Here is a 269,370-nt window from a genome sequence, read left to right as displayed (position 1 = left end):
TGACTCTTGAAGGAGTACACTGAGAGCACTTCTACAGCAGGCTGCTTGGTCTAGACAAAACAGCAAGCTAATCTGCTTGGCAGTGTATGACATGTCAAGAGTCAACTCTGTCTTCAGCCAGAACTGCTTTTTTTATATATATAATTTTGCTTACTAGTGTAAACATCAACAGCATATTCTGGCTGCTGCAAAGTCTTGTCTTGGACTGAACCTCATCAACAATATTTACTTTTCTGTCTCTTCAAGGCAGCAGCATTTCTCAGTGCTGCAACGCTAGTGCAGAGAAAAGAAAACATGCACCTCTTGCATCATCTGATAAAATCATCCCTTAGACCCTGCTGATCACACCATTTAATCTGGTGACAACACAGGGCTCAACAGAATGGCTGACAGATCATTCTCATAATCTCTCAGTCATAGGCCAAGCATAAGCAAACATTTCTCATTGCTATTTACTGGTTCCAGGAAGAGCTTTGCTCATTTTTGTCACAAATTCTTCCAACCTAGCAGTACCATTAAGGCAAAAGGCAAAGACGTGGCCATTTATCACCCTGACCATGGCAGTACTGAACACCAGAAGGGACCACTGTGCTTAAAATCTGCTCCAGCCTCAAAGCCAGCCCCAAGCCCACATCCTGTCCCCCTCTTCTCTGCACAGAGAGCTCCAGAATTTTGCTTGGTCGTGCTACAGATTTAGATGTATATATATTTTCCAATCACTATTCAATAAATAGTCACCAACCCTGGAGATGTTCGAGAAATGTGTAGATGTGGTACTGAGGGACATGGTTTAGTGGGCAGTATTGGTAGTAGGTGGACAGTTGGACTGGATGAACTTGGAGGTCTTTTCCAACCTTAATGACTCTATGATTCTATAATTGCAAGTTCTGTAACAGTATTAAAACAGACTCAAAACACTTATACCAGGACTTCCAACACAGTCAAATGAATCTGAGTTCTTTTCCTTCAGCCTATATGAACCTATAACCTATATTCAGGTTACAGCAGTTTTCTTTCAAAGACCATTTTAGAGTGGCTTAGATACTACTTTTTCTTCTTGCTTAAGGAATACCAGCTGAAGGAAGATGGGAAAATAATGTAAACAGAGACATGTTTTTCATTCTTCCTCAAACAGCGTCACCTGTTGTTTGCATACCACAATTCAGGTTAAATATAAATTCATTCTGAGCTTGTTCGTATCCATTCTGTACTGAAACACATTTGCCAGTCCCTGTATTAGCACAACAGCAATGTTTTACACAAAGGAAAGCTACGACAGCAGAGATAAAATTTACCACCAAATACAAACAGAATTGAGAGTTCATATCAGATTTAAAACTCAGGAGGCTTTGGCAGACATCACGTGTTCAAAGAAGTGAAATCCCATATGTATGCCATGTTATATTCACTGCTGAGGGGACAGCAGAGAGCAAAGCTAAAAATGAGCTCCTGGTGCAAAAGCTGACCAACTCAGGGAATCTTCATACAGGACTTGTGAAGGATGAAGCTTCTGCAGAGCTAATATTGCAGCTAATTATTGTGTCAGTATTTACCCAATGAAGCTCAGTAGAAAATGACTCTGCTGTGAGAGAGGAATTGGTTGCCATTTTCGCACTGCAGCAGCCAGAAACCAGGCTCTTCTGTAGCACTGCTCTGTATGGATGGGCGCTGACAGACTGCCAGTCACACAGCCAGACAGACTGCCACCAGGCACAGGTGCAGCCACAGAGTCCTTTCTGCAAAACTACTCCTGACTTACTCAGCAGCTCTCCCTACATTTGCAGGTAACTGCACTTGTCTCTAATTGTGTCCGGATTGGTAACAGTAATAAACCAGAAGAAAGCCTCTTCTGCTGCGTGGACAAACACATTAGAGAAATGCACGTTCCCCACAGCAGCAATGGGCAGCAGTGAAACAAAGCTATACAAGCCAGCCGTAAGTGTGGGGCATCAGGGCTTCTGCCTGTTTTCCCTCTTCCACAGCCTTGAAAGCAGTGTTTCCATCTGACACCCTCCAACCCAGACTGTACCACACCTCGCAACATACCTGTCACGCAGACACCCACAGCCATGAGTGCACCAGTCCACAAGTCTGGGAAAGCCACAGGAGAGCTGGGGCCTGCTGGCATTCTCCTTTCCAGGTGGGCTCTGACCACAGCTGCTGACACCCGGCTTTCCACTTCGGACAGGTGTCAATGCCAGCTGCTCACTGGCCTGAAGAGGATGAAGGATGGAGGTCAGAGACTGCTGCTCCCACTTCACACATGACTCTGCAAAGCCAGCAGTCACAGAGCTTCCCAGTTAAACATTGCTGCCTCTGTGGGCAGCACTGCATGTCTGAATTCATTTCAGGTATTCAAACAGCTAAGCAAATACCCTTATTGACAAAGTTCTCAGCTTAGGTTGAGCAAGAGGGAAAGCCACCAACATGAAAACAAAACAAGGGCACTGCCAAGATGGGCTTTTCTCTGAAAGAAGCAACTTCTGAAGCAACGCATCTGTCAGGGCAGCTCTGTGCTCAGGCAGGTGAGCGATGTGTTTGCTCTACTTCCAGCTTTCATCGACAGCAATGTTTTCCAACAGGCAGTGTCCCCACACAACCCGTTCTTTGCAGATGTCTCACGTTGTCTCAGATGTCTGTTACATGGAGCTGATATAAATAACACAGTTTCTTTAAAGATGTTACCCCACAACTGGACAAAACCTACTTCCATGCTTTTTAAAGCAAAACATAACTGACAGGAACTTGATCAGATCTTCTATGAAGCAGCTTTGTTACCGGAGCACCACTCAGACACACTCAGTGTATGTGAAAGCCTGTTTGAAACCCTCCAGGAGGTTCTCATGCTCAGGAGTGTTGTGGCACACAGCTACCCCATAGGCACAACTTGGGCTCATGGGGATGGCTCTGCACAAGATACCCAGTGAGACAATTGTTATGAATGCCAGACACCTCAGTTCCTATGTGTTTCTTTGACCACAGATTCCAATTATAAAGTTCTGGTAACTCTAGTCTATATTCTGACATATATCCAAAATGTATCACTCAATGCCTGCACTTTCACATGAGGCATAAGGAGATATTCTGGGTATCTCCTAACTTCAGAGATTGCTTTTTTTTCCTGCCAAACACATCCTCAGGAGGTCATCAAATCCTGGGTCACTGGAGATCAAGGGCGCTAAAGAGGATGATACAGTCTGCACCTGGGAATCAGGCCAAACCCAGCTCATGCTGCTGCTCCAGCGCTCTGATTCTGATGGGAAACTGCACCTCTTCTTTCCATTTAGCATGACATTAGCTGCTTCTAATGGGACAGGCGAGAACAAGGGACAGAGCGGGACAGAGGAGAACATGGGGATGGGGAACAAGAAAGAATAAGCAAGAAGGTTTTGAAATAAAATAATACTTTTGAAAAAAATAATTACTGACGCAAGAAGTTGATTACAGCTGAACTGCTGCCGAGTGAAACCTCCTCCTCCAAATGGAGCTGATCAGTTACACTTCAAATTAACATAAAAAACAGTCATCTGCATACTGCAGAAGAGTGGACCCTTTACCTTAACAGTACTTCAGAAATGCTTTCCTTTGATTTTTTATTTTTTAAATATGGTCCTGCAAAAATCTGAGCCTTTTTCAAGATGTCATGAGCACCCCTGGCCTAAGCAGAGCTCTCTGTGTGTCCTCCTTGGCCTTTAGAAGACATGCTTAAATACCATTGCAGAGATAAATATGATTGTGAAGGCCTGAAGGCCAGGAGTGCAGCAGTGCTCTTCCCTCACCGCAGCAGCACATATAAAGGGAGCCCATGAGGAATTTGGCTCCTCCAAAGCAGGAGAATACAATAAACACAGCCACAAAGGTTTGCAGTGGTTGTGCTTAATGTGGTTGTGTAGCTGTGCAATACATCTGTACATAAACAAGATACCAACAATGAGTCAAACAGAAATTATTGTCCCTTACAGCTGTACCATCCAGCCTGCTGGAGACCAGAGACTAGTGGTGCTCCTCAGGGGCTGATATTGGGTCTGGCATTATTTAACATCATTGTCAGCAGCACAGACAGTGGGGTTGAGGCAAGTTTGCTGACCACACCAGGCTCAGGGGTGCAGTTAAAGAGATGTCCTTCAGAGGGTCCTAGATGGACTTGAGAAGTGGGCCTACATGAAACTACTGAGGTGCTGTGCCAGGGTCAGAACAATCCCAGACATGAATGCAGGGTGAGTAGAGAATGGATTGAAAGCAGCGCTGTGGAGAAGGACTTGGAGGTTCTGGGGGACAAAAAGCTGGACATGAGCTAGAAACGTGGGCCTGCTTCCTGAAAGGCCAGCTGTATCCAGCGCTGTACCAGGAGGGAGAAGGAGGTGATTGTCCCCCTCTATTTTGCACTTGTGAGGCCTCGCCTGCAGTGCTGTGTCCAGGTCTGGGGCATCAAGCACACAAGAAAGATGTGGAGCTGTTGGAATGGGCCCAGAGAAAGGCCATGAAGATGATCAGAGCACCTCTCCAGTGAAGAAAGGCTGAGGGAGATGGGCTTGTTCAGCCCAGGGAAGCGGGGGCTCAAGGGAGACCTCATTGTGGCCTTCCAGTTAGTGGAGATGCAGGAAAGACAGAGAGGGTCTCTTTTTCAGGGAGTGTAGTGACAAGACAAGAACCAGGGCAATGAATTCTTGTGAAACTCAGGAAAAAAACATCATCATTTTAATGGTGCTGTACAGAAAACAGCACAACACATGGACCCATTGTCCAAGGACAGGGCTGCCATTTTACATAAATGCAGTGTCTGAACTAAGCCACCGTGTGCACATAAGCTGTGCCTCATTACCTGGCTTCGTGGTAGCTTAACACAAACCCTGAGTCCACAAATACATTGCAGTCAACACAGCAAAAGCTCTGGAACCAATAATGCAGTAATTTCAGAATAACAAATGAGGCTAATGCAACTGAGGATCAATACAAACTAAGAGTAACTCTGAACTCTTCAGTGCCAGATCAGTTTCCAAGCATTTTCTATTTGCTTTGCAAGAAATCCTCAAGTTTTTTTCATTTCCTTCAAAGTAAATACTTCTTTATTCTACAACACAGAAATCATGATAGCACCAGCACTTGTTGCACAGTATAACTGGTTTACCTTCATGAGGGACTAAAGACTTTTGATCCAATCTCTAAAACACGAATGACATCATGACTTAAGACAGAGAACAAATATTTATTACAAACATCTGACAATCTCAGGCTAAGGACAATGAGGCAACTCAGACACTTCTGTCGCAGCAAGAAATTGCTTAGATTGCCTTAAAGCTGTGTCTTTCCTAGAAGTCTGCATGTGCATCGCTTTGACTCTGGCTGTTTTACAGAATGGAATGAAGGCCGCTGGAACCAGCTGTTATCTATCTAGCAGCTCAGTACTGATGATCTCATTTGGAAACTGGATTAAACTCGATGGATTAACATGCTGCTGTACAGATGCACGGATTTATGGTTGTCGTGACAACCAGCAGAAAATGTATCCTACTATCCTCCCTGAGCAGATCTGTCTCCATGAGCATTAACAAGATTTATCAGCAGGACAGACATACACACAGTTATTTTATTGAGGAGATCCACGCTGGTGTAATCTCCAACTCTCTACATCTTAGAATACTAACTCACAACTATACACAAAAGATATCGGGTCAGGTCACGAACAAATTCTGGAAGCACTGAAACATCCCTGGATGTTATCTGAAATTTCTCAAAACAGTATTTTTCTATTAATTTCCAAGGGCATTGGAAAGAGTACGGGAATAAGTGTTTATGTCATAGATGTAATAAAGTGAGTCTTATCCCATGCTTCCTATATTGTGTAGACTCCTCTCATATTTTAAGCCTATCAAGGGACACACTGAGCCTATCTTGAAGTTATCTTCTCAGCAACTTCTTTTTGCTGCTACAGAAAGAAAGGTTTTTGGTTTCATGCTGCAGAAAAGACAAGGAGCTAGTTCTACTGCTGCCTGCTCGCAGAATCATTCTGTGCAACTACAATAAAGTACAGGCAATAGAAAATGGTTCAGTGCAAGGAACAAACTCTTCCAGTGCCACTTAACTGCTTGCAAAACAGAACAACCAACAAGTATTACAATAAATCATGTTTACTCACAGTAATGTGGGACCTGGCTAGAGATCTGCTGTGTGAGTTTACAGTGTCACTATTTTCACAGGGCAATGCAAGAGGCTTCATAACTGGAGACCAATTACTGAAATACCTCTAAAGCCGCAATTTTTAAAGCAGTAATCTCAAAGATCCCCTACAAGAAACTGTAAGAAGGGCAAAAATCAGCACTTTTTGTGGCACGTGTGATACCACAGGTTAGAAAAGAGATATCAGTTGAATGAAAAACACTTGAGGATGGATTTAATGACCAGGAAAAATAAATGGAAAAAAACCTATCCTCTCTCACTGACAGCAATGGGATTACTCTCCCTGTGGAACTGCTTTAGGTCTGAGAAGACATTACACGGTGCAAAGAAAGTAGTTCTCGTTCGAGATGTTGTTAGCGGAGATGTAGTAGGAATAAAGACACATGGAACCATTTCGATAGTGATATTTGCGTTTATTCTGTTTTCTTTTTTATACACACACTTCCCTCCCTGAAAACAAGCACGTTTCTGTCATGTATTTTCCTCCTTCGCTTGGAGGGGGCAATCCAGGCACACAGCCATACAGTGTCAGCAGTGTCTGCTGCAGGTGCGTTAACGGTGTGCCATGCAGCTCACGGCTGGTGGAAGCGCACAGCTCCTGGTGCTGTTCACAAAGCAGCGCTTTGTAAAATCTGCCCTATGGAACAGATCGCCGTGCTTTCTGCAGGCACTTACACGGAACTAAGCAGGAGCTGTAAGTTTCAGAGCAACCTGCCGACACGAATTCCCAGCGACACGCGCTGCCCTTGCTGACAGACACCGGGCCAGCCACTCTGCCGCCGCTCTGTAGGAGCAGTGCGGGATGGCAGTGCCTCCACCCGGCACAAGGCGGGACTTCTTGGACGGGGAGCCCCGCGGCCGCAGGTCCCTCCACCACAGCCGTGTCGTTCCCGCGGCCCGCCGCCATTTGTTCTCGTCGGGCAGCCCGCCATTTGCCCGCCTCCCGCCCGCCTCTCTCGGCCTTCCCGCTGTGCCCCCCACCCCGCCCCGAGGGCTGCCCGGCTGGGTGGGGGGGTGAGAGGCAGCCGCGGAGCGGAGGGGACGCCTCCCGCGTCGTGCCCCGCTGTCGTGGTGCCCGAGAGGCGCAGCCGGCAGCTTCAGCCCTCAGGGGTACGCACCGCTCCCTCAGAAAGGTGTCAGCCTTCGGAAGGGCAGGCTCGAGCAGAAGCATTTTATAGAGGTCAAGGGCTCCGGCCGGGGAAACAGAACAGAACACAAACCCTGACAGCCAAACGCAGCAGGGATCTGCGCGCGCAGCCCTCGTGAGGATGCGGTCGGTGTGAGCGGCCATCCGGCTGCTACAAACCGCTACCAACAATGATAGCCCCAACGCTGCAGAGTGCCGGGGCTTTAGGAACAGGTTACTTTCATATGAAAAGTATTTGCCACATACGCTGGAGTCTGTTTTAAGAACAAACTTGTTAGAAACAACAGCACAAAGTCCAACTTGCCTGTTGTGTTTTCCTAAGAGTATCCCTGTGGAGATGCTTCAGTCCTTAAACGATCGAATTAAACACGTTTTATAAATGCAATATCGAGTATTTGACATGGTGACAAAGAACAGCATCTCAGTTCCATATCCTGCACAACTAGCTGGCTGGAAGCTCCGCTCAGGCAGGCAAACCGGAGCGGGGGCTGCAAAATGCTGCCCTGGTGGCCGTTCTGCACAGGAATGACATCAGACTTCACCCCCAGAGCCTGCCCGTTACATTTGCTTCAGCTTGGGAAAACTGCTTTCCGAAACGGCAGCTAATCCTTTCTCAGTGCGTCTGAATAATTCAGCAGCTCAAACCGCCCACCCCTCCTCCTCTCCCTGTCCTACTTTCACAAACAGTTTTGGCTTTTAGTGGATACTGCCAAAAAAATCCATACTTCTGCTCCTAACCCCAGCCCGTTTTCATGTTCACGCTGTGAAATCCAGCCATGCCTCACACATTTCTGTTCATTCCCTCTTTTCAGTGTTATTTTGCATAAATTCAGCTGTTCACTCCGCAAGCCAAGACAGAAATGCAAATCACGTTAATCAAATCGTTGGGAATTTTAATTGAGATCCGTGTTTGTTTTGCAACAGTTTCTCAACGGGTAAGATAAAACACAACAACCATTCTGCATGACACTAAATAAAAGCACAACTTTCAGGAAATAATCCTGCCTTTGGAGAAGACAGAATGGAAAAGCTTGATTTTAACTAAGAGCTACAGGATTACTAAGTGCGTTAGAGAACTTCCTTTGCGAGCCCTTTGCTTAAGGCTTTGCAAAGCAAGTTCTTCAGAAGCGCAGAACTCTGGTCTCAAGGCAGTAATTGAGAGTTAGGAGTCCTTAACACGGCTGAACAGATATCTAGACAGATACTTTCTAAACAAACATATCTTTTAAAGTTAAATTAATAGCCCATTACTATAATGAGATTGATTGTTAACACTGAGATCTGACACCGTAATTGCCAGTCACTCTGCTGTTTCTGCTTTATCAGATGAGATAAATAGTGCAACATTTCACGGTTGGTATTGTTTTATTGTGTAATATTGAGTAAAATGCTTATACCCCCTCCTTTCCGATCCCCAGTTTAGCACTCATACCTATGGCTTTTTATTCTTATTTTTAGCACAATGTCTTTGTGTCAAATGTCAGAACTTCATTTCGAAATAAAAACAAGCAACCAAGAATCCAACACCATATAGACAAGTCTTCTCTGCATTTGTTTAAACATATTCACTTTCAAAAACGAGTATTTATAAAAGTCTGCTGGTAGCTTTCCTCCAGCTCACGTTTAACAGTCTCTAAAGAGCTTTTCCTGTTTTAATGTGTCCCTTTTAGAGTGTTCTATTATCCCCATGTTATTTGGTTCTTCCCCCAACACTCCTCATAGTAAGTGTAATGCAAAAAAAAAGTAATAATAATAATAAAAAAAAATCAGTAGATGACAATTTCAAGCAAAAATATAAAGCACTAAAACATTACCTACATTGCCTTTTACTGAACTGGGTTCCTGAACACCTCAGGAGCTCTGCGGAAATTCCACCCGTCAGTGTTGAAAAGGCACAGAATTTTTGTGCTCCAAGATCTCCAGCAAAAATGGTTTTCACCCAGAATGAAAGTTCAGAAGTTCCAGCTTGATACAAAGAAATGCAGGGTCTATGTCAGACACAGCACCGCAGGTGGATGGCAGGCAGTCTGCCCAGAAATTCACAGGTTCCCGATGGATCATTTATATCAGAAGCCACCAGATTTTACTAATTCTTCCGTCACAGACACCCTGCAAAACTATAACAACAGCTTGCTTCTACAGCAAGAAGAAAAGAGGTGAAGTTATCCTTACACATAACCAGCAATGGTATAACAGTAATACAAGCTATTCATTTTTAAAATTCTCGCAAAGCTGCCCGTTTCTGTGGTAGTTTCTGTTCTGTGGTATTACATGAATGACAGTTACTTTTCACGTGTGACAGAAATTCAGTTGTACATGAAGAAAGCTAACTTTGGTCCACTTGTCCAGCTTCCTAAGGACAGCATATTTGAAAGACAATCACTGACAGTTCAAAGGTCAACGTGAAAGTTAACAAAACAGAATTTGGTATTATAACCCTAAGCCCGCACAGTGTTGTTAACTGTCCTAGTTGTCCACCTTTTCATTCTTTATTTCCTCTAACTGCTGAGTTTTTAACTCTTCAGCCTGTTCATGAACTTCTTTACCTGCATCATCTATGCAACTAGGTTCCTTTTCTCCTGGATCTCCTTGGTCAACACTCTCATATTCTACTTGTTCAAGGTCAGTGCCATCTATAAGTTCTGCTCGTACTTCTTCCATCTGTATTTGATTAACATGCTCAACATGCAACTGCTCCACATGAACTTCAGCACCTTGCTCAGTTTGAATGTGCTCCACTTCCAGGTAACTAATTTGTACCTGTTCTTGCAGTTCATCCATCTGTGTGCCTTTCACTTGATTGTCCTGTATGAGATCCTGGTGCATCTCTTCCACAGTAACCTGTGCAGGATCCACTTGTACCTGAATTACTGGTAGGACGTGAACTTGCTCCACTTGTTCTATTATAGTCATTGATGTTACTGGTTCACCTTCCACAGCTTCCACTGGAAGAATCTCTTCTGTCACTAGTCGTTCTGAAATATTATGCGTGTCTTTTAGATGCCTTCTCAGCTCACTGCCTTGCATAAACCACAAATCACACATAGTACAGTGGTTGGGTTTGTCGCCAGTGTGGATTACCAAGTGATCTTTAAACTGATCCCAGCTGTTAAACACGCTGTTACAAACCTGAAACAAAAGACACAGGGCGTATAACAGTGCCAACAGAAATATGACAAAGTGTAATGCCTGCTTCATTCCATTTACACAATGTAGCTTCTTGAGACATAGATTAAAAAAAACCCAACACATGTCAAAGGTAAAACCTGAGAAGTTAGCTTCAGATCAACAGAGTAGCTGTTATGAAGAAAAAGTATGTCATTTTGAGTTGCTACCAAATTTATCAGTCAGTACAGCACTTGGAATTTTGCTTATTTTGACTCTATGTGGAATTTAGATAAAGAAGCATGTCCCACTAAGTGTCTGGTGCAAGAATTACAGGCAGAAAGTGTTGTTAGTGAAGGTTCTAGATGCAGGACTTCTATCCAGTTCTGATCACAGCACTAGGAGGTTTAACCAGCTGGATTAAACTCTCACATTTTGTCATTTCAAAAAAACATCCCTCTTAAATCTCTTAAAACTACATCCACGTAAGTTCTGCCCAGCTAGAAGTATTGCCTACTCTGCAGACATGTTATTTTGAGCACACGTCCTTCCCTCCAGCTGGCATGGAGATGAGTAGCTTGAAAACGACATAAAAAGACACTGCAGAAATGAGTGTATCTATCTACAGAATTTATATTTGCTTAAAAGATATTATGGATTGTCATCACAAGATGGAATGACTTTACAGATAAAGTCAGCACACTGAGTATCAAACAGAAGAACAATAAAACAGGAGATTACAGAGTACTCTGTGTTTTGGACTTGAGTGAAGCATGCACACAAGCAGGAAAAGGCTAGTTCAGTGCATCAAGAACCCTGAGGAGGTTGCAGAAATAAGAATATAAAACCCCTTATCAATAATGTTGCATTTCAAATGGCAATATATAGATATCAGAACTTCTCTGCATGTCGTGGTTGAATGTGATTCTTATATTTATTGTAATAAGAGAAGTCCTTGTTGCCATAAGCCTACTCCTGTTGCCTTCCCTGCTTAGTACATCCACACTCCCGGTACAGGATGGAGGTGTCCAGCCTTATACACTGCAACCCTCATTACCCACCTGACATTCATACAGCTTCTTCCTTCCCTTTTTAGCTCCAGCTCCAGACTGACAGGCTGTCAAGTGACACTTGAGCGTGCTATTCCTAGCGAAACGTTCATGGCAGTTTGGACATTCAAATGGTTTTTCACCTACAAAGACAGACACAAGGATTTGTAAGTGCATAAAAACAACCAGTCTTCTGCCAGCTTTCCCTTCTTCTGCTCTCGCTTTTGCAAAAGTTGATAAACATGCTGTAAAGACTTGGCCAGCTGAACTGTTCTAAAGAATAAGAGTAAATTTTACTCATGTAAATGAAAGGGCAAAAGCCTAATGCGAAGTTTTGAGTCCCATCTAGAAAAAGACAATCCAACATCATTGCTGGTGCTGTCTGAAGCACATTTTAGGTTTGTATGAAAGATAGATTGTTTTTCTGTCAAAATATCTTAATGAAATAGCAGCTGTTTGTCTGTTCACAAAGACTCGATGTTAGAAATTATACAAAGTGACATAATAAAGGAATTATTAAAGAAGAAAACACAACCTTTTTTTTCCAAGAACTGTAACAACTCATGCTGCAGCTCACAGGTATGTTCATGAAATAACAACATATCAGCATTTAAGAAAAAATAAGGGGGGTGGGGGGAAGCCAACAGAAATCAGAGGGGAACATAGATAGCAAGATAAAAAATTCCTTTCTCTTTGGTCACTTTGTTTCCAACTTGGTATCAATATCCAGGAGCGTTTTCCACTGGGAAGGCAGCTAAAAGCAGCAGGCAAACCTGAAAACAGATCCAGTTTGCTCTTTCCCATCACAAGTAGCGTATTGCCATGACTGACATCAAGTAGTAGCACAGAACTTTGTGCTGTCTGCTTACTGATTTCATCATGCACAAACAGAATGAAATTCAAGGAAATGAAAGCATTGAAAATTAGGAACAGCACGTTTCTTCTTAAAGTCTGATAATTAAGCTGGCATCAATGTAACTACAGAAAAAAACCAGTTAACGAGGCTGAGGCATTTCAGTGCACAATGTAAAAAGCCTGCGTTAGTTAAATTAAGTTTAAAGCCTGCAGCTTCAGGGAGACAGACAACACTGACGGGTGGAAAGCCAATACATCTCTATCTTTGGAAATAAAGATATATAGAAATGCTTATGTAGCTTTTCAACAGAAATCCACACATAGCCAATAATTCCATCCCACACAGCTGGGGGCCACACAAGAAGTTAAAAGGTGTGAATATTCCCAGTATCCATGACAAAAGGCAATGACTTTGGAGTGTACTGCATAGGTAAGGCAGAGCATGCACAACTGCCTCAGTCTGCCACGTTAAAAATCACGGACTGTGCGTGAGCAACAACACATGGATAAGCCAAGGTGACAGAACAGTATAAAACTCCCAGCACAGAATTACACTTGGTCTGTGATTTAGCCACATTTAAATAGTTCATTGCTGCAAGACACTGCCCAGCCAGGGGCAGACCTATTCACTCCTGCTCAAATTCTGCAGTAATCTCCAACACGTTCTGACAAATGCACCCAGGAGTGACAGCTCAGTGATGACAGAGCCAACATCCAAAGGTCAAAAGGTGAGTGACTGCACAGCGTGTCAGCACCACAGCCCGGGCTGCACAGAGGGATGGTGGACAGCATGCACAACTCCTCCACTTACTTCCACACATGGGTGCTTCAGAAACTCCATAAAAGTTAAAAAATGACAACAACCAGAACAAAAAAAACCCCACCAACACAAAACAAAACAAACAAACAAAAACACCTATAAAAACCAAGTGCTTAGCTTTGAGAAATATTCAGCAGACAGAATTATCAGTAAAATCAGAGCAAATCAAAGCTCTTCCATCTCTTAGCTAGGGGATATAAGCTTTGCAAAATACCAGGATGAGGCAGGCAGATTGAGAGCAGCAGCTTCCATCTAGGATTGACTTCTGTATGAGGAAATTGCTCTTCTTATGAAAGTCAACCCACACCTGCTGACTTCACCTGGTATACACTACACATGTGCCTCCTTGCAGAATTTCTGTCGTGTGAGTTACTTCTGACTGGCAAGTGAAACCTCATTCATTCTTACGGGGGGAGGAAAAAGACACGATCATTACACCACACCAAAACAATCTCTGTTTTAGGAATTCTGGAGATGACTGCCAGTGCTGTCAGAAGTACACGACATGCAGGACAATCTTGAAGACAATCTTTATTTTTTTTAATAAAAAAAAAGGGAGAATTCTTCAGGCAGTGTACACGTATGTTAAAGAGGCCGTCCCTTCTGGTTTCTTTTACTGAGACAAGGAACAGCTTTTGCTGATGTCAAGTTCCTACGTCAAGTAGAATTAACAAAATGAATAAACAATCTATTTCTTCTGCACCTGTTACCTTAATGCTGTTTCTGGTGCTGCAATTCAAAAGGCACCAGGATGAAATAGTTCATAGGACATTTTCTTCCTGAACATTTCATTTTACATAGCATTCAAAAAATTCTATACAGAATTCAGTTTAGAATGCCTTTGGGTCAGCAGGATTTTTCCCACTAACCTTAGGAGACCACAATGAAGTGGTATAATATGTTGTGATTCCAAGGCCAATATTTCCAAAACATAAAGCTGGAAATAATTAAACTCTATGTAATAGTTGTACCAATAAATATTGATAAAGTTCTCTGTACTGCTTGAGCTCTCTGCTGAATTGCTTTGTCCCCAAATCCTGCCACATCAGCTACCTCCTGAAGGAGATATCTAACTTACTGTTAATCTGCCACGAACTTTTATCTGCAAATACTTTTGTTATACAGCCTGTAATAAGTTCAGTTTTAGAGAAGAAATGCTCCCTACTTTATAGAGAGTAAGGATTTTCCAAAGACTCTGCAAAAGCAAATTTTAAAGAACTACTGGGAATAGCATAGACTAAATATAGTGTCATAGATAAGATTCAGATGTCCCACACACAGATTTGAAGAAGTTCTATTTAAAAGACTTTAAGAATGAACTGCGAAGGAATAGAGCTGCTGCCCTCCATCAAATTCTTACTGACATATTAATCAAAATCATCTGGAAGATCATATAGTTTACACTCAAAAAGTTATCTATGTAATGCTTAATATCCATTCACACGGATATTTTAATGAGATGAAGAAGTAGCATGTTAATCTCCCTTGCTATAAGGAAGAAAGAAGGAGTGTGAGTCATCCTGCAGTCTGAAGACACTATTCACATTTCAAAAAGGTAGACTGTACAGCAACAGAAGTCTACTGCAGTCAGTAGAAATGTTTTGCTGTTAATTAACAAACACAGTCAAACTGCAGATGACAAGAGCGAGGACATAACTGCAATGGGAGGATATTTCACACTGACAAGCTCAAAGTTCAGCTACTGTTTAAGCAGAAGAATGTATCAGTAAAATTGTAAAAATAAAAGTAGCCACTCTTGGTTTAGTACTTTTAAAGAAGTAAACATGCCTCACCAAATCATTAATAGCCAATGTTTATTTAATACACTCAAGAAGCTTCATTAGGTCTTTCTGCTTCAGGTGTGTATTTTTAATAATTAAAAAAGAGTCTCAAATCCTCAGTTCATATCAACAGGAAAAACCCATCAGCACAGAATCATAAATATAGTTCTACAATTATTTGATTACAGTGTTAGCTAGAAGCCCAGTATTTCTAGCACTAACATGCTCTCTTCATTACATCAGCTGCTTCCTCAAAGTATGCAAAACCCCAAAGTGCTAGAGCTAAAGTCACAAGAACATGACTACAGCAGCGCTCTTACCTGTGTGTTTCCGGAGGTGCTCTTTAAAATGCCCAAAGTGGTCAAACTGTTTATCACAGTACTGGCATATATGTATTTTTTTGCCAGGTCTTTGCTTCTTAGGGGCACCACCTTCATCAAGGTGGTAACAGGTGAGGTGCTGTTTCAGAGCATTCTCTCGTAGGTACCTTTTATTGCATATGTCACACTTGTAACTCTCAGTAGAGTGTGTTTTCATGTGTTCCTTAAAATGGTAAAACAATTTAAATGAACGGTTACATTTCTCACAGTGGAATAAATTGTTCACGTGTGACAGTTGAAGTTCCACAATTTCAATACCTTCTACCTGTTTGCATGAAGGATCAGCTGCATTGTCAGCTTTTTCTTGGATCTGGCATTTTCGCTCTCCCTGACGATACTTGCTAGTGATATCTGCCAAAAGAGCCAAAGCAGATTCATCGGATGTACCCGTTGTCTGTATGTACTTTATGGACTGCTCTGCAGAAGCTACTTCCTCAAGTGTCTCAATGTCTTCTTCCACTTCAATTGTGCCCTCGGTAATCTCAACTTCAATTTCAACAGGCTCTGATTCTGCAGATGGCAGTGATTCTGTGATAACATTAGATGTTTCAGCTATCTTCCTCTTTTTCAGTTTACTTTTACCTTCTGTTTCATTTGATTCTAAGGCTGATGAATTTTCTTTGTTTCTGTAAAATAGATGTGTAAACACAGTTAAGTTCTACAAATGCTTACATAAAAGCTCCTACCTGATAGCAAGCTTCCACATTAAACACCTTCTAGGCGTTTCTCAACGAAGCTGAATGATGAATGACCATATAACCAGAGTGCATTGCACCAGCTATTTTCCCCTTATTCTGTACCCCTCAGAGCTGCAAAACAGAAGGTTAGTGCTATGGAGCTTTTTACATGAGGTTATTATAGTCTCTTACAGACCCCTGCTTGAACGCTACAGAACAGATCAGTAAGAAAGACCAGTTAGCCTAATGGCACAAGTTACCCGAGAAACTTGTCAAATTTTGTACTTTTTTCTATTCAGAAATAAGATTCAAGTGTTTTCTCTGTTATCAATCTCTCAAGCTCTGAAGAGCATCCTATTGACTGTGGTACCTTAAAGTTAGAAACCACAAGAACTGTCACTCTGCACAATGATTACTGTAAAATCTTGCACTTCAGGAAAGAACACAAGGTAACAGAAGAGAGAAAAAAAATAGAGAAGACAGTGAGATGTGGAAAGAATACTCTATTTAATTTTCTGGGCTTTAACAAACTGCCCAGATCTGTTTCCCTCATCGAATCACAGAATTGTGGGGGTTGGAGGGGACCTCTATAGATCATCGAGTCCAACCCCTCATCCCTGCATCACCCACACACACAACATTCTTCCTCCAAGACATCAGAGACACTATCACATGATAACCTCAGGCAGAGCTGAGTGAGACTGTTTCCAAGGATGACTCTGAAGATTATCCATAGCGTTGAAGTTTTGCTTCCAGATTTTCAGGTTTGAAAATGGTCAGGTATTATCTCAAATTGGTCTAATAAGACTAATCCAAAGGCTTTTACCTGCCTTTGCAGTCTGATGAATTTTTTCATGAAATCTAGTCATGCAGGAGAACTGTTGAATCATGGCCTGAACCTCTGATTGACCACCTGAGGCAAGCACTGAGTCAGTGCAGGAGCACAGGTGAAGGCAATTCAGCTGTGTGACCAGAGAGAGGCTTATGCATGGGACCAAGCAGTGACATGGGAAGACTAAGCAAAGCTACATATACAACTCTGACCCAGTTATTGTAATAGAAGAGAGTGGGGCCCCACACAAGATTATAAGGTTCCCTGATAAGGAACAGCACTTCAAAATACTAGCAGATGGCTCTAGTAAGAAGATTTTAAGACCACATTTCAGTGTTTGTAAAAGAGGCTTACGTATTTACCTGATTTCAAGAGCTTTGATTGCTTCTAACATCTGCAGATATTCTGCTGCTTTCCAAACATCATTTGCTTCTTCCTCACCTTGGACCATTAGTTTTGCTGTATAGGTGAATTCTATTAGGTGACGAAATGCCATGTTACTTACACCTGTAAAGAAAAAAGAAAAGCAAATTACCAAAGCCTCTATCTCATGAATCTTGCATGCTTCCCTTCTCAGAATTTCGCTCACTTTACTTTAGATGCCAGTGTCATAAGCTGACATCCTTAAAAGGCTCATGTTGGAATAACAAGCCTGGTACAGAAACATGGAAACTTGAAACACCTACAGAATAGTTCCATGACAAAGACAGGACTATGGGAAAAATAATGTGAACAAAGAGCTCTTTTTACAGAGAGATTAAATGTATACATTTATATAGAAAAATACAATCTGTCTCTCAGAAGACTTTTGATCAACAGGTTACTAGAAGCATACTGATAGTTCCATGAAATCACTCCCTGCCTACAACGGAGGTATTGCTCCATGTTTGTCCCATTCTTGCACTCCTGCTAAGGCATCTGCCACTAGCCATCACTGGGAGTCATTTCTGCATGAACAGAATGGCTTTTATCAAGGAAAAGGTCAGTTTGCTAGTCATAAAAAATTACAAGGACCAAGATCTCAGTAGGCACATACTAGAATAAAGAATCCAACAACTCAGAATCTCTCACTCTCCCTTCCGAACTGTTTAATTTGTGACTGTTCTTTATCTTCACAATTGTATCTCAAGGGAAGCTTCTTTCAGTTACAATGGCTACCTCAGAAAAACTCATGAGCTGAGACCTTAAAAATTAACTGATATCATCAGGCATGCATGTCAGCCTCTAATAAGGATTCATTACCAGCTCCAGTACACAATGCTGAAAACTTTTATCTACATGAATCAGATTACCTTCAATCTCCACCAAGGGCTCCTGAGTGAAATCTTGGAAGAATCTGTAGAAGAACTGGCTACAGGCAGCAAGGACAGCTTTATGAGCTTTGAAATGGTGGCCTGCCAAGAGAGACAAAAATTTAAGATAACACCTTACTAATTTATACTGTAGATTAAGTGCAGATGAACAAAAGAAAGCAGCTGTAAAATCTGTTTTACAAATCCCTAACAACATACAGCCATATGCATTAGCAGAGAAGGGAAAGCCTTTGACACAGTCACCCTTTACATTCTTCTCTTGAAATTGTTAAGATAAGGATTTGATTGGGTGGACTGTTCAATGAACAAAGAACTAGCTAGTACAGAGAGTGCTAGCACCACCAGAGTGTGGTGTTCAGTGGCCCAGTGTCTGGATGGAGATTACTGACAAGTAGTGCTCCTCAGAGGTCAGTACTGGGACTGGTGCTTTTAAATATCTTCATCAACAGTGAGACTGAGTGCACACCCAGCAAGTCTGCTGATAACACCAAGCTGTGGGGTGCAGTATATATGCCTGATGGACAGCATGCTACCCAGAGGGACCTAGACAGGATGAGCAGTGGGCCTAGGTGAGTCTCGTGAGGTTCAGCAAATCTAAGTGCAAGGTCTTGCACCTGGGTCATGGTAACCTCCACTGCCAGTACAAGCTGGAGTTGAAACACAGCCCTGCTGAAAAGGATCCTGGGGTACCAATGGATAGGAAGCTGGATGTGAGCCAGCAATGTGCCCTCACAGCCCAAAAAGCCAACTGTATCCTGGGCTGCATCAAAAAAAGTGTGCTCAGCAGGGTGAGGGAGGTAATCCTGCACCTCTACTCTACACTGGTGAGACCTCACCTGGAGTGCTATGTCCAGATGCAGAATTCTCAGTGCAGGAGAGATGTGAACCTGATGGAGCACATCCAGAGGAGGGCCACATAAATCATCCAAGAGATGAAACACCTCTCCTGTGAGGATAGGCTCAGAGAGCTGGGGCTGTAGAGCCTGGAGAAGAGAAGGCTCCAGGGAGATGTGAGAGTGGCTTTTCAGTATCTGAAGAGAGGCTATTAAGTAGTGTCATGGTTTTGCAATTTTGCTATCAGTATTCCACATCATAACATCATGATAAAGCATGGATAATTTTGATGAATGTGCTGCTCACAGAAGAAGACTGAATGTCCCAGGGAACATCACGGTCAGTCATATGACACAGACTCTATATAATCTCACTTTGGCGCTGGACTCCTTCTCTTGGATCCTGCCAGCCATGGGGGAGTGTGTGGAAGCATTCCAGCTGTTTCGCCTAGAGTTACAGTAGGCCTCTCGGTTTCGGGACTCACTCTCTCTTATTTTACCTGATTCATTAGCCTTAATTCCAATTATATTGTATTACATTGTGTTATTCTGTATTCCGATATAGTATTTAGTAAATAAGTGTGCCTCCTTAGATCGTTGCTGCTGTATTTATTTTCCTTTTCCCTTTTTCCCTTTTCCTTTTGAGATAGCAGCCCTGCAGGCTGTCTATTTCCCTGTCATGGGTGCAGGTAGATTTTAGGTTAACCCATGACAAGTAGGAAGGGTGCAGACCTGTTAGCAAAGACTGTTGTGACAGGACAAGAGGTAATGATTTCAAACAAAAAGAAGGGAGATTTAGATTGGACATGAGGAAGAAGTTTATTACAATAAGGATGAGAAGGCATTGGAACAGGTAGCCAGAAAGGTGGAAGCCAAATCCTTGGAGACATTCAAGGTCAGACTGCATGGGGCTCTGAGCAACCTGATCTAGCTGTGGACAATCCTGTTCATTGCAGGGTAGTTGGACTAGATGACCTTTAATGGTCCCTTCCAACTCAAAAGATTCTGTGATTTAATGTGTCTCCTTGTAACATGGGATACTACTGCAGTTGGCCTCTCTCATTCCATGCACATGCTTGCTGACATCATTGGACTGGTCTTATTAAAGTTCTGCAATTCAATCATTTCAAGTACTTTTTTACTCCAGAGTTTCTCTTTTCAAATATTTATGGTAAATCCCTGTGAAAACTTTTCCATGTGTGTCTTGGGCACAGCTCTTAGATTTTATCCAAGTTTGCTGTGCTTTTTACCACTCTTACATACTGATCTAATTTTATCACCACTTCAGCTAGCATAAACACAGCTGTAGAACAGAAGTGGTTCTCCTCTGTTCTCCAGGCTGTGTACTTCCTATCACTGTATCACCAAGGCACAGGCACGAACACTTATAATGCTTCATGGGATAGAGATAAGAAATGCAATATAGATTAGAACTGCACAAATGTACAAGAAAACAGTTTTGAGCCCAATATACAGGACTTTTATAACACTAGAGCACAAACAAACATTCTGGCTAAGTTTTGTGCAAGCACTGGCAGTGAAACCCTGGCAACTGCGGAAGAGCAATCTTTTCTTCGTTTGCTTTCTTTTTTCTAAGACAGGTTTTATATGAACCTTTTCCTTCAAGTGAGCAATGGTTACACTTTCAAGGGTCAGGCGGTATTTCTTTAGTTGAGGCTGTCCTATTGGATACTGCCTTTCTTCCTTGAAGTGATCATCCATTATAGGAAATGTTTAGTGTAAAAAGAAATCTCAGGCTATCTCTCAGACACCACTGCTTCTGATGGGATAATAAGCACTTACATCTCTGTCTTCCCTTTAGACTAATACTTGATGTCTCTAGAACACGCACAAAAAAGGAAAGGTGAGTTCTTCCACCTTATTTTAGCAACATATTAAAAGCAGCATGCAAATACTATAGAAGCACAGAAGCAATCTTACTTCAAGCTGTTTTTAAGTAGTATTTGTACAAGTTCTCTGCATGCAAACCGTCAGCTTAAGTTAGAGAAAAACATTTTTAGGATATTTTAGAAATACTTAACATTAAATACAGTACAGCAGTTACAAAATGGGGTTCTGTCTAAAAGTATTCAGCCACTTATTTGAAAAAGCAGAAGCACAATTACTAATGACTGCTGGAGACACTGTCTACCCCAACACTTTAAAAGAAATTCTGAAAGCAACCTGCAGCCCATTCAGTAGCACAAATTTGTTAGCAACCTGGTTTGACAGCTGACCCGTGACAAACGCAAGACATCCTTGCAGGTGTCAGAGTTCTCTGTATACCAGCCGGTCCACATGCCCATACATACCATCCACAATTAGAGTGATGTCTGTGAACTGGTCCTGCTCACGTTGTTCATTCAATCTATCCAAAATGACTTTATAGTGTTCTGGGAATTCCTGGATACATTCCATTTTTTCCTCAGCTTCCATGGCAGAAGGAGAAGCCTGTGAAATACACATTAGCAGAGTAAGAATACCTTGCCACTCAGTCAGTGCAGCTTACCTTACACACACGAACCAACTGGCACTTTTCAGGGACTACCAAGAGATATGCCAAACTACCATGACAACAGGTTTCCCTCATTCTAACTTGCAGGTAGGAAATATTAGAGTTAATTTAGTATGGCCTTATGTCAAACAGCAGTCAAACTGCATTTTGTAATTCTCCAATTCAGTGAGTACTCATCTCTCTCAAAGCAAATAATGCAGGGATATAACATGTCTACAGCTAACTACTTAACAACAGCTCATCACTGCAGTGACAGGATGTTTACAGTCACTTCCTGCCATTCTATCAATTTATTAGGTGGAAGAACAGTTGCTAATGCTCCCTTGCTTAAGGTACATTCTATATCTAGTGAATACAACGTGTTTACTTTAAGTATGAGAGTCCTAAGGTAGCACTTATAAACTTCTGAGAAGGTTGGAGTTGCCAGGGATTTGAAGAGTTTCTATGCTCAAGAACAATAAGGCTTTTGTTTCATTCACAGTCACATAGTTTCTCCCCTGCTGTGTGAAATATTTGTTGCCAACCTCTTGATAGAGATAAGTGGGCTGTAATCCTATGGCCCTTCCTCCTTTACTGATACAATAATCATAGCTGGGGGTGGAAGGAAGGTTTAGCAGAACTGCCTGTGGAGACACATAGATGCACCTCAGCTGCTTATGCAAAACAATCTTTGGAGTAAGTCCAAGCACTGGAAGCAAAGCATTTCATAAATTAGCTGCAGAAAAAATGACTTCAGATCTATGCAGCAGCCCTCATCTTCAGCACCCACACTCATATGGTCCTCACGCTGAGAACGCTTCAGAAAAAAATGAAGACATTTCAAAGTCACATTAGTACAGAAACTTCAGTTTTTTTCATATTCTAACTCACTTTGAAGAACATGTGGCTTCTGAGAGAAGACAGCGAGATGCAAAAGAATTTGAGAAATACCCTTTGCTACACTGTTAAGCTCAGTATAGACCAAAGGAAGAAAGAAGAGCAGTTAGTATTACTAAATATAGAAATGAAATTTTTCAGTGTGGCAAAGAAGCAGTTGCTTTCAGGATGCTAGAAGAAACTATATGAGAGGGGTGCTGTCTCTCCCAGTGCAGATTTTTCTGTGTGTGTGATTGGAACTGGAGAGCCCGAGCGTAGACCTGTCCTGAGTGTACTCACTGCACCTGTGCTGTTGTCGACATGCATACCAGCTCCCTCGTGTGGCTGCATAAGTTCTGTTTTGTTTCCAACAAGTGCATATACCAGTTTGGTATATGGGTTTGACGGAAAAAGAGAGGAAAAGAATTACCTAATAACTATGAAAGCAAAAGCTATTTTCTTACTACTAACATATCAAAGAAAGGAAAACCTCAGATTTGTATTTTAATCACAAGACATGCTCTTCCTTGTATCTCAGAGAAACTGTCTCTTGGAGAAGGTGAAAGGGGAAAAAGGACGAAAACAATTGCTTAGAGAAGTCCAGTTCTGCCTGCAACCAGTGCTTTGCCAAGTAGGCTCTGAAATATGTATTAGACTCTCAAAGGAGAGGAGGAGATCAGCCTGTGGGAGGCAGTGAGGTGGAAGGAATGAATGCTGCTGCCTTCACTCATCTATTCCAATGAGCCTCAGACAGAAAGCTGCAGTCATCTGGGCTTCCACATCAAGTGTCACAAGGGAAATTGTCAGCCATTTACTTCAGTGCTTAATTCTTCCTGCTTTTCTGGGGGGAAATCATACAAGGATAGATGGCGTGAAGTTAAAAACACCACAGAGTCACAGGAGTTGAAAGGGACCTCAAGAGATCATCGAGTCCAGCTGCTAAAGCAGGTACCCTACAGTAGTTCATACAGATAGGTGCCCAGCCAGGTCTTTAATACCTCCATAGGAGGAGATTCCACAACCTCCCTGGGCAACCTGTTCCAGTGCTCTGTAACCCTTAGTGCAAATCAGTTCTTTCATATGTTAGTATGGAACTTCCTGTGTTCAAGTTTTAAGCCATTACTCCTTATCCCACCACTACACAGCACAAGGGACTGGCCTCAACCCTTTGCCTCCCAACTCCCTATGGACATTTATAAATATTAATCAGATCCCTTCTCAGCATTCTTTTCCGCAGGCTGAACAGGCCCAGGTTACTCAGTCTTTCCTCATACAGGAGATACTCCAGGCCTTCTGTCATCTTTGCAGCCTGCTGCTGGACTTCTTCTATGAGATCCCTGCTTTTTGTTTGGCTTTTTTTTCCCTTTTTTCCTTTTTTTTTCTCTGAACGGTGGAGCTCAGAACTGGACACAAAATAATATCCTAAAAGTAAAGCCAAACCAGCTTTTGGCCCACGAATACCATGATTCCCACCCATCCAAATGTAATTTGGAATTAAACTGCATATCCATAGGGGTATGTTAAAAAACAAACAAACAAAAACACCCCAAACTGACCTCAAAATAATAATCAGCAGCTCCCTACCAAACTGACCAAGTTCTACTATTTTTTCTCCTCAAAGCTTCAGTCTTTTTCAGAAGATTTAAAAAGGAAAACAAAATAAGGAGAAAAAACAGAAAAAAGGGAAAGCAAACAGGACTGCAGAATTTACGGGTATCTTACAGCCCTGAGTATTACAGCAAGGCTCTGTAATACTGCGGGGGAGGGGCGGAAAGCAGCAAAAAAAAAGCCAAGGCTTTTGTAATGTTTGCTGAGAACGTCGCTGCTCCGGAGCAGGAAGGGAGGAAGCACCACAGTGGTTACACGTGGGCCCTCGTTCCAGCGCTGGAAGCCCGATCACTTGCTTTTATACCTCGCTATTGAGGGAGAGCTCAGCCAGCGGCTCTATTTCTCACTCCTTTGTGAAACTGCTTGTGAAACGGGCTGCGTCTGACCCGACAGCGTGCAGATCAGTGCCTACAGATCCACCTCAGTGAGCTCGTTACTCAGGCGGGACAGACGCGCCGCCCGGGGCTCATTGGAACGACAGCGGCGCTCGGCCCAGCGCTTCTCCTCAGCAACAACAATGGCGCCCGGCAGCGCGCGCCCCGCCTCAGGCACGGACGTCGCCCAGGCTGCGTCCCGCCCCTCGGCCGCAGCCAACCCCGCCCCAGGGCCGCGACCCGCGCGCCGAAAGCGCAGCCGGCGCCCTCCTATTGGCGAGAGCCGCTGCCAATTATCGCGAACCTCCGCCAATAGTAGCGCCGCAGCGAGTCTCGCCTCTCACGGGGGAGCCAATCAGCGCCCGCCTAGTCCCCGGAGCGGGAGAAGGCGGAAGGCCTAGCCGGGGCCGAAGGCCCGCCGAGCACGGGCGGCTCGGGAGCGTCGCGGGCGGCCGCGGGTAGCGCGAGTGTCCGGCGTTCGCGCCCACGGCGGGGCCCGAGCCGGCGGCGGGCCGAGCGGCGCGCCCGGCGGCGCCGCCGCCTCGTTAGCCCTTATTACGTCATCAAAGCGCGCATTAAATCGATCTTTTTTCGGATCGCGGGCGGGCCGCGGCTCGGCGCCGCGCAGCGCCCCGCGGGGCGAGGTGAAGGTTCCGCCCGGTACTCACCGCCAGGAGCCGCTCCGCCGCGCCGCGCTCGCGCTGTTCTCGCTTCCTGCTGCCCCGCACGCTGCAAAGCGGGGCGGGCGCCGGCCAATCGCGACTCGCATTCCCGGCCTGCCCCGCGCGGCGGAAGTGGGAGCTGCGTCACCTTTCACACAGCGCGGGCGGCGGGCGGAGGGGGCGGCAGTGCGCTGCAAAGCGGGGCGTGCCGGGAGCCGTAGTGCGGGACGTAGCCTAGTGCGGGCCGTAGCGTGGCGTAGTGCGGGCCGTAGCGTGGCGTAGTGCGGGCCGTAGCGCGGGCTGTGCCGCCCTCGGGCGCCGCGGCGTGCCGCGGCCTGGCCGCCAGGGTTCGCGCTCGGGCGCTCGTGTGTGAACGACGGGGACGCGGCGGCCCGAGGCGCACAGGTCCGGCGGGATGCGCACCTGGTCCCACGCGGCAAAGGCCCAGAGCGATGTGCGCGCGGTGTACGTTTTTGCGTGTCCCAGGCAGCTGCTCGGTGCCGAACTGCTGGCGAACAGCCCTTCCTGCAGCCCTCCCGGCCCTCACTTATGCTCCCGCACAAAACGGCGCCTGCCCGCCGCACCGCGATGCACGCGTCCCGCTCCCGGCGGTCACGGTGGCACCAGGAGGGGCGCACCGCCGGGCAGCGCGTGTCCGCGGTCGAAACGCACGCGGCGGGGAGGCTGCGGCCGTGCTGCTGAGCCGGACGGAGCCCAGGCCGCGTCGCAGCCGAGTTGTCAGCTGGCGCTGGGCGGCAGGCGGGGTGCTGCTCTCGGCACGGCAGCGTTAGAACGCAGCGCCTCAGGGCACGCAGTGTTCATCCTTCCAGCTGCCTTTCGGTCTGTCGTAGCCGCGGTAGCGACATGCTCTGACAGGCCTGCCCGCAGAACTGTTCACAAGCTTGTTTTACTGACGTTCAGCACTTCTCCATCGTGCCAAATCCATACAATTTGCTTTACTGTGTTCCTCCTCCACCAGAAGTTACCAAAGTGCTGGGCACTGTCTTGATCCAGAAGAAATTCCATCAGAAATACAGCCTATCTTTTCAGGCGTGTTCCATTGTATTAGGAACGTTGATATCTCCTGCATTCAGATTTTCACTTTAAAACATTTTAATTTCTGGTGGCAGCACTATACCTCCAGTAGCTTGTGGTTGCAGTAGAAATATAGCTGAAGTTACCAGGGGAGGACCAAAACACTACAAATTATTACTATTATTATCAGTACAAGCACATTCTGCTTATCCCAACAAGAAGGCAGTTTGTGCTTTTCTTATTTTTCATTGAGTTCTGTTGATAACTTAATAACAACTTGTAGATAATGCTTTAGGAATCTGGAGCATTATGTTATGGACCAATGTCATTTAGCTGTGTGATCAGCATCCCCCCCCCCTCAGTGTGGGTGGCCTAACCAACAATGGGATGATCATCCTTAATTTCTCAGTGGGTGTAAATGTATCCCCCTGCCCGGGTGCTGAGATTACGGTAGGTGGTGTCACCTGTTCTGCAACAAGGAAGCTCAACAGCACAGGGAGCTGTTAGCTGTCTGTTAATCAGGCAGCAGCAATACCTAAGGGGGTCTTACACTGCAAAAGCTGTTGGGTGGTAAAACAGGGTGAACTCCAGTGGACAGTGACATCTCCACCATCATCTTCTTCCTCTGAAGACTGAAGGAGTGACTTGTGTTTTTGTGTTACAGTCTAAGCGTTGTGTGCTGATTGGTAAAGATTTAACCTGATCTGCAGAGGGTTTGGCCAGGTGACCAAAATGCCTTTGTAATGGGGAATTCTAGAAATTCTATGCAACTGTAAGCAATAAGTGCAAAAAATGTGGATGATAAACTGCACTTGTTAATTCTTTCTTATGTAATAGCTCCTAATCATAACCACGTTGCCAGTTCTCATCCTGCCAAGAACCCACCTGTCCTCTGTGGTGCCGACAAGTTTTAAGCCTCAGAATAATCTTATTTAGAGTATGTTTTACTTAAACATTGAAAAACATGTCGAGCAAGCATGAAAGTGCTCTTTATCCCTATCTCTATTCAATCCATATTAGCCATTTCTACAAGTGCTTGCTTTTTTTCTTTTTTTCTAGAAGCACCTCAGTGACACTCGGGAAAGATCTGTGTTCATTAAGGTGAGCCTTTTGGTCACCATATTTGGCTGAGTTTACTCAGTTTGTCTGTGTTTATTAAGTTTTTAATGCGTATCATGGCAGTGCTGAAGGAGGCAGAGAATATTCAACCAGTTCAGGAGGGTTGGCAGCTTTCCCTGGGAAAACCTGCAAAGCATCAAACAGAGAAAAATGAATGCTAAATTAATGATGGGAAAACATGAATCTCTTTTTTTCTTTCTTTTTTTAAGGGAAAAATGCAAATCATGGAGTTCCTTTTTTTTTTAAGTAAAAACTCTTGTCTGAAGAAATGAAGGAATTAACAAACTGCAGGTATGAAACCAAGAATTCAGAATATGTGCTGATGGCACGATTGAGTAAAGAATTATTTTTGGAGGTGGTTAATAGAGACAGGGATCATCAAATAATGTAATCCAAGCTATCCACCTAACAGCCTGACCTGCACGCAGCTTGCTGGAGGTCCTGTCTGGCTCCCTGGCTGGTTTGGAAAGCTGCTTAGTGTACTGATAAGCACACAGATATCCCACCACATAGTCTGAAATCAGGACCAAATGATTCACTTGGGGAGAGGGAGCTGCGGTGCGGCCCTTTCCTGGCCTCATTAATCCAATAGTCTTATGAAATAACTGCTTATACCTGTAGCAATAGCAATCATCTGTAAGAAATCTTCTCTGTACAAGAAGTTTTAGTGTGTGTCCATTGTGCAATGAGTTATTGCCCATTGCAAGCCAGACGTATACTGTTATGCAAGAGAAGAACATTTCTGTGGGGCCCTTTGACGGGTATGCATAATGAAATAAAACCTGTGACTGTTTATATTTGGTAGAGGAAAATAAATATGGGCTGTGCCTCCGATAGTGTGATAAAGAGCTCTACTCTTGGTCCTCCTCATTGTATTACTATCTCAAGAAGGAAGGGAAAATATGAGGAGTTAACTGAAGTTAAAATGATAGAAATAAATACGGAACGCAATACTTAAGAACTGTAACACAATACATTGCAAGCTGATCTTAAAAATCCTCAGGCCATACATCTGTAACACAAATAAATCATCTTGTTCCTTTGTTGTTTTCATGTTTTCAAGAGGAAATGCACAGTCAGCACAGGATGTGCATTTATGTCCACCCAGTACTCCCTGCTGCTTTAAAACCTCCGTGCCAAGTCTGGCCTGCTGTCTTCAAGTTCATGTTTTTGTAAGCTTGCAGAAACCAGCTGACTAGTGAAATTGGGGAGATCACTGTAATTTGAAGGCTGGAGGACAGAGGTTTTGAATTTTTATTTTTTATTTTTTTAACCAAATTTTTTCTTTTACATTACTTTGAATTTCTGGAAGAAGAAAACAGTTGTGTGCTTATCAGCTTTAAAAACCGCAGTGACTTGAGATCTGGAGAGTTGTGAGAATCATTCCTTAAGGGGCTGCATAGTGTCTTAGTGTTTAAGTAGCAGTGAGCATCACATTTTTTATGGTTATCACAGCATGAAAATACAGCAGACATTGGTTAGGCCAGAAAACCTCTAATTTTTCCATGGGAATGCAATGTGCATCACGAGTAGAAACAGAATGCACACATTTGTTATACACTGTATATATGTTACATCTTCAGACTGACACATTCATGAAATGTTAACCATAGATGAAAACACTTCAAAATCTGGAGACAACAGGGGAAACATCCCACATGTAAGACAGGTGACAATGAGACTGCTACAAAGCAGACAGCCTGGACATAATTCTTCTCAGTGTTTAGGGGACATTCCTTCCCTTGATAACTGTTAATTCCTGGCACAGCCTTCCATCCTTGCATGCAAGACCATGCACAATACGTGGCACACTGTGGCTGCATTGATTACAGGGGCTTAACTACTCCCTTTGCAGACACATAGATGGAGCCTTCACCAAAGAGCACCCAACCTCTCCTCATGCACAATCCACACTGCAAGCCTCAGGCAGGTGTCTGAGCTGCTGAAAGATGGAGACTGAATCCCTACAAGAGATTTCTGGAGAACTAGATGTCTGAAATACTGCGGGATCTTTTTGTTATAAATTCTGTAACTCTTTTCTCTTGACTTGAGCACATATCTATGTTAAACAGTCAACAGAAATGTTATCATTAACTCAAAACATTTACAATAAGACATCGTGAACTCTGCAATGAAAAGGGCAATACAACTGGCAATTACTTATTGTTAATAATTACTATTATTGCAGTCGTGGGATCAGTCAGGCATTTAGCTTTCTGGTTTGTCTCTTTCCAAATATCTGGTAGCAGCAGTGGAGAGAACCTTCTTCAGCTTTTTGGCCACGAATTTTAGAAGGCTGCAAGTTTCTTTTTTTTTTCATTTCACTTTCAGATTTTGTTTCCTCTTTGTGAGTTTGTTCAGAAAATCTGGCTAAGACTCTTGCAAGCTCAGCACAAATCTGCTTTCTTCTTCTTCCTCTTTTGCTGACAAACAGATTTCAGAGGAATCTAGTTTACAGTTTAGACATCTGGATAAAACTCTGTTGGTCAAAGATGTGGGAGCTGCTCAGCTGTTTCATCACGAGTCACTGGCTCATGGCTCTGCTGGGGATAATGTCACCTTCCTAATGCCAGACCCTAAAAAACAATGAATGAAGCTGATAAATGCCTAATATAATAAGTAATAACCAGAACACAATATCAGGAGTATATGAGTTATATTCTTGAACAATTATTGATGCCAGGAAACAGACATAAAAAGAAGAGGAGAGGAGAGGAGAGGAGAGGAGAGGAGAGGAGAGGAGAGGAGAGGAGAGGAGAGGAGAGGAGAGGAGAGGAGAGGAGAGGAGAGGAGAGGAGAGGAGAGGAGAGGAGAGGAGAGGAAAAGAAAAGAAAAGAAAAGAAAGAGAGAATCTGCAGGTCATCTAGTTCAGCTAGAGATAAGGACTTATCAAAGTATAATACCATCCTGGGAACCATGTCTCCTTGTAGTGCTACAGAGTCCTAACAGATATGGAAAGACAAATGAGCAGCTATGCAAACTACTGACTGGGAAGATCTCGAGGTGTGCTGAGGTGACTGTTTCTTGTCAGGGCAAGGACTGAGTTACTTTTCAGGTTCCACAAGCTAAGTGAGTGATTTTGGAACTGGACAGTGAGGAGGATCAAAAGTGAGAACTGGTGTTACTGCTTGTAGGTAGATAACAAGATATGAAGCTTGTTTAGCATGAATTCTTAGACAAGTTGAGAGCTTCCTCCAAGCACAAGTGAACATTTGAAATAGAGGTAATTTCATGAAAGCTGCTAGTGAATGCTGCAGGGAAGGTTTTTTCACATCTTTGCTCTTTGGAGTGATGTGAAGTAGAGTTTTGTGCAGGTACTCTTTTTTTTCCCACCTATGATCTAAAATCTTGGAGACCCCAAAGCCATAGAAAAAAACAGTAATGTTGGTAGTGTCAGCTTATATAAAAATCATTTTAAAGATGCAGTGATCTCCCAGTCCTTGCTGGTCCACTGCCAGTATACCAAAGAGGAAAAAAAAAATCTACAGGAAATAATTTAATGTGCTTTCATGATAACCTTCAAGAACTGCATCTATGGAAGGTAAATTTTAGGACATCAGATGCTTGGGGACTTCTGCTATACACATATTTCATCCAAAATACACACAAACAAATACATACTAATCATATTTATCAGCACAGATGTGATCTCTCCAGGACACTATTTGTGGATGCCGCATCCCTGGAGGCTCTCAGTGCTGGTTTGTATGGGGCCCTTGGCAGCCTGATCTAGTAGTGAGAGGCAGCCCTGCCCATGGCATGGATGTGGAACTGGATGGGCTTAAATGTCCCCTCCAACCTAAGCCATTCCGTGATTCTATGATCATTACATACCTCGTAGGAGGGTTAAATGCTTGTTTACTTAACAGACTGTAATATCGTTAGTACTGGAGTATATAATATATTGTTGTAAATTTATATTAAATGGTGGAAAACAAAGCATACAAAGACCATCACTTTTTTAGGAATTGCAAGTATTTCTTATTACCACAGAACCACAGAACCACAGAACAGTTTGGGTTGGACCTTAAAGTGAAGGCTGACACCTGGATCTCTCTGTTTTTGCATTTTATCTGCATATACATATGCAGATAAAATATGAGGGGTTGATTTAGGCAACTACACGTTTGTTACTTGTGCTGATGACGCACTTTCATACTCTCACCCTCAGAAGGACACACAAGAATTTTTTACAGTTCAGCATTCCAGGTCTGTGCTATCAGAGAAGTATTATCGCCAGCAATCAATCTGCAAAGACATATACTTGAAGCCATAACCATTTTAGCTTGCCAACTCTATTTCATGTAAAATGATTATATTGTACTCAGCCAATACTGAATCTATCCCTAAGCTCTCTTAACGTCTGTTGCAGACCATGCTGCTGGCAGTCACTACTGTATTTCAGGAAAATAAGACATCACAGATGCATAAAAAGAAACTTGACTAAAAATATGTCATCAGTTTTTCATCAGCACAATACTTGAAAAAGAACTTCTGCATTCAAGATCCCCCTCCTTCACTGGCTGAACCCACTTTGCAGTTTTCACATATTTTACAACCAATAGGCAAAAAAAAAAACAGCCTTAAATTTCCTGTTCACAGGTTCACAGTGTGCTGTCACCAGATCTCATGCACTGTGCTGTCATAATTTCCATTCTCTGGCTAGAGTTCAGTGCACTGAACTATGCTTGGATGACCTGTAACAAATCATTAACAAAAACTTGTTTTTACAGGTAATTCCAGTGAGAGACCTTTACTGTCACCTGCAATGACACGCTATGGGTTTAGCAGATGAATCATTTTCTTCCACAACTCCTGAGGTATAAAGTCTGTAAGAGGAGATATAAGTATTACTGATTATGCTTCTGAAGATATGACTGTAGTTACACCCTTTGAAAGGCCTGATCTGTTCAGGTGAAGAGAAATATCTAAATACAGCAAAATCAAGAAGTTTGATTCTCTTTCTTCATTCTCATTGGTCAGTACCATTAACTGTTTTAGTTAAGCACAGAATCAGTGTGGAAAAGCCTAAAGCTGCTTGTGGTGTCTCAGATGCAAGTGCATCATCCCTGTAGGAAGAGGGACTGATGGTCACTGTGGAATATGAAGTCCATACAGGAGATCTGTACAGATAATCAGCCTCAAGTACAGTGTAATTATGTTTTCTTCCTCGTTCACTGTCTACAACACCAGGAGCCTAAGTAGAACCAAACAGAAGGAACTTACAGTTTTGTTTTGTAGTTCCGTATCTGTTATTATTATCCATCCAATAGTCAATTATTACTAAAAAACACCAAAGCTCACAAAAATGCAGATGTCCCATAGCTGTGATCTTCTTAATCACCTCTTTTTGACCCTCTCTTAAGTGCCATCAAGCAGTTCAGTCCTTCCTTCAGTCTATAGAAAGCCAAAGAGAGTCTACCTCCTGTGGAACAAGGAATGGGCAATTCAGGGAGAGTACAGAGAAGGTGTTAGGATATGCAGGGGAAAAATTAGAATGGCAAAAGCCCAGCTTGAACTCAACCTGACCACTGTGGTTAAAGAGAACAAAGAAACATTTTTTACCAATATATTAACAGTAAGAGAAGGGCAAATGAGAACGTCCATCCTTTATTGGATGTGGTGGGGAACACGATCCAGAGGATAAAGGAAAAGGCTGAGATTCTCAATGCATGGACAGGTACATTCTTTGTTGTGTAAAGAACTGGTTGGATGTCCAGGCCCAGGAAGTGTTGGTGAATGAGTTAAATCCAGCTGATGACCAGTCACAAGCAGTGTTCCTTAGGCATCAGTACTGAGGTCAACTCTGTTCAGTTTCTTTATTGATGACCTGAATGAGGGCATTGAGTGTATCTTCAGAAAGTTTGCAAATGACATGAAGCTGGGAGGAAGTGTTGATCTTCCTGGTGGTAGGAAGGCCCTACAGAGGGATTTGGACTAGCTGGATAGCTGGGCTAAGGCCAATGGGATGAAGTACATTGAAAACAAGTGCTGTGTCCTGTGCTTTGGCCACAACTGCCCCAGGCAGTGCTACAGGCTTGGGGCAGAGTATCTGGAAGACTGTGTGGGGGAAAAGGACCTGTGAGTGCTGGTTAATGCTCGGCTAAACACAAGCCATAACTTAGCCCAGGTGGCCAAGAAGGCCAATGGCATCCTTGCTTGTGTTAGAAACAGTGAAGTCAGCAGGAGTGGGGAGGTGATCAACCCTCTGTACTCAGCACCGGTGAGGTTGTGTCTTGAGTATTGTGTTCAGTGTTGGGCCTCTCACTACAAGAAAGGCATGTCCTGGTCAAATCCAGAGAAGAGCAACAAAGCTGTGAAGAGTCTGGAGCCTGAGGAGGAGATGATGAAGAATTAGTCTGCAGAAGAGAAGGCTCAGGGGAGACCTTATTGCTCTCTGCAATTGCCTGAGGGGAGGTTGTGGTGAGGCAGGAATTGGCCTCTTCTCCCGTGTAGCAAGCAATAGGACTGGAGGGAATGGACCCAAGATCCAGGGGAGATTCAGATTGGATGTTAGGAAAATTTTCTTTGAAAGAGTATTCAGATGCTGGAATGGGCTGTGCAGGGATGAGGCGGAGTCACCATTCCTGGAGCTGTTCAAAAAACATTTAGATGTTGGTCACAGCTTAGTGGGGAAATACTGGTGGTGGATGGATGGTTGGACTGGATGATCTTAGAGATCTTTTCCAACCTTAATGATCCTGTAACTCTGTGATGTAATATGATAACCACTGAGATGATATCTGGAACTGGTAGGCTGACAGAATTATTTTAAATGCAGAAAGAAAACAGAGCCAAAAAGTAACTCAGAATATACACAGATATTCAGCAACTAGCATCAGTTTACATTTGTAATCTGAGGACGCACCCGATGAAAAATATTTTCCTTGTTCATTGCCGTGTGATACAAAGTGGTTAAAGAAGAGAAAGATACTGCATTGTTGTAAAGGAATCCTCAAGCAGAAAAGCAAAACATCTATCTAAAAATCAGAACATTATTTTTTCAGTCTAATTTTGTTTTTAAATAGACAATTGCCTTTATCAGCTGTTCCTTAGTTCACTGAAGCAAACTCCAGGTCTGTATCAGAGGATGTCAGCTTTTGTAGCTTCCTTTGAATCCTGACACGTATGCATTTTGTTATCTGACGCTGCTCTGGTGCAAGACATGTATTGCACTGCTATAACTCTTCTTGGAGTTACTTTACCTAATGAACTTGTACTTCCAGCTATTTTCCTGAATCTGCTTTACTGTAATATATATTCTTTGTTTTCACTTACATTGACCTTTACTTATAGTGTTTAACCAAGAATTTAAGGTATCATAAACAAATCAAATTTGGTTTTATAAGCACTAAGTCAACCTCGATGGCCTATTTTTGTTTTAATTTATTCCTCTGTAAAGGGTGAGTAATTCCACTGAGCTGACATTGTTACACTGCTATAAAATGAGAACCACAGGCGAAAAATCAGCAGAGGCTTACAATCTGCAAGTGGACTTTGAGTTCCTGCTTGTGACATCCTTCAGTCCCAGCAGCAAAACAGACGCTGACATCTTGAGGTCTTGTGATAGGATTCATGCCGGACCCATGTTCTGATTCCATCCTGCACTATTTGCACATGTTGCAAGTCACTGTTGCGGACTTTACAAGAGTATAACTACCAGCAGCCTCACAACTCCAAGTCCATTTAGAAGTTTTTTTCAGAAATACACGTATTACCCATCTAGATTTGCAGTTAATTACAGTAGTGGCTGCCCACTGGCATTTCTATGCTGTGATGCTTTGAAAAGTTTGATACAAACAAATAAAAAAAGAAGGATATTTATGCTCAGTGAGAAAGGAAGGAAGCTCTTATTCCCATCAGTACCATTATTCCCCCCTGCTAAGAAAGAGAGTGAGTAGACACTGGATGATAATTATCATAATTAGTGTAGAAACTGAAGACTTCACCAAATTAGAATTAATAACAGCTTCCTGCAGGGAGACAACAACTGAGATAACACTTGTAGTGGAAATTGAAATGAAAATTTAGGACTTATTTCTTTAGAAGCTATGGACAAAGGGCTACAGGAGCCTACTGATTCAAGGGGGATGGCTTGAAGGAACAGAATGCTTGGGCTTTTATGCTGCAAATTTGGCAGCTATTAACATCTTCATCCTATTAATAAGAAATATGGAAATGATAAATTTTCCACGCAATAAGGGCAACGTGTCAGACAGAAGGTTAAACGTATTTAGGGAAGCGTATATTTCCTATATTTCCAAATCAGCTGACTTGGATCCATCTATGTCCAGAGCCAACACTGTACCATTCCTTACCACTTGATGGAGGAACTGTCTTCCTCAATAAACCTTAAGTCAGAACAACGACCTTTGGTAGGGTGAATGTTACAAAGCAAGATGCCTACAGGATGCAACTATAAATGTAGTTAAGGCCTCTGCCTTAGTAACTGTTATAATAAATGTCATGCAATGTAGTGGTAGTGTAATAAATGGTAGTTATTAGCACAGTGGCAGTTGCTGACAGAACTGCTGACAGTTGTTCCAGAGCTGCTGCTTCTCATCTCTCTGAGGAGCAGCTAAGGGTCTGTGAGTATCTCTGCATACTGCCTGGAAGCAAATGCAAACTTTTCATCAGTGACTACTGCACGTTTCCATCCTCACAGTGTTTTCCATAGCAGCTCACCTGTTTTATAAGCCAGCTGCTTCGTTTGCTTTATATGGACCCTATATTCTTCAGTACACGCGAGCTGCAAGTCTCAGCACGTTTGGTGCATTGTGCATAGTATTTCCAACTATTTGCAATAACTTCTAAGAGACAAATTTTCAGCCACTACTGAGCTGTATTTTATTCCTATTCCTGTTAATAGAGCTGTACCTGCTTCTTTTTGGGTGCAATTAGGAACTGACAGACCCGATGCACACCAAATACTTCCAGCACACCTGACAGGGCTCCGTTATTGCTAAAAATCAGTAACTCAACCCCAGGCAAGAGGCCCAGAAAATACCATCTCATTTGGAACAGAACAGGACATCACTACAACAAGGTCTTGGTCCAGAAGAAAAAAATTTGTCTCCCTAACACATCCATAGTCAAGGTGAGGATAACTGGTCTTAAAAATGTATCAGTCTCTATCAGACATCTGTCTCTGCTTTCTACTTTGTGCCCTCAGAGTCTGCTGAGTGAAACCTCAGGTCTTGGCCCCCCTTCCTGCTGACCTGAGTGCGGCACTGCTGGTTGACAGCACTGTTCCTCATATCCAAGATGCAGCCAGGAGCACAGTGCTCACCTGGGCAGGGGACAGAGTCAGGGCACAGAGCTAAAAGTGAGTCTCACCACCAGGAACTCTGTGAGCACGGTGTGTTTGTAGACACTCATTTCCATGTCAGCATACATAAAGGTGTACATCGAAGGAAGCCATGCAAATTGCCCAAACCAAGCACTTCATGCGTGAGCAACCCCTTCTCCGAGGAGGGAGGAAAAAACATGAATGTTCTCAGGTACCTCAGTGGTGAGAACAGAGCAAGCCTAACAGCGTAACGGGGCTACATGCTACTGGCAATAGGTAGAACCTCGCGCATTCCACGAACCTACAGTATTCTGAGGGCTTTAACTCACAACACACGCTGGTGAATGGGCGCGTTCGCCCCGGTGCCAGCGCAGCCGGCGTAACCAGGGGCAGCCAAGCACCAGCTGCGGGGCGCCGTTCCCTGCGCAGAGCGGGACGAAGCACGGAGCAAGTCGCTGCCAGCTCAGCAGTTTTACAATCGGGGAAGTGCCTCCCCCCGGCCGCAGCCACCCGCGTGCCCACAGCACGACCCCCCCCGCCTGCCCGTACCACTGCTCGGCTCTACGGGGTGGCCCAGAAGTGCGCGGCCCCACGAGCAGAGCCGCTGCAGGAAAAAACAGCTCTCTGTTCTGCGTGACAAATGGTTTCTACTTGCAAAGAGTTAACTCGGAGGAGCTTTGGAAACTTCTGCCGGACGGGTTTGCTTTGCTTGCAAGGTCGCGCAGAACGAGCTCCCTGAACTTTGCCCCGTGCTGCCCCGCGACGTAAACAAGGGCCCTATAAATTGCGGCGCCGAGCTGCGCCCGCGTCCTTCTGCCGGCAGCGGAGCGGGAGGAGCGGAGCGGCAGCTGCGGGGTGAGGGGAGCTGGAGGGAAGGCTGGGAGGCGCGGGGGGAACGCAGCTCCCGCTGGTCCGAGGCTGCTGCGGGGCGTGGTAGCGAGGCACGGGGTCCTGCCGGCTTCGTGCCTTCGTTACGGACCCCGTAGCGGCCGGCATCATCCCAGGTGTGCGCGGGGCGGTTTCGGAGTGCTGTGCCCCAGGTGACTGCGGTAGAACTGCAGGGAGGCAGCTGGAGTCTCTTGCCTGGGAGGATCAGTAATTAAAGCGTTCTGCTTTATTATTTATCTTAATGGTTTGTCGTTTTCATCGGTCTCGTCATGTGTCAGAACTTTCTGTTTCCATAACATTCTGTATTTACTGTCAGATGTGAGCGCTGGAACTGCACAGTTCCACAGCCTAGGGTGCGTTGGGAACAGCGTTAGCAGTTTATTTCTCAGTAGTGAGTTCTCTGAACATATTAAGCTGAGACTTTTATGCTGTTGAAGAATAATTACAGAACTTCTTGAATGCTTTGATTCCCACAAGCGTTAAAGGAACCCGATGTGGGCAGTGGATTTTATAGGATATGGCAAATCCTGGAACTTGAATTTTCATTTCCTGTTTTTGCAGACTTGTTTCTACTGCCTGCCCTGGTGCCTTCTCAATGGCATCTGAGTGCTACAAACTGTCTTCTGAAAAACTCTGTCTTTTTTCTTTCTTTTCTTTTTTCTTTTTTGTCTTAATATTCTTTTCTGTAATGCTTGCTGCTTTGAACACTCTGCTGGTACAGTTACTGTGTAGTCAGTAGCTGGGTTTGCACCTAGGTTCTTACCAATGTAAACTGGTTCGGCGCCTCAGTTTTCACAACAGAAGAAATGGGTCTGTTCAGCATTAAAATAAAATCCAGCATTTTTGAACTATTAAAAAGAAAAAACGTTATAGAGGAACTCTGCTACTAAATGAGATAAATATGGTCCGGCAGCAAACATAATGGATCAAATATATTCTTGCTGTTTTCCTTTTAACTGAACAGAGCCAGCATCCTGCTGTGTTTTGCGTGGGAATTTCAGCATCCGGACTTTGTTCAGGCATTGATCTCATTTTGTTTATTTTCTTTCTTTTCAGACAGGCCCAGCCATGTGGGCAGGGCTGGGGCTGGCCCTGGTTCTCTGCCTCCTCCCAGGAGGGGGGGCAGAGAGCCAGCGGTGCCAGGAGCCCCCAGAATGGCACATCGGGGAGGAGAGCCCAATGCTGAATGCCAGGGGGTCGGTGGCAGTGGTCGCTCTCCTCCAAGCTAGCTGATACTTGTGCCTGCTGCAGGCTTCCAGGTGAGCACCAGTCGTCTCCTTCCCAGCTTTTGCTAAACCATGAGTGGCCACTTCACAAAGCCAGCTGAGGATAACCTACACACTCAGCTGTGGGTGCACTCAACAAGGTCCCTCAGATTACCACCACCGTACTTGACCTGTTCCTACTGACCAGGCCACTTCCCAGCAGCTCCAGTTCTCCAGCTCTCAGCTTCGCCCTGGCCAAAAGATCTTCTGTTTACACTGTGTTTACAACGTAAAGTACAATCAGCTTGATGTTAATGAAACCCAAAACACACTGAGAACACACGGGAACAGTTCAAGACAGATGCTTTGGTTATCAGCAAACAATTAATGCAGGGAAGCACTGAAGCCAAGAAACATAATTCTCTAGCATGGCTTGAGCACTTGAAGTAGACAGACCCATGATCGTTCCTTTGTATGCAAAAATAAAATAAAATGAAAAGAACAGAGCAGAATGTGCACCTTTCGTGTGCCTCTGTTCATGGGTTCTGGATACAAAACAGGAGATACAGAACAGACTAACCTTGCAAAACATTGATGAAGCATTAAAAGGAATCAGCGCTCCTGTATCCATAATGTACCTTGTTATAAATAATTAGGTAATATGATAGTAACTGCAGCAGGAAAATAATTTTGAGCTGGCCTAAACATGAATTGCCTGCAGTGCTTATCTTTGGTTCAGTGGTTGTGAAATCATTTTGGCATGAAAATTCATAGTGCTGGTTTCACAACTTGATTAGGATCACTGTAATAGCATGTCTGTTTCGCACTCCAGGCTGTAAAGCTTCATGTTACAATAGTCTTAGCAAGTTTTTCAGGAGCTGAATTTTGGAAGTAGTGGCAAAGTTCTGGCTTTGTGGCTGACTTTCAAAGTAGTTGGATTTGATTCTGTGCATTAAAAAAAGGCTGTATTCTTTGAAGTTCTGGACTACATCCTGGAAGTGAAAAATTGAAAGTGTTTTTATTTCTAGATCAATCCTGTAGGAATTATGCCGAGGCCAAGTAGGTCGTGAAGGCGTTCTGTAGCTGTTCTTTTGACCCGGCTGCTGTTCCTTTCCTGAAATGTTCTTTTCTGCCTACTGCAGAAAGTAGACGAGTCAAAATGAGAGGGAGAGCTGTTGGCCTTGTGCTGCAGGCTTTCTTTCTTCACGATTCACCTTCCGGATGCATTCATTCTGCATTCTTTAGCAAACAATGTGACCCCAAACTCAGCATTTAAGTAAAAATGTTATGTAAGTTTTCTGTTAGACCATGAAGAGAGTGAAAGAACTGACATGAAAATAAACACCGAGTTCAGTCTGCTAACAGATGTCTGCTTTACTTGGTGCTGTGTTCTGGTTACGAGGACAGGAACTGAGGCATGCGAGCTTTTGAAGGGTGTGACTTGATGGCAAAACAGAATAATTCATTCCTTTATGTTGGAAAAGAACTTCAGCATTTCCAGCTGTGACAGAGCCGATACTTATGGCAAAGAGCAAGGAGGTTTTAATAGCATTAGACTGTTGCTTAGAGGAGGAAATGCTCACTGTAAGGCGTGCAATGTGGAGCACATTAACTTTTGGTGAACATGGCAAATAACGTTCTTGTATTGCAAAGGAAAAAAGCCCTTAGGATTGCCTGCTGATTTATAGTCGTCTTTTTTCACATTCCCCTCTAGACTGGAGGACCTGCGAGTGAAACTGGAGAATGAAGGGCTGGTCAATATCTCATATGTGGTTGTCAACCATCAAAGTCCTCATTCCCAGAAGAAATTCCACCTGCTGCAGGAAAGTGTTTCAGACCATATTGCTGTCTACCAACAAGATGATCATCAAGCTGATGTCTGGACTACTTTAAATGGAAGCAAGGATGATTTTCTCATCTATGACAGGTTTGTGTTTAAAGGGAGAGATTAGAGAATATTTACATGTATTTAGAGTAATGATGTGTAGATTTCTGTATTAATTCATTAAAATAACCTCACAACAAAGTCGGGCTGCATGCATGCTTTTACTGGGAAATGGAAGCTACAAAATAAAAAGTCTGCTTTTGCTTAAGTAGGTTTGGAATAAGTACATGTCATCTTTGTGAGTAATTATGATGGCTCTGGACTGTTGAATTTGATATCATGGTTATGGTCTTTGTTTTCGTTCTCTAACAACTTCATATTCATGTATTTGCAAGATGAATCAAGCCGAGAAAGTTACCTGATTTCCCTTCAGAACACTTTGACTAAAGTTGCTGAAAGTGTCTCATAGCTGAATGAGGAATTAGAACCATGGAGAAAATTCGCTTTTCGATAACAGGGTTCTGGGACAAGAACCTTCTGGTAGAACCGACAATGGCTGCTTAGTTGGAATCCCGAATTTTTGGTTTTGAAGTGATGAAAATTATTTGAGAGCGTGCACTTCTAAAATGCCCGTCTTGATTACTGTTATGTTACTGTAAAGAATGTTCTGTATGACTAAGAGATCAAGACTGTATGCAGTCCATGGAGTAGCTGCAAAGCTGACACATGCCCCACAGAATTTGAAAGGTTGAACGGTTCTGCACTGTTGACCCACTGGGCATGTGTACACCTACACTACTAATTGGTTTGGCGACAGCTGGGCTGTAATCTGCTATGACTCTAGGAATTTATGTCCTACTCATTGCTGGTCCTGGATATTTATGGCAAATGTTTAAAGTTAAGGCTGAAGGACCTTCTGTTGACATAGCAAGCAATCTGATAAACACGTGCCTACTAATCAAAGTGCCCTTGTAAACAGCTTCCACATTTGTATCATCTGCTTTAGTGCACCAGTTGTGCAGTTACCAGAATATTAAAGCACAGACATAATGTATCATGAAATCCCCGTCCCAATGTACACAAATTTACTAATGTAGATGGTTAATAATGTATGTTCCAGCCAGAAATCACATTAGGCTGCATTCAGACATTCCTTCTACCAGACTGGAGATTAGCGAAAGGCTCTTCAGCAGAGGATGGCTGGGTACAGAACAGGCTCTCCAGGGCAGTGATGGTTGTCCTGAGCTGCCAGAATTCAGTAATCATTTGGACAGCACTCTCAGACATAGGGTTTGAAGTTTGGGTGTTCCAGTGTGGAGCCAGCAGTTGGCCTCAGTGATCCTTGTGAGTCCCTTCTGGCTTGGGATATTCTGTGGTTCTTTGGATACAAAGACCATGCAGAGATTTGTAGACCTATTCAAACTGCCCTCCTTATCTGGAGGCATTGCTATGGTATACCTCTGGCAATCAAAGTACAGATAAACTAGAAGTTTCTGCCAGCAGAGTGATCACATCCATTGGAAAGCAGACTTTGCATGCACTAAAGCAGCCGAGCAGACAGATAGTTGTGAGATGGAGGTTGCTTTTTACTTGTGAGCTCCTTGGAGAAAAACACTGTTTGTGGGACTGCACAGCATTGGTGGATTGGCATAAGCAAAATGAGGTATACTAAGATGAGATGTCAAATTTTATGTATGTGTAACCTCAAAGTTCTTTCTTTCCTTAGATGTGGTCGTCTGGTGTATCACCTGGGTCTTCCCTATTCCTTCCTGTCTTTCCAATATGTAGAAGAGGCTATTAAGATTGCATACTGTGAAAACAAGTGTGGAAATTGCTCTTACACGGTATTTTCTTGTTTCGTTCTTTATATACTGGGGGCAAAAAACCTGATACTTAAGAATCTTTGTCAGTACAATTAATCAAAAAGGGCAACTTTGAATGTATGCATTTCATGGGCTGTGACAGAGAACATGTAAGCAGTTTTGGAAACTGATCTAACTTAGAATAGACAGACTGTTTAAATTCCAGCAAAACATTTTCAGAAATAGAAATGTAATCTTGGACGCTGATTCTGTTTGTGGAGTTACATACAGTTAGTGAGAATTAGCTCCTTTAGTTTCTAGGGAGAGGTTTTCTTACTATGGAGATGAATCTGAGCTGAGTTGCAGTTCCTTTTAGTTTAGAAGCAGTACACAAAAGTTACTTTAAAAAGTGGTAATACAAGGGGATGGTTGTTACCACAAAAAAAAGAGGAGCTGTGCTTTACATGTAACTCTGCATCAGAGCTACGTTAAGGATTACCATGCAGCACAGATAGGTAGTGATGAATTTCAGCAAGAAGAATCATTTTAGCTCCCATCAAACAGCTTCCCAGCTTAACACAGGCCTCAGGCATGTTAGATGTGGAATCCTAGAATAAGAATGCTTTTTATTAGCAATTACTTTGATTATAATTCCCAAAAATTTACATTAGGAGTCCTGCCTAGTTCCCGGTGGTGCTGTAAAACAAGATTCTTTTTGATACATTCAGATCATTCTTCAGCAAAGTAGCACTTTCAGAAACAATCTACCTTTACTGAAGAACATTTGGAAACCCACTGACAGGCTTATCTGTGCCTCAGGAGCACAACCAAGGAAAGTGACATTTCAGATGGGGACCTGGGGGTGAAGGAGGACTGCTGTGCCTCAAAGGAAAACTTTGGAAGCAGGTGTTTCTTCACAGGGTTTCCTTTATAATTGCATGACCTTTCAGAGGGGGCAATAGATTCCCTTCTTGGAGCCAATATTTTTGGCTTTCCACTCCCTCCCAGCCTCCAGGGCAGAGAAGTTACAGAAGTAAATATTTGGATGATGCGTGTCTTGACTTTTTTGGAAGCTAGAATGCGAAATGCTCTATAATTTTCAGGAAGGAAATACAGATTGTAGCTCACACTTTGTAGCACTGTGTTAGTTTATAAAAAAATAATTATAAACAAGAATTTTAGATATTTCATTGCATGGGTTTTCTAGGTACTGCAAAAATAATTAATATCCTACAAGTAGTTTAAATGCAGTGTTTCTGTTTTGCAGGATCCTGATGTTGATATTATATGTGAAAACATCACCAAAAAAGAAGAAGAGAATCTAGCAGGGATAGAACCCGAACCAAGTGGTCAGCATTCACATCATCACCACCAACCGCACAGGCACCGACACCACCACCACCATCGTCATTCAAAAAATCAGAACCATCCGGCCCCTTCTGAATCTCAAAGACGTCACCCTCACAACGGTCGACGTCACAGAGTTTTCAACCACAACAGACACGATCAGATAGGTAGCCATGAACAGGTAGATACTCTTCCTCCAGGAGAAGGCATGGAAGTTCTTCCGCGTGTTACAAAACTATGAAAAAAGGGGAAAACCATCTGTAAAAACCAGTTAACTTGAAACTGGCAGACAGCATCAGACTCTACAACCAGTAGCTGATGCTGTCATTGTCGACACCTTCTGTTTGAGGAGTTAGGAAATTCCATCACTTGACAGTGTCGCGGAGCACTTCCAAATTCGTGCAGGTGACACGGCCAGCTGTTAGCAGAGGACATCACTGAATCCTGACAGTGACGTCTGCTCACTGCTGCCTGAGAGTCAGCAGCAGCAGGAGGAAGTGAAACTGGTGACACCTGACAGTGACAGGAAAGGGCAGGAAACTGAGCATGAAAAACAAACTAAACACTTAAAAAATGCAGGGGAGTCACATGGCCTACATTTACCTAATTACAAGAAGGGAAAAGCTATCAGATTATGTATCTCTATTGGTCCCAAATAAAAATTAGACTAAGGTGGCAGGAGCGTAGAGCTGAAGTTTTGCAAAGAGAAGTGCTCTTGGGGTTACGTAAGACCACCAGTGAAAATTTCTTACTATAAAGGAATTGGGTTAACCCGTAGTTTGTTTTTCAGTTACGCTGGAAAGGTGTCTGCATGGTTGATTAATTTGTCTTTCTTGTTTCTCTTCTAACGTTCTGCTTGCATTTGTGAGGACAGGAGCATAAACTATGACCTAGGGGCTCCTGTTTGATATTTTGCAATCAAGAACAGAGGATAAGCAAAAGAGATATTTTAATCTTTTTATTATTTTATTATTATGAGGGGATATATTCAATTTTTTGTTTTGTTTTCTAAAGTAGGTATACAAAAAATGTACAAGCAAAGCTTAATGCTAAACTGTGGACCAAAATAACTTTTTATCTCAAGTGTAAGACAGAACATTAACTGCACTGTTTTAAAGTAACAGATCATATACTTAACTTCTGTGGGTTAAATGTAGCACCAAGTTTATCAAATCCCACTCAATAAATTCAAGTGAGAAGCAATATTAACAGCTCTCTGTGCAGAATCAATGCCTCTATCAAAAAAGAGACAGGATAAACTCAGTCTTGGCTTAATACTTTCCTTTGCTTATGACAGCACGGAATTTGTTACCTGCAATCTGTATTGATTAGTAAGGCAATAGACCACTGACATTTTTATAATTTCTTTGTGTGTAGCTTAGCATTTTCTAATTTACATTAACAGCGTTGAAGTAAAAATTCTTTTGTTCAAAGGATTCCTGGATGAGCAGAGTATTCGAAAAAGGAAAGCTGCTTTGAAAGCATACGCCATAATTAATGATGATTGAATAGGGAAATCATTACTCCTATGAAAGCTGAATATTTTTGTGGTGAATGCTGATTAGCAAGAAAGTAGTACTGAATGTATGAACAAAATGTATGAACAAAATGCATGCCTTTGAAATAAGAGACGTTTCAATAAAAAAATATTCAGTGTTTCTTTGTGTTTTGTTTTTACTTTTGGGTGCAGTTTGCAATGTACTGTTTCCTGTATGCCCTACTGAAATGCTTCGTGCTATTTATTTAGAACCGCCTCCGTTTCAAGCTCAGATCTTGGCCTTTATTAAGACGTTGCTCTAAGTCTCTGATGGTGTTTCGGAGGATCTCAATTTCCTTGTTTTTCTCCTCCTGGAGGTGCTGTAGTTTCTGTAAGAATGCAAGTAAAGGTTTTGTTCATGACTATCAAGTGGGATTACGCAACAATACAGTATGCTATTGCTAACAGGAAATACTTTAATCAGAATGGTTTATTTATTTATTTATTTATTTTGGCATCTTTTACCACAGTATTAAAAGAGTTGACATCCCCCCGAATCCTGTTCCTGTGGCATTACCAAATCCCCTGCCCACGAAGCTACTGATGCATGCAAAATTTGCCACTGATGTTATTTCTATCTCACATTTCAAAGTTAACAATTCTGTACTAAAACCACAAGTGGCCTTCTGCTGTTATTCACATCAAAGGTGTTAAGCTGAACGTTATCAGCACCAACATCACTGCAGAAGGACACAGGACTGGACATCTAGAGGTGGGAGTGGTGCGTTGAAGAGGCACATTGACTAGATCCTGTAAGTTACAGAACTTCTTTTCCCAAATAAAGTTTTCTTGCAAATGAAACACAATAGCAGCCAAAAAAAACCTGCTGTTCAGAACGGGCTGTGACAGTACTTGAGTATTTGCAGATTATGAGTTACTGGAGCACGTACCCTCCGATAGATGCTTTGTGGCAGAACAGAAGCGTCTGAAAATGATTTTGTTGTTGTGTTCTGAACTCTTGCCAATTTAGCATTGAACTGAAAGAACCAGGGAAGAGAAAATATAATCAATACAATAAGGGGGGGGAAAAAAGAATGTTAAACAATATAAGCAGAAGTTTTTTTCTTTTGTTTCTTTTGTCTTTTCTTTAATGGATGTTGTATCTGGAAAGTTGTTGTGAGATTATCTAGTGTTTGGTCCTAGGACAGAGAAGATTATAAGAAAGGAAGATAATTACAGAGGTTACAAATGGTACAAACATTCTGATCCCACTATGTTACACGTAAATATTTCTGAAATGCTAGATAAAAAGAGCGCTACTAAAATGAAACGTTGAAAGTGCGTTGGCACCACAGTCTTATATATGCAGGAGGAGAAAATGGAAAGGATGCTAAAAGGCCCTTAAGCCTTCCCTCACATACTACAGATATCTCCGCTCAAACACTTCCACAGCTTCTTTCTTATTGAGCACGTGAAAGGTTTGAGCTATTTCCTTGACTTTTCTGTAGTGAGGACTGAGCTGTGAAATGTGTGTTGAATTCCATGTCTGAAACCTCTTGGAAGTTTATAGCAAAGTAATACTGAAAAATAAAAATCTTTGAGCATTCGGAAACAATAGTAAAAGAACAAAAATAAATAGAAAAAATTGTTTTAATTACTTTATAGGTCAAAAATTACCAACGCTTTCAAAATAATTTAAATGAAGAACACTATGAAACTCAGCCTCCATATGTAGTAGATAGAAGTGTAGATTTCTGAGCAGTTCATAGATCCCATGTTGAAAGAGAGAGACATGACACCAATCCTTCTAAAGATCACTTTCTAAGATGCTTGGGTTCCATCACATTACTTTTGCACTAATGCACTAATTACGGCATTTTTTACCACAGCCTTCTAAGCTTACTCAGTGCCTAATTGAGCTTTAATTCAGCAGAACACATACCTCTATCTGCAGTTTAATTATTTCATTCTGCTTCTCTTCATCTTTAGCTTTCAGCTGTCTAGTTAAATCCAATATTTCCAGTTCTTTTTTCTCTATCTGTTCCTTATACTCCATCTCTTTTTCATCAGCTGATAACACAGTAAAACCAAATATGTTGATTAAATTTATTACAGTAAATGGTTAAATGGAAAAACAAAATAAAACAAAACCAGAGCATTTCCCAAATGGCAGAGCTTTCTCCAGCAGCAGGTCAAAATGATTTCTGTCAAACAAAACGTACTTTAAAGCTGTAACCTGTAACCATAACCTGTAACCATAGTGAGACTGAACTTCATTAAAGCAGCATCACATTTTACAAAGACTTCATTTTGCTTTTTTACAGCTAAGTGAATAACTAAAAAAAATCCTACTTCTTAAGCCCATGTCAGTAATGAAAAGTAATCCATACTACGATCAGGTGTTTCCTTTTGCAGCAGTATTTATTTGCACAAAGTCCTGCTCTTCTCAGGTATAGCTGAAACACCCTCCTAGGAGCCTACCTAAGTTTCATTTGCAGCAAGTTCAAAGTAATTCCTCAGTCAGTACTTAACCCAAAATTTAGCTCCTTCAGATTTTTATGTACAAATTCTCAGCATTTGTTCTATTGATCTGGAACTTCTGCTCATCCGGTGTGGCTGTAATAGTACCTCATTGCCACTGTCTACTCAGTTAAGATAAAATTCAGTTTGACAGTGTCCACTTCTAGCTTTCATGTCTGCTTGTTCTGTAAGTACTACACCTGGACTCCAAGTAAAAACTGTTTTCCAGTTATATTTCCATGAGGAAGTTGAACTATTTTTTGCATTTATGCCAGATGAAGTACAGCTCTTACAGGCTATGATGTGGATTATCCAGCTCTACAGCACTCAGGCTTCAGAAAACTTACTTTTTTTCCTCATGTTGCAGCTCAACTGTGCTATTTCTAATTTGTGGTCTTCCTCTTTGTTTTGAATTTCTACTGTGAGTTTCTCAATATGATCTTTATACTCCTGTGAATATAAATAGTTTCATAAAGATCTTCAGATTTCTGTACTTGGCAAGCCTTCTGCAAAGCACACTGTTCATGTCAAAATATACAGAATAATTCAGTTATTTATAATTCTATAGTTCTGTACTTGTTTTATATTGCATCTGTTAATACTAAAACGTTCAGCTACTTCTCACTTAACCCAGTGAAAATCTGCAGATAAAAGATGCAGCAGATTTCATCTATCTGTTAAAATTACAAACTGCTTGCATTAGGAGAAGGGGCAAATGGAGAGGTAGTATTTTTTCCTCAGTGATCACAGATCACAGAATTGTAGGGGTTGGAAGGGACCTCTAGAGATCATCGAGTCCAACCCCCCTGCCAAAGCAGGCTCCCTACACCACGTCGCACAGGTAGGCGTCCAGGCGGGTCTTGAATATCTCCAGAGAAGGAGACTCCACCACCTCCCTGGGCAGCCTGTTCCAGTGCTCCGTCACCCTCACCGTAAAGAAGTTCTTGCGCACATTCGTGCGGAACTTCCTATGCTGAAGTTTCAGCCCATTTCCCCTAGTCCTGTCCCCACACATTACTGAAAAGAGACCAGCCTTGCCGCTATGGCTCCCACACTTCAGGTATTTATAGACCTGGATCAAGTCCCCTCTCAGCCTTCTTTTCTCAAGGCTAAACAGACCCAGTTCCCTAAGTCTCTCCTCACAGGGGAGATGCTCCAGGCCCTTCACCATCTTTGTGGCCCTCCGCTGGACTCTTTCCAAGAGATCCCTGTCTTTTTTGTACTGGGGAGCCCAGAACTGGACACAGTATTCCAGATGAGGCCTCACCAGGGCAGAGTGGAGGGGGAGGATCACCTCCCTCGACCTGCTGGTCACGCTCTTTTTAATGCACCCCAGTATGACATTGGCCTTTTTGGCTACAAGGGCACACTGCTGGCTCATGGCCAACCTGTCGTCCACCAGGACGCCCAGGTCCCTCTCAGCAGAGCTCCTCTCCAGCAGGTCTTCCCCAGAAGACCAGTGCAGGATGATTCTGCAGTTGGTTAAGCAGCTACAGTTTTACTTGTATAGATTTCTGGTTGTAGAATTGTGCAACAAAAAGTCATATTTAAAGTATCTCAGATGGCTAATATTGCTTATACCAAGGATTCTACAACTTCGCACTAGCAGCAGAGGAAACATCAGTGGTATTAATGCTAGTGGCCCTGACATTCAAGTTAATAGTTTGAGCATACTTTCTTTAACTTTACGTCAATGAAAAATACTCCAGAACTATCAAGTGATTTGCCGTAACCGCCAGTGCAGAGGTGCTTATTCCCAAGATCTCATCAGAACCTTCTGTTGTAGAGATAATTCAGATGGTATTTGATTCTCTGGCAGAAGAGTTGGTATCTTATAAAAAATGTATGTGTAAGAAGTATATTTTAAAACTAAGCATTGTTAAAAAATGAGTGTATTTCAGATTGAGCCAGAGACCTCAGCAGTGTATAGTTTTGACCTTTTGGTTCCTGTGAAATACTCTCACACTGTCATTAGAACAACTTTTCTCTTTTTACACAGGATAAACTTTGGGAGAAGTGAAATAGTAATGTGATTGGTAGTGAACTCAAGAATAAAAAGGTATAAGAACTGCTTCCACAGAGACAGAACTGTTGTTATTCCTCCTATTAAGGAATGATCAAACAAACCTGTTCAGAAGCCTTTAATTTATCTTCCAAGACTTGAATGTTTGCCTTCAGTCTGTCGTTTTCATCTAAACAACAACAGTGGAAAAGAACAAAACACTGAAGGGCAAATACTAACACATGGAAGCATGAAAGAAAATTATATATATATATATATATAATATATATATATATATATATATATAATATATATATATATATATATATATATATAATATATATATATATATTATATATATATATATAATTATATATATATATATTTTAACTTGTCTGGACTCTAAAAAAGCCTGATATTTTCTAGGTGTGATAATCTTAACTTACAAAGATATGCAACATCTATACAGTTTTTTTTTTGAAGAATAAAATTCCTAGTATAATTGCAATATATATATGGTATTATTGCACTGAACTGCCTTAAGCAATCTTTAGCAATTGTTTACCAGTGCATTTACCAGTACAATTTACCATTACCAGAAAATGAAAGATTACTGACGTACAAACAATACTTTCAAATCAAGAGATGTAACTATTTAAGTACTTGTTTCTCACAACCAGAACTTACTCAGTTTGTGTGGGCTCCTTTAGAGCTTGTCTATAGCGTATATAGCAGATACACAAATTGAAAAGCAGTATCTCAAAAACAGAATTTAGGAAAAGCAGATAATTCTTTCTTGATTAGCAAAATTCATTCTGATGATCAGAAACAGCCATCTACTTCCAATTTTTAGAGTTTTTTTTAACTTGCTAGGCACCTTAAATACAGAATGGGTTGATAATTAAATGTGATAAGTAGACTGCAGTATAAAAATATGTTGATATGTGATATGTATAAAAATGTAGTAAGTACTTTTACTTCCTTATTTAAGTAAGAATGAGCAATTATCAGTCATGTATGGATAACAGCCATACTTATATGTATACAGTATATATATGTGTATATACATGTATATGTACATGTATACATGTACATAGTATAGTATAGCCATAGTATATGTAAGAACACTTTTTTTTTTACCTTTTATGTCACACTGGTTTTCAAGTGTTTGTGTAAGACCCTTTATCACATTCCGTAGAGTAGTACATTCTGGAAGTGAAAAATCCACTGTTTGAAAATATTTTCTTCACGACCTTAATTTCGGAATATTAATATAGGAATTGAAAGCTTTATGAACATCACATCTAAACAGTTTTTTTTATAACATACTAAAAATGTGAGAAAACAGTGTACATTTCTGAGTAATAGAATTGTAAACATAATTCTTTATGGTCTTTCAAAAATGTTTAGCTTTTTTTTCTTTTTTTTCAGGGATAGTAGGAAAAATATAATGCTTTGCTTACTGTAAAGGTGATTGATAGTCTTTAAGAACTGGCATTCTCTTTCTCCCTGGGAGTTAAGCTTATTTAATTTATCACACAACTTTGCAGAAGGACATCTTTTGCAAGAAGGACTTACTGACCGTATATATCTAAACCTCACTTGCACTGTATAAATTGGTTTAAAGATTCACAGCCTTCTATCAATAGACTACAGTAATTCAGAAAAAGTAAAGAATCTATACACTGCTTTGCTCTTAGGTTGGGCTTTTCAATAACTACTTGAATTACCTCATATTTGAGATTTTATTTATTTAGCAATGTTATTAAAACAGGTCTCTGCTTTTCTTGGTGGATTTCAGGAGAGACAATGCCATGGAAGGGGAAAGCCTGCTGCTAGTAGCTAAGCAAGCATTTTATATGTGTAGGAGTTATAGTTTATTTTAGAAAAATCAGTATACGCTTCATAGGAGAAGAGTTAAAAAAATGATTGCAAGCCTTAAGTCACTGGATTCAACTGTGAGTTTCCAGAGAGGGAGTGAGCACTGTGATAACCTCCTTTAAAGTCTGCAATCTATAAAGGAAAAAAGAAAGGACTGAAGAATTTTGCTTAACAATACTATCAGCAAGTAAATATTTTAATAAAGGAAGCTTAAAAGCCAAGATAATTGCTTTTCTATGTTAAGTGAATATTTTCTACTGCAAGGTTTTAGTCCTTCAAACTTGCTGAAAACATCTGTCCTGAAAATATGCTTCCAGGGCCTAAGTGTTTTATTACTTAATTTTTAATTAATATTATTAAATGTTTTCTCAGTGTAGCTAGGTAAACATTTTTGGGTGGCTTAAGGAATCTGGCTAAATACCAATTTCTAGGCTGCTAAGTATGTAAGCTTTGCAGACAGTAAGGATTATAAATTGCCATGAAGTGCAGCAAGGCATGAAAAATGAAAGTAAACGTATTTAAGAATAAGCTTATAGCAGTTGAATTGCAAACCCAAGAGTAATAAAAATGAACTTGAAGAAAAAAATCTGTTACAGGCTGTGAAAAATGGATCTTTCTTAAAATGTCCTTTACTATTTGTTTTCACGTGTTTGCCCTCTTATCACATGAATGACTATCATTGCAAAAATACTTGTACTTCATTGCAGGCATTTTTAACCTGCTGATGGAGGAGATCTACTCTGTCATACATTTGTCTGACCTCCACCCTGAAAATCAGACCAAATTCAGTCAAATAGTTGACTTCAGAAAATCAACTGGGGATCTTTTGCAACTTGCTACTAAGTTTTCAAGACTCAGACAAATAGCCCAAAAAACTGAAAGACTTCTGTTATATCAGCAGCTAACTGCTGCTCTGTAATAACAGCTGATGTCAGTCTCTTCATCCAGTAACTATGGTGTTAATTAGAGGTGCTTTAGTATTGTGAAGAAAAAGGCAGAGACTGGGAAAGCAGATGTGGAAGAAATCGAGATGTAGGTGGGAGGGGCGAAGCACAGCAGAGCTAGGCACTACTTGGGAGATAGATGACAGAACTGTGAGTCACGCAGCAGTCAACAACGAAGCGAAATGCCAGGTGCCAAGAGAAAAGGTGGTAAGATGACAGACACACAGTGCAACAAAGAAAGGTGGGTAAACAGGAAACTCGGAGCAGGCTAAAGGCAGGACACAAGAAACCATGCTTGTGCGGGTTCAACCACATAAGTCAAACTTCCTTAACTCTCTAGTATTTGGATTATGACTGCTTGTTATCATAATTGGTCTTGTACACATTCTCCCCAGAACAAGTCTGCATAAAAAAAATTCCGGAGTGACGATGGCGAATTACGATTCTAGCTCCAATACTTGGTTTTCTACTCAAACATTTTTAACTTTAACCCATTCCTCCTTCAAGTCCGCTTTTCACACCGCTGTGTGCTTGCCGCCGTCACTCCCTTGTTCCATTCTGCTAAAAAAACAGTAGGGGGAGCGCGAAGGGCATAGGAACAGTGACTGTCAGCTCCTGCACCAGGCAGTACGCTGTATCAACAGCATTTGTGGAAAAATGCCATTCAAAACCTGAAGCTTTAGGTCACTCTGTCTATTTATACCGACAGATTCTGTTGCCATTTTTCATTCCTTTGAAAATATAGGAAATACATTCTAGAAAGTCATACGCCCATTGTAAATACACCAATGAATCTGAGTAAACAACTTGACAGCTGATAGTCTTACAGTGAATCGCAGGTATTTAGATGCAAGCTACTTTTTTGTCCAATCCCAAGAATATTTCCTTATCTTTATTATCTTAAACATATAGATATATTGGAAATTTTCTCGTGTTAGATTACAGTTATGACTGGAGAAAGCACTGAGCTCATGGTTTTGCTTGCCTACATTAAGGGAGAGAAAGCACAGTTTTGCTAAATGGTCAGAGCTTTGCAGATCATTGACATTAGTGTGGCTCCTTCTCTGTAAAGAATACACCCTACACACAGGAAGACTAAACAGCCAACCAATATTTATCACATTTAGTATTCGTAATTCATTGCAGATCCTTCCATCCACATATATAACAGAAAATCCGCTTTTTGTTTTGTTTTGTTTTCTGTAACAATTTCAAAACACTAGCCAACAAATACATAATACTGGAGATGCTATATGGAAGTGTATTATTCAATATGCCAGATCTGTCTTTGCTACTTGGAAGTAAAATCCAATTCTGCAGTATCTTCTGCTGCAAGAAATATATGAAAAAAGTGCAGTAATTATTGGTCAAACAAAGACAAATCCACTCATTGAGACAAAATAGAGCCACCTTCAGTTTTCTGTGGAAATAATGCAACTGCTTGCTTCTGAAAACTAAGGTAGATTTTATTCGGAACTGTAGTCTGCACCACTGTCCACTTAGTATAGAAAACATTTAGGAACAGAAAACAAGAATGCCAGACTTGTCCATCTCAAGTTGATCACAGTATTTGCACCAAACAAAAGCTGTGGTCCTCAGTCTCACTTTACTTTGCTTAATCTCAGCAAAGAAAATATTTAAACAATTCAAAGCTCATTTATTTTCTTTCAGAACACGTATAGAGTTGCCACACTGCCCATCTTTTATGTTACATTTGGTTAAAGAATTTCACACCGCTTTCCCCATCGAGTTTTATAAGTTTTCTTTCTTCCTGTGTGTATCCCTCAGAGCTCCCACTCTTTGTTTACCTTGCACAGTTCCAAAGACACTTCTGGCAATCAAGGATGTCAAGAAGCTCTCAGGCTCTCACTGATACTTTTTGGAATTTTCTTGGGGTGTGGAAATCTATTCTCATTTCTATTTCTTGTACTAACATAGGGTTTTTCAGCCAGAACACAATTTTTCTTCCTCCACCCTCAGCAGCCACAAGTCCTTCAGGGTAAGTGGAACAACAGCCTTTCCTTCCACAGTGCATTTGCTCTCTTCCCCATTGCTGAAAGAAGCATGTTTATTTGGACTCATATGTGAAACATTCACCAGCATATGGTCTCTCATGTTTTTCCTTAGCTGTTCTGTAAATTGCTTTGTGGTCTACTTCTAAGGCTCAGTTGTTTATATATTCTATAAAATCACTCTTGTGTTAAATTTGCAACAAGGTGAACCTTAGAATCTTATTCAACTTGAGAACATACACACATTAAGAATGTATGTTGACATTGTTCATTAAAAATTTGACTCAGATATTCAGATCCAGCAATTTCAGTTGCTTTTGGATCAATTCTACTACTGATACTCTTGGGAAATGTAACTGAGGGAAGTGACTTGGGGCATGAGGCTACAAGAAATCTCTTTTCCAAGACGTGGTTGGCCCTATCATTGTATAAAAGCCATTCTCTCATGTAGAGTCTGTCAGGATAACTTGCCAGAATAAGAATAGTAGAATCATTGATGCATTGTTCCCAAACATCTTCACCAGCTCCATGCAGGACTCCTCTACATCGCCATGAGAAGTAAGAAGTGTTTTCCATTGCCACAGTGCTTTGACTATCAAAAGGGTTCTACAAAGATCCAAACTACCTGACGCAAAACTTCCAGTGCTCTGAGTCTGAATACACTGCCTCTTATTTCTTTAACTAGCAATTTTATTAAATTTACAAAGTTCACCTTATCAATTTTAAAAATAAAAGGCAAAATGCTTTGGAAATATTTTATAATAACCATAATTTATGATTACTAAACAATCTATAATGTCCTTTCAAAATATTTTTAATATTCTAATCAGCAACACAGTCACTCATGTTTACCTGAAAATTTCTCTGACAGCATCCACTGCAGATTATGGCAATGCATTGAATAAAATGGCCAGTGAAACTACTGTTTGATCACCTTTAGTGAATGTCATTCAAAACTGTTACTCACATAAAATTTTGTGGTGTGCTAGGATTCCATTGGAGTACTCATACACATTTTAACCTAAGAGAATATAGCCAAATTAATCAGCTTATTTTCTAAGTAGGTTCTGTGTCCTGGGTATCTGTTCTTTATCTTATTACCTACCAAGCAGATTTCAGAAACACCTATTGGAAATCTTACTATGTTTCAAGTTACCTCTTTTTACTTTGTCCTTTACTGCTACTAACATGTTGGCAGTCTCACTCTCAGACCAGAAATTCTGCCTCCTATCTATGCCCTTACTGATTTGTAAATTACTGCATCTTCTACTGCATCTTGAATATTACTGAGATTTCTTTTCTTTTCTGTTTTTTTTTTTTTTTTTTTTTTTTTTTCCCCCTTATTTTTTTCCCTGCTGCTAAATTTTATTTCATATTTCATGCTGATTACTCTGGCATTTGTACTTGGACTTCTGCCATCCATGTTTTTTTTCCATCATGTGTTTCAAAACAGCTCCAGAGATTGTTCTCACCAGTTTTATCAGCATAACTATCTCCTCAAGTCATTGCGCTCTTATCTCACTGAAGTGAGGCAATTTACATAGCCCAGACCTTGCTTCTGACTTCCATCTGTTTTCAGTCTGTTCTGCTTATGGTGTCCTTGCTTCAGTCTTCCCAGCTGCTCTGACTTACTGCACTGTCTCTTTTGTATTATCTCTCATTCCCTGGGTTTTATGATAGGAATAATTTCTTCTTTTCATCAACATTTTTCTTTTCGTCTTTAAAATCTATTTCATATAAAAAGCTTCCTCTTTGTTTTCATCAGTAATGAAACATCTTGCTCTGTTCTGAATAACTGTCCTTCATTGTCTTTTGTACTCAATAGATAAACAAATGTTTCTATTGAGTTAAACCAGAGTTCGTCTCAGTTTGCTGTCCCATACCATAACACTCAGTAGAAGATACTTCAGGAAAGATACAGAAAAAGATACTGCCACAATGCAATCTCTCATCTTCAAAAACCACAAACAGGGGACACCTGAGCAAGCAGTGCTGTCTTTGCATTTAAGGCTTCAGGGCTCCAGGGAGGTTGCTGTTAGCTATAAGCTAGCCAATATTATACACATCTACATGTAGCATGAAAGAAGACACCAAAAACTACAGACCTGTCAGTCTAACCCCAGCCCCTGAAAAAGTTATTGAGAAGATTATTTGGGTGCCACTGGAAGAACAAAGAACAAAGCCATTTTCAGGCATGGTCGATGTGTTCTGGAAGGGAAAGCTCTGCCTTAATGATGTGATCTCTTTCTGTAATATCCATCTCCTTGGGTAGGATGGTGGAATGGTAGATTCCATTACATGCCACAAAATGAAATCACTACATTTCACACGCTAAGACCCTTGCTATTTTATATGACTGAAAATAATAGAAGTATTTATCAGAAATTCCTGAATACAAGCAAAAAGCACTCTTTCATCATTATTTACTTATTTATTTATTTTAGGAGAAGAGCCAAGACCTTACCTTCTTTTACTGATTCCTCCCTTGATTGGCTTAATGTTAACATCCTGTGAGATTTTTCCAGCTGAAGAACTAATAGTTTGTTTGCTTCATTAATTTCTGAAATTTTCTAGGAGATGGGGGAAAAAAAAACAACAACAACAAAACACAACTAATTTTACATGAATAGTTTTTGAAATAGGTTTTAAATCTTGTGTTTTAAATTTATATAAAATTAATGTTTAACAAGACTGTAGTCAAAAGCTTATATTATTTGACTTCCTGGAAATTCTATCATAGAAAACACAAATCATAGAACATTCTGGGTTTGGAATGGACCTTTGGAGTTCACCCAGTTCACCTACTATGAGCAGGCACATCTCCTGAATCAGGTGTTTCAAAACCCTTTCCAACCTTACTTGGGCCATTACCAATAGCAGAGCATTCACAAATTCTTGGGGCAGCTTGTTGCTGTGTCTTATGACTCCCACTGTGAAAAATTTCTTCCATATACCAGATCTAATTCTAACCTTTTCCAGTCTAAAACAGTTTAAAACTGTTCCCTTGTCTTGTCACTAAAGGACCTGGTAAAAGGCCTCTCCATCTTTATTATAAGCCCATTTTATGTATTGGAAGATTATAATGGGTTCTCCCCAGAACCTTCACTTCTTCTGGATGAGAAAATCCATCTTCTTCATCCCACCTTCATAGGAGAGGTGCTCCAGACCACTGACCATCCTCCTAGCCCCCTCTGGACCAGCTCCAACAGATCCACCTCTTTCTTATGCTGGGATCCCCAAGCTTGGACACAGTACTGCAGGTACAGCCTCACAAGGGCTGAGAAAAGGAGTACAGTCACCTCCCCTGCCCTGCTGGCTACTCCTGATGAAGTCCAGGATAGTACTGGCTTTCTGGACTGCAAATGCACACTGCTGGCTTATAATGAGTTTTTCACTCCCAAGTTCTCAGCATCACTGCTCCCAGTCAGTTTCTCACCCAGTTGGTCAAAATCTGGGCATTGTCCCAGTCCAGGTTACAGAACCTTGCACTTGACCTTGTTGACCTTCATGGAGTTCACATGTCAGACTTGAAAGCCTATGCAACTGATAGTTTACCCCACAGAACTAATAACTAGCTATAAACTGGATTTTTTCTGAATTCTATAGTGTATGGTTCAGATCGATCCCCACAAAGTTCTTTTTACTGCTTTGCTTAAGAAGCTGTGAATGCCATCACTGAGAATCAACATGAGTAATATGTATGAATAGAAACTGGTATGGTATATATGAGTATATGTACATAAATATGTACCTATTTTCATGAGAAACACGATGTTTTGTTTAGGCACTGCTTCTTTGTTGCCTTTAGTGTGGATTAACTGAACAGGATCAACTACAGAGAGGTGACCTCTGGGAATAACAAGGAATGCAGTACCAACTTTCCTCAGTGGATCAGTCTTTAAGAAATTACACATAGAGAGTTCAGTGTGTATATATTATTAAAATAAAATAAAATAAAATAAAATAAATAAAAGAACATATTTTCATTCTATAGTAATAATTTCTAGAACAAGGAACAACTTCTGAAGTAAAAGTCCAGCAGAGCTTTGTAAAACTGGTATTAATAGTGGAAGTGTCTGTTAGAAAGAGATACTGCAATCTTCTTGAGAAGCCAAAATTGGCCTCAGCACCATTAGAATTCTAGTACAGAAACAAATGCTTCTCAGTCTTCACAGACCTTGCATAGAAATTGTGACAAGTGGAAGGCTGAGCAGTCACCAAACACATGAAGTTCAACATGAGCAAGTGCCATGTTCTGTAGCTGGGACAAAGTATCCCTGGCTGTATGTACAGACCTAGCGGATGAGAGGCAGCAGAGCATTTCTGCCAAAAATGTTCTGTATGTTCTGGCCTGATGGTGAATAGACTCTGAGTCAGCAGTGTGCCCTGGCTGCCCAAAGAGAGCAATGCACCCCACTGCCAGGTGGGTGAGGGAAGGATTATCCTGCTCTGCTCTGGGTTGTGCAGCCTAACCTTGAACACTAGGTAGAGGTTGGGCACCACAGTATGAGAAGGAAATAAAGATGTTATTGTTCAAATGAGATCAATGAAGGTAGTGGAGATTCTAGAGGGTATAGAGTGTGAGCCACTGCTGGGGTGCTTGGTGTGCTGGGCCCAGAGCAGAGGAGCTGAAGGGAGGCCTCATTGTGGCTGCAGCTCCTCACAGGGAGCGGAGGGCAGCGCTGAGCTCTGCTCTGTGTGACAGCGACAGGGCCCCGGGGAACGGCATGGAGCTGTGCCAGGGGAGGGTGGGAGCCTCAGGAAAGGGTCTGCACCAGAGTCCAGAACATAGGGTGTGAATATTGGTGTGTTTCTGTATGAAGCCAGGAGCTGGACTTGGTGATACCGATGGGAACCTTCCAACACAGGAAATTGCACGATTCAGTGATTCTCTTAAATCACTTTGAGGTAAAAGCAATACAAACAGCTCTGATACAGCATTGGCATCACAAAGTATATTAATCAGAATTAGCTGACAATACTTAGAAGAAATCTCCAGTTGAAAAGCTTATCATGATATGAAAATAATATTTATAGATAGCAATTTCAACTCTCTTTTAAGACTTTTTTTCACTTACCTTTTCTATCTCTGAGAAGTTATCTAAAAGTTTATCAAGATTCACCACATTGATTTTCTTCATGGCTGTGATTCATTTACTTCTGGAATATTTCATCCTGTGACCATTGAAAATAAGAAAAATAGATCTATTAATTTTCCAAAGCTTTTCTATGCAAAACATAAGCAAAGCATGTAACACTATTGAAAAATTATAATTATTTCTGCCTATTAATCCAAACTTCAGCGAACCTGAAAACTAATATTTCTAAGAAATAAAATCAATGTCAGAAAGCCCAAAGCCATCCATCAGACTGTTAGGTGATGTAAAAAAGTGTTGCAATTCAAAAAATAAATCTAAATCCACTTCCATAGACACAGTGACACAATTTTAACTAAAGCCACATAGGATGCTTTTAAAACATATGAGATACTTCTTTCTAGATATGTTACTAAAACACATTGGCTTTCCTATCCTCACTTCTAAAAACAAGAAACTGAATGGATCTGAAACACTCATTCTCCACTGTGCATCTTTTAGCTCCAACAAGTGAATCTCTGTTAAGTCTGATTAACTTTAAAAATATTACATAAGCAAAGGAGCTTTTACTGGGTACATATTAATGCAGAATATACATCTTTTAACTGTCTACATGCTCTAATACTTTATTCAGGCTTAAAGCTACATACATACATTTTCTTACAAACAATCCACGCTAATATCAGTGATGAGATACTGCTGCACATAAAAATTACCGCCATAGTAAAAATCAAGATTTTGAAGCACACCCATATAGTTTCAGATTGCTAACACAACTCCTGTTTTTACAGGAGTTTTACTTACAGAATCTTCAGCATGCAATTGCAAGATGGACCTGAAAGAAAAGATATGGATGTTTCTAAAAATATTTCAGATGTCTTTGAACACCAGGCTTCATCAAACAATAATTCCAATACAGATAAATTGTATATTCTGAACCAAATCATCAGTTCTGTGTAAACTGTCTTTGTTACATGTAGTAAATAAAAATGAAATGAGGGAGCTGATCCAGAGGATAGTATGTATGTGCTACATTGAAACTGCAGCAGTTTCCACATGTACTTACTTACAATGAAGTTATGCTGAAATGTACATGTAAATGAACAATTGAGCAAGAACCAAACTGAATTATTTTCTTGTTCATTCAGTATTTCCAGGTCTTTACATATGTGCAATGTCTTTAGAAAAGCAGTAAGACAGCAATAGCTCTGTGTGTTTGAGTTTTCTTGTGTCCACTATTTCCTCTAATTAGCATTAGAGGGACTAATGTGAATTTGTTATGGAACACTAAAAGGTATTTTTAAAAAAACAGCATTTTTAAAGAATGTGCCTAAAGAACCAATACTTCTAAGATAAATCGGTGATTTTCTTCATAGCTAGTAATCTTAATGGCCTGTAATTGTTATTACAATGTAATGAATTGTTCAAAGCAAGTTTGAAACAGTTTTTTAGGACATTCAATTTTGTAAAACAACTGCATGTTTTATTTGATAATCTAAGTGTACAGTGTGAATGCTAAGCTACGATCTTTCCAGTCCTTATCATGAGCACTATCTTATCCATTTTTGCACCAGTGTCCCATGCCATCGTGCTTACAACATTGTTTTAACATCTGAATATTGACTGAGGGTGGAAGCTCAGGGAGCTGCCATGCTGCATGCTGCTTTATTTGTGTTTTCATATTCCATGGCATCATTTGTTTATGTAGAAGACAGGATGTGCTAAGCATTTGGCAGTGTTAGGCAATGATGCCACTGGGAATATAACTCCTGCTGAACAGAAAGAATAAATTAAAAATAATATGCTGTATTTTGAATGCTGTATTTTTCCAGCAGGAAAACTCATCACTTTTTATGTAATTATTATTTATATGTTATGTTCTCCAAAGGCATTTTTCTTAAGCCTCCCACTCCTATTTTGAACTATATTTATTTCACTTGGAGGAAGGCTGAAGATTTAACACGCATTTTCAACTGCCACAAAACTGACACCTTTATTTACTCTCCAACTCTTCGTCTCTTACAATCGTTTTCTGAGTAGTGCTCGTGATGATCTTATTTTGGAATTTAAGGTTTCTTGTTTTGTTTCGTAAAGCACCGAAAACTACATGCAACCAAAAATGCCCAAGAAGATCTCCTGATTTTTTAACAGCACATCTGAACTGAATACAGTGATTACTCAGTAACAGGCACTTCAGATCATCTCACTGTTTTTCTGAGCTCCACCCATCTTGAGGACAAGCGCTAACACTGGCGCTGACCTTGCTTCATCGCTCACTCTTGGAAGACCCTCTGGCATTTAAAACACTCGACTTTGCAGAGGTCTCACCACAATGCAAGAGGACGGCAGTGCCAGCTGCTGCAATCCCACACAATGGTGTCCACCAGCTCGCAGTGGCCGTTCGCCTCTCTGCCCTGTGGTTTGCCTGGTAGCCAGTGCCTGCGCCAAAGTGAGATCCTTTCACAGGATCCGGAGTGCAGCACACTCAAGGCAAGGCCTTTTGCTTGTCAGTGGCACAGATAGAGGGCAGGTGCTGTGGGTACCTGTGAGAAGACAGCCTGCTTCGCCCCGGCCCGTGCAGCCCTGGCCTTCAGAGGGCTGAGGAGGAGCAGCACACTCCCTCGAAGGCGGGAAAACCTCTCTGCTTGCGGAGCGCACTGCTGCCCACCTCAGGGGACCCTTCAGCCCCCTTTGATTGTGGGGTGCGGGGGGGAAGGTTGTCAGGAGTGTGTGGCACATCCTACTGCTCCCTTGACATCAGCCCAAAGGCAATGCCTTTGCTTGGCACCTCACCAAAGGAGCAAGACAGAACCTGAGCACCCCAGTGGTGCACCTGTCAAGGCCCTGGTTTTATTCTTTCTGTGATGTTTGAGTTGTATTTTCAAATGTTTCCCCACACAGTCATTAACATTAGCTGAGCAGGAAGTTCATGTGTGAATATTCCTTTGAATAGAGGTAAACTGACTTCTGATGAAGTCAGCACACCAGCTCTGTGAGTGATGGAGAGACTAATTGGTTCCCATTATCTCCATTTCTAAGTATTGATGATGTGCCTATGACTCTGTCTACCAAGCAGTGATATTCTCTGTGAGTATCACTCCTTTTTCTGTGGGAAATTATCACAGAGGTCTTCTGAGGAAACTGTCCAAGATACATGTGTAAGTGTGGCAGCATGTGCTGAGGCCTGCAAAGTAGACAATTATAATGTCACTGAATAACATTCCCAGGAAAGCAGGGGCAACCAAGCCCTCTGGTTACACAGGGAAGCTGAACAACAACTCCTCCAGATCCTTCTTACCTCATTAGGTAAAAATTGCTTGTTTTCCAGGCTAATGCTGAATTGATGACCAGGACATACCAACATTTCTTTAATCCTGCTTGTTAAGGCCGTGTATGTATTCTGCTTTATATTCTGCCTTACCATGGAAACAAACTGCGGAGGCAGAAGGTTCATATCAGTAAATGTAACTGCTGTTAGAATAGGGTAATTAGCTAGAGACCCTTACTGAAAGCTTCACAGCAAAACATGAACTATTCTGTCACTAAAATGATCATAACAGGGCTTCAGGGTTAGTAATGCTGAGTGGGGGAATATTTGCTACACTTCACATAATAATTTAGTTTGGAAGGGACTTGCAAACCTCTTCTCCAAGCAGGGCCAGCTTCAAAGCCAGACTAAGTTGCTCCTGACTTGCCAAATTCAGTTTGGAATATCCTTAATTCATGATTATATCATGGCTTGAACAGGATTTATTTATTTTTTTTAAGAACAAACTGTTTCATTTTGACAGAAAAAACTGAGCCACATCTAGATGCCAGAATAAGTGGACTTGCTTGCAGAAAGGCTAAATACGTCACAGCATGCTCATATAGTGTGTCTTCATTTGTGATAGAGAGGAAAGATGTTACATCTTCGGTGCCTTTTGATGCTGTCCTCAAAATCATAGCTGCCTGCCTCATAGAGAGAAGCCATGGGAACACGCAGAGCTCTTCAGATCTGAGCATGTCCTTGCATAATCACTGTTGACTACCACAAAGATTTAAAATAAGAAAAGAAAAAAAAAATGCAGTCCTGATTAGTGAGGGTGTAAAACACAGTTAACCACACAATACTGTGCAGTTTGTCTTTACTATTAATTATTCAGAAGTGGTTTTACTTTATAGATTACAGGAAGACAGTCAATGAAAAATGAAATCCAACTCTAATTAGAAGGCAAAAATTTGACTCTGTAGAGGTCTCTTCTATTTGTAATAAGGTGATGCTGACTACCCATCTGTAAATACATAACAGAATTGTAGAGTAGACTGTCTCAAGTTGGAAGAGATCCACAAGGATCATCAAGGCCAAATCCTGACTCCACACAGGACCACACAAAATCCAAACACTATGTCTGAGCTATGACCAAGTGCTATATCTGAGCCATGTCCAAATGCTTCTTGAATGGCTTGGTGCCATGATCTCTGCCCTGGGGAGCCACCACCCTCTGGTGCAGAACCTTTTCCTAACCTTTTCCTTTTCCAGCTCAGCCCTCCCCTAACACAGCTCTGTGCTGTCCCTCAAGTTCCATTATGACTGGTAAACAGGAATTGAATTTTCCAAAAGTGTGTATAATTCTGTGTTTCTGTAATTGCCTTGATTTAGGCACCTCCAGGAGGACTTATTAGGTCCAGATGTAAAGATACAAACACACTCCAGTGTTAGTGGCACCACACGCTTAACTGAAAAATGTCTGCCTTCTAAAATAACTTTTCACTGACTGTGACTGTGGATGGAAATCCAACTCACTGTATCATGCTGTCTGCAAACCTTAGGCTGGAATAGACTGTGTTTGTCTGCAGCATAACTTTTAATAAAATATTTAGCCATATGGTATTGAAGGTAGACAACATGTTCCAGCACTTTGCTGCATAGACAGACTGGTACGTGCTGTTTCCAAGGGGAAAACAGACCCTTATATGTCATTAGAGCCTAAGAGACCTTTACAGTTATTTAGCTTGTCAGAACAATGTTTTTGTTTTAAAAGTCTCGACCATCACCCAAGCAGGACTGAAAGCATTGATTTATAGCATGGCTTACTTGTTTTTCTTATTTTTTTTTTTTAATTTATTATTATTTTTTTTTTTTTTTAGCTTATTTATGCTGATTCCATTAGAAGTCTCTCAGGTATACATGTACATACCAAAGCCCAAAGAGTAAGCACATACCTAGACTAATTTAATTATATTAATGGAAAATTTTAACCACTGCTACAGTGAAGAAAGTATCTATCTGGACAGATTCAAATGTTCCTATGACCCGAGTGTAACTTCAAGGTAGTTAATTCCTCATTAGTCAAGAGTTCTTCATTAGTCTGTCAGTGTCATCAGCTTAGAGACACTTCTGGGCAGAACAGAATTAAGCAGATGCATATTGTTGATATTGAAGATTTTCTTTTGAAACACTTGAAGTCACTAGGACAATCATTTTTTTGTCTGCAAAGATTTTCACTTTATGAATTATTGTTTATTTTTTATACTGCAGCCATGTCAGCATTCCAGCCATGCCAAAGCTGTGTCCTGCCAAAGGCTGTGTGAGCTTACAAAGAGAGTCTTTGCTTGGAAGCATTTAACAGCATAGATATTTTATCCAGTTTAAGTAGGGTATGACAAAGAAGACTGATGAATTTTAGGGAAAATAGCAGCAGAGAAATAAGGATGAATTCAAGAGAAATAACTATATTGTACCCACTGAATTGCAAAATAATCTAATCTTTATTTCTTTTCTTATTGATTTACATAACAACAATCTTTCTGTTGAAATACTGATGTGTCAAACTTACAATTTTAAGTGTATTTATAGTCACATACAGTTTTGTAATCCCTTTTAAATTCCAGACCCGTGTGCTTTGAAGTAATACTAAACATCTCCTGACACTGTATGTGACAGACTGGCAAGGAGCATAGTTTCTTAAATGTATCTAAAACACCATTTCCCCAAGACTGTAAAATCTTGTCTAATTGATCACATCTAGAGGTGTCTATTTGGGCAGTTTTTCTACATTAAAGTTTGTTATGTTTCTTTTTTTCCCCCATCTATTGACTATCAACTTTTTTTATTTTTTATTTTTTCCCCTGTGGAAATTAAGTAAAGAGGTTAAGTCAAGTCTTGTGAGAAACTTGTATCTAAAGGATTGTCTACTATACTGTGGAAGTAGAAAAGTAACTCGTGTTGATACACATTCTTCTGCCTTACCTTATTTGTGTTGTGCTTGTGCTCAGCTATCAGTGCCAGGCTAAAATCACACATTTTGCATCTAAACAGTCATTCACTACATTCTTCCCTGAAGCACATGTTTGTAATTGATTGTTTGGTGGAGATTAATAGAATTCACATACCAGGGAGGAACTACAAAGTTGTTAATTACACTATAGAAGCAACAGATGTTTTACCCCACAAACTTTATGAAATAGTTCCCTCTCTGGCTGGTCTCTTGGAGTCTGACTACTACTACAGAAAATTGTTGCATTTTTAAGTACTCTGTGATAACAAATCTAATTGCAGTTAACACAGGTGCTTCTCCAGAGCTTCCTGTTCTTTCATTAGAACATATTTAGCTCAGGCAACATCACTGAGAATCCTTTATGGCATTTTAAGGCACTTGCAAATCTTCCTGATTCTGTAAAACAAAACTAAACAAACAAACAAGCAAAAAAGCCCGAACATGACAGATTTCCAAAGCACAGCCAAAGACCCAGCTTACGGAATCCCACACTGCTAGGATATGGATGGATGTTGGGATGCTGATAATAATCCTAACAGTTCCAGGTAGCAAAAATTTGGCACTCAGACTGTTTTTGAAGGGCTGCACCCACTCTTTGGGTAACAGCGTTTTGCTCGGAATCATGCTGTATTTGGTAATTTTCCAGGCTTGTGCCTTATTCTTCCAAGGAAAGTACATTTATTTGGCTCACAGACTTAGTTCCCGAAGAAGTTTTCCATTCAGAAGGGCAAAGTTGCTATTTCCTTTGTTTGTAACTCAAGATTGCAGCACTGTACTTGCTACAGGGATAGCTGCTGTGAAATAGATCAGAAATTTTAATTTCTTTCTTACTATGGGTAAGTTACCAAACTCTGTATGGTTCTGTACTTAATGTCTTTCTGGTATAACATAGTAAGGCTTCAGGAAGGAGCACAGTTGGCATCCAGCAGGCAGCCCACTCTGTCTCTCTTCCGAGAGCAGCAGGGAGCTGCACTAAGTTGAAACAAACATGGTGACCACCTGCTGCAACTGTTAGACTGTGGCAGAAAGCCAGGCTGGGGAGCCACAACCTTTCTGGGCTGATGCATGAACTCAGACAGATCTCCTGAGGAGCAACTGAGCTGCTCAGGCCGGCAGTTTTGGGGAACTCCAGACTCTGGAAGTCCTCCAGGGGCCTGAGGGCAGAGGGAGGTGTCGTAGGTGCAAACGTGCCCAGCTTGATGAACTTTCTGTGCAAGTGGCCAGGCTATGTGAGGGAATCACCAGGCAATGTAATGTTTAGGTATCAGGCAGAGAAACTGGTATGTGATATTGCACAGTGACATGGGCAGACTGACAGTTCTGTCTTAAGATCTTGAAAGAGAAGAAAGTAAGCTAGCTCCCAACTGTGAGCAGGCAAACAATATTACGGTCAATGGCCCTACATCCAGGTGGAGAACAGTGATGAATAGTCTGTCTTGGAACCAGTGCTATTCAACATCTTCATCAGTGAACTGGATAGTGAGACTGAGTGCACCCTCAGGAAGTTTGCTGATGGCACTAAGCTGAGTGGTGTAGTTGATACAGCAGGAGGAAAGTATTCCATGGAAAGGGGTCTGGACAAACTTGAAAAGTGGACCCATGAGAATCTCATGAGCTGCAACAAGGCCACACGCAGGATTTAGCACTTGGGTTGAAGAATCCCAGGTATGTGCAGAGACTGGGAACTCACTGACTGCAGCTCTGAGGAAAAGGGCTTGGGGGGTTCTGGTGAATGAAAAGCTCAAAGGAAGCCATCCGTGTGTGCTGGCAGCCCAGCTGTATCCTGGACTGCATCAATAGAGGTTTGGCCAAAGGGAATCAGAGGTGACTATAGTACTTCATCCAGGCCTGGGGCTCTCAGCACAAGATTTGGAGCTTTTGGAGCAGGTCTAGAGGGAAGCCACAGAGATTTTCAGAGGGCTGGAGCACCTCTACTGTTAAGACAAGCTGAGAGCGATTGACTTGTTCAGCCAGGAGAAGAAAAGGTTCTGTGGAGTCCTCATTGCAGCCTTCCAGTTCTTGGAGAGAGCTTATAAGCAGGTTGGCAACCCACTTATTACATATTCTGATATTTAAAAGGACAAGAGGGAAAGATTTAAAACTAAAAGAGGGGAGATTTAGGTCAGACATAAGGAGGAGATCTTTTACTCAGAGGGTAGTGAGGCACTGGCACAGGCTGCCCAGAGAAGCTGTGGATTTCTAACACTGGAGGCACTGAAGGGCCTGGGGCCTCAGGCAGCCTGATCTGATGGGTGGCAGCCTTGCCCATGGCAGAGGGGTTGGAACACCACTGACTTCTCTTCCAACCTATGCCATTCTGTGTGCTATGATATAAAACACAAGTGAAGAAATATGTGAAATATATATTGTTAGTTTTACTACTGAAGAAAGAGTGCAAGGAATCAGTTTATTGGCATGCACGGTCCTCAGGTGTCTCTTAGCAAACAGATTTTACTTCCTTAAGCTCAAAAGGAGACCAGTGATGGTAGTGGAAGCTTCATTTATAGGATCTGTGACTGGAGACTACAGATTGCTGTCAGCTCTTTGACTTTGCTTTTAATTCTACTCCCTAAAGATAAGCCTTCCTCAGACTTCTATTCCTTCCAACTGGGAGGAGGTACATTTGTCAGTGTTGTCTCATAATTTGCAACATGATGTGGAAGGATCCTCTGATTTCTGACTAACTTCAGGAAGCGTATTTAACATTAATGTGATAAATTTCATATATTAAGACATAGAAACTCATATTCAGGGAAGAGGTGGTCTATGAGTGCCTAGGAAACATTAATGTCCATAAATCCATGGGACCTGATGGGGTGCATCCACGGGTGCTGAGAGATCTGGCGGAGGTCATTGCTGAGTCGCTCTCTGTAATCTTTCAGAGGTCTTGGAGAACTGGGGAGGTGCCTGAAGACTGGAGAACAGCCAATGTCACTCCGGTCTTCAAAAAGGGCAAGAAGGAAGACCCAGGTAATTATAGACGAGTCAGCCTCACCTCTGTCCCAGGGAAGGTGATGGAACAGCTTGTGCTGGATGCCATCTCCAGGCAACTGGGAGAAAAGGAGGTTATCAGGAGTACTCAGCATGGGTTCACCAAGGGGAGGTCATGCTCGACCAACCTGGTGGCCTTTTATGAAGATGTCACTAGCTGGGTGGACGGGGGGAGAGTGGTAGATGTAGTCTACCTTGATTTCAGTAAGGCTTTTGATACGGTCCTCCATGACATTCTTATAACAAAGCTGAGGAAGTATGGGATAGATGAGTGGACGGTGAAGTGGACTGAGAATTGGCTGACTGGCAAAGTGCAGAGGGTTGTCGTTGGCGGTGCGGTGTCTGGCTGGAGGCCTGTGACTAGCGGCATCCCTCAGGGGTCTGTACTGGGTCCGGTTTTGTTCAGCATCTTCATCAACGACCTTGATGAGGGGATAGTGACCACCCTCAGCAAGTTTGCTGATGGCACGAAGCTGGGAGGATTGGCTGACACGCCTGAAGGCTGTGCGGCCATTCAGAGAGACCTGGACAGGCTGGAGAGCTGGGCAGTAAGAAACTGGATGAGGTTTAACAAAAGCAAGTGTAGAGCCTTGCACCAAGGAAGAAATAATTTCATGCACCAGTACAGGCTGGGGGAAGACCTGCTGGAGAGGAGCTCTGCTGAGAGGGGCCTGGGCGTCCTGGTGGACAACAGGTTGGCCATGAGCCAGCAGTGTGCCCTTGTAGCCAAAAAGGCCAATGACATTCTGGGGTGCATTAAAAAGAGCGTGGCCAGCAGGTCGAGGGAGGTGATCCTCCCCCTCTACTCTGCCCTGGTGAGGCCTCATCTGGAATACTGTGTCCAGTTCTGGGCTCCCCAGTACAAAAAAGACAGGGATCTCTTGGAAAGAGTCCAGCGTAGGGCCACAAAGATGGTGAAGGGCCTGGAGCATCTCCCCTGTGAGGAGAGACTTAGGGAACTGGGTCTGTTTAGCCTTGAGAAAAGAAGGCTGAGAGGGGACTTGATCCAGGTTTATAAATACCTGAGGTGTGGGAGCCATAGTGGCGAGGCTGGTCTGTTTTCAGTAGTGCGTGGGGACAGAACTAGGGGCAATGGGCTGAAACTTCAGCATAGGAAGTTCCGCATGAATGTGCACAAGAACTTCTTTACAGTGAGGGTGACGGAGCACTGGAACAGGCTGCCCAGGGAGGTGGTGGAGTCTCCTTCTCTGGAGATATTCAAGACCCGGCTGGATGCCTACCTACGTTGCACGTGGTGTAGGGAGCCTGCTTTGGCAGGGGGGTTGGACTCGATGATCTCAAGAGGTCCCTTCCAACCCCTACAATTCTGTGATTCTGTGATATTATGCAAAAGTCATACTGAAATCTGTAGGAAAAAAAACCCACAAACTAAAGCCATGAAACAATTGTGTTAATTTACCAGATGCATTGATTTTAATAGCTGCATCTGCTTTTCATTACAAATACTGACAACAGTGCTGTCATCTGCACCACTCCTACAGCTCCACCTACAACTCGTTACCCTGCACACTGCTGTATCCCTTTGGCTGCTGGTCTGTTGGGCCAGAGTCTCAAATATAACTGTTATTCTTCCATTTCCATCTGTTTTTGAACATTTTCTCTTATGGTCCCGAACTGAGGAAGTGACAAGATGCTTACTCAGTAAATTATGACAGAGTTGTTATGCGATGTAGAAATAATGGAAACAGATCTCAGCTGTACCTCACTTTTGTTTGGCATGATTTCCATAGTGACTAAAGCACTGACTGTGTGTCCAATTAATGATAATGAAGAAAACAGACGTTGAACAGTTAGATTAGATTTTAACGGAGACTTCCAATACAGATATACAGTGGATATACAGTAGATATACCAATATAGATATATCCAGTGGCATATCCACCACTCCAGTGGCAGTGTTCCCCAGGGGTCTGTCTTGGGACCGGTGCTCTTTAACATCTTTATCAGTGACATCGATGATGGAATCGAGTGCACTCTCAGCAAGTTTGCCGATGACACCAAGCTGAGTGGTGCGGTTGATACAGAGGGAGGAAGGGGTGCCATTCAGAGGGACCTCGACAGACTTGAAAGCTGGGTCAGGGTGAACCTAATGAGATTCAACACAGCAAAGTGCAGAGTTTTGCACTTGGGCTGGAAGAACCCCAGGCACCTGTACAGTCTGGGAGGAGTGATCCTTGAGAGCAGCTCAGCAGAGAAGGACCTGGGGGTACTGATGGACGAGAAACTTAACATGAGCCAGCAGTGTGCTCTTGCAGCTCGGAAGGCAAATGGTGTCCTGGGCTCCATCAGTAGAGGGGACAGGGAACTGATTCTCCCTCTTTGCTCTTGTGAGGCCCCATCTGGAGTACTGTGTCCAGGTGTGGAGCCCTCAGTACAAGAAAGACGTGGAGCTGTTGGAAAGGGTCCAGAGGAGAGTGACAAAGATGATCAGGGGACTGGAGCACCTCCCCTATGAAGACAGGCTGAGGGAGCTGGGCTTGTGAAGCCTGGAGGAAAGAAGGCTGCGTGGTGACCTCATTGCAGCCTTTCAGTACCTGATGGGAACCAATATCCAAGAGGGGAGTAAACTCTTTGAAAGTTCTGACAATAGCAGGACTAGGGGAAATGGACTTAAATTGAAAGAGGGAAGATTTAGGTTGGATGTTAGGGGGAAGTTCTTCACTAGGAGAGAGCTGAGGTCCTGGAACAGGCTGCCCAGGGAGGCTGTGGATGCCCCGTTCTTGGAGGTGTTCAAGGCCAGGTTGGATGGGGCCCTGGGCAACCTGGTCTAGTAAATGTGGAAGTTTGGTGGCCCTGCCAGGCAGGGGGTTGGAACTACTTGATCCTTGAGGTCCCTTCCAACCCAGGTCATTCTGTGATTCTGTGATCTTCTAAAAGTTGGCTAAGGAAACTCTTTAGTATCAGTTTCCACCATACAAGGATGTTCTGAATTACAATTGGGAAATGTGTAACGACATCGTGATCTTTCATAGCAACCCTTCTCCAAAATAGAGTTTGCATTGCTTCTTTAATTTAAATCAATCAGTCAATCAAACAAAACAAAAACCAACACCATACTTTAAGCATTTTCTGTCCTTTTTTCTCAAGTCAGTTAATCTGGCACCCTGCATGAGATACTTCTCTATACAGGGTGTGTGGTTCCCTTGGCCTTCCCATGCTGCCTGACTTCACTCCAGTGGCAATACTTTCATTTTCCACCTGAGCTGCAGGTAAGGTTCCTGCTCAGTAAGCTGGCAGTCTGTGCCAACTACCCAATTTCCAGCATCTTGTTATTGCCTACTCCTGTGCTCTTAAGAGGTGGCCCCCAACATAGACTGCCATCATAAACATTAATAACAACAGCGAAAGCTTAAAGAACACCTCAAACCTCTTTAATACTCCTCCTATTTAAAAAACAGCAAATTTTGGATAATTGTTTTCTTCCATGAAGAATGAATAGGTCTCGTAATCTGCTGATCTTGCCTCTCGTACAGTAGGTTAGGAAAAATATTTCAACTCAAGTAGTAAGCAAAAGAATTGTAAGTAAGTTGATGTTTCACAAAGTTATTCCTTAACATAAAATTGTATAAGTATCCAGTTTCTTGTAATGGTAATTTGGGAACCTTGATGGAGAAAAGTGATTAAAAATCAAACTCTTTCACACTGAACTGTGCTTTTTGACGACACTAAAAGGCAGAAAGAGATACAACTATTGCCCCACTTCAGGGAAAAGGTGAAAGTAAATAAATAGGCTGCTACGCAAGTGCCTTGTACCTTAACACCAGGTTACTCTGATCCACATGAAAACAGAAAATTGCCAGTACAAAACACAGAGTCCATAGACAGCTGTAGGTCTTTCATTTGGACTTGTCTTCAGAACAAGTGCACTCTACACACAACCTACAGTCATTAGTCATTAGACTTGAGCAGCTGATGGAGGCAGGAAGGAGATCAAGATAGCTTTCCATAGTCCTTCAATACCAATGGGTGTTAGCTACCACAAAGAGAAGTTGTTACACTTCTCCCTGCAAACACACCTACCTTGATCAGTGCATTCCTCCTGTATCTTGCCCACAAGGATGAGCTTCGTGAGGAAAATGTTTTGATCTGAAATATTCCTGTAGAAAGATCACTGTAGCTCCTTCTTCCTTTGCTCTTGGCTACATGGTCCTGTGTTTCTTCCCCAGTGTTCACCCAGAATTTTGTTTAATTAGATTAACTCACTAATTAACACAATGCAGCTTCTGATGATATTCTTCTGCCATGAATTTACTCAGGTTTTAGGAGTTCGGATCAAATCATTTAAAAACACTTGCTGAGAGCACTGGAAATGGCACAGGTGAGAGCAATGGGAGATGGACTTCCCCTGATGGTAGCAGAGAACTACTGTGCTCATTGCCATTTCTAACTTTAAGATTCCCCAGCTGTGAATCCCCAGACTCCCATTGGAGATTAAGTAGTTTTAGAACTTTAAAAAAGGCATAACCCTTCTGAAGATTAATTCTTCAAGATAATGTAAGTAAGCGCAGTCACTCATCAGGACAGTTAATTTGCACTGAGTTCTGTAATAAAAATTTATACAAATAGCATAAATCCTGAATAGCAATAGCTTTCCTTTCCCTTCTCATCAAAGGGTTCAGGCACGATGAAGTTCAGCTTAGCATTAAGACACTTCAGTTAACTAATATAGTTGTGTTTCTGAGTGTGAGGAAAACATCCACACTCCTACTCTGGTCTGAAGAGTCCCAACAACTAACAGGTGCAGATGTCAAACCTGATCAATCAGGTAGCTCTTTAGACTGCTGGCCATAGTGGTAACTTAGACCCAACTGGACACAAATGTTTACATTCCTTAACCTGTCCTCTTCCAGCTGCCAAATCTACCACCATTCAAGCTTTCAGATGAGGCAGAATCTACATAAGCCTGGTGCTGTTCTTCCTAGAGTCCCAGAAGTGGCATTGGACTTCTGTGTATGGGGAACTAAATCATACCCTGACTCTCTGGGGAGGCAAGGATTCAGTTGTGTCCAGTTGGATTCCAAAAGCTCCCTCTCTACTCTTGTATAGAGAATTCTGGCAGTAATAAATGATCAAGATACACATTTGGAAACATCCAAGGTATGACATTTTTTACAGAGACAGCCTATATTGTATTTCTGACATTTCAGAGTTCATTTACTGATAGGTTTAAAGTATAATTATAAGCAAGTACTGAGGACTGTCAGAATCTGATTTGTGGATTGAATTGTAGGTGTGAGTCTCGAACTAATGTGGTTTATTCATTTGCAGTCACACACTGTTCCAGCCAAAGGTCTGCTAAATTAGTAACACAGTCTGGGCCAGCGCTGGGCACAGTATGTCCTATCTCCTTCTACAAATTTAGGTATGTAGTTCTATTTTTAACTAAATAAATATCAATAAGTGAAAAAACCAATGCCAGTAGGTATTGCTTGTGTTCAAAGGGAAGCTGTAAGTAAGAAACACTCGACTTCTCCTGGCAGAATCTCTGTTTTCCATGAACACTGAATTATCTGCAATAAAACACATTCTGTCAGGACAGATCAAAGACAATACATTTATTAAACTTTGAGGAAAACAAACAAAACACTGACATAAGGAAAGTTAAATAGAAACTGAGAGACACATCTTCTGACCGGCGAGTAATGGCTTGTGTGACCAGTAAAGTACCAAAATGACATTCTGAGTTTGATTGAGGTATTTAACTATTTTTGGCAATAGAAACAGAGTAAGAAACGTTTTCCAAACACACATAAGCTTTACTTGCATTAGTGTCTATCATCTACGAAATTTTATATGAAACTAAATAATGCAGCTGTTAGAAAAATATAGCAGCAAATTAGCAGGATACCTAATGCACATTTACCATAAAGTACGTCCTAAACGTAAAAATCCCACCCAATAGTTGGGCTCAGTCCTGTAGCCCTTGGTCACAAGGAGAGCTTCAGTGAGTTCAGTGGGAGACATCATGAGCAAGATCTGCATTCACTGCACGTCATACACTTCCGATCATGTCAGAGAAAGGCAATGAACATCCCCATTTGCTTTATCAGAAGAACCCTGCTATGATGCAGCTATAGCCTAGTAAGGTAACTTCTGAAGCAATAAAAACTCATTGCAAAGCTCTGTCAAGTTCTTTATATACTCAAGAATAAAGAGAACTTTCCCACTTGGTTTTGGTTTTCTCACCTCCTTTCTTTTGTTAAGTCTGCCTGGCGCAGTCAGAGGAGATGCTGTTAGGCAAAGAGGAAAAATCCTTTTTCACAACACTGTATTCAATTCCCATGTTCCATCGAAGCCTTTAAGTCTACTAATAGCCTAAAAAAATCAGCTGCTGGCCAAATCCTGAAGTCCTTATTTTCTTAATCAATACTTCGTGTGGCACAATCTAATAACTGTAGTGGTAGCTCTGTCCATTGGAGGGCTTCAGAAGTTGGTCAAATATATGAAAAGATTATGCTGCTAAATCACCAGAGCTTAATCATGTGTTTTCAAAAATCGTCAGTGGAAGTGTACTTCCATTCTCCTTAATACTGTGGTCATTGAAATCTTGCTTTAAAAAAGTACATTATCATTAATCAGAATTGGACGAAGAACAGAAATTTTTGTCCAAATATTTTGTACAGTTTAAAGTTTTCTACAAAACTTTAAATTTCACGTCTATTTCTATACTAGTTACCATAAGAAAGCAATAGGATCCATTACTCTAAGTTCCTAAAATATTCCAAACTTTCTCAACAGATTTCTTTGGAGGTATAAAATGGCTCTGAAAAAATCTAGTTTTAATTTCTGCTGCAAACAAAACTCCTATAAAACAGAAAACTCCTTTTCAAGACTGCAGTGCTTACATTCCTTGGATGGGCCATCATAATTAAACTACGTCATGTAGTGTAATATAAAACATCTACGGTTCTGTGACTAAAATATTAAAATATATTTTATTAATTTATATAGATCAAAATAGATGTTTTATTCAAACTATGCTTGTGTTTTTTTCACCATCATGCCCAATTTTTGATAGAAAGATCTCTGTCAACTGCATGATTTTTACTAAATTCTCAGATTTTAGACCACCTGATTTTTAGCTTTATCAAAAAGCACGATTTACTGTACATTAAACATTTCAACGTTTAGTATCACAAAAATCAACACCCACGAGAACAAGACAGTCACGGCTAGGTAAGCAGCCTCAAGACAAATTCATAGATAATATTTACAGAACAGGAGGAATATTCTGATGACTATTTAATGTTTTCAACATTTGAGATAAACTTATAAGAACCACGACAAACGTTTAGACTTCATTTTGGTTTCAGCACACAAGCCCAAACTGACTCTCTGCTGTGAAATACTGCACACATCTAGTCAAAGAATTGCTACGGCATGATTTTGTTCAGCTGGTCTGTGCTCACGTAGCCACAAGACATGTTAAATTCTTTCTCTGGCACAGGCAGTGCAGTTGCATTGAGCACAAGGCCCTGTGGAGAGTGAACTATATGAATAGAAGTGTAGTCTGGGACAGGCATTTCCATACTTGGGGTTTCTGCCATCGAAGCTCCAAGATTGATACCAGTAGTGGTAAGGCTTTCTGCGGTGAAGTAAGTGTCCTCATTACAGCTTTGCTCCTGAACACGTGGCTCATCCTCTTCCTGGGAAATCACAGCAATACATTTTTTCACGTCTGCCTCGCAGAAATAGGCATTGTCCATGGCGAAGTTTTGTTCTGTGCAGCCTTCACACTGTGCTCTCCCCACCTTGGATTTCTGCCCTGGAGAAAGCACAACGCTTCCAGCTGGAGTAATATCACTCACTTGAGCGTAGAAGTCAGTGTTTGTCAGAGAATTCTGGTTACTTAGCTGAGTTTGGACTGAAGGACTAGCTGAGTCAGTGCTGTCTGCAAAAGGTGGCCATGACTCTCTGCTCTCAGACTGAGTACTGGTATGTGGCTGCTGGGTATCTGTGTTGGCAAGACTCTGAAGTGCCTCATCATCATCTTTCCTATGAAGACACAAGAGATCCTCTTCTTTTTCAGTTACCTTCTTGAACTGATCAATGTCAGAGATGGCATCACATGTGTCGCTTGCACTGAAGTCTGTCTCTGGAATATCTGGTTCACAACAACTGGCACGTCCAGAATCATCATCCTTTGCTCCCAAGCAACTGTGTGACTTCAGACGATCATCACTCAGGAGCCTGTCAGTATCTGAAAGTCTGTTCTTTTCATCGGAGTCATCTATGTCCAGTTCAATAAACTCAACCCACAAGTCATCATTGTAGAGCTGCGTTTTGTAGTTGTCATGGCTGGCTAAGATGGAGTTCACTTCATCTAGCTTTCCTTTCTATAAAACAAGAAAGAAACAGACGTTGTAAAGGAAAGAATAAAAACAATTCTGCTTCTAATGATGGAAACTTAAGGAAAGGTAATTGTCGCTGATCCAATAATTACAAGAAGGTTTTTTTGTTGTCTCCATATTTTATGAGAAGTTGTTCTATTGCATCTCCCCACGCTCTGCTGGAAGATTTAATTTTTTCCTAGAAAGTAGTTCTGCCTGGGATAGCAATTGTGACCCGTTACTACGACAGTAATTCCTGCTGTAGATTTCAGAACACAACAATTACCTTCAAGAGATCTGGGTCAATCCCTTTAATCTTTGGAACTGGCACAGGAGGAAAAATCAGCATTTTTAACCTGGAAAAGAAAATAAAAGATTGTTTTTAATTTACAGCAGTCCTTCCTGAGGAGGCCAGAAAGAAGAGAGTTTTATGTTGCATTTAGACTTCTTTGCTTCAAAACTGAAATCTTTGAAGATTCAGCTTAAAATAGTGCTAACGAAAAGAATATTTTTTTCTCTCATTCCAAATTAAAGCAAAACAAAAGAAGACAAAATGAACCCTAGATTTTTGTAGCCTGCCATGTTGGAATCACATAAATTTATGTGGAACTCCAACCTGGGACTCCATTCAGTTATTTTAATGCTTTATATAAGGCAAATGAATTCCTAAAGCATTGCCAGTTGTTTCCCTTCTTGTGTTTTCCCACAGTCCTTTTTTCTTTTTTTTGAGGGATAAAGTAATATCTTGCATGAGCCCAATTAATTTAAAGAGTGGAACAGAAAAAGAAAGTTGGCTAGGCCAATGTTTTGTCATCTGCATGACAGTAATTGAAGAAAGAATTAATATATGATAACAAGAAGGTTTTATCATCGTTGAGAAAGAACTTCTTTATGTGTGTTGATGCTGCCGAGACATTATTTCAACCCTTCATAAAATGAATTTAAAATTTTCTGAGAAAATAACTAATAATTCAGCTACGGTCACGCCTACCCTCTTCCATTTTATCTCTCCGTTTCTTTTGCAAACACATAACTTGTAATCCCAAAAGGAAAATTCAGCATCTTCTTTATACTGGATTACATCTGCATTTTAGAAGGTAAATCTGAATCCGCAAATCAGATATTCTGACAGGATTGGGAACTAATCCATCTAATGACACAGACCAAGGATCTTACAGCTCACTGACTCCAGAAATGGTTCAGGAAGTTCTCTTATTAGCCTCAGGTAACTGTAACCTGTGTGTCTCAAGGCTTGTCCTAAGGAGCCTGGTTCAGAATTTGTGAAATAAAGAGTTGAAAAATAAATGAACTGGGATCTTTCCAGATACAGGAAAAAATGGATCCTGGATATTTCGCATTACTGGAAATCTAAGGAGTCCATTTCTCTACAAGAGCTGCTGTCACTCCCACCACCACATGTACCACTTCGAAGGGTGGAGGCCCCAGAAATACGTGACAGATAGATGGCCATTGCTGGAGAAAAGCCTCCTTCAGCAAGCATTATTAGCACGGAGTGAGCTGTGATTAGAGACGTGATTAGAGACAGTGTTAATTTTCAATGTGTATATATAAGATTACTGACAATATGTATGTGTGCACTGGGGCTAGGTCATGGTGTTGCTCTAAAGTGAATTAATTCTGTCAAAATCTGTCCCTAAACACATATTTTAGGGAACGAATTCGCTGTGAGACCATTATGTCATTCTTATAAACGTGTCATCGTGTCATTTTTATAAATGACACAATCCTGAGCTTTGTTTTATTTTATCCCTGTTATTTATAGGATGCACGGTCTATCCACAGATACCAAACACTGCCCCGTGACTCAAGCTCTTTCCCTTGGCTCAGTGAAGAAGTAGTCAGAGATTACTGGAACAGCCTTAGAACAAACCCAAATACACAGCCGCGTGTTTGCGTGAAACTTTTCAGCAGAAGTGTGTTAAAAATACTGTTTACAAAACGTGAATGGGCTAAAAAAATACCAACTGCCTTCAAAGTCCACTACAATAAGTACATACCATATTATAAAATGCTCTGCAATCCAAATGGGAATTGTCAGCATCATCAGACCCCTGCTCAGAGCCCAGTCTGCACATGTGCCAGCGCCCATGTAACTTCAGAGGGTGGACAGTGACCATCAGAATAGTTTCTAGCCCCCCAGATGCGATGAAGTTGAAGCACCTTTTCTTACGCAACAAGTGAATAAAATATAACAGATAAACCTCTCTACCTTGGCTGTTTAGACAACAGGATTAAGATCGCTGTTATGGCCAGCCCACACACTCCGAAGACAACAACTAAGAACCAGGGAAACTCGATTTCTGGAAACATAAAACAGAAACATTAGCAAGAAGCTGCATCTCTGCAGCCACCTGAGAATTCCAAAGTCAGAAAAACTGATAGGAAAAATCTTGGTTACATAAATGTGAAAATTCCGCAGCAAGAAGAAATAAAAACAGTCTTTGATATCAATAGTTTCCATGCTGCACTTGTGAGTCCATTGAGACTGCCTGCAGAAAGTCTGAACTTTTTGATATGAGCAAAATCAGAGCACAGACAATATATATAGCAAAAGCAGACCGGAGGAAAATTCTGCCAGCCAGGAACATGCTCCCAAGTAGTCCCCTTTGTAGTCCATGTTACTGCTTCTGTTAGCCCAAGCAGAGAGAACCTTATTAACAGTGTGTATCTCTGCTAAATCCTGGGCACTGCAGTGGCATCAAAGACAGCAACACCACTTCTTCTGAAGGCAGAACATGAATTATGTTGTGAGCTGAGCTGTTCCAATTGGAAAAAAAAAAAGTTTTTTACCTTGCAGACAGCTACATAGAAAGAATTTTATGCCACTGATAAAAGTGACTTGGCAGGGATGAGGAACAATGCTGATAAACGAAAGGTTTTATCTTTTAAGTAATGTCAATTGCTTACTGCAGTGTCCACTGTGAATTGTAAATCCAATTGTATTTAAGCTGTCACTGTAGAGTACAAACTACGGAGCGATTTATTCTGGCTGTAGCCTAAGATCCTTCTCACTTGTTCCCAGTTTTAAATTTTATATTCAGACTTCACTTTTGGGGTAAATATACTGGGGCAGGAAGCTCTGGAATCCCACAGCATGTGTAGTGGCCTATACATGAATGTATGGACTTTTAGGAAAGAGAAATTTTCAGTTTTAGACATCCACTCCCAGCTCAAGTCACTGACTTTACATTTTCAAACGTGACTATTAGAAGTTCTATATGGCTGTGTCTGTGCTAGACAGGACCCTGCTCTAATGTAGAACCAGTAACTTCTAATGTCAGTGAGACCAGAGCCCAGCTGCTTAAAAAAATTAGAATACTGCATGTGCACTGAAGTACTTAACATGGAAAATGTCAGGTATGCATTCCCACTGGTGAAACACAGAACAAGGAACAAGATGTTTTGTCAAAGCCATCCTATACTCCGTCAGTTTCCCTCTGTGAACTTCCAGCTTATGTCACAATCCTGCAATTCCATAGACGGAGGAGAACTGACCTCCAGATCAGATCACTGCTGCTGTATGACAAGTACAGATATGAGTCCACTTGCAGAACAAGGGTTGGAGTGAATGAAGAAAACTGCTCAGACTTAGATCTTCATAGTGTTACTTGTTCAGCATTCTGATAACAGACTTTGAAAACAGTGTAACAGTTTAACAGAAACCACAATTCCCTCTTCATTGCTGGAATGCTCTGCTTGTACAGTGGAGGCTGAGGTTTATCTGCCTTCATTTTAAGCTGGATAGCATGTATAGGAGCAAGTATTATTTCTGATCCTCAAGGCTTTTGCACTCTAATGACCTGGGAAACACTTGCTGATGGCAGTTTTAAAACAAGTACAAGCACTGAAGTGAACAACAAGAACTGTATGGAACTTGCGCTCTCTTAATCTCACCAAATGACCTGCATGTGGTAGGCTAAATTATCAACCCATGCGAGCACACATCAGAAGTACAGAGAAAAAAAGCATAAAGATGGTCACGGTTCCAAGTGCATTTTGACGCACTTGTCTTATTTACCTTCAGCACAATGAACAAATTCAATGCCTGCTTGAGTAAAGGAAACATAGAGGATTTCACTGAACTCCCCAAACTTTTCGGAGGTACGTTGTCTCGATCGGACTCGGATCTCATAATCTCGTCCCATCTTCAGAGAATACAGTGGAACCATTGTGGAGAGCCTGGGTTCTAACTGCAAAGACAGAAAGGCTGTGATGTATTTGGGCGAGTTGTACCCGCAGTTTTACACTGCTTCTTGATTTCAGCAACTGACATTTAAAGGTGTTTTTTGTACTTGGAACATTAAGGATACAACGAGAAGAGTTCAGAGAGGAGTCACACCATTTACTTCAGGCTTAACTAGCCTGGACTTTCAGAGGTTCTTTTTTTTTTTTAAGAAGAAAAACAATTTACAGGCTTAAAAAAACAAGTTTATGGCATCTAACAAAATCTAATTATTTTGCAAAGGTTGCACAGCTCTCAAAATCTTCAAGGATATATAAAATGTGATAATGCAAAAAGAGTCCGGCAGAGCTGGCGTCACATTGTAGGTCTTGAGGTGCCTATATCAGTGGCAACATTCTTGCTGCTGCATATCAAACTCTGTAGACAAATATACTGGAGGTCTTAACACACCAAATCACTCCTTATTCCTCCTCCTCATCAATGAATATGTATTTTAGCTCAGACAGGAGCACAGAAAGTGTAGAAAATATAGAAAAATAAGGAAAATGTACACCGATTAGAAACCCACATGGCAGATACTATATTCTACATTTACTTCAGAAGGTTGATACTGGCAGAACTCCACGGGGGTAAGAATTAAAACACCTGAAAAACAACAGCCACCGTGAACTTCAAAGAAGCATCATCATTACCTTCCAATAATCACGGCTGCTGAACAACCTACACTCAAAACACATTCAGCTGTTAGACATGATCTGTGGAGTACTTGTCATCCTTGATGCCTCTAGGTACAAGTGTTACAAATGGTGACCAGTCAGATCTTGGACGAGGCACTGATCACAGACAGACTGCTTTTTTTTCTGCTAATAATGGAAGCCAACCCAGCTGGAAAGTGTTGAGAAGGGAATACAATCTACACTGCTTTACTTTACTTTGTGTGAAGAAGCCACAAAATATAGCACACTCAGGTTTTACTGTAGATAACTTATTTTTTTCTGGAACCCTTAATGGAGGTTCTTAAGAGAGGGGAGCTCGCCACACTAAACTTTATGTACCCCAGATAACAGCAGCACCTGGAAAAGGCAGCATGCAAGCCAGAACAGAGAGCTGAAGAACGTGAAGTAGAATGATTGTAGCTGTGTAACAGAAGTGACCTGAAATTGCAAGAAAGTTGAATGAAAAGTTGAATGACTTATGTGAAAAATCAAACAGGTTAATTCTGAAACCTGTGCAAAGATCGCGAGACTCAGCAAAGAGAATTTAATAGAATTTAAGCACAGAGAATTCTTTTCTATGCTACTTTTTTGGATCAGAGTCATCCATCACTGAGATGTATCCATGCACTCTGAGATTGTCTTCTGTGTATAAAACCAGTAATTTAATTGAAGCATAACTGGACGTCCCTTTCTTTGCTGCTTCAACGCTCGTTTTAGAAGGTATTTGTAGCAAAGAATGCACAGGGAGAAAATGCTGCTCCACTGCTGCCATCGGGGAGTTTGCTATTCAGATCAAGATTATGTTCAGAAATTTGGCTTTTGTATTCTAATTGATAGGGGCTGAATGCCACGTTTGTGGTTTTAAAATGAAAGGTGCAGTAACACACGATACATACATCTCCAGTACAACATAAACACTATTTTTCTTGAGGCAAATGCAGTATTCAGCAGTATCTGTTTTCTGCAAGAAGAAACACTGAACTTCAAACTTTGCTGTCCTGGGGAGAATCACTCCCAAGGCATCCTGGAATTATTAATGGTACTGGAGCAAGAACAAAGGTTTAGAAGGGGATTTATATGATTGATACCTTAAGGATTACAAAAAAAAAAAAAAAAAACAAACTGCCTTTTTAAAGAGGTATCTGTACTGCCGACTGCTTTTGTAAATCATAAGTCAGCAGATTTTCATGTTAAGGATTTATGGCAAAAAGTTAATCCAAGTCATTTAAAATATAGAGATAATACAGAAAATACAGATTAGACAGATACAGAAATAAATTCGTGCATGTATTAGGAAAAGGTTACAGACAATACAGGGCCTGTTGGTCTTTACTCTCACCAACAAGGGAAGGATAAACAGAAAAAACAGTGTTGAAAAGGATCAGGAGTCCAAGGTCTGTCTCAGCTACGTGTCAGCTGGTAAACTGCCTTCTGTAGATTAAGATGGACTGTCAGCAGTACTACCTGCTTTCCTTCTGTCATTTAACTCAGATCATTCTAGTAAGAAAATAAAGGAAGAGTTGTGCTCTGAGAAGGCATTACATTGGTCACGTATTCAGAAAAAAACCTCCATATATGCAAACGCTCTACAACACCCTGGCAGTAAGCCTACATATACATTTCTGTCTTGTGTGACATCTGTATGTTTTACCAGTGCCTTGATTTTATTAGCTTATTGATCCAATTTTAAATCATAATTCAATCTCTTAAAAAACACGTGAAAACAGTGTTTACAAATATCAGAACACTGTGGAATCTGGAGAGGCCTGGTGACATTTTCCAAACATAAGATTCCTGCTCCACGTACTAAAAACACCGTGCACTCTTCCAAATCGCTGAGGCTTAGGAAAACCAACAGAGAAATATTTTATCCTTGAATCCCTTTATATATCTGATTACTGGTACGCTTTGTAATGTAACACAGGGATTTCAGCGTCTCATTATCATCCTTGTATGCCAGCTATCTTGATATATAAAGTTAAAATGTATGCCAGGAAATTTCAGAAGGATATGTGTGCGCTGTTTAAGATTTAAGGTGTCATCTAAATAGCACTAACAATACTGCAGCTCTTCAAAACGGGACAAATGGGGTAGGGAGCGGACAAGCCTGCACTGGACTATGACTACTGCATAAAAAATATTTCCTTCGTACCTCCTTCCATTTTGTCTCATTAACTTCTTTGTACTGCAGTTCATACTCCAGAGTAATCCATCCTTTCTGAACATCTGCTGTTGGTGGTGGATCCCATCGTACTTGAATATCCCCATGGATCCCAGTTTGACTAGTATTTAGCAGAGTCCAGTTAAGGTGCACAGGGGGATCAGGTAGTACTGTTTAAACAGAGTATTTGGAATAAAACAACCAGTTTTCAAATCAAAATGACCATTCTTCCTATACACAGCTACATTATTTCAAGACTACAAAAAAGCATATTGACCATGCATTTGCTGATTAAAATCTAAACCTATGAGTCAGTGAAAAAACCACTAAATGTCTGACAACAAAAAGGTACCTGGGCACCAGCAGGAGACATGCTCTGCATAAATCTCCCCTGAATAGTTAATAAAGAAAACTGAGAATGTATTAACTACTTAATTATGACTTTCAAGAGTGGCTTACAAAACACGGAGACACAAACAACTCTCCATCTGAATTTATATTGAGCTCTCTTGACAGTTAAAAGCAGTAATTACAGTTACACAGAATACAAATATTTGGTAACAGCCTTAGAAATAACGTAGAAATACACTGAAAATCAGTACCTGAAAAGTGACTTTGATGTTGCTCAGCTGAACAAAAGGGCACAGTGGATACACTTGTAGAAATACATCCTTAACTACATGTGCATACACCATTGATATGGACCAGCAAAAATGTCTGGAAGTCCCAGTTTCAATTCGTATTGCACTAACTATAAAATCTAGCCTAGAAACACTACACATCCTGACTCTGCAGATGTTTCAATTCAGGAACAAAAGTCTATTTGGCTCAGGAACAAAAATCTGTTGGGTTCCAGAATCTTGCAGAATCAAGACTTTAACGCCACCCTTGATCATGGTGCCCCCAGGGTATACAGCATTCCCTAGAAAGGACTCAGAGTGACAGCAAAGGTAAACACCGATGCACACATTTGAGAGCACTGGTATCCATAAAGTAAAGCGACATACTTGCTTTCACCCTTTTAGCTTGCTCTCAACAGTGGCACTATTATCTAGGCACAGATCACATTACATTTATAAATTCAAATTGCCTCCTTTATATAGTACTTTCTAGAAACTGTCCTCAGGGGAGAATTCGAAGGCTGCATGAAAGCTTACAGAATCACACCTATCGCACTAAAAAACGATAGAGATAAAATGCATAATGGAAGGGTACCTATTTCATCAACACTGAAACATTTTTCATCAAATACTTCATCTTTATTGGCAAGCTTAACACAATACGGTATCCAAATCGAGGTGTAGGATGTGTTGAAGTAACAGCTATTTTCTCCTGCCGTGATATAATCAGGACATTCTTTCCAGTCTTCATCATTCCTAGAATGACAACAAAAACATGAGAGACGTGAGAGAGAGGTTTATGGATTTTACGAAGTACAAATTATAGATGTTAGAAGACGTGCCGCTGATAAGTCATATCTCCTACAGGAGTGAGAAATACGTGTCAGTATTTCCTGTGATTTACAGTGGAGTCAAACTACTGTTCAAACAACCCACATAAACATCTCATGCACTGCTAGTGGCATTTCTATGCGTTGGATGGCATTTCTGAAAGAACACTCAGAGAGTCTGTGTCAGTTTAACATGTATTTAAGCAACTGTTCTTCAAGCAAAATTAATTGTGATAAGGCACCTGTCTATATGATGAGATCCAAAACCTGAAAGCCGGACTGTACGGCAGATCAGCACCGCACCACTTGCAAAACTACGGGCAGTTTTTTTTTTTCCACCCTTATTTTGTTCAAACATTTATAAGTGCTCTTTGTAAATAAAACAACTGTAGTAGGAAATGTCACATTCATATTTTTCATTCAATCTCTTAAAAAAGAGGAACTAGCAGATATGAAGAGCAATGTGAATTCTCAGACCAAGAGTTGTTGTGGATTTTGTAGGGTCATTCTCATAAGACCAAGCTGAAATGATCCAGGAGGTTCAGACTACAGAAATCCTTCAGTTAAAGCAAAACGGGAGCAACTATTTTACTAGAAATATTCTACAAGAAAAGTGACAGATTTTTATGCTTAATTTCTGAAGTCACTTCAGGAAAAAAATATCTCGGGGTGAACAGATGCCATCCCTGTGTTTTCTCTCAATACCTCTCAGCCCAAATATAGACTGAATAAGGAGCTTTTCAGAAATTACAGTCTTGGTTTACTAACAACATGATGTAAATGCTCTTCCTTACTGAGAGTCATTCATACTGCACAGGAGGAGATTAGGCTTAAACAATTATTCCAGTTGCATCCTTCAGTGATGGACTGGGTCCTTATGAAGTAAAAAAGACCGATGCTACATAAATGAAAGGGAATGATCTGCACTACTAGGCAGGAGCCTTGTGCTTAGATGGTGAGACCAGGCACTTCCCTAAAGGAAATGCTGTAGCTCTGCCAACGCCAGGACTTGATAAAGGTCAGATACTTCAGATGCTATGGCTCATGTTAAAAAAGAGACTGGGTTACTTGATATAGTTCAATCCCAAGCCTTAAATATTGCTTGCACATTGAAACAGAAATACTTTATGGTCTTTCAGTTCACACCTTTTATTGTAGCATACTGACTTTTAACGCAAAAATGAAACACGTGATCTTTTCAACATATGTGGAACTGAGTTATTGTACCATCTATGTACATGCCACTGACCTTGTCAGCTCAACATTTACACTTCAATAGTGTTTTTCATTTGGATCCCTGCATTTCTAGGAGGTTGTGGAAAGGCAAGGAATTTAACAAGCCCTGCCACTAAGCTTGTTTCCTGAGCAAATATATCACCGTCTGTAGGAAGTTTCTGTAAATCAGAAAGGTTGAAAACCAGTACATCAGATGGAAGAGAAACTCACATCCTTCTCCTGTTCCTTTGAGTAAGGGGGCTTCTGCTTTCCAATTAGCTGTTACTGGTAATGGGCATGTCCTCTTTCTGGCTATCATTTTAACAAGCAGAAATATACAAAAACTTCAGTGGAATGCGAATCTGAATTACACAGAACTGTGTGAAACATAATCCCTGGCCTCAGAGCATGGATTTTACCCAGACCTGCACATTCAGACTTCACTTCAGCTGTTGACCAATGAAGGTTTTATACAACTTTAGTAAAAACTGAAAAGGGCTTGTATACAATACCTTCTTCTGTGCATAGAAACAATGAATATCACAGCTACACATTAAATGGTTAAGGAGAAAACTGAGGTTCCCTATTAGAAATTCCTTTCCCAACCCATACAGAGTTCAATTTCAGACTCTTAAGCCAATAATGACATGGCATTAGGTAAGAATGTTTTCTTACTTAATTCACTTGTGAATTTCATGGTTGCAAAAAAGCTTGATAATTAACAAATAAATTAAAAAATATGCACTTAAAACACAGCTTTGTGCCCAAAAATACATTATTGCTTGTATTATAGTGAAACAATTAACAACAATTAGTTAACAGGTATACATGAGGGCTGCTCCAAAAGTAATGCCTCATTATGTTGGCCCATGACACCAGAGGCAGATGTTGGTGGTTTGGCAGGAAAGGTTGAACCCTTCCAGCAGTATCCCATTATATTTTGTTGCTGTGTGACAGATGACAGCAGAGGGGCACTCTGACAGAATGGCATCCAACACGGAAATGCTAATGAAGCAAAGGTGTGTCATTCGGTCCCTCCACTTGGAAAAAAAGGGCACCCACTAACATTCACTGATGCCTGATGAATGTTTGTGTAGAACAAACAGTGGATGTGAGCACAGCGCGGGGGTGGGTGGTGTGTTTCAGCAGTGGCCACAGCGACAGTGGTTTTCCTACGCTGGTGCAGATTTTTATGAGCGCAGAGTACACGTTCTTGTTCATTGCTAGCAAACCTGCAGAGCTAACAGTGGTGACTATGTTAAAAAGGACTGTTGTATAGCTGCAAATTTGCTTTATCAAAAAGCATTACTGCACTCTTTGTAGGTGCTGTGGTTTCCAGGGAAATAAACAGGAAGCGTTACTTTTAGAGCAACCTACATATAAGTAGGTTAGGATTAGACTGAATTCTCATTCTTTTCCTCCTTCTTCCGCTGTTACCTTTTCATACCTTTTCATATACAACAGTTGTATCGTTCCTGAAGTAGTGAGGTTTCCATCAGTCCAATAACACGAAAATGTCTCCAGCTCAGGTGATCTGCACTTGCTGATTTGTGGCCACTGCAGAAGATCTGTCAAGAAAAACATCAGGATACAGAATCAGATTAATCACAGGAATCCTCAAATTGGACCAATATGCTGTTAAAATGAACCACGGTACCTTTTATACATAACTAACTTTCCTTCCTCTTGCTTATGAGCAACGAGGCAAGAGTTACATTCCTCTTACATGCACATGTCTAGCTCTGTTTTAGGGGAAGTGTGGTGCTGCAGGGCTCAGCACTAGGCTAACCAAAGCTCTATATTTACTGAGCTGAACAGTTTAGCTGTGTAACAGGGCCTGTATTGCTAACATTACAGTTGCTACCTTAAACTGAGTTCTGGTTTGTGAATATTTCAGTGTGTGGTTATAGCCTTACTCTGACAGCCATGAGGACAGCTCACAAGCACGTGCCTGTTCTGCCACATGCTGCTTCAACATTCATAATTTCCATTATTTTTCATAGCTAAAATGATGCAGATCCATGAAACGACTGGTACAATTACTCAGCCTTGTCAGCCGTGTGAGAAAAACGAAAACAAAAGCTGTGGGTACAATTAGTTGCTTTTGAAGTAAGCATGTGACTTCTTCCTAATTTCTAAGGGTCAAATCGAGAAGTCTTTCCAAAATGCCACCATTTCCTACTTGTCCTAGGAAGCTTTCCAGAAGGGAATCAAAGCACGTGGAACTGCTTGCCTATCTATCTTCACTATCTGTGAAATGCAGTCATTTCTTTAAGAAAATTTCTCCATTGTGCACCCAAAATTTGGATATCAGTCAGGTGTTTATGGCTGGTGAAACGATCCCTGGCCATGAAAAACACAGCACCACTCGATTCTGCCTGCAAAGCCTTCCACAAATATTTCTGCAAATGAAAATATTCAGTACGACTTATTTACACTCAAATTTGGAAGAAATACTAAGGTATATGCTTCAGACGTTTCTTCCTATGCATGGGGGTTTTGTGGCCCTTCTCACTTCTCACATGCTGGCTACTTTATTTACAGTCCAGACAGAAACACTTGGAGAATACAGAAGTAATTTGTATTTCTTTGGCTTATTGGCTCAAGTTGTGTTCTCTACATTCTGCAATGACAAGTGTCCACACAGGCAGTAACAAATACACGAATATTAGACATTTCTGTTTTGCTCGCCATGCAGTATTGCCTCATTTTACACTTTGGACATTGAACAAGGACTGAACACCTTTGTGTAAATAAGAGGTTTCATAAGATTTGTGGTCTATGCCCCCACCAAATATTTTACATTCTTTTTACCAGCCTAAAATAATTGCTTTTTTAAAATGAAAACGATTTAAACAGCACATTCCATTTCACCGAACTTCAAAGAATTTTCATTTTTAAATTGAAACACATTTTCAAATGAAATGTTGCAGAAAGAGGAAAAAAAGTCAAACTGTTCTTTTTCAGAGAACACTGAAATGAAACGTTTTGGCTGCGGCACTTGGCTTTGACTGATACGGCATTCAGTATTTGATGGCTTCTGCCTAAATCTCAAAGCACTTTTGGCCGGCCTTGACCTGAGTTTACAGAAAACTCTGCATCGTTCATCTGGCAGAAATCACCATTAACACTGACTGTGACACTGCAAACTATAGTTTGAAAACAAAACAGAATAAAAGATTCAAGAGTGGTGCCGCGCTTTTATTTTTCTGTGTATCACAGTTTCACCATTCAAGCTTGAACTTTCTATTAATTGAATGAAAACTCATTTAATTGTTTAAAAACAAAGCAAAGAAAAATAAAATGTTGTGCCTGTACTTCAGAGACATGAGTAAAACTGCCGCACGTGATCGCAGGGTACCTACAATCAGCAGGACTCAGGTCTCTCCGCTCTTCTATAAACAAGTGTGGTAAGGAAATACATGTTACTGTTTTTCCTGTTTCTATCCTCAGCTATGTGAATCAAGAACAAAAATAGCTATTTTCACCGAAACAGGTGTAAGAATATAAGAAAATGATATACTCCTAAATTAGAATATGTCTGTTGATACCTGTGCTGTATTTATGGTATGGGACAGACCATATTTAAAGCTCACACAGACCATGTCCTCATCTCCAGGGCTGGAATCTACAGTCACTTCTTAACATGACCAAAGGAATTGAATGGAATAAAACTACACCAACTTCATATGGAAACTAAATTAAGGACAATGAGACACACAAACTGTTCTAGAAAACCTGGTAAGAATGCAGCCAGAAGTGCAATCAGTTACAACGCAGAGGATCAGGAACACACACAGAATGCTGATTAAGACGTGTTCTACACTCCAGCTTGAGAGGAATGCATTCCTGCTCTGCTCCCTTGTGCCAGGACTCACTATTTCATCAAGCAGGTGTTCCTTTAACACGAACAAGAATTTCTCTGCGTGGAACAGATTTATTAAGGATTCATATACTCTCAATTTACTGATTTGCAATTCATATTTTTACTTTTTTAATGACCAGCTCAATTTCTAACAAAAATTGTTATCTGATCAGTTGTTTCCAGATTCTGTGTCAAGCTTCCAGCTTCCAAAACCACAGGCTTTTGTGCCTGACTGGAGGAAACCTTGTCATGCTGACTTGTATAATGCTTGGCACTCTTGGGGTGCGTCTTCTCAACTGCTTGTTTGCTACAGGAGGCAATTATCAACATTGTACAGGACCCTGCGTGAGCTCCTTCGCCTGGACAAACCGTACCAGACTCTGATAAATGAATACAATAGCTCAGCTGAATGCGTTTAGGCATAACGGTAATAAATGAATAAAACCACTCATCTCATCCCAGATAATGGCTTGGCTAAGTATGCAGATTCAGCATGGTAGAGGAGATCTAGTCCTGCCTAGCCAAAATGCTCAACTGCGCTGCAAATGAGTAAGATCTCCTTGTGTTGTGCTTTCCTTCTGCTATGGCTGCAGATTAGCCATGGTATAAACTCTGGCTCAGCCAGAAGAAGCTCTGCCAAAACAGTAGCTGAAACAGTGGTGTGGTTTGCAGAAAGAATCAGGAATGCAGACGTGCCATCTCTTCTGCTTACATTTGCTTGAGGTCACAGTTTTCCATTTAGTGTAGTTTCAACACTACATATACTCTAATGATTTAAAAGGGAATGTAATACTGTAACAGCTTACTGAAAGTTACATAAAAAGACATCTTAAAGACAATCTAGAGCTGTCAGAGGACTAAATCCTTTGGAAATTAAGTGTTCTCTGGTGTTGCCTTGTTTTCTTTTTGTTTGCTTATTGAAAAGTCTCTTTAATAAAATTTAACTGTAAAGGGAGCTGGCCTTGAGCACGGGATAGTGGTCACTGGTGCTGGTAGGAAGTCTGTTTGTAACTGGGGTAAAGCTGAGTAGGACACCTTCACTTCAGGGACGGCCCTACTGCCACCAGAGCTCCAGGGTGCTGGCAGGGCATTGTGTGAGACAGAGAGAGATGCACCTCACTAGTACGCAGTTAGGTAGGGGAAATACTCATGAGGATGTAACCGATAGTAAAAAAATCAAGCTAACTAAGCAGTAAATGAAAAAGGAAGATGCACTTTGGGGGATTAAGGCAAAGTATTCGCTGTGGTAATTCTGAAAGGTTTGTGTGGAATTATCAGGCGTCAGAACTTAGAGAAAACTTAAACTTCCAGAAAATAATGTGCTCCAATGTGCAAACTGGTGACAGAACAAAACTTCATACAACAGTATACTTCATATTATGACACTGTGTCAGCGCTAAAGCATAACAAAAAAGATGGAGATGCAAACAGGGAAATTAAATACATTTAAAATTGCAAACAATTATGAAGACCTGGAGTGTTATTTACTGTAGCTCAGATCTGCACACTGAAAATGGGTGCTCTATCAATTAGGTTCTGCTTCTGAATCCACCAACTTTAACTACTGTCGGGCAATTTACTTTAATGGGGGCATTTCTCCAGTACCAGGAAACTCTTGATTCTTTCAATTTGCACAGCGAAATGAACAACATTTGCTGTGGTTCTGTGGTCGATATTTTAAACAGGTACAGTCTAGTACTAATAATTTAACATACATCGCATATAAGGAAAGTAGGGTGCAGCCAGCAGACAAGAGGGTCAGTTCCTAATCAGGTTGCTTGCCAGCCTGACTCAGCCCCTTGCTCTAGGTACTACCTGTCCACAAAGGGCCAGAAGCAAAGTTCTGGAACAATGCTGTGGAGAAAGGAAGGCAACCTCTTTTCTGTCAGTATCTAGTGAGATCATATTGCACAAAGTACCTAGCAGGAAGAAAGATGAGTTTAACAGCTGTAAAAGGGACAAATTTTTTCAGTGAAAAATAAAGGGAAATAATGCACAAGAGCGTATTCTGCTCATGAAGTCTAAGTATTGCAATAGTTCCTAAAAAATACAGATGTTCTACTGAGGAACATGGAACACCGAAGGCTAATTTGGTGACCAGTTTTGAGCAATAATACACAGGCATTCCTGCTAACAGATGGGAGGCACGCACAGGGCTCTGGAAAATGCCAGGAGGAACTTTTAGCAAGTTCGCAGCAGAGACAAACAAAAACATTTGCAGATAACTTTGGAGCTTGAAAGCACTGAATGAAGAGGCAATGGTCACCTATTACCTTTCAGGAGCAAACTCCACTCCATCCCTTTTGTCAAGCAACACAGATATAGTTAAAAGAACAAATGCCTCACAGAAGCAGAGATTTTCTTTAGCATCACAGTGCAGTGACAGTGATGTTTTCCCACGCTCTCTATGCTACTGGACCTCCACAGAACAGGAGCTGACGTGGATCACAGATGTGGTGTCCATACTGTGCTCCTCTGGTACACAAGAAAATCAAGTAAATAAAGCTGAGAACTGTGGGAAAAACAATCCTGCAGCATTACTCAGTACTGCTGCCCATGAGACAGCCTGTACAGGGATGAGCAAGGATGTGGATACGTGCCACATTTCAAGTGTTTTGGTGTGTACTTTCCAAATCATGCCCTCCTATGCACAGTGGTGGAATCATGTGGTTTCTGCTACAGGCAAGCCAAATCAGCTTCCCTGCCCACGCAATGTTGACAGGGAAGCAGAGACAGAGGACATAGAACTTGTAAAGGAAAGGCAATTAACACAACAAAACCCACATCCAATGAGCTCATAGTTGTAACTCAAAATTACCTTTTTCAAGAAAGTACCCATAAGAATAATAATTAACAATGCTCTTATCTGTTCCTGCTGTTGCTGAAGGTGTTCAGAATTGCATAACATTATGTGGTAAGGCATATGAGGAAAGTTGTGTTCTCCCTGCTGCACCAACAAATGGTACGAGAAGTAAACAAATACTGAAAGAGGTTTTCTTTGCCCTTCTGAGAGCAAGCAGCTTCTACACAGCTGACAGGTACTGCCAGCATCCTTTCTTCTCCTGCTCCTGCCCCAGCTGACAACTTGCAGGTACAAAGGGTGCTCAGAACTAGAAATGATGTTTTCCAGAAGGACCAGCTGAAGTGATCTGGCATTCACAAACTGTGCTCCAGGCTAACAACTGTCTTCTCAGACTAAGGAAAATATTCTCCAGATCTGCAGAGAAAGTCTATCAGGCTGAGAATTCACATCAAGAACTGCAACTTTGCAACCAGCTCCACATAGAAGTCACACAAAAAACACATCATGAGGGTCCTGGATAAATCTGACACTTTAATTTCCTTTGTTAAATATCAGCTCACTTCCTACGAAGAAGATGAGAAAGCTCGGGTGGAAGCCGATGATCGGCCTGACCCGGGGCAGCCCCCTGCAGCCCGGCACATGCGATGCCCGCATCACTGCGAGAGGTGGCAGCAAGCGGCTGCAGGAGAAGCGAGCAACGCCGGTGCCAATGGGAGAGACCGCAACACCGGAGTGCGATCACTGAGCACACAGCACAGCTCGCATCTGCAGCTGTGTGGATTGTGAAAGAAAAACGGGGGGTGCAGGGGAAAGAAGGACAAAGAAAGACGAGGAAGATCTTCTTTTGAAGAGGCATTTGGAAAGAAAAACTGAAGAAGAAGAAATAATATGGACAAACTGCAGAGGAAATGCGCCAGGTGACACAAAAATGTGCTCACAGCCACTCAGTCTAAACAGCAAAGATGACAGTGTCTCTTAGCATGTGTTTGCCCTGATACTATGGAGAATAATGTATATTGGTGACCACTCAGAAGAGACACAAAGGTAAGCACACCTTTATAAGGACAGTGTGGATTGCAAGGCTGAGGAAATGAGAAAGGAATGACACAGCACACCACAGAGAACATCTGCAGAATAAGGACAACTTGGCAGAATCACAGAAGTTTCCCTCACAAATGTAAGAAGGTTTCAATCATTAGACTCACTGCAATGAGAGCCTCAGAAAAACAGGGAGACAAGTTGGCCAGGTTTCATAAGACACATAGCTGCGTATTACCAATTATCAATGACACCATGTCCTAAGCCCTGTGTTTCATCACCGAAGTAGTATGTGGTATGCACAAATTCACCCTGGTGTCTCTTGCCATTTATTCTCTTTCCACACCTTTCCACCATTTAACAAATGTGAATGAAGTAACTCAGGAACATACCGGCCCTCAGCCCATCCCTGTTCTTAACATTTGCTCCCTTCAATTCACACCGCCTTCCGGAGAACAGAATCAAGTTGTAAATTCCTGAACTTGCCACTGTTGAGCTCCCAAGCTATTTCTGGCTTCTGTAGCTTTTAGCCATTGCAAAATACTGACTGACTAATTTATGTGGAATAGCACTTGCATGCACTAGACAGAAAAACGCTTCATTGCATGCTGCAGAGATTCTCATGGGGTGCAAATCAACAATCCTCGTTTCATTGAATTTGGAGTGGCAGAATTTGGTAAGCTTTTTAGTTTAGTGAAGGAAGTAAAAAATGCTGTTTGTATCCACAGGACATCAGGCTGAATGCCTTTAAAGGAAACTTCCAGAACTCTTGTTCTTCAGTTAGAGGAAAGTTTCCCGTTACAGTCCCCATATGTTAATATAAAACCTAAGGAGACAAAAAGCTTCCAGAGGCCTTATTACTATGAAGATCATTTGTTACCTTCCACACCTGGAGTGAAGCTCCAAGGGAGATTACTGCGTTGTCACACGGCAGCTCCTCTTAGAAGCCCTGCTACAAGACCCGCCTGACACACGGGCAGGTCCAACAAAGGAAAGAGGTCTCTAAGTAGCCTGAGGAGTTTCTTCTCACCCTCAGGTCACTGACAACCAACAATTGCTTGTTGCTTTGAACATCTGGAGACTGAAAGTCATACTGATTTTTCACAGTTTTTCATTATAGAAAACACTCGATTTCACCTTTACCGACAATAGGAAGGACTGAGAGGTTTTATGGTACATTCTTACTCTTTTTGCACGTCTGGACCATAACATATTTTTCCTGGGCAACAAAGATGACTGAATCAATCTGAGTATTTCAGAACCTCCTGGCATGCAGTATTACTCCTGTGCTTTTTGGACGTTCTGTTTTATTACTGCAGCCAGGATGTTTACTTGTTCAGTAATTCAGAACTTTATTATTGCAGTGAATCATGAACTATGGGTTACTAACTTCAAAGAAGATCCAGTGAAATTTTAAAAACAACCTAGAGAAGAATAAAAGTATTTTCTGCTCAATTTTTGCTCAGGCTCAGTAAGAACCCGAGCCTTTGCAGTTTTGCAATTTTCTTGTACATGCATCCTCTTCAGTTGATATCAAAAGGAAAATGACTGCGACAACAATTCTGTCCCTTGTTAAAGTGCAGTTCTTATAGATCAACCAGCAGTGTCCTTTTGAAGGAATTTATAGAACAACTAGTTCCATTCTTAATTAAGCCAACATATCATGTACATAATCCTCATAAATTAACAAAATAGATTTCTTTAAAAGTGCATTAATAAAAGAGTATCATGCAGTTCTCAATGCCATGACCAAATGTCAGATGGACTCTTGCATATGAAAGGAAATATATGTGACACACCTGAATTTATAAATAAAGGGTACTTCGATGTTCTTCCCCAAACGGGAAAGTTGCTGATCTGGGTGCTTTTGAGCTGGTCACTTTTTAGCTTTGAAAATTCAGAGGGATGGAAACACCGAAGCAGTGAGAAACCACCCCAATGATGTTAGACTGACAGAATCACATTAACAGTGGAAAAAAAACAAACAACTCCCAAAGTATTAGAGATTCAACGCTAAGATGAACAATGCACAAACAAGGAGCATGCATGACTCAGAAGGGAACTGTCCTTAACAGAATAGTACATTTTTTCCTTCAGATTTTATTTCTGTGATACGGCTATGAGCCTAAAAGAGTCTTCTGATCATCTGCACAGTGTTGAGAGGTCTGAAGTAAGCCTCCAGATTCATCCTGATTTTACTACTGCATTTAGTGATTCATGTGCAGAATAGATTTGGATAAAACAATCACATTCAAAAGCACAGTGGAGAGATTTATAGAGGAAACCTCTTTTTTTTTTTTGTTCTGACAGACTGCCAAAAATGATTATTTATGTATCCTCTGCTGAACTTCCCTCTAATACTCACTCCTTTGTGAGGAGCCATCGCTGTCACTCCTATGCTTCAGAGCTCAGTTGGGTGAGAATCACAGAGAGACTTGCTGGGGCCTTTTCCTTTCACTGTTTGAACTACAGAATCCAGAGCTATACCTGAGTTCATGGAATTAAAGGCTAGTGGATTTACAAGAGATGAAGACTGACCACTACTTAAAAATGGGCTGTTCTCACTTGGCTTGTTTCTCATGTTCCTTCAACATCTTTTCATACATTAGCCACTTCAAATAAATGCAGCACGAATTTAAGGGGAAGCTGATTGGTTCATTTGGAAACAGAGCCATTTCCTGGCTGAATAAAACACGGAGCTGACACTAAAATTAACTAAAGAAAGACTTTTACATTAATCAGCCACTAGGCAGATTCCTCTCCTGACAAAAATACTGGCCTTAAGGATGCTGTGCCAAGGAAGGGCTCATTCCCTTGAGTGACATTAATACATAAGCAACATGGTTTTCATGGTTTGTTTAGATTAATGAAAGATTAATAGGCATAAATGATGAGTCTTTAAAACAATTGAAGAAAACATAAATCAGTGAAAAAAACACTCAAATGCATCATCTACAAAGGTATTCACTACTCTTCTAGTGGCTTTCCAACATGCACTTTAGGCAAGCAGGTTCTGGACATTTAACACACAGTACGTTAAGTACTTTGGATGTTACCTCATTCATGTAATCCCTCAAAAATGATTGTGACATAGGTATTTCTCTGCTCTTTGTTAAAAGAAAACAAGGGATTAAGAGAGGTATGATACCTGAACTCCATGTAAACCTGAAAAGCGGGATGGAGGAATGTGCCGTCAAAGACAAAAATATTCCTCAGAAAATCCTTACAGCAAGAACTCGCTCTAATGTGTCAGACCCTGCATTGTCAATTAGGACACTCTACTTACATGTAGATTTCTAAATGCGTGTATTAGACACTGATATATGTGCTAGGTATCTCTGTAACAGACACCTTTCCTGCTCTGGAGGCCCTGTAACTGCAAAACTCAACTCCAACAGTGATAACTTCTCACCTGCCTGCTGCCCAGCTTTTCTCATTCTCTTCGTTTCTATTCCATTATGCTTCTGTTATTTTTAAGGTATTAAAAAAATGCAACACTTAAGCCAGCAACTGCTCTGCTGATTTTAATCCAGTGCTTCAGCAATGGAAAACTGAGCTTAAAAGAGCCCACAGATCACTTGCTTGCATTCAGCCAGATGTATGTATCTTGACTGTGGCCTTAGTAACTGTGATTCCATCTATACTCCTGCACAAAAGGAGAAGGAGTTTTCTACTCAGACAGCTCTCAAGGATAATTTTACAATCACACCATTTTCCAAGCAACAACCACAAGCTATAATCACACAGAAAAGGGCAAAAACTACATTCACGACCCACTAAATCACATGGCATGTTGTGATTCATTCACCTTCCCTACAGGTGAGCAGAAAAACCCCATGAGTACAGGAGATCTAGTGTATGGAAGTACTTTCTTAATAATGAATAATAATAATAATGAATAAAAATAGTAATGAGAATAGATATTAATGAGAGAACATCCCTGAGTCAAGCACTGATGCTAATAAGAAGTTCTACCATGGTACATCATTCCACTTCAGTGAAACACTTGTCCCTTACTGATCTTTTCTTCACTGCTGGTGAACCAATCTCGGTTCTCGTAGGCAGGTAAAACTTAAAGAGTTTCAGAGAGAAATAAATTTAAGAGAAGAACTAAATCAAGCCAAGATACAGTTCAGCTTTGGGCAGAAAATTCTTCTGTAATTTTCCTATATACATTTAATTTTGGAAGCTTTACTTCACACTCCTTGCAGTCTACCACTTGGCTGACAATATTCAAATTTATCTGAGAAACTGCCCAGGAATGTGCCTTTAAGAATATATCATAGGTGTTACTGTGGTGTCACATACCCACAGGTCCTACTGGTAGGTCTAAATGCACTGGACCTCCATAAAGAAGGACGATACCTTCAGCGAAAACTTGACAGTAATATTTTCATGTTTTTCTAAGGTGCAAAATTATCCACAATAAGCTTATGTTCATCTTTATCATGCCATTTATGAAGGATCTTTGGATAATCTAAAATTACAGGTAAATACGATTAGGGCAATAAAACAATCATAGCACACTACTAGTCTGACCATTTAATTTCTGCCTACTGAGAGAACAGATACATTAACAGTGTCTTCAGACATATCCTGTGAATAAATGCTAATTTTCCCTTGAACACTAATGTTATTTGGAAATCTAATCTTCTGAATGCTGTAATGCAGGCTTCCATCATCATATCAAATATGGACTTTCCCAAAGGAGCAATCAGATGTGAATTTTTCTGTTGCTCACAGAAGTCTGAAGCAGTTTGAGCAGTAATATATAGAAAGACTTCATTAGATTCTATTTGTTTTTTAGTTTGTTTATTTGTTGTTGTATAAAATATGCTGAGAATTCTCTTAAATTTGAAATGTTATAGCTAATGTTTTCTTATTCATGGGAGAAGGGCTGTACGGTAAGACTAGAATTAGAAAATATTAGGGCATAAAATAAATGCCTGATTTAAAGCAGATGATGCTTAGCATCCATATGTGAAAGAATATTCTAGGAAAACTAACAACTAGTTTTGACCAGTGCCAGAAGTGTAGTTAATAAAATTTGACGAATTAAAATACAAATTACTTGTTTGATCAGATTTCAGTGACAAACTATTGTTTGTAGAGAGAAAAACTAATAGTTATTACAAGTACTCTAGCATATTTCCCAAAGTATACTATGTTTCTTGATTACAGTTCTAATTGGGTTCAGAAAGTCTTCTTAATTATTCCCATTCTTTTGCAGTACAGACAGTTGCTTTTGTTACAGAAACAATAGTGACCTTGTGAAATGTCACCCTTTCACTTAGATCTAGTTCTTGATTACACACTAAATCATGTTGTCTCATTTTATTTAAGTGAATACTAAATCTTGACGGGCCTTCAGCACCAGTGAGGATTTGGAAAAGTGAGATGAATTATAGATGATGATCTGTGTTTCAACAGAATTTTTCAGATGGGGTTTCAAAATCTCTGCATTAAAATCCACAGCGCTGAACCTTGCACCTAACCTTTACACAGGCCAATCTTTCCAGACCATTAATATGCTAGGCCGTCCTACAAGCAGCCCAGAATAAGTAGGTGGAGATGAGGAAAAAACAACAACAACAAAAACAGAACAAGGAAAAAAAAAAAGGTATCCAGAAAGAAAACAAAAAACCCCAAAGTTGTGAGCTATAAATGTGAATGACATTTGAAGCTGCTGCTTCTTTTTACATTCATGCTATAGAAAGCAACTGCTAAAAAGATCCTAAAATTGAATGTACGTTTTTTGATCCTTTGTATACCACAGAGCTTTATTTATGATGAGAGGCTGACAGACCTGACTGTAAATAGTACATGGAGAATGGACAGCAGTGACTCAGTGGGGACAGAAGATGATTTGAGCTAAACTAGATAAACTAGGCAGATCTGCTGCATATGCTTGTAGATAAGGAATTGTTTGTATTGCTGTACTCAGAAAGTCAGAGAGCAATGTCCAGCTGGAGAATGGTGACAAGTGGTGTCCTTCTAAGGTCTGTATTGGGACCAATACTGCTTAACATTTTTGTCAGTGACTTGGACAGTGGGACTGAATGCACACTCATCAAGTTTAAGGATGACATCAGGTTGAGTGATGTGAATGATATGCTGGAGGGAAGGGATGCTACCCAGAGGGACTTGGACAAGCTTGGGAGATAGGCCCATGACAACCCTGTGAGATTTAACAAGGCAACATGCATGATGCTGTACCTAGATCAAAGAAATCCCCCAGATATATCAGGCTGAGCAAAGAACAGATAGACAGTAGCCCAGTAGAGGATTTGGAGGTGTTGACTGATAGAAAACTGAACATGAGCCATTAGTGTGCACTTACAGCCCAGATGGCCAACTGCATCAAAATGGGTGGTCACAAGGTAGTGGGATGTGGTTGTCCCCCTCTGCTCTGCCCTTGTGAGGCCCCACACTTGCAGCATTGTGTCCAGGTCGGGATGCCATCACAGAGAAGACGTGGAGATGTCAGAGAAGGTCCAGAAGAGGCTACAAGGATGATCAAAGTGCTGGAGTAGCTCTCCTATGAAGAAAAGTTGAGGTAGCTGGGCTTGATCAGTCTGGAGAAGAGAAGGCTCTATTTCCCAGGACAAGCAGGTTTGATTCGTATCTTCTGTATCTGAATGCCTCCCCTTGTTGACTTTTAATGATGGCTTGACTGGTGCCACCTGTTCTGGAAGCAAGATGTGTGTTCCATGCCCAAAACAGGTTGAGGGGTCACTGTACCCTCCACCAGTTCTTCAGACAGGCACTACTGCCCCCTGCTCCACTCGTGATATGGCAATGGGAAACACCTCACATAAACTTTTTGGAATGTTTTTTTTTTATTGTCTCATACCAAACAAAGAAGCAGAGCAAGACTGGGAGCTGTTTCCAAGGCAGTGAGGAATCACTGTTCAGTGCCAAGCTGATCTCAAGTGTTGGAGATTCAGAGCTGCTTCCAAGTCAGGACAGCAAGAGACAGTTTCACAGCTTATGCCAGAGTCTGCACACAAAATAAACGGAACCAGAGATGCCATCTGCTCGCAATACCTTACTTGGTGAATTGAGCACTTGACTGCTCATTTCAGAAGCCAAAAAGCTGTAGCAGAAGTTTGACCAAATATTTCTAAGTAAGAAGGTAAGATTTCAGCAACATATACCTGACTGTAAACTGAAAACCCTTGCTACTGGCACAAACATATGCATGCATTTATTCATCTGAAATATGCTACATAAATCCTTTTGTATATACAGCCACATGTAGCATTTTGTTTCAAATAAGGCAGAAAGTAAGATGTATGCAAATTAGCATTTGCCTTAAGAACCAGCCTAGGCTCGTGCACAAGCTGTGAAAAACACACACAAACAAAAGATTAATCTGAAACAAATGCTGGTTCTTTCAGAAGATTCTCTCATTGCGATTCTGGGTAGCTACAAAATCATTTATTAATGAAAACAGATAAAGAACTTTTTTTCTTCTGCGGAAGCTTGACATTCAAAAAACACAACAGAAAAGCAAAAGCTAAAGTAGAACGTGTCAGTAAGCTCAGGACAGAGAAAAAGGCTGGTTGTGAAAAGCAAACAAACAAGATGTGGAGCATGTTGCAACATTTCAGATTTGCACCCACTGGAATGCCTAAGTGAATTCATCAATAAACGCCCATAGTATTTGCTTTTCATTATTGATTTCAAGACCAGAACTATTCTCAACAGCCTGGCAGGTTTACATCAACTGCTAAAGTTTAACCTTGCAGATTGTAAAACACGTGGCTTGGTCTCCTAAAACGCTTGCAGTAAGAAGTCTACAAAAACAACACTATTTCCACTAAAAAAAACACTTCCTCAGCAGACAGCCGCTAGCCCTGAATACTGGTAACAGCATTGGACTGACTTCAGGATATCTGAAAGCTTAGCTCAGCACTTCAAGCTTGGATACTTGTTTGCATCTCTAGAGACAATTTTTTTTCTTCAACTTGCATCATGCTGGCTTTAGCAAGGCAAATAAGGTATTGTGAAGAACAGAACATGAACTATGGCCTGCGGATCTGGGTGGAAAGTCTCTCAGCATGTGCTCTCCTGTGACTTGAAGCACCCTCCTTTTATAGCCAGGCTTTTAGGTTTTTGCTTAAACTTAAAATTAAAAGGGAAAACCTGCTGAGTATTCTATTGTATCCCGCTGTTTCTGCAGGAGGAAAGAGAAAAGAGACAATTGATCCTGGAGTGCCATACAGAAAACGAGAGAGTCTAGACGTTTTTTATGTCAGGGATGAAAGATCCACCTCTCCTTAATGTGGCCAAGGTTTATTTGATGTTCACCACCTTCCAGCAAGTCCTGTTACGTGTAGGCTGTTTAGATTTTACTTGTAGGCATTTTCAGCTACGTTTCAGTTAGCACATAAGCTGTCTTATCTTAGAGACTGACAGTTTGATTAGCTCACATAACGCAAGTGGACAGCAAGGTGTGAACAGCTGAAAGCAGAAGGGCTGATGGCTAGGGTGGCTGTTGTGCTTGCTTCCAACTAACTCTGAAAGACTCAGCAAAGTGTGCAGCACCACACACACAAAGATTGATTTAGAGAGGCAAACTGTGACAGGAATCATCTTGTGCCCAGGACAACAACAAAATCTTTGTAAAAGTGCTTATGGCAAACTTCAGTGTTTCTGCCACCTTGTTTAGGTCACTATCCAATAACACATTATGTAGAATGACAGGCATCATACACTCAAGATGGCTGTAAAATGCAAATAACTTCTGCCATGTCTGCACAGGCATTAGGATAGCCTTATGATCACCTAGGAGATACCTGCTAGGTACCTATACCTAGCAGAGCACAGGTAGGCCCAAGACAATATAAATTCAAACAATATGGGTCATTTTTTTCTTTTTCCCCAAAACAGTAAAACAAACAGTGATTTCGGAGATGTGAAAATCTTCTTTCCAGATGCTTCCAGAACTGCTTACTTTGAATACGTCAGCAAAACATGGATCCCACCTAACAGTGTCTAGACGATCATATAGCTTTTTAAAATCAAATTAATCTTTCTAGAAACAATGAGATGAAATACACACCAGCTTAATTAAAATAAAATAAAAAGAATATATATGTATATTGTTGAATAGATACATCTGGTAGTGGATATGCTATGTAATATTTAAGCTCATACTTCTCCCAGAGGCAGAAAAGTCATACAATAAACATGAGTGACTGCCGCAAAGCCAAAGGATGTGCTGCTGACACAGAAAATTCCCTCTGTATATTACTTATCTCCCTGAGTCCTGTCTTACCAGTCAGCCAAAAAACGTTGTGACTTATGGACTTGCAGGAAAGAACAGACACACTCTTTACACGCTTTGTCTTGATAAAAGTCTCTACATGACACAGTGAAAGAGAAATGGCAACAGTTGTGCGAAGAGACGATGCCCAGCTGACTCCTACTGTGAAGTATCATGTATCCAGTTCCCAGCGCAGCAGCATACTGTGGCAAGGAATACCTGTGCCATGGCTCTCACCAAACACTGACACTCTCAGGCAACACAAACACAGACTCAATGGTGCAAGTGTAATCCACTGCTTGCAAAACCTTCTTAACACCTAAGGCTCCAGCAATAAATTTTGACACAGCTATCTAATACAGCTCTATTGTCCATCAGGCTCCCAAGAACACCATTTACGCTGACCTTACTCAAGAGTTTTGATCACTTTATTGCCCACAAAGGATGCAATCAGAGAATCACAGAATGGTTTGGGTTGGAAGAGACCTTAAAGATCATCTAGTTTCAATGCTATCACAGACCTTAGATTTCCTTGAACACATTAAGATATAGTTAAGAAACCTAGGCAGTAAATTAAACCACGTACTAAAATAATACATTTGCATTAAACAGTAGCTACAGGTTAGGTAATCTCTTTGTGGATTCTCTTCTAATACCAGAACAAGGAAGTACAGAAAATCTTTCCTTGCTGCGGTCTGTTTTGTCTCATCTCTGCAAACTAAGCTAGCACATGTTCTTCAACAATCCCAGCACAGTGTTGTCAAAACTCTGAATCTTCCCCAGGCTGCTAAGGACACAGGCCTCATTGCTTCAAAGACTTCCTTGTTCGGGGTGGGCTCTTCCACTTTTCTTTTCCTAGGGCTCCTTGGCATGCTTTACAGGCACAAAGACATGGATTCTTGCATTTTAACTTGGAGAGCTTACTGTATGCCTCTAGGGAAGCAGTGAAGGTGCACCGCGCTGCCTTCTGGAGATACCCATCTCTCACTGACTTCAGTCCCAGGAACTCCTTTGGCAGACGGAACTGGCAATGCTGCCTGGAAGAAGCAGGCTCCCAGGCTGCCTGCACCCTCCTGCCCCAGGAAGCTGTATGACAATGCAGCATACTGGACCAGAGAAGGAAGGCAGCTGAAAGCTGATACTGGGGGAAAAAAAGAGATTATTTTCCATCCAAATTAGCTCCCCAGAATGGCCTCCTGTATAACTGCAAGGTTTGTGCCAGCCTGTGTGAGAAATAGTGAAAGTCTGGGAACCAGCAGGAGGCATGGACGAAACTCTCAGTGGCAACGAACTCCTTATCTCAGAAGAAAAACCAGCCACCTTTCCCTTAAGAAGTGTTTGAAATCGAGTGCCAGTGATCCTATACCGCATAAAAATGATGTGCAGCAGGCGGCATGAAATAAGAGGCTCAAGTAAATCCTTATTCAGTTTCTTACCCTGACACAAAATGACAGAAGCACATAGAACCATGGAATCGTAGGAGCTGGAAGTGACCTCTGGAGATGAGCTAGTCCAGCTCCCTGCTAAGGCAGGTTCCCTGCAGTAGGTTGCACAGGAAAGTGTTCAGGTAGGCTCTGAATATCTCCAGAGAAGGAGACTCCTCAGCCTCTCTGAGCAGCCTGACATGTAATGTGACTCTTGCAGCAGGAATGAGGGTCAAAGACAAATTAACTTCTAAATTCTGCGCTTGCCATACCTGGATTTATGAAGAGGAATTTCTAGTGGTAAGAAGAAGCTGAAATTTTGGATAACATCTGTGCTGAAAATATAACTGCTTCAAACAATTGCGAGATAGGCACTCAGTGATGAGCAAACATTCCTTATTTCTTAGGAAATAAGAGTAGCATGCAGGACTACACAAGCCTTCTATCCAGCTTTGCTTTGTTTGAAGTTTGAAAAACTGAAGGTATTTTTTTTTTAACACTCATATTTTGTACATTTTTTCTCTGACCTTTTCAGTTCTACTTGCAAGAAGAAATGGAAATGAGAAATTATCATTAAAAAGATGAGTTTTGGGTATAAATTGTTCCAAAAAATAGTAACCAAGGAATATAGGAAACACCGACGTGCAACTTACAACATTTCCATGTTCATTTCTGTATGATTAAACTTGAGTTAATCATCCAACTCAAATCACCACATGTTAAAGGAAAATGATAAAAAATTACAATTTTAAGTGGAAAATCAAGCTCGAAAACATCCACAATTTCTTTGACATTATCTTAGCACAAGAGAGAAAAGCTGCTGGAACATGCAAAGAGCAGTGATGGTGGGTACTCAGTGTCTGCATGACAGAACAGAGACATAAGATACCAGAAACATGTCATGATAAACTGTACATCAAGGGTAGATCTAACAAGGCAACCTGTTAAGTCTTCCTTTACACAGCCCACTAGAAAATCTGGCATTCATTTTCATGCTGTTTTGCTGTAATTTGCTCATTTCAGGTGAGTACTGTTGTGTTAGGTGTCTGTCTGTTATGGAAAGTAGCAGCAAAACAGTTCAGCTTTTCAAAGCAGCTTAGAGAAAACAGCTCACTCATGCTACAGACTCTGGTGTTGTTCATTTCAAAAATAGCTTTTTGATTACAGACATGCCATTTTCTGCTGGACATCTGCCTTAACTCCATAATGCAAGATACCGAACACAAATTTCTGCCTAAAGCTGCACTTGTCTCTTGCATGGGGCACATCTTTATTACATGATGTGCAGATATCCCTACCACTTTTATTGAAGTGACTGCTGATTTCATGCTGCTGCATGTCAGTGTAGGTCTCAGTCCTTCAGCAAATGTTCATGCTGTTACCTGAGCTGGGAAACCAAAACCAGGAATAATCTCTTTTGAATCCTGCAGACACATAACGTGGTGGCACATGTTGGAAATTCCTACGACAGTGGCAAAATGCTGACAGATTAATCTATACCTGGCCCAGAAAGTGTCTGCTACATCTCACCAAACGATAAATCAAACATGTTTTTTCAAGTTTTCTTCTTTTAGAAATCACTCAGTAAATATTTTGAGCTCAAATCGGGATCCTTTTTCTCATAAAAGTGCCAAGCCCTTTTCAAACTGGTGTTAACTGAGAGCAGATTAAAGTATCAGTTGCTTCTGACATACAGAAACTTCAAAGTGCTTAAAGGAAGAGTATTTCAAAGGCTACCTTGCAGAAGGTAAGCCATAGAGTCATTGCCCATGACCAGTGCAGAAAGCCTAGAACTGTTTTCAAGCAGCTGCTGTCTCTTTTGGCAGCACCAGAGTTGTATAACGGAGCTCTCTGTTCACTGCTCTGTCCTTGCTGAGTGGCACTGTGTGGGTCCTCCAGTGGAGTTGACCTCCAAGGCTGAAACCACTGCAGTGCACAGGGCAGGAGCCTATGTAGACATCATGGACACTGATATAAGACAGGTCTTTCCACCCATGCCCAAACACCCACATCTCTGGAGGAAGGCAGAACATCCGGTGCTTGTTCTGTTTCGTTGCTATTCACTACACATTCAGTAGACAATCATTTAAGATACAGGAGATAGGTTACAAGCTGAAAGAATTTTAGATCTTTCTTGGCAAAGCTATTACTACTTGGAAAAAAACCCCGCAAGCAAGATAGGCATGATTATCAAACAACCATGATTTAAAATAATTTTCTAATACAAGTTAAATAACACTTTGAAAACTCAGTTTTGCCACCATCTGGTCAATAACTGACATACTCAAACTTCCTAAGTCTTGCAATGTAACACAAATATGATGCAAGCATTCTCTTCTACTTTCAATCAAAGGACACTTGGTGAGCTCATGCCAGTTCACAGCTCTGAGCCAGTAACTGCTATTCTGGGCATGCTGCTCCAAAAGTAATGCCTCTCCATGCTGGCATCCATTGTTTGGTCTTCATAAATGTTCAGCTAGCACTGATGAATGCTGGTGGGTGCCATTTTTTCCACATGGAAATCTGATGATGCACCTTCGCTACACACACACCTCTGTATCAGACACTATTCTGTCAGACTGCCTCTCTGCTACCACCGGCCATATGGCTACAACATGTAATGAAATACGGATGGCAATGTTCAGCATCTACTGCCATACCACCAACATCTTTCTCTAACATCATGGGCCAACATAATAAAACAGGAGGCATTACTTTCGGAGCAGCCCTTGTATTTCACTGCTGCAAGGAAAGCTGAGTTATGTTCTATATATATATGAAAAGCTCAGAAAGAAGACGATAGCAGGAATAGCATTAAATTAATGGTTTAGAAAGCTGCAAACTCCTGCCCTCTTCCTTGAACTTGACTTAAGCCTTCTGCCTATAAATGACACCCTCTTAAGTTCACCTGCATGTCACTATGTAACCACCACTCTGGGAGCATAGCCAAGCATGGGATGGTCTAAATCACATCAGCCATTTCTTTCTTTATTAATATATTTTTTTTAAGGACTGAATGCCATAGGGGGAGATACACCAAACTGGTAAAGTTTAAGCAGCTTAATTATGTACCTGTCTAGTACCAAGAGAACGGATACACCTAATCTTGTACACAGAACTCTATTTGTTTCTCAGTTACCAAAATATATACAACATTTATGGTGGCTTTTAGCTTGCTTCCCAGGCACAGCTGAGAAAGGCAACAGTGACTTGAAGAACTGTAAGGACAGAATATTCCTGAACTTATGCCATGTACTTTGCTGCTGAGATTGCAGCCGGGGACAGATAGAAAAAGATTTATTTGCTCAGAGACCTCCTGCCGCGACCTGCACGTTACAGTCTTTTTTTTCCTCCCTCGTATATTTCACGGAGCAGTTTGTGCAGCATTAACTCTCTCTGTGACTTCTAAACCACGCAAAAATAAGGCAGATAATGCATACATTGTGAGAATGAGTCACTAAAAGCACGACCGGTTTGCAGGCAGAATAGGAGTGATCAGCAGCAGGCAACGGTGACCCTTGTATGACTGTAAGCCATAAGAAGAGCCAAAAACATCTCTCATTTCAAACTCTAAGAAATCGAATAGATGGCATCCGGCAGCCAGTGTGATGAGTAGAATAACTGATTTCCAAGAGTACAATCAGCTTTCATACACCGCAGTGCAAACACAGCACACTTTCTGCTAGATGCCTAGGAAACAAAAAGTCAAACAAAAAAAAAAGAGATTTTTTTTTAAAAAAAGGTACTGTTTGGATTTTGAAGTGTGGTTTGCAAAAAGAGAACGCAAGTTTTGGCAAGAACAGAGAACAAATTCCCTTTCATGTTTCATCAGAGCACTTGAGGATCACAGATTTTATTACTGAATCTAGTGACAGAAATCCTTCTGCATCTGGTATTTCTATTTTTTTTTTTTTTTTGCCCTTTCATGTCTACTCTTTCCCTTCCTGAGCTCTCTGCTACCACTGATGAGTTCCCTGCCTACATTTATCCTTTCTCAAGGCACCTTCCCTCTGCACATATTTTCATTCCTTCCTCTTTGTCATCCCACCCTTCTTTGAGGTAGTTCCAACCTGTGCTGTTCTGGGCTGCTTTGCTCCTGTGGGGTGAAGGAAGGATGTGAAACAGGATGCAGAGCAGCACAGTAGCAAGTCCAAGCAGAGCACAGTGACATGGCTTTATTTTCTGTTTGGGACACAAGCTCACAGCTAGCCTTTGTGTGGTAGCAGGAGGGAAACTGTCTCCTATAGATCAATCAATCAATCAGTCAATCAATCAATAATGATTTGCTAAGGGATCTACTGAGGCATCCCGAAGTAGTACAGATGGGATCATCTGACAATTGTGTGCCTGCTCCACAGGGAACACTGAGCTTTTGCTATTGACAGAACAGAATCTGACCACCTGTCAGAAACAACATTTCAGTGAGTATTTGTGTGAATTCTGCTGAAGTTCAAAGGGGCTTGTAAGAATTACAGCTTCATTATGTGACCTTGAGCACTACCAAAGCATGTAATGGGACTGCAACAGTAACATATCAAACGTGCTTTGTAAGTCTTACCGATGACAACTACTAAGTCCCCAAACTATGACAGAGCTCCCTTCAAACTATTGCCATGGAATCCTTGTCATCTTTTCTAAAAGCTTTGTATAATGCACTTAGCCATTTGTTACAGTTTATAAACGGATTTACTTTTTGTCACAGGCATCCTGGTGAGAAACCTTTTGTTGACACAGACAATGGCAATTTCTTCTATGAAAACCATGTTTTAAGTTCACATCAAAGATATACTGAATAGACAGTAACATTACAACAGCTTTTTAGAAAATTGGGATATGAATTAAAAATGTCAGGATCATAGAAACTATGCAGCAATTTAAGTCCTATCACTTGCACTGGAAAGATACAACCTATTATGAAACTATGAGGGTGGGATGTGGACAAGGAGCACCTAGCTAAGGCCCCCATGGGACCACTCTGCAATATGTAGTACTGACCCTTACAGATTAAACCAAGAAATGAAATAAAATGTTCCTTTTCTACTGTCTTAAAATGCTGATTTGCTGCATCTCATGGTGTACTTCTTGTACAGTGCATAGATGAATCTCAGTCACGATTCATGTTTTTTTTTTTTTTCTTTCCTGTAGCTCTAATGTCCAGTAAAAAAATAAAAAATAATAATAAAAAAAAAAAAAAAAAAAAAGGATGTATGTATAGAGGAAGAAAATATGTAATAAATATGAGCCAACCTGACTGAATGCCAACTCCAGTAACACTGCCTGGATGGGAAAGGCCTATTTTCTGGCACTCGATAGCTGGCTAGGTCAGGCACTTTGCCAGTGAGATCTGCATCTATCCAGTACGAAGCAACAGGCCTCCTTTGGGGGAAAGCAGGCTGCAGAGCTTACATGGAGCTTTTCTGCACATCTCTTCGCTATAGCGAACCTTTGTGTCTCAGCATCACAAGCCCAGTCTGATTTGCTTTTGTCTTCCTGTCCTTACCAAGGGATCACCTTCAAGGGTGAGCAGTTACAGTTTTGCCATTCAGACAACATTCCACTTTTCTCTCCTTCAGTTTCTTTCTCTTCCATTCATTCTAAACCAGTCTGACAGAGTTCCCTGGACTGCATTTACATCATCCCTGGGCCCTGCACCGCAGCATGCCCCTGGATGCAGGGCTGCACGTCTCTTGCCATCAGCTGGGCATGAGCTCAGGATCCATCTTATCTCATCTGCCCTGGTGTTATGCAACGCCAGGCCACCTTTAGGCAACATTTGCACAGCGTTACCAGGACAGGCAGAGGTTGTGCAGAGAGCTGGAGCTTACCTCCACGGTAAGGTAAGTAGTGTAGATAGGCATCTACTGGGCCACTGAGATAATTTTGGGTCCAGCATACACAACTGCTCGAATTCAACCCTTGCCCATATCCCTTTCCCCCAGTTCACCTCCTGTTTCCACTAAACCTGAACCTATTCCCTCCTCCAGGCAGACTTGGCACCAGTGCGGCTGTCACTGAACACACATAAGCGGCCGGCTTCCTGCTCTTGGCTCCAGGCCTTGGCCCCCTCCCAGCCCACAGCAGCTGGCTGTAGCCACTGAGAGAAACTCTGCTTCACCTCTGCAGCCCTGGGACAAAGCACACTCAGACAGGCTTTGTGGGCAAAATGAGCAGGTCTGTCAGTGCCCAGTGCAAGCAGAGCGTAAGCAAAGCACGATGTCAGAGGCTTTGGAAATTTTAGTTCCCAAATGCAAACACATTTCTACTTGGTGCACAAAGCTGAGAATTCTCACAGGAGTATTGAAGTCTTAGCACGCTGTCACAGACACAGAGAAATACAACTCCTTGGTGAATCAGAACCAACTGGGAACACTTCAGCATAAAGTCAGGCAAATTCAATCCACACTTTCTATAGCCATTCTATCATTGGCAAGCTTGGAAACGTGGAGAAGCACACAACGCCAGTCCTCTGGTGCAACAGATCCCGCAGCCACTCCTATATGACCACTTTCCCGTGCTCTTTTGCATATACCTCTGAGAAGAAACAGGTGTGTCCATAAAAGCTCTTGTAGGTAATGGAAAACAGACCCAGTTATCTTTAGCTCCTCTTTGCATGCTGTGTGCTCCCATCCTCCAAACAGCACAGCATCCCCCTCCACTCTGGAACTGCCTCCAGGTCATCAATGCTATCTGTAAGTATAAAGCTGTCTAGATTGCACAATGCCCCCCCCTCCCCAAAAAACAACAACAACAACAACAAACAACAAATGACAAACACAAAACACAAAAAAAACCCCAAATACTGACTTAACAACAGTAAAATAAATTTGTGAAACACTTTACTGATTCTTCATGGATGATGATCCATGGTAAAGTAACAGTTATGGGCAATAATTTCAGCAGGGAACAGGGCAGATTCAGCAGCCACGTTCTGCAATGAGGTTAAAAATTAAAGCTGATATCATGAATACAAATATTAGATAGAAAATATCCTGAGGAGTTTGATGACACTAAAAAAATAAATAACTGAAAAAGAGAAATAACTGATAGCATGTTTGGTGAAAGTACAGGTTACAAGATAAAGTTCCTTTCTGTTATAATATTCCACTTAACATCAAAGCCACATTCTTCTCTGGACTGAGGTCAATTCACTGAGCTTCTCAGGAGTATTTTGGGGAAAAAAAAGGCCTCATTAATCACTTTCTATGCTTCAGAGTTAAAAATACTCCTAGTGACTCCTTGTGACTGAATGCTGATCAGCTTGCTGGAGCTACTGTCTGCAGATGGGCATTCTGACTTACCCAGAAACACCCTTGAGAAAGAGCGCTGAAGAGAACTCTGACAGCACAGCAAGGGCTGCTACGTTTTCCTATGGTATTATTCTAAAACCCTCACAGAGGGTTCTGTGGAGTTTCTAGGCCACAGCTGAGTTCTCCTTGCCCTCATGAAATCTTTCGCCTCTCTGTTGATTAAGCAGAAAAACAATGGGGAAAGTAGGGCCCATATGGCAACAGTTATGATCTTCCCAAAGGAGAAGAGAACTGATGTGCTTCTGACAATGCTTGCCATTGCAAGTAGCAGAGCTGCCAACCCCATTCCTGCATTCCTAACAGCAAGAACTGTGTCAGTGGTTTTGGGGAAATGCAACGCTAGGTTTCCTGGAAGCATCCTTCCTGCACAGAGCACTTCACAGTGGGATGGGCACAAGAACTGTGTCAGGAAGTGTCCTATGAAGAGAGAAACACTGCCGGAGCACCGCACCATCAACTTGCTAACTAGAAATACCAAAAGCTCTGCTATAGCACTGCTCTGTTAGGTAACCCTGTGAGGAGAAACTACCACATTCTATGTAGGTGACAGTAAAATCAGACACACAAATGGAAAACACGACAATGCTTCAGTGCTGGCTGATGCTACTTATCCATACGAGCACTTCTGTACTTACTTGGTTGTGCTGTTGTGGATTAAGTGCCCACCCAGGGGTCTGCACTACCATGTTCACTCATGATCCACAAAAACACACTCTTAATCTCATTTTAAGGTAATGAAATTAAAATATTTTGGAGTAGATTTCAGAGGCTTGTTAAAATAAATGCACTGAAGGCTTCAATATTTCCAAATCCCAATCTATCAGGTAGATAAAAGATTGCAGCGACTGTGTTGGGTAAGATTGACAGAGACTTCACAATGTAGCGCGGAATATTTATCAGTGGTATAAAATTTCAACTTACATTTAAACATATACCAGTACTGCATGTTAATATAATTAAAAGTGATAAAAATAATAGAGTAGCACTATTGCTAAAAGCAGTGATAGAAAAATATTTTTGTTTTCTGTCTCCCTGCCTCTTTACATTTGTTGCTGGTGGCAGTTTTGCTGACTGCCCTGATATTCAGTCAATTAGTATCTTTCACAGTAGATACGTCTCTTTTACAGAAAACAGGGGTCATGCGCTTGATTTGCGGTCCTACCTAAAAATGAGTAACAGCTGTCCCCTTTGCCTCGCTATCTTTACAAAACAACTGTTGAACTCTCCTAACAACTCCCTACTTCAGCTCACATGTTTCTTTCCTATCTGGCACCACGCTATGATTTCCAAATGTCCTCCTGACACACGCTTGTGCACGTACTGCTGCATCTGCTACTAATTAGGGAGGGATATTTAGCCTGGATTGAGAACAAGGCTTTTCAGCAGGGAAAGGAAGGCTGCAAGTTAAAAACACCTTCTCACTCCACTTCTATTAATTTGTATATACACTAGAATAGAAAAAAAACCTCCGAGTCTTTTCCAGAATGAGAGCATATCTTTGCAAACGTATTCAGGTCTCTTTCCAAAATGCTGGAAAGTGATTTCTTTTGCTTTCCTTTGAACTCTGAGTCAGATTGGCTTTTTTCCATGTACCTGTGCATAACAGATATTTTCTACCAAGTCGTTAAAACTGCCTAGGCTTGCATAGACTGAACAACAAATTCAAGCTACCTAACACAGCCAAACACTATTGTAGTTCACCACGGAACAAAAAAAGCAGACCAAGTTATCAACTTGCCAGTAAACATGTACAGCAAATGAGAAACCTTTATGCTAAATTTAAAAAAGTTTGCAAACATTGTGGAGCAAATGAGTAGGATACTTAATTACAGTGCACTAGGAACCACATAGAATAGTTGCTTAACCTACAACCAAGCAGGCTGTGATCTTTCAGTTTAATGATATGGGATACAGAAATTCAGCTTCATATGAGACAGCAGAATTTGGAAATGTAGTGAGAATTTCTGAGGCTTTTCAGAAGCAAGGTTTCATCATAGAAAATGACTGCACATTCAAAGTCCCAAGGTGACTTCCTCCTTGTTGCTGCAAAGGAACAGAAAACGGCAACATCTGACAGCACCAAATTATTTTTTGAAAAAATGCAAACATATTCTTGTAGGTTTTGCCTCTCTTGATACACCAGCACTATGCTGCTTTCCCATTTCCAGGCATTTTTAAAGCTTCTACAAGTTTGTTTTCTTTGTGTTGGTATTCCTGCCTTTCTCCTTATTTCAGGTCTCTTTTAAGCATTTTTAGTCCACTCCAACCACACTCTGCTTTCCAGCTCATTCTTAACTCCAACCTTAACACTAAAAATATTCATGTGCAGATAAGAGATTAAAGTACTCAGGTGAACATGAATGTATAGTTTACATGCATGTGTACACACTTGTTTCTGTTTCCACCTCATGGCCGATGTTCATTTCTTCTTTATCTTCTTCCATACACTAAAGCATGGATGTCCAAGCTTTAGGTTTGCTTGGGCCTCAGTTTGTGAAGAGGAACTGTCTTGGGTTGATGTTTGGGTCACTGCTGAGTGATGAGTGTGTGTCTATAAGGCTGTGCCATTTGTTGAGAAAGAGCCACCACCATGAGGATGTGGGGTAGGAAGCAGGGCTTATTACTAGCTGTCCATGGCTGCATGTGGCCCACTGTCCAGAGGATGGTCAGGTCTGCACTAAGGTAATCTGAAGTCTCATTCCAAAGAGTTTCACACAGTTCAAAAAGAAGCTAGGAGATAGTTATTGGAAGAACAATGTATGAAATTCTGCTGATTCACCACAGGTCTGTCACCATAATAACATTTGGAAAGAGGCTTCTTGGACATTTGGCAGCAAGACTAGGAAAATGATAGTTCCTAGTTCCACATCTCTAATCCCACCATGAGTGTTTCCAACAATAAATCTTAATGTCTCCCTGGAAGCTCTTACTAGTGTTCACAAAAGAAAACAAATCTGAAAAACATTATTTTAAACTCTAGTACTTCTGACAGTAAAAAATGGTCCCACTCATTAAGAAGGAAAGGCCATAATTGTGAGAACTCTAAGTCCTGTTAACATATGGAACCATTTAACACATCCAGGATGAATATCATAAATCAACAATTAGTTATGACAGGCAGAGATTTAGTGCTCATTAATCTGACACAAAAACAAACATCTCAAATTTCCATGACAATACTGTACGTAGATTCCAGTTGTGTTCATAAGATTCTATCAAGGCATCAAGAGCCTGATGGACACAGGCCATGATTTGTTTTCAGAGTGGCATTCATCTACTTTTTAGAGAGTCATCTTAATAAAGATCCTGAATAGCTGTCTGAAATATAAACAAGGCTGTCCAGCTTGCAAAAGCTGACACATCTGCTGCCGTGTACCAGCTAAAAAGGTCAAATCACACATTCAGATTGCTGAGAAACTTAACAACACCTATGTGTGAACCAAATTTACTTCTTTATGGAGCCAATCTAACTCAAAGCATTAACAAATTTTATGTCTTGCAACCCAAATTTTAGAAGCACAGGATAGGGCTTCTACTGAATTATGTGGATGACAGTGGTACACACAGAGCTCACACACAGAACTTTGGATCTGTATCAACTATAAGTATTGTCTGCCTTGTTGTCATGTTGTTTTATGCTAGGAGTACCTAGTTGTGACAAATCTTTATCTCCCCAAAAGAAAAACCTAAAATGCATTTTGCTAGCACCCATTTTGTATTCGTATTCAGGTAAAAGCAGTGGCCTTCTTCATTCATTCTCTTCCATAAAGTTTCATACTCAGTCCACTTTTTAAAATTTCTCTTGTATTCCCATATCTTTATCTTTTGCATTTCCAGGTTTTGCTCACTGATCACTCAATGCCATGGGTCTGTCAGACATGGCATCCTTCAGCACAGCTTCCTTCAATCACTACACAATTCCGGCAAATCTCCCCCAAAAGGTTGACATAAATCCAGGAAGAGCCTTTAATTTCAAGTGTTGCTGAGTACAAAGAGTTCTCAGCTCCTTATAGAAGAAATAAGCGCCTAACAGCCATATTTAATCTTCTGAAATCTGAATGTTCTGTCAGAGATTAATAAATTATCTTTATAGGGCTATAAACTGCAATACAGAACACTTCTGAAACTTTGCTCCCAGCAGTATTTAAATACTAATGGAACAAGAATCAGTAAACTCTGCATGTTTTTCATTCAGAAATTGGACATGCTGTTCTTGCTTTTGAATTTAATAAAAACTAGGTGATGTAATTTTAATTAACCCTTACTACGAGAGTATTGCAACATGTGTGGACCTATCTGCGTACAACTCCCTCTTTGGAGGGAAAAAAATTGTGTCTGTATACGTACCTTTTATTACCCACCATCTCCACCCAACTGGCATCACCGAATCATGAAATAATTTAAACTGGAAGCCTTTCTGGCAGGTATCTAGTTCAGCTTCAAAGCAAGGCCAGCTGCAAAGGCCGATGTAAAAACTAGTACAGGCTGCCAAGGCCCTTGTCCAGTCCATGGTGATTGTCTCTAAAGACAGAGATTCTGCAGCATCTCTAGCAAAACCTACTCCAGTGAAAAGGGAAAATTTTCTCCTTATTTCCCAGTGGATGGTTGTGTTGGCAACTTGTGATCACTGATCTTACCCTTTTATATGTACCTCTGAGAAGAAACTGGCTCCATATGACACACAAACACTCTTGCTGTATTAATGATGGTAGGAAAATGAAATCACACTCCCCTTCTTCAAGTAAAAAAAGCTCAGTTTCTTTAGCTCCTTGCATGCCCCGTGCTGCAACCCTCCATCCATCAGATTGTGGTCTGCCAACATTTTTCTGCAGCAAAGTCCCACACAGTCAGCGAGCAGTACACAAGATACCACTGCTGAACAGACAGAAATAATCTCACCCCTTGACCTGCTTGCTATGCTCTCTAAACATGGTCCACTATGTGCTTAAGCCTTAATCTCATGCACCATCATCCAGCTCTCTTCTCCACTTATATGCAGCAATTGAAAGAGATCTCTGTGAAGGGGATATGTGATGGAGCACAGTTTTGTAAACTCCCTGATGTTAAACAGCATGGGATGTACCATTACACTGCTTCTTTTGCATGCTGTTGTATAAACACATCTCTCAGTTTCAGGAAAGCTGGAGAATTCTTGCAAATTATATATGGTTGGTAAGTGAAACTGCCAAGATGTTATTTGCCAGGAATTTCTGATCTCTGCAGACTCAGAGCTAATAAAATCTGAACGATGATACAGGCCCTACAAAGAAAATCTGTACTTCATGCTTTCAGAGAGATGAATAGCACTTGAAGTTAAAAAAAATAAACTAAGGCAAAGCAAGAGAGATTTTCATTCACTCCTTTTCCAAAGACCAGTTTTGACCTGAATACGAACATAACCAGGAGTTTATTAATGTTCCATTCTAATAATTGAAAAATTGAAAGTTTGTGTTCTGTGTTACTGAATCATAGCCTGTCAGTACAGCTCAGTACATAATAAATATCACCTTTTTTACTACTGTAAGAAAACATGTGAATACAGTAAAATAAGAAACCTGGCCCTTTATTAGGATTAAAGTATCTAGCTGCAAAACTTTGCTAACTGAAAAAATTGGAAAATAAACCAAACTTGTGAAAGACCGTAAAACAAAGACTGAATATTGATTCCAGTGACTGATTTTTTTTTTCCACACAATTTAGAAGGGCAGACAAAGAACACTGATTTCACAAGTGAAAGCTGGTTTAACAAACTTCACTTTGTCCTTTATTATTTTTGTGATCAAACTGTCCAGCTGCTGATTTTTGTGAGGAAAGTTAAAAAAATAAAAATTCCCAAGCCCTCCAGTTCTCTAATCACCCAAAATAACTAACAACTTTAGATAACCACTGCTAAAGTCTTTTACGTCTGAAGTCTTTTCCCTCAGAACAGTTATTTTCAGTTCTCCAGCTACATCAGACAGCAGCAGGTTGTTGCCAAGAGCATGTGTTCTTGGACATAGCTGCAGGTCCTGGGGAGGGATAAAATCTCCTTAGCTGAAGAAATCTGACTGCAGAAGGCACTTCCAGGAGACTACAAGTGCTGCCCATCCTTGTTCTGAAATGTTCTTCTATTTATTTTTTTTCCTGATGTTTTTTTCCCCTTTTTAAAAGAACTGTAATTGGAATGACACTTCATACCAAAAACAGAAAAGAAGCCAAGAACTCCCTGAACTTGACTAGTGACTTTACTATTTCCACCAGTTTCTGAGGATGTAGCACAACTACCAGGATGAAGGAGGACATACCGATGCTGCAGCTGCCTGGATTCTGCACTGTTTCCAATTCACCTGCTCAGTTACTCAACATTCCCTCAGACACAGTGTCTATGAACTCTTCTGTTAACAGGCAGAAAAAGGAAACTTCTGTGAAAAATCAAATGGACTTTAGAGCCTCTTACCACTTTTATAGTAGAATGAGAGAATGGTTTGGTAGGAAAGGTCCTTAAGGACCTGCGGTTACAACCCCTGGCCACAGTCAGAGTTGCTACCCATGAGATCAATCAGGCTACCCCGGTCTGCATCCAGCCTGGCCTTGAGCACATCTAAGGATGTGGCATCCACAGCTTCTCTGGGCAGCCTGTTGCAGTTTTAATATCGGCTGTGTAGTATTTATCTCAGTAACTGTATTTTCAGCATTGTTACTACAAAAGCAGTATCAGATACAATAAGTAGTATTAGAAGCAGAAACAGAAGTAGACTAGACCCAATCAACATTACTTCTGTTTCTATATACACAGTGGAAAATAACGAAATCAGCTATACCTGCAGGCTTTTTCCCTCTGGGTTTAGCTCTACTGTCACCTGCCCTTTAACACTGGAGGATATCTGCGCCCATCATCCAGCACTCATCTGTTTGAAAGGACCTTAAACTCATTCAGTTCCAGCCCCCTGCTGAGGTCAGAGCAACCATCCACCAGATCAGATTGCCCAGGGCCCAACTCAATCTAACCTAAATCTCCCCTCTTTTTAGTTTAAAGCCATTCCCCTTTGTCCTATGACTACAAGGCCACGTAAAAAGTTGGTCTCCTTCCGTTTATACGCTCCCTTCAAGTACTGGAAGGCTGCAATGAGGTCTCTAAGGAGCTTTCTCTTCTCTAGAGTGAACAATCTCAGCTCCCTCAACCTTTCTTCATAGCAGAAGTGTTCCAGTCCCTTGATAATCTTTGTGGCCTTCTCTGGGCCCATTCCAGCAGCTCTATGCCTTTCTTATGTCAAGAAGCCCAAGCCTGGATGCAGTATTCCAGATGAGGCCTCATGAAGGCACAGTAGAGGAGTAACATCAGCACTAGCAGATATCAGTGGATGTCCAAAGACAGAAGTACTGCAGTATCTGGCCCTAGAAATGTCATCTTCCAAGCTCTAAAATTTATTTATTAAACACTTGGTCACTGATCCTGCATGCCACGTGACATTAGCCAGAAGCCTTGGGAAATAACAGGAGGTGAGAATTAGAATTCAGTGTAGTGAAATGGCTGTGATTAAACCCTGTTCTAGAAGCATGGTAGAACTGTGGCAAGACGTCCTTTAATTGCCCACAATATTTCATTTTTAAAGACAAAACAAAAGGATTTCTGTTTCCACAGCCTTCAACAACCAACATTTCAAGAACACCAACAATAATTTAAAATAAAAGTTGAAATATCCAGATGGAAAAAAAAAAGATATAAAAAAATAGGCCATTCCTATAAGAAATCTCCCACTGCTCAAAACTGAAATGCCCACTATATATTTCTGCCTCTTCTCAAGAGATTTCATTTGCTCTATTTCACTGTGTTTTATGAACAAACTATTTCAAGCACCTAAATTGTGACATGATTCACACTGATGATAAAAGCCACATTCAAACTCTGAACACCACCTCTTCTTGTTTTTAATGGTTTAGAACCGTCCTAATGTATTTACACAGGTTAAGTATTCTAAAAAGCTGGAACACAGGAAACCTTTGGGATAAGCACAGCATGATGAAAATTCAGAGTAATGGTTAAAAAAAAAAGGGAACAAAAGTGAATAAAAAAAATTGAAACAAGTTTTGCAACCCTTTTAAATAGAATAATTTTGTTGTTGAATACACAGCTAAGTAAGCGAAACTTTCCCTGAGTTATTTAAACAGACTTTTTATCACAGATTTTCCTCATGTTTCAAATTCAGCAAAGAGATTTAATATAACACCTAGAATATGCTCACATGTTCTATACTGCATGCTTTGAAGTGCACGCATTCTCCTAGGAAACTATCTTCTTCAGTGAGGTGTTTTACAAAGTGAAAGAAAAATGCAGTCAATTACAGACTCCCATTGTGCCCTCGGCTCTACAATCACAACTCTAATATGACAAATATCTGGATACTTATATGTAATTTCAAGGAATTGGAACCAGCAATTTATCTACTTAGAGACCCACAGAAAGAAAAATGTTTTACGTGGCCCACACAGCACTTACAAAATATTAAGTTAGCATCAAAAGTACAGATAAAGGGATAGACAAACCGTTTTTTATTTTCTTTTTGTTTTGTTTTTTGTTTATTTTTCTGCTGAGGGATGAAAAACATCAAAATATTCTTTTAAATTTGGTCTATTGATGTTTCATTGAGAAAGATAATCCCTAAGATCATTAGTAGCTCAAATTATCCTCTGCCTGTGTTCAGGCAATTCAGCTTAGCTCATTCTTAAATTTCTGTAAGAGTAAAAGAGTAAAACTTCTATAAAACAGTTCTTATACTCACATGCCTTTAGCAGTATCTTTTCTCCGTTAGTAAACTACTCAGACCAGGTGGTGCACATTAGTCAGATTCTTGAGATAATTAATTTGATGTTTTTACTTTCAACATTAGTTGTTAATTGCACAACAACTGATAAAAGACTTTAGCTCTCTGAAAGCTCTCTGTTTAAGTTGGAATTTAAGGAAATACAAGGAAACAAACAGCAAGGAAATCAGAGGACTGTCACTCTTTCAGTTCCCATTAATACTCCACCTGTCTATAGCGATCTCACCCTTGAAACTCTATGGCTACATCAATGCATCCATCATACTCTAACTAAATCAATAACATGTACAATCCTCATAATTTCAGAGAAGAAAGTTAAAAAAAAAAAGAAAAAAAAAAAAAGAGTAACCAAGCTGATAAATGACAAAAGTCAGTAAGATCCAGGCTTATGCGATGCATGGAGCTCAGTCCTTCATTTAGAATAGGCCATGCTGGTGCTAAAGGTGCTCACACACAGCACAGAAATGTCAGACAGGAACAAGTGTTGGCTTGCTGTCCTAAACAATGTTATAATTGACATTTATATTAATCCAGACAGTATTTTTCACACACAAGAATTTGGCAGATTATGCTGTTTTGAAGACAAGGAGGAAGCCAAGCATTGTACTCTAATGCTGGTGCTTCTCGTTTGAGCGAACAGTGCCAAATACACAGTCCAAAGCAAATGTGCAGCTCAGCCAGTGACAGTGCAGCTTTTCCCATAACATTTCATCAATATGTCTTAACCTGCCTCACAGAGATTCTCTCTCAAAGGCCTGTAGTGCAGTTACACTTACAGAGGCCCTTTGTCTGCTCTGCTGACAAACAGAAACGATTATACCTCTTGACCCTAACGATTTTTTGATGCAGCTTGTTAGCAAGCAGCCCGACTTCAACAGCACATCTAAAAGCTATGAAAAAGTAGGCAGCTTGAAAAAAGGTCAAATGCAACATATCAAAGATTTAATACAAACACCTGCTTGTACAGGCATCTTCTTCCAGCAGCTGCTGGTTAGCAGAAAGCACAGGCAGCTGCATCCCTTTCTCATATCCCAGTGCAGACTTCATGGTCACTGCCTGCCACTGTGGTGCCTGTGTCACTCACAGCTCCTCCACACTTTACTCATCTGAGTGCAGATATTCTAAATTCGGTGTTCATCTCATGGAAAAAAGTGTCTGAGAGAACTTCAGACAGGATAATTCAGCCTTTTTGGTGTATAAGCAAAGGGGAAAAATAGGTTCATTATTTGAAACAAAATACTGTCTTCTTTGAAAAGCTCCATTTCCATTTTTATTTTTGGATCACATTATTCAGCAGGGGGAAAGGCTGGAGGGTCACAGCGTGCAACAGCTGAGGGAAAATTTCACACAACTGGCTGTGTCTATGCTCTGAGCACATCAGTGAAATGAACCAACATCAAGTGGCACTCAGGGAATCCCTGCAACTTGAGCAACCCTGCAGACAAAGTGTTCCAGGTGTTGCCGATGCCGACAAAATCCTTAAAATCAATAGAAGTTTTTAATTGTAGCTTGACCTCTTTGGGCAAGAAATATATACATACACACGAAGACTAAAGAACACGTATGAACATAAGCTCTATTCAGAAATAAATGTGTGGGTGGCCATTTCATAGTTTCCCGTGGTAACAATTAGTTATGGACTCACAGTAGTAGAAATCCTTGCTTGTAGGAGGAAAAGTAGTGTTTCTCCCAGTACACGGACTTAAGCAGAAATCAAGAATGTGCTGGGGGTAATGTTGTACATTTTTCTATCATTCTCCTCTGCACAATAAATGCAGTGCTGCTGACAGGCAGTACTGCATAACTTCAGCAGTTTCTTCACCATAGTATCTGATCAACTTGAACCAATGAAGAAATTTATTCTCAAAGTGCCTTCTTACTTGATACCTGGGGAACTGATATTAACTAGGATACAGATATTAACTGATATATCAAGATTCTCTTTTCAACAAAAAAATTTCTGTGGTGCAGACAGATGCTGAAGTGAGTTGGTTCTCAAGTGAAGTGAGTTCAGACCAACACCTCTCTTGCAGAACTATTACTCTTCTTAGAGTTTCAGGGATTTTATCTCCTATTGGACAAATAAGTGCATCTGGAAGCTCATCCTTTTCTGTAAACATGCTCCTGCTTCATCTGAAGGGCTTTGGTTATTGTGACTTGCCTTAGACATAGGTATGTCTGACAGGGACAACTCAGGTAACTGAAGCACATTTACTCCAGAAAACAGCAACAAAAAAAGTGTGATTTCAGACAGCTTGTGTATGAACCACCTAACTAATAAAACAACAACAAAACAATAAATAGGATTAATTAATAAATCAAATTTCACTCACAACTTAGCATTGAACTAAACTCTGTTTGAGTGGAATACAGCCTTGGCATCCTGCACAGTAGCTTTCTGGACATCACCTGTATATTGGTCTGCAAGGATTTAATTAGGCCAGCTCTGTTCCTCACAGGTACACATCTGTCCTGAAGACATCCCCACAATGGAGTTATATATTTTAATCCTTATCTATGATCTAAGCTTTGCCCTGATTTAAAGGAAGGAGGATTTATTCACATGCATTTTCCCAAAATTCTCATATTTCTATCATTCTGTAATTAAAACCTACCTTAACACAGGAGAAAAGCTGTGAGATTTCCCAATTCTTTTAAGAAGTCAGGGCAAGTTACCTCTAGTAAAAGAGAAATATCCACAGCTCTTAAAAAAAAGATTATAGTGGCTTTTCATAGATGCAATTGGCAACACAATAGGATTTCTGTAGGCAACTAGAACAACAGACAGAGCCTATCTCTGCTTAAATCCACAAGCAATATCCATGTAAGCTTTGGTCCTTGCTTCTTTTATTAAAGGAGGGTAAGAACCACCATCTTAAGTCTAATAATACATTTTTTAAAGGGATAGCTATGACTAGGAAAAACACTTTCACAGTCTTTATGTATACACAGATATATTAGGATTACAGGAAATCTTAATTACATTTCACACATCTTTCCAGGTTGCTGAGATGTTTAACCCAGGGAAGGGAAAACTTTTGTCATGGTCCTAATTTGTGTTTCTTAAGGAATTTCAAAGGAACATAAAGGATTTAAGTAGCAAGACTGTGGGTGCCACTCCAAGCAAAAAGAAAAAACAAAAACAAAAAGCAAACAAAAGAAGAACAGAGCCTCAAGAAAAACTTCCCTTTTGACTAAACAAATGGAAGGAAAAAACCATGTTTAATTTCAACGGTAACAAGATCTCATAACTGAAAAACAGAGCTTAACAGTAACTTCCAATCAAGCTTTCTGTTACAAAGTTGGAAAACACAGAACAAACAGTAACCCTGAAAGATACAATCCTTACACAGCTTTTCCTGTATCTGGAACCGCTCCTCAAGTTTACCATCAAGATAAAATAGTGCAGCCGGCTGTAAAGCCTGCTGTCCTGTGGGAGTAAGATAATAAGTCAGGCTGAGGCTTCTGTAAGGAAGATATGGCTATTTTGAGGTGGTCATCATGTTTGGAAAGAATCCCTCACCTCCTGCAGAACACTAACTGGAAGCTGTCAAGCACTTATCTCAACAAAACATTCACAAGATTGCACCATGGGCAAATATGTACAGGAGGCCGAATTGCGTAAAGCGCGCTCCTCCTGGTAAAAAAAAAATTAACATATATATATATTATATATATACATATACTCCTATTGATTGGTGGAGCAAACAAAGAGCAACTCAGAGCAAAACTGCTTGAAAGAACTAGCAGTACATATGGACTGTCAACGGTAGATAGAAAAAGGGCAGCTAGACATTTGGATTAAGCACATTAATTTCCACCAGTCTGGTATTTGCTTATCTGCCTTAATGTGAAGTCTCATTCTGGAAGGTTCTGCAATATTATTGAAGTGTTTCTGTAGAAATATATGTAACTCAATTATCTTTCACAGGAACGGTATGATGAACAGCTTCAGCCATGAGAGCCAAAGAATCCCCCAGGACTCACATAATCACAGCACATCCCAAATTGGAAGGGACTCAGAAGGATTACCAAGCCCAGCACCTGTCTACACAGGACCACCCAAAAATCAAACCCTATGTCTGAGAGTGCTGTCCAAACACTTACTGAATTCCAACAGCTTGAGGCTGCGATCAATGCCCTAGGCAGCCTGTTCCATGCCCACTGCTCTCTGCTGAACATCTTTTTCCTGCCCCCTCGCCTCCTCCTCCCCTGGCAGCTCCATGCCGTTCCCTCGGGCCCTGTCGCTGTCACACAGAGCAGAGCTCAGCGCTGCCCTCCGCTCCCTGTGAGGAGCTGCAGCCGCCATCAGGCCTCCCCTCAGCTCCTCTGCTGTGGGCTGAGCACACCCAGGAGCATCAGCTGCTCATATGTCTTCCCCTCTGGATGCTCCACCATCTTTGCAGCCCTCCTTTGCACACACTCTACTAGCTGTACGTCCTTGTTGGTTGGGCCTTTTGGCTGCCAGGGGACACTTCTGATTTGGGTTCCCCTTGATGTCAGCCATAATCCCAAGATGACTTCCCACAGGGCTGCTCTCCATCCTCTCATCCTCTGCTCTACACAAATATCCAGGCTTGCCGCACCCCAGGAGCAGGATCTGGCACTTGATTTTGTCTCATATGGCTGGTAATTTTCCAGCCCCCCAATTTGTCAGAATCTCTCTGCAAGGCCTCTCTAACCTCAAGTGAGTCAATAGCTACTTCTAATTTAATCCTATCCACAAACTTCATTGTTAAACCTCCAAGTCTAGTATTTAGATAATTTATGAAAACACTGAAGAGAACTGTACCTAAAATGGACCCCTCAGAACCCCCTCTAGTGGCTGGTTGCCAGCCTGATGTAACTCCATTTACCAGCTCTTGAGCGTGACCCATCAGCCAAGTGTTCACCTAGTGTCTTCTAGCTGTTTGCTGGACATTTTGCCCAGAAGGATAATGTGAGAAGTGGTATTAAAAGCTTTGCTGAAATCCAAAAAAGATTACATCAACAGGCTTTCCTCAGTCAACTGCATGAGTAAGCCATACAATAAAAGGAGATTAAGTTTATTAAACAGGACTTTACTTTTGTGAACCTGAGTTGGCTATGACCAATGACTGCATTTTCAGGTGTTTTTCAATAAGAACAGCAAAATCTTCTTTTCTATCTCTGCAAAGCATGACATAATCCAGCCAAGACATCAATTTAATTTCACAAGGCCCTAGATGTGTGCCATGAGTAACACAGGATACTTAGGGCTTTCCTGATTAATGTCTACAGCATCCTACTGTACAAATACTACAGACCAAAAAGATAGTAGGAAATTGATCTTGCATCCATTTCATCACTTGAGAAGTTGTATCAGATGTGTTTTTTCTGTGAAGAGGCTTAATAGATATCCACAGCAAGAAGTGCTGAGCTTTGGAGCCAAGTGGAGGCATCCTTGGTTAAGAGGGCTATTTTTGTCTAAAACAGATGAGGCATTTACACTTGAAGATAATTACACTAGTTAGTAAGAACAACCACCCACTCACTACAAGCCCACTGAAGAATAAAACAAAATGAAACAGTTTGTAAGAAAATAATTTGTTGTCTATATATACACCAGCATTTTTTTTTTATTGTTCACCAGTGTCATACACTTTCCTCGTAATACATTAATCATCTTTCCTTTACTGTATGAAAGAAATTGATTGAAGTGGTGCAGAACAGTCAGATCAGTGATTTCTACCTCCAAACCCCTTAATCAAAGTAATCCCAAAATATCAACATGTAGCCTATGACAGGTAACTCTTGTGTGTTATATTCTGCCCTCAACCATTTTTGTTGCAGAAGTCCTTGAAAATGGACACTAAGAATGTGAAAAAAAAAACAACATTTCTTTTCCTTGCCAAGCCCTGAACCAGTAATAATTTCCATTCCCTTAATAACCACTTCTATCTTCCAGAAAAACACTTCACTGCAAGCAAAGACCAACCCAGGATATATACAAGTAGATTAAAACAGATGGTTTGAATTAAATCCTATACAACAGCAACTGTAGTTGTCATAAGTGTTTTTACTGAAATAATTATGAATATTAACTATTTGATCACTACTAGCAAATAATGGTGTGTTAGCATTTACAATTACTACCCGCGTTCACTTCCTTATGCTTCCAATTTCCTGTTCAAAGTCAGAGCTTGAGAGGCAGAAAAAAAAAACCAAACAACAAAGAGTGTAGTGACATTATTTTACTCTCTAAATGTTGTTCAAAATTTAAAATTTAGTAAATGTCAGCACAGTTTTTTCCTGTTTTATTGTAGGCACAAGTGGCAAGCACAAAGTGCCTTTTCAAAGAAACATGATACACACAGGGTTTGCCATCCAGGCATGTTATTGTTGTGGTTATTTTGTCTTTACAAAGAAATAAACAGCATATATGGACTCAAATAAAAACTCTTGATCCAAGTGAGTTCACACTTGCTTGTAAATTGCCTGCGTCAGCCTTGTCTCTAAGGCCAAGACTGCACATTGCTAGGGGAATAATAAACAAACAAAATCCCAAACCAAAGAAAGAATATATTTATTTCCCTTCAGAATATATTCATTTCTCTGAATATATTCTGGGTATGAGTTAAGGAAAGCCCACAAAGGACACACGTTCCATGCCCAGTGGATCTTTTTGCCTTTCCCCCATCCAACTGCACTCCATCATCACGGCAGTGTGGTGCTGGAGAGTTTGTGCAGAGATGAGCAGGAATCTAGGGGGCCCTGGATGCCTCCTATGCTCACACTCTTCTCTTTCACTCTCTTGGCACCATTCAGGATTGCACAGATTTCTGTCACATCTGAACATGGAGCTTTCCAAGCAGAAAAGTTCTTCTCTATTTTTTTAACGGATTGTAGAGGGGAAATATCTTTAGATGTTTCTCTTGTGGGAATTGATCATTTATTCCTTTATATAATGTTTTGATGAATTTTTAATCTGTGAAGACCCATCCATTCTATCCCCTGGTAACTTTCAAAGAACCTCTGCTAAGTCTCTGTAGCAAAGTCTTTCTCTGTGCTTGTTGAGATACTAGAAGCAAACAATAAGCACTTTTTTAAAGGAAACATGACTTACACAGGCTTCAAAATACATAACATTATTCCATGTATTTACCAATTTACATATATTTTCAAGTTTTTTTCTTTTTTTCAATTTCCCTGGAAGGCAAACTTTCTAAAGTCTATGGTTGTCCAGTGTGTAGCATCATTCTTAGGCTACAGTTCTATAGCACTCCTCCAGTAACAGTGAAAAGAAATAACCTAGACCAGAATTTTTGGGCCCACTCAGTGATTAAGCACCCCAGCATTATCTCTTTCCCCTTTCCATCATCGCTAGAAAGAGGTGATCACCGATGTATCATCACACTGCTATGGAGAGTAACTAGGAAGGCTAGAGGAACAGCCAACAACTGAAACAAACAACCAAGTGACTGCCACAGTCAGTTTAATCAGGAATTCTGCAAGGCTGGACCAAAGCATACTCCGAATGGCAGCTCTAGTTGCCAAAGTACCCAACTATGCAGAAACTGCTACTGCAACCCTGAAAATGATGTGTTTCTGTTGAGGGTGGTGACCATTACAAAGCTTTAGGACAGACACTCTGGGAAACTCAAGGATGGCACCCTGTGATTTCTGCTCTGAAATGCTACTCTGTTGCTTCTGGTCCTGCGTAATGGTTGAAGAGGCCAATGATACGCAAAACAGTGCTGAGCTGTCAAATAGCACTTCCTCATTTACAGCGGTACAAACCTGATCTATTCTGTGACCCCTCACCAATTTCCAGTCACGCTTTTATTCTGTTTCAGATCAGATCCTACTACTTTTGAAGACCACAGCATGGAAATAAAAGGTGCAACACCAGAGAGTCTCTTGGTTCTACAAGTCCCTCACATATTACATCTGGTAGTGCAAATTATTGCACAATGACAACTGTACCATTGGTTGAATTCCTGAAAAATATTTACTGTCTGTTTCCCATAGTCATTTCATAATATGCTGTGAATGTGCAGTAACAGTTCATTTTTCCAGTTGCAGTTGGTAATGCTCAAAACATTTGCTCTCCATTTACCTCTGCACAGAATGATTCACTATAGCTCATACAATATGCTTTTGTAATATTAATGTTTATTTGCTTGAGCTACTTTTCCTTTTCTTGATGCAATGTCAGTTTATTAACTGAGGCTCATTTGGTTAGTGCATTACAAACAGTTCATATAATTCATACAAAAAATACAATTACATTTGTAATACCAAAATCAAAGTTCATCTCAAAGCTAATTAAGAAGTTTCTCAATTATCTTCCTAGCTGTAACAAATTGTTTAGTACTTTTCTTGCTATCTCCATTATCTGATCTTCCTCCTTAAATACATGAACTCAAAAGCATACTACGGGCAAAAGTTGTTTCAAACTGGCCTGGTTCTCCTCCAGAACTAAGTCATAAGTGATAACTCTGAGCAAGCAGTATTTGCTGCTGCTCATCTCTGGCAAAAGAAGAGCTGTCATGAACCATGGGAGGACCAGAGTGTGCACTGTTGCCTTGGCTGCTTGGGAAAGAGAAGACAAACATTGGTATTACAGGCCCTGCAGCTTGTAATACAGAATGACTGACTTTTCCATCTTGCTACACTTGCCACTAACTACAGATGTGTGGCTAATTTTTGCAAAAGACCCCACAAAAAACAGCAGAGGACAATAAATTGATGATTTTGTCTTTTAAAGAGAAGAAAATACAATGGCAGCTAAGAAAGCAATGAAAAAATCTGAGCAAGAGCAGAAAAGCTACAGATATAGAATCATAGAATTACTCAGGTTGGAAAAGAACTCAAATATCAAGTCCAACCACAGCCTAACCATAGTACCATAACTCTAAAAACCCTCTGCTAAATCATATCTCTAAGCACAACATCCAAACAGCTCTTAATCACACCCAGGGATGGCAACTCAACCACCTCCCTGGGGAGCCTATTCCAGTGCTTAACTATCCTTTCTGTAAGGAAGTGTTTCCTAATGTCCAACCTAAACTTACCTTGGCACAACTTGAGGCCATTTCCCCTCATCCTGTCACCTGTCATCAGTGAGAAGAGACCTGACCTGCTCTCACTGTAAGCACCTTTCAGATACTGGAAGAGAGTGATAAGGTCTCCCCTCAGCCTCCTTTTCCCCAGACTAAACAGCCCCAGCTTCCTTAGACTCTCCTCATAGGACTGATTTTCCAAGCCCTTCACAAGCCTCGTTGCCCTCCTCTGGACCTGCTCCAGTACCTCCATGTCTTTTTTGTACTGAGGTGCCCAAAACTGAACACAGTACTTGAGGTGAGGCCTCACCAGTGCTGAGTACAGGGGCAGGATTTCTTCCCTAGTGCTGCTCACCACACCATTCCTGATACAAGCCAGGATGCCATTGGCCTTCTTGGCCACCTGGGCACACTGCTGGCTCATATTCAGCTGACTGTCCATTAGTACACCAAGGTCCCTTTCCATCAGGCAGCTTTTCAGCCACACCTCCCCAAGCCTGTAGGGTTGCCTGGGGTTGTTGTGACCAAAATGCAGTACCCAACACTTGGCCCTATTGAAACTCATGCCGTTAACATTGGCCCATCGACCCAGTCTATCCAGGTCCCTCTGTAGTCCCTTCTTTCCTCAGGCAGATCAACACTCCCTCCCAATTGGTGTCATCTGCAAACTTACTGAGGGTGCACTCAATCCCCTCATCATCATCAATGAAGATGTTAAACAGAAGTGGCCCCAGCACTGAGCCTTGGTGGACACTGCTTGTGACTGGCTGCCATCTTGATTCAACTACAATGACCACAACTCTCTTTATTTGAGATAACTGGTCAGGAAAACTGGCATGCATGTTATACTGCAGGGTGTCTGAAGCTGATTGCTCACAGTGTGGTCTTCTGGCATCTTTGTGAGTGAAGATATCCAAAAGCTGAAAACTCTTCACTAGATGTCACAGATGTGGTTTAGAGAAAAAGACAAAAGGCACAAGTCTTTTGCAATGCATACCATCATTTCAACTACTGGATATACTCAGTTACAAACCTAAATATGGATTTTGATGGGCATAATTTAAGGCTACTATAACTGAAAACTTCAGGACTATGTTTTTCTTTTCTGTGTTCTCTTACAAAAGATAGTCCTGTCTACAATTCATTTCCAGAATATACTGTCCACACTTAGAGATCTTACATCTCTTCTTGTTAATAATATATGCTATCCACACAAAGAAGAAAGATAAGATGAAATCCGTTCTTCTGTATGTGAGAAGTCACATTGGTCAAGATAGAATAATTATCTGTTATACATACTGATCAAGAAGCAAGAGCAGTGAAGGCAACTCAGAAATGCACAGACTCAAGGCCTTCCCTCAAAATTTTCTGACAGTTATCAAAGCCAAGCCTTATCACAGAAGACAGTGATGATGGAAATATTATTTGGTTCTCTGCCAAAATGAGTGTTTTTTCCAGCAGGGATGGCTTAGCAGTATCAGAGCTGCATAAGCTGTATAACTTATGTTTACCTGTGCCAGGCTTCCTGATCTTGGCTCCTGGAATGGCTTCTGTGGCAATTTCTAATACATAATGGAATACTTTTCTTGCTCAGAAATACTTGTGGAAATAAGGTGAGTATTCTAAACACTCTGCCTGTTTAAAATCTGTTTTAAAACTTGTAATTTTAAAATATGGATTCTCAACAATTCTGCTGTTGTTCCTGTAAAAGAGGATTCATCAAGCTGACAGCACTGTTTAACTTTTTGTTTTTTTACTACCAACTCTTCTCTGGTTTGTATTCCACAATTATTACTTATATAATTGAGACACTAGCAAAAATACGTCAGTTGGAAGAATTAAGGAGAAGAAAACAGACACAGTGACTAACAACTGTATTATGATACTATTATTTACAAAGAAGCAAGGGAGTCTGCAGCTTAAGGCAGAGATTCTGCCCTTTCTCAATATCTCCTCCTGTTCCGAACAAGACTAGAATAGTTATATCTGGAAATATATAACTCCCTGTTAACCAAAAAAATCATTTAAATATAAATGTTCATGCATGAGAAATGGTTTGTCACTGCACTGACTACAATGTGAGTTTGCTTAAATCACAAAATGGGTTCAGTCAAAACCCCACAGTGTCACTGATATTTACTGAGAATTTCAAACCAGACAATGAAGTTCTTGCTATCTCCCAGCTCCAGGAACAAATGGAAAGTCCCCTTTCTCAGCCAAGAATATGCTTCCATTCAACAGCACCTTACTGCTTAGAATAAGAATTCTTCTGTGCATCAAAAAAAGTAAAATTATGCCCTTAGACAACTTCAGTCTTCTACTAAACTTCATGGTGACACTAAGAAGACATTAGTTATCCCTTCTATCCATTAAGACTCCTCACCTTGGCTGACAACAGAAGACCTACAACACATGGCTGAGCAGCCACACCATTTCACAGTAGAATGTATGCATCATTATGTAGACCTTAACAAGCCACTGAATTAATTGATCCTTGTAGGTCCTTTCCAACTAGGAATATTCTAAGGCAAATGTGAGCATGAGGCTGTTCAAAATGCAGACATCCAGACACTATATATTGCTTTTTATTCAAGTTATGCCAAAATCCAGTAGCCTAGACATCTCTAACTTTTTAAAACTGCCTACTTTTCAGCATCTGCTTCAAAAGGCACAAGTCTCCTATAGGTTTTATGGGCTGTCTGCAAGTCTCATGCAGGTATTTTACATAGGGTAAAAATGGGTTTCTGTATGATTCATACATGTATAAGTGTAATCTTTATGTATCCTACCTCCCATAGAATCAGTGCAGGGAGAATCAATACTGTCCCTAGAAAAAAGAGCAGCTGATGGTGTTGATTTAGTTGCCTGTAAAAAAAGTTCAGGGGCATTTGAGATGCCTGGCCTTAAGCTTTTTATAGAGCTCAATAAGCTTCTGGTTATTCCAGGACAATACAGATGTCTTACAGGTCCTGTGTCATCTCTGTAAGTCCCATACAGATGTCTGATGTGCCCAGGAGTGTCCCTAATGACAACAAAGCCTACACATGGCCTGTGGATTAAATCCCTAGTTCTACAATTGGCAACTCTGACACCTAGAGCACACCTAAGCTTAGTTCAATTTGGACATAGAATACATACACTCAAACACAGTAAGAGGGCAGACAGTAGCACAATAGAAAGACATTTTCATGGAAGTAAAGCCTGGATTTCACGTGTCTCAGAAGGGTAACTAACTGATTACACTTCTGAAAAAAACCCAAGGAAAACAGCATTTGAGCATAACAGTTTCACACACTAACTGAAAAAAATAAAGAAAAAAAAGTGATGCAAAACATTAATCTCATTCCTGAAGTCAGACTAGATAAAAGGCACAGGCAATTCAGGCTCGCAGCTCCTAAAATCATTGTTGCACAAAAACAGTTTACTGAAAAATATTGCCACAGTTCTATCAGAAAACACAAACATTTCATTAAACCCACCCCAGAGAATGAATTAGCATGGCTGCAATAGTGTAAAATAAACTTTGATTTAGTATCATAAAGAAATGATAAAAGACATTTCCTACTTCTTTCACCAGGAAGAAATTAGTTTTGGAACGATGAGGTTATGTATTGTTTTTTTAACTGGGACTAATTCCAGGTTTATCCTCTCTGTCCTTACGTGACCTGCACTGATCGGTCATAGACAAGGAGCAAGCAGACAAAACTTATTTTACTTCCTAAGCATTTTGTAACCTCCGCCTGTGGCAATTCAGCCCCTTTCCATGTCAGCTGCTATACTGAGCCAAAACACTTAAGCCTATGCCTAGATGCATATTTGAAACACCACTGTTACGATAATCTCAATAGCAAATAGCTGGTGCGCACTTGAACACAAGCTTGTAGTTTTCCTTGAAGCAAGACTACTATTGCACAGAAAGCGAAACAACCATGAATCACTCCTGTCTCTTGTTCACGTGCCTCGTTACCTAAAAACAAAGCTCTGCAATTTTCAGAAGTACATAATCTCACACCTTCAAAACAACCCCAATTATCAGGAATTGCAGTTCCGCAGACTTTACAAACACGTCTTCAGAGCCGTGAAAATGAGCCTTTTGCTTTAATTATTCACATATTAAGAATTACCTTCCCTCTGTTGTGGCCTTCACACCTTCTCTCTGCCTGTGCTGTGCCCTTACTGTTGCAAGCACCTCCAGAACACGGGCAGAGTGTGGCTCAGTGTCCAGCTGTCAGGAGGCTGCAAGTCCCCAGACTGGTGGGAGCTGCAACTCCAAACCACACTTGAAGCCCCAACGTAGCAGACATACTTGGCCACATTTAGCATCTCCATCTCAGTGATGGTGGGCACCCTGTGACTTCACTCTAGCCATGGTCTCTGTTTAAGCAACTAGCGAGCCAGGATCTTGGCAGAAGGAGAGCATGAAAACTAAATCAATGGAAAGCCTCCAGCAGACCTAGCAGAAAGCAAACATGTTACTAAATGTCCAAGATCTGGTCCTGAATGCTGTGCAGTTCTCCTGCCAGCTGCTGGCCTCACAGCAATTCTCCTGCCAGGAGGAAACACGTATGGGATTTAAGTGTGTGCCAAGGGTGGATCTGACCCCACTGCTGAGATCCAGCTTGAAGCACAGGCGCTCGTACAGCTGAATGTAAGCTTTACTTTCAAGACACAAAAGCATGCAGTTCTTACATGGTTCCTTCCATGTATCAGTGTATTCTGTGTCAGCAATGTGCTTTGGTATAAGATTTGCTAATACTGCACTGACATAAAAACAAACAAACAACAATTTCTGAAGTGAACTTCTTCAGTAAATCTGATGCCACAGATCCATCCAGTCCCGGTGGCAACATATCCAGTATGCAGTACGTCTAACTAAGCTTATAGGAAGGTCTCAGCAAGTTTGTGCTGGGCAGAGCTTTGTGAGATTGTCAGGGTTTATCACCTAGCAAGGAGCCGGGAGAGAAGCTGGAAGCTGTTTGCAGAAACCGGCACACCCGCATGGAAAAAAAAGAAAAATGAAAACTCCACTGGCAAAAAAACAACCTCATCTACATCATGCAAGAATGACACATGGGTGTACTCTGTGCTGCTATCTCCCATATTCCTGCTCAAGTTAAACTTCCTTGTCTGACTTTTTCAGTCAGCCATCTCCCACACACAGCACAGAAGTGCTAGGACTTCAGCAGTAGCTTGTTAAAAATCTACTTTCAGGGTGACAAAGTGCTGTTGCTTTACAAGCAGTTTCATAGCATTACTGCAAATCAGGACACACGCAGTTAGCAAAGGAACACAATTAAAATGTTTTTCAGTTCTGGGTTCTGGAGGTAAGCTGACAGAAGTAACTATTTAATCAAGTTATTATAGACAAAGCCACCAGATAAAAGGTGACACTGTGGTTGAGTTTTATTTGTAGCACAATGATATATACTTAGGACATCTGGACCACGCCTCAGCTGGAAAGGATTTAAAAGTCCGTGCGTGCTTTTATATACTGTGATAGAAATCAATTGTTCCACTAGACTACATCCAAGCAGGGCTAATTTTTGCCCACTTAAAGAAGATATGTAACATAAAGACAGAGTGGAGAAAGGATCAAGTCAGGACACATTCATTTTTGTTCTAATGGCCATTCCGAAAGACAGCAAATAGAAGCTGGTACATGTCTCATATTTCACTTACAAATACCAACTTTCCACATTTCAGCAGAACCAGGGAGGAATTTGCAAATTTTATTTCAGTTCACACACCTAACTAAAGGAGCGGTATGCTACAGGGACAAGAAAAAAAGAGCACAGAGCTTTATTCAGCAAATTCCTATCACAAACTTCCCCTCCTAACAAAATCTGAAGACAGAAAAGGATACAGAATAAAGTCAGTAAAGGCTTAACATTGTTATAGACAAATTCTAATACAAAAGCAAACATTTCATTAAACCACATTTCCTTATGCACTTCTTAAATGGGCACTCTCGTTTTCATTGGGACATGCAGGCAGCAGGATGCAAGTGCTGCTCTAAGTAGGAAATGAAAACAGGGAAAAGAAGCGAAAACTTGATCCATTCATTGCCTTCAGCAGTCAGCTACATTTGGGATCCAAATGAAATGTGGTAAATCTTACAGAAAATGCCTTAAATAAAAGCGGAAAAGATAATTTTATAGATGATCTGATGCCTAATAAGACTGAGGACAAGAATCTGAGCCACAAACATGGAAGTTAATACAGACACTTGTCTTCTTCCAATCTGAGCTCATAATAATAAATGAAATGACCTTTAAAGAAGAATTCCCTGAAAACCGATCATGAGTTCTAGTTATATCTTACTGCAGCCAATATCAGTGATTAGAAATGCTAAGTATGTAACTCCAAGATGATGCAAAACTGTATCAGGGAGAAAGAAGATTATTACACCTTTAACCAGTTATGATTACAAGCAACTATTACACAGCCCTTTGATTTCATATCATATTCCAAAAATAACAGCAGAAGGACTAACAAAACATGGCTAGCAATTCCATCGGTACTTAATTGCCATTTGGTAACATTAAAGTAGGATCGGAACTAATGAGCAAAGAAAAAGGAAATAAACCGAGGGATGTGAGAAATTTTCATTGAATACTTTATCAGTCTGTTTACAGCTTGCTGTGGAAGCTGTTTCCACTCCACTTCTTCCAGATTACTCATCAAGCTGCCCTGACTTTCTGTGCTGGCACTGTTTTCAGCCACAAGGTGAGAAGGGGTACCTGTTTAAGGAACCCTGCTTAGTTCTGCAGCTCTGCAGTTTTGGGAGAAGCAGCAACATGTTTGTGTAAGGGTATAATTATGGAAAACATACTGTTTTCCCCAAAGGCCAGACCAAGACAGAGCAGATTACGTTCCCTATTTGTTTACAGGAGTAGATCATAATTGGTGTTAGCAGATCAGTTTGATCATAACAACAAAGTTCCCACTGAAGTTAACAGAAACTCTTTGTTCTAAATGAGTAAAGGACTGGTCCCCAGAGGACCAACCAGGCTCAAGGCAGGCCTCTGGGTGATATAGAAATGGCTACAGAGCATTGCTGGTTGCAAGAGGACAAAGCATCAGAGGAAGCTCAGCTGGAAGGATTAATTTAAAGCCTGACATTTAATCTAGAAGATGGATGAGTTAAAGTGAATACGGCTGTGAAAGAGAACAACTGAGGAAAGTCAGAGGTATATTCGGCGGATGTGAACCTTGGGCAAATCTGTTGAATCATGAACAGAGCTTCACCTAGTTAAAAAGGTTTCTTCTAGCTACCCCCAGCCATCTGGCTGAGTTTACATGTTTGTTTCAAATCCCTTTTCTAATCTCTACTAAAAATTTCTAAGTGTATTTCTGACGTAACTTGTTCATATTGGCCTCAGACCAAATACGCCCAGCCTTAAAGTGCTTCCTCTGTGCTTTCAAATAGTTCTACTTTTATCAGAGAAATATACTAAATATGCTTGTTAAAAAAAAAAAGAAAAAAAATCAATTAAAAAATTAACACCACACAATCCTTCCACAATTTCAGTACATGAATAAAGAAAATCTCAAGATCTAACATCATCATTGATCCGGACCGCTTGCATTCCACACACCTGGTGTTGTCTAGGAACTTCTCTTTCACTTTCCAACCAGTTGTCTCCATCTTACCCACCACATTTTCAAAAAGACTGACATTTTTTTTTCACGTTTTGCACCCAGGTAACACAATCAAGGAACTTGCACAGTCCCAATGCATATAATATAAAAATATTCTGCATTTAAATCTCTGCATACACACAAAGGCACAGAATGACATCAGAAAACTTACCATCACTTGCAGAAAGTGAATCATTCACACAGACCAGTGCCAAAGTAAACAGCAGATGGCGAAGATCCATACCTCTAATTCTGTATTAATAAAGAACAAGAGAGTTTCTTTATAAACTAATATTATTATGGATACATGACACTTAAATTATTATCTATTTTCATTAAATTTCTGATTGAATCTAAAGTAGAAGCATATTTAGTTTACAGCTTATTGCCTCATTTAGTCATACATCATCTTGAATTAGGAGATAGATAGTAAAAAAAAAACTTATAAAGAGGAGACTAGCTCATGTATCACTAGTTCATTTAATATAGAAGAAAAAAATCAGTATTGTCAATTTCTAGTTTGCTTCCAGGAAGCTACCAAAGTAACCACACTCCATACAGAGCATCCTGAGGGGAATGGATCCTAACAGCTAGTCTAGGTTAAATGTGAAAGTAGGAAAGAATAATCTCTCTGAGGGAACAAAGACTTCAAGTTCATGCTCCCCTGATGCTGTGTTTGTCTTAGCAGGACACATATAACACTTCCTGAGTTTAGATCTGCATGAAGTGAAAAACGAGTGCTGGGGGGACGGAGGAATAACACTTCTATGTTTGACCATAAAGTAGTACAGCAAACTTTGACTCTATGCTGAAGTATTTTCAGCTAGACATTTTCCTTTTCCATCTGACATAACAAATCAGCAGAATAAACTGAACTATCGAGTCCACTTTGGAGCAACGTTTTGACTGGGTGCTACTGAATAAAACAACTGGTGCTAGCAAACTTGGCTGTTAAAATAGTCCTACCAAAGTCAGCAAAGTTTGAATTTAATCAACTGTAAGACACAAGCATGCTGAGCATGGAAAACTATGCTCACATTGAACTTAAAAGATAATTTGCTTTACTTAATTTTCTCACCCCAAGAGAACAGATTACTCACACTGCAGGAAAAAAAAGCGATTATTACTAATGCCAGATTTCTCATTCATGCTGTTTAGAACAAAACTGGAAAATCAGAATGTATTTCTCACACCCTCATTAGCAAGACTACTCAATAATTCTCCAGTTTCATGCCCAGCATGGGGAAAATTTATTCCAACCACATTGCAAAGCCTAACCTACAACTGCACAGACAAACTGGGAGGTGCTTCCTGCTGTGCTGGGGCTGCTACAGCAATGTCCAGCTGCAGTGCTCATCCCTGTCCCACCAGGCACAGCTCTGTCCAAAGGGGTAGAAGTCCTAGGGCTTGGAGAGGTGCAGGCTTGTGAGGCGTTAGGGCTGATGTGAGAGACTGTGGAGCAAAACTGAGGAGTGGTGGAAGGCAGCTGGTGCTGGAGGGCACAGAGCTGGGTAAAAATTTACAAAGCAACTAGAAACTAACTCTCCTACTTGCAGAGTAAGCACAGCATGAGGTTCATCCCAGCACAATTACATTTTTATCTAGCTCACCTGGTCCCCACTCCATCCGTATTCATGATTAAAGGATTCTTGTTGCCTCTTATTAAAACATCTTCTACAGAAATGCTTCACTGCATTTGTCAGTTTCTCCCCTCTTAGGACATTTTCACTCTAACAAACAGTCCATCCCCACAGCTTTTCCACTCTCTCCCAGAAGCTTTGCTCTCTCTTTCACAGATGTGAGCACAGCATTACTTTATGTACAACCCTGCTCCTCCACTGTAACACCCAGACATCCCACATTGCCTCTATTTACACTTCCCAGTTCTCCTGTCTCCACCATCCTCTGCTAATTTTCCTAGCACTCTTCTCCAAACTCTCCTACTTCTTCCTGCCTAACAACAGCTACAAAAAGCCCTACAACCCACATAGGAGTACTCCATACAAAATCAACAGTGTTGGTCATTCAGAGAACAGCTGCAAGTAGAATTTTGGTTTCTGTAACCACACCACACCAAGAAACTCTGTGATGAGAAGGGGATCAGTTCCCACAGGCCATCCCCTTGTTTGTGCACTGGAACTAGGAGCTATCTCAGCTTCCTCTAAGTAAAACTGGTCTGACAGTTAGAGCATTAACCCAGGAGTGCAGACATATCCCAGAGATGGGGTATCACATTAAATTTCAGTAAGGTCTTACTGCTGCAGGTAGACACAATCCCACTCCAGCGCTGCTCTTCCTCTTGTGTTGGTATTCTTGTTTACATAGCTGCATGCAGTGATGCCATCAAGGAACTGCTTCAGCAAAAACTAATCCATAAACATTTATTTTAACAAAGAACTGTAGCAAACAAGTGTACTCTGAACATGTCTGATACAACCAGGATCAAGCTCAGAAATGGTGACTATCCTCATCTGAAAACACGGAAAGTCTTCTGTGCTCCATACAGGCCCTGGATAAAGGAAACTCCACTTCCTCTCCAGAGTGTGTGTGGCAGGTCTCATGCCCAAGATCTCCCCCAGCCAGAAGGAGCACTGCAAGGGATACTATGCACTAGTTTTTGCGTCACCTCTCTGCATTCAGCACATAAACAAAAAGCACTGCTGAGGTGCAGTAAGTCTTCTACTTCAGAACTACTGGAGGTCAAGCCACAGCTGTACCACTATGCCTACAGGATTATGGATGAAAACCTGTAGTGAAGCAGAAGCCCATCATGATACTGCTTCTGGTGGTGCAGAACAAGATTTTATAGAGAAGATTTATTTGAAGCACCATCTGCTACACCATTAGACAACTTTCTCACTGAAAGTTCTCACATATCTGCTTTGTAACAATCCGCTGTTGTTCCTCTAAACACTTGTGCAAGCTCACAAGGGCAGCATTGTTCAGAGGCTGCAGCATTAACCTAGTGAGAGTCAGCTTTTCTCTTCTGATCAGCTCCAGGATAAACTCAACCTTTTATAATCTAGTAACACCAACCTCCCCAAAATTATGTCTGTACATGTACATGTATGAAAGACAAGTACCATTAATAAACTTCTTGTTACTGAGTAGATCAAGAAATTACAGTGCCTGTAACACATGCTATTCTAAAGGATAATAAACTATATCTTACCTAACTCCTGCAGTTTGAAAGAACGAAGAGAGCTAAAACCAGAAAAATAATTACAACAGCTGACTGTCCTCAAGGCAGCTGAAATTTGACCACAGGAACATTTGGCTAGAGGTCAGCTCAGGCTAATTGCTTCAGTAGAGAAAGAGAGCCAGGAGTTATAAAAAGGACAGAAAAATTCCTGGCCCTTTTCTATAGCTCTGTTGGAGTAAGGTCAATCACAAGCAAATTTAAACACAACTCTTCAGTGGGACGTGAACACAGTCAGCACAGACCGGGGAAGCCAGGCTAAGAAAATTCCTGAGAAAAGGAATTGTTTAGTTAGAGCACACTGAATGGTTTGTATCTACTCTGGACAGATAACAATATTGATACTTGGAGCAAATCATGAAGAGTTTTACTTATACACAAAACTGTTGTTTGAAGTGGAATTTTTATGTTTAGATAGCTCCTGAATCTGAATGTGAAAGGACCTGAAGGAAAGAGAAAAATATTACACTTCGTTAAACTGTGCCTAAGAAGGAATTTCTGCTTTTGCCATCTCCGTTAACTCACTGTACTCCAAGCACTCCAAATATGAGATTTTTTTTCCCCTATAACCTCCTTCAATTTCACTTGGCTTGCCAAATAACACATGTGCAACTATTCCAGAACCAAAGGTGGCTTCTCCGCTGCAAACCAAGCAACATAACTGGATGAAGGACTAACCTGAGAAGATTTACCTTTCTGTACGTTGCTAACCATCTCATTAAATCTCAAACAGGCAAGCACACAAGAGGTCACAGTGCATGCGGATGTGAGAAGAAGCAGATGCAAATTCAGGCTCTCAAATTCTGTGCCACTCTGAAGTATATGTATTCAAATACCAAATATATGTGCATACCCTTGCTGAATTTTTGGGAGGAAATATCTTTATTTTTGGAAGTGCATACATTCCTTACAAGCTATCTCATGGCAAGATCAGTGGCAGGAAAATAAAATCTTCTTTCCCTTCTTATATTACAAAAAACACCCAGGTTTCACTCAATACACATTGCTGAAATCACATTGCCTGCTTACTCTCACTTCACTAAATGCCAACAGGACAGAGTCATCCACAGATGAAATGAATTAAAGACCTTCAAAGCAACACAATCCAAAGCTGCCACAGACCTAAAGACTTCTCTGCTGGCACGCTGATATTACAGCTTGACTGAGTCATCACAAATGCTTGGACGATTGCCTGCTTTTATGGAGTCCTTGTCAGTGCCACATACTTGACCATCTTAAGAAACATAATGGATTGTCTCAGTTGGGATGAATAGCACAACATTCACCTACAGTCTGTGGTAATCCAGGGTGTGAAAAGAACGAGGCATAATACCACAGAAACAGAAGTTATGTGTTGCAAATAAACAAATCTCAAAAAGATGCATTTCTCGAAAAAACCCTACTCACAAAAACAAGAGAGCCCCACTGGGGAAGTAGGGGTGTCTGGCATAAGGCTTGATGCAAACATGGGCGTTATTAAGAAGTATATCTTCATAATAAACTGAAAGTATGGAATAGAGACAATTTTATGTTCTCAATTAGAGCTTTATGTAAGCTAAATCATTTATAACAGATGTAAGTATTCAAGTTGGAAACAGAATCTATAAAAACAGTAACTTTTTTTTTTTTTTAAATAAAAAACTATTCATTTTGGAATACAGACTACATGAAAGCTCCATTTAAAGATAAAATTTGACAGTTTTCAACAAGTCCTGATTTAATTTATTTATATCTCTATTGTAATGGATGTCTTTAACACCTTGACCAGAACTGATTTCTGCCTTGACATCTGTGTTATACAATTACTTCTACTAAAAACAAACTTAAACTGACCAAATGGTTATAGATTCTCGCATGTTATTTAATGAATCTAGACTTTAGACACTATGCTGAGCTTTTAATAAAAGTTCTTCTAGATTAATCCAGCTGTAAGAATTGAAGAACACTACAAGAACATGGCATTGTAATTCTTTACTTACAATAAAATCAGTAATTCTTTAACAAAAGTTAAAGATTTTAGCAGTCACAGTTATATGTTTAACAGCTAAGTAACTTTCCTAACTCAACCACAGCTCTTAGCACCTTCAGAAACAAAGACATGCTAGAGAGCAACAGGCGTAACTTTACCAGGAGGTTTGGGCTGGCACTTACAGGGTTATTTGAATATTTAATATGAAAGGTTCTTCTTAAATCCTATTGGATTGCCACCATAGTGCAGACTGATTCTACTGCTCCAGGTAATGTTTTCTTTGCAAGTCACCCTCCCAGTGCTAGGATTTACATCATGCAAATTAGTAAGTGAATTAGCAAGCATGCGGGCAACTACAGCCAACCATGCTCCAGAACTCTTATTATAAAGAAATTAGCACCTCAGCTCTTCCACTTTTATGCAACAGCATCAACTGATTATAGGCAGAGAAAGGCTGCTGCCACTCAAGTGATTATATATAATTAATTTTCTGCTGGGCGCAGGTGAATCCAGGCTGGGTTACAGTCAAGAAGTTTTCCTTCGTTTCTTTTAATCACCCTGAACTCAAACTTGCCTTTCAGATCTCAGAGTACATTTGTTGTCAAGAGGCAGGGAGTTCACTTTTAATTGTATCTATACAAAGCTTTTCTCTTCCACAGAAGATATCTTCAAAAAGCTGTAAAAGTTAGCTTAAGGACCCTAGTGTTTATCCTAGGCTAATGGAATTACTTAACAGTTCATTACGATGGGACAAATTAATTACATGGTTCAACTGAATGCTACATTATTCATGTGCTGCTAATCAGACTAAAGACTACATTACAAAGCCTGTAAGACATTCAGAAACTCCTTGACTTAAATACCGAATTAAATGAGTGTTTGTAAATGACAAAGGACTGGAACAGAATTTCTAGATGGCCACTTTTGACTCGAAGTGCTCACATATTCATATTGGTTATCTGCAGAAAGCAGCAGGAAAACTTCCACATTTCACATGCTGTCACTTGCATCCTCTAAAAATTGCTTGGTCAACAAGTAATGACTAATCAGCTTAACAGAGGGTATATCTGTAAAACGTCCATTTAAATTAGTGCAACTTTGCACGCCCTCAAATTCATACCATTTTAAGATATGATTTATATTGATTTCACTTACAGCCAAGTGACCAAGTAAATATAAAGTACAATTGCCTGTTTAGGAAGTTCTCTGGTAATGAGAACCAACATCACTGAAATCAATTTTCATGCCTCTTCTGTAACATCACAACAGCGTCGTTTCCTGTCTCTATTCTCCACAAATTTGGTACTTTAGGTCCATGTAAATCTGAATACATAACCTGTGTAGCTCTCTGCTTTGAATAACTGCACAAAACCTTTTACATAACCTCACAAAAATTGTGAGCTCCATTTTTCATGGTCTAAGCAAACACAAACTTGTGAGAGACCATACGATACTACCATGGGGAATAAAATCTGTATTTTTATATGCAGCATTGTCAAAGTACATCTGCATAAAGCAGCAAATAACTCATTGAAGATTGCTGTCCAAAGTTTTAAAAAGTCATTCAACTTCTTCCTCTACTTTCATTGGTAAGGTCTGGAAATTAGAATATCCAGATACAGAGTGTAAAGAAAGTTTTGATGAAATATCTTGCATTAAAAGAAGTTGACTATATCCACCACAAGTAGTTTAAAAACACAACAACATTTTTATTTACCATCCAAACAGGATGTCTAGATCCTTTACACTTAAATTAAACACATTCTTGCGATACAGCTATCTGCATCTTTAAAGCCAAAAGACATAAGCTGCTAAGCTGCTCATTTTTCAAGGCCAGTATGTTCAGTATCTCCAAATACAGAAAGAGAAAACAGCTTATTTCATTACCTGAATTTGTTCAAAGTCATTGTAACGTATTTACTGAGTCTAGTACTTTATCTTCTAAGGACTCAATGCAACCATTCTTCCAGAACACATTTTCAGTGACATCAATGCCATTATTTGAGCCACCTCAATTAGTACTGGTCCTGAAAAAATTCTTCACAAAGAAGTGTTTTTTTTCTTTTTAATTTGTGTGCATGTACTTACAGTCCTTAGACAGAATGACCTATTTAATGGTCACTAGCTCAGTGAAGATGAAAATCATGTAGTGCATCTTCTAGGTAGGCAACAAGGAAGTCTGTTTTGGAGTAAGAAAGGTTGCAGCAGGTGACAGAAGGTTGCAATTAAAAATCTGTATCTGAAACTCAAAGAGCTTAGTCAGAGCCTCTTTAATGAAGAATTAATGCCCCTAATAATGAAGTATTTAAGACCTTCCTGTCAAATGAGCAATAAACAACAGAAATGAGGTTACCAATTTTAATGCTAATTTGCCAAATTTATTAATAAAGAGATCTTTTAATGTTTTCTGACAAAGCTTTCAGTCTACAGTGGGCTCAGTGCCTTCATCCATCTTCAGAGAAGAAAAGGAAGCAGCTTGCCTACATTTACACTACTGCCCCACAGTAGCGTAACACGTGGAGTGTTGCTTTAGACAACAATTTATCTGCCTCAGTGAGTTAATGAGAACAGGAAATTTATTGCCAGTCATCTCAAAATAAAGAAGATAAAAAAAATTCCCAACAAACCACAACAGAGCTAATGACTTGCATTAAGAGATTAAGAATTGTAGCCATTAGAAAAACTAATTCTTCTGAAACTCATGAGTAATTAGCAGAACTGTCTTAACAAATCTATAACTCTATCTTGGGAACAGAAAGAACATACCATAGTCTTTAGCGATAGTAACTACTAGAGTGTAGTAGATGTAAACCTCTCCCCTCCGTGTTAAGGGATTAATACACAGTTCTGCACACACACTACATGCAGAAGAGCTCAGCATAAGCAAGGCTGGCTGTGTGTGGCAGTACATCTCTTTCCAAGGATGTGATAACTCCCTCAATGCACAAAGCCTATCATGTTTAAAGAAAGTGAAACTTGGGAGCAAACTCAAATTGTTTTTATAATGAAAGCAGACAAATGCATTCACATTTCTCCATTCCTATCATTGTCACTTTACACAGGAGCATGAGGAAATAAATGTCCACAGATGAACTTCACAAGTTACCTGCCCTGAGGGGCAGCTGAGAGCCTGATCCTTCATCCACTTCCACCAGAACTGTTGCTCATACTCTTGCCAATTTCAAGAGGGCTATTCAACAAAATACTATACCAAGCCAGCTCTCAGGACTTACATTAGACACACACTATGCAAAAAATGAGTAGACTAAGGGAGAGGACATTGGACCGAAGCCACAGAAAATTTTGTACAGCCTTACCAGGGTCTTTTCTGGTATAAGACCATCATTAACTCTTCTTTGCAGCCTTGCATTCCCACTGCATCCCCTTCCATACTGAAGCAAGTGACAACACTGGCTTCACAGAGCCTGTCAGCAGAAGCCCTAGCAACTGGTCCTTTCAATTTTAATCAGTGTATCAGTAACCCTCCCAGTCAGTGCTAGCCCTGCAGACTAAACTACAGCTTTCAGTTTCACTAGCACAATCATGCTCAGAAACTGTCTATATAAAGAGAAAGAGCATGATTGTCCCTTTTGTGGTTCTTACACTGAGTAAATCTAGCGTCACAGGTATCTCTGACATGTACATGGGTTCTTCCATTTCTAGAAGGACCTTACCATGTAAGTTCAAAATGATTTTTTGTTTGTTTGTACAGAAGTTCCTAATGATCACAGAATCACTGAATGACACAGGCTGGAAGGGATCTTAAAGACAACTGAGTTCCAACACCCTGCTGTGAGCAGGGCTGCCACTCACCAAATTAGGCTGCCCATGGCCCCATCCAGCTTGGCCTAGAAAATCTCCAGGGATGGAGCAACCACAGCTTCTCTGGGAAGCTTGTGCCAGTGCCTGACAGCCTTCTGAGTAGAAGAATTTATTCCAAACATCTAATCTAAATTTCCTCTCTTTTAGTTGTTTCCCCTTGCCCTGTTGCTATTAGACATGTGTAAATAGTCACTCTGCTTCCTGTTTATAAGCTCTCAAGTACTAGAAGGCTGCAATGAGGTCTCACCAGAGCCATCTCTCCTTCAAGCTGAACAAGTCCAACTCCCTCAGCCTTTCCTCACAAGAAAGATGCTCCAGGCCTCTGATAATCTTTGTGGCCCTCCTCTGGACCCACACCAACAGTTTCACATCCTTCTCGTAGCATCTTCTACCATGAAGACACACAACCAAAAATCTCCTCCCAAAAATGTGTAGAACACAAAGTAATCACACCTGAACTGTGTGTAAGCAACAGCATTCACAATGAGGACAGTGAGTCTGACTGTTACTAAGTCCTATTACACAATGCAGTGCAACCTTAGATAAATCACTATCTCCATAGATCATTTTCCCAACACTAATTATACCACAGAATATCATAGTAGACAGAGGCATTAGTTTTGAATTGATGTGGTGTGCAAATTAGTCCTTATTTATAGTTCATTTATTGCATACAAGAATCTGCACTACAATCAGGCTTGATAACAGGTGACTGGACTCATATGCTAGAAAGAATAATGACTCAATAGAGTTACTCGAAGATATTATTCTGTTGCTGCTTTCAGAGATTATATGAGTGATCACCTGCAAAGATTAGAGAGCTTATCAGTCATGTTATCAGCTAGCTCTGAATATAAACCGATACAGGGTGCTTTAACTACATGTGAAAAAAAACCCATGCCCCTCCAAATCTGTAGTTCTTTCAGAGACAAGAAAGTAAATCCAAATGTTTGCTGTTCTATGGGTTGCAAAGAGCAATTAATGCAGAATCATGGTGGTCTATAAATTATTTTGTTGGTAAGAAAGGTCTGTTTTGGGCTGGCTTGTAATTATGTTTATGTTTCCTCAGACAAGCAGGCTTTCCTCCAGTCCCAGATGCTCTCAACAGTGCACAGAGAATTCACAAAAAATCACAGACTGTGGGTCAGCCAGGTTTCTCCCAAATAGCTCAGACAGTAGGTAGGTATACAACAGCTGTGCCCTTACAGAACAGGAAAGCCCTCAAAACATAGAAGTTACAAAATAGTTACAGTTGTGTTTTAACTTTTCTGTGTCTCCTTTTTTCCCTTAACATTACTGGGTTTTATTAGACTTTAAGTCTTAATTATTAAAACATGTACAGAGCTCAGTTCCCGTGATACAGATAATTGTTCTAGATTTCGACATAGATAGTGCTAGGCATGCTTGTACATATGCTTGAATAAGGATCTGAAGAAGAATTTGAGACTGAAACGATGAAGAATTATACCACTGGCAAGTAGAAAGCTTGCATAATATAGTATGTGATTTTTTAGCATACAGCTTATTTGAAACAACCTGAAAGATACTTTTTGCCCAAGAAGAATTTGTCCTGATGGGAGCAATACATTTATTTACAGGTGTGACTGGAAGCCATCTGACACACTAACAAGCAGCTGTTACTAGGAGCTGATTCATAAATTAATGTAGATGATGGTAGAACTTCATAGAGAAGCAAATTAAACTGAAGTCTAGCTTACTTTAAGAATGGAATTCTTTAAGTCCGTTTTTCTTTTTGTTTGTTTGACTGATTTTTATGGCTCGTAGTTAATAAAGCAGACATTGCCCATGAAAAGTTGCTATTCAGCTTGTGACACCTCTACCTGGAAGAGAAGAAATAAATGAAGCCTGCAAGAACCCTTCCTTCCCCATTATTTCCTGCCATCCACAGCCCAAAGTAGAGGACAGTTCTTCCTGTTGCCATTGGTGCAGGAAGATATGGGGAGCTGCTGCTTTTTTTCCCCCTTTTGTTCCTTTTTCCTATTTCTTGGAGTCTGTTAGTAATTCAAGCAGAAGAGCAACCGCCTCCAAGACGAGAAAAGATGAAAAGTGCAGAACTGCTTAAGAGTGTGGTGAAAGAGAATAGCTGCTTCCACTGCAAGATAGGCAAAGAGTGTGGATGGGGTAAAACAGCCTGCAGTTGCTCAGCTAACAGTGAGTCAGCTGCAGCTAACGTGGAAATATCAAGATTAGTCTTTCCAAAATTTAGATTTACATCTCACACACTTCTGCAAAGACCAAACCATGCTGACATATTTCTGCTGGTCACACACGATAAATGCTAGAGTGGTACCTATAGGGTAAGGCTTGATTTTTAAAGCACTTAAAACCACGTATGTGAGGGCAGACTTCCATTGATTTATCTTACTTTTCTTACTGGCTCTGTGTGTTATATTTAGCCTGGAAAATGTGTTTTCCACAAACAACTCTCAAACAGCAGATTTATGAGTTGCTGTGTACCCAGAATTCTATCGGACGAGCAAAGAGCCAGAGCAGAAGTGGCTACACCAAGGAGTACAGAGTATTTTACACAAAAAAAGTAAATATTTTTTGTGGTATACTTCTATGCTTACATTCTTAGTTTCTTTTCTATTTTAGGCATAATAGTTAATAAAATATGACTGCCTTCAGCCTTTTGCCAGGACATAATACCTGTCTTTGCCAGACTTGTTCATACTGAATCTTAACTATGATTTCAGGTCTGCAGTACCATATGACTCAACAGCAGTAGAATTTAACTCAATTTATTTAACAGTAAATTAAATTGTTCTACTGATGACTGTATCATTAACTGGTAAAAAGCAAACACTTCAAATTACATGATGAACTGATAAAACAAAGGTAAGAAGAATGACCATAAAGCTAAAAAATAAGAGCTTTTTTTGATTAAGTACATATCAGTCCACTAGTAGCACTTTTGACCAAAGATCTGGATCTGATCCCAGTCACAAACAAGTGGACATGACACACATGTTCATGTAGCTTAACATCACTAAACAACTGGTGGGATCAGAAGAATATTACAGCATTTTGGTATTAAACTGATGGATACATTCATTGTCAATACAGCATCTACACACTGACATTTTCATTTTAAGCAATGTCTTCCCTGAAGTTAAAAGACCATTCAAAAGAGAAGCACTGTGTGCCTGTAAGTTTTTCCAGACTGTGGAGGAATAGAACAGAGCCAATTTTATTTCCATATCCTTAGCTTTCCTCAGGCACTCACAGCATCATGAATGGTTTTCATACTCTGTGTGTTGTATGGAGGCAACTTAGCACAGCTGTATTTAAAAGACAGAGAGGTGTGCTGACCTGGTAGATGGTGAGTGTCAACAGCTAAAGAAATGCCACTTACTGGAATATTTTACAGCAGTTATTTTACAAACATCTCTGCTATTTTTGGCCAGATATATATTTATATTTTTCCAGTGTATTCAGCAGAACTACCAGCATTCTCAAAATCTGTTTAAAGCTGTGTCTTGTGTTATCTTCCATTGGACTGTAAATGTCAATGAGGCACAAATTACTCTTGCCATATCTATAGGGCACTTTCAATGTCTCAGACTTGAAATAACAAGACATCTGTTTAATTTTTAAGGAATGAATACAACACATTCATTTAGGATAAACAAAATCCTTATTCAGAGTAAAATACTTTGCTAATATCAATGTAGAAAACAGGCAGATGAATATTTCCCATCATGCATTGTGCATTACAAGTCTTGATTTCACTAAAGATCAAAGCTGTAAACTTGCCTCCATGTAACTGAGTCTGGGGTTGGCACAGACAAGACTATTTCAAGAAGTACACATATAAAGACTCAGCTCCTATTTAATCTGCATGAGAACCGTTACCACATTTCCAGTTCTTAACCTAAAGCCAGCTTAACATGAATAGTACAAATTATGGGTATGTGATTTGCAAGTTATCTGGCCAGCATTATTTCTGTTCTCTTACCCTTGAAGTAATCACAGAATCATAAAATGGCTTAGGTTGGAGGGGACCTTAAAAGATTATCAGTTCTAGCCTTCCTGCCACAGGCAGGGTTGCCATCCACTAGATCAGGCTGCCCAGGAAAGGAGAAGTGTTCCAGCCCTCTGATCATCTTTGTGGCCCTCCTGTGGACCCACTCCAATAGCTCTGCATCCTTCAGTTTTGCAAGCCCCGGGCCTGGACACAGTACTCCAAAACGGGCCTCATGAAAGCAAGGTTGAGAGGGACAATTACCTCCCTCTCTCTGCTGGCCACCCCTGTTTTGATGCAGCTCAGGATACTGTTAGCCTTCTGGGCTGCAAGAGTGCAGTGCTGTCTCACATGCAGTTTTTCATCCATCAGGATGCCCAAGTATTTCTCTGAAGGGCTGCTTTCTTGGAGTCCTTCTCCCAGTCTGTACTTGCATGTTGGATTTGTATGTGCAACACCTTGCACTTGGCTTGGCAAAACCTCATTAGATTCTTGTGTTTCCACTTCTTGAGCATGTCCAGGTTCCTCTGGATGGTGTCCTTCCCTTCTGTTGTGTCAGCTGCACCACTCTGCTTTACGTCATCATCAAACTTGCTGAGGTTACATTAAATCCCACCATCTATGTGGTTGATAAAGATGCTGAAGAGCACTGGTCCCAAGACAGACTAGTCCTGGGGTCTCCAAATCCTGTATTTCCCCAGCTCTTCTTTTCTCCTTTTCTTGAAAGAGAAGTGATGTTTCCCATTCTTCCAGTCACTGGGGACTTTGCCTGACAGCCACGATTTTTCAAGTAAGATGGAGAGCAGCTTGGCAACCACATCTACTTGTTGCTTCAGAAGCCCGGGATGCATGCCATCTGGCCCCATAGACTTGTACATATTCAGCCTCATGAGGTGGTCTCGGACTTACTTCACTTTTACACTGGGAGGTATTTTGCTCTCTGACCCTCACTTCAGAATTCAAGGACAGGAGAGTCAAGAGAAGCCAGAATGGCTGTGAAGACTGAGGCACTGTTCCCTGTGTCAGAATGTCTTCTGTCAAGTTAGTGAAACTAGCTTGTGAACAATACCAAGTGAGAGAGCACCACAGAAATTTAAACCCTAGAATCATGAAATGTCTAGAGTTGGAAGGGACCTCCCAAGGCTATCTAGGCCAACTTCCCTGCAGTGAACAGGGACACCACACTTAGATCAGGTCGCCAAGGGCCTTATCCAGCTTTATCTTGAAAGTCTCCAAGAACAAGGCATCCACTGTATTGGTAGGCAACCTGTTCCACCCACACCGTAAAAGATTTCTCTTTATATCTGCCATGGTTTTGTAATTTTTCTATTGGTATTCCACATCATAACATCATGTGGAGAACAGAGAAGAACTACATGTCTCAGAAGACCTCATGGCCAGAGAGGGAAATACATCACAGAACTGACGCTGGCTCTCTCTCACTGCCTGGCAGCAGGTGTGGGTGTGCTTCCAAGCCGTGCGCCTTCACTTTCAAAGTAGGCTTCTCGGTCTTTGGATAACTCTCTTATTTTACTTGATTTATTAGCCTCAGTTTTAATTAAATTGTACTATATTGTGTTATCTTGCACTCCAATATCATAGTTAGTAAAATAAGTTTTCCTCCTTAGATCGCTGCCACTGCTCTGTTTGTTTCCTTGAGCCCAGTTCCCATCTCCCTATCCCTTTCCTTTTTTTTTCTTCCCATTTTTGGGGTCAGGGGGCCCACAGGCCTCCCCCAGTCACGGGCATAGATTGATCTAGATAACTCCATGACACTATCTAACCTAAATCTGCCCTCTTTGATCTTGAAGCCATTTTTCCTTATTCTATCACCACAGACCCTGCTCAAGAGACTGTCCCCTTCTTTCCTGCAGCTCTGCTTTAGATACTGAAAGGCTGCTCTCAGATCACCTTGCAGCCTTCTCTTCTCCAGGCTGAGCAGCTCCAGCTCTCTCAGCCTGTTCTTCTAGGAGAGGTGTTCCATTCCATGGATAATTTTTGTGGGCATGCACCAACAGGTCCATGTCTCTCCTGTACTGAGGACTCCACATCTGAATGCAGTACTCCAAGTGAAGCCTCCCCAGTGCAGAGTAGTGGGGCAGGATCACGTCCCTTGACCTGCTGGCCATGCTTCTTTTGATGCAGCCCAGAATATGGTTGGCTTTCTGGGCTGTGAGGACACATTGCTGGCTCATGTCCAGCATCTCATCTGCCAGAACTCCCATGTCTTTTTCAACAGATCCTTTCATCCCTCAGCTTGTATTGGTAATAGGGGTTGCCTTGACCCAGGTGCAAGACCTTGCATTTGGATTTGATGAACCTCACAAGACTCACCTTGGTCCACTGCTCAAGCCTGTCTAAGTCCCTCTGGATGGCACCCCATCCCTATGGTGTGTCAACTGCACCCCACAGCTTGGTGTCATCTGCAAACTTGCTGAGGGTGCGTGCACTTGACCCCACTGTCACTGTCATCAATGAAGATTAATTAAAGAGTACTGGCCCCAGCACTGACCCCTGGGGGACACCAGTTATCACTGATCTACATCCAGACATGGAGCCATTGACCACCACTCTTTGGACTTGGTCCTGCGGAATTCAGCTTTCCTAAAGTTTAGCTTCCTAATTTTACTCTTCACCTGTCTCATGTCCCTCCATAGCATGAACTCAAATGCAGCATCATCACTACAGACCAGGCAGTCTTCAATCTAGATATCACCCATTTGTTCATTTATGTCTGTGAGCAAGAGGTCCAGTATTGCATCTCCCTTGGTAGGGCCGTCAATTACTTGACTCAGGATGTCATTACCTGGGGATCCACTATAACTTTTAATGCAAGGCCATACTTGATTGCAACAGGTTTGAACTCTCTTTTGGTAAGGCACATGTGCTATGTGAGTACCAGCATTTCCCGAGGATCAGAGTGCTTCTGTCCTTTCTGAAAGTTAAAACTTATTAGCCTTCATTTACAAGCAGCAAAGTGAAGTACAACCATGTTAAACAAGGTGGCAGGATCACAGAGTGTACGAGTAATGCTCAGAAGCCAGTCCAGATTCTCTTTTCAAGTGGGGCACTTGAAGAGCGAAACATTTCTTGCACTGATGCTTATAGAGGAATAGTGATCAGGCAGCTTAGCTGGAGCATGGCTGGCTTGCTCAGCGCAAAAAGCAAGGGAAAGAATGCACAGAAGCAGGCTTGTGTATGGCTGTATTGCTGTGATTCAGCTATAAGATAAGTCATCCATAAATTTGTTAAATTTGTGCTTAATTTATTAGGAGAAAGCATGGTAGCCACAACAAACCAGATTTTGGTTGAGAAGGTCTCTTTTGACAGTAGGTTGTGTACACGTTCTTTTACAAGCAACTTTTCACTCTTTCAACCTTTTCATTTTCCTAGTGGAATTGATATTTCCTTATAAAAGTTTCTCGAGTGCAGATTCAAGCACAATGAATGCACACAGAGTTCAATCATCTGGTTTCAGAAACGTTAAAAGGACATGGAGTGTTCTACCTGTTACATCAGAATCTCTTGAATTTCTCTTTTATTTAATAATGTTGGATTTGTGTACACTTATACAGGAGTAGTCAGTTCAGCATCATCAAATTGTTACTGTACACAGATAACAGCTGTAAAGTCTTATATAATCATTTAAAGCCAGATAACAGCTTTTCAGTTCCACAGCAGAAGCAATCATGCATCTGGAAATCCAGCATCACAGCATATTTCTGTGATGCGTTTGATTAAAATTTTACCCCTACGGCAATTTGATTAACTCTGCAGAAATGCACTCCAGATATGAATCAGAATCAGCACATTAATTCATGGTAGATGCCGCTTAAGTGCCATCTAAACAAAGGTTTTCTACATACTATATTCTAGAACAGATTTCCAAGTTCTCTCCCCCTTGAATAACAAGGAATGTCTTCCCACTTTCTTTAATATTATGAATTCAAAAAATTAGGCAATCAATACTGTAAATAACACCATAAATGAAGTGTCCCATTAACACACAGTAAAATAGCTTTTCTCTGACAAGAATAAATGGGTTTTCAAACACTTAAATCATTTGTCTCAAATGCTGGACAATAAAGCTCATCAGCTCGCATCAGGATGGAATTGAATAACCTTAATGCAAATACTCCTGTTTATTTATTTATTTATTTTTCCTGGGAGAAGGAAGAGTACAGTGTAGAAAACTAAGCTAAGGGTTGTAATCTCAATCAGAATTCCATATACTACATACCAACATTATGGTCTTCTGTAGGAACGAATCACAGGATCTGCAAGGATTACCTGCAGAGTACTACAGTGCTCTACTGATCACTGTCCTTAAACAACATCAATCATTAGGTAACTTACAGGTAAGAAAAAAGTTAAAACACTACCTCAAATGTCAGCAGGGGGTGGAGGATGCTTCACACGTCCCTCAGCTCAACTGCAAAATGTGGCCTTCTCCAGCCATTGCAGCACCTACAGAAAATCAGGGGGGGAAAAAAAAACCAGCAGATGAGTTCAGGAACATAGTGGTGGTGGAAAGAAGACTGAACAAAATCCTGTCACTGTCCTTCTATGGGAAAGGCATCTTGGGAAAGGCCTCCAGCTGGGCAGCCTCCACAATGGACCAAGAAGTGCACCTGGACTTCTCACTCAAAAACTGGCAGCTGCCTGCAATCCCTTTGTCACTGGGGGCCTGCCAAGCAGCAGTACCCAACACTAACTTTGACATTAAAAGTACCAACAGATTTAAATGGCAAAGACAAGTCAGGAAGACCTATCAACACTCATTATCAATATATATCTACAGCACAAAATAAGGCGGATTGGAAAGAGAAAGCACAATTATCATGAAGAGGATGTGGATGAGTATATCACATTCCTAATATTTAGACAGTAAGCTAGAGTGTGGAAACTTATGAACTGCTAGTTTTAAGAAAGCAACACTGTGTTTTCCATTAAAAGGACAGTATGAAGCATTCTAAGGAAAATGGCATTTGTTTTGACCAGAATTGCTAAACACATTACCACTGCCACGGTATTTGGTAAAGCAGCATTTAAAATGGTGCTACTTCTATATGTAAATAAAAATAATTATTAATTCAATATGAAAGCTTATTTCTTCCCAAGGAAGAAGTCATTAGTGGCATGGTTTAATGGTGGACTTGATAGTGGTAGGTTGATAGTTTGGACTTGATAATCTTAAGGGTATTTTTCAACCTATGTGATTCTAACTCAGCACTCTTTAGTGTTTTGAAAAGTTGGCAACGGTGCCCACATTCATTGATTATTTCATAACAAATTGGTTGTTAGTGGGTGGAACTCCCTCAAGACCAGAGTTCACAGTATCAGGCTGTTTAAATACTCAAGAAAAGAAAGCAGCTTGTGAAAAAACATTGAAACAATTGTATGTGTTCAGACCATACGCACAGGGCCCCGCTGCACTAGCCTTACCAAGTGTTAGTATGTCACAAAAGAGTGTTCCTTGACTGAGTGCTAGCACTGGCTTAAGAAGGAACAACAGAAATTCTGATTCACAGAATTCCCAACTTTTAAAGTACATTTTTTTAAATGTATACATAGGTGCCTAACCAATATTTGAATGCAAAATGAGACAGACTGAGAGAAAATGCTGTATTTCTCAGATACTCTTCAGTGCAATTTGTAAAACGCTAAGTGACAACTGTGTAATTATGTTAATAAAAACGACAACAAACAACTGCCAGATGGGAAAATCTTTGAACTGAACATAAAACAAGATTAAACAAAAATCTGGCAACATGAGAAGGAATCTTCCATACAATAAATAAATAAATAAAATAAATACATAAAGCAAAAATCAAGAATAATATGCAATAGCTATCAAAGTGAAAATAAATCATTCTGTGTGTCATAGCTGAAATGAAATCTGCAATCATAGTTCTCCACAGATACACACCTTGGAACACGATGAACAGACATGGTATGCCTTCACTTTTAACCTCTCTCACCTCTTGTAATACACACAACTAGTACTGAACCTCACAGAATGAGCGTACTCACATTTTATGGTTTTGAAGTTCTTATTGTCCTATTTTAACATCATTTTGCAAGGAGTCTTAAAATGATCTGTAAGTTTTGGAAAGATCTCTTAATCTCACAGAGGACAATTGATCCATGAGATGCAACCCTCATTTTCTACAATAAAGGACAGTCAAGACTGAACAAAACTGTAAAGACAAGGCAGCTGTTGACTGAAGCAGGTTAACAGGGACTACTGACAAATTCCTGTTTCAAAACACTTGGTAGGGTATTAGCAAGTGGAACTGATCTCCATGTGACAAAATCAGAACCCTACTACAAAGGCAAAGGCAAAATTCTTCCAGCAGCCTTTCCAAAATATTTTGAAATCCTGCTCAATAGCAGAGAAGATCTTAGCTACTTTATAGGCAACAAAAGCGACATGCCCTAATTTCTGCTTAGCTAACTGTACTCTGAACATTTTGTTTTGTTCTATGTACCTAGTGGTGACAGCACAGGGATTCCATGCAGCAACACTACTAATCTGCAATACTGCAGTTTAGAACACAAGCATGAACACAACCACATACACGCACTTGATTCTGGCCCTTTATCATGTGTGAAAAAGAGGTACTAGTGCACACAAGATAAGGAGCTGTATCTTTAAATGGCAAGCAGCCATGTTTTCAATGATTCTTAGAAGAACTGCTGTTGCCTTTCCTTACTTCATTGTGTGTTCTCTCAGTATAAGAAATGGGAGGGACAATGCCCTAGGACTAGACAGGCCAAGTGCTGTCACTTCATTTATATGTGCTTCCAACCACAAGGCAATGCACTTGCTTTTCATAGTTATGTGTATCCATGCACATTTACACAGTCACGCTGACAATATATTACCGTATTTATTTCAGTTGATCTTTAGCATAATAAGGCTACAATTTATGTGGACAACTTGACACATGCATCAAATTTAAATCTAAAAATTAAGATGAACGATCTAGGCTTATGTCTGAAAATGCACAGTTCGCATGGCTCTACAGCCCAGCACTAACTTGTGGTCACTTGAATCGTCCAGAGAACTTGCAAAGTATTCTCAGTGTGGTTTTCATAGTAAACACTTACATAAACATGTACACAAAAGCGTGCAAAATCAAAACCAGCTTCATACTTAAATTCAAAGGAGGCATAGATATGTGTTTATCTTTAGCAACAAAAAACACAACTGAATGCTTGTAATAAGCTGTATGCATATATAACTGCCCATGGGACACGAAGGAATGCACATGAAAGTGCCGAGGAAGCTGGTCAATGTCACTGCATGCAAGGCCACTCTCAATGACATCTGAAAAGTCACGGTAATGTGGAGAGGTTAGCATACCAGGCTTGAATGTGTAATCAGTGGGAAAAATTCAGCAGAAGGTCAGTCAGTGGTAGAGTCAATATTCAGTAATGACCAAGAGTTAACTCTTTGCTGCAAGACATTCACAGCAAATCAGAGAATCACACAATGGCTTAGGCAAGAAGGGACCATTAAGATCATTTAGTTCCAACTCCCACTGCCATGGGCAGTGTTGCCAGTCACTGGATCAGACTGCCCTAGCTCCCATCAAACCTGGCCTTGAATGCCTCCAGAGATGTGGCATCCACAACCACTCCAGACAACCTGTTCTAGTCCATCACCATTCTCTGAGTAAAAGATTTCTTCCTAACATCTAATCTAAATCTTCCCTCTTTTAGATTAATGCCATTCCTCCTTCTTCTATCACTATCAGACTATGTAAAAAGTTAGTCACTCTCCTGTTTGTAAGCTCTCTTCAAGCACTGTGAGGCCACAATGATGTTTCCTCAGAGTCCTCTCTTCTTCAAGCTAAACAAGCCCAAATTCCTCAACCTTTCTTCATAGGAGAGGTGCTCCAGCCCTTCAATCACCTTCTGGATTCACCCCAACAACTCTTCAGCCTTCCTGTTACTGTGAGCCTGAGGCCTGGATGCTAGTAGGGGGCCTCACAAGGACAGAATAGCAGGGGCAATCACCTCCCTCTCATTGCTGGCCATTCCTCTTTTGATGCAGCCCAGGTTAAAGGCTCATGACCAGTTCTGGGATTCCAGTTGGATGCCCGAGTACTTCTCTACAGGGCTGCCTCTACAAGCACTTCTCCCAGTCTGTGCTTGTATTTGGGATTTTGCATTTGGCCTTGTTGAACCTCATCAGGTTCATGTGTTCCCATTTTTTGAGCAGGTCCATGTTCCTCTGGATGGCATCCTTCCCCTCTATTCTGTCAAATGCACCAAATGTCAAATGCAGGAGGATCTGCTCCATGATCTTTCCAGACTGAAAGATGAGTCTCACTGGACTGTAGCTCCCCAGGTCTTCATTTCTCCCTTTCTTGAATATGGAAGTGATGTTTTCCTTCTCCCAGTCACTGGAAACTCCCCCTGACGGCCACAGTTCTTCAAACAGCAGAAATTTTCAGACCTTTTCAGACATTCTCTTAGAAGAAAGTTGCATGCACTATTAAGCTCTTCCATCCTTCTTAAGTTCAAACTTCTTACTGCTTCAAATTATTTCTGTAGTGCAATAACTCACACCCACAGATGAACAACCTTATTTGCCACTGTGAGCTGACTCCCTGAATTCTCTAATAAACTTTTTTTTTTTTTTTTTTTCCTTTCTATCTAGATTATCTTTTCTGTCTCCAGTCCTTCCACTTGCCTCACTAGATCCCTGAACGAGGGATCAAACTCTTTTTCACAATCAGAGCTTTTTTTCCCCCTCAGTCCCTTCGCATCCCCAGGGGTCTAACAATAAATCTTGCCCTTTGTATTTTAAATACTTTACAGAACCACATTTATGTTCTGACAGATTTGGCAGTCTTTGCCTTCTTGACATCACAACAACTGGAACATCTTAGCAGCACTAAGCTAAGGAACAACTTGTATTTGTTTTGGCACTCACAGTAGGGATGAAAGGTGAATTCATATTTTATATTGTATTATGCTTACACAAGTATAGCTTGTGGACAGGATATCTCAGGAGTTTAGCGCAGAGCCAAAACCAGGAACACCTTTTTGGGTTGTAAAAGGATCCATCAGCACTGTTGAGGTTGTAAACAGATGAGTAGTCCATACTTCTTAGGTAGGTTTAATATTTCATTTGACAAACAATGTAGACGTTGTGCTGCCTTACCAAAGCAGAATTCAGGCAGCCTTGCATGAGCAAAGTGTGTCATATTCTCATCTACAGTTGTTTATGTTCTTGAATTGAAGGGATGATATGAAAAACTGTTTATTCAGTGATTATGCAAAGCATTTGGAGATCTGGGCAGCTGGAAATCCGAATTCTACTAGTTGAAACTGTTGCTGATTTACCAGTAACTTAAAAGGGAAACTCTTCCGTTAAACTAACAGGGCATCAATTACAAGTTGAGAAAACTTTATTCCTGGTTCATCATAGCCAGTTTTCATGTGCACTCTTAACAGACTAACAATCTTGAAAAGAACAGAAATACAGAAAAAATCTTTCATTATCCAAGGACAACTATTTTTCACTAGCTCTCTAGGTTAAATAAAACTATATCTTTCAATCAATCAAGCCTTACAGACTGCTGATCACTTCCAGTTAGCCCGGGTCTTGTGCAGCAATCTGAGTTTTTACTAAAGCTAAGCTGAAAAGATTAGTTTTTCTTTAGCTTTGTATCTCCTACTTTATCTGTATTTTTTTTCTAACAGAATGGCATTGTGGACTCGTAATCAGCCAGCTCCAGGTAATTTTGTGCAAAACTGAAACACCTGGGCTTTGAATAATACAGTTTCCCTTCCTCCCACCACCCCTCCTTTATTAAACATTTCTAAATACAAAAATTATATATAAAAAATAGGGGGAAAACAAAGCTGTTAGTTTTAACTAAAGGATATTGCAAGGATAAAAACTGTAGTTCAGGGACTGAAGGACTGTAAGAAGGTAGAAGAAAGTAATTTTCTTACAAATTAAGAAAATCACCTATTAAATGCATGATACCAAAGTAACCACTTCTTTACAAAAAGACACATGGCATATGTCAATAATAATAATAAATGTGTAAATAAATCCACACTTCAGCAGAGTGTTTCTGAGCACAAAGAGAGGAGATTTTGTAAATTTGTTGGCACAAATTAAACTGAATATAATTTAACCTACACTTTAATGTAACTTGGTCATTAGATGGTGCAGCTGCTATTCTGAGCATTATTACACATCTTTGTTTCAAATGACTGGGTTTATGAGTTCCTCAGGTAGCTCAAATGGTGTGCTAACCTTGAACTAAGGTGGTGGCCACTTTGTTCAGCCTTCTCATGACTCAACAGCAAACCCAAAAAGTTCAGGTTATTTTATCCCAAAGCAGCCATTCCATTTTCTGCCTCAGAGCCTCACTGCCTACTAAGTGACTGTTTCACTACATTTTTTTTTTTTTTTTTTTTGCTTCCAGAAAAGCTAACTCTTATCATTACATACATCACTTCCATCTCCACCTGTCTAAGGTTTCCCCAATACAAGAAGAAAACAGAACTCTTGATGAGCACGCAAAATTATGTAGCAAGGGACTACATATACATACTTTGTTCCCATACTCTAAATGTACTTCTGCTGTAGCTCTCCTCCATAACTTCTGATTAAAAAAATAACAAGTTGGGGTGGGGGTGGGGGTAAACTTTGAAGAGAAACCTGTTTAGGGGCTCCATGGGAGCTCTATGCAGACTCTTAACAATATTCTTCCGAACTCCGTAGATAATCCAATAAATGCTGCTTGTTGATTTTAGTCTTACTTTAGTATACATTTTCAAAAGCTTCTCAGAGCTGAATCTGAAGAAAGATTCAACCAGCAATCACATCTCCTTTTAAAGTTCGCAGTGAAAGTACTCAGCATTTTATCCCAGAATCATGTATTTCATTTGGGAAGATTTAATATTCATTCTCTCAGTAACAATTAAACATGGAATTACTGGTCTCTAACGCTCATGGTGACAGACAACTGGAAAATACTTCTTGGCACCCATACAGCAACAACACTCTATATATTTCTTCAGCTCTATTTTAAAAACAGTCCTTATTTGCTTTCAACTAATAATAATAGAAGAGTCAATCTCTAGAATAGTTCTCTACAAATCAGCCACAGTGAGGCATCTTTTGAGAGAATGCATGAGTATATACACGTATATATTTGTATCTCACATCTGTTTTGTGCCATGACTTCTTGTCACAGATGTTACTCTTACAAGTTTACTCTAATTCCTGCATTCAGTTTTCATGTGTATCCTGCAATATTCAGTTTTAATAAATGTCCCGACTGCTAAGGCACAGAAGTCATATAACAAACTCCACATCACAGATCAGCAGATTACGGAAACTACATATTTGACCAAAACACACTCTAAACAGTGTAGTTTGATTGCTAAATTTCTAAAGGCCTTTCCCTGCCTTTAGAAACGTAATTTAATAAAAACCACAAAGCATATCTGCAGCTGAGATAGTCCAGCTCACTGTGGACTTACTATCCACCTCTTTAAGAGCTCCACACAGCAACTTTTGTTTTGAAGACAGCATGCTGCCTATCTGATGCAGAGTCCAAAACCAAGAGCATAATGACGAAAAACTAAGGTTTCTTTACATGTGGATAGTTTTATGTGCATGTGTGACAACAAACACAAGTGTGAAGAACTCCTTCAAAGCATGTTTTCTCTGAGGTGCCAAGTGAGACCATGAATATTGCACAATTCACATTTTCAGCCAATTATTTCTGCACTGACTTATGCCTGTATTCTCTTCTAAAAATATTAAATCAACAGTCTTAAATCGGACTCAGGAATTTAAAGCGGCCTATTTTGAGGGCCTGGCAGGAGCACCATTGATGGCAATATTCAGACAGACTCCTGCCTGTAGCCAATATGAGACTATATAAGGAACATAAATTTGCTTAGGCATCTACATATGTTCACATATGTAATATAACATAGGCATGTTTCAGCAGTTCTCTCAGATTTGTTTATATGCTATATTACATAAATGGTAAGTAACAGCAAAAGTTAATCAAATTCAGTTAATACTTTCAATGAAAAGAAATGGAAAGTGCTTCCTTCTCCCATTTCAGTACACAAATATCACAAAGAATCCCTGAAGACGCTGCTGTGTGCCAAATCAGATTATCTTTAATAACTTCCTCATGAAACACATACAACTTGTCAGTAAATTATGTCATTAAAAAGTGAATACAATTTGCCACTTTCTTGCACTTCTAAGGTATGTTTTTTGATGTGTTTTTAAACTGAATTATCTCTGTATTAAGGAAAACTTCATGTTATCAAAACTTCCCAATTGAAATGAATGCCTTCTACTTATTAGGAACTACAGTAATGCTCAACCACGCTATTTGACAGAGCAAATTCTTGGCTACAAAACACTGTTTTTCAAACCAGTCACCACCACTAGCTATGTGTTTTCACCAGCCATTAACAACTGCCTGCATGCTGAGCTTGTCAAAACCTGTACAACCATCTGGAAGGTGACTTGCCCTTCACTTCAATGTTGCCACTGCTGAAATGCACCACCCGCTGCCTTGCTGTGCTCACATCCCCTCTTAGCTCTCTATAAACATTCACTGATCAATGACAAATGTCAACGGGCACCATTTTTTCCTGCATGGAGGAATTCAGTGATGCATTCCACTTTACCCACACTTCCAAGTCAGACACCATTTTGTCAGGCTGCCCCTCTGCTTCCATCTGTCACATGGCAACAACACGTAAGAGGATGTTGGTGGGACGCTTCAACCTATGCAGCCATACCACCAACATTCACCTCTGATGTCATGGGACACGATTATACAATAAGAGGCATTACTTTTGGAGCTGTTCGTGTAGAGAAAAATTATAAAACAAGCAGATTTTTTTTTTTTTTCATTTCTTTTTAATCTCAGATCATTCCATAAGTTTTCAAAATAATGGAATAATTGATGCTGAAAGTAGCTAAGTGGGAGATGCTACAGAGAATGCTCCTGGGCATAATAATTACTGTCTCCCCATAGAAAGAATGTGCATTTACACAAACGCAATTTATGATTCATTGTTCTTCAATTTAATGGTAACTTTAATACAGAGTTCGTTTATACTGTATCCATTTTTCTAAGCCTTTCCTCTGAATCCTCTTTAATTACCAAATCATTAATTTAATGAAGCTCTAATTTATCTTGTCAGTGCTTAAGAAGCTATACTAAGGGATGAAGAGTTATACTATTAGTTACACTGTAAGTCTCTGAAAAGATTAATGAAAAGTAGTTATTTCTGTAAGTAGTTCTATACTGAGCATAAAGAAAAGCAGTTTTCTTGAAATAAAACCCAAGCACAATTTAAGAAAGAAAAATACCAAACTCAATGTGACAATAAATGATCTATACAGAAGAACAAAAAAGGTATACTGTAAAGAAATCATTAAAAAAAAAATCAAACAAATTTCAACTAAACAGTTTCCCCTTAGCTCTGACATATGGCATTTCCCCTTGACAATAATAATGAATCAGAACAGCAAACAGCAGCTAGTTGGACAGAGCAGCACGATTTATACACCCTGTATCACCTTCAGTCTGAAAAATGATGGCGACTACATAAACGAGACAAGTTTAAGTTTAGTATTTGGTCACAAATCTGAAAAGCCCCTCTTTTTTCTGCCTAAAGCTCTGCTTCCTTCTAAAACCAATTAACACTAAGTAAGTCCTCAGACCATGTGGTGATGTCAATTTGTTTTGACAGTTTCACAACCTGTAACTTTCGAGCTTCTCTGAGTGTTCAGTGATACGGTTCTTTTTAAAACTACTTCTTACTTTGGCTGCTGATTAGTCAGAGACCTAAAAAAAGAAACTGATAGAAATGCCTCGGGTTGCAATAGAGATGTGAGAAACAGCGCTCCTCATTGTGGTAAGTGCTCTTCTCCAAACAGCTCATGCATTCTGTATGAAAACAAGCACAGAAAGTCAGACCCGGACACCAAAGCAAGCAGTAGTAACCATGACATGAAACTACAGTAGCTCTCCTGTACTAGTTTTTCCTGATAATAGTCTGCTTCTGTAATCTCAGCTTAACTGAGGACCCACTGGGAGAAATCCGAAGAGTTTCATCCAGCAAAGAACTGAATTCCTTTGACGATTTACACAGGCAAGTAATTTTCAAGCACCTGGCTAAAAAAGCACATCATCTTTTTACAAAGAACATACTGACACCATACTTCAAACTGCCTTAGCTGCCACGACGACCATCTGATATGGCAGGGCTGACAGGTACAGCTGAATGTCACGACCTTCAGTGCTATCTTCAAGAGGCATTCACATTCTTGACAAACTGCTCCTAGTCATCTTTCAGATGTTGGATGAAGATGACTTTGCAGACTGTGACTGACAGCACGTTCCCAGGAAATACACCTGTTGCTAAGAAAGCGGTGCATTTAAAGGGACAAACGTGACTGTGGGGATTTGGAGCTGTGACAGTGCAATAAAGAGCTCAGCTGACTCTACGCTTTAGACAGATTGAAAATGGGTGTCTAAAACAGTTGAAATGAAACCTGTCCACAGAAATTAGGAGTTTAATTAAGCATGAGTCCACTTCGTACATTTAGCTCAAAGACAAGAACACATGTAGTTACCTTAATCTCCACATCTAATTCACCACGAGCTATGAGACAGTCTGCGGCAAACATCTCATACTAGCAAGGAAAGATCTGATGTTCCAAGATCCAGTGATGAGCAGGAATGTTCCACAGACGGCACATTCCACACCAACCTGCCTGCCTCCACACCTACCAACAGCTCAGCTCCCGTGATGGAAGCAATGACTGAAGTGTCATCCAGACTGAACAGGAAGTGTCACTTTGCCAAAATGTATGGAAATCTCATTTGCCAGGCCAGCCTGCAAGAGGCACGACTGCTTTTCCAGGTATCTGAAATGCTCTTTGGTGGAATTAGGCAGAGCACACTGAGAGAACTGAATGAACTTTGTTTCCACTTTTATGTTTGAACATGTATGTTATTTTAAGTTATTAATCCAGGAAAGAGATAATTACAAGGTCTATAGTGTGATTTTTTTCCAGTTTGCTTACTTCTGTTTCTTAAGACAGAATGGAACACACTAACTACTGAAACAGCTTTAGACTGCTTGAACAAGCTGGGTATTCCTCTCCAGCGGAAAGCAAATCTATTCTGATGCCTTCCTTTTGCACTCTGTCCTGCTGCTCCCTTCTCCTTCTCCTTCAGGCTTTCTTCTAACCTTCTATCATATTCCACCTCATTCTACATACTTGCTCAGTCTATCTCGAAAAACTCTATCCCTTTAATCTAAAACTATATCAAATTTTATTTTTGTTGTTTTTTTTTTTTTTTGGGGGGGGGGGGGGTCTCAAACTCATCAAATACACTCAGTATCTGAAGGCCTCATCCTCCAGATGTCCAGATCTTTTACCCTTCACCAATTTTTCTAAAAGTCTGTTCTCGCACAAAACTCACAATGTGATTCCACCACCAGTCTTGTTCACCTGGCCATACTCCCAAAACCTTACAGTCTTTTTTTATTTACCACTTCCACAGAGCTTCTTACTTTTCTATTCATAGTGTTCTTGATTCTTCTGTATCTTGAGGAAATTTCTAATCAAAGCAACAACTTAACTGATACAAAAAATCCTATTGCCGAGAATACTCCTCCTACATTTTGCTCCAAAATCATTTGTCTTGTCTGACATAACCGCCAATTAACCCGACTTATCCCGGGACCTCAACCGTCTTGGGGAGAGGGACATAGTCATGGATGCCATGAGGTCTCTCAATTTACTTCTGCATCACACTCATACATTCTATATGATATAGAATATATACATAATGGTATAGTATATACCATTCTAATTCCCGCTCAGATACATACACCCGCTACACAAAACCCAATGCACGCGAGAGGACCTATACACACACCTACCTAAAACCCCCGCTCACTAACTCTTAACCTAAAGGCCATAACTCAGCTATTCTAGAACACTCTATCTACTCAGAACTACTGTATGCACTCATAAATCCTTACAAAGACAACTGCATACCCCAACACTTGTCCTAGTGAAAAATATGAGTTGGAATAATTCAGAAACAGCAGTAAATTCAAAGTGAATTTCACAGAAATGAGATGCAAAAATATGAAATGCATTTATTTGATTAAGTATGTACCCAGTTCAATGCTATATATGAAAAGAATGCTTTGTTTAAAGATGATTTTATCTTTAAAGTTCGACCTAATTCTAATTTCAAAAGGTGAAAGGCTCAAAAAGTTTGATGAGACAACATTTAAAGACCAAGAAAATATTAATCATCATTCTTTCTGTTTGCTTGCAACACCGGAGGCCCAGGGTTCGAAACCCCCCTGTGGTGCAAGTGGCAGAAATGCTGCTCTGCTACACAGAAAGGCTCGAATCCCGGGAGTTGGACTCGATGATCTCTAAGGTCCCTTCCAACTCACACGATACTGTGATACTGTGAAGAAATTCAGACTTAAAAAAAAAATAATTATTTTTTTAATTCTCACTAGCCTGATAAATGAATTACTCAAACAGCTCTTGGAAGCTATACAAAGCAGAAAGCATTGAGAAGTGAGAGCCCATGAGCCAATAATGAGATTTTAGCAAAAGCTTTCATGTGTTTGAAACAAATGTGTTTTTTTTAAGGCGTCATGCCAATGCAACCAAGGAAAATTTGGCCGCCATCCTAATAGAGATGCTATCAATTTGAAAGGTTGCTACCTGAAATAAAGAATTTTGTATTTAAAGTATTATTTGAAACTTTTATTTAATGCCAAAATAATACTAAATAAAAACAACTGGAAGTGCACCGCTGCTTCTCTTTGAGCACAAACACCCAATGATGTTAAGTAAGAAAATGACCACACTGGCTTTGGATCAATTGAAGTATTGTTTTGTTCTGCTTACTAAGCTGAGTTATAGCTTCTTTGAAAACAAATTCCAAAATATACAATTATGAATAATATCACAGTGGTCATGTTTTAGTAATAATTCACATTTACTCTAAGAATAACTGCCAGTTTTTTCTCTGATAACATATATGCATATTCTATAGACATCAGTTTCTTTAGACTACCATTTCAAGCTGGTACAATAATGGTTGTGGCACAAAGAGTCACTGTAGTGTGGCAGGCAGAAAGAAGAGAGTAGGAACACAGAAACATTTCACATATTTGAAACAGATGCAGACACCAGCATCTCAGAAACACCATCACTCGTATATGTTAATCATGGCCGTATGATATTCTTTAATAATACAAATGTTACACGATGGATCAGGGTAGAGCCAGACGTTAGATGTCTCATAACTGGCTAGAGGCACTAACCCAAATACCATACACTGGCCACAGGAACAGTGATTTTGTAATTTCTCTGGTAAGCTTCTCTCATATTTGAACAAGGAAAACAATATAGTAGTGCTATAAGCTTAGGCAGTGAAAGACTCATTAAGTAAGTAAATTCTTCCCTTATCTTAGCTCATAACTTGTTAATCAAGAAGTGATAATCTTTGAGTGCCACTTTGTTAAACATGGGAACAACTGAGACCTGAAAGGCAGCATGAACCCCCAGTCTTACTGCAGAGCAAGAACAGAATGTCCACAGCAGCACTAAAATCAGAGTGCAGAACTTGCACCTTGCTTCCACAGATAACAACAAATGACTCTGAAAATATAAAATGAAAAGTTTAAAACTGAAGGTATTTAAACTTCACTTCTAAATTAACACTTATTTCCCTCTACCTATGTGTGCTAAGCAAAGTGTACAGAATACACCAGTTGAAGTATGATGGAATTGGATTCTGCTTTTTACGTGTAAAAAGAAGAAACAACCCTCATAAAGCAGAGAAAAGCACATATAAAATGCATCTTCTTTCTGGTGCTGACTAACTAATTTTACACTAAAAAAATGCCAGAAGCAACATACGACCTTTATAACATTTTGACTATGTTTACTCTAGTGAGCTGAAAAGAACCAGGGAATAGGCCCAATTATTGGCATCTGTCATCCTTACACAACATTCAATTGCCTGCACAGCTCCAGCTCTGACCATCTAGCTCTGTCCCAGCCACCCATGCCCTGGCACAGAGTTCCAAATCTGCTCTCTGTTGAGGGTGCAAATGCACCCTACTACTTTGTTAGTGTTAGAAAGGGTGAAGGAGAAATCTTAAGTAGGGAAAACACGAGGCTGAATGGCATCATACATGGTAAATATCCTTCAAGCTTTAGCAGGACACAAGGCCACCAATAGTGGCAATTTGGATTTATAATCTAGATTGGTCTGGTCAAATTATCATCCATGTTGAGAACAACAAAGTCCCAGTGATAACAAGACAAATATTGCAATGTGAGAAAACAGTGGCAACCAGCCAATTGTATCAGCCTGCCTTTTCTGCTGGCTTAACCTCAAAACAAAAGGCTAACAAGCTTCCTGGCCCAAATCCTTTTATCAGACTAAGTACTCTCTCTTTCTTTAGCCTTTCAGTCTTATCTCTGCAAGTCATCAAGTAGATGGGTATCCTACATGATGTTAGGTAAGACTGAACAGCACTTCTTCCAGCACTAATACAGGCCTGGCACAACTGTTCCTTTTGTAACATTTATGAACTATTCGGCTATCTGTTGCTAAAAGCTTTTGAAAAACAGGCCTGCAAAAGGAACTGTCAATGACAGCTTTTACATTTGCCAGGCATACTTTTCACAGTCTTAGAAATAACCACATTATTATTTATAATTTGCAACATATGCACATTTCCTAGAAGTTCTTATTCATTCCACACGGTTTCTGTATTGTGCACATGTAACACACACCCAGTCTCCACCATGGAAGCCTGCCAAGGTCCCCTTGTGTAGCAGTTATGTATAGAGATAGACTCAGTCTTCTGCTATAGCGGGAAGCACTGAGATCCTCAGGAAACTTCACTGTTCACTCACGTTGCCCCTTCCTACTCTCATTCCCCTAGAGCACTGGGAGTAATGGTCTGTAAACCACCACCACAGTCTATTAGACTGACGGCTGTGCGCTCTTCTCCTTTAGATCACTGGACAGAAAATCAGGGTTTGTAATGAAAAGCTGAAAGCTCTATTTCCCACAATCCTCTTGTATGATTTACAACAGTCATGGTAATTTAATGCTGGCAACCACAGACCAGAATGCTTGACTACTATTGTTTTAGTAGCACAATCAAATTACCCATTCTGGGCTTTTACAATCATCTTGTTACGTGCATATGTTATCACTTCACAAGTTGTAATATTACCAGATGGAATAGTTCAGCGCGGAATCGTAACAGAAACAGTATTCTGAATGTGACTCCCATATCTAACCATCAGTGAGAAGTCCTTTATCATAACACATGTTTAATGTGGAAACAGAATTTTAGAAACTTTTACAGCAATCCCTTCTTTCCTTTTTCAATTTTGGAAAGTTGACCTTTAAAAGCAACTGCTGAAAATTCCTGAACACTAAGATAACTGGAAGTTTAACTAACCCCTAAGGCCTTTACAACTTCAATTAATGCCCTGAGCTACAAAGACACCTACTGCAGAAGTTAGTAAAAGCCAGCTATATTCTTTCCTAAGTTAGGCTCACCAATTACAGCAGGAGTCCTCTGCATGAATGTGCAACAAATTAGACAGAACTAGAACTCTTTTTTTTTTTACATTAACTTTTGTGGAAAGATTTGTCATGTTAGCAAGTTAATTCCATATATGACTAACACGCAGCTGTGAAGTATACAGAACATCATGATAAACACCACTTGACTTCTATGTATTGTAATTACAGCAAGAGGGATGAAGAGGAAAGCTTTCTTTTTATATAACCTCAAGATAAAAGATGAATCACACCAAGTGGGCAGTCTAGTTGTATTCACTGTGTAAAATAACTAAAGAAGAAAAAAAAACCCACAAGGTTTTGTGGCTTTTTGACAAAGAAATTTGGACACTACTGGACAGTGAATAAAGTTAACAGTTCAGTGAAATCGTATCTATGGAAGGAGAAACCTAAAATGAAATGACAACACTAAGAGATACTAGCTGTGTTCACATTCTGTTCTGCACTGCTTTGGATGGAAAATGAGCTGGATGTTATATCTAGATCACTGCTCAAGTTTTAGCTTCACAATCACGTTAGTCCTACTATCGTTCTGACCTTGGAGAGAGACCAGCTCCTCAAAGGAACACTTGCTGCTTGTTTACTATTTCATCCTGCCATTTGTGAGGCTTGCTCTTGTTAATCTTGGGGCCCTGGGCAACCTGATCTAGTAAATGTGGAAGTTTGGTGGCCCTGACAGGCATGGGGGTTGGAACTTCATGATCCTTGAGGTCCCTTTCAACCCAGGTCATTCTGTGATTCAGAATCTCATATTAGGTCTGCCTAAAGTGTTAAGACGACAATACAAGATCACAAATCCGTACAAAACTGCAGAAGCAGAAGTATGTCTTGCAGTAAAACAGGGATTCTGGAAGCAGTATCACCATTAGCTACCACTTAAATGCAGTTGCAACTGTAATTCTTAAAAAATTCCCTTCTAATTAGTCAGCTACAAGTACAGAAGACTAGTTGCCTTGCAGCCATGGGGCAGTACTAACATGCCTCCCCAGTGCTAATGGCAGTGTGAACACAGAACAGCATTCTAGTGGTGTGAATTAATACCTGCCCTTGCTTGTGCTCATGTCTGCCATATACAAAACCAAATACAAAAAAAGGAGCTAATTTAAAGAGCCAATAAAATAATGACATACATTAGTGAGCATACATGAGGCTTAATGCATCTGGAGCTGAGTAACAAGAACAGGAACAAGATAACACATTAGGTTAAGGACAATACTGATAGCAGACGGGGAACTCAACAAGCTCTACCAAAAGCTACAGTAAATAATAAAAGTATTTCAAATACACTCAGGAGAGAGGTCAGGTCAGGAAATGAAATAAAGTTTCAAAGCAATGAGCAGGTGATTTATTAACAAATGAGATGTTTGACAGAGATAAGGCTCTCTCTTTCCAGGTTGTTAAAAGAATGGCAAGAAAAGGTCCAAAAAAACACTGGGAAAGTGATAAGACACACTGCAAAGAAATTAAAGTTTGTAATGAATTTAAAGTTCAGCCCCTGTTAAGTATATCCCAGAGTTACAAAGGCCTGTGAGCTAATGCCAGCATCCTGACAGCACTCTCAGTCCTTCCTGAGCCTCTGCAACAACCCAGGGCTCCCACTCACCCTGCCTAGGCCCCCATGTCAGCCCTGCAGCTGTCAGCCCCAGTGAGGCCTCAGTAGGGACTGGCTCCAGCTCCAGCTCAGCCCTGCCAGGCCACAGCCCTGTGACCCATCATGTCCCCAGGGAGGTTCCCAAGGCACAGGGCTGGGCAGTGGTGGGACTACTCTTCAGGATTATTCCTAACAGTTTTATGACTCCTTTGTCTTTCCCAATGGTAATGTGGGACCTCATGCAAGCAATGAGAGCCAGCAGAGAGATAACCAGTGGCTCCAGACTGGACACCAAAAGAAAACAAATCCTACAGTTTATTCCACAAAATCCAACAGTTTGTCATTAACACATGTCAAATGATATAGAATATTTACAAACTAATGAATGCTGAAGGCCAGCTATGTTTTCCTACAACAAAAGAATCCATTAATATGAAGAGAATATGAACTTCAACAGCACTTACGAAACAGTAACCAGTGCGGACAATAAATGTTAAAGACATCCTTCCTCATCCCTCCAACTACCATATAAAGGTCAATTCACCCTTGTGTGGTTCTATTCTTGTTTACAATTGGAAAAACCCTATTTGACAGTTAAACAAGCTATAGTTTGTAAGTGCTAGTGGGTTTTTAGCATCTTACATTTCACTAGTAGGAACATCCTTGAATTATACCTCAGACTACCCCTTAGTTTGTCTTTGCGTATAGGGACTGCCACAATACATCAGACCATAAGAAACCTGTTACCGTGCTGATCCTGTAAGCCGCATGGAAGAGCATCCTGCTCATCAAAGAAAAAAAACAATAATGAAAAAGAAACAAAACAAAAAACTCAACCTCAACTTTAAATGATTACATCTCAGGTAAAGTAATGTCCCAGACTTCAAAAGCTATTTCTGGAGGTAGCTTTCCCAAATCATCCTAACTCCATGTGTGCAGTTTTAAGTGAACATAAAATAATTTCAACAACACAGTGCACCAGCACAGTGTTTATCCTACATTACAAACCACCTAGGATTTGTCAAAAATAAAGTGCTCTCGTGCCTTTCAAAGCATCAACAGATACTGAATGCGGCCTTAACTTTACTAGAAAACTGGAAGTGTTGTGACTGAGCTTTAGGATAAATGTGATATGAGTTGACCTGTATTCACTTTTATTTATAATTGAGATAAACATCACCATATAAACACATGTTGTTTAATTACCACACCCTTCAACTCATATATGAAGAAGTGAAAACAATTCCCCTCAATTTCTCTGAAGTTTAAATATATAAATACTTATGCAATTTACACAAATATCAAGTTTAAATAAACAAAGTCAATATGGGGAAAAAAACATGCTTCTGTTCAAAAAAAGACAATGATGAAGATAAGCCTTGACTTTTCTCTTCAGAAGATGTACGTTCGTACATCTCACAATTTTACTTCAGAAAAGAAGTGCTAAGATGGTCACTTATCCATGGATGCATGTGGCTTTTCCTTACAACAAATGCTTATAAAATCTAATAAAACCAGAGAAGTACAAATTTTAACTCAGGATGCTATCTGAATGAACACGTAATAAAACAGATTTAGAACAGTCCTTGCTGCTCATGCATCACAATATTTTCTTTCCACAAAGAATACCTTGGAACATATCTCAGCATTCACAGATCCTTGTAATACTGCTACATTCTGTTTTTCTATCTATTAATCAAGCAGGAAAACTATAGTAACAAACTTAGGCAAGTTTTACTGTAGCAATATCAAGTCTTATGACAGGAGTAGCACAAGAGACCTGCAGCTAATGTTTTGAGTCCTTGAACTCAGTAGTCTTAAACAACACTTTTTGTTTGCTTCTACCCTTATTGGAAAAGAAAACGTAGTAAGTGAAAAATGCACAAAAAAGTTTTAAAAGTTAACCAGTTCTAAGCTCATTGCCCATGTCAGTCCCTCTGATAGGCTATATGGGTACACGGGTATACGGTGATAGTTTTGAACCTATTAGCATAGCACATCTTCTTTCCCAGATTAAATTGATGCTAAGTTTATTCCACACAATAATGAAAAGCCTGTAATTCCTAATCATTTTCTTCATTTGAACTATGACGGCTATGCAATATACCTTAAAACAAGCAGTCTAGCAGTGTGTTAGCTACAGTGCTAAGTGATAAAAGGTTTGTTTTGCAGTCAGACTCTATTTATGTTGGTATGTAATTACTTGGAGCTATAATTGTGGGAAGACTACAAAAAGCTACAAAAAATGGAAATATCTATAAATGCTGGCACTAAACAAAAAAGATAGCTGCTGGACAATACTATTTTGTCTAATGGTACTTAAAACCAAACAACACAGTGATGTGATTTTCTAACAAATTAAATAAAAACACAATAATTATGGCAAAGCCATTAAAAACACTTCTTCAAAATTTCTCGACATTTTTTTTTTTCCTAAATGGACTATGGCACCAGAAAGTATTAAATATCACTGTCAGTTAACACAAATATAAATATAAAATGTAAAGGTGCTGAGCAATAGAGTCTGAGACATGTTCATAAGACACGTTCATAGATCCCCAATAGTTGTGAATGCTTCCAGTCATTAAAATTCACCATGACTTTGGTTACTGAACAAAACATTAAGGACTGTGTTACAATGAAAAAGCTACTACTCACATTTCGCTACAGTTTAACAAAAGAATCTAATGTACAGTAGGCTGATTGCTGAGAACCATACAGAATCCAAACCCACATTTTCTTTGAGTAAACAGCACCTTAAAAACCTGCTCACAGAAGAGAGCTGTAGCACACCTCCTTGAAGGAGATGACTTGCAGGGCTCAGGAAGCAACTGTTTTCATCCTGGAGCTCAGTGCTGGGCACACAAGGTCTGAAAAGGAGGAATCTCCCATCTGTAGACACCAGAGACAAATCATGGTATTCCCATCTCACAAGGCAGGCAAGAGACGCACACACTACCTCCAAGTCTACCATCACTGTTTGCAGACTGCAAATGTTTTCAGTGTGTTTCTCTCTTGAGTAACTTTGGGTAATTTCACCAGCCTCAGCAGAAGCACAGATCAAGTCGTGTTAGTCAAAAGCATACAAGATACTTTACAGAAAAATAATTTTTTTTCACAACAGCAGAAATTATATCCAATCCCTGTATTACAAGGTGGAAGCGAATGAAATACAGCCACAAGAACAATATTTATAGGTAACAAAAGTCACTTGTTTCTTGTTTGGGATATTTTCTGTATAGCAGGGGTATAGTCCATAAAGTTACAGAATAAAAACGCATTGGTAAGTAAACAGTACAGACCAACACTTTGGAATGGTTGTTGAGAAAGTTTATTTGGGTATCAGGAGCGGTGAGCATATTGTCACAAATTCATTTCAGACCTAAAATGTTATTTTGCCAGCAGTGATACAGCATGTTGACTATTCGTAAGACTGAGCATCAGCTACTCCATGGACTAAATCTGCCTTGGTTGGTTGTAGGACACCCAGCTATCACTCCATACATCTGCATCTCATCCTCGTTGTACTGCCATGCCTTGACTGTCCTGTTTGGACCAAGAGTGCTGAGGCTTGTTGTCTTGACTCTGCTTGCAAAGTATAGAACGTTGTAGCTACAACAAATCAAATCACAATCCAAAGACCCTGAGGTTAAGTTTCTCTAAACTGTGCTCTCTAAACTGTGCTTTGAAGGGGGTCAGAGTGTACTTTTGTGATTCCAGATTAGATAAATAAATAAATAAAAACAGCATGACCGCAAAAAACACCCTGGTCATAAAGTGCTATTAATTCAAACTCAAACAGGGACTTCTGGGACTTGTCAGCAAAGTCACAGATGGAATTTTCTGCACTGGAAAAAAAAAAAATGTAATGAATGAACGCACATTTTACATTATATTTCTGCATTAATTGATATTTAAGCAATCCTATCACTGAAATGAACCTTCAGTGACACTGAGATAATGCTATCCTATTGCTGAAGATCATTGTCCCCTTATCTAGAAGTGGAGTTTGTTTTTCTATTCATGAAAAAAGTGGGAGACTGAAGTTAAAGGGGCTTAAGATAAAGGAAAGGTCTCAATTTCCACTGGCTTAAAAGGAACAGCACAAGGCTGTAATGTGTGTGAGCTGAGTTGGTCTTTCTAATTTCTGTAAATCAAATGTATTTTTATTTAAATAGGACTGAGAGTATCAGCGATCCACAATTGCATTAGGACAATATTTAACTAAAAGTGAGAATATGCAGTATTGAGAAGAATGTCACAATATTGTTACACTTTGTACTTTTCACTTCTCAAAGTCACAGCCAGAAAGGACCATATTTAGGGTTCTGGAGGCTCAGGTTTCATGTTCACAGAACTACCAGTGGTTTTCTAAAATGATACTTAAAATCATTGATTTGCTATTTCTAGCCCAAATCCTGAAAAACATCCTGCTGTTTATTCTTCATAGAGATCATGTTTTACTCATATCTTAAAAGCAGATGAAAGGACTTACGCAAGTGTGTAAATGATTATCCCCTGGTTTAATATCAGCCACAGTTACCTGCAGGTGTATTTTGCTCCTTGAAAAAAATCTTCATATTTCAGGATTACATTCAGCAATTCTGGTATTTTAATTTAATCTGTTATTATATTAACGTAAATGTTTATTTAGATAGTCTATTTAATGTAGGTCATCCTTATCTGAAGGTGAATTACTTGCCAACTGCCAGTCTTAGACAAGTTTGCTGCTTACAGCAAATTACCTGTTTATTTACATTTCGGAAGAGCTGAACAAAGTGAAAAGCCCTTTCTTTTTCAACTGAGAGTTGTTCTTTAAGAATGGGTCTTCAGCATGGATTTATTCAAGGCTTTCATATCTCCTGTTTATCTTTTGTAAAACCTGAAATTGCTTAGCGAAAGCCACAGAGTTATCATCATACTATCGATGGCAGTGCTGTGAAGCTGAGCAAAAAGTACACACTTTCTTATTGCTCCACAGAATCAGAGAACGACTTGGGTTGGAAGAGACCTCAAGGATCATGAAGCTCCAACCCCCCTGCCTGGCAGGGCCACCGAACTTCGACTTTTACTAGATCAGGTTGCCTAGGGTCCCATCCAACCTGGCCTTTAACACCTACAGGGACGGGGCATCATCATTGCTTCATACTCCAAATCACCTAGGATCAAAATTCAGTATCTGTACAGACTAAAACAGGGTATAGTGATACTTCTTCCCTCAAGTAGGAAGTGCACATGCACTATGTACCATATCAGATAGCAGCTTCCATAGCAGAGGCCTACATACTATGGATAAGGAGTCCTAGTAAATTTTCCTCCTATTTTATCAAGAAGTTTTGTTAGGTATGCTCCCAAAACTTGTTTCCAACCATTTTCCCTCTGTAAACTTAAGTTTGCAGAATACAACTCACACTAAAGGCAGCTCTTATATTTTAGGGAGAATTCTGTTAAGTTCAATGTAAATAAAGCTTCTAAACAAATACTACACAAGTCTCTTCTATTATTATTAACTTGTACATATGCATATAAGCAACTGTAGACCCAACAGCTCACACACAGAATTCCTGGATCGTTAAAGCCAAACATGGAAATTTCATCTGTGCAATTCTGATGCTATTTTATCCTTAATTAGTGTTGGACCACCACAAATCTAAGGAAGTTGCAATGTATTTACAAGCTTTTGGGTCTAGCTATGTTCTGTAATTCTATACATAATACATAAATATTGCCCAGTGGCACAGTACTGATAAACCAAAATTGAAGTGATTTAAGAACTATGCATTCCATTCTGAACACATTACTGCACTGAATGTCAAAACTAGAAAACATCACCAAAGCAAGTACACAATTCAAAGGAGTACTGTTGTTGTTAAAGATGAAGTTGAATAACAAAAGCAGACCTTGACAAATGTGATTTGTAATGTTTAGGGATTAATTATATTACTAATACATATTTTCTCGTGGTTTGATAGTACCAAAAGCCAATTATGCAATATAATAAGGATAAGAAAAGAAGAAAAGCCTTGGCTGATGTCTCTACTGGAAAGCCATTAGAAACAGTAGATTAGCATAATTATGAAACTGTCATATAACATTACAAAACTGCAGGTAATCATTAAAGTTTCTAAGTTACTTCTACTAATGAAAGGGATCATAATTACATTCTTTACAAGCCCTGTGCAAATATTTTTTAATAGTACACTGAAGTACGCTGTGGTATTACAGAAAAATACGTTTGGGCTGTAGGACACAAGAGACTGACACAGAAGGAGTCTGGGCTGGATTTTACAAACTTGGAATTTTTAACTTGATCAACAGTAATAGCATAGTTCAGATCAAGGGCAATGCTTCTGGATTGCAAAAATATGGCAAATATGATATGAAATTTGGTATTTGGTGAAAATGCCCAGGTGATCCCTAGATGCAGTAACAGAAGCCAGGTCCTTGTTCTTAATTAAATAATCCCCTCATTAATCTAACTGTAACACTAAGCACATGAGAGCAAGGTACATCAGTCACCCAGACGATGTTGGAGCAGGTCTTACACAGCACTGACCAGTCACAGCCAACCTGTGGGGCCAGGTTAGGGCAAAACACTTGAGAAGCCAAATTATAGGTCATGGAATAGAAAAAGAAAACATCTTTCTTGAAGATGAATTCAACAACTTTGTGTCACATGGACTAAGTTCTCAGAGCAACCCTTCAAAAATGTGTGCAAGAGAAACCTGAAGAGAGGCAGTGCAACACACACGATTAGTGAGAGCATTAGACCAAATGCACTCCTGTTACTTAGATGCTAACTATAGTCCCCGTTCCAATACTCTGACAGTGCTGATCTGGTGATAAAAGTGGGTACAAATCAGTATTACCATCACCACTCCTGCCTCCCTCTCAGATCCCCCCCCAAAATTCAAATCACAGGTGATAGACAATTCAGAAAAGTTTTAGAGAGAAAAAAAATCTCAGTGTTAAATGGTCTGCATTGAAACGAAGAGCTGGTGTTCAGAGAAGGTTCTTGTTGGATATACTCCTGTCCAGTTACGACGTGGGTTTGCAGTGCATGGCTGGCCCTGCTAAACATCAGCACAATAATATGCTGTTGTCAAGAGTGGATCTTAATGAGGTGAGGCAGTATGGAAGTGACAATAATCATTTCTAACATCTCAAGAAAAATGCAGGTTTCTATATCAGCATTTAAAACTGCTCATCACACTTGTAACTGGGCCCTTTCAAGCTGAGACAAAGTCTCAAATGGAAACTGTTTACCAAGATAAAACCACAGAGGTCCAAAACAGGACACTGAGAATCCATGAGAATCTGGAGAACTCAACATTTTGAGAATGAAAAAGAAAACCATACGTTTTTTGACAGTTTATAAAATCTGTAAGTTCTCAAATCACTGGCATGCTACAGGTCGAAATTTGTACAAAATATTTTTCATTTTGTATTTCATTTGAAGTATTTTTCCCCATTTTTTTTTTTTTTAATTAGTCACATTTCTCAACAAAAGCTGGGACTAATAAAATAGCCTATAACAATAAAAAAGCAATAAATGATTAATATTCATTACTATGTGCAGACTTACAGCAAAACAAAAGAGTTGTGTAATTTGTTCTGTCTGTTTTATGACTGCCTACACCAGGACAGAGCTTCTATACCTTATTGCACTAATGCTTAGCTCTCGGTGTATCTGCTGCAGGCTAAATTGCTTTATTGGATTCCTTGTCCCTTAGAACACTTTCAATTGCATCCTCTCTCTACTCTTTGGATTAGCCACTAGTAAAGTGTATGCTGAGCTTTAAATTTTGAACCATTCTAACCCTGTTTCCTTTTAAGATCAAGGACTGGAAGACTGTTCCAACATCTTCACAAAAGCCCATAACAACAGGTTCAGAGTACAACTGCCATGTCAAAATTAAGCAGGGATGCAGAGGGTGAATAAGGGCACAAACAATCCATATCTAAAGGGACACATTAAAATCAGGATGTAGTTCACTGAAAACTGCTGCTTAAACTTTGTTTCAGTAATATCCCAACTAAAGTCTTTCATTTGATTTTAGAGCTGTTCTATTTTTCCATACTGTGTTTTTCTCCCATTGGTGTATTGCGGAGAAAACACTTCCATGTATAATAAAAGGCACACTAAAGTACAAACAGAAGCACAAAGCAAATAACATTAGACAATAAAGGAAGAATAATAATTAGTTTGTAACTAAATCTTTACTAATAATCAACAATTATATTTTGAGTCATGTACAAAATGAAAATAAGAAGGGGTTTCTGTCTGAGAACTTTTTATTTCCCAACCGATAAGTAACGCAGTATTCAGAACCAAACAATCACAATGTATGAGAGAAAGGGAACAAGAAAACACGAGATGGATATATGTCAAACATTAACCATTCCCTCATAACAGCAATCAAATCGGTATTCTGATTTGTAACAGAATGCAAAGGGCAGGAAGGGTCAAAGCATGACTGCCATCACTTCTGTACACAGCAGCAGATAAGCACCATGGAGCCAGGACCTGTGGCTCAGTCTCCATACAATGCCCTGCAAAGTACTAACGACTAAGAGCAAGAGGGGAATGCTCCCCTCTACTGCATTAACATATTTTTCTTTTGGAGAGAGGAATCTCAGTGTTGTAACTAAGCCCTATTCTTGGTACAGGCAGATAACCAAGAATTAGATTTTAAAGAACCGACAATATGGAAAGTTCAGCAAGTCCTGCATCTCTGTTTCCGGTCAATCATAGGTCAACTGTGACAGAAAATCACATTTATTTAATACCGAATAACAGTAACTCCTGGGGCAGTAATCACATGTAAAATGACACATACCAAATGCTTTACAAACAAAATGGTAGGCAAGGTCTGAGACCTTCATATCCCTCATCCCATCAATAAAAGCAAAAATAAATAAATCAGAAAATGGAGGCCAAATTAACTGTTTGTTGCTTTTTTTTTTTTTTTGGGGGGGGGGGGGGGGGGGGTTAGGGTTAGGGAAGGGGGATATAAACTGATTGCAGCAATCAATAAATAAGTTTCAAAGAACTCTCCTAGCAAAAGCCTGGCCTAGACAGCAGGTATTACATTAACTGTCACTATCAATTAGGACTCTCTGTGAACAGACTTTATTTACAAAGCAAGAGTTCTGGGAATTCACTTGTGTTTTAAAAGAACCTCTGTACTGCTCCAGCGTGACGTCAGCAAAGCTAAGTGCTGCTTCATTAGGTGTAGTGCTGCACATTTCTTAATGGAGAACAACTGTAATATTTCCAGGGAGTTCACCGCCATCATCTAGCATGGGACCTATGTATTCACGCTAACAATTTCGGAAATGAGATGAAATACTACTTGTTCATTTTACTAGACAAACACTCTCCTCAGTTATTAAACATGGCTAGCTTTTAGAATGTTAAAGCTGGCAAGCAGTAATGGGGAAAAAGAAGGAAGTTAAAAACAACAAAATATTTTTGCTTCTGAGAACACCATCATATCTTCAGCCCTACTCAGACAGGCATTGATCAGTTGGCAAGGAAAACAATCAAACATAGATGGATATTTCTGATAAGTCAGTAACTTCTTCCTCTACTTGCAGTGCCTCTTGCAGTAGGATACAAACACAAACTTACTAGCTCAACTGTATTTTTTGAAAGGTTTCTCTTGTTTATAAAACCTACAAGTTACACAAATACAAAAACGTTATCACTGGAGGGACATTCAACTCAAAGCCATTAAGGGACCTTATTAGCTATCAATGCTGACGTGTTCTGTGCATTATATTTTAGGTAATAAAGACACAATAGATTTGTTAGAAGGTGCAATAATATGAGTCATACATGACAAGGAGATAAACAGTACCACTCCATTACCCGTGAGATGAGACAGCTTTGGAGTGTTGTCACTATTTGCACTTAGACACAAAAAAGCTTGCAAATGAAAATATCAATCTCTTTAAAGAGAAAAACAGCTTAGGCACTAAAATTAAAAAGGAACAATAACTCTACTGCAATCAATTAAACATAATTGTATTTATTTTTTAACAGAGGTCATTTATTGCTACCCTGAAGGTGTCGTGTCTACATACTACAAAGGACAAAGCCGCTTTCCAGCTCAGTATCCATATCTCTCCCAACCATAAGGGACCTTGAGAGTTGGAGGATTTAATTGTTGCTTAAAGAAACCTTGAAACAGAGCACAGGATGATTTCTTCACTTGTAAAAGCAGCTTAACTCTGAAATTTCTGTACTTTAGTAAGGTTTGAGCATGCTTTCTTCTGAAATAACAGTTGAACTGACAAAATTCCAGAAAGCAAATAAAACCAATGCGGGTGTTTGTTTTTTTTTTTTAATATATAAACAAGTATGACTCAGTCCTACACAGCAGTTTTACTACTAAGAACTTCCTGTCCCTTCCCTGCACTTGAATCATTCCCGACAACATGCTCAAATATGCCTTGCAGCTTTCCCTGGTTATTACTGCCCAGACGTGAAATGAGCCCAGTTTAGAGAGATGAATGTGTTCTCAAACCACACCAAAGACTCCGACTGTGGATTATGCATAGAACTGCAGTAACCTCCGTAGCACCCACGTATAGAAAATAACTAATACAGACTTCAATACCTGTAAATCACTTTGCTCTCAGGGAGTAAAGGAAGACACAGAGAAAGAAACCATTTTTACTTTCTTTGTTCAAGTACCTAAGGCCTTCATACATCAAACACAGTGAATGGAATTGCTTCAGAAAGTTATTGGATTTGCCAAGCAAACCACAGGTATTCAAAATTCATGAGGCTGGTTTAACACTGCGTTTAAAAATGAGCGTTCTTATTTTTTCTGGGTCCTCAACCTTTAGGATTTGTGAAATCCTGTAGGCAGTAAGGGAGACTATAAACCTGCATCAGAAGCAAGATACAGGCTTGCTGCAATTCTTTAAACATGAAATGCTTTCAAGCATATTATAGAACTATGTGTAAGATCAAATACCTGTGAAGATACTAAATAGATATGAAAGAACACAGAAAGTAAAACAGAGTGAGCCTTACTACATCTCACTTCTCCTCAGCTTCCTTTCCAACTTTCAAGAAGTAGGCAGGACCACTCAGGAAAAGGAGGCTATTCGCATAATAAGGCATCTTTAACATTTCTGAATTCCACAATATGCAAGTAGACAGTGTCTATTTTTAAAAAGCAGCCCCATCACTGCAGTCAGCTGACTACAGCAGAAGCTCATAATTATCCATCACAAAGACACCAGGCTTCCCTTGATTAACTTGAATATAAAGGGTAAAATCACTTTTGTGTACATTCTCAACTCATGCCCGGTTTGCAAATGTTTGATGAAATATAAATAGCATTAACTTTCTCTCTGTGATTCATTTAGGAGGTCAGAAAGTTCAGTTGAACATATAGTACTCATCAAAGCAGCCCGTGGCATGGAGTAATTGTATCTGAGCTGTTACAGTGAAAATGGAATGCAAATTGATTCACACTGTACAAACAAAGCGTTATTCCTGAAGGCAGCGCAACTCCACCTTCAAAGTCTCCCTAAAACACCCCTTATAATCTAGCGCTGCCTTCTGACCTTCCTATCACCACAAGGTCAAGAAAATAACAATTGAAAAAGATGAAATAATCCAGCACCTGGATTGGGAATTCAGCCAAAACAAAGAACCAGGCTGCTCGGTATGAAATTACCTTTCGGCACATGCACAGTTAAGGCCAGCTTTAAGAGATCAAAAAGAGGTGATGTCCAGCAGAAGGAGACAGGTTGGAGGGCAGAGGGGTAGGCTGCACAAAGGGGAATGGGGAAAGTCAAACGTTCAACACTGGCAAGTACTCTGATACAGCCTCTCCCAACCACCACCCCTTACCACTTGCCCTGCAGGAGGAAATTCCTCGCTAAACCCCATTACCACTTCCTACCTGCCAATCTCCCTCTCTAGGTATGCATCCCATGCACTCATCCTTTATGATAACCCAAATATTCTTATCTGCATTGCTTAAAAAAAAAAAAAAAGAAAAAAAAAAAGAAAAAAAAACCAACAAAACAGTAACATGCAAGATGTCTACAATCCATCTTATCAAGCACTCTTACAGCAAAAGCAAACCATCACCCTCAGCACAGTTTAGAAACTGCTCACACTGGGATTTCCAGGAAGGAGCCCTCTGACAGAAAGGGGATAAACAAGAAAATGTGTACAGGGATCATCCGGAAGTTTAAGGGCAAAACTGTGCTGAGTGAGAGCAATGGCCCTATGTACCCGAAAGTCAACAACTGGATTCCAAGTATTTTGGAATATGAACTCAATATTTCTTTGGTTAACAAAGTTTACAAACCTGAAGTCACGCCAGAGACAAAGAGAACATTTTCATTTTGCAATAAACCTCAGGGAGAGCAAAAGCTCTTAGAAAATCTCAACATGCAGCTGAAAGAAACTGCCTGCCAGTTTAGTAGTTGTATTTGAAAAGCTTTTTAAGTAACAGCTATGGCCAGAGGCAAATCTGTATTGTCAGAAGTGTCTGGCCTTAAGTTATCACCTTGAGCTATGAAAAAAACCACAAAAAACAAAAAGCAGTGTTTGAGATCTTTTGGATCTTTACTGACCACAGAGCAAACAGGACTTTGCTCTTACACAGGACAGTGCCACAGGCAGAACTCCAATGTCAGGCTAATGCAGCAGGTGAGACCTCACCAGCTCCTCAACAAAATCTGTTCTGACCATCCTTTTGTGGAAATAAAAAGATGGATTTTGTCTACTTGACTGCATCGCTTCACATGCTGAAGCTTGTTCTAAAACACAATTTGTTTGGGGGCATGGTAAGGAAAGAAAAAACAAAAAGAGGCCTTAAATCACAGGAGTGTAAGTGATTATATCTGGGGAATTCCCATGATTCAAGATGGTTTTCATCGCTGTTTTACTACAAGATTAAATGTTAGCATGTAGCACGCTACCACTAACAATGCTTAAAAAAAAAGTGCCCTATGGTGGAAGAGGAGTTTGGAGTAAAACAGATTGAGCATGAGCAAATGACGTGGTCTTATCTGAAAGGTACCAGTAACCCTGTAATGCATTAATGGGAGCAGCATACGTGCAACCAGAGACTGATTGTTCCACAGTTGGGTGCTATGAACACCAAGTCACCTATAGGCTCCTTGTAGAGGTCACTGGAAAATCAAGGAGTGTGGAGAATTACATCCACCAGGTTCAGAGAAAGGTGTAAAAACTGGTACTTAGCTTATGAGAGAAGTGAGACACACGGGGGGATCTGAGGAACCACAGAATTGTTAAAGCTGGAAAAGACCACAAAGACCATCTAGTCCAGCCACCAACCCATCCCCACCACGTCCACTAACCACGGAATCATAGAATCAGCGATGCTGGAAAAGAGCTACAAGATCATCCAGCCCAACTGACCACCCATCCCAATACTTCTCACTAGAGCACATCCTAACAACATCTAAATGTTCCTTGAACACAAAAAGGCAGAATGGAGGAAGAAAGAGAAACAAAGAGTGTCACTCAGTGCCTACCACTTCATTAACGTCGCTGTTATAGCCACCATAATCTTTCATCTGACGCTATTATTTTGCATAACAATAATCATGCATTGGTAAATATTCATTTAATCTTACCGTTTTCATATGCGCCATAAAAAAGCTGTCTTCTCTATGAACGAGAACTGGCAGCAGTCAGCACAGCAGCAAAAACACTTCAACAAAGATCCTTTTGGCATGATGAAAAAACTCAGCTAGCTCAATTCATACAGAAATTAATTTAATAGATTTTTTTATTTCTAGTTAATTGTAACATTTTATGAAAAACAAACAAAATAAAATACATTTTTCATTTATTTGAATACATATGAAATTATTTGAACTCATTACACAAACCTACTAGAAATTACTTCTGTTTAGCTGTTTACTTCCGTTTTTTTAATAGAGCTTAGTGAAAAAAACATTTCAGACTGCTAATTTTATGTAAAACGTTTGAGCTACTTTTAAGAAATAAAGCTATTAGCCTAATCCAACTTAAAATTATAAACTGCCTTGATTTCTTGGAATCTCTGTTTTTCTGGAATTACTATTTTATTTCTTCCAGTCAGTGGTAAGCTTGTAATGAAAACCTTCTATACTTCACTGCACTGAAATGACTAATTATTTTCTCTCTCAATTCAATATTCAAGGATTCCTTCCACAGTCTATTCCGCCACCAATCTCATCAGACTACATTTAAAACTTCCTTTAAATCTGACATCTCAGGAAAATATTTTCCTTCAGCTATTTCAGCAAAGCACAAACAGGCAGTCAGGGAGCATCAGGTTTCAGCAGCCATACATGTATTAAATACACAAGTAACCAGTGTGTAGAGCAGTCACATCTGACTATGTTAGTTTTATTGTCACTGTAAATTACCATGCTGACCCAGAGTGCAATCAAAAAGGGAGCCTGCCAGTCTTGCAGGCAGGTAGCTTTATATTTCTCCGGCACAGATCAGTGAACTGCTAGCTCTGGCAATGTTCCTGTATTAGCGATAAATTATTGTCACCCAAGGCAAGAATCTTTGCTCCTCTTTATCTCAGCAGATAGCACACATCAGGGAAATTCTGCACATACTATAGATGATCAAGTATTAAACTCACATGGATGAAACTTAGGGCTAGTAAAGTAGATTGGTAGCTTCAAAGAAGGCTAATAATTCAGCTAATCAGTGAAGATACTAAATATCTGATCACATGAGCAAACTTCAGCAACTAAAGTCTTGGCCTAATGATGCTTAACATTTTGAGAAAACATGCTATTTGTGGATATTCACATCAGGCCAGTCACGTATCCAATATGCACTTACTTGCCTAACTGAAGAAATTAAGCTGTAAAACAATTAACTGTATTAAATAACTTCCAGGTGTTTCTACTTCTCCTTTGAAGGATTATCACAAAAATCATAATAACTATAGAATCTTTTCAGTTGATAGGGTCCTTTGGAGGTCATCTAGTCCAACTCCTCTGCAAGAAACAGGGACATAGCTACATCAGGGTGCTCAGAGCCCCATCCAGACTAATCTTGCATGTCTCCAGAGATGGGACACCCACCATATTTCTGGGCAACCTGTTCCTGTGCCTCACCACCACCATTATAAAAAACTTCTTCTTTACATCCAATTTAAATCACCCCACTTCTGGTTTGAAACCATTTCCCCTTACCTTATCACAAAATACCCTGGAAAAGAATCTGTTCCCTTCTTTCTTATACCCCCCTCTTTAGATACTGGAAGACCACACTCAGGTCTCCCCAGCCCCAGCTCTTTCAGCCTGTCCTCACAGGGGAAGCATTCCATCCCTTAGATATTTTTTGTGGCCCTCCTCTGCACACTAACAGGTCAATAGTTCTCCCATACTAAAGACTCCACATCTGAAAGCTGTACTCCAGGTGAGGTCTCAATAGTGTAGAGCAGAGAGAGGGGTGGGTTCACCTCCTTCATCCTGCTGACCACACTTCTTTTCATACAGCCCAGGACGCAGTTGGCCTTCTGGGCTCCAAAAGCACACTGCAGGCTCATGTCCGACTTGCTATCCACCAGTACTCCTGGGTCTTTTTTGGCAGGGTTGTGCCCCATCCTTACATCCCCAGCTTGTACTGACAGCAGAAGTTGTCACAATCCAGGCGATTTCTTGATTTATTGAACTTTACACGGTTCATCTGTGCCCACTTCCCAGCCCATCTAGGTCCTTTTGGATGGCATCCCATCCCTCAGGTGTCTCAAATGAACCACACAGCTTGGCATCACCAGCAGATTTGCTATGGGTGCACTCAATCCCACTGTCAATGGCACTGATGTTAAAGAGCACCAGTTCCAGTACTGACCCCTGAAGGACACCACTCATCACTGATCCCTATCCAGACACTGAGTCACTGACCACTACTCTCTGTGTATGATCTTGTAATCAGTTCCTTCTCCACTGAACAGTCCACTCATAAAATCCATACCTTTCCAATTTAGAGAGAAGGATGCTATATCAAAGACCTTACTGAAATCCAAGCAGATGACATTAGAGGTTCTCCCCTTGCCTACTACTGCAGTTACACCATCATAAAAAGTGACAAGGTTGGTCAGGCGGATCTGTCCTTGCTGAAGGTATGCTGGTTATTCCTTATCACTTCCCTCTTCTGTATGGCTTAGCATACATTCCAGGAGGATTTGCACCATGATTTTCCCCCACAGTCAGTGAGACCAACAGGTCAGTCATTCCCTGGGTCATCCTTTCTGCCTTTCACAAAAATGGGCACTAGATTGCTTTCTTTTCCAGTCTCCAGGGACTTCACCTCACCACAACTTTTCAAGTATCATCAAGAATGGCTTGGCAACTATGTAGCAGACCCCTCAGGACTCTGGGATGCATTTTACTGGGACACGTATGACAATGGAAGGTATGATAGTGCCTTCTACTAGGATAGCAGCACACCTGTAAAGCGATTTATCAAAATTTGGTTTTGAAAGGAATACAGGAAAAAGCAGCTTAGCCTTTCTGAAGACTGATGGAGTCTCAAGAAGGGCAAGATCTTCTAATAAAGATGCTGCTCACCCTTAAAATGAGGGTGAGGATGGGTGGACTTGATGTCCATGCCTTCCAGTCACACAGGTGCACTGCTTGCAGCTGTACTCCCTAGGTTAGCCTCACCTTCTCTCTTGGTACTCAATCGCTGGTTCAGGCCATGACCTAGCAGTTCCCATACAGAACCCATAGACTTATGGACATTCAGGCTTCTCAAATGGTTGAGAACATGAACTTCACAACACGCAGGAGGGGCATCACTCTCCTACTTCTCACCTTCTGAACCATCAGCTCAAAGGCTGTGTCTAGAGAAGTTGCCAGTGAAGACCAAGGCTAAAAAGTTGTTGAATACCTTAGTGTCCCCCTTACCCACTGTTACTAGCCTGCCTGTGTTGCTTACTAGGGAGAATATGACCTCCTGGATTTTCCTCTTTTGGTTGATTTATCTATAGAAGCCTCCAAAGCACAGGACATGCAAAAGATACTTGCAATATCCTTTCTCCTGTGAACTAAGTTGTCTCTGGCAAGTTACAATCACAGAAGGAACCAAACCTATTTATATTTTAAAAACTAACTGGAAGTGACCTTCACTCTTGAGTGTAGTTCAGCTACTTTTTTGTATTCATGGGAATGCAAACCACTGTAGTGCTAAAATTCTGGAGATATGTAACAATATTCAGGATTAAATAGAAACCTTGATCTCCTAATTTTGAACAGACATCAAAACACAAAAATAACAAGCTTATAACACTACTCAAACACACCAGGCAGCACTGGGTCTTATTTCCTAATTGCTGCTGTTATCTTTCCATCCCTGCTTGACTAAAATTAGTCTCTGATGGCAACGCACTACTTGTAGAGCTTGTGGAAACACAAGCCTTTGGGTCACCAAATGGCTGTGGGTATGAGATTGGCAACCTTGCAGGTTCCTACAGCAGCTGTTAAGGATGTAGACTGCAGCATCCCCTTTTGACCAGGGCACATGGCCCCAAATCACAGAATGTTTCAAGCTGCCTCAAACCTTGGCCATGCAGCAAGACTGGTGGCACCTTCTGAAATAGCTTCATGCCTGATCAAAATGAGCTGACCAGCTCCTCCTGATGATGAGGTAGACCACCACCACAGATTCCCAACACCTGCCGATAACAGAAAGTTGAGGGACAAACCATTAGCTTAACAGTCAGGATGAAACAGTTTGTGATTGTTGTCCCTCTATTTCATCGCATGAGTTTGTTCAAAATGCAAATTGATTCATCTTACATTCAGACTCTGGCAAAGGGTGGGAACAAGGAACCTGTGTATGAAGGAGCACAGCCACATTTCCCAAGGCTATAACAGACTTGGCTTGGCTTAGCTTGGCTTGACCAGGCAGGAGATGGCATTCTCAAGTAGAACAGCTCTGACACTGAGCAGTAGCACACCTTGCTGCCTCTGCTTGTGCCCCAGTCTTTGTATTTCATTTCTGAAACTTCTCTGAGTAGAATGAAACTCAACAAAGCTGTGTCTGTCTTAATTGGTGACTGTGAAGAGAGGTTCAGATGCAGAAACTACAACTCTCTTGAGAATTAATAATCTGCAGGAAATCATCTGAGCAGTCTAGTTATCAGCTGACAGACAAGAAAGAGAAAAAAAATCACATGAAGCAAAGAGAAGTCCCGTTGGGAAACTGCATTTTTCACTGATGTAGATTCTTTCTATTTACCACTAGCTTCAGGAGAGTTACTATAGCTTGCTGACTGTAAATCAAGAGTCAAAACTGTTAATCAGCTCCTGCGTACACACACATTTAAGAATTTGTGTTTTTATAAATGGAATGTGAAGATCACATTTTCCTTTCATAGAGCAAGCGACAGTATAAAAAATACCTGCTGGGAAAGTGCTGCAACCTTAACAGCTACACTGCCATTCAACAAGATCTGGATAAACTGGAGAGTTGGGCAGGGAGGAACCTGGTGAGGTTTAACAAGAGTAAGTGTACAGCATTCCACCTGTGGAGGAATAAACCACCGTGCATCAGTACAGGTTAGGGGATGACCTGCAGGAAGGAGCTCTGCAGAGAACCCGGGAGCTCTGGTGGATAACAGGTTGGCCATGAGCCAGCAGTGTGCCTTTACGGCCAAGAAGGGCACACTGTATGTATGTATCCTGGGGTGCATAAAAAAGAGTGGTCAGTAGCTCAACGGAAGTGATCCTCACACTCTGCTCTGCCACATGAGGCCACATTTAGAATACTGTGTCCAGTTCTTGGTTCCCCAGTTCAAAAACAGTAGGGATCTCCTAAGAGTCCAGAGGAGGGCCACAATGATTACAGGCCTGGAACTAATCCCGTACAAATAAAGACTGAGTAACCTGGCTCTGCTCAGCCTGGTGAAGAGAAGACTCAGGGGATCTGATTAAGGTTTATAAATACCTAAATGGAGGTGGGAGGCAATTGGATGAGGTCAGGCTCTTCTCAGTCGTGTATAGAACATGTGAACAGGTTGAAGAACTTCTTTAAGGTAAGGGTGACGGAGCACTGGAACAGGTTGCCCAGGGAGGCTGAGGAGTCTCTTTCTATGGAGATATTCAAGACCTGTAGAGCAAGTGCTTTAGGAGGGAAGTTATACGATGGACTCTTGAAGTCCCTTCCAATCCCTGCAATTCTATGATTCTGTGAAAAAAGGCTCTGAAAACAACCAAATATGCTTGATGACTAATTGCCAGTTATGAAATTTAACAGTCTCATTCTTTCAAAACAAAGTGGCTACTGATAATAAGAGACAAAGCAAGGAACAAAATAATACATTTGTGCTTATTTCTCCAATAGTTTTCCACCTCACAGAGCCCACAGAATACTTTTTTTTTTTTAGTCTGCAATTATGAAAGCATTTCAGCTGTGTGTTCAAAAAAAAAAAAAAAAAAAAAAAAAAAAAAAGAATATATTTTCCTGTCTACAGAATGCCCCAGAACGTGCCAGAAAGTAATTAGGAATGACAGGCATATAATGACATGTGAGCTGAAAGTATTCAGTTTTTAGTTTGGAAAATAAAACACTTAACAATGGATATGGAATGCATTTGCTCTAGCTCCTTTATGCATAGCTGACTTGACTAATTTGAAAAATAAGAGAACCTATGCCAATCTTCTTCTCAGGGAGAGTTCAAACGATGGAGAAACTTAAACAGGAAAAGAAAGAGGACAGAACAACCATACCAAATGCTTATATTAATTTTGCAGAGGAAGAACCAGCATCTCCAAGGCCCTGTGGGTAATTCCCCACAAAAACACCAGTCTGCACTTAGGGCCTGCCAGGTTGCTCTCTTTGCCAAAGAGATAATTCTAGCCTTTCTGTGAGTGGTGAACAAATGATTGTTTCGTGCAGATAAATCACCATCTGGCAGAGATCACAGATATAAATTATTTTTATATGCAGGTATCTGCTAGCAACACTCAGTTTCATTTTTTCTGGATTTATAAAAATCACTGTTTAATAAAAAACTTGATATCATAATCTGAATTTTTGGATAGTGTGCTGGAGTTTGAGCAAGTGGCTAGAGATCTAGTGTACCGTGGAAAATGTAGATTTGTTTAGTAAGCAACAGGACATGTCTACTGACACCCCTGACTAGAAACCTTCCCTTAAATATTACCAGAAGCAGAGTTACTAAAGTTCAACTTACTGATGAACAATGTAGGAAAGGTTTATGATGGAGAAAAAATTTCTTTTTATCATGCAACTTGGCAGCACTAGGTTATCCAATACTTATCTGTCCCAAATAATACTGTCAGCATACTTCAATTACTGACCAAAGTAGCTGTGAATGATATTACTGTTCTGAGCCTCACAAGACAGGCTTGCTGCCAACTGGGTCATACAGTAATAAACAAACCAGGCTTCAGAAAGGATGCTAGATTCCTCTTAGTTGCACCTACCATTGAAACAAACATATTTTCTCTGTATGGTGTTAAAATTTCACTTCTTTATTAACAAACTTTAACAGTCTGACTCCATACCTTGCCATGCATCCTTAACTCATGTAAACCTTTCTGACAGAGAATGGTTTGAACAAAAGGAACAGTATGTTTATAGACTCCGTGGAATCTTGGGTTGCGTGCATTATCCTTGAAATACAAGAAGAACCTGGCTTATTAAAAACACAAGTCTGCACTAAACCGAGAGCTTAACACATTCAAAGCAACAATGAAAGACTTATCAAACAATCTCTTGTTCTAGAGAAACGAAACAAAAAACAACAAAACTGCTGCAGTGGTTCTGCCATGATTTGGAAACCAACACTATGAACACAGTGCTCTGAAAGGCAGAGGTCTTTCTGAGCTTGCTGCTGAGCCTCCTATACATGCATGGCCAGGAACATGGCTATGTTCCTAGCCACAAGAAGCATATTGCTTCCAGGAGCTACTGCTCAGGAAATGCAGACCAAAGCTTTCACTGTAATCCTACAGTCTATTCCACAGCCCTTTCTTCACAGTTACATTAAATCCCCCAATAAAACACAGTGTATGGATTCTCATAGCTAACAGGATAGATGAGAAACACCTTATTCATAAGCATCTTTTCTGTCTGCTGACTCATCACCAAACTGTACAGTAGTCTGCAAAGTATTAACCGACTCCTAGAACAACTGGACTGGTACTGACTTTCAGTAATTTTAGAAAATACATTCCTTCAGTGGTAGCTGCTGTTCTCTCTTGATCACAATCAGCATCTGGCAACAAGTGATTCCAATGAGCAATCTTGGCAAAAATTGTTTTGAATTTTCTTCACAACCTCTCAGTGCCTGACTGTACTCATAACTGAAGATCAAACAGCACCGTTGTGGGTCCTTCTGGCCTGTGATAATTATTCTAATGGTCTTCATGTTGTTTGTTTGTTTGTTTTCACTTTTTTCAATGTTTTCTTAAATTTACCACAATTAACGTGACTCTTCTATTCAGTCCCTTGCTGGTAATGAGGGAAAGAAGAGCAACCAACATTAAACATCCATGGAGAGATCTTTTAGACAAATAATGGCCAGAAATACTATCACCATATAAAACACACCGAAGTTTGTAATGGTTATCTGCAGAAATTTCCCTACCTTTAACTCAGTAAGGTGCTTTGCTATTCAGAAAGGAGTTTCAGGACAGTTTTGAGACCACTATCCTTCACTTAACAGATACAACTAGTTTTGAAGATAAAGTCAAACGAACATGAGCAATTCTGCTTATTTTCTAATATTTTTAGTGTCAAAACAGTGTAATAAAAGGCATTAGTCCTCTTCTGTACTAACTGGAGCACTCTGCTAAGGTTGTATGGTAATAATAGTGGATGTCAATAGCCAAGGACCAAAGCCAAAGCTGCCAAAAAGAAACCATTTATAATGTAGAGCATGAAAAAAATGTCTGTGCTGTTCACTCGGAAGTACACACACTCCATCCTTGATCAATTGTGATAGAAGTGCTTTCTACTCTTCACATCTCAGTCTCTTGATGTATCCCAAACAGCTTATGCAACTTGAATCAATGCAAGCCTGGAAGAACCATTATGACTCAGTGTGCTTTTGGTGCTTTTTTTCTTTTTTTTTTTCTTTTTTGCTGTTGCTTTTCAAACGTCTGAATACCTCTGTTATTAATTTCTTGTGTTATTACAGCACCTACAAATGGTTGCTGGCCAGCTGTGCTACAAACTGCACAAACAGAGCAAAATGCCTAACATTCATCTTTCCTCAGAAGACGCCTTAATTCTGTCAAGTAATTGCCGTAATGAATACAGTTGCTTGTTCTGGCTTCCTGCTGTTCTCTCTAAGTTAGTTTCCACCTCCATCAGCACCACACCTATACGACCTTCTGCAGCTTTACTCTCTCTGGGTCCCTTAACACATGGGCTATATCATCTGCTGCTTCTCCCATACCGGCATCACAAGGTACCAGCTACTGAAATCATATACATTTGCATGTACTCTAAGACAGACTTCAATTTCGCCCAGCAAGCTGGGCAGAGAGAGTAGTAGGAAAGGAGCACAAGGCAGCTATGCTTGTGTTGTGCTGAATGGGCAATTGAAGCCACGGCTGCCTCTTCCTTCTGCTGTGCACAGCTCAGCACTTTCCCAGAACTGGCTTCTCTGTGTACTGTCTGGAATCACTCCACAAGCCACAGCTTGCAAACAACTGCACAGCTTCTGTCCCGGAATTTTAATAATGTTTTTTAAAAGTACCTATTTGTATTGTTAAGATACAGAGTAATCAGAGTATCTAATATTTAGAAAATGCCAATCCACTGAAACGTTAAGCAAAATCCTGAACACAGCATTTTGTCCCTGCCCTCCGGAGCCATCCATCCAAAACACAACTGCATGACATGAACTAGAGATCACATATTTGTCCTCTGAAGGAGCTTCCTCCTGGTCTTCCACACATTCTATATCATGCAATTCAGAAAAATCATACCCAATCCTTAAAGTCAGATGAGCTAGAATAAACCAAAGGAAGTGACTTAGCTTTGTACACTAAATATAACCAAACATGCTGCTTGGTGTGGATTGTATACAATAAGAAGATGCACAGTTCAATGACCTGGATGCGTTTTTCTTTTTTATGGGCAGTTCTGTTAAAATTGGACTTGCTGTTCAATAAACTGGAGATCACCATTCTGGTATTTGCCTTTGTCAGTTACTTAATATGACTGCTTAAAAACAATCAGAAGATAAAATTACCAATGGAAGCCTCTGCAAGTAATCTGTCTACCTCCTCACGGTCAATACTGACACTGACATGGCAGAATTTGAGCACGTCTCTTCCTCCCCTCACAGCATGCTGCTCTTTTTCCTCCCTGTCAGGTCAGCTGATGGCAGTTTTTCAGCAGCAGAACACTCAGTGGGCAAAAATGAATTTTACCTTAGCAGGTTATGCAGGCTTTCAACCTACAGAACCTATGAAAATTGACAACAAAAAGTATGTATATACTGTATTATAAATATAAGAAATTTATAAGACCTTTATTTATCCCTGCTAGATTAAGGGCTCTAAATTAAATTTCAAAATTACCTGTTTAAGCACATTCAGCACTCATTATCAGGTGACCAAAGGTCGTGGTCTCTGGCTCCAGGGGCAAAGGAGCCTGGCCACTCCTTATGGAGCAAGTAAAAAAAAAAAACAGGAACAGAAGGCTGGCTGACTTACAGATCCAGAAGCCAAAGCCAAGGATGTGTGAATGGGAATGCAAGTACTTCTCATGGTGAATTTCAAGACACCTGGTCAATGCAGATGTTTGAGACATAGGGGTTGGTTTTGCCTGTAAGGGTGCACTTCTGCTTCATCTGAACAGCATTACCTCATAGGCTCTTAACAGACAGGGCTCCTTGGCAAGAGCATTCTAAATTCAGTTGAAAGAAAAGCCATACAGTAATAACTAACTGGTGAGAGATATCTGTTTCAGTCTTAAAAACAAGCAATGGCAGTCATTCGTTTTTATTGACATCTAAGGAAATAAAACGAAAATTGCAATATAAACAAACAGTACCAACTGCTAACATATAAAGCGAGTTGGTGACAGACACCACTTGTTTAATGCAAAAAACACCATTTTTCAGTTCCTTGTGTTTCATTACGATGCTGCAAAACACAGCAACCAATATGACAACTGGAAAGCACAGCAGTGCAAGCCTCTGGCAAAACAAACATTTTACTTGTCCCACAGATCTACCAGGAAAGTGAAATAATCTTTGTAATAGGAAAACATCATAATGAAAATACACTTCTGGGTGTAATTCAAATTACATTCAAGCTTTTAGACAATCTTGACGTGATTTACTTTTTTGTTGTTTTGAGACATCTCAAATACTCTTCAACAAATTGCTACATATGGTCTTAAACATGCCTTTCTGATTACTGGTCATATGCCATCACCTTAAGGCACCTTAAGGCAATATGACAAAAGAGCACAGGCTCTGTAACTTCAGTCCTTCCAGCACCATCCAACAATTACTCAAGTTTCCACGTCCTGATCTTTCCTCTTAAACATTTTCACTCGTTTCAGAAAGAATCCACATGCTTATATGCAGCACTTGTCTTTTGAACCTTCACCCCATACAACTGCTTCTCATTTTCTGTATGTTTTCATAAACTAAAACACATGCAAGACTTGTTCACCTACTGTGGAAAACTTCTTCCATCTTCTACTCCGAGATCTCTTCTGGTTAAATAGGCACTCATGTTCCTTAGGCCTGAAATAACATTCAAACGATAGGCCAAAATTCTTCACGATGTGAATTATATCCAAAATTCATCCCTTTGTATACAAAATAATCTGACTATAGAAGCTTCTGTACAAAGGTTCTTGTTCTGTTGTTCAGTGTTAAAGGGGAAGTTTAACGAAAGTCGTGCATTCTTTCTTCCCAATGGATGAACTTTTTATTTTTATTGGAACCATAAAGCTTCCTAGGGCTCTTACAGACAAAGCCCTCAGTATGCAGGAGTATAAGAACAGAGTAAAAGGGACTGGGGATTATTTTCACAAATATTATTGATCCTTTAGTAAAATGTTAATTTATCACATAAAAAAAAGCAATACAAGGGGCTACAATAAATGCACAGGCTCAACAATCATCGACATTACCTCTCCCATAATGCCACTATATGCATTCACCTATGTCATAAGTTGATTCAAAGACACAAGCACAGAATGCATCTCTTACCTCCCTTGTACATCCATATGACAGACACGGCTTACAGTTACACATACTAAGCCTGAAACATCAGTGGTGTACAAAAGTTCCTCAGATATATACTGCTGTCCTCTCTGCTACGACACAAGCTATGCAGGTTTCTTGCATCACTTAAACAGGTAAATGCCACTTTCCTTAATGTCACTGAGTGGCACACCTACAGTCAGCCAAAGCCTTAAGAGCAATCAAGCAGTACTGTGCTTACACATCTGTGCATGCCTTGTGGTGGGCACATAATATATCACTGCAGAAGAGTACCTGAACCCAGCAGAATCAAAGACATTCACTCTCTTAAAGCCATCTATTATGTCAAGGAAAGTGGCTATCCAAGGAAAATACTTTAACTAAGAGCTGGCAGTGAGGAGGCACAGGCTGCTTCTTAAGAAAGAGAATGTTTTTTTGTAATGGCTCTGAACTGATGTGGCCAGCTGCACTAAACGCATCCTGGTGCTGGACAACAGAGGAGCTCAGCACATAGTCCCACTAAAACAGCCCTCCTCCCAGGCTGCTCCTCGTTTGGGGCTGCAGCTGCTCCATGCAGCACAGGCTATCCTGCACTGTGAGCTGGCAGTGACGCCATCACACAGCCAGCACAGTGCTGCCAACACCAGCATCCCGAGACCCAGTGCCACTGCCCTGAGCTCACACAGTGTGAAACTCTATCTCTCAATCTGTCCCCACTCCTGCTGCAGTAATAGTGCAGTCACAAGCACACAGAGTCCATCCATGCATCCTGGATGAGTCAGTTAGCACTCACTGACTGGTTCAAGCACATGTCAAGTCTGAAAGTTTTGGCTGTGCGTGTTTCAGTTACATGTGCAGATGAGCCAAGAACTTCTGCACAAGAATTCAGGAATAAAAGGCAGCATTTCCCACAGCACACAGCAAATCAGCCCTTACGGTGGCTCAACTCACTGTGCAAGGATGGAGCTGCAGCATGCCCTACAAGTGTCAGGAATCAACTCAGATGGCTAAAGTCCCATGGAAATGGGAATTCACAATGCTTGACCTACGCATGCTCACAGGTTCAGACTGGTGTGTGGGACTGCAGAGCCCTGACCATGCCCTGTTCTGTACTGATCACTTAACATTTGACTCAGTCCTTAGAGCTGCTCCATGCTCGAGTTCATCTTGTCGCAGTCATTTCAGAAGCCAGAGGATTGAGTGTTTCTTTATAAGCACAATTTTCATAGCATTCCTTGGACCTATCTTTTGTTCTTACAGAGATACCGATGGATTCCTTCTCCTATGATTACAATCAGCAATCAAATGTGGAGACAGAAGTGATGAACTTGCCTAACTGCTTTCCTCTTGATCTTTATCCTAAAAAACTTTCCTTATTCTGAGCACTACTGGTAAAGCTTGGTTCCATATGTCACCGTGCTCAGGCCTCTTCAACTTGTGCAATGCAATGACAAGGACCACGATCTAGAAGGAATCCTGTGTTTTTATCTCTTCACATCTCTTTTACAGCATCACATAAAGTGTCAAGCAATCTCTAGAACAGTCAAAACAGCAGACAGTTTGAGCTCTTCTGGATGAAAACAGTATACCAGACATCATTCAAAATAATTACAAGTGATAAAGCAGGTTCACAACATTCTTTGTGAGCAAACACAATTTAACAAGCATTCAGAAGCAGATTCAAACAATATTTGCAGTCATGCGATAAAGGAAAGCCCAATACACCAATCCATTCTCAGGGTACTGCTGAAGAATTCCTATGTGTGTGTGAGAAACAGGCAAATAAAGGAAAAAAGAACATGAAATACAGAAGAAATCTGGCTGCTACCTGAACATTTGAAAACAGCTGGGAATTCTGATAAGGCATGCAGTTTGTGAAGTGAAGCAAAAGCTGACAGGCATGCTCATTTAACTGAGACAGCTGAGACAAAATTTGTCAGTCCTCTCTGTGTGTTTCTCCCAGTCTAAAAACCCTACAGTCAGATCCTCTTCATCCAGTCCCTACACAGGAGTTGTCTAAATGTATCACTAAGGTTGAGTCAAGCACAGAATAAAACACAAAACTGTCGCATCCTGGATAGTCACGTAGACATCTGTTCACAGAATTGAATAACATCCGTATGATTTTTATTTAGAAGTTACCAACAATGCATTTTGAGATGAATGAGAATAGGGAGCCAGTCCACATGGACTTAACCCCCCCTAGCCCCCCCCAGCCTATCACAGGTGGAACCAATTTTCAAGACTAGAAACAGCAATTGGATGTTTCCATCCAGATAAGACAAAATAAAAAACACTTTCGTCCTCCCCAGATTCGAGGCTGGAGTACTGAGTGCATACGTCAGGCTGCATAGGGCTGCAGAGCCACGATAACCTGTGTACAAACAGATGAACCCTTAGCATTGTGCTGGAACACACTCTGGCAATAGGTCAGGATTTGTTTTTCTCCTACTGAAGGGTCAAGTCTTACCAATCTCATTTTCTCCCAAGGCAGTAAATCTTCAAGTACAATTTAAGCACTTGAATGATGCAACATGATGGTAAGGAGACCAAGCTGTTATTAATAAATAACCTAATGCTTTCCAACTAACCCACAGAGTTATGTGTTAGCTGCTGACAAACTTGTATTGCACAAAGTCACCCTGTGGAGCATATGAAATACGACTTTATGTTTGGACTGACTACCTGTAAACAGAGCCTGAAGATCGCAACGGTCTTACAGCTTTTCAGTTCTATATATTAATTATCTCCATATTATTGATCAGTGTTTAAATGGTACCCCAAAGTAACTGTTCCTACTTGTGTCGTCTCTGCTCTAGGATTTCATGCATAATCTTCTTAAGTGATCAGAGACAGAAACCATTTGCCTTAATGAGTGTAAAGCCAGTGAAGCATCTTCACTTCATACACTGTAAGCTTCATTTCCCACATTCTATACTAGACGGTCATCTCTGCTTGATCCGCAGGCTTAACAGGTCTAGCACTGCCATACCCTAACTGCGTCTCTGTATGACTACAGAAAGGTTGAGACAGGAAAGCATAACTCCTTCCCCACCAGAAGAATAAGCAGTGTCTATTTTCTTAGTGCAGAGGTTGATATTTTATCCTAAATTTACCAAAGCTCCACCCCCTCCCATTCATGCTCCCCATGCAGAGTCTGTTTTTCACTATATCTCCAGAGCTCTCCATACAGACCTGTTCTCTGTCCTCTGCCCGTGCCACCGCATTCCTACACCACGCATTCCTTCTGTAAAGGGACAAAGGCCATTCTGCAGAGTGCACCACTATACTGGGAAAGCTGACATGCCTAAGAACACAGGGTCACACGGCTGAGCATGTTTTAGATGATACAGATATCTACATCACAGTAGGTATGACTAGCCAAACTCAGAACTCACACAGAAGAGTGCTTGATTACTGCTACAAGCATTTACTTACTGACTACACTGATAACAAAGGAAGTGGACCTCTTTCCACCTAAAAGTTACCCTGGACTGTCCGCCTATCTGCAGTCGCACATCTCAGGGCAAGTACCTCACACATTAGCAATCATCAGTGCTCAAAGCACAGCACTGGGCAAGGATGCTTTTTCACAGCCACTTCTACACAACGCCAGGCCTCTGAAATGCTCAGAACTCCACTTTGTTTAGATAAGACATTAAGTCCCATTCTACTGCAAAACACTCCACTGTCAAGTGCTTCTGAAGGTTGCATGACTTTGATAACAAAAAACTTTGGTGATGACTTTCCAACCAGATATCCAACAAAATGCCATGCCTAAGTGTATTTTCATTTCATATCTGCAGCACATGTGACAAAGCAAACTGTCTGTCCGGAAACAGCCCTTACAATTTATTAGGAAAGTTTATGTCTCGCACACCAAGAACCAGCTCCCAGATAAGACATCCCTCATTACATCCCCCATGAATTAAAATGGTATGTAAAATAAACACCCATCTCACACCAAGAACTCATCTCAGGATTTGTATACAGGAAAAAGATTTCCCTTGTGATAAACCGTAGGAACACACAGTGTTCCTTCAAGTCCTGACATAAATCTGGTCTCTCATTGCGTTAGCTTCTTGCCTTTACCACTATTGCAGCGCAGCCTCGCCACCTTTCTGCTGCCTTCCTGGCGCTGCATGCTTTCTGCAATTACCACCCAGCTCAGCTGGGACAAAACTCATCTTCCCATTGGATCAATACATGGTGAAAGAACCAGCACGATGCTCTCTGTTCCAAGGAACCCAACCTTCCAGCAAGGGACTCCTGTGTGGAGCTGTTACTGCACTGCTGTTATCCTTGCCTTGCCTTTCCCCACCACTTTCATCTCCTCTCTTGTTAACAACATTGTTTTTATTTATCTGTGGTGCTTGGAAATTGTCTTGATGCCTGTCTTAAGACAGAGATGGTTTCACCTGGTTGAGTGCAGGTGCTGTCACATCTGACAAAACTCTTTAGTTTCAATTAGAAAACAAGGAAGTCAAAGCTTCTTTGCTTATCTTGTTTTCTGGCCAGTATTACTGGCTTTTATTTTGCCTGTGAAAAGATGGCATTTCAAATAAGATACACAATGTGTTACTTATTCAGCCTGCTGCTCCCATCAGCAGAGCAAAATCAACACTCACTTTGATTAAAAAAATAAAAAAAATAAATAAAATCCGAAGCAAAAGGGAACTTCCTTTGAAAGAAGCAAATACAACCTACACACAATCATGGAAAAGGACCCTTTTAGTTATACAAGCTAAGTGAGCCAATCCAGACCATAGAAAAAAAAAGTACCGACCCAGAGCAAGTGAATGATTGACAGAGATCTGTTTTAGCCTTCCCTGCCGGACACGGGTACAGGAGGCAGCAGTGCAGGCTCCAGGCAGCAGGACAGAGCAGAGCACAGCCCCCATGCCCACAGCACACCTAGCACGGCAGACAGCTTGGAGCTGCGCTCTGGGCTGTGGGGCTGCAGGTTCACACACCCACACAGCGCTGATGTGTGCTGCACCTACACACCAACAAAACATGTGTGGGGGTACTTATGGCTTCCCAATACAGCGCAGTAAATTTCAGTGGTTATTTTCATAAATTTAATAAAAGTACCACTGCTGCTTATGGGCAGTTTTTAAGATGACTCCTCAGGGAAGCCATGCAAGCAGTGTTGTTTGTAAATCCCTTATAATTATTAAAGCACGCTGACGTCCTGAATTAGCACAGCAAGCAGCAGTTCTAGTAACGCCAGACAGAGATGTGGCAGAGATGAAAGGCACTGCATTCCTATTTAAACACTTCAAGCTGCCGGAATAACTTTCAGTAATACTCATTTTTATCACTTAGAGCCACAGAACATTTCAACTGCAACCTAATCTCAATATTTGAAGCAGCATCTTTTACATAGATTTGAAACAAAACTTACCAAACCTCCTTCACTGACTGTTCCCAAATGCATCTTCAGCACCAGTGTGAATAACCAAGTGTGCAAACTACCAAACGTGTATCACAGCTGGGAGAGTTTCACATTTACTACCCACTTGGTGAACAATTTTGGTTCTTCCCCATTGCTTAAAGGCTCAATAGATTCCTAAAATGAGATCCAACTCAAGTATGGGGCCACAGCCTTTTCACTGCTACACTCTTACATCTGACTTAACCACAAGTGGAGATGCAGCCAGGGGTGCATCATCTGTGGTTGTGGCACGAGGACAGAACGAGAGCCGCGACTAAATACGGTCCGTTAATAACGCGCTACATTCTGAACTGAGCATCGCTGTTAAAGGATGAGCAGCCACACACCTGATGGCTGCCACCGCCCCCGAGAGCTCGCAGCGACAATGCTGCTATGAGAAAGCACCAGCTGTGCCTCCAGCAACGCCTCCTGCGTGTTTATGGCAGAGCTGCAGCATTTGCCCTTAAAAATACTCTCTTCAAGTTTTCCCTTGCAATACTTACAGCGGACCACACACTAAGAAGCAAGATCAGATATATCTGGGCACGAAATGGTTGGGACTTTTTTTCCAAAAACAAACAAACAAACAAAAGAAAGAGAAAATAAGAAAAAAAATATTATACAAAATAAAGAGGAGAGAGGACCGCTCAAACACAGAAGCTGCTCAGAGCAGACCCTCGGGGCAGGACACCGGGACGCCCGCAGCACCCACCGCCCCGACCCGGCTCCGCACCCGCACACAGCGCATTCCCCGCGGCGCCCGCCCGCGCTCCCCCCGGCCCTTCACCCCCAGGACGCGCACCGCGGCCCGGCACCGCGCTCCGGTCGCTCCCGCGGGGCCGAGCCGCCGCCCGCAGCCCGAGGGGCGACGGAACCCGAGCCGCACGGCACGCGCGGAGAGCGGCGGCCGCCACCTGGCCGCCGGCAGAGGCGCGAAGGCGCCGCCCGCTACTCACCGCCCGGCTCAGAACTTCCCCCAAGTTGCCCGGCGCTCCCCGCCGCGGCCGCGCGGCCCCGGCACCAGCGGGGAGCCTCGGGCAGCGGCCGCCCTCCGCCCGGCAGCTGCGGCGGCGCCGCTGGGCACGGGGCGGGCGCGGCGTCGGGCGGGCCGGGCCGGTCGCAACTTCTGGGGAGGTGAGGGTCGCCCGCGGCCGCGCCCGCAGCGCCCTCCCCTCGCGGGCAGGGAGCGCCCGCCGCCCCCGCCGCCCCCTTCCGCCCTCGCCGGGCCGCGACTCACTTCGCTCGCGGGAGCCAGCAGCCCCCTCCGCGCTGCCCCTGCGCGCCGGGGCGCGGGGCTCAGCGGCCGCCGCCTCCGCCGCCTCCTCCCATGGCCGCCGCGCCCCGCTCGGCAGCTCGCTGGCCGTCAGCCGCGGGAAGGAGGAGATGAGGGAGCGGGGCCGGCGACGCGCCGGGGGAACATGTCTGTCGGGAGGGGCCGGCGGCCGCCTCTGCTCGGGGGAGGGAGGGAAGGAGGGAGCCGGGCGGGGCGGGAGCGGTGCGCGGGGGGCTGGCGGCGGGGCTCGGCGCATTCCTGGGAGCGCGGCTGGCCGCCCGCCGCCCGGCCGGGGAGCGCTGCGCCCGGCGGCTCCGTCTAGGGGAGGAGTTGGGCTATTGCAGCGCGTCCCCGAGGCCGCGGGCTGGGCTCGGCGCCCCGCGCTGCCCGCTGCCGCTGCCCCGAGGCCGGGCCCGCTTCGTGTCGCGGCGGTGCGACCGGCGGAGAGGCGGCTGAGGGGCTGAGGAGAGCGCTGGTGCTGCTGGGTGCTCGTGCGGCCGAGTGCCCGGCACCGTGCTGCAGCCCTCGGGTAGGCGACAGCTGTAGGCAGAGTGTCTCCTGGGGTTCCTCCTGAAGTCGGACCGCTTTCTCTTTCGGCACTTTTATAAAAGAAATCGCCCCAAATGAGTATATCCCACAGTTCATTTTACTTAGGAATCACACTGGTGAATTACCCATGTGTGCAGAAGTGACCTTGGCGGTGATGTGCTGAGCTGTGAGGCCGTGCAGGAGCTTTCCTGTGCTGCGCAGCGTCCAGCTCTTCATACCGCAGAGAGGACAAGGGCCACACAGCGCTGTTGTGTTGCAATGTTTCACAGTTACTGGGTGAAATGATTGGGTAAGCTATGATGGAAATCTTGTTCTGACATTAACCCAGAATAAAAGGGAATCACAGCTTCCCTCGTGACAGGACAAGGAGAAATGGCTTCAAACTAAAATGAGAGACTTAGATCAGGAATAAGAAATAAGGTTTTTTTACAATCAGGGTGGTGAGTCGTTGGAACTACTTGCCCTGAGAGGCGAAGGATGCACCATCCCTGGAAACATTCAAGATCAGGCCGGACCAGGCTCTGAGCAGTCCATTCGAGATGTAGGTATCCTTGTTCATTCCAGAAGAGTTGGACTAGATGACCTTTAAAGGCCCCTTCCAATTAAAATTATTCTATGATTCTTCCCCAAGATCCCTGCTGAAGTTTGATGAAAGCAAACGTGTGGGTTGCAGTGGCTGGGAACAGCAGCCCACACTGCTCGAATCAGTGCAGCCTGGCTTCAGGGAGCTCACGAGTCTCGCAAGCAGCCCTTGCACACAAAGCAAGTGGCCCTCAGGCGGCTGTCCCTCCAGGCTGGCGCTCTGCCTGCTGGCATGAGAGCCTGACCAAGAGAGGGGGCAAAAATATGCAGCTGGGGAAGGATGGACAGTGAGATGTGACCTCACTAATTTGGGACTGGCTTAAAACAACTGCAGCCTAACATGGCAGGAACTGTTTGCCAGAAGTCTCGCAGAGGTTTTAAGCTAAGTGCCTCTTACGGCACACAGACACATTTTCCTTATTCTTACACCAGAACTGCCTCCTTCCCTTCCCTCACTTCTGGAATCATGGAAACAATGCTGAACATAGCCCTTCCATTAATATATATGTATGTGCAATGGACATACCGTTCAATTCTCACCACTGGTGAGGGGGTTCACATCCACATCTCCTGGGAGATGCCTGTGCTGCCAAACCTGTGGTTATTCCTGAGGCCTTTCATTCTGACTTCCTGCTTCTGAAGCTATGGGAGGGTATAATTAGCAACTCATGGGGTTAGAAACTGCAACCACAGGCCCAATCCGGACTCTCTCATTCTGTGGCTGGAGCACTCTGCTGGAAGAGGCAGACGTGTGTTCCAGCCCTTGTGTTTATGGTGGTGTTCAGTACAACATTCCTGTAACACAATAGGAATATATCTCAGATTATTACCAGTACAGCGGCAGTTGAACATCAGTATCACTAGACATATGAAAATACTGTTCCCTCCTTATACGTACAAATCATCAGAGATATTGATAGATCAGTAGATTTAACGTATGCTCCTGATTTATTCCTCCCTGCCTTTACTGTATCCTAGATAGTGACTTTTTAAAATGGTGGTTTTGTGTGGCATGTGGTTTAATTTCACAGGAATTAATGCAAATATAGTTCACTGACAACCAGACCAGATTTAGGCAAAGGTAGCCCATTTTGGGGGGAATATTGAGGATTTTGCCTCAAAGTTAGACACCGAGTCTCCATACTGTCTACTAGTCTAGAAGCTGCAAAAGCACAGTGCTCTGTGTTTTTATCAGTCTGTAGGGTACTGCTTCAGTGCAAGTAAACAGTGTAACAGGCGGTCAGTGATCTTGTTGAAAAAGGTCTGCTTTCTTTCTTTTTTAAAATTTTCTTTATTTTTATATATATAACTGATATGTTTGGCTTCAGCGAAGGATTTGGGGGGGGGATTATGTGATTCCTTTATTCTGTTCTGCTAGCATGTGACTGTGTTTTAATGATCACCAGCAATTAATTTCAGAATATCTGAGCATGAGTCTTAAGATTAGCTCAACCACACTGTAGGAATTGTTTATGTTCTTGATATGTCCATTAAGAAACATCTACGTTTTTACTTTCATGCATGCCTATGTACTCCACTATCTATTTTTTTCTTCATTTACACTGCATTCTTACTCTTCTAGATTCCCTTCAGTCTCCTTAGAAAGCTTGGAAAAGCAAGTCTGAGTAGAATACACTCAATAAAGATACCTGAATTTCAACCTCTGACATTTTGTTTTTCTGCAAAATATCCCATAATACCAACATCGGCTAATGTGAGTATTCTTTTAGTATCCACTTCGATATATTTGGAAGAGTAGTATTAAAAGTCGTCTCCATTGCAAGTGTGATGCTATGGAACCAGGCGCAGCAGACAAAATCTGCTTTTGCTTTCTATTTATATTAGTGTGTAATGCGATGTTTATCAGCAGGATGTCAGATGGTAATCTAACATCTCTGTTCACAGTAGTTCTTCATCTGGAAGAGGTTACTTCACTGTGAAGTGACTACAGCTAGTGCATACTGTATTATGATTGGCAGTATTTCTGCAAGACTGGCTGTAAATACCTATTGTAAGCACTGGGTTAAGTTTGTGCTTCTATGGCTTAAGATTACTCTTGTCAGTGAAGTCTGTCCTAGGTGGAGTTACATGGTACAATGGTCAGACTGGTTGCATGGTTTAGTGGGTGATAATTTCCTCCAACAAGAAAAAAACTACATTAATGTATATGTTTCTAGATCAGAATAACTGGGTCCATATGCAGCATCTATATGCTAGAAAAAAAGAAAAAACGGGGGGGGGGGGGGAAGATACTTAGCTGTGTGGTTTGTACTGGGAGAAAATAAAGTGACTTTTTTGCTGCTGAACATTTTTGCCAATACAATTATATAATAATTATATGCACATAGAATTATTATAAAATGCACTCTTACTTGATATTTTTCTACCTACTGAGCTTTTAGGTGAGGCCTGAGACAGTGAGGACTTGTCTAAATAATGCGCACAGTTTAAGTGACTAACTACTTACTTATATTAAATTAGAAAAACAGCCTTTACTTTTCAAAACTACATTAAAAACTGCAGGAAACTGAGGATAAATCAGGACATTTTCCATATTCTATATGCTTACCCACAGCTGTTTTAATTTATTTTCTTTGCTTCGTTTTTAACATAGAATCATGGAATCACAGGCAAAACAATCTTGGAAGGGCTCTCAGGAAGTCCTGTGTTCCAGCTGTTCACTGAAGAGGTCAGATGTGGTTGATTTACCCTGTTGGGGCCCAAGGGTGGAGAGTTCTCATCATCTTGGAGCAACCTGTTCCATTGCTGCTTCGTCCTATTTTAACTTCTGTTATTTCAGCTGATGTGCACAGTCTCTCATTGTGCTGCCTAATACAGCTCTGGAGTGCCTACCTTCATCTTCTTAGAGACCTATTTGTTGGTAGGGGTAAGCTGCTCTGAGATGCTCCCAAAAAGGGCTGAAGCAGCTCTGCCCCCCAGGCTTCCTACTGTAGCAGGTGCTCCAGCCACTGAGCATCCTGGTAGCCCATACACACATTCCTCAGCTTATATCACTGCTGTATGGTGTTCTTTCTTCCCATGGCACGATTTTTTTGCTTTAGAGCTGGGAGAATTTCACACAGTTCCCATTGGTCCCTTCTTTAGCAAAGACCAGCTTAGGTCCTTCAGCTGGAAGACAATCCTGCACATGAGCCTGTTGACTGATCTTTCCAGTTTGTTTTCATAAGGACTATGAATCTATTTTTTTTTTTTTTTTCATTAAAATTGTATCTTTCTGCACTCAATTTCCATTGATCTAATATAGATGTTAAGGAAAAAATGGAGGTTGTAGAAGGAAGATCTTGGTACTGTGGAATAAGATTAAGAGTGGTTCACGTGAATGTTTACTGAATCACTCATTACGTTAAAACTGTAGAATACTTAAAAGAGAAGGAAAAGTTTACTTGTGCTGGGTGAATCTTAACTGATAACCTCAAGGTGAATTTCCTTTATGCACATATTGTGTGTTTCATTGACATTTCTGTTCACAGGGTAGGAGCAAGTCAAAATACTGTCTAGAAGGTTGGTTACCACCGCCTCTCTTCTCACTTCACCTTAATATTCTCTGCTAATTCAAGATATTGGAACAACTGAAAGAAGCGAAGCATCCTTTAAATTTCCATCATAAATGGAACTGCAAAAAAAGTTTTGTTACAGCACAAGAGGAAACCACACTAATAAGAGGCATATTCCAGCCATGATCATCTGGTACCAAGAGCTGTACCAGAAGTACAGTGCTAGCTGTATGCAAAAATAAAAACAAGATTTGATAGCAGCTCTACTCTCAGCCTCTGGATATGTGGAAATATTTAGGTTGTGGGTTGTCTGGGTTACTTCCATTAAGCTACAGAGCAAAGGTCCCCTGAGTACTTTGTATTAAGGCATAATTGCATAATTAAAGCACACTGCATAATCAACAAATATCTGTGGAAAAACAGAATTTTCTTTAAGGAAATAATCTCCAAGGAATCATTAAGAACATTCATGCAGGAGAGGAAGGCACAGTCAGAAGGGAAAACTGAAAGGAAACTGTGCTGCAGTATGAAGTCTCTCTTTTTCTAAGGCATCTATCATGCTGTCATCCACAGCTAATGTAAACTGAGGAGCTATTGGAGTCTGTAATGAAGACACTGACTTCCTGGTACTCTGTGAAAAGTGACAATTTATGTATTTAGCCTGTTTTTTGTTTGTTTGTTTTTGTTTGTTTTGTTTTTGTTTGTTTGTTTGCTTGTTTTGCAAATAAGGGAGACAGAGGAAAAGAGAAGTGAAGGTCTTCCTTCTGCCAGTATACTTGATGCCCTTTCCTAAGGCAGAGAGATTATTTTACACATAAGTAGTCTGGATGTATTGCATCTTAGACCAAATGTTCAGAAAATTTGTGTGTTTTCAGGGTATCGGTGATATTGGAACAGGCTTTAGAACAACATCTGTAGCATACCTCATGTCTGAAATCTTCTGGTAGATACAGCTTTTTTAAAACCAAAAACAAAACCAAAAACACTTTTTCTTCACTGGACACACAGGACCTACTGCTGTAGGTGTCTTTTCTAGAAAACCTAAAATCACAAATGTGCAGACACCTGTCCTCCAGAAAATGCCAGGTGTTCACAGACATCTTTATGTTCAGGGATGTCTAGATTAGATTTGGTGAACCAAATGTATTTTGAAGTTATCTGTCCTTCTCAATTTACTGTGCAGGACCTCTAGTCCTCACCTTGGTTGTCCAAGGCAGGTGTTTACTAAAGTGCTAAAGGTGATGTGCTATTTTCAGTCTGAGGGATGCCTCATATCTGCTGTCAAGGTGTGCTTATCTGACATAATCTGTGCTATCTAAAATAGCCCTAATTGCCTATCGCAGGTACCTGAATCCCATCCTTAGTCTTTTCAGTGCTTACTGAGTGTTGTGACCAGGCAGATACGCAAAACTGGAATCCAGAGCCTGACCACTTCCTACACCTGTGTGTCTACGCTGGCTTCCATTTCCTTCTACTAATAGCACAAGTTTAAGCATCCAGTAACACTTATGCCTGTAATACTAGTCTCTGAAATGTCTCAAAAATTTAAGCATGTTAAACAAGATTGTCTTTGATTGGTTTCCTGTACTTAGTTTCCTATATTCTGGCATGATAGAATCCTGTCTGGTTCACTTCTCAAATTATTTCACGTTTTATATATCAGAGTATGCTCTTATTATCTACCCTGATTTTATGAACTTTTTTTTTGCAGTTTCTACCGTATACTCCAGTCCCTCCAGTCCCTCTCTCCAAGTCCTTTTGTCAGATTTAGGTGGACGTTATAGAATTTACAGCAGAGACTATTTGAATCTGCAGATATTCAGATTCACTTTGAGCTGAAATGTAGTGTTGCCATGCAAAAGGCCTCAGACCAAGGTTTGTATACAGTATACTGTATACAAGGCAAGAGATTTAAATTGTGTGGTGTAGCTGAAGAATGAGAAAGAAGCCACAGAGTCACAGTATTTTCATAAAGCTGCTAGTTCCAGGAAGAGTAACATCTTTAAATTTACAATCCAGGTTAAAATCTATAATTGATAGCTCTTAAGTGTATGTGATGGCAAGAGATTCAAGTTGGACTAAGAATGTGTATTAATATGCATAATATGCATACCCAATAGGCCTACTATTGACGATGACATAAACCTTTATCTGAATGGTATGGCTGTTTTAAATTGAGGGACATTCTGAGCAAAATGCATGACAGGAAAAAGAAAGTCTTATCAATATTATTTTCTTAGAGTATCATTTAAATGCTCTGTTAAGAAGTGTCTTTCAAAGCATAATCTTATTACATGCACAGAAATTCATGATATGATGTGAGATAGCCCTTTGACTCTCCCAAAAAGACATGTTCACTCACTTGTTTCCAGCACTTACTTGTATTATGAAGTTCACCTTCTAATCAGGCATAAAAATCAGACCAGCAGGGACCTCTATAGAGCCATTGTTTGCAAATAGGATTAAACTGATCTCTTGTCAGAAATCTTTATTGAGTCACAGCTTTTTTTTTTTTTTTTTTTTTTTTTTTTTTTTTTTTTTTCAATCAAAATGTAGATATGTAGACCCTGTATTGCTTGCTTGACAAATCTTTCTCTACCACTTTGCCAGGATTCTTACATGTACTTTTCATTCTACTTACAGAAAATGATTTGACTGTTCACCCACAGGGCCTAACATCCTTTGGACTTCAACATCTGCCTCAGTGAAATTACTACATAAGTTTTAAATAAACTTGTTTCATTCTGTATACCTGTACTTGATGATTCTCAGCACACATAACAGTATTGAAGGGCATGGGTCAGCTGACCCAACGAGTCATCTGGTCCAAAGTTTCCAGCCTTTGAGATTAACTGTCCCTACCTGAGTCTTGACTTACTTATCTGAATTTTCAACCACGACTCAGTGGTAAAGTTCCCCTTCCTATCAGAGCCACCTGTATCAGACCTTCCCAAATTTGTTATTAGAATGTTTTTCTTTGTGCCTAGACCTTCTTCAGATTATGGATTTTTTCTGTCCACAGTAGAAGTTACAGTCAGATTATTCTCTTCTCTTTTTGATAAACTGCCAAATACCCTTCAGTTTTCCCTCTTTCTTACATCAAACAATTTCTGGTTTTAAGATAAACTTCATAGATCATGCTTTCTTTACTTCTAAACACCTGGGGCTTTTTTCTGGTTGGGCCATATGTTTTGAGATGTAAAGTGATCCAAAGTGACCAAGTCTTCCATCCCAGGTTCTGTCAGTACTGAGACAGGGAAAGATTGAGGCTTGTGGCTATTTATAGGTTATAGAGTATTTCTTGCCCCTTGTTGGCTTTGATACATTCTCAGTTTGTGACCTGTTGTCTCTAGGCACTTTTCTTTAAAAGCAGTTCTGAAATAGTTGTCTGGCTTGTATTTCTATATTTGACTACTCCCACCTAAATTCATTTCATTTCTTTTTCATTCTATTTTATCTCACTTTTTTTTTTTTTTTTTTTTTTTTTTTTTTTTTTTACCATTTTCAGCTCAATCTGCAGTTTTTCAAGGTAATTCTGATAATTCTGAGTTGTGTCTTCCAACACATTTATGATTGCACTTCTTTCCAAATTTATCTCATTTGCAAGTTTAATAAGACTGTTACTGAGATTAAAATGAAGTCATAACTAAGACAGTTTCCCCTAGAAGCCTAAATTTGTGACAGAATATTATGACAAATAAACAAGTACAAACAAGCACATATGAACAAATTAGTTTTTATGCTATGAATTTTTCTGCTTTGAAGTGCTTACAAATAATTTGATTGATTCTAGAATATATATTTTTAAGTTGAAGTTAGATCAATTACTTTAATATTTCCAGGCCGTTGTTTCTCTTGTCCTCCTCCTTTTTTCTTTTTTTTTTTTTTTCTTCCTTTTTGAGGGGGTTTGGGGGAAGCAGGGGAAGAGGAGGAGGGGGAGGAAGCACCTAATTTTGTCCTTCTGTTCTTTCCTGATCTTATACACTTTCTCCATCTTTCATGAATTCTCAAGTGATAGCTGACTACTCCATTGAATTCTTAAAATATCCCAAGTCACAGCCTATTAAGACCACTTTGTAACACTTTCGCATCCTCTTTTACCTCTGGTTTAGACCGAGTTCTTAACCCTTTGTAATGACTGCTATTATGCTAGTCATGTGCATGTAGCTGGCATCCAAGTGTTTTAAATACTCTGACCTTCTTTGGAACACCACTTTTTATGTCACCACCTTCCCCCCTTACCCTGGACAGACAGGAAAGTCAACCAACGTTTTCCTTGCTATTCCTTTTTATTAGTATGCATTCACTTTGGAAGTCTTTTGTACTTGTATTTAGGTTGCTCTGAAAGTAATGCCTCTTATTTATTTCCATGGAAACTACAACACGTACAAAGAGCATGGTAGCACTATTTCATAGATCAATTTCTCCACTATTTTTGAATACAAACACCATTAGCTATTCATTTTCTCCAATGATTAACAAGAAAATGCATGCCATGCTTGTAAAAGTGTGCACCAGTGGAGGTGACCCACTGTTTTGCAGCTGCTATGACAGTGTCATTACTAGAAAAATGTTGCCCCTACAGTCCATCTCATAAGTTTCAACAGACAGAAATCAGAAGGCACCAAATCTGGACCATACTGTGTCAGTGGTAGTTCAGTCAAGCCAACACTGGCAGTGTACTGCACAGTCTTCAAACTGTACGAGGACTGGTGTTATCATGTTGTAAGGAAAAGGTTATATTCTTCTCTGGCCTGACTGAAAGTTCAAGCCTTCAGAATAGTCCATATCATGATGCAGTCGTCAAAGTTGATTGCTTGTCCAAGTTTCAGGAAATCTAGTATCACCTCTTTCCTATTCCAAAAGACAGTGCACATCACTTAACCAACTGGAAGCTGTGCCTTGAACTCTTCTTTGATGAGGAACTCACACGCTGATTCACACAGATGAGCTGATTGAGATGCTCTTCATTTCATTGTGTGACAGCTGTGCATGGCTGTTCAGAACATGATTTATCTTTCATATCATGGTCACCACTGTCAAACCCGCTACCCACCGCCTCACTGTGCTCACATCTGCTGTTCATTCTCCATTCAGTGAGCCTCAGTGAATGCCAGTGGGTTCCATGCATGGAAGCATTCAGTGATGCATCTTTACTTCATTCATACTTCCATGTCAGATGCCATTCTGTCAGACTGACCTGATGGGATGGTGGTAAGGTTCAGCCTCCACAGCCATATGACCAACATCTGCCTCTGATGTCATGGGCCAACAGATTAAAATAGGAGGCATTACTTTCAGAGCAGTCCTCATATATTGTTATTATGCCTTATTTTTCTGATATTTTTTACATGTGCTGTCACGTTCTTTAGAATTTGATCTGATTCCTACTTTTTGTGAGGTGCTTTGTGAGCTTGAGGTCAACTATAAACTCCTTGCTTGTGTAAATTAATCTCATTGTTTTTCCCCTTTGATGGAGATAGCTTGTGGTTTCTGCCTCCACAAGCTTATGTTACAACCTACTTACATTTCCTTTCGCTTTCTTACTGATTTGAGCTGATGGAAGTTTGCCTGCTTGAAGTCCATGATTTTCTTGTTTTCCATGTTGTCTTTCTTATGACTGTGAACTCTGTAATTTCACAGTGGTAGTCTCCAAGCTGCCTTTCATCACCGTATTCTTAAAACAATTACAGTTCATTGGTTAGAACCACATCTAGAAGAGCTTCTCCTCTTGCCTGTATTTTCTCCTGCACCAGAAATGGTGACCAGTGCTTTTCCATTTAGAGCTTGCTCTAAATCTCTGTCCCAGTGTTTTCCTTTCCCAACAGTCCTCTGGGCAATGCCATGGTTTAACCCAGCAGGCAACTCAGCACAGCACAATTGTTTGCTCACTCCCTCCTCACCCAACCCAGGTGGACAGAGGAAAGAAGTGGGAGAGAAATAATAAAAGCTGTGTGTTGAGATAGGCCATTTAATAGGTCAGAAAAGGAAGGGGATAATTAGAATAAATGAAACAAATTATGCAACTCCTCAATCCCTGCTGAACAATCTAGCCAGTCTCTAAGCAATGGAGCCCCCAGCTTTACTGTTCAGCATGATGCCATGCCATATGGGACATCTCTTTGGGCAGTTCACGTCAGCTGTCCTGGCACTGTACACTGACAGCTCCTTGATCACCCCCACCCCTTGCTGGCCAGATAGCATGAGAAGCTAAAATGTCCTTGGCTCTGTGTATGCACCACTCAGCAACAATACATCACAGGGGGATCAACTGTGTTCTCATCCTAAATCCTAGACACGGTACCATACCAGCTACTAGGAAGTAAGTAAACTATGTCCCAGCCAAAACCAGACAGACAGGCTCTCTAGTCTGTGCATTGAATGGTTTGTCATACTGCTGATAAAAACAGCTTCCACAGTAAATGACAGTTCAGACGGTTTGGTCCAGCAATTACAGTGGTTCTGTCCTCCTGTTCTTACACCGTTACCCAGAGATTTTCACTGAGCCTGGCTTCCTCTTTCTCCTGGAATTCAGGACCAGTACAAAACCTTACCATTTAATAGAAAAAAGCCCTATTATGTAAATTACTGTGCTAATAATTCTGTATTTTGCCAGCGAGGTCATTTTTGTGGCTATGGTTTCGGTTTCCTTACTCTTGTAATTTCCTGCACTTCCTTGTACTTTTTCGTGACTTGTCAAAAATCCTCCTACCCCCAAGCATTATTTTTTTAGTCAAATATTTTCAAATGATGCGTTATGGACTTGAGATGATCTCATCCACATAGAGTAATACAGAGGAGCAGATACAGAGTAACATGTATTTAAAATTCAATCTAATAGTGGAGCATTTTTTTTCCTGTTCTTGATCTGATTTGCATATTCTTGACCAAATATGCAGAAAGAACAGAGAAACCAAGGAGGGAAAGCAAGTCATAACTAGAAGTCTTTTCCAGGTGCACATTTCTGTACTCCATGGTGATGATGTTCTCAAACTGTACTTTTATTTATCATTATTGACTTTGGATACCAGATCTGAATTCATCTGCAAATACCATTTAAATGTCTTCAGCACAATGGCAGTGACATTTACCTAGTGTGATTGATATTATCAGCACTATTATTATTATTATTATTTAAAGCAGTTGCAGCCCCAGTGTGAAGCACCAGCAGATGTGTGTCCCCCAGTTCCCTTTAACTGCACTTGATAACATTCCATCAATCCTGACACTTGTAAACAGATGCTCAGATATCCAGCCAGCCGAAACCTCTGACACAAGGCTGATCTAGAAATAGCTTGCACAGAAATAATCGCATGAGGCATGTGACATAGCCAGGAGGAGGGCCCTGTAATGCTAAGGGACATGTGCTACTTTCCTACACACTGAGTAAGAACACCACCTACTTCCAACTCAGTGGATCATACTCATGACTTCATGTGTGCTACATTATACTCTCACTGCATGGCATGATTACATGCACTTCCCTTCTTAAGAAACTGTCACAGAACTGCTGTTTCCTCTTTTCACAAATTCAATCTTTTCTTTTTAGTTCTTGGAAGCAGTTTTCAGCCATCACCCCCCAGAAGACATAGTCCTGACATAAGGAAGAGGCTGCAATCTCCATCACACGCCAGGAGCGCAGGGTGAATGTTCTGTTTGTCTCTGCTTTCTGTCCTGCAGCAATCCATGCCTGGCTAAAGCATTGGTATGGAAGTGCTGCTGGAGCATTTCTCTTGGCTTCTTGAAGCTTAATTTAAAATATGAGAGAAGCCATTAACTTTTGCAAAGGCAAGGCAATGGTAAGGGAAGTTTGCAATTTTGGAAACCTATTGAATGAGAAATCATAGCTTCTGTTATTTGTGGAACATAGACCCAGCTTTACATATCTGACAGAGGTGAAAATCAGTACCAATATTTCATAGCTGCCAAAATGACCAGGGCCTCCAGACTTCCGAATACAAACAGACTACTTCTGCTTGTATTTGTTGTGAAGAAAGCCAGATAAACATGGAGCTGGGTAGGGCGGTTGGTGCAGGCAGGACAAGAATTGCTTCAGTAAGGTCACTGTTTTTTAGTATGTACATATTTCAGTAGTTCAGAAAAATATTGTTGTGGTTATAAATTTATCCATGTGTTAAGACTGACTTATATTTGTTTTTCCACAGATGTACCAATTTTAATGAAACTTACGGAGACAGTGAAAACAGCAATAGAAGGAAAATTCTGAATGACCACTTGAAAGTGAAACCTATGAAACGAGGTATATAACCTAGATACACCCTGACAGCTGGGTGACATAAGATGTGTGTACACATCATTGACTCCCAGATGCTTGGTTGCACAGGAAGAGAAGGTTGAATGCAGTTAAGATGCAGGGGTTGGTCCACTTTTTCCAGCTACTGTGCCATCTGAACAAACTAAACATTCTCACACTCCATCTTGAGCAAAACAGAGTTGAGATTTGGGGCATCAGAACTCAGCTGCTCTAATGCTTATGCATATTCTCCTCATTTCAATTTAAAGATATTCATGGCCTGCAAAAATCCATTTTTTCCTGTTTCCTTCACTGAAATTACTCATCATCTTCCCAAAAGTTTCCTTAGATATATTAATATTTACATTATTGTCCTTGTTCTCATCTCTCACTTGGCTTGGTTCCCTCTGAGGGAAGAGGCTGTTACAGTGCTGATTGAAGCAGGAGATTCCCCTACTTTGCCTTTGGACTTTGTTTTTCTATTAGTCCTATTTCTGAGTTGACCAAAAGAGAGAATTTCTAGTTCACTGAAAATACTTTTTTTTTTTTTTCTTGTTTTGTATTGGTGGATTTTTGTTTTTTTGTTTGCTTGCTTTTTATTCCTTTTTATTTACTTTGTTTTGCTTTAGACCAAAATACAAACATTCTGAATTCATTTTAGAATTCTTTATATTCCTAAGAATTTTATTCAAAAACTGCTTATGTGAACATCTGTTTTCAGCTTAGTTTTGCTGCGAAGTTCCCAAGCCCAAATCATCAGCTTGCAAGGTGTCATGACACAAGGGAGGAAATGCTGTTGCTTTGCTCCCATTTATTGGATCTGGCTGCCCTGGAATCATGAAATCTGAAATCCCAGTTGCAGAATGTGAGCTTTTCTTGTGGGCTGTTTAAAGAACCTGCTGTGGTCAAAGTGGTCAAACCTTCCTGGGAGTCTTTCAGCAATTCAGCTCAATTCTGCTGAAGCTCCTCCAAGCCTAAACATTTCACATCACACATTTCAGGGCTGAGAGAATTGTCCTCTTTCTCCTAATGGAGAAAGGCCTCTCCATGAAGGTGTAACACTGCATGCTTAATTAACACTTAATTAATGATTTAAATATTTACAGGACTTTTGGTTCGGCAACGTTTTTCATTTCTACAGTCTACTGGGTTTCTGTTCCAAGAATCAGCTCTAATACCTTACCCAGTGTCCAATAATAAAAGCAGGAGAGTGAGCTGTGGCAAACAGTGAAATCACATGGCTTTGGATCTAGGGCAAAAAGAAAAAATAATCTTTAGAGCCAGTTTCATTCACTTAATAGTAGTCAAGTCTCCCTAGTCAATTTGATCATCAATTATTCAAACAGAAGAGCTAGGTTGATGAATATACAACCATATTGTATACGGTTGAGTTTAATCCCCACCTGTTCCCACTGGATGATAGACGTGATAACCCTTTTTCCTGCAAAATCATGACTATGGTTGTTATTACATAAGTAAAAGCTGATCCTAGTGGGAACATTTGTCACTAAACTAAACAAAAAGTAAAGAAAGAATGCTGTTAACAGTGCTTTGATTAATAGCACATAGGCTAATTAGTATTATTAGTTACAGTTTCACTCTTGTTTCCTCTTGCTGTTTTATTCATAGACCTTGTGTTTTTGCTAAAAAGGGAATGATAAACAGCTGCAGAGTGTCCTGGGTCACAAAGTGAAACGGCCTCTTTCAAGGCATGTGAAGCTGATAAAACTGCAGAACCAAGTCTAAATCAAAATCCAATGCTGGCAGGCTAAGTCTGAAGTACACTTACTTGCTCATTTTTTACCTAATTACATTTGATTACAAGAGATGAGAATGATTTGTTTCTTAGTGATAGCAGTAGAGCAAATGCACTGAATCACTTAGTCCTTTCCCCTGCTATAATAAGCTTGATCATCTTCATGTTGCCCAGAGAAGAGGGTTAATTTGCCTCTCAATAAGGACGATCACTTATCCTCCCTATGTATTTCCTAAACCCTCAGCAGCATTTAAATGTGTGCACTCATTCTTTATCTTCTAAGCATTGTATCACTATATTCCAAAATACAAATTTGTGAGATCCTTACGTTTTCCCCCATGCTAAGTTCCCATTTATGTTCTCTAGGCATGTCTTTTGTTTCTTCTGCCCACAAATGCTGCTAATTCAGTTCATGTTTACTCTTCTGCTTCCTTCCAGCTAACACGTAGATGTCTGCGGAAGTTTTGGAAGTCCCTCTAGTCATTAGGTTTGAAAGTTTCCTTTGCTATGCTGATGTACCTCTTACTGATTTTCACATCTTTTAAAGTGTTCTTCAGTCTTTCTCCCCACCTCCAAACTACCTCCCATGTTTCTTTATTACTGAAAAAAGATATTTCCTCCTAATTCCCAACACATTTCTTAGTACCTTGAACTTTTCAGAGAGGAATTTTTCTTATTTGTACAAATATTGGCTATTTATTTAGCAATGTCATGGCCATTTGTTGGCGGCCAAAGAGATCAGAAAAGCATATTTCCCTCCATTAATGTGGAGTTTTCATCTTTTTCCAAAGAAAATATACATCCTTAAGAAGGATGAAGCTTATCTCTGCACTTTCAAAGACAGAACTCAGGAAACCTGGATTGAAAATGAAATGTGGCTCAGAACAGAAATGAAATGCCTGTTCTTTTTCCTACTTTATTTCGTAACCAATAGAAGTTGACCTGACAGCTAGATCTAAGCAAACCAGGCTCTCATAACTTGTTAAACAAGAAGTTCAAAGCAATTATGCACCTATATGTTTTGGAAGCAGAGAGTAGCAAGACTTGATAAAATTAAACCCTTATCTGAGAATTCTGCTTGCAGGGACAAAGGGAATGTTGGTCCTTTTCTGATAATGCGCTATTCCATAACATTCTGTTTATTTCACAATAAGCTAATGAGCCTCATGTGTTGCAACTTTATCCCAGAGCTACTTAATTCATTGGCCTGGCAAGTATACTGTTTGCTGGAATAACAAATGCTAGCAGAGCTCCAAATTCAGCAGAGTTCATGGCATGACCTCTGATTATGTTCACAGCAGAGACTGGGAATAGCATGAGGGCATCTCTGCTAGACTCTGCCTTGTGACCTAGACAACTGAAGGTCATATAAATTAGGACTTTGACTCTCCTGCTAGACACTGGTTGATTATCTTCCTATTTTTCCCTACCAAAAGATATTACACATGACGGGCATACAGCATTTCTAATAGTTACTGTGAGGGAATGGTGAAGAGTACAGTGATTTCCTCTGGCAAAGCAGAAAGCCTCAGAATAAGCACTGTTTAACCTTAACATACATAATCTTTGGATTTGGATCTGTCAGTTTTAGTGATTCAACTCATTCTTCTTCCTTACCCAACAGATGGGTGACCAAGGCAGGTTTGTGGTGGAGTCACCAACCTTGGAGATGTTCAAGGAGCATTCAGACATTGTGATGAGGGACATGGTTTAGTGAGAACTACTGCTGATAGGCGGAAGGTTGGACTGGATGATCTTGTAGGTCTTTTCCAACCTTGGTGATTCTATGATCCTATGATTCATGCCTCACATGGCTACTAAAAGCATTTCTCTGTGTCCAGTTATAGTTTTTTGGCATCTGAACTCTAGCGGAATTATGGGGCTTCATTGTAAGACACTGCTATTCAAAGCCCCATTACTCTGCCATTAACGAATAAGTTTTCTTCCTCCATGGCAAAACTGATCTTTGAAGCCTCCATGATGAGAAGAAACCCTGGATCAAGATTCAAAATCAAGATTAAAAAAGAAAAAAAAAAAAAAAAAAAAAAAAAAAGAAAAAAAAAAAAAGAAAAATAATCAAAAACAAATACTACAATCCATAGAAAAAGACTACACAAGCATGAAAGTGAGACATAAAATGGCTTTCTAATTTTGGTAAATCCTTCTCCCTTATGTCCAGAGGGGAAAGATATCATGATGTGCAAAGCACTTGGGGGTGGGAGTGGGGTTAATGGGTGGCATACTTTGATGTGTGCCCCCGGTGGCACAGTGGTATAAAGCGCTGCTCTGCTACACAGAGGGGCTCGAATCCCGGGAGTTGGACTCGATGATCTCTAAGGTCCCTTCCAACTCGCACGATACTATGATACTATGATGATACTATGATGAAGTCAGCCTGTGAGCTTTGAGTACTTATTTCTTAGGCAATCTTCAAAGACAACATTCCCTCCAGATTACTCTAAGAGTACACTTTTCTGTCAGATTGCTATGCTGGAATGTGCTTCCCTTCATAGTGAAGAGCTGTTGTTCACTCTACAGAAATGCTTACTTCCTACTCAGCTCACTTACTTACCTCTCATTGTTGTAAACCCTCATTAGTGCTTAAGATCAGCTGACACCTATATTTGCTTTCTTTTTTTAGTGTTCTACTTGAGCAGTATTTTAAAAGGAGAATGAATTCATTTCTAAGAAGAAATATGACCTCAGTTCTTCCCTAGTTGGAGTCATTAATTACTGTCCTTCCAGCCATATCTTCATCATCATATCTTCCATATCTTCAGTGATCACAAATGCCTAAGGAATTATAAGAAACAAAGGCCAAACCAGACTCCATTTTCTATCACACAGTTACCCTGACACAGTAAATTTTCTGACCATTTTTATTGCAAAGTCTCCATGTGGCCTGTCTTCAAAACTGACACAGCTGTAGTGTCAAAGTGCAAATGCCTTACATTCTTCAATGCATTTATCCTCAGAATACATTTCTGATGCAGCAAAGTGCAGTTTGTGGATGGAGAACTGAAGATTTTGGAGCATAAGTCTTAAAACAGTTCACCTGTGCCTGTGGTGAGACCCTTGATAACCGCAGAAACTGGAATGTCTAAAGTTAGACTCTAGCCTAAGTTTCTCACTGAAGATCACAGAGGAAGTAGTTAACAATTCAGACAATTGAACACAAGTGTTTTGAAGTCTGAGGTATCACTAAAGGCATCGGGTAGTTTTTTCTGTTATTGTTTGAACCTTCTTGTTAAGGGGAAAAAAGAGCCCTTTCCAAAAGTACTTGGTCTCAAGAGGGAGATGACATTTTTAAGTCTGAAGAAAGACTTCCATGTTTTTGCTGAAGGCCAAAAAGCTGCAGCTAGCTCCAAAAGAAGTTAGGGGGACAACCAATGTGTTGTCTGAGAAGGAAGGATTGTAATTTTGCTTGATTGTTTTCTTTTCACTTGGTTGGGCTTCAGGAAAACAATAAGCATGTGGTAATGGCAGGCACTTACTCCCATTGCACTGCCATTATAAAATCAATGACTAGCTGGAAACAGATAAACAAACACATGCATAGACAAAATTTGTAAAGACAAACTGAGCCTATAACTGCAGGCAGGGACTGCAGGTTAAAAAGCACCCTGAGAAGAGACCACTTATCATTAATATACAGTGTCTGCCATTCAGATTGTATCAAACTGTAAATGGAAACTAGACCATAAGTCATTTTTGGATACTGCAGTAATTTTCAAGATTTAACAGTTTTTTCCTCTTTCTGAGATGGATTTTGGCAGAGCAGAGGAAAAGGGATATTCCTGGGCTCCAGCCTGAAGACTTGGCACAGGAATTTGAATCTCACAATGCCATGCTGCAGGTGAAAAGAAGGCTGCAATAACACCAGTGTCATGGCTGGACCACAGCCCTCTTTCCTGATTAAAAAGGAGATAGCAAAACTATTTCTGACCATAAGATCCAGAAAGGGCAAACTAAATTTTTGTCAGTTGTCAGGGATTCTAGTTATGTTCATTGCAAATGCCATCAACCCGGAATACAGATTTTGCTTCTACAAATGCCCATGCTGTACACTGCTGCTCAGATGAGCAGACTTTAGAGCACAGAACATAACTACCATCACTCAGTACCTTCAGAATATAAAACAGAGCTTTTGGTTGGAATAGATAGAAAGCACTTGGCTGGCCATTTCAGTGTTTGGTATTTGGGATTTTATTGGTTGGTACATAAATTAAAGATCTCTATCATCAGTTAAAAACATAACGATTTGTTTACCCTATTTTAAGACATGTATCCCAAGGGCCCTTGACAGAAAGGAAAAAAATAACCATGCTCTTGAGAGAAGTTAAGAGTTCACATTTCAAGTCAAACTCAGATGTCATGTACACTGACACTGCAGGAAAAACATGTGTTGACTGTAGTCCTAAACTGAAACTTATGAAGTTTTGCGTGTCTTACCTTCCATTCAGTGCAATTCACCTACCAGATTAACAACAGTTACCTTACTACTTAACTTCCCCCCAACACACACTATTTGAAGGTCTTTTATCAGAAAATATTCTGCTTGCAACTTGTTGCTAGGGAGATTCTGTCTGAAGGTGATCCTTTATTTATATTTAAAGTGTTCCCATTACTTTTTTTGCAGAGGAATGCCAGCAGGCACATCGATTTTGCCGTCTATGAGGTACGTGAACAATACTTGAAAAGTGTAATGCATGAAAAGTTCATGCGGTCTTGCTCTTTAATGTCCCACTCAGTCAGAATTCTCTACAAGGCTGTCAAAAGGATCATTAGAAGCATATGGGAAAAGCCCTCAAGATAAAAAAATTCCTTTGTCAGTTATTGCTTGCTTCACCTAACTGAAATGACCCCAGAAGAAAAATTTTTGGTTTGGGGGTATTATTTTTAAATTTGATTACGTGATCTTGTGGTGGGTAGAAGGATTATCTGGCCTCTAGATGGGGGAAAAAAGCTCACCCTGTCTGATGGAAGACACTTGGTGCTTTCCTGGTCATGTTGCCAAGGCCTGGCTTCATGGCACTGCAGGGCCCCCCAACTGCAGCCTCCTCCAATGAGCTGCATGGCAATAGATCTACACATCTTTCTCCAGCTGACACCTCACATTCCCACATGTCCCCCGAAGCACCAAACAAACAAAAAAAGGTCTCACAAAACAAACCTAATCCTAAGGCACCCTAGACCATTAGTGCAGGGACTGATGATCTCACGAGTAGTGCAGTAGGCTTCCTCCTGGTGACATACTGCTCATATGAAGAGTGTGCCTGCACCATTCCCTTTGTGCTGTCTTACCTGCAGCTGTGCAAGTCTTGCAATGCTCTGCGTAAAACTATAATAAAAGAAGCATTTGTACTGCTAACCAGAAGGATCAGGTGCTAGGAGCATACAGCAAGGATGAAGAACAAGTTTTGAGTGAAGAAAACCTGACTGGTGAGAGGTGTTTGGCTGGGAAATATGACAGGTAAGAGAATATGAACAACATTTTCTCCTGATAGTGCTCCTTGAAGTGAAAGCTGTGGTAAGAAAAAACACTAATTCCTGTATCATTCTTTCATCTTTGCTTCAACCTGTCTATGTACCTCGTCATAAACATCCACCAATTAGCCTACAACTTCTTACCAACTGTCCCTGTGTGTCCTGGCTTTTGGTGCTCGTTTCAGTCCCTGTGCCTTCCCCCACCATCACTATTCCCTCCACATCTCTCATCTCCTATCAGCCTGGTTCCCACCACCCCCAGCTCGCTCCCTTGTTCATATAGCCTGATTATTCCTTGAAATTTCATCATCTACAGCTGAAACTAGATTTTCAGGCCCTGGGTTCCTGGCACTCCCAGGTTCAATTTTAGAATGTGTCTTCTGCCTCCAAAGATGAACACAGCATTTCAAAAACAGATTTTTTTTCCTGCCTTAGGGACAGCAGGCAGTGAGCCATCTCACACTTTGATCATCTGTAGTTCTAGATCTAGCTGCTCCTGAAACTGAAAATGCATGTGCTTGAAATTTGAAATGCATTCACAGATGTTCCCATTCTGTTCCTTATCTCCCCTCATACTGATGTAGACGAGGATAACTGAGTGGAAGTCAACTGCTGCAGAAAGCATGTACGGACAGCTCTATTCCTACCACCAGATCAACACGCTGTAAGGCAACAATCCCCTTCCCTAATCCTGAGCTAAAGTAGATTTTATCCTAAGGGATTTCCCCTTGCCTCTATCAGCACTACTGGAGTAGGGAAATAAGCTACACCTTGCAGCAAGGATGTAAATAGCAAAGATTTACAGCAAGTGAAGAAATGAAGTCATGTTCCTGATGCTGCTTTTTGCTGTCCTCACATATGCTCTCCAGTGAGTGCTCACTAAACACATTGCTCATTTAAATCACTTTTAATCTTCACCAACATTACTACTGCCCCCATATTGTTTTCTTATTTCAGAGCTTCATTCCCTCTTCTCCATTATGCAACTGTAGTTTCCTGATTGGGTACTCAAGTGAGGCACAAGTGACATCAAAGTTGCCCTTAGTGTTCTGTATCTGTTTGAGTAACTAATGATCAACTGAACAAGGAAAACTTGTAGAGAGGTAAAAAAGATAATCCTGTGTAAAGCCATGAAGTAGTATTGCAAAAGGACTAACCATTTCATCAGAAAGAAACTTATTTCCCTCTCATATTAATCCAGCTATGGGTTAGATTAGTAGGCATTATGCATTTATTTCAAAATACCTCTAAACTTTATAATATATTTTTGACTACTTGGCTTCCAGAATGCAAGAGAAGATCAAGTTGCCACCAGTCATAAAACCTTTGTACTGATTTCAGAGGTGCTGGATTCAGACACAAAACCACACAGTCTGGAAAGCACTCACAAATGGAGGGGAAAGTACTGCACCATCCGGTGAGCTGTAGCCACACAGATCTTCTCTAAGAACAAGTGCAAAGGGAGGAACATTCTGTGAAAGACTGTAGTAAGAGTTCCTAAAAATGCAGAGTAATAATTCAGCACAAAAGGTGCTGTACTGCTCATGCAGTCAGTCAGCTTTAGATCCTGTTATGAGAGATAATGATGAACTGGAAGTTTTTGGTTGCCTCGATGGTAGCAATCATAACTTGATTATGCTCACTCACACCAAAAAAGGAAGTCGGTACAAGCACTAGCAGTTTATTTTGAAAGCTTAAAAACACCTGTGCTTTAAGCCTCCCTTTCTGAAGCTGGGGAGATGAAGGCACAAGGTATGAGGAATACCTCCAGAAGTCAAAGAGGCCTGAATGAATGTGAGCTTAATAAGAGGACAAAGAGACAATATTAAACAGTAAGCCACTAAAAGAAGTAATAAATCTGCATAAGGACTTTGGAGCAGGAAGGTTTATTAACTTTCTCATAAGTCCATGGAATGTGTCCAAACATAATCTCACCTCCTTAGCAAATCTAAGAAGCACGGGCCATTTTTCTTTGCTTTTGCTGCTCCCTAGCTTTGCTGCTGCTCTTGCTACCTCCCTGTGTGTGGCTATCATCATTAGCTCTGCAGTGCTGATCTTCAACATATGAGTTCTTTTAGGCCCTCCAGTAGGTTACTTCAGTGATTTACTATTACCAAGAATAAAAACATACTCTCTTAATTAAAAAAGAGACAGTAATGTCTATGATTTCTATGATTGTTGTCTCAAGACCTAGGGTAGTTGCCTCGGTAGTTTTTGGTAGTGTTTGGCTGTAGGAGCATTTGTCAAAGCTGTCATTTCTGTATATTTCCAGACATTAGTTGCAGCCCCACAACCGCTTCAACTTTTCATTTACTTATTCTCTAATAACAGTATCGTATGGTACTGCATACCAGGAGTGTAACCAAAGGTGCAGCCATTCATTTCTCTTTGTTACCAGATGCTGTAAGGGAGCTCTTCCTTTCCTATATGGAGTACTTTGGTAGCTCTGAAATAATTCTCTCTTTACTTATTTTGAACTGAATAAAAGCTCAAGAAAGGAGAACAGTGAGCCAGAAGTCAAATTTCTTTTCAACAATTCATTTTGTTCCAACATTTATGGCTTGGAGTTCCATCAGGTGAGGGTCAGGTTGGGTATTAGGGAAAGACTCTGCACCATAAGTTGGTGGGCACGAACAGGCTACCCAAGGCAGTGGTCATGGCCATGAGGTGCTGTAGTTTAGAGAGCATTTGGACAATGCTCTCAGACATAGGATTTAAGTTTTGGGTGGTTCTGTGTGGAGCCAGGAGCTGGGCTCAGTGATCCTTGCATGTCCTTTCCAACTCAGTATGCTCTGTGATTCTCTGATTAACTTTCTGATAATTGTTTCTTGAAGTAAATTTCTGGGTTATAGAATAATAAGTCATAGCTGTGATTTGATCTCCATTCTTCTGGGCATCAGAGAACATATACAACATCTATTTTCAAGAAATTTGATTGTTTGATACGCAATACCTTTATTCAAGAGCCTAAATTCTCTGTAACAGCTTGCAGAGAAATGTAGGTATCTTAGGATGGGGACTCTTAACACTACCTAAATTAGATAACTAAAATCAGATTATGAAGCCACACCTTCTACAGAGCAATCTACCAATCAAAGAGAAAGGGGTGCAGGCATGCCCTTCATGAAGGAGGTATAGCTGCTCAGAGAAAATGCAGAGCAAAGAAGAACCAGTGTCTTTGCCAGGAAACAAACAGGCTTTATGAACCCTGTTTAGCTTTATGAACCCTGTTTAGTTCTCATCTGGCTCACATGGACCACTACTAATGCTTTTCTGTGCTACCCCAGTGCTCCGGGTGGGCTTGTTGCCTCTGGCATTGCACCACACAGACCAAATGGAAGACCTAGAATGAGCCCAGGAGGTACATTCAAGGAAGATGTTTATCCTAGCAGATCCAAAGTGCTAAGGCTCAGGTAGAATAAATAGAATCATGTAATGAGTCTTCAAAGGAAAAAGGACATGGAAGCTGATGTTCTTGGCAGGAGCCAGTCCTATCTCTCAGGATGATGTTCAGCACATGGCACACCTGGGCTGCAACACAACCAAGTGCACTTCTAGCTTCCCAACGTCATTGTGCTCAATGCAGTACTGGGCACAGACCGGTTAGGCATTCATATGAGATTTCATCAAACCTACCAAGTTTCTGGGATATTGGAGGGCTTGGTAACGGGGAGGGAGGTGGGAAATATTTCTGCCTAATACTCTAGCTCTCCTGATCTCCATAATGAGGCTTTCTGAAACCAGACTGTATCCCCCAGGCACTCAAGCATTTGCTGCATGATGGTGAGAAAGGAAAAGAGGCATGAAATTTAATGTTCTCCGTGTGTCAGTCATGTCCTATGAGAAAAGTTCAATTTACAATCAAGCATTTATAATCTCTAATCAAATGCCTTTTTTATGGAAGTAATATATTCTGCAGTGTAGAAGGAGTCTAATTCTTCCTTGAAGGTAAAATCCAAATTTTCTGATTCTTTATATTGGTTTAAATGTAAATGCAGAGAAAATCTTCCTTAAATCTTCCTTAAATGAAGAGAAAATCTTCCTTAAGGCCTTTGACACTGTCCCCCATAACATTCTGGTAGAGAAGCTGGCTGTCCGTGGTTTGGATGGGCACACGCTCCACTGGGTGAAGAACTGGTTGGATGGCCGGGCCCAGAGAGTTGTGGTCAATGGAGTGGAATCCAGTTGGTGGCCGGTCACAAGTGGCGTCCCCCAGGGCTCGGTGCTTGGGCCGCTTCTGTTTAACATATTCATTGATGATCTGGGTGAGGGGATTGAGTGCACCCTCAGTAAGTTCACAGACGACACTAAGCTGGGAGGGAGTGTTGATCTGCTTGAGGGGAGAAGGGCACTACAGAGGGACCTGGATAGACTTGATCGATGGGCCAAGGTTAACGGAATGAGTTTCAATAGGGCCAAGTGTCAGGTCCTGCATTTTGGTCATAACAACCCCAGGCAACCCTACAGGCTTGGGGAAGTGTGGCTGGAAAGCTGCCAGACGGAAAGGGACCTTGGTGTGCTGATGGACAGTCGGCTGAATATGAGCCAGCAGTGTGCCCAGAGCCAAGAGGGCCAATGGCATTCTGGCTTGTATCAGGAACAGTGTATTGAGCAGAACTAGGGAAGTCATCCTGTCCCTGTAGTCAGCATTGGTGAGGCCTCACCTCGAGTACTGTGTCCAGTTTTGGGCACTTCAGCACAGGAAAGACATGGAGGTATTGAAGCAGGTCCAGAGAAGGGCAACAAGGCTCGTGAAAGGCTTGGAGAATCAGCCCTACGAGGAGAGGCTAAGGAAGCTGAGGCTGTTTAGTCTGGGAAAAGGAAGCTGAGGGGAGACCTTATTGCCCTCTTCCAGTACCTGAAAGGTGCTTACAGTGAGAGCAGGGCAAGTCTCATCTCACTAGTGACAAGTGACAGGATGAGGGGAAATGGCCTTAAGTTGCACCAGGGCAAGTTTAGGTTGGATGTTAGGAAACTCTTCTTTACAGAAAGGGTAGTTAGGTACTGGAATAGGCTCCCCAGGGAGGTGGTTGAGTTGCCATCCATGGATGTGTTTAAGAGCCGTTTGGATGTGGTACTCAGGGATATGATTTAGCAGAAGGTTTTTACAGATAGGGTACTGGTTAGGCTGCAGTTGGACTTGATGATCTTCAAGGTCTTTTCCAACCTGGGTAATTCTATGATTCTATGAAAATATATTTGCTGATTTTTGTTTGCACAGTATGAGAACAAATGTCAGTCAGAAGAATTCTCTGGAGTTTTTTGGGAACCTTATTGTTGTTATACATGTGAGGACTGTCATACTGACATTTTACTAGGGCACATATGTAAGAATTCAGCTTGACTGGCACACCCTGTCTTTTGGAAGGGATTGCATTACTATTTTCACCATACAGCTTGTATATATAAATGAAAGAACCACATGCATTGTTTCAAAGGATGAGGTTAGCAATAAGAATTTAAACAGATAGCTATAAACTTAGTGAAGTCAGGATCAATGCAGTCTGTGGTAGAAGTTGATTCCAGACTGAAACATTGTGGATTTTTGTTTTATACTAAGAAAACAATCACACTTGGCTACTAGTAATATATTCCTTGCTTTCTGGGCTCCCAGCCTCACACAGCCTGGTTCTCTTTCCATAGATGATAGTAAGTCAGTACAGCTGAAGCCAGATGAAGTCACAAGTGGATGGTAGTTATAAGACATGACTTGAGCATCTCAGGTGAAGTACCTAGATAATGAGGCACCCAATTTAGAGGTGGCTTCTCTAAATGCCAAGCTAAATATTTATGAAGTTTGCAAAATATTGTGTTAGGCAGATGAGAAGGCAAACTCATCTGTGACTGTAGGCTACACTGAGGCTATGGTAACAAGCATCATTGAGAAACCTAAGATAAAATGATTCATTTCATTGCAGATACAAGGTTCAGATGGCTTGCATTTCATCTACTCTGAACTTCCATTTACAGCATAGAAGGACCTTTTCTAAGGCAACAGATACTTTTCTTTTTATCATAGAAGGAGAAGATTCAAGTGGGTTCCTCTAAGAATCCAAGCAAATTGCTTAGCTGAACAACAAAGTGCTTGTGCTCTCCCAGATCCTGTTGTGTATCACTGTACTGCCAACATCAGGCAGCAGAAAGGCTGTAAATCATTTCATTTTGGTATTTCTGCTATTTCTTAAATTCTAATTTCAGAGTAGTAAACTCAGAGCAGATTATTAACATTATTAGCAAATAAGTGAGTTGGAGTCTTATGTGCATTATCCAGAAATGCTTCACTGATAACGTTAACTGCCTAATTCTACTATTAATTAATATAGCTGTTTCAATTAATTTTAAATCTATTTCTACATAATTTATACAACGTATTATGTAATCTGAACTATACTGCATATTGAGCATTCAAAATTATTTTTATTGAAATGTTTGTATTATTTTGAGTTATAGTGGCAAATAGAATATTCATATATATGTTCTTATTTCGCTAAACACATATTCCTTCTGGAACTTCTGCATAACCACTTTAAGTGATTTCTGTATACAGCTGATATATTAAAATCATGTCATGTTCTCTACACTATTGTGTCACTCTAGTGATAGAGTCTTTTACTGGGGCCAGGGGCAAAAAATATCTGTGGTTACTTTTCAAATGTCTAGTGCCTCTAGTAGGGTAATTGAAAGCTCTGCTGCTTCAAAGGCTTCCAGCTCCAATGTATGAATTTCTAAAGCCAATATTTCCTTCCAGAGGAAGACATGCAGCTAAGTCTTTCACTAACCAGCAAACCAACTTGGTATAGCAGATCTGTTTCCACGTGTGATCAAGAACAGTCTAGCCTGGAGTTTCATCTTTCCCGAACTATACTGAAGTTATAATTGTGAATAACTTGAAATCTTCTCTTTAATTGTTCTTGTCCTGTTTTTAATTATAACCTAGCAGTTAGGAACACTGAAATCTGTCTTTGATCTGGAAAATATATTTCTATTGTTTGTTTTTTTCTGGTTGACTGGTGGTGGGTGGGTTGTTTTTTTTTCTTTTTCTTTTTCTTTTCTTTTTCTTTTTCTTTTTCTTTTCCTTTTTCTTTTTCTTTTTCTTTTTCTTTTTCTTTTTCTTTTTCTTTTTCTTTTTCTTTTTCTTTTTCTTTTTCTTTTTCTTTTTCTTTTTCTTTTTTTTTTTCTTTTTCTTTTTCTTTTTCTTTTTCTTTTTCTTTTTCTTTTTCTTTTTCTTTTTCTTTTTCTTTTTCTTTTCTTTTTTCTTTTTCTGAAAACTTTAATCTTCACTAAAAATGAAACCAATCACTTATTTTTCATCAGGAAAATAGCCTTTATTTGTATTTTTCAAAATAAAGGTGAAGATTGCTTTGGAAGAAAGAGTTGTCAAAAATAACGTTTATTAAGAAAGGCCCTCCTCACCATTCCACACAGTGAGAAGCTGCAGGATTGGAAGCTTGTCTCCAGATCTGTCAGTTTTCCTAGTAGGAATGTTCATTCCCAGCTACCAGACAGGATACAAATAAAAGAGAAGTTTCCCATGAATTCATCAACAGGAATCCAGAGCAAAGTTACTGATGTCATTAAAACTATTTCAGCTTTGAATTAGACTTTCGGTCTGTATGAAAGTTTCATACTTGGTCATTCTGTTAATCTGAACCATTACTGTCCCTTTGCAGCTAAGCCACAAATCTTGCAGTCTATGTGATGAAGCTGAATTTGTGCCTTGCAATGTCCAAATGAGTTCTTATTTGAATATATGACCACTGTATCTGTAGCCATGGAAAATACTAGCCCTCAAATCTAGCTGTGAATCATAGAATCATAGAATCATAGAATCACCAAGGTTGGAAAAGACCTAAAAGATCATCCAGTCCAACCTTTCACCTATTACTAATAGCTCCCACTAAACCATGTCCCTCAACACAACATCCAGTCTTTCCTTGAACACCCCCAGGGTTGGTGACTCCACCACCTCCCTGGGCAGTCCATTCCAGTGCCTGACCACCCTTTCTGAGTAGCAATACTTCCTAATAAATGTGCAGTGTTTCTGAAGAACATGCAATGAAGATACAAAAACAAGAGAGAATTTCAAGAAAAACACAAATTAAAAAACAAACAAATGAAAGAAAAACACTTCAGCTTCAAAGAAAGATTTGGATCATTTGGAAAAAAAAAAAATAATCAAAAATGTGAAGGAAATTCAGTGTGTGCATACCAACTATATTACTGTCACTGTTATCAAGGCATTGATCATGACGTGAGATGGGAATTCTTCTGTTCCTTCTTTCCATTTTCTTTTTTCCTTCCTGCAGTTTATCAGAAAGGTCTTGTACTTATTTCATCTAAAAAGTATTTTGCAACCACTTCAGAGACAATGTGCTGGCAGATCAGTGGCACTGAACTGTGCCCTCCAGATGGCTGGGATTTTTGACTCAGGAGCACATTTTTCTCTAAGAGTTTGCTTGAGCTGAAGTGGTACTTATATTCATGTAACAAAAGCAGTGCAAGCTCAGCCGTGGCATGTCTCCTTCTCCACTACAAATGCTTTCTATTCAATTACAGCAGTAAATATTGCCATAACAATTCTCAAGGCAGTAGAACAACTGCAGCGTTAATTAAAAAAGGGCTCCCAAAAGGTTCTGGCAATCAATAGAAACGATTGCTACAGTTTGTTATTTAAACTCAGACTTGTCAGTCTTTAGGCTTAACTCCTACTACATGGCAAAAGATTTGATTCCTGAAAGATTAATATTCTGACATTTTGTTGGAGGAAAGAAAAATTCAATCTGATAGCAAGGCTCGGGACTTGAGGGTATTGCCAGGCAATGGCATCACTAGAATTTTATGTATATATTGTAACTTGATGCTCGGCATCTCTTGTCTCAGTGACAGCAATATTACTCTTAGTGTCTGGCAGCTTAAATGACCACAAACAACAAAACATACCCTGATGAAAAGGATGGTTGTTATTATCACCATCTTCTCTGCACAGCCTACACAGTACCTAGCATGGCTTCGTGTAGTAAACAATTGATGTGCCTCAGACATGAGATAGTACAGAGAGCAGAAAAGCAATTTCATTTATTTATTTATTTATTTTTTACAGTGAAGTATCTACAAGCACAGACTATTCTGAAATCTCTCTTTTGTGTATTAAGATCAGTGGAATTTGCAGATAAAATTGGAAGACTGAATTTGTTGTAATGTGTGATATGGTGATTTAGTGATTGCGTTGGAGCTATGTACATTTGACTCACTCACGATCACAGCTGATCACAGCTGTGCAATGCCAATTATGCTGTGACTCATTGCAGGGACAACGATACACGGGACAATTATTACTGCGAGTGAAATTAAGAGCAAGACTCTTTTTTCCCCATGGAACAGAAGAAATAATTTTCACATCCTCTCAGGAGACAACATTTTAAAGTCATGCATTGTAGTTGTAGTCAGTAGAAACAGATATGAAAAATAAGACTGAATAAAACCTGAATAAAAGTCCTTCCTGGGGACTTCCCCCGTGCTACAGGCAGGACTAAAGACACCAGCTTTGAGTGAAAGAGTTCAACGCTACGGGGAGGCAGAGGCCTCCAAAAGAATTTATCATAATAGTCCATTACCTCTGTGAGACACAAAGGTAGCTAATGGCTGAGGAAATACACTGGTGCTATACTGTTGGGTGCCCTTTGTTGTGGTGCTGGGATGTCCCTCAAGAAAGCAGAGGAGCTGAGCCTGTGGCCATGAAAACCGATGGAGGCAATTTCAGTGCTCAGCTACAGGGAATAGAAACTCATGTTTAGACTCCCGAAGAAGAGCCTTGTTCATCATATAACCAGCACTACACAATGAGCACCAATGTATTTAAGAAAACAACTCTTTCAGGAGCAATAAACGACAAAGAAAACACAGAGTTAAATGCAATTCTCTGTAACTGTGCTGCTTTAAAAATTCATCTCAAGATCCCTCACAGATACTGCAGATCCACTTTGCACATCAGAAAAAGGCTTATTTGGGGGAAGTGCTTAAGATAATGTATTGTCTAGATTTATTCTGAAGCTGTCTTGAACATTTTCAAAACACTGTGAGCTTCAAACTGCATATTTGTATCTTTCTGAAAGTTTGGAACTATAACGTATGGTTTTTGTTTTGCATATTTATGTTCCTTTCTGTATAAACTAGAAATGAAGTACAATGACGTTTTCAAAGAGAGAAAGTAATCACGGAGAGTAATTTTCTTTCACCATCTATACTGCTTGAATCTTTCATTTTCTGCTATAGCTTATGCTTATGTAAGGAGAATGTGCATGCCTGATTGTCTTTTCCCCCCCCCTATATATGCCTTCTCAGCTAAACAACTATATCAGAGCCAATTACTCCAATTATCTCAGATAATAAGACTGAGTTTACATATACATAGCTTTGGGAAGAAGGGGAAGTCAAAAGGATGGACACGTTGCTTATTATGGCAACAGCAAACTTCTAAACTTGCATCAGAATTGCACACATATAAATGAACTCAGCCATTGTTCTGAGTAAAAGCTGCAATTGTAGCCTGAGAAACTTTCAAATTAGAAAAAAATGAGCAAGACAACATTAATTTGTACTGCCAGCATACATCTGTTGTATTTAAACTTGTAGGAAGTATGTGGATATGTGACAGGCCTGGATCCTTGTACCTTTAATTTATTAAAATAAAAAAATAAATAAAAGGAAAAAAAAAAATGAATCACTTTTTATATATAAAATCCAGCAGAGTATTTGACCTGGAGCATGTACCAGCAGCCAGTATTATATAATTACAGCAAGCCAGTAACTTCCCTTGTAAAATGCAGCTGGTGTTAGTGTGAAGTTTCTTCTCTGAGCCCTGCTACACTACTAGTCTTTTCTCAGAATGATAAGTCATTTTGATGCTTCATCTCACTCTGACCATGTGCCCAAGCATGTACCAAAACAAGCTGAAGCCCTTAGATACCAGACATGCTAACTGTATAGAGACTAAAAAGTGATTTTCAAATGTAGACCATAGTTGAGAGAGTACACCACACCAAGATGTGCATTATACCTCGGTGGTGAAAACGCACAACTCACAGCCCTAATGCTTCCTGTGGGAGAAAGCAAAAAGTCCTGGCAAGAATTGAAACCCTGCAACTCCTACCACTGATCCTGCAAGATGGTGTAAGCTTAAGAAAGCACTAGATACAAACCTCAGGCATCTTACTGAGCCTCCTGCAGGACCAGAGGCAATCTGGAGAAGCTGCTGGGAGGGAGAAGCTGCGGGCAAACAACACCCTAAATTCTGCAGCCATCCAAACCACTTCCAGCTGTGCTTGAGCAGCAGTAGGGTAGCAGCCAAGCAAGGGAGGTACAAAAGGAGAAACCTCCTCCAGGTGTTTTATAGGCATTTGTCTCCAAGCAACAGAGAGGGCCTTATAAACAGTAATCTACTTATTACTGTAAAAGCTCAAAACCAGAATATGCCTGTCTGAAGGACTAACAGAACAGTAGAAGAATACGTTAGAATGGTAACAAAATGCTAGAGCTGCATGCACATTAATCAGCACAGCCCAGGACCTTTGATGAGCTTGCCTTCTGACTCACGCAGGTCATCATAAAATGGAAATCAGATTGCTACCTGCTGAGGCACACAGAGGGATATCAGAGAGTCACTTACTACAGTGCTGTGTGCTCAGGAGAGGCCTCTGACAATCTAATAACGGGCGCTTTGCAGGTAGTAATGCGGTGGTTGCTAAATGCACTCGTTGTAGCCTACTAACTATGTTCACATGTAATGATAAGGCACATTATATAGATAATCATTAGCAACGAGAAATTACTCTTAAAAGAAATCAGAGACAGCCAGTTTTAAGCAGTGTTATTCACCCTTAGTGAGCTTTTCTACCTCTAAAAATATATCTCACGTTGTAGTTTTGTAAATAAGGGTAACAAGCTCTGGGAACGAAGTACAAAGGGGGAGGCCCTGAGATACTGGCACTGAACTGGGTAGGCAGACCTAGCATGGCTGTTCGTTCTTTCACAGTGAAGCTCACAGAAGTTCACAAGCTGCCATGTTCCTTGAAATTTTGGAACCAAGCTTGCATAGCAACACAGGACCGAGGCAACTCACCAGGTATAAGGCCTGGACTGAGACTGCTCCCTGCGGCTACTCAGACCCATGGGCTAGGCATGTTGAATTGGCACCATCATGTCCCATCAGCTGGAAACCTGCTGAGAAACCATCACTGTGAAGGAGCTGGGGGTTGTTGCTTGCCATGGGCAGCCCCATGTGGCACAGAAGGTGTGCTGAGAGGGACCATACCCCGTGGTGGCTTCCACATATCTCAGTGGCTCAGCTGTCACCCTGCAGGTCCCTGAGTCCTTCTGAACCAGGATCTGGGAAATAACAAATTAGAGACCCTATTCCTGCAACATGTTCAAGAAGCAGCTTTCAGGAGTTGATCAGCATGGCATAGACAATCTTGCTGGCTGTAACAGGTTATCAATAACCTACTGGTCCATGAAGGCATGCAAAGACACAGTCACAAGCATAAAATCTCTGGGGAAAAGTATATATATTCATGTAGATTTCTTCAATGGAAAATAAACACTTTCAAGTATTTTACGGTTATTAAGACAGTACTATAATCAAGCAAACTTTAGATCTTCTCAGATTTGCTCCATTAGTATTATAGAAAAGTATTTTTTAACCAGTTCTAAATATGTTCTTTTCTTTCAGAGAACTTTTCAGACTATGTTCAATGAAAGTGTTTTTTCTCGAGGCTTGAGATCAGAATTGTCTCTCAGAATGCTAGCATATCTGCATTATCAAAATTATATACATGCATGTTTTGAACAAATCACATGAGAAATGTCATCAAGATTCTGTCTACTATTTTCATCACAGCAAACTATTTGTGCCCCCGGTGGCGCAGTGGTATAAAGTGCTGCTTGTGGCACCGAAGAGCCCGGGTTCGAATCCCCCCTGTGGTGCAGGGGGTAGAAGTGCCGCTTCGCTACACAGAGGGCTCGAAACCCGGGAGTTGGACTCGATGATCTCTAAGGTCCCTTCCAACTCGCACAATACTATGATACTATGATACTATGTAGGTAGGAGAAAAATGTATCTTCAGGACAAAGTGACTGATTTCCTGGTGGGCCACACACACTGTGAAGAGTAGCATACGTATGTTGAAATCCATAATTGCTACAAATTATTCAATTACATCGATAATGAAAGATACTGCTACCAATTTTGCAGTTTCCAAGACTAAGCACAGGCTGGTATATCCCGTTTTCCTGAATATTTAGGCAGTTTTATGAGATGAATTCTGCCATTATATCTTCCAAAATAAGAAAGGAAGTATATTTAGGTTGGGTTGACTAAGTGATAAAATCATGATTTCATAGGAAAAGCTAACCAATAATGTAGCAGGTGTCTTTGCCTGACAGTCATCAATAGCAGATTATTGTAAAAACATGAAGTATGCAATAAAAACCCTTCATTTCTGCATAAGACTAGTACTTCATCTTTTAAATATCCTACCACACTGTTCTTTTGGTTTATTTTTGTTTTGTTTTTAACTTGAATGCTGCAAGCAATTAGAAATGTGCTTGTATAGAAATGTCACAAACATCTGTTTCTCTGTTCAGACTACTCCTCATTTTTCTATAATTCTCTCACTGCCTTGTTCCTGGATTCTTTCTTTTCTCTTGATTCACTATAATTAGAGTAGCAGACTTGCAGATCCTTGGGGTCCACTTCAGAAGTCTTTAGTCTTAATGCTTTGTTTTTAGCGACATAAATGAATTGCTAAATGCTGGTTGTAGTAGCAGAAGAGAAGAGAATACTACACAGACACCAACAGCTACATGGTTCAAAAGAAACTTATGTGTTCGTTCTCATATTGCTTATGAAAAGAGAGAGAATAAGATAGTATCAGATACTGAAATTTCATGACACAAATGGTTTAGTAATCTGGGACACAAAGACATCAGTTCTTCCTCTGTGGTAAAATGATGTATTAGGTTCCTGTAATATCTCCCTTCTTCAACATGGAAGCAAATGTTCAGTGTTGGTTTTAAATCAACAGTCCATACCTTGCTGAAGTATCTGATCTGTCTGATCACATTCTTTTGCATAGACTTTTTTTGCTTTTGTTTTTGTTTTTATTTTGTTTGTTTGTTTGTTTGTTTTGAGATATCTCAGCTTATGTCGAATAGCTAAAAAGCTTAACAGAAGGGTGAACACGGTCTTTCTGTTTTGCTTATACTCTTGTAACAGAAATAACAAATGAAAAAAAGGTGAATAGGTCAAATGAGAAAACAGAGATTTGCACAGAGAAGACAAATGAGAGAGGAGAGGGGAGGAGAAAGAAGAGAACAGGAGAGGAGTGGTGAGGGTGCATAAAGCATCAGATTGAGCAGAAAAGCCACAATACTGTTGTGAAACAGGTACTGTTCTCAGTGCATGGAGATACTGCGTACTGTATACTTAAGATGAACTGTAATGGTGCTATCAGTGTTTTAAAATTTCTAGTTATAGAGTAATGCAGACAGAGATTTACACAGAGCTGTTGGTTTGTCCAAACAGAGAAATGTGTAGCATTCCTAAAGAGAGGTCATGTTTCAATGCTGACCCTTCCTGGAAGCACTGGGTTTACCGGCATCGAACAAATCACACCTGCTCAGCTCCACCCTAGACTTTAATACAGTCTGCAAGATTTCCAGTGAATTAGTTCAAAATTGGCTTAGTCTTGGAAAGAACACAGATAGGAAATTGATTTAGAGACAATCATTTACTGTGATGTGATTTGCAGGTAAAATGCCCAATTTATTCTTTGATACATAACGTCATCACACCATGTATTTAACCACAGTTGATTGGAAAGCAGAGTGCAATTATGAGATAACTAGGAAGTAGGTAGTTCTGTTTATCTAGCAGGCTAATGCTGTCTTAACTACCACACATTTATTTTTCTTTCCCAATACCACTCACATCATGATAGCATTTATATTTTTTTGCTGTTGCTCTATTGCGCAGAAAAATAAATCTGAAATGATTTTCCCAAAAGGAATTTTTCAGTAAAGAAAAGTGAGATTCAAAAACAAATGTTGGGTTTCTGGGCATATCATAGAATTGCCATATAAAATAATTCAGAAGCCTGCTTTGTCAGCTTCCGAAATCCTTTGGGTAACTTCCAAAAACATACTTTGATGCGTGAAGATTCTTCATGTTTCCTAGCTCTGTTAAAGCTTCTTCCCCCTGACCCCTCTCCTCTCACTGTCTGCAGTGCAAAAGAGAAGAAAAAAGAGCATTTGAGGATGGAAAAAAGGCTGACAGCCCTAGCAGTCACTACCTGTGTTGCTCAAAGCATCATATCACAGCTGTTCAGATGCCTTGCCACCAGAACTACAGTGAATACCTGTCCCCTCTACAGTACTTCAGGGTTGACTTCACGGGCTGTAGCCTGACCTGTGCAGAGAGCTCTGTCCTCCTGCCTCTTCAATGCCTCTTTGATGTGAGGGCAGCCTACTTCCAGCAGTGGCTGCAGAGACACATGTCTGCCCTGTGCCTGGCTGGGGGAAGCTGTCTCCTATTCAGAAGAAGTGGCATGGCAACAGTAGAGCTGTTGAACCTGAGCTAAAAGACTTGAAAAGGATTGAATAAATGTCACCTTGGGCTTGGTGGCACGACTGTGGGAGGTGAAGGCCTCCCATCCAGAGCTGGTCTGTGCCGGCTGGCTGGAGTGTGTGAATGTCACATACCCTGTCTGCACAGACGTATGTCAGCAGGCCTGGCCTGCTGGTGAGGAGATCAGCTCTGAAGTGTAGTGCAAGACTTGTAGTTCATCTATGGGGGTGCTTCCTTTGGTTGTTTCTAATTTGTTTTGAGTGGCTGGGTTAAGAAATTATTTCCCTTCCAGAACTTGCAGTCCCAGTCAGTTTTGTAATCAGTGTTTGCATACTCTCTGAACAAGATCAGGTTTTTATCTCTCAAAAGCAGAGGTGATGTCAATGCAAAAGCTGGCCTTACCAAAAAAAAAAAAAAAAAAAAAGGGGGGGGGGGGGTTATAAAAGCTTATAAAAGGTTATTAGGGAAGGGCTCTTAATTGAAAGAAACTATTTGCTTTGGTTGGTTTTTCCACTCCAGATAAAACGTTCAGAGGTCTGCTGAGATTTGGTCTCACTGAGGTCAATATTTCCACACCCCACTGAGGTCACCCTTGAGAAATCTGGGACACTGTGACTGCTATTGAAGTAAATGGCTTGTTTGAACCCACACAGATACAGATCTCCAGCTCTGAGGAGGTACATTGGCTTGAAAGTCAATATTTGTCAGTTTTTCACTTCGTTGTCTTCCACTTTCAAGCACCACCTGCTGTGTCACTTGGAGATAAAATACAGCTGTTTAGAGGCTAAGTTCTTCTTCCAGATTTCAAGTATGTGTCAAAACACTGGGAAAATCCATTTGAATTACATGGTAAATGAGTGTTTTAAATATTCGTTCTGTCAAATGAAGGCTCGTTCTTTGATCAAAGTACAATAATTTCAGACTAAAAAAGGGGAAAATTAGATTGAATATTAGAAATAAGATTTTTATGATAAGGGTGGTGAGCTTCTGGAACAGGTTGCTCAGAAAAGAGGTGGAGGCCCTGTTCCTAGAGGCATTCAAGGCCAGGATGCACCAGCCTCTGAGTAACCTGATTTGGCTGTAGATGCCCTTATACACTGCAGGAGTTGACCTAGGTGGCCTTTTAATTGTCCCTTTGAACTCAAATGATTCTGTGACTCTGATTCTAAACACTGGAGTAGCAAAAAAGAGAAAGGCTGAAGCAAAGGAGATCTTCTAAAACTCTTGAGAGTTCTTACCAAGCAGGAGGAAAAGGTTCAGATAATGCAAATTGTTATGAAGCCACAGATTTGTGAATAGCACCTATGGACTGGATCCTGATCATTTGATCCAGAGGATTCACAGCAGTGAATTATCCAACAGTATAAGAGTATTGGATCCAATATCCAATAGTATAATTCTTTTGGGCTATGAATAAAGAACCAGAAGACTGTAAAAATTTTAATGTAGAATGTCTGGGTATCAGAAGGAATTTTTCTTATTCCTTGTTTCTTGGCTTTTCTTCTTTTATGATTTGATTGAATCCATTTCCCTCTTGATACCCAAATGTTACCTGATGTACCTGGTTTCAGAAATTGGTTGAACTTTGAGGGAGAAGTATATCTGAGTGAGTATGTCTGAAGTAACATATCTTAAAAAGAAGTAAAAAAAAAAAACAAAACATTTTTCTTCTTTTAATTGATAGCTCATACAGATAAACATGGAATACAGAGGGTGCATCACAGGATTCTTACCTGGGAGAGATCTTGGGGGCTGAAAGACAGCTTTCTTGACAGGACAGACTATTTACATGTATAATAATGACAACAGAAATATTTTGAAACAAGGTGTTTGTTTTTTTAGATAGCTTGTGTATTTTATTTATTTGTTTATTTTTAATGAACAATATCAAAGCTGAGTTATACCCAGGTTGTTGAAAGCAAAATAGAACAACCCAGTGATTCATGTTTTCAGCCTAGAGAAGGAAGGTTTTTCAGCATTGTTCCATGGAGGGAAAAATGTGAAGCATAACTGTTCATTGAAAATATTCTCTCCTATTATTTATTACTCTGTTTGGGCCTGGCCTTCGCTGAACATTGCTGTGTTGTTGCTAAGAGACACTGATATATGATACCCAATTATACTACTGACATCGAATTTTTCCTCCTTATCAAGTTATAGCTTGCCTGAAAACAACTGCAATTATACTATGAAAGCAGCCGCTCTTCACTGCCTTTTGTATTTTAGTCATAGAATGAATTCCATATCATTTGCTATGACTGTAACAGTTCCATACTGTTACAGCTAAAAGGTGATGCTTGTGTGATATTGCTGGTCTGCATCTTCATCTCAACAGTTTCCTTGACAATATACAAATGTTTTCTTTAATTTTTTGCCCAATGTACATCAAATTGCAGGAAAACCAGTGATGGTTTTCTTTATTTTCCATCTTAATGTGACAACCCATTTTGATGTGGCAGGTAATAAAATAAAAAGCACTCAAACTGATAGCTAATATTTTGGAGACACCATATTTTTCTTATTTTGATCTTAACAGTTGATCAGTTGAAAATTAAAATGAAACGGTGTCACTCATCGATACAGGGCAGTTGGACCATATGGTTTTAAATGTCCCTTCCAATTCAAACAGTTCTATGCTTGTATGATTGCTTTATCCAGGAGTATAGATGAGGAGAGTGCACTTCTTCCTCAAGGACTTTGTACTCCAAATAATACAAATTAAAGGCAGATGCATAAATATTTTGCAGCAGGACTTAGTGTCTTAAACATCTTTGTATGTATGTCTTCCTAAACAGCTTGCCCATTATTTCTGTACTAGTCAGTTCCAGAAATGAAGATAAAATTTCAGGGTAGAAATTATGACAAAAAAGCTGATATATTTAGAATAACTTAAAAAACAGGGAAGTAATGCAACCTTAGTGAGAGCCTGTTAGGATATCAAGACCTCTCTCCCTCTATATGTATATCAAGAGCCTATGTTTATGAGGCATTATTGTTTCATAAAACAATCTAAATATCACAGCACATAAATTTCATCTTGAAAGAAATCGAGAGAAAATTTACGACGTCACTCTGTTGAAAATATATATAATAAATAAATAATAAATGTAACAAATAAATAAATAATGAAAATTATTCTTCTGAGCAGAAAAGACCTAAGATGTACTCACTGAAAACTCAAAATCTTTGATCAACTCAGTAAATGACACAATATGTCATGTGACAAATAGGATAAAATGAATAAAAGCAAAGGCTAAAAATATACTTCTTCAGCCACATGATGAAGATCAAAAGCAAAAGGAGCAGTTCCACAAGTTCCCTGGGATGGAACAGGGAAACGCCTTCCTGAGCAGAGAATAAAACACAAGAAATAGAACTTTTTATCACTTTCTGGAAAGTTCTCTAGAAGTTGACAGCAGGAGCAGTTCTGCTGGCAATCACTGAACAAATAAAGCCAGAATACACAGAATGAACTAAAGGAGTGGGACAACATAGAGCCCAAATACCACCATCACTGGATCACACACCACACCATGAGGTGCTTCTGGGCATCATTCCCAGTAACATCATTCCACTTCCATTCCCCAATTTGCAATAATGTCCCTCACCTCCCTCTTCTTGTGATCTTGTTTCCTCACCTTCTTCTGCTTCCCATTGCAAAATTCCCTGCATAACACATTTGCCATCTCCCAGTTATTTAGCCCGAGTGCTGAAAGACAATGCAAACTGTTTAGCTTTCAACAAAAGCTGAAATACTCTGCATCTCTTTAACTGGTGAGTGAGAATATACACATCTTCTGGATTTTAAGATCATCGAGGAATTCCACATGTGCCTTCTGGCAAGGAGTTGCTAGCATTATGATTGGCAGCTATCCTTCTGGGAAGCAAGAGCCTCCTGAAGCTTACTGCATTTGTTATGTCTAGAAAATCACTAAAGAAAGATATTAGGATAATCTGGAATGAGGGACTTCAGTTATTTACTGTCCCCATTTTTAATTACTTCACTGATTTGGATTATTCATTCTTAAAATTTACTTCTAAGCATAATAAAAAGTCAGTCTAGCAAGGAAGTATCATTTTAATTCTTCCTTAGACATAAGAGCAATATATTTCATGCAAATAATATTGTCTTGGTTTTTATGTACTTTTGAAGACCTCCTGCTGTTGGCATTTATGAGTATAAGCTTGCCACTGAAACTAGAGAAAAATCCAAATATTGTTTATAATTTCCTCTTTTTCTTTGTTTGAGGGATGTGAAAATACGCTGTTAAGCTTCGGATTCTTACAGGGAAAATTATTATCTGCAAATACATATCCACAGCTGTTACTTGAAGTGTCACGTTCTATTTCTGTGCTTATTCTCATTAGTATATGCGAGGTTTTTAATGAAATTTGTCTTGTAAATCTTTGCTCTTCACAATACTTTTATCTTGTAAATGAAGATTCCTGTCTGAGTTGAACCTATCCTGAGAAGTCTTTAATTAGAGCCAGCTTTAATCCTATTTAACTGTTCCTGTGCATTTGTTCTTAGTACGTACAAATGAGTGCTTGCCTGGAAGTTTCTTTCTTTCTAAGAAAAACAGGAGCTGTATTTTCAGTCAAACACCCAGTCTTGGTCATTTGTATAATCAAGTACCATTCAACTGCAATTTCTCCTACATGTCTGTCTGCTTGTTAATCCTAGTTGTCTTTTCTGTTTTCTGCTGTAAATTGATAAACTTACTATTACGTATATATTTGCCATGGCATATCATTTGGCAAAAGAATTAGCTCATTAACTGCATTTTTCATAAATAATATTCTTTGGATTCCTCCTTGTCTGCCAAGAATACCAACTCATTATTTCTTGTTCAGTAATAGGAATATCACTGTTTGTTTTAATATCCACTCCTACAGCAGGTCTTGGAAGTTCTGAGTATTTCTCTTAATAGTCTACATTGTTTTCTTCCCTGACATGGTCTTCTTATAACAAGTGCATAGAACTAATCATTAGCCTTGCAAGGGACGTAATCCAAAATTTCTTCAATTTAATGGCAAAACTGTAATTAACTTTAAGGAATTTTACCCATATTCTTTACAGTTTGAAACATATACAGGTAGCTGTTAAGGTGCCTGACCTTACTAACTAGTTATAAAGAGAGAGAAAAATGCTTCACAACTCCTAACATTCTGCATTGCATTAAGGATTTCCTTTGAAAAATCTGTAGATATTCAGTACTTTAGGAATTTAGATTACCTACTGATAAGCTTCAGTATTGTTTTGGTATTCCATGTGTAGACACTACTGAATATTTATAAACAGAACAGTTAGTGCTTCTTCAGTTTGTAAAGAAAACAAACCAGTGGTATTTGTATTGTACTCGCCTCAGATTTCTGAAATCTACACATATGACTAAACATCAGAAAATAAACATGAAGTAACATCTGCACAGATCAGAAACTAGGAATCCTTATTTCCACATCTAACAAAACTGCGTCAGTTAAAAAGAATGAAATGTCAGCTGGAAATAAATCATATAAAATTTAACCAAGTGAAAACACAGTGTAGTGATGGGGAGAAATATCAACAAGATACCTGATATTATTTTATCAGAGAGAGTGGAACAGATGTTATGAGACCACTGCAGAGATTTCAATAATATTTACATTAACTTTAAATAAAATATTGATTTGTGTATATTTTTTTCTCTTAGTCCTGACATTACATTTCTGCCACTGCTGTTAATCGGTGTGATCTTGCAGTTTACAAGGACATTGCAATAATAAATCAGAGGGAGAAGGAAACTATTCAGTTTATCTCTTGTTATTTACTTTTGCCATTTGCAAGAAATCTAAATTGCTGTCCCTGCAATCTTTACACAACATGGTACAAGAAACAGCGTGATCAGAAAACACTTCTCATCTTAGCCGGTGTCTCAGTTAATGTTAAGCTAACTAGAGTTTTATTCAGAATGTGCCTTGAAGTGCCTTGTTTTCTGTTCATGGGCTTAATTTTTTTTCCCCAGAGTTAACCCTAGATTCTATACAGAGAGATTTCTGCACCGTGGTTTTCCTGAGGTTTGGTAGCATGTGCCTGTCAGAGTGGGTGCCTGTCTAATTGTGACTGAAAAAAAGTGAGGCCTTTTCACTTTGCTTAGAGTTCAGACCAAGATCCGAAGGAAGGAGAAGCAGATTCTTTTTTTCCACATGTCCTAAATCCTGAAAGAAAGTTCTATCATGCAGGTATGGAACGGATGACTACTCTGTCTTCCCAGAGCCATTTGACTTAGTGTGGTATTACTTATTGATATTCATAAGGCTTTTCTTTATCATCTAATGGTCTTTATCATCTAATGGTTAGAACGCTTTCTTGAGAGAAGGAAGAGCTGAAGCCCTATTCTTGTTCTAATTAATATTTCATTATTTCTGTTAAATGCTCAGTAGCATACAGACAGGAAAGACTACTCTCCAGTTTCAAGAAGAGAAACCAAATGACTCTCAGACCTAATCCAAGCAACTCAAATGTGGCTTGAAGTCCAGAAACATAAATATAGCAATTGTTTTCTTGTAATCTGGACCAAAAAGCATTCCAATCACCCAGTTACGGGAAGAAAGAACTGTATCTTCCTTGCTTGTAAGAGAGCAGCAGTAGGAACAAGGAACAACCAGAGGACAGCTCTTGCACTGAACATCTGGTGGACAGAAGTCTCTTCATGCAGATCAAAGTAAGTATGTATGTCCCAGAAAACATAAAACTTAATAAATAGTATTTTAAAAACAAATAAAATTATTAGGTGGACACACACCCCATGTACGTGTTCTTTTTGATCTCTTTTGTAATCCTTTTAGTCTACTGACATGTTGTTTACAGATACGAAAAGCCCAGCATAGAGATATGGAGTGCTCTTTTATGATAAGGTACAAGCCATATTCTGCACCGTAGTGACTGAATACCTTTTTGACTGTATGCCTCAGTTAAATCACTAATGGTTGAAAAGAGAGCAGCGATCTTTAAAAGTGATAACCTGAACATGGCATCTCAGTTTCATTCAAAGCTTTTCCTAGGATATTTTTGTTTATAGAAGAAAAACAGGTCATATTTTTAAGAAATAAAAAGAACAAGGAAAAGCACAAAAAGGTGTGTGGATCTTTCTGCAGAAGGAAAACACTGACATTCTGCATGTGCATATGATTTGCATATGAAATCAACCCCTGGTATAGCAAGTGCCAGACCTGCTGGGATGGTACAGTGCACACGGAAACTGGCTTGGAGTTGTAAGGATAAGGCACTTTGCCGTATTTTTCTGTACAAATACCAAAAGAAGGTAGTGCTTCTCAGTCATAAAGACATGTTTTCCCTCTCTTCAAGTAAGAGCAGGTGTTGGATTTTCCCTGTAAAATCCAGACTGTTATGGCTCCTTTACCTAAGTACAAAGCAATCTCCTTCAATCTGCATTCTCAGAAGCATGAGCACACAAAGCTTATTAGAAGCTTTTTCTAAATCACTGTGTCCACCAGACGTTCAATTCCTGTCACAGGAAAAGATAACAAGAACTGGAGACTGCTGAGAGTCCTTTTTGATATTACTTATACACTAGCAGAAGATGTCTGTGTAAGTTGTGGTGAAACAGCATGAAAGCAGCCAATGAAAGAAAATGTTATTTATTTTAAAGTTGTACTACATGAACATTTCCTAAATGTGGCAGAGCAGAGTAGTAAAGAAGCCTGATCTACTGAACTGCTGTACTTGTAATTGAGCTATGACTCTGTGAGATGCCCCTGTGACACTGTCCTCTCCAGAAGCATTCTGCCTTTCAATGCTTTAGCTGATACCAAATTAGAGAATGACTCAGAGAAAGAAGCTGGCATTCGAATAATCTAAAAGCCACATTTTCAATAATCAGGTATTTAAAACTAGGCCTCTTCAATAAATGAGCTCAGTTTCCCTTCGGAAATATCCACAAACAGAAAACTGTGAGAGAACTCACACCCTGAATGTCACCAACGAAACATTATTGTGCTTGTGGGGCAAACTGCTGCACAAAGTTGTTCCATAAAGCTGCAAAGTCAATATCAGTGCTTTTGAAGTCTAAGCCTGTAGCAACTACAAAGTAGGCTGGTCTTGATCTTTCTAAACATAATAGCATTTGTGAACACACTGGAAAAGCTCATTATTCTGGTTAACAACGTATAGACGAAGAAGTTCAGGTTTATTTGGAGCTTTGGAGCAGACAGGAAAAAAAAAAAAAAAAAGAAAAAGAAAAGAGTAGAAAAGAAAAAAAAAAAAAAGTAATATGGTGCTTCCAACATTTTAAAACAGGTTAAATGGATTAAAGCGTTTTGGACTGTTAAAGCAACACATGAAAAAATCTGTGCTCAGAATAGGTCTGACGAAGGCACAGCATCATAGTATCTGTGCAGAAACTGCACATAGTGGAAGCAGTGAATTTCCATCATATATAACACAGTAATGCTGCTGCAAAAGGAAATTCCACAGTCTGCAAGCATTTAGAGATGAGAACTCTAGAGATGAAAATCATCCCAATTTTTTTCAGAGTGAAAATTTATCATGAAAGATTATGCATCTGAATAACAGAGAAACACAGAACTCTACAGACCCCCAAGTTCCTCGCACAGAATAAAGAAAGTAGCTGGAATTTTCAGCTGTGCAGCTCAGTGGATGTGAGCTTCTGAGCCCTACTAGTGATTGGTCCAGTTCCAGCCTCTGCACAGGGACTCAGCCCAGACCCCTGCCTCAGGCTCTGTCTATATGTTTTATTGAATAACTCTTCTTACACAAACTATGCAAATTCTAAATGCAAAATGGAGACCTTTCCTGTCTCTGCCAGCTTAAAAATATACCTCTGGGGGAGAAAGACATGTTGATATCCCATCTGCCTTTTTGTTTCCACATCAGTTGTTTTGGATATTTCCCAGAAAGAGAAACATCTTTGACAGAAAGACTATGTCATCCTCTCCTGTTCGAGAGATAATTTCTAGAGCCGTGACTCTGGATTTCTGCAGGCTGAAATGGTCACAAATAAACATATTTTCACTTAGCACTGTTTGAATGTAGTCAGTGTACTAGTTTTCCCATGGCGAGGTGTTTGTGTGGCATGTGGTGTATATTCCTTCAGACCAATCCTATCAAAATCTGTTCTGTTGTTAAGTACAGATTAGCAAGGAATTCATTTAGGACCTAACTTATTTCTTTTGGACTTTGATTTCCATTTTGAATGTTCTCATTGTAAAGTTGAATGATCTAATGATTGTATTTATAAAAAATGAATGTCTTGACAAGAATATTTGGACCTTGTAGAAAATATTCTCGTAAAAGACTACAGTCCTTTGATAACGTTTTTAGAATCTTGTGGTGATTTTAACATCACGGTTTTAATGGAAGTCAGAATGCTAGAAGTCTGTTTAATACATCTGTCAACCTTTAAGATGTATTTCATTGAAGGAATGAATTGAAGACGTACATTGTAGCCCACATGGTAGGAATAGTACAGAACTAAATATCTGATTATTCCTATCATAACAGCCTGTTCATAATTTCCCTTGAGAAATTACAACTCTGTATCTTAATGGTAAGCTGAATATGCGCTTCTTCAGAAACCGTATATGAAAAGTTTGTGATTTTTTTTTAATATTAAAACATTTTCTTATAATAGAGTCCTCACTACAGAATCATATTATCTGGTCAATTCTGAATATAACATTTTTTTTTTTTTTTCAGGTAAACTGTTGCGTAGTTTTACTTTCTGTAAGCTCAAAGTCACCCAAAAAAGTCAGCAGGAGGTGGCAAGAGAAAGCAGCCATCACCTTGCAAAAGCCAACTAATTATTATGATACTGACAATATTATTACACAGCAAATATAGCCAGTCATCAGAACAATTTTGTCTTTGTTCACAAAATCATGAGTTTCCAATCTTTTGACTTGTCTGAGCAGCACTGAGTGAAGAGAAATAGTCTTGGGCCACATATATACAGGCTATTCTGAAAGTAATGTCTCCTATTTATTTCCATAGAAACTACAACACCGACTGTTTGACAGGGTAAATTCTCAGCTACGAAACACTAGTTTTCAGTGTAGTCACCACTGTTAGCTATGCACTGTTGTCAGCAACAAAACAGGAGCCTGAATGCTGCACTCATAAAAACCTACATCAGAAGAGGAGACCCACAGTTGCTGTTGCATCTACTGCTGGGATGCATCACCCACCTCCTTCGTGTGCCCTCATCCACTGTTTGGTATCCATAAATGTTCAGCAAGTGTTGATGAATGTCAATGAGTGCCATTGTTTTGTATAAAGGAATGACACTTTTTTGCTTGATACACTATTCCACGTCACATGCCATTTTGCCAGGCCGTCCTTTTCATAACACCACCTCTGGCATTGTAGGCCAACATAATAAAATAGGAGGCATCACTTTTGGAGCAGCCCTCATAAAACATAATAATATAGTTAATGTATACAAGTAACAAAACACTTTAATTTTTAATGTTGTTATTTATTTATTTATTTATTTTAATTAAAACATGAAAAAAAAAAAAAGAGCAACAAAGATGTAGAACTGGTGGGATATGTGACCTTGTTTTTGCGCACCTGACACACCAGGTTGGTTCAAAGGCTGCCATTCTTACTGAGCTCTCAAGGTTTTCATCAGAGATTACTGATAAAATTTTACTCTTCCTGTGCTCTCCTCATCAGCAGTTGTTCACAAATGCATGTACTGCCAAAAGCAATGACACGAAAAAGACATGACTGTGACGTGAGGGCTATTTCTCTCTGCTAAGAGAGGATTTATAAGAATCTGGTAAAGAGACATGATCAGATTTTTGAGTTGAATGTCTGATTGCAACTCAGGACATTCCGTTTGAATATTTGCAGGTTGTGTATTTATCTTGGCTAAAAGTAGAGTTACAAATAAACCAAGAAATTGATGAATTTTTTAGCAATCTTGAAACCCATTCTCAAATTCTTTTACTGAGATGGCTGCTTATTTTTTGCTGTTTACAGGACTGTGTTTAGTCAGTGTATCAAATTCCACAAACTTACTTGCCATAACTTGAGCTGGCACCGCACTGCACACCATGCCCAGGTTTCAGCCCAGATGGGGTTCATAGCGCAGCGCTCTTTGGTTGGCGCTGAGGGGCCAGGCCCCTTCTTGAACTGAGAAGCCTCAAACTGGATGGAGTACTCCAGATGTGGTCTCGTCAGGGCACATTAGATGTGAAGGAGCACCTCTGTCAACCTGCTGGCCTCACTTTTACAATGCAACCCAGGATATCTTGGCCACAAAGGAACACTGCTGGCTCATGGCCAACCTGTCAACCACCAGGACACACATCTCCTTCTCTGCAGAGCTCCTCTCCAGCAGGTTAGCCCCTAACCTGTACTGATAAGTGTGTTTTCTCCTGCACTTACCCTTGTTAAACCCCATCAAGTTTCTATCCTCCCAACTTTCCAGCGCATCCAGGTCTTGGGTTTACCAGCCATTCCTCCCAGCTTTGTATCATCAGCAAAGCTGCTGAGGTAGCACTCTATCCATTCAGGTCACTGCTGAGAATGTTGAACAAGGCTGGACTCAGAACTGACTCCCAGGGAACTCTGCGAGCTACAGACCTCCAGCTGGACTTCATGTCACTGATAACTCTTTGAGCTCTGCTAGTCAGAGTCACACCACTGTCCGCTCATCTGTTCCACACTTCCTAAGCTTCATTATAAGAATGTGGGAGACAGTGTCAATAGCCATGCTGACATCAAGGTATATCACATCACTGCTCTCTCTCAGCCCTTTCATTTTCAACCCTACTTGTAATGAATGCGCCACAAAAAGTCCCAAAGCAGTTATATCCTGGAGTCTCCTCACCAGTTCAAGTTATGTATTCAATGTGATCTTCTGTATCAGTCCATCAAACATCAGCTGATTTTGCTCCTGGACTCTATCTGACTGCCAGGCCTCTCCTGCTTCACCCACAGGCCCCGGAGTCCCGCTTCTCACCACCCTGACCCTGGGATGAGCACAGAAGAGCACAGAACAGTTTTGTCGATCTCTAAACTGTATGTGAGCATCACATATTATATTTCATAAGGTGACAGTCTATTGGCTTGTGTGTCATTAAGTTTACAAAATTTATGATAATAAAGCGTAACAGACACAGGCAATGAGTGCCATTGAAAGCAAACAAAATGAATCCCATCTGCAGTAAATGTCTGAAGATTTTCTGAGGTTCAACAAACGACTTTTTAAGCTCTTAGTATTGGCAGTATTGGATGCATATGGCTGGTTGGATTTTTTTTTTAATTTTTTTTAGTGATATGTTTTCACTGGAAATGTTGATTCATCTGAACCAAAATATTATGTGGGAAAAAAAATTTCAAAAAGCTTCTTGAACGTTTTCAGACATTTTCTGTTAACACTTTCAAGCTCAAACATTTTCCCTTCTGATCCAAAACAACTGTTAAAAATGGAAAAAATATGCAGCATGTGTTGATGTATAGTCCGACTGACAAGAATTCATTTCATTTGGGGGAAACTATGACTGACTGACTGATCAAATTATACCCTACAAAAAGTATTTTTTTCCGAGGCACTTCATCAGACAGGACAATTATCCAGCTGTTGCTTAAGAAGTACCTCTTTTTATTTTTTTTTTATTTTTATTTTTTCCTTTTTTCTTTTTTCTTTTCTAAGATCTAAATTAAACCAATTTCCCTCATGCACAAATTTCATTTCCTTGCCATACACACTGTCATCTCTCTATCATTGGTCTGGGCTAGGTTTTGTACTGTCATACTGAGGTATAGGGAAAGCTAAATAAGAAGGACCTAGAATTTCTTAATACTACAGCCAGAAATAAAGTATTTCCAGTATTAGATAATACTTAAGTCATAGAATCATAGAATCACAAGGTTGGAAAGGACCTACAGGATCATCTTGTCCAACCGTCCTCCCATTACCATAGCTACAACAAACCAATAAAGCAGATCTTGTAGCTCCTCATCCAGATGCCTCTTGAACACTGCCAGAGATGGCAAGTCCACCACCTCCCTAGGCAGCCATTCCAGTGCCTGACCACCCTCTGAGAGAAAAAGTTCCTTCTTATGTCTTATCTAAACTTCTGGTAAAGTCAACTCCTAACCCCCACTTCCCACCACTTTATAAATATATTTAGAGAAGAATTACAAGCAACTGAAATATTAGCAGATACAAGCAGTGAGGTAAACAAAGATGGCTTCATGCCCTGCAGTTGTTAGCATTTGGAGTACATCTTCATTTCAATGATTCAGTTTCTAATTCTATCCATTATTTAGCAGCTCACATTGCACACACAAGGACTAGAAGTGTCCCGCTTTGAGTAAAGTAATGAGCTAGTTGTGGTGTTGTCAATCAAGAAAACACTGGGAGAAAATTTCCAGTTTATTATTTCCTCCTCCTTTCCATTTCACACAGCATGCTTTAATGTAGAGGCACATCATCTGGGCAGCTTGTCTTACCTTCTTTGAAGATAACACCTTAATTCCTTTAAAGTATTCACCTTTAGTCTCCCTATTGCTTTCACCATCACAAGACACAGCAGGTTGAGGGCCCCCACTAGCACCTTGTCCCTTTAACTTAGCTGTTATCCTTCAGCTTGTTGTGGACTGGATCACTATCATTCTCTTCCCCTTTCAAACTCTTAAACCTAGTTTAGAGCCATGTCAGTGAGCCTACACAGCTCTTGGGCCAGAACTCTTCTCCCCATTGACCCAGGTAGACCCCATTGGCAGGCATCAGGCCAGGTGCCAAGTGAACTCCCCCGGGGTGGAAATGTTAGCAGCAAAAGTGCAATCAGGTTTTAACTTCTGAACTTTCCTTCTGCTGGGTAAAATGGTGGTAGTGACAAGCCAGCCAAGGACAAAAAGAGAGTGAAAGAATGTTAGAGGAGGTAAAAGTTTAGTTTCCAGAACACTCTTCAAACCAATGCATTTTAACCTACCCATTCTCCCCTGTCTGCCAACCTGCCCAACCTTCATTCCTGGAATCATTTACACATGATCATATCAGGATAGAGCAAATTAACTATGATATGTTCTCTGCCACCCAAGTTGGGGTATTTCTAAGTTACAAGAATCTGCATTTTTCAGAGATGGATTTCCCTGTGGAGGAGCAAACACATTGGAAGCAGAACCCCAAAGAACTACTGGGGTAAATAAAGGTGATAACAGAGTGCTATCTTAAATAATTGTACAGGAACAGAGTGAGAAGTTATGTTGCACTGACAGCTCATGTCAGTATTCTTAAGTGTTGTGGAAATATCAAGCAGGAGCTTTGGACGTGATAATAATTTCACAGCTGTGGCCAGACATAAACAGGCTAGTTGTTAATGAGGTGGTCTGATGCTTTAGCAGAGAAGCCGTGGTAAGGTTACGTTTATCACACCTCAGATCCAAACATTTCCCTCTATTTTGGGGCTGTATGTTCTGTTACTGCAGGCATTCAACCATGTTGCCTCAGCTATGCTTCTGCCATTGTCTCAGCTGGGAATTTCAAGGGTAGTTCAAATTGCCTAAACAAAAACTAAACAAACAAGATCTAACAGAGAAAGGTTCGGTCAGAACTGAGGAGGAAAGATCAGGATTTACTGTCTCTGCTTAGGCTTCTTCCACAGCTGCACAGCAAATTCATCCTCTGACTACCTTCTTCAATTTTATTTTTTATTTTTTTCCTTAAGACTAGATTTCAGCAAGCAAAGGTTAATGTGTGGAGGAAGGAACACTGCTCTAGTGTTTTCATAACATGATCTCGGCTCACAGCTGATCCTAGCTGACACCCATCTGCTCCCTCCCATCCAAACATTAATCTTCACACAGCACAGTCTATTCCTCTGCTGCCTTCAGTCATAATCCTGTGAAGGTTTTGAGGCAAATAAGACTTTCAGAATTCTTCTTTTATTAGGTGTTTCCCACCTATACATTTCAGACATGAATACTATTTTTTCCCCATCGCATGACTTTGCTCTTCTATTTGTTTTCTACTTACACATCTTTGCCTTGGGGTTATATACCACATTTCAAAGGCATTTCACATTTCACATTTCATTCACTAGAACATCTTGTCCTATCAGGGTCTTTCATCCCTGAAGCAGATTGCCCCATCAAAGCTACTTATTAGTAAAGTTTCAAATATGCTTAAAAGAAGTGAGGTGTGGCAACGTAAATTTCCCACATAGCAAAATGTAACAGTGGTGCTTTCCTTTTTGGATTTCATATTCAAATCCCTTTGTAATACCTGTCAGAGAAGCTGAAGAGAAATAATCAGAAAAAAAATATATGTCTTTTTCTACATCAGAGCCAAAAGTATGCAATAAATTGTTCTTGATATAAAAACAGCTGTTACAGCTCTAGTGGACTTTCAACGTGTGTAAGACAAGGACAGAGAGCATCTTACTGGGCTATTCAATAAAGGAGGTAAAAAAATCAACATTGGGGGGTACAAGTTGGCTTACATGTTAAGTTCCAGCTGCTGTACCCAAGGAAGGACTTGTAACCCAAATATTCTTTAAGTTCTATGTATATGTCAACCAACTGGGCAAATAAACTTTTTTTGGCTTTATTACTTTCTTGCATGTGCAAACTGCCTGTGACCTATCTTCATATCTACCTATATTGGAGGAGATGGGCAAATTTTAGTAAAAATTCAGCATGTGAGGAGGCAAATTATGTATAGTTACATTAAGACTCCTAGCTAGCTCCTTAGTTTAAAGAATATTTCTGATATCTCACCTTACAATGTAATTTTTACAAGCTTCCCTGAGTTTCTTACCTCTTTCTTTCTTTCTGTAATTGCTTAATACTTTAACTTAGAAATCAAAGAACAACAGATCTACAGTTCCACAGTTTATATTTAAATAGCATTCTCTGTTAACTTTTAATGACAACCTTAAGGAGTGCAGAAGTAGTGCACTGACTTATCTAGTAGGATACAAAACAGAATATATATGCCATGATAAATTTACATTACTGCCTACAAGATGCATTATAAATAGTGTTAGGGAAATATCATCCTAAGTTTTTGAAACAGAAGTTAAGAAGCCCTTGTTCACAGGAATTTCTTAAAGGGTGTTGCTAAGGCATTACACGTAAGATGTCAACACACAAGCAAATCAGCTGTGATGAATTACTTTATTGTAAGGCTTCATTTCTCACAAAAAATATTAAGTATCTGGAGGCAGTTTAACCCTTAGTTAAAAAAGCTGCCAGGAAGTTGGAGAACACACCCGCACAACTGCTTTGCATCAGGGTTCGCAGGATATGTTTTCATGCAGATACTTGCTCATGAGTTCAAACCCTGAGAGCTGGGAAGGGGTTGGTGAATTTCTCTATCTTCTGGGCTGTGTCACTGGAAACAGGGTTGGGTGAGAAGGTGTAACATCATGTTCAAACACTTTTCTATAGTTGTTGTCACTCTACACTTCAATCTGAATGCTGCTCAAATGAAACAAACTTCCATATAGTTTTCTTATCATTGTTACTGCATGTAGTAAAGCCGCCTCTGAAAGCAAAGGTGATATTAGGAAGATGAGGTCTGATATCCAGTTCACAACCTCCTCTTGCCACTCGCAACTAACAATAACAATTTATGCAAAAGCCAACCCAGTAATAACAATCATTGTTTAATGCATTATTGAAATACCTTTTACTGATGCCTTGGAAACTGTCAGAATTATTTCTCCTGAAGTTTATCTCTTTTTGTTGGTACAGAAAAAAGACTGAATTTTACTTTGAGCATTTCTATAACCTACAACTGGATACCTAGTGAGTTTTGGAAGTGAAACAAACACAAGTAACTACTACTTCCTACTGAAATTACAGAGAGGATTTTCTCTGTAGATTCTGTTTTCAGCTCAAATACTGTGGATCTGTGTGTAACTCAGATGTTACTATTTATTAGCACAGTGTGTTCATCCGCTTCAGCTACTGTGGCAGAGGTATACGGCATTGACTTGATGCCTTAGCAAACAAAAGAGTAAAAGAATAATCAGATGGTTGATAGAAAGACTGCCAGTTAGAGTAGACTCTGACCTTTAAAATACTTCACAAATATCAGTTCATTTAAGGTTACATTGTTCATTAAAAGTGTGATGAATCTCCAATTCCAGCCTTTCTTCGTTGACAAAATGATCTCATTAATTGTAGTTTTCCATGTAACTGAAATTATGAGAAACCTGTAATGATACAACAGAACACTATTTAATCTTAAGGTTATTCACCAACATATCCCTCAGAATTCAATAGACTAAAAGAACCACTTTCATTGTGGCTGCCTTTTCTCTGCATCAAAACTACTGTCCCAGCCTGGCCCCATTAAATACAAATATAAACTCACAGAGACCTGCAGCTGCAAGGCCATCTTTTAACAGTGTCTGACTCTTATGAGCTGCAGATATGATCCAAGTTGCCCCTAATCAGTGCTAAATCCTGATCTTGCTACAGAGTTATAACTGGTCTCAGATGTCCCTGGCCTGAAACACTACCAGACACGATTTTGAATCTTTTCTCTAAGTCAGTCAGTAGCATTTGGTTATAGGCTCAACAAAAGCAATTTGCATGGTAAAATACCAACTTAAACAAGGCTTGTGTGCTCCTGGTAGAGTCAGTCAAGAAACTTCAACTGAAATATCTCTGTGCCATGAAACACTGAGAAAAACACCAAGTCATCTGAACAGAAGCACAAAAATTCCAGTAGAAGTATTCTCAATATTTTCTCAGTCTCACCAGTCTCACAGAAACATTCATTGAGCCAAAGAGAGAGAAGAAAGGTTCCTTAGAACACTTCAGATAAAAACATTGCTGTCCAGAACAAGAACAAGAGAGAGACGCACCAAAAGACTAGTATCTTGGTGACTACTGCGGCTGGAAGGGCTCCCAGCAGGGTCACAAAGCAGACTCTAGCAAGGAGGTGATAAGACCATGTCATGTTTTTACGATTTTTTTGGTTACTGGTATTCCACATCATAACCATGTAGTGCACTGGGAGTTAAAGTGTTAATGCTCCAGTTCTGGGTACCTGCCCAGAAGAGAAGAAGAACTGCATTCTCCAGGGGGCTTTGCTGTCAGAGAGGAGATAGAACTCCTGGCAAGGTCACTGGATCGGGCTCTTCTCTTCGTTGCTCTTCTCCTTTGCCTCTCTTCACTGCTGCCCGTCCCAACTGCACACATCACTTTGGTATTACTGTAAGGCCTACAGCTTTCTGATACTCTCTCATTATATTTCATTTATTATCTTCGATTCTAATTGTATTATAGTGTGTTATCTTGCATTCTGATACCATATTTAGTAAATTAGTTTGTTTCTCCTCAGATTGTTTCCACTGTTGTTAATTATTTAGGGGTCCCCTGTTTCCCTTTTCTGGAGGCATGGATTTTGTGAAATCCCTCTGCCCCACATGTCACAAAACTGGGCCAAACCAGCCCGTAAACTGTTGACAGACCAGAGCAAGCAATACAGTATCAAGGAAGAGAGGGGAGTGGGTCACACATCACAAATACAAAAGCGGAGGCAACAGCAGTATCATGGCTTAAGTGGGGGTGATGAAAGGAGTAACTGAGATGGAGCAGAAATCACATGCTGCCTTCATGGTGCCTGCCTAAATTCAAAGATGCCCTGAGCAGGAAAAGCATTCCAATTGCATACTCTGTATTTGCAACAAACCCCTGCACCAGCTTGCAGCTGGTTACACAACACCTACAGCCTGTAGGCAGGTACAGGGCGGACACCCTTGGCAAACCTGGACTCCCAGCAATCAGAGACTGGTTACAAACCACATCATAATCTTTCAGAGGTTCTTTTTTTTTTTTTTTTTTTCTCTCCACCTCCCCAAAACCATTCATGGAGAAGGAGACCCAGGCTCTTCCAAATAGCAGATAAAGTGCGTGCTGTGAAGAACCTGGTCTTTCCAAGAAAGCTTGTAACCACAGGATCAGAGGGAAGGCTAAATATCTCATTTTCCATGGAAATACTGTAATCTAATTAAAAAGAAATCTGTAAAACTGGAAGTAAATTGTTATATGCTGAAACAGAAGCACAAAGTATTTTGGAAAGGCATCCAATTAATTTTATGAAATTCTGTATCACAGGAGACCCTTGGTATGTATATGAACTATTAGTGAGTTTTTCCTTTAACACTGCTGTTTACAGTCTTGTGGTTCAGAGTTGGATAGATACAAAACTAAGGAAAACAGAAATATTTTATAGAATCATGTACATTAAAAAAACAATAGGTGACATCCCAGGCATTGTGAGGTTTCAATGTATTTAACTGAGAATAAAGGGATAAGATGCATAATTCCCTGAAGAAATACTAGAGCTTACTGATTTCCAGATCACAGCTAAAATCCTAGATGTTAGCAACTTTATCAGCATCTAAAACACCATTTAAAGTGAGTGGCAAAAAGGAAGGTCAGAGTTGTTCTGTCTACTGAGCAGAAGGCTAAACTTCATGTTAAAATACACTGACATTTACAGAAATCTACAGACTTTCCAGCACTTTAACTGAGTGTAAGTGGACAGGCATAAAGACGTACACAGATTTTAGGCTCCAATGCATTTTTCAAATTATTTAAAGTATTACTGTTTTAGCTGTTGAAGCACAATTTCTCAAGAATGAGTATCTATCATTTGATAACTGGAAAGTTTGCATTTCTGAAGTTCACATAGTTTTGTATATACCCATACATACTGGCTATCTAGACAGTTTCTAAAGTTTCTTGGAAGGCATTCATAGTCTCCACCTCTTTGTACAGTCACCATCCAACCCTCTATAAGATGTGGCCTGTGATAATGATTATTCCCTCTTTATCAGCTCATCCTATCCTATTTCATACAGGTGACGCACTTTGCCTGCTGTTACTGACAGATACAATAGCATTCCAGGAGATGATCACTACAATTTTCCAAACTCATTAGTGTGCATTTTGGTAAAATAAGAGATAAATGATAGGCTGTACTGATAAACAGGAATGCATCTTAGCTGTAATTCTTATTGGCTTATTGTTTTACTGTAGTTTGCCATTTTTTCTTTATTTTCTCCATCATTTTTCTTCCTTGTGGAGGCAGATTCACAGAGATCTTTCTATTTTTTTCTAGCAAATGACGATGTGTCCATAAGCACTACATTTACCATTTAATTAACGATAGTTTTTTTTTGTAGGAAACGAAGTTTGAAACAAGATTGCTGCACAACATGGAGATACTTGAACTAGCTCTGAATGATTTGAAGATAGTATGAGAACACAGAAGAACTTTCTGACTGAGTAATGCTGCTTCCTGTACATGGCATTGCACACAACCTTAACATCTGATTTACTTTTAGATTCAGACATGTTGTCCATCTCTGACAAGTCCTCATAGACAGTACTTGTACACCTGATGGTTGTGGCAGGAATAGTTTTCTTCCTAGAGGCTTGTTTGATATCATGTTTTGGATTTTTGATGAAAATGGTGATGAGATGGATGTGTTAGCAGTTGCTGAGCAGTGCTTACACAGAGCCAAGGAAGTTTGAGCTTCTCACACTGCTTCACCAGTGGGACTGCACAAGGACCTGGGCGGTGACAGAACCAGAACAGCTGACTTAAACTGCACAAAGTGACTTCCCATACTACATGGCATCATGCAGAACAATGAAGGTGGGATAAAGAAGGGGGAAGGAATGACGTTTGGAGTGATGGTGTTTGTCTTCTCAGCTAAATTCTACATGTGCCAGGCCCTGCTGTCCTGGCAGTGACTGATGGGAAGCAGCCAATGAGTTCTTCACCATGCTTTGCTTGAGTGCAGGGCATCTGATTTTCTTGGCAAACTGTCTTGATCTCAGCCCAGGGATTCTTGCATCTTTCTGCTTCTCTCTTTCATAAAATCATAGAATCATTAAGGTCAGAAAAAACAGTAAGATCATCTAGTCCAGCTGTCAGCCTATGCCTATGACTGCTCTGGACCATGTCCCTCAGTGCAACAGGTGCCCTTTTTTGAACACCTCCAGGCTGGTATCTACATCATTTCCCTGGGCAATCTGTTCCAATGCCTCACCACTATCTCTGAGAAGATTTTTTTTTCCTAATATCCGACCTGAACCTACCCTGCCATAACTTAAGGTCATTCCCTGCCATTCTGTCACAAGTTACCTGGGAGAACAAGTGCAATGGTGTCTCCCCTGAACCTACTGTTCTTCTCCAGACTAAACAGTCCCAGATCCCTTTGAGCTGCTCCCCATAAGACTTATGTTTCTTTACAGCCTTGTTGCCTTTCTCCGGACATGCACCAGGGCCTCTTTCTCGTAGTGACATCCCCACAACTGGGCACAGCACTCGAAGTGTGATCTCACCACTGCTGAGTATAGAGGGATGATTTCTTCCCCACTCCTGCTGGCAGCACTATTTCTGATGCAAGACAGGATTCTTGGCAACCTGGGCACACAGCTGGCTAATATTCAGCCAGCTGTGAGCTAACATCCTCAGATCCTTCTCCACCATGCAGCTTTCCAGCCACCTTGCCCCAGGCCTGTAACAACGAATGGGGTTTTTGTGACTGAAATGCAGGATCTGGCACTTGGTCATGTTGAACTTCCTCCCGTTGGCCTCAGCCCAGTGACCCAACCCATCTGGATGCTTTTGTAGGGTCTTCCTACAACACGGGGACAGTGAGTGAATGGCTGTGTGATGCTGAGCTGCTTGCCAGTGTTATACCACAACAGTAGTTTATTAAGAAATACATTAACTAACTTGCATTTCATAAACTGGAATGCAAACACATTGCTACAGATCAAAAATTTAAAAATATCATGGAAATTAATGTGCCAGTGGGAAAATTTGGAAAATGTAGCAATTTAAAATTTCAGCAACCCATTTCTAAAGTAGCTTGACAGAATCTCTTAAATAGTGTCCCTGGCATGATCAGAGCATTTACTATAATTGAAGGATACTATTAATGTAAATTCTATTTCTACATCCATGATCCAAAAAATACACAAAAACTGACAGCTGCAGAATGTAACAGAATTTGTTCATCCTGTCTGAAAGCATGACTATCCTCAAAGCAATATTTCAGGACAAGCCTGAAGCCTCCACTGTGGGAGAAAAACACTAGAAAATAAAAAATCTTTTAATAGCTTGAAGGTCAACAAATCTCATGAAGCCAATATAAGAAAAAAACATAATAATAAGCAGAAACAATACTTTCCCCAGGAGTTACATAGGTATGGACTTGTGTTTTGAAAAATTAACTCTCACGTGCCTCTCAGTTTCTGAGTCTTGAGCTGAAAATGACCAACCTTTAAAAGCACTACAGCACACATTTACAATTACTCAGTATGACTCAAAGTCACCTTTCATTCCATGAACAGTGGCCTCAAAAATCAATCCTTTGTGTCTTGTCTCATCCAGCATATGGCACGACGACCCAACATGTTCACTGAATGCATGTGCAATTAAATTTATGTACCAAAATAATACTGAAAATAGCTTTTTCCTTCTATGGAAGAGAGAGAATGGGAGCACCTTTGCAAGAATGGAGAATACCAATGTGTATGAAGCCCCACTGCAAGAATTGCTTGGGTGCTAACCTGGCAGATTCTGCATTGCTGGAACAAAATCACAAAGCTGAACTGCTCATTTTTCAAGTTCAAAAATTTTTGAGAAATCAAGTTCAAAAATTTTTGAGAAATCTCATTAAGGCAACACTGCAAAAACAGCGAGTGTGTTTTATCTCCACCTGTTCTGCAGAGGAGCACAAAACACACATCTATACACTACTGCAACTTTAACATTCATTTTTTCCCCTAAGACACTACAGAGATCACACCCTTGCAAAAACTGAGGTAACCGATATGGAGATTATAATAACACATTATCTAAACAGCTGTGGATTATTATGTATATTATGTATATTTTGTAATGTTGATGCAGTTGATTTCTAGAATACATGGAATACTATTCAGAATTAGTAAAATGGACTACTTCATCAGCTACTTTGTGGCAATACCCATTACAGCAACAAAATGACTGCAAGAAGGAATAAAATGATAGTTGAGAAAGAAGAAACAGAAGGTAAAAAGATGAGTTACAGAAGTTCAGCACAAACTAACCGTTGTTCTTTTTCTTCCTGATGTACATAAGGACCGGAGGAACAATATATTTCACCACAGCATGTTCAGTTATGATCTCGGCAAAGTACTAAATTAAGATAATGCCCTGAGTAACTTCTTGGAAAGGCTTCTGAAGAGCTAATGTGAGTGACAAATTGCAGCAAATACTTCTCTGGCTTTAGAAAGTGTAAATAACATTAGCAACAGTACTGCGGATTATAAGCGGTAATTTCTAAACCTATTTCCCCCACTTTTGTGTCAGATCTCAGCACACAAACTTCCAAACTTCCAGATGCTAAAATAAATCTGATTTTTGTTTTGCTTTGTTTTGTTCTTCTTAACCTGGAGGATATTATATTTCTATTCTATCTCAGCCTACATTTACTCTATGCCTGCATTTTGATATTCAATATATATCTCCTTTTAATATAAATACTAATTCTTTTTCTTGCCTTTCTTACAAAGTTTTAAAAAATACTCATGTATTGTTTGTGTCAATACCTGTTTTATGCTCGTTACTCATTTTGTTTCTTAATGGATGGTCAAAGGATTCCAACAGATGGAAGGAGCAGGCAATCCAAGAAAACAGTGGTTTATATGCAAGTGCTACGAACCAATCACCACAAAAGCCTTCACACTGTTTTGACATACCTTTTTATTTGCAAAGGTAAAAAACCACCTACAACAGTAATGGAACATGCAGGGCACAGAGAGTTGGAATATTCCTGCTGACTCACCAGAAAAATTAACCAGTTTCCTAATCAGACTGCAAGCTTTCCACCCGGTTTTGTTTAAAAAAATACTTTCTTCTCTTTTCTCCTGTTATCATTATCATTATGTAACACATAACTATTAGATACTGTCAGTAGCAACCAGTGCTTTCATTTTGGTTTTGCTCTTCAAATTGATAGTACCGGCTTACAGCTTTGAAACACACATTCCAAACATGTGACTGTAAATATCAAACTATTTAAATACATCTGCAGCTAGAGAAAATGAATTACCAGCAAAGAACAACTCGACCTCACAGTGATATTACCCCCTTTAGCATCATACTGCTTTGCAATATGTTCTGACACAGAAGTCCAGGGAACCTGTTGCCCTCTGACAGCTGATGTTTAACCAAAACAAGTGCTTACAAGCACCTTGCCAATATTCCATCAGCATCTATGGATCAGTAAATCCAAACACCTTTAAAAAGTTAAAGATTTATTCATTTTTCTATAGTGTATTATGGATAAATTTCTCAAAAAAACAGATAAAATCCAGAAAAAAGAAAAAAATAAATAAAGCACTTTTTCTGCAACATCTCTAACCTCATTTTATATTTTTTATCTTACTAGTACCAGCCTTTGGCTCAGGACCTTAAAAATAATCTCACAGTACTATTTTTGGCTAATGTTTGAAACAGATTTTCGCTAAGTTTATTTAATGCAAACATCTTGATCTCCCATTGCAGCAGCAGTCTCCTGAGCTGTCTGCTGAGTATGCACACCTGGAACTCCACACATTGCTATGGTTATGGCCTTGTCACATGAAAAGTCAGCTTTACTCTCCCAGTATTTCAGTAGAGCATAATGCAGGTAATCTATTTACAAGTTGAGCCTTACTTGTTAGTTTGGACTGCAAACAACTAGCGTCCATCTGCCAGCCCTGGACTGCATGGTTGTGGCATTGCAGTCTGTGGAGTTATGTAGGGAATTACAGTCAACTTTTCACTATCATTTATGTCTGGATTTCCTGTGCTAATGATATCCATACACTACCTGCTTTGTGACAGACAAAAATAACTCTGATTTCTGTCTTGTCACAAAATAGACAAAAGCATCCCCCAGGTCTGTGTGAATTCCCAAGCAATCACTGTCACTTTCTGCAGCAAAAATGTAATTCTCTCAGTTTACTTCATTCCATTTGGAAATGTATTCAGAAGCAGAAGTCACACTGAAAATTAACAGAAGAAACAGGATTTCTCTATCTTGAAACCTTTAGAGTTCAGCAAACTGACTTGTAAACCTGGGGAGGATGCTGAGTGGTAAGGTAAGACCTCTGCTTAGTCACAACTGAAACCATGGTATTGACAATATTGAAGTAGGCTTCACAGAAATGTCTAAATGACTGAACTTTTACACATTAGGACACTTAACTAGGAAGATATCAGTATCTTCTTTCCAAGTTACGCTAAATTAAGTGGATTTGGAGGGGAGAGTGACTGAGGTACATAAACATGTCAGAAAACAGATATGCATTAAGCAATTGAATCAAAGACCATGAAAAAATAAGGGGTAAAACTAATTAATAGCCTATAACTTTTGGATTTGTGAAAAAAAGAGTAGAGTAAAAATGCATTAATTAAAAATGCTGAGGAGTAGAAATGCTGATGAGTAAAAATGCAGAGACTGCACAGTGCCATCCTCTTGGAACTGACTGTTAGTAGTGATGCAACAGAAACCCCAGGTAGCTTCATGAATGCCAGTCAGCATATATTAGAATACTAGCATATATGTCAACCTAAATTTCTAAATGATGTGCTGCAGTACTGGCTGGACTTTCTTCAGAGCTTAAAAACAGGATCACAAAAACATCCTTCAAAGCAAATAACTGAATTAAACTGAATTCCCCGCGTTTTGATTGACTAAACTGAATGGCCATTTCTTTTTCAGCACAAGCTCTTTGTATGTAACTCATGGTCAGATAGAAGGAAATACCTTATTCTAATAGAGAAAGAATGTTTCACTGACCTCACTGTGCTTTGGAACAGGCTAAATAAAAACAATGATTCCCTGAAGGCAAATCTGTTTTCTTTCTCTGGTCTGGAAAGAGCAGTAGCTGGGAAGTTCAATATCCTACACTCAGCATGGGACACTAGAGGAAAGTAGTGGTGATAAGATTTTATAGTCAAATGTGGAAAAAATAACTCTGAAATTGGCAATCCAAAAATAAAAGCTAAAGCTTATCCCTAGGAAAAAGAGCAAAAAATGTTGATGGAATTCAAAGAAGCAGCAGCATTACATTCTTCCTTTATTTCAGTTTCTTGTCATGACTCTACCACTGTCTCTACAGTAGCAATCAGTTCTGCTCTTGTTTTGCTGATGTCTCTTGAAGAAATCTCAGTTATCTGTGCTTTGCTGTATGAATTTCATCCATAGTAACAATTATTAAGTTTTACTCAGCAACGGAAGAAAATTATGCAGTAAGAAGAAGAATTCTTAGAACACAAAATAGTGATCTTACAAATGCCTGTATTCCTTCCTTTCAGTGCTTCACTGCCATTATTTCACTATATCCCCAAAAAGAAAGCCTACAACAAAAACAGCCTGTTAGGACATTGCTCCCAGATGGGCCGGTTTCAGTGTCTGTCCCACCACACCATAAACATCTTTGTGACTGCTTTATGTACAAGTTCTGCCTGGGAACAGAACCGTTGATGTTGCTGATCTCTTCTTTTTACCTGAAACTAGCAAACAAAATAGGCTCTCAGGGTCTTTTAGTTTCTTCCTTATTAAGGCTGAGAATTTGCACTGTTCCGGATATATACCCTTTGGCAGAAAATCAACCAAATCAGATTTCAGGAGGAGAAAGCACGCTGCACAACTGTGACAGTTTAGGACTGAGTGGGTTAGGATTTGCTGCTAGCATATGGCTTAATTAAATAAAGCCCTATCTTAAAAGGTTACTCCATGTGCAGCCGTTAATATGTAAGCATTCAGTACTAAATGTAGATAAAAGCTCCAAGGTAATTTATTCATTTAAACATCAAAATATAGGCACTGTAAGAAAAACCTGGAATTAATCTTTTGATTTTATTCTTTCAGTTGAAGGCAGCTGCCTGGGCAGCAAATCTAGGGGTTGGAAAGCCCACAGTGAAGTCCACACACTCAGACCCACACTCAAGAGCAGATGGAAGCAGAGTATGAGAAGTTATTTCTACACAACAAGAAAAATCTGAGTCTGCCAAAGATAACTGCAGTTGCTGCTGTACTACTGCCAGCAGTGCATATGTTTCTTATGGGCGACTGAATGCTTTCCATTCAGTGTGTAAGAATCCTGTTCTCTTGAGCTATATTAACTGGAAACACTCTAAAGTTTTCTGAATCCAGAGCCATACAGAAACCTCTAGTAAATCATTATTCCGTATTTCATAAAATGTCTGAAGTATTTTACACATGTATTTAAGGTCTAGGGCTCCCAGTATCCCAGTGAGGAGATTCACTTAAAATTCACCAAAAACAACCAAATAAAAGTGATTCCAAATATGTCTAGGTTGGATCTTAAGAAGGCTTTCTGGCAAGCCCGGGCAATCCAGATGAGGCGTACTGTGGGAACACTCTGGCCTACGTGCCCAGACTCTCTCCTTAGAAACAGAGCATACGTTTGCATGTGTGTACGAATGGAAAATGGCACAGGCAGATTTTGTCCTACAGGGTGTCAACGTGCTCAGGGCAAGTGTCCAGGTCTGGAAACTGGGAATGTTTCCCAGATCCTAAAGTACAGACATAGCCACAGAGAGCCAGCGGCTGGCTTCTCGGTCTTCTGGTTTTCATGCTCCAATTGTGCAAGATCGTCAGAAAACAGGTCTAAAAGGATTGGCTATCATTTGATTTTACAGAAGATCTGTGAAAAAATGTTCCCAGCCCTCAAACTCTCATGGAACTGTCTATTGAAAGAAATGAGGTAAATGAAGTGTGAGACTGAGGCAGAAGAGAAAATCTCCAGCAGCAAGGTTTAGTGCTCGAGAGCACAGTTTTCTGAGGAAATTCAGCGCTACAGCTCTTGAACAATATCCTTTGAGCAGCACAATGTAGCCTCCCAGCTGCTCTCTCTGTAGGCTGAAGGAAGAGAACATTTAAAATAAAAACACATCCAAATAGGGCACCAGAACTGGAAAATCCACATCTTTGTTGGAAACCTATAGCCACTGCGCTTGCTCTGTGCTTCCTTCTGCCTGATGGATTTCTGAACCACATGGCTTATGAAAAGAATTCCAATTCTTGTAAATCATTATTTCTGAGTTTCATAGGATTCCTGAGCACTTTTCTCAACAAATGTTAAACCAGACTAAAAATCAAAAGTAGCAGCTTCTGATCAAGCATCTAACAAGAGCGTGGAAGTAACACCTAGAAGTAATGACTACCATATCTCACTGAAACACCGGGGAGGATAACTTTTAGAGACTCTTCCACACAAAACACTGGCTTACTTGGCTTATTATCTGGATCAGAGAACAAAACAGTAGGTGAAATTGTACTATAACACAATACTCTCCCATTTTCTCGACAGCATACAATGCATATATATTAAAAAACAATTAGGTCAGGCCAGTTACACTCAGAGTGTTAGCAATCTAATCCCCCTACTATGCTGCACTTTTCTCTCTGTACTTCTGACAATCCAAATGCTTAATGCAGGTGATAGAAATAGAAACCTTCTGTGTTGATCCTCTTTGAGCTACTAGTAACTTCATCTTCTTTGGTGTCAGTTGCCAAGGGAACCAACAAATTGAGTCAGCGATAAACAGGGTAATCAATTTTAGTTATTTTCATCTGCCTTGCTGTACTAAGCCAAAGTGTCCTTTCATCTCAGCACTGGTTTGGTATCTTATTGCTCCCCTCATGCTTTTTCAATTAATACAGCTCATAAAAAACAGTAATCCAGCTGCAACACCACAGCTTGACAGCTGGATAGACTGAAAACTTGCCACATTCACAAATGCCAGTTCCACAAATTCACAGCTCTGAATAATTGATTGTTAGGAAGTGCCTCATCCTTGACAGGCAGATGGGCTGTGTGGACTTTTGAACATATATGCTGGGGCTAATCAGACCTTCATTTTTGACCCAGAGCCAGCCAATCCTCAACTGAGCAACAACAGAACTCAAATCAGAAGAAAACAAATTATGGACTCAGTTGAGCTGTGGCTGACATTACCAGCAAAGCAAGTCTAAGCTTTAGAGAAGAGTGGATGAGGTGTTAAATCTAGAAAAGCAATTCCGAAGCAAGATTTTAGCCTACCAACTCTTGCTATTTTTCCTATGCTTGTATAGCAGTGCAGATAACACTGGGAGTTCTTAAAAGAAGCTATGAGAGAGATTATGACAGTCACTGGAGAACACTGTGAAGAAAAAAATAAAACCAACGCTGCTCTGTTGGCGTGTGGTGGGAGTGGATTAAAAGTGTTCTTAAAGAGAGGCACCCAGCCCACAGCCTTCCACCTGACTGCCCCTGATCAAAGTGTGCTGAATTTCATGGGAGTTTTATCATTAGCTTCAATAAATTTTGCATTAGGCATCACCATTCGAATCTGTAATAGAATATTAGAATATTCTGGCAATTAAGATTGTATTTAGGAGTAAGAATGGAAAAATAACAGTACAGAA

At 40.4% G+C, this 269,370-nt stretch overlaps 4 protein-coding genes across 8 annotated transcripts; 1 reads left to right on the top strand and 3 right to left on the bottom strand.

Annotated features, from left to right (window-relative positions):
* Positions 1 to 8,192: 8,192 nt before the first annotated feature.
* Positions 8,193 to 25,106, bottom strand: ZNF131 (zinc finger protein 131). 3 transcript variants are annotated; one of them, XM_072359634.1, is made up of 8 exons: positions 24,990 to 25,106; positions 21,282 to 21,420; positions 18,116 to 18,217; positions 17,186 to 17,330; positions 15,580 to 15,940; positions 15,255 to 15,477; positions 11,491 to 11,621; positions 8,193 to 10,453 (listed from the first exon to the last, which is right to left on the bottom strand). In XM_072359634.1, exons 2-8 carry the CDS (start codon positions 21,403 to 21,405, stop codon positions 9,791 to 9,793), a joined length of 1,749 nt encoding a protein of 582 aa, XP_072215735.1. In that variant the 5' UTR covers positions 21,406 to 21,420; positions 24,990 to 25,106; the 3' UTR covers positions 8,193 to 9,790. The 3 variants fall into 3 exon arrangements, with proteins under 3 accessions (XP_072215735.1, XP_072215734.1, XP_072215736.1); XM_072359633.1 differs by having other exon boundaries at positions 8,199 to 10,453; positions 15,255 to 15,940; XM_072359635.1 differs by lacking the exons at positions 17,186 to 17,330; positions 18,116 to 18,217; positions 21,282 to 21,420; positions 24,990 to 25,106 and having other exon boundaries at positions 8,199 to 10,453; positions 15,573 to 15,600.
* Positions 25,107 to 37,140: 12,034 nt separating this feature from the next.
* SELENOP (selenoprotein P) lies at positions 37,141 to 45,151 on the top strand. 2 transcript variants are annotated; one of them, XM_072360268.1, is made up of 5 exons: positions 37,141 to 37,281; positions 38,371 to 38,573; positions 40,234 to 40,446; positions 42,071 to 42,188; positions 43,414 to 45,151. In XM_072360268.1, the coding sequence occupies exons 2-5, from the start codon at positions 38,383 to 38,385 to the stop codon at positions 44,053 to 44,055; spliced, it is 1,164 nt and encodes a 387-aa protein (XP_072216369.1). In that variant the 5' UTR covers positions 37,141 to 37,281; positions 38,371 to 38,382; the 3' UTR covers positions 44,056 to 45,151. The 2 variants fall into 2 exon arrangements, with proteins under 2 accessions (XP_072216369.1, XP_072216371.1); XM_072360270.1 differs by having other exon boundaries at positions 43,414 to 44,010.
* Positions 45,152 to 45,236: 85 nt separating this feature from the next.
* On the bottom strand, positions 45,237 to 59,470 carry CCDC152 (coiled-coil domain containing 152). The gene is made up of 8 exons (XM_072359240.1): positions 59,408 to 59,470; positions 56,794 to 56,899; positions 50,633 to 50,701; positions 49,618 to 49,682; positions 47,838 to 47,940; positions 46,913 to 47,040; positions 45,909 to 46,007; positions 45,237 to 45,359 (listed from the first exon to the last, which is right to left on the bottom strand). The coding sequence occupies exons 1-8, from the start codon at positions 59,468 to 59,470 to the stop codon at positions 45,237 to 45,239; spliced, it is 756 nt and encodes a 251-aa protein (XP_072215341.1).
* A 14,761-nt stretch (positions 59,471 to 74,231) lies between these two features.
* Positions 74,232 to 204,225, bottom strand: GHR (growth hormone receptor). 2 transcript variants are annotated; one of them, XM_072359259.1, is made up of 10 exons: positions 204,089 to 204,225; positions 155,304 to 155,388; positions 138,119 to 138,198; positions 88,221 to 88,341; positions 85,324 to 85,484; positions 84,100 to 84,278; positions 81,067 to 81,238; positions 79,258 to 79,348; positions 77,314 to 77,383; positions 74,232 to 77,033 (listed from the first exon to the last, which is right to left on the bottom strand). In XM_072359259.1, exons 3-10 carry the CDS (start codon positions 138,186 to 138,188, stop codon positions 76,071 to 76,073), a joined length of 1,827 nt encoding a protein of 608 aa, XP_072215360.1. In that variant the 5' UTR covers positions 138,189 to 138,198; positions 155,304 to 155,388; positions 204,089 to 204,225; the 3' UTR covers positions 74,232 to 76,070. The 2 variants fall into 2 exon arrangements, with proteins under 2 accessions (XP_072215360.1, XP_072215362.1); XM_072359261.1 differs by lacking the exon at positions 204,089 to 204,225 and adding an exon at positions 203,808 to 203,932.
* Between the last annotated feature and the right edge of the window lie 65,145 nt (positions 204,226 to 269,370).

Source organism: Excalfactoria chinensis, chromosome Z, assembly GCF_039878825.1.
Source record: "Excalfactoria chinensis isolate bCotChi1 chromosome Z, bCotChi1.hap2, whole genome shotgun sequence".
Classification (NCBI taxonomy): domain Eukaryota; kingdom Metazoa; phylum Chordata; class Aves; order Galliformes; family Phasianidae; genus Excalfactoria; species Excalfactoria chinensis.
The sequence above is the reverse complement of the archived record's forward strand: the minus strand, read 5'-3'. Positions and strand labels throughout refer to the sequence as shown.

Coding starts and splice junctions, on each gene's coding strand:
- ZNF131 (XM_072359633.1), bottom strand. CDS start 21,405: ATGGAAGCTGAGGAAAAAATGGAATGTATCCAGGAATTCCCAGAACAC. Junction 15,941..17,185: donor ATCAAAGCTCTTGAAATCAG/GTAAATACGTAA, acceptor TCTATTTTACAG/AAACAAAGAAAATTCATCAG. Junction 10,454..11,490: donor AGAAGCTGTATGAATGTCAG/GTGGGTAATGAG, acceptor CTTTTGTTTCAG/GTTTGTAACAGCGTGTTTAA.
- CCDC152 (XM_072359240.1), bottom strand. CDS start 59,470: ATGAAGAAAATCAATGTGGTGAATCTTGATAAACTTTTAGATAACTTC. Junction 49,683..50,632: donor AAACCAGTGTGACATAAAAG/GTAAAAAAAAAA, acceptor GTTGTTGTTTAG/ATGAAAACGACAGACTGAAG. Junction 47,041..47,837: donor CTGCAACATGAGGAAAAAAA/GTAAGTTTTCTG, acceptor CTGTGTTATCAG/CTGATGAAAAAGAGATGGAG.
- GHR (XM_072359259.1), bottom strand. CDS start 138,188: ATGGATCTTCGCCATCTGCTGTTTACTTTGGCACTGGTCTGTGTGAAT. Junction 79,349..81,066: donor ATTTGTTCATTGTGCTGAAG/GTAAATAAGACA, acceptor TTATGTTTCCAG/AAATCGAGTTTCCCTGGTTC. Junction 77,384..79,257: donor CTGTTGTCTAAACAGCCAAG/GTAGAGAGGTTT, acceptor TTTCTTTTCCAG/GTTAAAAATGCTGATTTTTC.